This window comes from Bos javanicus, chromosome 11 (assembly GCF_032452875.1).
Source record: "Bos javanicus breed banteng chromosome 11, ARS-OSU_banteng_1.0, whole genome shotgun sequence".
Lineage (NCBI taxonomy): Eukaryota > Metazoa > Chordata > Mammalia > Artiodactyla > Bovidae > Bos > Bos javanicus.
Genome location: NC_083878.1, coordinates 29964431 through 30252788, shown reverse-complemented (window position 1 = coordinate 30252788; position 288358 = coordinate 29964431). Strand labels below are relative to the sequence as shown.

Sequence of the window (288358 nt, the reverse complement as noted above, 5' to 3'; positions counted from 1 at the left end):
AGAAGTTTTATGTTTTCAGGTCTTACATTTTGTCTTTTTTCTAAATTTTGAGAGTTTTTTGTATATGGTGATAAAAAAGTTATTTTCCACGTAGCTATTCGGTTTTCATAGCACTGCTTATTGAAGAAGCTGTCTTTTCTCTACTGTATGTTCTTGCTTCCTTTGTTGTAGATTAACTGACAAGTGAGTGGGTTTATTTCTGGAGCCTGCAGTCTGTTTCCATCGATCTGTGTATCTGTGTTTGTGCCAGAACCTTGCTGTTTTGATTAGTGTACCTTTATAGTATAGGCTGAAGTCAGTGTGTTGCCTCCAACTTTGTTCTTTTATCTCAAGATTGCTTTGACATGATTTATTTTATTTTTGCATGAATCTTTTACCCATGCATAACTTTATAACAATACATTAATCCTTTGGATACTATCAGTTCACTGAATTATGTGGATCTTTCAAAGGTTGACACATTCACTAAACAATTGCAAAAAGTCACACTTGTAAATCTCACCACAGTGTCACCTGAATAGTACTTAAGTGTTAGGAAATTGCAATATCAAAGTGAAACTATGTAGTCTCTCAGTCATATCCAACTCTTTGGGATCTCATGGACTGTAACCTGTCAGTCTCCTCTGTCCATGGAATTCTCCAGGCAAGAATACTGGTGTGGGTAGCCATGCCCTTTTCCAGGGGATCTTCCCAACCCAGGGGTCAAACCTGGGTCTCCCACATTGCAGGCAGATTCTTTACCATATGAGCCATGAGGGAAGCCAGTGGCAAATATAAGTTTTCCAAAATTCAGGTGCTCACTTGAAAACTTAAATTTTATCACTGGAAACAAGTTATTTTTCATGATGTTTCAGGCATATTTTAGTTCATATTCAAAATATGTCTATAAAACACTCAATTCTGAATAACCATGGCTTACCTGTTAGTCATTCTTTCAAGTAAAGATGGTATTCTACTTTAAAAATTATTGATTAGTTCAGTTAGCAATTCAAACATTTCAATACTTTTCCTGGAAAGAACCATCACAATTTAGTATGCAGCTAGTGTTTCATACTACACTTGATCTTAGCCAAAAGGCCAAGAAGCAACTTTATTTTGGGGGGCTTCAAAATCACTGCAGATGGTGACTGTAGCCATGAAATTAAAAGACACTTGCTCCTTGGAAGAAAAGTTATGACCAACGTAGACGGCATATTAAAAAGCAGATACACTACTTTACCAACAAAGGTCTGTCTAGTCAAAGCTTTGGTTTTTCCAGTAGTCATGTATGGATATGAGAGCTGGACTATAAAGAAAGCTGAGTGCCAAAGAATTGGTGCTTTTGAACTGTGGTGTTGGAGAAGACCCTTGAGAGTCCCTTGGACTGCAAGGAGATCCAACCAGTCCATCCTAAAGGAAATCAATCCTGAATATTCATTTGAAGGACTGATGCTGAAGCTGAAGTTCCAATACTTTGGCCACCTGATGCGAATAACTGACTCACTGGAAAAGACCCTGATGCTAGGAATGATTGAAGGCAGGAGGAGAAGGGGATGACAGAGGATGAGATGGTTGGGTGGCATCACCAACTCAATAGACATAAGTTTGGGTAAGCTCCAGGAGTTGTTAATGGACAGGGAAGCCTGGCATAACTGCAGTCCATGGGGTCACAAAGAGTTGGACACGATTGAGTGACTGAACTGAACTGAACTGAGTGTTTCATATGTACTTTCCATTTTGTCACTCAGAACATTAAAAAATGTGTATTCAAGGGACAAACTTTAATAAAATTAATAATTTTTCATATTTCATCAAGGACATTCTTAAGTAAAACTGGCTTTTTAAAAATGCATTTAAAATGACTACTAATACCTTTTGGTGCCACTGCCTTAATTCGTGATAAAACTAGCAATTTTGCCTATCCTTGCTTTGAATTATCAGTGCAAATGTCAATACAGTGAAAGAGAAAAATAACATCTTCGTAAGAGCATGAAAATAGATAATAGCTTTTCCCTTTCAGTGTGTCTAAAAGGATCTTGAACCATACATTAAAGTCCACTTTATAGATAATGAAAGCACTCAGATATGCTCACAGAATATATAAAAATGGTCCAAAATGCTTGAAAATGAGCTAAAAGACATCAAGAAAATAATAAAATATTTGAAAGAATAATATAAATCAAACTTAGAAAAAAATTAGAAATGAGTTGACAGAACTCAGAAAAGAAAGAAAAGGGAATTCCCTGTTAGCCCAGTGGTTAAGACTCCATGCTTCCACTGCAGGAGGGACTGGTTTGATCTCTGGTTAGGGTTAGATACCTAAGATACCACATGAACTAAGATACCTCATGCTCTGTGGCATGGTCCAAAAGTAAGAAGAGAAAGAAAGGAATAATAATTTAAAAATTGCAGATGAATGTAGAACCAATAAATCAATAAACACAGTAGATTATGCCTTGAGAGGAATAGGTGAAGAAAAGGAATATTTTTTAAATAAAAAAATTATCTTTAATAAAGATAAATGGAGAGATAAAAATGATTTAAGAGAATGTGACACATATTAAATACAGACAATTGAGAGCCAACATGTAGACAATAATGATCCTAGGAAAGAAAACCACAGCAAGAGAACAGGAGAAATGTTTGAAAACTAACTGAAGAAAACTTTCCTGAAGCAAAAAAAAAAAAAGATTTGAAGCTACAGCAAACATCTGTTTCTGAGAATATGAACTCAAAACAAACAAAACAGTCATATTCTAGAATTGTTTTCAAAGAAAGAAAGAAAACATGTTTTGGTCTTCTAAGCAAAAATAGTAAGTGATTTGTAATGTTAAGAAAATTGGATTAGCATCAGATTTTTCAACACTACCACCATATAACAGAAGAAGCAAAGTAAGATATTTAAGATACTCAAAAAGAGAAGATGTAGGCCAAAGATTTTATATTCAGAAAAACTGACTTTCAAGTGCATAGATGTATGATTATCAGTATGCAGTAATTCAAGCAATATTGTACCCATGAGCCCTTCCCAAGGAATCTACTAAAGAATGAACTTCGATCTAAAGGATTAGAGATGGATTGCGATAAGGACTCCTAATGAACATTAAGTACAGAATATATACATTTAATAGAACTAAGACTAAATGAAGGTTAAAAGGAAGAAAGTGAAAGTCGCTCAGTCGTGTCCAACTCTTTGCAACCCCATGGACTATACAGTCCATGGAATTCTCCAGGCCAGAATACTAGAGTGGGTAGCCTTTCCCTTCTCCAGGGGATCTTCCCAACCCAGGGATCAAACCCAGGTCTCCTGCACTGCAGGCAGATTCTTTACCAGCTGAGCCACCAGGGAAGCCTTAAAAGGAAGAGAGTCTAGTATATAATGCTTACATTCTTAGGGAGTGTAGATATAGCACAATGATAAAAAGATAAGGGAGTATAGGGAGAGCATAACGCAAAAAAAATTATAGTTACTGTCAGTACATAGTATTGCTAACTGAGACTATTGTATGTGTGATATATATAATAAAACAAATGAGTAGTCAAGAGATGTTTAATTCCATTATCCCCTGTTCCCTTGAGAATCAAGATTCATAGTTTGGAAGAAAGGAGATACAGTTGTAATATAGAAGAGGCTAAGAAAAAAGCCTGTAGACTTGAATTTGAATTGGAAATATCATTGTAAACTCATGAGGTATTTCACCTTAGAAAACACAAATGTGGGTGTTGACGTATATACTACCTAGTTGAGTTCACTGAAATGCCTAGAAACAATATCCAGGCCAATAGCAGTGAACTAATCCAGTACTCAAAAATATGGTCTTGAAATACTATTTCTCACTAAAAGGAACCTGTGTTTCTTAGAGAAGTGGAAGATTCTCTTTTTGCAACAAGAAATATACAAGAAAAGCATAGACCATCCCGTAATACTAAGGAAGGAATATAATCATCCCTGGGTATCCTCAGGAGATTGGTTCCAGGGCCCCCTTCAGAATCCAAAAACCCAAGGATGCTCAAGCCCTTTATATAAGTTAGAGACAGAGAAATATCATATGATATTACTTACATGTGGAATCTAAAAAAAAAAAAACCACAATGGTACAAATGAACTTAATTATGAAACAGAAACAAACTCACGGACTTAGAGAACGTTATGGTTACCAAAGGAGAAGGCAGAGGGGGAGGAATAGTTAGGAAGTTTGAGATTGAAATGTACACACTGCCATATTTTAAATGGATAACCAGCAAGGACCTACTGTATGGTGCAGAGAACTCTGCTCAATATTATGTGACAACTTAAATGTGAAAAGATTTTGAAAAAGAATAGATATATGTATACATTCTACATCAGGAATACACCTTCAGACACAGAAGTGCATGCAGAACATCAGGTGAGAGTGGACAGGGGTGCTGACCAGTGTAAAAGAATACATAGAACCACACAAAACTCGGTAGGACAATGCAACTGCGGGGAGAATCAGGAGTGTTAGTAGGACTGGGCCTGCCCTTGGTGGGTCAGGGAACTGAAGCAGGGGTCTGATCCCCACACTGGGCAGTTGTCTGAGTCAGAGGAGAAACATTTAAGGCTGAGAGTGAAACAGCTGATCTGTGGCAGCCTAAATGGAATGAGAATCAGACAGTTCTTGCTGCAGCCATACATACCCCAGACAGGGACACACGTCCCCTGGAAGGCTCAGTGGCTGGGAATTGGAGTTTAGGGATTATGGAGCAATCTCAAGGTGAGGGCCACTGTTGACTGCAGAGAGATGGATCGAGGGGATGTGAGGGAAGAGACTGTGGTGGGAAATGCCTGTGGAGGAAAGCCGGGCAGCCACGAAAGCAAGGCAATACTGCTGAGTAAGGGGTGGAGCCATCACCATAGCCTCTCTTTCCTTATACACCAGCATCAACAGCTGAATAATAGAAAGCCTAGCCCATCAAACACCTGACACACAGAACTACAGAATAGGACACCCAGGGTGCTCCTTTAAGTGACTGATGTGCCAAACACAGAGTAGGACCCCAGCCTGGGGGCCCATATATGTGCCTGACATACTGAACAACAGAGAAGGACGCCAGGCAAGTGCCTGAACAGGCAGAGCTCCAGAGAAAGACTGGCCAAAGAGGCCTTCTGATCACCAGCTACAAGAGGCTTGAAAAAAGACTCTGATAGGGCAATAACTTCTGGGGCAGAGGCAGTCCTGCACACTTTGTGCCGAGGTCCCCACAAGCCAAACAGCTGCACCACCTTCATGCTCAACTCTTATTGGAGCAGAGCTGCCATAGGCAAAAAATAATCTTGCATCTATGTGTGCAGGGTTGCTTCAATCATGTCCAAAAGTTTGCGACACTGTAGACTGTGGGCTGCCAGGCTTCTCTGTCAGAGGGTTTTCCAGGCAAGAATACTGGAGCGTATTGGCCAATACTGGTTGCCATACACTTCTAGAGCACTGTATTTCCTGCTGCCTTAGCTGCCAACTCCCCTGAGTACCTGGTGCTGCCAGAACCCCTGAGACCCAAGCACCTGCACCACCTCCACACCTGGCCCTCACAGGGGCAAACCCAGGTCCTCCAGGGCAGCCTCAGGAGCAAACCCCAGTGGACAACTCACGTGCAGAGGTGGAAATAAAACCACAACTGAAACCCAGGGGCAGTGTGGCTAAGGAAGAAGACCCAAAACCTTCCCACCAGCTGTACAAGCTGAAGATTAAATCCACATGAAAAACTAGGCAGACTCTGTGTCTGAGGAATATATAAAAGGACATTGAGAGCTCCCACAAAAGAAAACACACTAGTTCTGATAGCTGTGGATATTGGAAGCAAGAACACACAGGAGTAGGGCCAGATTAGAATCTGGGCTGCCCCCACAGCAGGTCCAGATCAGCACAGTGTTGGAAGGCATCCTAGGGAGATGAAGTGGACTGTGACTCAAACACAATAAGTTAAAGAAAATAACAAAAAGGCAGAGAAATACTACACAAATGAATGCACAAATTAGAACCACAGAAGTCCAAATAAATGAAGAGGAAATAGGCAAACTACCTGAAAAAGAATTCAGAATAAAGATGATCAAAAACCTTGAAAACAAAATGGACAAAATGCAGGAATCAATTAACAAAGACCTATAAGAAGTAAAGAATAAACATACAAAGACAAACAATACAATTACTGAAATTAAATATACTCTGGAAGGAATAAAGGCAGAATATCTGAAGCAAAAGAACAAATCTCAGTGAGCTGGAAGACAAAATGGTAGAAATAACTTCTGAAGAGCAGAATAAAGTAAAAAGAATGAAAAGAACTGAGGATAGTCTCAGAGACCTCTGGGACAATATCAAAGGCACCAACATTCGAATAATAGGGGTCTCAAAAGAAGAAGAGAAAAAGAAAAGGTAGGAGAAAATTTTAGAAAAGATTATAGTTGCAATTTCCCCAACACAGAAAAAGAAATAGTCAATCAAGTCCAAGAGTCCCATACAGGATACACCCAAGGATAAACACACCAACATACATACTAAGCAAGCTAACAAAGACTAAACACAAAGAAAGAATATTAAAAACAGCAAGGGAGAAGCAACAAGTAACATACAAAGGAAACCCTATATGCTTAACAGCTGATCTTTCAGCAGAAACTCTGAAGGCCAGAAAGGAATGGCAGGATATATTTAAAGTATTAAAGGGAAAAAATATACAACCAAGATTACTCTACCCAGCAAAGATCTCATGCAAAATTTGATGGAGAAATAAAAAGCTTTTCAGACAATCAAAAGTGAAGAAAATTCAGCACCACCAAACCAGCTTTACAATAAATGTTAAAGGGACTTGAATAGTCAAGAAATACAAGAGAAGGGGAAAGATCTACAAAATCAACCCCAAACAATTAAGAAAATGGCAATAAGAACACACATATTAATAATTACTTTAAATGTAAATGGATTAAATGCTCCAACCGAAAGACACCGACTGGCTGAATGGATACAAAAGCAAAACCAATATACGTGCTGTCCATGAGAACCCACTTCAGACCTAAAGACACACATAGACTGAAAGTGAGAGGATGGAAAAATATATTCCATGCAAATGGGAAGCAAAAGAAAGCTGGAGTAGCAATCCTCATATCAGGCAAGACAGACCTTAAAATAAAGAAGATTACAAAGGATAAGGAAGGACACTACATAATGATCAAGGGATCAATCCAAGAGGAAGACATAACAATTGTAAATATCTATGCACCCAACATAGGAGCACCTCAGTATATAAGACAAACACTAACAGACATAAAAGGAGAAATTGACAGTAACACAATAATCATAGGAGACTTTAACACCCCACTCATACCAATGGACAGATCATCAAAACAGAAAGTTAATAAGGAAATACAAGTTTTAAATAATACATTAGATAAGATCAATCTCAATGATATCATCAGGACATTCCAAATGCAGAAGAATACACCTTCTTCTTAAGTGCACATGGAACATTCTCCAGGATAGACCACATCTTGGGTCACAAATCAAACCTCAGTAAATTTAAGAAAATTGAAATCGTATTAAGCATCTTATTCAACCACAATGCTATGAGACTTGATATCAATTATAAGGAAAAAAACTGTAAGAAACATAAACATATGGAGATTAAGCAACACATTTCTAAATAACCAACAGGTTACTGAAGAAATCAAAAGGGAAACCAAAAAATTTCTAGAAAGAAATCACAATGAAATATGACAACTCAAAACCTATAGGATTCAGCAAAAGCAGTTCTAAGAAGGAAGTTTATAGCAAGACGATCCTACCTTAAGAAACAAGAAAAACATCGAATAAACAACCTAACTGTACACCTAAAACTACTGGAAAAAGGAGGAAAAAAACACCAAAATTAGTAGAAGGAAAGAAATCATAAAGATCCAAGCAGAAATAAATGAAAAAGAAATGAAAGAAACAATAGTAAAGATTAATAAAACTAAAAACTTGTTCTTTAAGAAGATAAACAAAATTGACAAACCTTTGGCCAGACTCATCAAGAAAGAGAGAGAGAAGAATCAACTCAACAAAATTAGAAATGAAAAAGGAGAGGTTACAATAGACAATGCAGAAATCAAAGGATTATGAGAAACTATTATGAACAACTATATGGCAATAAAATAGATAACCTGGAAGAAATGCACAGATCCTTAGAAAAGTTTGATCTTCCAAGACTGAACCAGGAAGAAACAGAAATTATGAACAACCCAATTACAAGCCCTGAAATTGAAGCTGTGATCAAAAATCTCCCCAAAAAACAAAAGCCCAGGACCAGACAGCTTCACAGAAGAATTCTATCGAATATTTAGAGAAGAGCTAATGCCTATCCTTCTAAGACTCTTTCAAAAAATTTCAGAAGAAGGAACTCATTCTACGAGGCCACCATCACCCTGATACCAAAACCAGACAAAGACAACACAAAAAAAGAAACTACAGGCCAATATCACTGATGAACATAGATGCAAAAATCCTCAACAAAATTTAGCAAACAGAATTCAGCAACACATCAAAAAGCTCATACACCATGATCAAGTTGGATTTATTCCAGGGATGCAAGGACCCTTCAATATGTGCAAATCAATTAAGGTGATATACCATATTAACAAACTGAAAGATAAAAAACCATATGATAATCTCAATAGATGCAGAAAAAGCCTTTGACAAAATTCAGCACCCATTTATGATTAAAACTCTTCAAAACATGGGAATAGAAGGAAACTACCTCAACATGGTAAAGGCCATATATGATAAGCCTACAGCAAACATTATTCTCAATGATGAAAACTGAAAGCATTCCCCCTAAGATCAGGAACAAGACAAGGGTATCCACTTTTGCCACTATTATTCAACATAGTTCTGGAAGTCCTAGCTATAGCAATCAGAGAAGGAAAAGAAATAAAAGGAATCCAGATCAGAAAAGAAGTAAAGCTCTCACTGTTTGCAGATGACATGATACTGTACATAGAAGACCCTAAAGATAGTATCAGAAAATTACTAGAGCTAATCAGTGAATTTAGCAAAGTTGCAGGATACAAAATCAATACAGAGAAATCACTTGCATTTCTATATACTAACAATGAAAAATCAGAAAGAGAAATTAAGGAATCAATCCCATTCACCATTGCAACAAAAAGAATTAAATATCTAGGAATAAACCTACCTAAGGAGACAAAAAAACTGTACACAGAAAATAATAAGACACTAATAAAAGAAATCAAAGATGACATAAAGATGGAGAGATATTCCAAGTTCCTGGGTAGGAAGAATATTGTAAAACTGCCTATACTACCAAAGGCAATTACAGATTCAATGCTATTCCTATCAAATTGCCAATGACATTTTTCACAGAACTAGAGCAAAAAATTTCAGAATTCATGTGGAAACACGAAAGACCCCAAATAGCCAAAGCAGTCCAAAGAAAGAAGAATGGAGCTGGAGGAATCAACCTTCCTGACTTCAGATTATACTACAAAGCTACAGTCATCAAGACAGTATGGTACTGGTACAAAAACAGAAATATAGACCAATGGAACAAGATAGAAAACCCAGAAATAAATCCATGCACATATGGATATCTTATACTTGACAAAGGAGGCAAGAGTATACAATGGGGCAAAGACAGCCTCTTTAATAAATGGTTCTGGGAAAACTGGACAGCTACATGTAGAAGAATGAAATTAGAACACTTCTTAACACCATACATGAAGATAAACTCAAAATGGATTAAGGACTTAAATGTAAGACCAGAAACTATAAAACTGTTAGAGGAAAACATAAGTAGAACACTCGATGATATGAATCAAAGCAAGATCCCCTGTGACCCACCTCCTAGAGTAATGGAAATAAAAGCAAAGTAAACAAGTGGGACCTGATTAAACTAAAAGCTTTTGCACAGTAAAGGAAACTATAAGCAGGTGAAAAGACCTTCCCTCAGAGTGGGAGAAAATAATAGCAAATGAAACAACTGACAAAGGATTAATTTCCAAAACATACAAGCAGCTCATACAACTCAATACCAGAAAAACAAACAACCCAATCAAAAAGTGGGAAAAAGTCCTAAACAGACATTTCTCCAAAGAAGACATACCAGTGGCTAACAAACACATAAAAACACATCACTCATTATTAGAGAAATGCAAATCAAAATTACAATGAGATATCACTTCACGCTGGTTAGAATGGCCATCATCAAAAAGTCAACAAACAATAAATGCTGGAGAGGGTGTGGAGAAAAAAGGAATGCTCTTGCACTGTTGGTGGCAATGGAAACTGATACAGCCACTATGGAAGATGGTATGGAGATTCCTTAAAAAACTAGGAATAAAAGCACCATATGACCCAGCAATCCCACTCCTAGGCATATACCCTGAAGAAACCAAAATTGGAAAAGACGTATGTATTCCATTGTTCATTGCAGCACTATTTACAATAACTAGAACATGGAAGCCACCTAGGTGTCCATCAACAGATGAATGTATAAAGAAGTTGTGGTACATATACACAATGGAATATTACTCAGCCATAAAAAGGAGTGCCTTTGAGTCAGTTCTAATGACATGGATGGACTTAGAACCTATTATACAGAGTGAAGCAAGTCAGAAGGAGAAAGATAACTGCCTCTTGAGAAATCTGAATGCAGGTCAGGAAGCAACAGTTAGAACTGGACATGGAACAACAGACTGGTTCCAAATAGGAAAAGGAGTACATCAAGGCTGTATATTGTCACCCTGCTTATTTAACTTATATGCAGAGTACATCATGAGAAATGTTGGGCTCGAGGAAGCACAAGCTGGAATCAAGATTGCCAGGAGAAATATCAATAACCTCAGATATTCAGATGACACCACACTTATGGCAGAAAGTGAAGAAGAACTAAAGAGCCTCTTGATGAAAGTGAAAGTGGAGAGTGAAAAAGTCGGCTTAAAGCTCAACAATCAGAAAACTAAGATCATGGCATCTGGCCCCATCACTTCATGGCAAATAGATGGGTAAACAATGGAAACAGTGGCTGACTTTATTTTTCTGGGCTCCAAAATCATGGCAGAAGGTGACTGCAGCCATGAAATTAAAAGACACTTACTCCTTGGAAGGAAAGTTATGACCAACCTAGATGGCATATTAAAAAGCAGAGACAAACACATAAAGTAATTTGCCAACAAAATCTGTCTAGTCAATGCTATGGTTTTTCCTGTGGTCATGTAAGGATGTGAGAGTTGGACTGTAAAGAAAGCTGAGCACTGAAGAATTGATGCTTTTGAACTGTGGTGTTAGAGAAGACTCTTGAGAGTCCCTTGGACTGCAAGAAGATCCAACCAGCTCATCCTAAAGGAGATCAGTCCTGGGTGTTTATTGGAGGGACTGATGTTTAAGTTGAAACTCCAATACTTTGGCCACCCGAAGCGAAGGGATGACTTATTGGAAAAGACCCTGATGCTGGGAAAGATTGAAGGCAGGAGGAGAAGGGGACGACAGAGGATGAGATGGTTGGATGGCATCACCGACTCAATGGACATGGGTTTGTGTGGACTCCGGGAGTTGATGATGGACATGGAGGCCTGGTGTGCTGCGGTTCATGGGGTTGCAAAGAGTCAGATATTACTTAGCAACTAAACAATAGAAACAACCATAGTAGCGATCTGACAAGAGGTTTGTGAGGGTTAAATCCAAATTGTTTAGGACAGTATATAGGGAATACGACAACTGTACTCTGTTATTATGCTGTAATTACTATAAAGTCAGTATATCAAAGGGTATGATAAATTCCAGAAATATTCATAATGAAACAAATTAGAGTACCAAAAATAGAGTCCAGCATACATGGGAACTTAATGTACGACAAAGGTAGAAATTCAGTTTAGTAAAGAAAAATAATTTATTTACAGAAGAAGCACAATAGGCTGGCCATCTGGAAGAAATGCATGTCATATACGAAAATAAATCCCAGATGGATTCCACATTTAAATGTAACAAAAAAAATAAAGCTTTTAGAAAACTTAGGAGGATAACCAACCTTGGGATGAAAGAGGCATTCTTAAATAGGACAGAAAGCTCAGAATCAATGAATGAAAAGGCAAAAAATAATAAGCATAAATAAAATAAAAATTATAGTCTGTGGAAATATTTGCAACATTTAACAAACATTTGTTTGAACACCTTTTACGCAATAGATGCTACTGGGTACCATGATGAATAAAACATTTAGCAAATACTAGAAGCCAGGGTTTGATTTATTATTTTGTTATTTGTCTATATGGTATTCCTACATTCATGGAGCTTATCTTCTAGTGATAGATATAACAGGTAACATACAAAGAGTTCTTACATGTAACAGAGAGAAAAAAACCAATTGTAAAAGTGGTAAGAAACTATAAAGAGACAACTCAAAGAATTCCAAACAGCTAACATACGAAATCATATTTATCACATTTATATGATGAAAACACTGCATATTTCTTCCCAACTCTGTGGTCAGTCACCTCATGCTGGTAGTTTGAACTCAGTCATGATGAGAATATTTACATCATAGAAATCAGCAAATGCTACAAGTCAGGGTTTGATCTATTATTTTGTTACTTGTATAAAAAAATAATGGAGAAAAACATTAAAAATGTAGATTAAACTAAAAACGTGGTCTGTCTGTGGCCATCACATTATGAATAGCACAGAACATTAAGAAAATATTCTTCTAGTATTTGAAAAATATTATCCGATTCAGCACAATAGTCACTCACCTCATTGACAGATAATGAGGTTCTGAAATATGTGGTGCTAACATGGAAAGAAATTTCAATTTAATGAGTACAGTTTATATGAGGATAAAAATAGTTTAATGGTAGATCACATTTCAGATTTAATGACAATAAATTTATCAGGAAAAGAGTGAATTGGAATGGAGCTCCGTTTGTCAAATCATGGTTGCACTGGAACCACAGGTTGCATGCAGATATGAGAGCTCAGCAACAATCAGCCAAAGCAGCCTGTAATATTCAGCTGGCTGTAAAGAGCTTATGATACATCACTGAATACTCTATTATTATTTATAAATTATGTATCATTGAAGTCAGTAAAATCAACATTGAACATATGTCCTTATATGTAGCACTTTGTGAGTTTGTGTGCGTGTGTGTGTGTGAGTTATTAATAGTTAAACACTTACCAGCACTTGCTTCCATCAACATCCCTTTAACCAGAATTCATTCGCATGGCCATGGAAGGCATGTTCTATCTAAGCAACCTCATGACCAGCTAAAAACTGTTGTAACACCATGGTGAAGGATAGGCTGGATTTGCAGGAAAAAACTATCAATCCCTGACATTGCACTGTTATTTTCATTTTTTTAAGAGGACATTGAGACTCAGCTTAAATTAACTTGCCCAAGAGTCACTCATCTAAAAAGAAGATGAGATGAGATTTGATCTCATGTTTGTCTAGTTTCATTTTTTTTCTCCACACCATTCTCTACCTCTGGAAATATAACACACTGAGTTTGAGGTAATGGTGGAGTTTACAAACAAAAGATTTTTCCAACTTCCCTGGAAGTATGTATTTATAAGTTGACTAATGTAGTGAAGAGTTTCGATCACAGAAAGAAGTCAATGAATGGTCAGGGTGAGGAAGTCAGTGGGAACAATGTGTTTCTCTGGACAGCTTATTTGCCTTCAGGGAGATTAAATCCATGGGTTTATCCAGACAGTTAGGGAGCTGTGTACCCATCTCCATTTTTCTTTTTCAGACACAGTCTGCTTGATTTTTTTTTATTATTATTACCTTGGAAATAAACATTGCCAGACACATGAGAAATAGATGGGAACCAGGGAAAGACATGGGAATGAGGCAACTTGAAAATTGCCTTGTCCCAGCTGGTCAGTAATACCCTCACTTTAATGTATTTATCTTATCTAGGGCTTTCCTGGTGACTCAGATGGCAAAGAATCTGCCTGCAATGCAGGAGATCCAGGTTCAATCCCTGGGTTAAGATCCCCTGGAGAAGTATTCTTGCCTGGAGAATTCCACGGACAGAGAAACCTGGCAGGCTACAGTCCATGAGGTTGCAGAATCGGACACAACTGACCAACTAACACTTTCAACTCTTTGTCACAAATCTTATCTACTAGGCTTTAAACCCCTTGAAGTCAGGAACTGTGTTTTGTTAAATGTCCTAATATAATTTCTTCATATAGCCAATGAGTAACAAATATTGGTTGAATAAATTATCATATGAGTGCATACTCAGTCCTTGTTTACATACTATGTATCTTATTTCTCTTTATCTGAGTATTCCCTGAGGGGAGAAGCCAGGTCTTCCATCAAGACCAAAGGTTATTCAGCTATTTATACAACACCACACTCCAGTACTCTTGCCTGGAAAATCCCATGGATGGAGGAGCCTGGTAGGCTGCAGTCCATGGGGTCGCTAAGAGTCCGACAGGACTGAGAGACTTCACTTTCACTTTCCACTTTCATGCATTGGAGAAGGAAATGGCAACCCACTCCAGTGTTCTTGCCTGGAGAATCTCAGGGACAGGGGAGCCTGATGGGCTGCCATCTATGGGGTTGCACAGAGTCGGACACGACTGAAGCAACTTAACATACAACAGATATCCATTAAACTCATGCTATATGTGACGCTCCACAGAGTGAAAATATTGGTCATTGCTTAGACTGGAAACTCCACAAGGTTGAGAACCATATACTTTATTTCCTGAGACTTCCCATAAAGGACAGTATATATTCAGAATGCAAGGTTCTTTATAAAAATAGCTAACATTTATTGGATATTTACTGTGTGTTGGCACCAAGTGTTGGTGTTGGCTTTATATATATTATTGCATTTAACCACCATAACAAAACCATGGGCCTTCCCTGGTGGCTCAGACAGTAAAGAATCTCCTTGCAATACAGGAGACACAGGTTTGATCCCTGGGTCGGGAAGATCCCCTGGAAAAGGGAATGGCAACCCACTCTAGTATTCCATGGGGTCACAAAAAGTCGGACATGACTAGGCAACTAACACAACAGCAACAATCCTATGAGAGGGGCGCTGTTATCACCCCTACCTTGCAGATGAGGAAGTGGAAGCTTAAGAAATGAAGTAGTAAAAAAAATCACACAGCTACAAAGTGTCAGAATCCCAAATTTTTACTGCTGTGGCATCCTGCCTTCCCCTGGGCTACTGGCAGTGTCGGTTCTCTGGGACAACACGAGAAGGATGAGCCATTAAAAAGTCTAGCCCTGTAGCTCTACCAAGGACACTGAGTCTTCCTTCAGTCCCTCCCCTTCTTAGCCAGGACTTACAGATATGATGTAGAGGTCATGATTTTAGATGAGGTATCTTATAACAGAGTCAGTGGTGAACACCATTTTTGACAGATTTTAGAGTTTGGTTTTACGATTTGGATAATAGACTACTCTCACCTGTCTCTAGCTCATTAGAAAACTAAGAGTTGCCTAGTTTGCTAAAACTGTAAAATGCTTTCAAGGAGACAGTGGAGTTTGAAGGAAGCTTTTTAAAAATTCCTGCTTTGTTTGGTTCAGAATAGATGTCTGAATTGATATATTTAAATTCCCGTCCTCTATACTAAAACAAAAGCAAAGATCTACAAAAGAGAATAAGAGAGAGAACCAGAGAATGTGATGACTTTCTGGAAAATAGAAAGTGGATAAGACCTTATTTACAGGTAAAATTGAGTCTCAAATGCATAGAAAGAATGAAGGCAGAGTTGGATAAGAAGTGATGGGGGAGAAAAAGTAAGGAAGAAAGGAAAATTAGAAATGTCAGAAGTAGAACTTTGTTAGACAGTTATGCTCCATACACCAAACTAAAATAACATGAATTCCAGGATATGGTAGAGTATAAGAAAATGTAATGAACTTGACCTCGTTGCAGGAGCAGGTTTCTTTGAACAGTTCAACTCCTCCAAGGTTTCAGGAACAATATTTGGGTATATCAAGAATATTATTTAAAGAGTCATAATATTAAGACATTGTCCAAAAGTTTCCAATTTTTAGAATCAGTCCACAGAGAAGCCATGGAGGATTGTACAGCTGTAGAATAAAAGGTAAAGACAATAAACCTGGACAAGATGAAAGTAATACTGTAGCTGACAGAACTTGGGAGGAGAGGAGGATGAAGCAGAGCTGTTAATATATTCACAACAGAGAATCAAAAGATATTGTGTAAAGTTGTTTAAAAAAGAATTAGACATTGAAGTGTGTTACGTAAAGTCATAAAAGTAATAGAAGAACCAATGATAAAAATACAACTAACAAAACTTGGAAATACAAAGGAGATGAAAAGTCAGATCAGATCAGATCAGATCAGTCGCTCAGTCGTGTCCGACTCTTTGCGACCCCATGAATCACAGCACGCCAGGCCTCCCTGTCCATCACCAACTCCCGGAGTTCACTCAGACTCATGTCCATTGACTGTGATGCCATCCAGCCATCTCATCCTCTGTCGTCCCCTTCTCCTCCTGCCCCCAATCCCTCCCAGCATCAGAGTCTTTTCCAATGAGTCAACTCTTCGCATGAGGTGGCCAAAGTACTGGAGTTTCAGCTTTAGCATCATTCCTTCTAAAGAAATCCCAGGACTGATCTCCTTCAGAATGGACTGGTTGGATCTCCTTGCAATCCAAGGGACTCTCAAGAGTCTTCTCCAACACCACAGTTCAAAAGCATCAATTCTTTGGCACTCAGCCTTCTTCACAGTCCAACTCTCACATCCATACATGACCACAGGAAAAACCATAGCCTTGACTAGACGAACCTTTGATGGCAAAGTAATGTCTCTGCTTTTGAATATGCTATCTAGGTTGGTCATAACTTTCCTTCCAAGGAGTAAGAGTCTTTTAATTTCATGGCTGCAGTCACCATCTGTAGTGATTTTGGAGCCCAGAAAAATAAAGTCTGACACTGTTTCCACTGTTTCCCCATCTATTTCCCATGAAGTGGTGGGACCGGATGCCATGATCTTCGTTTTCTGAATGTTGAGCTTTAAGCCAATTTTTTCACTCTCCACTTTCACTTTCATCAAGAGGCTTTTGAGTTCCTCTTCACTTTCTGCCATAAGGGTGGTGTCATCTGCATATCTGAGGTTATTGATATTTCTCCCGGCTATCTTGATTCCAGCTTGTGTTTTTTCCAGTCCAGCATTTCTCATGATGTACTCTGCATATAAGTTAAATAAGCAGGGTGACAATATACAGCCTTGACGTACTCCTTTTCCTATTTGGAACCAGTCTGTTGTTCCATGTCCAGTTCTAACTGTTGCGTCCTGACCTGCATACAGATTTCTCAAGAGGCAGATCAGGTGGTCTGGTATTCCCATCTCTTTCAGAATTTTCCACAGTTTATTGTGATGCACATAGTCAAAGGCTTTGGCATAGTCAATAAAGCAGAAATAGATGTTTTTCTGGAACTCTCTTGCTTTTTCCATGATCCAGTGGATGTTGGCAATTTGATCTCTGGTTCCTCTGCCTTTTCTAAAACCAGCCTGAACATCAGGAAGTTCACGGTTCACATATTGCTGAAGCCTGGCTTGGAGAATTTTGAGCATTACTTTACTAGCGTGTGAGATGAGTGCAATTGTGAGGTAGTTTGAGCATTCTCTGGCATTGCCTTTCTTTCGGACTGGAATGAAAACTGACCTTTTCCAGTCCTGTGGCCACTGCTGAGTTTTCCAAATATGCTGGCATATTGAGTGCAGCACTTTCACAGCATCATCTTTCAGGATTTGGAATAGCTCAACTGGAATTCCATCACCTCTACTAGCTTTGTTCGTAGTGATGCTTTCTAAGGCCCACTTGACTTCACATTCCAGGATGTCTGGCTCTAGGTCAGTGATCACACCATCATGATTATCTGGGTCGTGAAGATCTTTTTTGTACAGTTCTTCTGTGTATTCTTGCCATCTCTTCTTAATATCTTCTGCTTCTGTTAGGTCCATACCATTTCTGTCCTTTATCGAGCTCATCTTTGCATGAAATGTTCCTTTAGTATCTCTGATTTTCTTGAAGAGATCCCTAGTCTTTCCCATTCTGTTGTTTTCCTCTATTTCTTTGCATTGATCGCTGAAGAAGGCTTTCTTATCTCTTCTTGCTATTCTTTGGAACTCTGCATTCAGATGTTTATATCTTTCCTTTTCTCCTTTGCTTTTCGCTTCTCTTCTTTTCACAGCTATTTGTAAGGCCTCCCCAGACAGCCATTTTGCTTTTTTGCATTTCTTTTCTATAGCTAAATTCCTTATCCTTCTTTCATAGTAAGGAGTCAATTAATAAGATCTAAACTTGGTAAATCAGGAAATAAATGATTAGGATATGATTTTGAACAATCATGGTGAACAACAGAAAAACTCAAAATAGAAATGGCTAAAAATGGATACTTCCCATCTATTCTAGAAAACCCCTTCCACATGTGTACTAGGAACTAGAGACAATGAAACTCATTGCAGTTCTGTGTTGTAATAACAAAAAGTTGGGAATATCTAAGTGTTCACTGTATGTAAATAAATAATGGCAGAGTGATATTACACAACAGTTTAAAGAAGTGAAATGTATATATGCACTGACATGGAAGGATGTCAAAGTATACCATCTGTGCACAATAGAAATCAAAATAAACATACATTTAAAGATTATAAAGATCTGAGAGGAAACCCACCATTGTTAACAAAGGTGGTGACTCCTGAGGAGGGTAATGTAATTGGGGCGATGGTCAAGGAGGACTCTAACTTTATCTGTGAGGTTTAAAATTTTTACAAGAACATGTTCATGCATGATTTGTGTTGCCTAAAACCAGTCATTTTTAAGTGGTTACCACTGTGGCAGACATAGAGCTTTTTCATTTAACACCATTCTATAACATATCAATTTCCTTTTTTTTTTTTTTACTATATGTATGTACATGTTATTTTAAAATAATAATTTTAAACAATGACAACAAAAAAACAATATTTTGGTTCCTTTAGTTACAGAAAACTTCATAGAACAGTGTAGCTGCAGGCAGTTCTCTAAGCCAAAAAGTTGCCCTCCCACTAGCCCTATAAATGATCCTTATTTATGACCACTTCGTGGTATAGATGTGTACAGCTATTTACCATTTCTTCTGGGAGGGTGGATGTTCACATTCATATGAGACAAAACAAATCAAGATTCAACTAGACAGGCTGCTGTGGACTTTGGGAATTGGAAGAGCAAAAATAAAAATAAAAAACAAACCCAGCAACATGCAACATACTCCAGTAAATCACTTCTCCTTTTTGTCTTGTTCTTAAGAAAGAATTTAACAACCTCATCTGTGTTGTGGACATTTTTATGTACTTACCACTGAGTCTTAAAAAGCATGAACAAAATATTTGGCTGAACTGGCCTCTAGACTGGAAGCTAGATAGTAATCATGGTAGATCTTGCTCAAGATTCAATAGTGAGTATATGTATTAATACATCATTTCATCTGTCCAGCAATAGCTGTTCCCTTTTTTCTTGTCTTTTTGAGCAACCTTTCAGAAAATTTCAAAATTTTACCAGATTCTGTAGGTTTCACTACTTAAGACCAAGTGAGATCATTTAAACACTGGGGATGAGAGACTATTTCTTTCAATTCTTATTCAAATTCTGACCTTCCCTTCAACATCCCACCATTATGTTCTTTCTGAACCTGAAGAGTACATTGAGTTTACCTTCCTCTTCTATGGCTTGTCTTTTAGGTATGATTCACTTGGGAAGAACCTAGAATCCTTCTACAGCAGATATAGCAGACTTTGATTCAGATGTTAATTCTGAGCATTTTGTTTTACCTATAAAGGAATTAATGTTATTTAATTCCAATAATATTAGAACAATAATATTGTTCAACAACAGTGAACAACAATATTGTTCACAAATAATGTTATTTAATCCTCTCAATGTCCCTGTAATCTTGGGTATTATAAGTACCATTATAATGAAGAAGAAACAGATGAAAAGAGTTAGGAACTTTGCCCCCAAGAGATGAATCACAAGAAATTGCTCTCTCCTTTAATATAGTTCTCCTGGTCCAGTTACCTAATAGGAGGCCTTTGTTAAAATTCCTCCTGGTCTTACATTTATAAAAACACCTTTATGGATTGAGCAAACTTCCAGGAACTTTAATGGGAAATCTCCTAATGAATTCCTTTGAAGTTGCCAACACCTTTTGGTGTATATACCGTTCAGATATATTTGCAGTAACACCACAAGTTGCTTTTTACTTGTAGAAACAAAGCACCCTATCTTTGATGTTAGCCTCCAAATCTTAACCTGTGTTTCTACCTGGGGCAGTGCATTTAGGGCAGTGAGCTGCCACTTGAAAAGAAGATCCAAATGTTTGGTGTCCCTATTATCACCCTCTCTATACATGAGCCCATTGTTTTTCCATCTGACTGATGCTTACAACTTTACTCCTGAGATACACACTATCAAGTCTCCTCAGCCAGAACCAAGCAGGTAAAGAAAGAAGATTAAAAGGTTAAAATAACTACAACAAAACCAGATACATTACAAGATCACTCCTATCCTACCTTAGGTCAGGGCTGGGTCCTGATATTATTCCACTTACCCTCTTGTTGATGGTACTTAAACTGTGAATATCTCAAAGCTTGGAATTCGATGCATCAAATCAAGCCTCAATTTACTCCGTTCACAGGCACTTTCCCAGGCAGTACTGAGGATGTTCCAGTGTCATCTAGACTTGTCCTTTCTTTCCTCTTCCCAAGTTGAAACATTTTCACTCTCTGCCTCATTTCCATTGGTCCAAGATGTCTGTGGCTTCCACAGAGAGCTAATCCGATAAGCCAATCCATGCAAATGTACAAAAAGGCTTAGAATAGAACCTCCCTGGTCCTCCCAAATAAAGAACACATAGTTCCTTCAAGACTAAAAATATCCAAAACTAAAAAGAAAAATTATAAATATGTAAAATTCCCCCGCCTTATTTTTCAACTGATTTATCATGAACATCTTCCCACATCAATCAATTTTATGCAGCAACTTTTTTAATGTTTCAAAATGCAGTTATACTTCCCTGTCTTCCCACTGTTGAGCATTTAGTTTCTCTCCAGTTTTCTTCACTGTAATGAACATTTTATATCTAAACCTATACGTACAGAATATGGTTTCTATACCAAAAGAGATGCAGCCTGGTGAACAGGGAGAAAGCCCTCTAGAAGGCCTGTTATGCAGCTTTATTTTCTGGGTGTGATTGGGTTCAACCTTCCTTCTAACACTATTTCTGTCCTTGGCTTGCAATCATCACCGTGAAAGCTATTAGTTAGGGACAGACTTGGGGAAAGGGCTTTGTTGTTGTTGCTGTTCAATTGCTAAGTCATGCTGGACTCTTTGCGACCCCATAAACTTCAGCACGCTGGGTTTCCCTGTCCTTCATATCTCCTGGAGTATGCTAAAACTCATGTTCATTGATTCAGTGATGTCATCCAACTATCTCATCCTCTGTTTCCCCTTTCTCGACCTGCCCTCAATCTTTCTCAGCATGAGGGTCTTTTCCAATGAGTCAGCTCTTCACATCAGGTGGCCAGAGTAGTGGAACTTCAGCTTCAGCATCAGTCCTTCCAATGAATATTCAGCGTTGATTTACTTTAGGATTGACTGGTTTGATCTCCTTGCCATCCAAGGGACTTCAAGGGTCTTCTCCAACACCACAGTTCAAAAGCATCACTTCTTTAGTGCTCAGCCTTCTTTATAGTCCAACTCTCACATCCATACATGATTACTGGAAAAACCACAGCTTTGACTATACAGACCTTTGTCAACAAAGTAATGTCTCTGCTTTTTAATACGCTGTCTAGATTTGTCATAACTGTTTTCCAACAAGCAGCATCTTTTTAATTTCATGGTTGCAGTCACCATCTGCAGTGATTTTGGAGCCCAAGAAAATAAAATCTGCCACTGTTTCAGTTTTTTTCCCCATCTAAATTGCCATGAAGTGATGGGACTAAATGCCATGATCTTCATTTTTTGAATGTTGAGCTTTAAGCCATCTTTTTCACTCTATTCTTTAACCTTCAGAAAAGGCTTGGGAGCTGATAAACCTTGACATTCGTATCTAAAAAGCCACTGTTACTGTATATATTTTTCAGTTTGGATAAAAGTTGATGAATGAGTGAAAGTTGCTTAGTCATGTCCTACTCTCTGTGTCCCCATGGACTATACAGCCCATGGAATTCTCCAGGCCAGAAGACTAGAATGGATAGCCTTTCCATTCTCCAGGGGACCTTCCCAACCCAGGGATCAAACCCAGATCTCCTGCATTGCAGACAAATTCTTTACCAGCTGAGCCACAAGGGAAGCCCAAAGTTGATGAAATTTAACTTAAATCTTCATGGACAATTCATAAGAATTCTGGGCAACCAGAAAGGCGATTGAGTTCCTATAGTAAATTTGGAATTTGTGGGCCCAGCCACTGATCTGAGCCTTGGTTTGGCTGCTTCTCTTCCCTTGTTTCTGTGACCCTCTTAAAATCAGCTTCAGGGCTTCCCTGGGGGCTCAGTGGTAAAGAATCCACCTGCCAATGCAGGAGACATGGGTTCAATCCCTGATCCAGGAAGATACAACATGTCGGGGAGCAACTAAGCCCATGAGCCTCAACTATTGAGCCTGTGTTTTAGAGCCTGGGAGCCGCAACTGCTGAGCCCCCATGCTGAAACTACTGAAGCCTGCACACAAGAGACATAGAGCCCGTGCTCCAGCACAAGAGAAGCCACTGCAATGAGAAACCCGTGCACGGCAACTGAAGAGTAGCCCCTGCTCACCACAACTAGAGAAAGCCCTCAAGCAACAGCAAAGATTCAACACAGTCAAAAATAAAATGATTTTTAAAAAAAGTGAAGTAAAATCAGCTTCAGAAGGTCAAGTGAGGCAGTAATTGTCCCTCTTTTCTAACATCATGTTGGAATATAGGCATGATGATGATGATAAGGATGATAGTAATGGTAACATAAGTAGACTCTGGCTAAAGCATTTGATCCACTGGCAAGATCTTCCTGAAACAATACTACAGAGTAAAGGAACAGGATAATCAGGAGTCTTTTCATCTCACAGGAAATATGGGAGCTTAGTGCTCTGCCCATCTGCCTGCAATGAAATCCAGCTATGTGTTCCTTCTGCTATTCCTAGTTCCATGAAGGGCAGACTTTACAATTCTTTGATGATTAAAAAAGCAAGACACTTGAAGATTAAACTAGAATTGAGGCAAAGGTTCATAAATCTCCTTTTAGCCACAAGAAGACCGAAGACTTTGCCTCCAAAATCGCGGGGATAAGGGACTGATGTGCTATCCATCACCTTGATGTGTTCAACATTCAGTTATAGAAAGGAGCTCAGTTTTAATGGAATACTAGGAACAGCATCTGGAGACAATCAGGTACTGATTTAAGGTATCACAGAGAGTGTGTATATTCTGTATCAGAAAGATAGAGGATCTTTTCTTGTGACCAAAATTAGAGATCTTTTCTGCAAAAGTCACCCAAAGGGCATCTATATACCACATCAGAGCCAATTGCAAGATTCTCAGTTTTTCCCGCCTCACATATCTTCCATTTTGACCTTGGTCAAGCAGTAGGCTTGACTAAAATGTGAGTTCCTTTTATTCAAATCCACTTTCATTTAAAGAGGCAAAGACATTTATGAATGGGAGGCACCCTTAGATTTGGGGATACTACAGCAATCCCTATACTGTATAGTTCAAGGGTTACCAAGAAGACTGCTCTGTCTCCCACCAGATACACCCATTGCTTGCATTAAAGAACTTTTTTCCCATTGAGTCTCAAGGCCTTTCTGGCTTCCAAAGTCCCCAGTTATGACATAAATAACTCTGGAAAGGGTCATACAATAAGCTAACAGTTTAGAAGGATTCATTTTACTATCATGTTCATTTTATTCCGTATCTCTAAAAATTAATGTAATAGTTTTTCTAATTAAATCTTACTTAGAACTCCAATATATAAAACTACAGTGCCTCTGGCTGAAGCTGGATGGAAGCCTGAAGCTTACCTACTTGACTTTCTCTTCAATCTGATGAAATCCAGAAAAACAATAGTCAATTTTATATTTTTGATGAAGTTTAAATTAAACATGTGCAAGTCCCCATAAGTAACACTGAAGAACCTTAGAGTTCCTCAATATACAGTTTAGATAATTAAATACTGGAAAACTAGGTATTATGTGATCCTCCATATAATGCTATAGGAAGGATATAGGACCACTATGAAGTACCTCTATATGAAGACAACAACAAAAGTGAGTTTAATCAAGCCTCTAGTTGTAAAGTATCTGTTAATGGGAAATAAGGAGATAGAGAAACAACTTAAATTTCACCATGTGGAAAAAATAGTTAGCCAAATACAGAATGAGGGAAATCCTATAGGACGAATGACTGGATTTGTCCAACAAATAAATAATCTGGAAAGGGAAACTATTATACTAATCTTTAAAGATTTACAACAATAACTTAAAGACAATCCAATTTAAAAATGGACAAAAGACTTGAAAAGACATTTCTCCAAATAAGATATACAAGTGGCCTAGAAGGACAAGTCATTAGTTACTAGGGAAATGAAAATCAAATCCACAATGACATACCACTTCACACCCACTAAGAAGGCTACAGTTTTGTTTTGCTTTTTTTTAAGGTAGAAAATAGCAAGTGTTGGCAAGATGTGGAGAAACTTGCACTCTCATACATTGCTGGTGGATATGTAAAATGGTGAGGTTCCTGTGGAACCAGTTTGGCAGTTCTTCAAAAAGGTAACCATAAATTTGCTATGACCCAGCAATTCTTCTGGGTATATGCTCAAAAGAATTGAAAACTGGTACTCAAACAAATACATGCAAAAGCATGTTTACAGCAGCATTGTTCAAAATAGCTAAAGATGAAAACATCCCAAATGCCCAACAACAAATGAATGGATAAACAAATTGTGGTATATACACACAATGAGATATTATTTGGCCATAAAAAGGAACAAAGTACTGATACACTGTACAACATGGATGAATCTTGAAAACATTATGCTCAGGGAGAATAAAGCCACACACAAAAGGTCATATGCTGTATGATTCCATTTCATGAAATATTCAGGACTGGTAGATCCATAGTAATAGAAAGCAGATTGGTGGTTGCCATGTGCTGGTGGGAGGCAGGAAAGGAGAGCCACTATTTAAGGGGATTCTAGGGATAATGAAATGTTTTAGAACTAGATAGACATGGTGGTTGCACAGGATTGTGATTGTGATTTGTTCACTTTAAAATGATTAATCTGGGGCATGTTCCCCATGATCCAGTGGGCTAAGGCTCTATGTTCCCAATGCAGGGGGCCTGGGTTTGATCTCTGGTCTGGGAACTAGATCCTATATGCTGCACCTAAGAATTTACATGCCGCAACTAAGACCCAATGCAGCCAAATAAGTAAATAAAAAATAAATATTAAAAAAATTAAAATTAACATTAATTTTATGTCATATTTTACCTCAATAAAGACAGATCATTTTTAAACATTTGGGAAATATATACCAACCAGCTGCAACATATAGACCTTGTTTTGATCCAAAGTCAAACAAATTAATTATAAAAATATATTTTTGAGGAAATAGGTGAACCCTAAACATGAATTGAGTGTTAGATAATATTAAGGAATTATTATTAATTTGCTTGTGAATTAACAGTACATCGATTGTGTCTTTAGAAATTCCTTCTTAGGCAAAGATTGATTCTAAAGCTAAAACACGATGTCTGGGATGTGCTTTAAAATACTCCCCCCAAAAAATGTTAAAAAGGGAATAGTTGAAATAAGACTGGCAAAATTCTGACAACTGATGAGACCAAGTAATGGGGACATAGATACTATTGCTATTTTCATGTATATTTGAGATCTTCTATAATGAAATACTTTTTAATTTGGTATGGAAACCATAGATTTATTTAATACCATTTATGGTCTTTCAAAATGGACTTAGGATTGGTGCTTGGAAGGTGTTTGGCAAACATGGGACCAGAAAGATGTAGTAAAAGCAACAGGTAGAGAAGAGAAAAACTGAAAAAGAATACTAATGGGTGCCATATGTAAAATAGGTAACCAACAGGAATTTGCTGTATGGCTAAGGAAACTCAAATGGGGCTCTGTATCAATCTAGAGGGGTGGGATGGGGAGGGAGATGGGAGGGAAGTTTAAAAGGGAGAGGATATATGTATACCTATGGCTGATTCATGTCGAGGTTTGACAGAAAACAAAACTCTGTAAAGCAATCATCCTTCAATTAAAAAAAAAAAAACAAATAAAACACATACAATTAAAAAAAAAAGATTACTAATGGAGGTATACTAACCCATATACCTTACAACTTTGCAGGGGCTAGGTCCTTTAGGCGGAAAAAGAAAACTGCCTCCTAAGCTGCATACCACAGCCTCACTCTGGCTGAACTTTCAAGGCCTACAGTCACCGGGCCTGGACATCGTGTAAAGGATGCTCAGTGTGTCCCTTCCAAGGGCAGAAGAAGCAGCATCCTCATCTTGATTACCAGTGACCAAAATTTATTGACATCACCCATGCATAAAGTACTGTGGCTATCAATAGCTCCAAGTTAAATCTCTACCTTAAACAGCATCTTGCCAATAGTTGTCATCACATCCAAGTAGCCCTTACAGAACTTAGTGACCCGGAGGTGGAGGGGACCTGAGAAATCACAGATCTCTCTTAATCTGGTGAAGTCACAGTGGATCTTGGCAGTGTTGAGTGCACTGGTATACTACCAACTGACAGGTATACATCTGTCCCTAGCTATGTAAGTCTCTAGTTGTTGACTTCAAACACCTTGTTTGTAGAATGAGAATTTGAATGGTTTCTCTTGTCCCTTTTATCTCTACAAAGCATTCACTTCATTCATTCAACGAATATCTATTTTATGAATAAACACAGAATCTCTAGAAAATTTTCCCTCATCGAAGCTATTGTCCTCTAAACTTCATGAGTTGAGAGTTAATTAGACAAGGCTTCTCCTCTAAACGGGAAAAATGCAGCAAATATCTTTATCCATAATCATGGATGCCTCATAGGCAGGTTCCTACTACTAAAGAAGGAAATAGTTGTATTTTGCAGTCATTGAAGGGCAAGAAGTTCTTCCTGAATTTGTTTCCTTTCCCTTTATTTTAAAAAAATCTTGAAATTTTACCACCCAGAGAAACCTCTTTACATTTTTCTAGATGTCTTTTCAGGCATCATTTATAGTGGTTACATAGTATGCTTTTGTATGGATTCATTATAGTTTACATAACTATACTCTATATTCTCTATATACACTATATTCTCTACTTAGGTTGTTCCTATTATAAAAATATTGGGAGGAACATCCTTGTGCTCACATCCTTGTTTCGTTGTTCAAGAAAATCCTAGAATGGAATTTCTGGGTCAAAGGAAATACACATTTACAGTTTTTATAAAAGTGTGTAAATGCCCTCCAGAAAGACTGTAGCAATATTCCCACTAGCACTATATGAAAATGTCTATGTCACTATATCCTTCCCAGTGTGAGTGTTAGCATTCACTTTAGTCTTTGCCAATCAATCCTTCCTGACATTTTACAGGGTCTTCTATAGTGCTGTGTTTGCATTTCTATACCTGAGAGGTGCTATAATGCTGTTTTAAGTTTAGCCAGAGGTGGCACCTTCTTTCCTCCACTTCTGAGGGAAAAGGAATCTATCCCAAGAATTTGAACCCCGTAGTTCTCGGAGCAACAGTCAGAGTCTGCAGGCTGACACAGCTTCTCCTTTTCTTTGTCCTACTGGTATAGTGAACTTCGTTCCACTCTAACGCCATGCTCCCTGCTCCAGGAATATTCATCCAGATTCCCTATTTAATCACAAGCAACTAAAAGTTAATTCATCACAGCTCTTGTTTAGACTATATAAAATAAAGCCGTCCTGCCCCCATTCTGCAAATGAACAACTGACTTTTTGGTATACAGTGAGTTTTACTAAAGCAACCATGACTGATAGAGCAGATTTGGTTTGATTTGGATTCCTTTCCCTTATGATTTCCTGCTAGCCCCCTGACTTACGTTAGCCAAACAAAGAGAAAACACCACACCATAGGCAACTCTGTCCATTTTTCTTTCTTTAAAGGTTAGTTTTAATAGGTGTTGGCAAGGACCTGTCAAATTGCTAGGGATTTTTTTTCTAGAAAATTAAATATGTAACTGATTTATTCTTCTGGCCAATCTTTCCTTCCATATCCCCACCTTAATGACATATCATGAGGTTATAAAAACATGTGGAGAAAGGTTATGAGAATCAGTATGGTTTAGAGTATGCTGTCTGCCAGCCTAAACTGCCTTTATGAATGCGTACAAATTCCTATTCTCGTTTTCACTGCAGAGAATAGGCTGTTATATATTGGTCTCGGCTGCATTCTGCAATCAGCTCTCTATCTTCCAGGCCTCTTTGCCTCTGCACAAGCCTCTCTCAAATAAACCACTGGTCCAGGTAGTGTTTCTAGCCAATGCACTGATAGAAGAAATGAGGGTGTTTTATTCCCTCTGAAGAGGATACGGTATGAAAGGCAGTCCTTTTAGAAGGGTCACAGAGGGCTATGGATTTTTGCTGGTTGTAAATCAAGCTGTTGATAAAAAACAATGTGCTTTCCGGGAAAGAGTGATTTGAAATGGCCCTGACCCAGGACATGGTGAATATACAGCACATGAAATAAGATGTGATGGTCACCTAGGCTACAGCCGGTGGCTCTAGTCACTTTTAAAAGTTGTACATTAAAGACACTAGAGAGTACTTAAAATTATAATCTTTTAGAAGAAGTACTTTTGCTGGGTACAAAGGGCAGCTGTTGGAATACATGGCCATCAGAGGGCTCGCCTCCCACTTCACTTTGAATTCACTCACACCCTCTCTTCCCCAAAAAAGGAAGGACCAGATGGTTTAGGGCAGTGTTACCCAACTTTTTTGAACACATGCCTTATTTAGATAAATATAAAAATCACACACATACTCCCACTTAGAAATCATTATCTTCTACGTACCCCCACCAGCCTGGGAGATTTCACCTCGTTTTACTTGTAGTTGTTTTCATTATGAAAATAATAAGGGAGTTTTTTTATTTGCCTTCAAATATTGAAAATGACTTTTTAAACTATACCATTATGGTCATCCTAGAGAATCAAGAAATACCATATTCCTAATACTTACGAGACTAGACCTCTTTCCTCACACCATTCCTGTGATTAAGATCCTAGCCAAAGACACTATTTAGTCTTTGACACTTTAGTGTGAGTCTACATCACTCTGTTGCTTCTCTGGAGACATGTGCAGATTAAGGCTATCTCTAATGGGATAGAGATAATCCTTAATTAAGGCTTCTGATTGGAGGACAAACATTCAAAGTTGGCTCTCAAAACTCCCAGACCCAGCAGAATCCAGAATTCACACAAACCTACTGAATCAGCTTCTCCAGGGGGTTGGTCTGGGAATCTTTATTATTGGAAAGTTTCCCCAGGAGCCTGTGACTCATGTCCAGATTTATAACTAATCAGTCAACACTGCAGAAGACATTTGTCTTTCTCGGTTATTCCAAAACTTTTTTTTTTTTTTTAAACATTCTCATCATATTTGAATAGTTCTATATATTGTGAATTCCATTTTCCCACTAAAAAGTCTAAATAAACCATTTTCCTAGATTTTGTTGCTGCTATTTGTGGGCATGTGACAGGTTCTATCTTTCAAATGCACCAGTGTGAATTTGATTCAGAAAGAGCTGCCTAAGGCCAGGCACTGAAAGGACATTTTTGCTACCACAGGTGTCCTCCTGGGACCTTGCAGATTATGGAAGAAGCCATGTCGTTCTAAGATCTGTGATGGTAGCAGCTCCCCCACCAGGCAAATTCAGCAGTGTGGTTCTAAATATTATTTCTAGGAGGTCAGTCTAGAGTACTGATTCTCAGTCTTGACTATGCATTAGAATCACTTAAGACTTTTTAAAAAAAAATTAACACCTGGATTCTACTCTAGATAGTCTGATATATGGTACAGGGTATAATATGGGCATTAGCTCCCAGGTGATTAAATGTGCAGCCAAGTTTAAGAACCTCTGACCTTAAACCTCTGCCTCTTTTTTTCCTTCCAACAATGATTTAAGAAATACCTTCCCAATTAAAATAGTTAAAATGCATTCTACAGTCTACAGCTAAGAAGCCTAACCAGTAGAAATTCCTAAGTCAAATTCCAAAGAAATTCCAATCCTGAAAATATCAAATTTTATGGTGTTCTGTCTTTTTAAATTGTTTGGAAGGATACCAGGACAATTCAATGGAGAAAAATAGCCTCTTCAACAAATGATGCTGAGACAACTGAATAGTCACATTCAAAAGAATGAAGTTGAAACCCTACCTCACATATACACAAAGATTGACTCCAAGTGAACCAAAGACCTAAATGTGAGAACTAAGAGTATAAAACTCTTAGAAGAAAAAATATAAATCTTCTTTTAGTTGAAGTATAGTTAATTTATAATGTTGTGCTAGTTTGAATATACAGCAAATTGATTCAGCTATATATATATATTTCAGATTATCATCTATCATAGGTTATATAAGATATTGAATACTTTTCCCTGTATTATAGAGTAAATCTTTATTGCTTACTTATTTTATATATAGTAGTGTGCTTCTGTTAATCCCATATTCCTAGTTTATCCCTCCCCACCTCCCTTTCCCCTTTGGCAAGTTTGTTTTCTGTCTGCAAGTCTATCCGTGTTTTGTAGATAACTTCGTTGGTACCATTTTTTAGATTCCACATATAAGTGATACAATATTTATCTTTTTTTTATTTGACTCACTTCATTTAGTATGATACTCTGTAGGGGTCATCCCTGTTGCTCAAAATGGCAATATTTTGTTTACTCTTTTTTATGCCTAAGTAATATTATATTGTGTAATATATATAATATAATATATATATTATATATATTATATAATAATTATATATTATTGATATTATATATAAATATAATATATATATATATAAATCACACAATATAATAATTATATATATATATGCTACATCTTCTTTATCCATTCATCTGTTGATGGACACTTAGGTTGCTTCTGTGTCTTGGCTATTGTAAATAGTGCAACTGTGAATATCGGGGTACATAAATCTTCTCAAATTAGAGTTTTTTCTTTTCCAGATGTGTGTCTAGGAGTGGCATTGCTGGACCGTGCGGTTCTATTTTTAGTTTTAAAGGTGCTTCCATAACCTTCCCTGGTGGCTGCACCAATTTACACTTCCACCAACGATGTGAAAGGGTTCCTTTTTCTCCACACCCTCTCCAGCATTTATTATTTGTAGACTCTTTGATGATAGTGTGAGGTTATACCTCATTGTGGTTTTAATTTGTATTTCTCTAACAATTAGTGATGTTGAACATCTTTTCATGTGCCTGTTGGCCATCTGTATGTCTTCTTTGGAGAAATGTCTGTTTAGGTCTTCCACTCATTTTTTTTATTGGGTTGTTTGGTTTTGTGATACTGAGTTATATGAGCTGTTTGTATATTTTGGAAATTAACCCCTTGTCTTTCCTACTGTTTGCAAATATTTTCTCTGTAGGTTGTCTTTTTGTTTGTTGATGACTTCTTTTGCTATGCAAAAACTTTTAAGTTTCATTAGGTCTCATTTCTTTTGCTTTTATTTCTTTGGTTTTAGGAGACTGATCTAACATAATGTTGTTGTGGTTTATGTTAGAGAATGTTTTGCCTATGCTTTCTTCTAGGAATTTTATGATGTCATGTTTTATATTTAGGTCATTAAACCATTTTGAGTTTACTTTTGTATACGGTGAGGGGATGTTCTACTTTCATTAATTTACATGAGGCTGTCCAGCTTTCCCAGCACCACTTACTGAGAAAACTGTCTTTTCTCCATTGTCTATTCTTGCCTTTTTCATCAAAGATTAACTGACCATAAGTGTATGGGGTTTATTTCTGTGACCTCTAAAGTAGATGGTAATCTGCATTACCTTGGATTTGTCACTGATTTCTTTCATATGACACCAAAAACAAAATAAATAAGAGAAAAAACAGATCGATGGGATATCATCAAAATTTAAAACTTGTGTGTCTTAATAAAGGATATCATCAAGGGAGTAAAAAGACAACTGACAAAATGGAAAAAAATTTTTGCAAATCAGATATCTGATAAGTAAGTTGTCTCTAGATATATACTTTTACAAAAAACAAACAAAAAGAACTCTTGCAACTCAGTAATAAAAATCAAATAACCTAATTAAAAATGAGTAAAGGATCTGAATAGACATTTCTCCAAAGAATATATAAAAATGGCCAATAGCACATAAGAGGATGTTTAATATCATAAATCATTCAGTTCAGTTCAATTCAGTCACTCAGTCTTGTCCGACACTTTGCAACCCCATGAACCACAGCACGCCAGGCCTCCCTGTCCATCACCAACTCCTGGAGTTTACCCAAACTCATCTCCATCGAGTCGGTGTTGCCATCCAGCCATCTCATCCTCTGTCGTCCCCTTCTCCTCCTGCCCCCAATCCCTCCCAGCATCAGGGTCTTTTCCAATGAGTCAACTCTTCGCATGAGGTAGCCAAAGTATTGGAGTTTCAACTTCAATATCAGTCCCTCCAATGAACACCCAGGACTGATCTCCTTTAGGATGGGCTGGTTGGATCTCCTTGCAGTCCAAGGGACTCTCAAGAGTCTTCTCCAACACCACAGTTCAGAAACATCAATTCTTCAGCACTCAGCTTTCTTCACAGAATCATTAGGGAAATGCAAATCAAAATCACAGTGAGATACCACTTTATACCCACTGGGATGAACATTTAAAAAATGGAAAATAACAAGTTTTGGTAAGAATGTGAAGAAACCGGAACCCTCTTACACTACTGGTGGGTCTGTGGTGCAGCTCCTCAAAATGTTAAACATACTGCTACCATCTGACCCAGCAATTCCACTCCTAAGTACACACCAAAGGGGAATGAAAACATACAGCCGTATAAAAACTTGTACATGAATGGTCACAGCAGCATTATTCATAGTAGGCAAAAAGTGGAAACAACGCAAATGTTCATCAGTGAATAAATACAAAGTGATTGACATACAATAGAATATTATTCAACAACAACAAAGGGAAGTACTAATACACGCTACAGCATGGGTGAAGCTGGAAAACATGATGGTAACTAACAGAAGCCGGTCTCCAAAAAAATAACACACATCATATGATTTCACATTTATGTGAAATATCCAGAATAGGCAAATCTATAAAGAGAGAAAGTGGTTTCCAAGGACTGGGAGGGTTGAGAGAAAATGAGATATGGCTGCTAATGGGTATGGGGTTTCTTTTTTGGGGATAACAAAGGTGTTCTAAAATTTATTGTAGTCATAACTGCACAAGTTTGTAAATTTACCCAAAAGCACTGAACTGTACACTTTGAAGATATGCTATGGGAATTGTATCTCAATAAGGCTGTTATAAAAAAAAAAATCTTTTATGGAGGGATTTCAAAACCTGGCCTGTGTCAGAGAAAATATTTGGAAAGAAGAGTGATGGAAAATTACTCAGTAGTCAGATCCTTCTTTGCCTGTAAAGTGCACTGCAGAAAGGCATGGTCTCCAAAACAATAGGGGACCCCAAAATACATGATAGCAAAAAGAAAACTTTCATTTCTGTTAAAGTGAAAATACTTTTTGAGAGGAACGTGGGGACATAGTTGTATATGACTTATCAACCTCTTTCTTGTAGTGAGAAGGTCAAAGGAGAGAAGCAGTCGTTCTGATGCCCTCAGGTGGGTAGAAAGACATGGATGGATGCTGAAGCCAGGGAGAAAACCCTATCTGAGCCAACACAGAGACAGATGAGGCTGGGAGGGAGGACCAAAGCAGAAAGCTGGTACATAATCCCTATAGAGAACGGGAGGCCTTCCCCAGTGGTCCAGCGGTTAACACCTGCCAATGCAGGGTCCCAGGTTGGATCCCTGGTCTAGGAGGACCACAGGCCAAGGGGAAGTTAAGCCCACAGGTCACAGCAACTGAGCTTACGTGCCTAGAGCCCATGTTCCACAACGAGAGACACCACTGAAATAAGAAGCCCACGCGTGGCAACTACGGAATAGCAACCACTCCCCACAACTAGAGAAGGCCCACATGCGGCAACAAAGACCCATCACAGTCAAAAAGAAAATAAAAAGAAAGAAAATGGAAAATGTAAGAAACGTTTGAGAGTTTTGCATCACTGAACAGTTAATAGAAGTTACCTCTGAGGAATGGTTCAGAGTAGAAGTTATTGTATTTTTCTTCCTTGTAATTAAAATTTTTTTAAATGAACATGCATTTGTTCATTGTAAATACGTGTAAATACTTTGTGATCAACAATATAAGAAAGAAATGGTTTGCTTTAACAAGTGTGAGCATGACTATTTAAATGAGAAAAAGATCAGGAAGAGAACCATGAGTAAAAGGAGGAAGAAACTGGAGAGAAAAGGAACAAAGGGCAATGGACAAAACTCACCACCAAAACGGCATTGGGAAAGGGAAGTAAATACATTATTAATTCAAGCTTTTCAAAAACCAGTTGCAGAAGTGTTTCTGCAGCACAGGATAACTAATAAAGCCTATGCCCACGATTTTGTACTTGCCTATTTCAGTGATTTTCTCAAGGTCAAGTAATTAAAGGTCATCTAGAATTTTAGGAAAAGAAAATTGTAATAAATAGGTTGGAATGTTGAAAGCCAGGCTAATATTTTAGTTTCTTCTGTAGACAATGAGGATTTCCTGATGAATTTTGAGCAAGTGAAATTGTGTTTGGTGGTGATATATATCAATGGTTCCCAAACCTGGCTATGCATCAAAAATCATAGAGTTAGCCTGAAAGAATATAGAGATCTTTGGGACCTATCATATTTCTTACTTAATACATTTGGGCTAAGGTCCAAAAATCTATATTTATAAACCTCATGTATTTCTGATGGTCTATCATATTTAAGAGTGGATGGAAATATAGGATAGATTCAGTTCAGTTCAATTCAGTCATTTACTAGTGTCTGACTCTTTGTGACCTTAGGGACTGCAGCACACCATCACCAACTCCCGGAGTTTACTCAAACTCATGTCCATTGAGTTGGTGATGCCATCCAACCATTTCATCCTCTGTCGTCACCTTCTCCTCCCGCCTTCAATCTTTCCCAGCATCAGGATCTTTTCCAATGAGTCACTTCTTTGCATCAGATGGCCAAAGTATTGGAGTTTCAGCCTCAGCATCAGTCCTTCCAATGAATATTCAGGACTGATTTCCTTTAGGATGGACTGGTTGGATCTCCCTGCAGTCCAAGGGACCCTCAAGAGTCTTCTCCAACACCACAGTTCAAAATCATCAATTCTTCAGTGCTCAGCTTTCTTTATAGTCCAACTCTCACATCCATACATGACTACTAGAAAAACTGTAGCCTTGACTAGATGGACCTTTGTTGGCAAAGTAATGTCTCTGCTTTTTAATATGCTGTCTAGGTTGGTCATAACTTTTCTTCCAAGGAGTAAGTGTCTTTTAATTTCGTGGCTACAGTCACCTTCCGCAGTGATTTTGGAGCCTCCAAAAACAAAGTCTGTCACTGTTTCCACTGTATCCCCATCTATTTCCCCTGAAGTGATGGAACCGGATGCCATGATCTCAGTTTTCTGAATGTTGAGTTTTAAACCAACTTTTTCACTCTCTTCTTAGCTTTCTGCCATAAGGGTGGTGTCATCTGCATATCTGAGGTGATTGAGATTTCTCCCGGCAATCTTGATTTCAGCTTGTGCTTCATCCAGCCCAGCATTTCTCATGATGTACTCTGCATATAAATTAAATAAGCAGGGTGACAATATACATCCTTGATGTACTCCTTTCCCTATTTGGAACCAGACTGTTGTTCCATGTCCAGTTCTAACTGTTCCGTCCTGACCTGCATACAGATTTCTCAAAAGGCAGGTCAGATGGTCTGGTATTCCCATCTCTTTCAGAATTTTCCACAGTTTGGGTGATCCACACACTCAAAGGCTTTGGCATAGTCAATAAAGGAGAAATAGATGTTTCTCTGGAACTCTTTTGCTTTTTTGAGATCCAGCAGATGTTGGCAATTTGATCTCTGGTTCCTCTGCCTTTTCTGAATCCAGCTTGAACATCTGGAAATTTATGGTTCATGTACTGTTGAAGCCTGGCTTGGAGAATTTTGAGCATTACTTTACTAGCATGTGAGACGAGTGCAGTTGTGTGGTAGTTTGAGCATTCTTTGACATTGCCTTTCTTTGGGATTGGAGTGAAAACTGACCTTTTCCAGTCCTGTGGCCCTGCTGAGTTTTCCAAATTTGCTGGCATATTGAGTGCAGCACTTTCACAGCATCATATTTTAGGATTTGGAATAACTCAACTGGAATTCCATCACCTCCACTAGCTTTGTTCATAGTGACGCTTCCTAAGATCCACTTGACTTCGCATTCCAGGTGTCTGGCTCTAGGTGAGTGATCATAGGATAGATTAAGGTGCAGGAAATAATGCAAACAGGGAGACAGATAGAAGGTTTCTGGAAAAGTTCTGATACAGAATACTGGAGCACTGAACTGGAATATAATAGGAAAAAAATCAATATGACCATAACTGGGGGCTTCCCAGATTGCACAGAGATAAAAACATCTCCTGCAAGTGCAGGAAACACGGGAGACATGGGTTCAATCCCAAGGTAGGGAAGATCCTCTGGAGAAGGAAGTGGCAACCCACTCCAGTATTCTTGCCTGGAAAAGTCCACAGACAGAGGAGCCTGGCAGGCTACAGTCCATTGGATCACAAAGAATGAGATACAACTGAGCACGCACACACAAGAAGGTGGAATCCATCCGGTTTAGTGAGTGCTGGACTGTACATCCCATGAGGCAAACATCAGCCTGTTTTACTGACTGCTATGTATTTCAGAGGAGAAGGCAATGGCACCCCACTCCAGTACTCTTGCCCGGAAAATCCCATGGACGGAGGAGCCTGGTAGGCTGCAGTCCATGGGGTCGCTAAGAGTCAGACACGAGTGAGCAACTTCACTTTCACTTTTCACTTTCCTGCATTGGTGGAGAAGGAAATGGCAACCCACTCCCATGTTCTTGCCTGGAGAATCCCAGGGATGGCAGAGCCTGGTGGGCTACCGTCTATGGGATCGCACAGAGTCAGACACGACTGAAGTGACTTAGCAGCAGCAGCAACAGCAGCATGTATTTCAGAACCTTACAGAGTGTACCTGCTGTAGTAAGGGCTCAATAATATTGATATTAACTGAATGAGTGAATTAAAAAGAGAACATCAAAATGGATCCAAGTAACACTACTGGTACAGACATTTAGGAAAGCTGGTTTCAGGAAAAATAATGGGGCAGACTTTCCACAGTTGAGTCAGAACCATTAGATATTCAATGCTTTAGAATGATGGGGCCACTTGTGCCTACACCACGCTAGAGCACTGTGGCTAGGATAGTACCAGGAAGAAGAATTCTGAAGAATATTTTCACTTGTCCAAAGCCTCTAGATAACTGTCTACAATATTGGGCTCTGTGAGACATTCAACTGTGTCATCAGGTCTTGCTGTGTTCTCTGACTGCAGGTGGGAGGTTCCCAACTAGGTGGTTTTCTACATCTCCCTCTTTACAGGTTTCAATTAGGTCAGCTCCTCCCACACCTCCAGTGTGCATCCATGAAGGATTTCGTACACATTCACCCACTCATCTGACTACACCTTAGCTCCTCTCATTTCAAGTGCCCTTTTGCATCTGCCACAGTCCTCTCCTTCACAACCCTCAACCCCAACCACCACAGTCTGATCCTGTATTTACTTGGCCCTTGACCTGAAAGGGTTCTGCTTCCTTTTCACAAAGGTTTTGGAGCTTCTGCTGGCTGGACCCTGATAATTCTCTCAGAAATAGTTTTTGTGCTTTCATTCTGCCTCTCTCTGTTCCTGGCCACCCTGGACATCAGCTTCCAGGCTGGGACCCCACTAAACTTTCTTCATTCTCCCCCAAAAGAGGGTAAAAAAAGCATGTAACTGCTTTGAAAAAGAAATGGGACATTTCCATGCTCCTTATAAGAGGAATAAAGACCTAAACTAGACCTTTGGTCCATTTCCATTTAGGTTGAAGCATACATGGGTATGATTATAGATCAAATAGAATGTCACCTTTCCTATGTAATCTTTTGTTTGTTCAGTAGCTCAGTCATGTCTAACTCTTTGTGACCCCATGGACTGCAGTACGCTGTTTCCCTGTCCAGCACTATCTCCCAGAGCTTGTTCAAACTCATATCCATTGAGTCAGTGACGCCATCCAACCATCTCATCCTCTGTCATCCCCTTCTCCTCCTGCCTTCAATCTTTCTCAGCATCAGGGTCTTTTCTAATGAGTCAGCTCTTCACATCAGGTGGTCAAAGTATTGGAGCTTCAACCTCAGCATCAGTCCTTCCAATGCAAATCAAAGGATTGAGTTCCTTTAGGATTGACTGGTGTGATCTCCTTGCAGTCCAAGGGACTCTCAAAAGTCTTCTCCAACACTACAGCTCAAAACCATCAATTCTTCAGCATTCAGCCTTCATGGTCCAACTCTCACATCCATGGAACCTTAGAAATTGCTTTAAAAAGGTTTTAATAAGTTAAAATTAAAAGGACCAACCCACCACCCAGGTATCATATTACATTGGAATTAGCTGTGTGGCATCTGGTCCCATCACTTCATGGCAAATAGATGGGGAAACAGTGGAAACAGTGTCGGACTTTATTTTGGGGGGCTCCAAAATCACTGCAGATGGTGACTGCAGCCATGAAATTAAAAGACGCTTACTCCTTGGAAGAAAAGTTATGACCAACCTAGATAGCATATTGAAAAGCAGAGACATTACTTTGCCAACAAAGGTCCGTCTAGTCTAGGCTATGGTTTTTCCAGTGGTCATGTATGGATGTGAAAGTTGGACTGTGAAGAAAGCTGAACGCCAAAGAATTGATGTTTTTGAACTGTGGTGTTGGAGAAGACTCTTGAGAGTCCCTTGGACTACAAGGAGATCCAACCAGTCCATTCTGAAGGAGATCAGCCCTGGAATTTCTTTAGAAGGAATGATGCTAAAGCTGAAAGTCCAGTACTTTGGCCACCTCATGCGAAGAGTTGACTCATTGGAAAAGACTCTGATGCTGGGAGAGATTGGGGGCAGGAGGAGAAGGTGACGACAGAGGATGAGATGGTTGGATGGCACCACTGACTCGATGGACGTGAGTCTCAGTGAACTCCGGGAGTTGGTGATGGACAGGGAGCCCCGGCATGCTGCGATTCATGGGGTCGCAAAGAGTCGGACACGACTGAGTGACTGAACTGAACTGAACTGAAGTCATTTCACTTTAAATAAGATTGATTTTGCTAAATGATGAACACCATCCCTTCTAACATTCTTTGATCTAGTAAATGTATACCTTTGTTTCTGATCCCTCTCTCTGAAGTGGAAGAGAGGTTGAGATAGGGTATATGGACCCACAAACATTGGGGAGAAACACAGGAGTGACACGGAGGTTAAATAGTCAAGCCAGGCTGGAGTGGCTTACCTGAAAAGAGTCTTCATAGCTATGGACAACTGATGAAGCCAAAGTCTGCAGGAGCCAAAGTCTTACAGATGAATGAAGGTCAGAGGATTTGGGTATGTGACGGCCATGAGTAGTGGAGTCAGTACAAAATGAGAAGTGATATGGGGAAATTCCAGGTAGATAGGCTTTACCCTGAATTTCTATCCCCTGTTTTTATAGGTAGTCATTCCCACTAAAGGGGGCCAGGATGGAACAAGGCTTTCTGAGGTCCAATCTTGGCTGCCTTGGCTGCATCCAAGGATTTATTGAGTACCTAGAGGTTGATGAAAAGTAATTACAGTTTTGGAGTGTGAATTTTAAATCATTATATCTAGGCACAAACACATCTTTATTAAACAAAATAGGAACCATTACAATCAACACATTTTTGCCAATGAGAAATGTTTGTTTATTCTGTAGCATAAAAATCCATGTTTCAGGATTCAACAAACCCTTAAAAAGTATTTTCTGCCTCCTGATGGTTGTGAAAGCATTTTCCCTGAAAAAGGTAGTAGAGATACTTAAAGAAGTGGTAGTTGGTTGGTGAGAAGTCAGGTGAATGTGGCAGATGAGGCAAAACTTCATAGTCCATTTGTTCAACTTTCGAAGTGTTGATTCTTTAATGTGGTCAGACATTGTCGTGGAGAAGAACTGGGCCCATGCTGTTGACCAATGCAGGCTGCAGTTGTTGCATTTTTTGGTGCATCTAATCAATTTGCTAAGCATACTTTCTCAGATGTAAAGATTTTGCCAGGATTCCTAAAGCTGTAGTGGAACAGACTGGCAGCAGCCCACCAAACAGTGACCATGACCACTTTTTGGTGCAAGTTTGGCTTTGGGAAGTGCTTTGGAGCTTCTTATCAGTCCAACAACTGAGCTGTCAAATAAAATCCACTTTTCGTCGCATGCCACAATCTGATCAAGAAATGGTTTGTTGTTGTTGCATAGAATAAGAGAAGGTGATACTTCAAAATGACAATTTTTAAATTTGCAGTCAGCTCATGAGGCACCCACTTATTGAGCTTTTTCACCTTTCAAATGCCGAATGACCATAGAATGGTTGACATTGAGTTCTTTAGCAACTTCTCTTGAGGTCCAGAGAACCACTTTTGATGAGCCTCTCAATTGGTCGTTGTCAACGTGGAAGCCCAGCCACTGTGCTCCTCACCTTCAAGGCTCTCATCTGCTTTGCAGAACTTCTTGAACCACCACTGTACTATATGTTCATTAGCAGTTCCTGGGCCAAGTGCATTGCTGATGTTGCAATTTTTCTCCACTGTTTTATGTCCCATTTTGAACTTGAATAAGAAAATCACTCAAATTTGCTTTTTGTCTAACATTATTTCCCTAGCCTAAATACATATAAAATAAACAGAAAGTAATATCATTAGCAAGAAACATAAAATGAGAAATGCACATTAAAATGATATATAACATAGCCACATTTATTTAAGACTGTATTCCAATATCAAATAGCAAGATTCAATGGCGTAAAACCACAATTACTTTTGCACCAACCTTACACTCTACTCTCTGATTTCCCTTCCCCAACTCCCATCCCCAGAGAAGCAACATTCTGCCAGACTGATGGACTTGGAGACATTCTCCCATTGTCTCAACTAGCTGATTCTGAATAAAGGATCTACATTTCCAGTTATCAAAGGGAACAATGGGTGATGCCATTTAAAGAAAGGGAGAGGGTAATGTGTGTTTGTGAAACCAAGGAGCCAGGCACCATTTTATCAGGAGTGCAAATTTCTGGGTCTTCACAGAGGTGAGGGTGTCAGGATGTACAGGATGTCACGTTGTACTCTGCCCTTTCCATTCTCCAGCTGTAGAGAGCACTGTCACTTAGGAAGATGAGTTTTTATTATAAGGATTGTTTGCCTATTTCAAACTATTTTTTCCCTCTTGGCTCTGATTTCTCATTCTTTGACTTTTAAAATCAACTCTAAAGAACACTTTTTGAAAAGTCAGGCTGTTGTCAACTTTTACTATTACAAACATGATCATGACAAACAGCTTTATACATACATCTTTGTATATTTGTTCAATTATTTCCTGAGGATAAATTCCTAGAAGTAAAATTGCTGAATCAAAAGAAGTAGATGCTTGGGAGGAATTTAGTAAAATTTACTAAATTACCCTCCAGAAATATAACAATATTCATGTCATCAACTGATTATGACAGTATCCTTTTTCTGTATGCAACAAACATTTTCAAATCTTTGCTAATCTGAAGGTTAAAAATATATCTCCTTCTTGAATTAATTTCGTTTTCAGCTACCAAAGATTTTTTTGTTGTTACTTAGGTTTATTTGCTACTTTAATTTCTCCTTTTTGTGAGTTTCCTTTTTATGTTCTTTGTCTATTTTTCTATCACAACATTTAGCTTTATCTTATTTATTAAGCTCAGTCATGTCTGACTCTTATACTACCCCATTGACTATAGCCCTCCAGGCTCCTCTGTCCATGGGATTCTCCAGGAAAGAATACTGGAATGGGTTGCCAATTCCTTCTCCAGGGGATCTTCCTGATCCAGGGATAGAACATGGGTCTTCCACATTGCAAGCAGATTCTTTACCATCTGAGCCACCAGGGAAGCCCTTATTTATTAATAAGAGGTCTTTATCTGTTAAGACTATTAACTGTTTGTACACCATTGCAAGTGTCCCTCCAGTTTGTCCTTTCTCTCTCTCTCTCTCTTTTTTTTTCTAATTTTTCCCCTGATTAACAACATTCTCTCTTGTTCCATCCAGGTTATCAAATTTGGCTTGGAAAAAAACCAACCTAGAAAATCACAGATCTCATAATGGAGTTTCATTATTTGCTGATTCATTTCCTACTGCCACTTCTCCAGGACCTTCCACTCTTGCTCTGAAAAATACAAGGTCACGTCATCAAGCATCATGGTTATCAGAATAGACCATAGCACTTCACGGTCCCACCAGCCCCAGCCCCGCAGTGCCCACTGTCCTGGAAGCTCCCTGGACCTTCCCTGCCCCTTGGCCTCCCATTCTGCCAGACCCTTGTCCTTTGTGAGTTTTTTTTAACGTAGTGAAAACTTTTACATTTAGAATTAGTCAGCTGGACTCAGTTTAGATGATCCCAGTTTTGTTGGCAACATTCAAAGCATCATAGTCTGGAGGCAGCTGAACCTATGCCTTCTCCTCTCCATCAGATCTGATCAGGGTGTTGTCCTTTGCCATGCCAATGTCATAGAGCTTCTTCACAGCCTGTTTGGTTTGGTGCTTGTTGGCCTCAACAGCCACAGTGAACTCCAGTGCGTTGCTGTCCTCTGTTTCCTTCATGGTTGACTCTGTGGTGAGTAGGAACTTGATGATGGCATAGTGGTCAAGCTTCTTCTCCTAGGGGCGCTCTTCAGAGGATGTTTGGGCTGCCTCCTGAACCACAGTGTTTTGAACCATGGGAAGGTGGGTGACGTCTGGATCTTTTTTTGTTTCTGGCTGTGGACACCTTTCAACACTGCTTTCTTGGCCTCAGAGCCTTTGCTTTGGCTTCAGCTTTGGGAGAGTCAGGGGCTTCCTTCTTTGTCTTTGGTGCCATCTTTGTGAAAAGGCCTGTCCTTTGTGCTTATCATTGTTTGTAGCATTGACTTTGCTTTGTCTTTCTTGATCATACAAAATTTTATTATTATTATTATTATTATTATCATTTGTGGCACTGTTGCTCAGCTTTTGGGATCTTAGTTCCCTGACCAGTGATCGAAACTGCACCCTGGCAGTGAAAGCACCAAGTCCTAACCACTGGAACAGCAAGGAATTCCCAAAATTTTATTATTTTTGTTTAGACAAATCTATCTGATACTTGCCTTTAGAAGAAAAATTCCTGAAAGAAGCCAGAGGGGGAAAAAACCACCTTAATTATAGGGAACAAAGATATGAATTACATCAGACTTCTCTTTAGAAACCATACAAGCAAGAGATTAGAGTGAACTATTTAGTGTTGAACCAAAAAAGCTACCAAACTAGATAGCTGTATCCAGTTAAATTATCTTTCAAAAGTGAAGGAGAAATAAAGACTTTTTCAGGCAAATAAAAGCAAAGGAACTTGTCACCAGTCATCCTGCCCTTATGAGAAATGGTAAAAGAGATTCTTCCAAGAGAAGAATGTATAGATCATATATCTGCTGCTGCTGCTGCTAAGTCACTTCAGTCGTAGCTGACTCTGTGCAACCCCATAGACAGCAGCCCACCAGGATCCACCATCCCTGGGATTCTCCAGGCAAGAACACTGGAGTGGGTTGCCATTTCCTTCTCCAATGCGTGAAAGTGAAAAGTGAAAGTGAAGTCGCTCAGTCATGTCAGACTCTTAGCAACCCCATGGACTGCAGCCTACCAGGCTCCTCCGTCCATGGGATTTTCCAGGCAAGAATACTGGAATGGGTTGCCATTGCCTTCTCCAGATCATATATCTAGACCTGTAGAAAATACATATTAGAAACTCAGATCGACATCTGAAGAAAGATGAATATTAGAGAGAAGAAACTAATGAAAGTAAAATAAAACTTTATATTTTTGTTATTCTTAATTGGTCTAATAGATAACTGCCTGTCCAAAAATAACAGTAGCAATAATGTATTGGTTGATTATAGCTTATGAATAAGTGAAATGAATGACAGCAATGTTACAAGGGACAAGAGGGGAAATTGGGAATCCTCTGTTATAAGGCACATGTCCTACCTATGAAGCAGTATAAATAGACTTACATTAGTTGTAAAGAAGTATAATCAATGGGCCAAGAAAAAATGGAATAATATAAAATGCTCAATTAAAAACAGAGAAGGCAGGATGGGAGGAAGCAGGGCAGTGTGAGGTCACTTCACTTCCTGTGTGCAGGGTGGCTTCCTGCGCTCCCACCCTTGTTCTCTTGTGTGAATAAGAGAAGACTGCCACCCTTGTGTGTCTCACGCAGGCCCCTGGAAGGGTCTGTCCCAGTTGGCTCTGCCTTACCACTGCAGTCACTCCCCCTGGCTAAAATTGACATCTGAAGACATGAAGAAGCAGATCTACAACCTGGCCAAGAAAGGCCTGCCTCAGAGTGATCCTGAGATGCTCACATTGCCTGTGGCAGGCAATAAAATCTTGAGAATTCTAAAGTTCAAAGGACTTCCTCCTGATCTTCCTGAGGATCTCTAGCATTGAATTAAGAAATTGTTGCTGTTCGAGAGTACCGTCAGAAGAATAGAAAGGATAAAGATGCTACATTCCTGTTGATTCTGATCGAGAACTGCATTCACAGGTTCACGCAACATTGTAAGACCAAAACAGTCCTTCCCTCACCCCGCCCCCAAGCAATTTGGAAATCCTAGTCATCCACAGCCCCTGCTCTGGTTGCACAAATTTGTCTATGTACTCCAGCAATAAAATTATTGTTTAACCAGGAAAAAAAAAAACAGATAAGGCAGAAAAAGAGGGGAAGATAAGAAACAAGGAACAATGCAATGACTAGAAAACAGTTGCAAATATGATAGATATGAATAAATTATATCAATAATCATTTCAAATGTGAAAGGTCTAAATACACCAATTAAAAAATAGAAATTGAGGGAGTGTATAAAAACCATGTTGCTTTTAAGGAGCCTACTTTAAATGTAAAGACACATACAGATTGAAAGTAAAGAGGTAGAGACATACATGGGCTTCCCTTGTGGCTCAGCTGGTAAAGAATCCGCCTGCAATGGAGGAGACCTGGGTTTGATCCCTGGGTTGGAATATCCCCTGGAGAAGGGAACAGCTACCCACTCCAGTATTCTGGCCTGGAGAATTCCATGGACTAAATAATCCATGGGGTCGCAAAGAGTCGGACACTACTGATTGACTTACACTTTGACTTTTAGAGACATAAATACCATGGTAACACTAACCTAAAGAATACTGGAGTAGCTGTATTAATTTCAGACAAAGCTGACTTCAGAAAGAGGAAAATTAACATGGTGTTATCACTAATATTAACACTAATATTATTTTATAAATATCAATAGCAAGGAGAATTATTAATGATAAAGGGGTCAAGTCTCCAAGGAAACAACAATTCTGAATGTGTATCTGCTTAACAATAGAGCATCAAGATATGTGAAGCAAAAACTGACAGAATGCAAGGAGAAGTAGAGGAAGCCATTATTATAGTTAAAGATATGAACACTCTCTATTAGTAACTGACAAATCCAACAGACAGAAAATCAGTAAGAATACAGTTGAACTAAACAGCATTATTAATCAACTGGAGTTAACTGACAGTTATAGATTTATTTATCCAAAAACAGCAGAATACACACATTCTCCTCAAGCTTACATGGGATATTCACTAAGATAGCCCACATTCGGTGCCATAAAACACACATTAACAAATTTAAAAGAATAGAAATCCCACAAAGTATTCTCTCACACCACAATGGAATTAAGCCAAAAATCAATAACAGAAAAATAAATGGAAATCTCAAAATATTTGGAAATTAAACCACATACTTCTAAATAACACATCAAAGAATATCTCTAAAAATCCTTAAATATTTTGAACTAAATGAAAATATAACTTAACAAAATCCATGGGATGCAGTGAAAGTATGGTGTGTGTATGTGTGTTAGTTGCTCAGTCGTGTCCGAGCAAACTTTGTGACCCCACAAACGGTAACCCATCAGGCTTCTCTGTCCATGGAATTCTCCAGGCAAGAACACTGAAGTGGATTGCCATTCCTTTCTCTGAGAGCAATGGTAAGAGAGAAATTTATAGCACTGAATTCGTATTTTAGAAATGGAGAAAGATTTAAAGATAATAGACTAAGCCTCCAATTTAGGACAGAGAAAGAAAAATAATATAAACCTAAAGGTAGCAGACTACATTAGGGCAGATATCAATGAAACTGAAGACAGGAAAATAATAGACAAAATCAGTGAAACCAAAACCTGGTTCTTTGAAAAGATCAATATTTTCCATTGGATCTCCAAAGTAGACATACCAATGGCCAGCAGGCACATGAAAAGATACTCAACATATCTACTTATTAGAGAAATGTGAATCAAAACTACAATGAGATATGACTCACACCAGTCAGAATGGCCATTATTATAAAGTCTATAAATAATAAATGCTGGAGAGGGTGTGGAGAAAAGGAATTCAATTACATAGTTGGTGGGAATTTAAATTGGTGCAGCCACTATGGGGAACGGTATGGAGGTTCCTTAAAAAACTGAAAATAGAGTTATCATATGATCCTACAGTCCCCCAGAGGAGGGCATGGCAATGCACTCCAGTATTCTTGCCTGGAGCATCCCCATGGACAGAGGAGCCTTGCGGGCTACATTCCATGGGCTCACAAAGAGTTGGACATGATTGAGCGGATAAGCACAGCATCTACAATCTCACTACTAGCCCTATATCTGGAGAACAGTCTAATTTGAAAAGACATATGCACCCCAACGTTCATAGCAGCACTATTTACAATAGCCAAGACACGGAAGCAACCTAAGTATCCATCAACAGATGAATGAAGAAAGATGTCATATGTGTATGTACACCACTGCTGCTGCTTATTCACTTCAGTCATGCCCGACTCTGTGTGACACTATGGACTGCAGCTCGGCAGGCTCTTCTGTCCATGGGATTCTCTAGGCAAGAGTACTGGAGTGGGTTGCCATGCCTTCCTCAGGAGATCTTCCCGACCCAGGAATCAAACCCATGTCTCCTGCATTGCAGGCAGATTCTTTACCGCTGAGCCACTAGGGAAGCCTGTGTATATGCATACATATATATATGTGTTTATCTATATACTATATTATGTAATATATATAAATTAGGACTTTAGTATTAACATATACACACTAGTATATATAATGCAGATTAGCAACAAGGATCTACTGTAGAGCACAGGGAACTACATTCAATGTCTTATAATAAGATTTAATGGAAAGGAATCTGAAAAAGAATATATATATATATATATTCAATCACATATATAATTGAATCATTTTGGTGTACACCTGAAACTAATATAACATTGCAAATTCACTATACTTCAAAATTTTTAAATAGTTAAAAATATATATTTGCCTTTGGAATATTTCTTTTTTAAACTGTCCTGACTCTTTACCAAAGGACAATTTATATACAATAAACTGACCCATTATAAGTGTACATTTGTATCAGTACTTCCAATAGAATTTGTACATGGTAGAAATATCCTACAATATGCAAAATCCAATCAGTGGCACTAACTACCCCAAATATGGCTAGTGTGATCTAGAAAATATAAAATATATTTTTAAATTTTCTAATATTTTTATTGAGGTAAAATTTATGTTATGTAAATTTTGCCATTTTACCATTTTAAAGTGTATAATTCACTGGTATTTGTTACCTTCACAGTGTTACACAACCATCTGTATCAAATTTCAAAACATTTCATTACCCAAAAAGGAAACTCCACACCCGTCGAGCAGTAACTTCCCATATCCCCTTCCCCCATACCCTGGCAATCTGTAATCTGCTTTCTGTTTCTTTGGCTTTGCCTATTCTGGATATCTCATATAAATGGAATGCTGTAATACGTAGATCTTTGTTATCTGATTTCTTTAACTTAGCATAACGTTTTCACGGTTCATCCATGTAGTAAGTAGCTTGTGCAAGTATGCCATTCTTTTTTGCAAATCCATAGATGGTAGCCCATCAGGATCCTCCATCCATGGAATTCTCCAGGCAAGAATACTAGAGTAGGTTGCCATTCCCTTCTCCAGGGGATCTTCCTGACCCAAGGATCAAACTCAGGTCTCATTGCATTGCAGGCAGATTCTTTATCGTCTGAGCCACCAGGGAAGCTCTTTTATAGATATACCACAGTTTTTTTATTTGTTCATCGGTTGATGGACATTTGGGTTGTTCTTACCTTTTGGTTAAAGGCATTAAAGATAAATAGTGCTGGTGTGAAAATTCATACCAACTTTTGTTTGAATATCTATCTTCAGTTCTTTTGGATATATATCTAGAAGTGGAATTGCTCGGACCTGGTAATTCTGTTGCTGTTGTTGTTCAGTCCCTGACTCTTTGTGACCCATGAACTGCAGAACACCGGGCTTCCCTGTCCTTCACTATCTCCCTGAATTTGCTCAAACTCATATCCAGTGATATGAGTCATATGTGATGTCAGTGATGCCATCCAATCATCTCATTCTCTGTCATCCCCTTCTCCTCTTGCCCTCAATTTTCCCCAGAATCAGGATCTTTTCCAGGGAGTCGGCTCTTCACATCAAGTGGCCAAAGTATTTGAGCATCACTCCTTCCAATGAATATTCAGGGTTGACTTCCTTTAGGATTGACTGGTTTGATCTCCATGTGGTCCAAGGCACTCTCAAGAGTCTCCTACAGCACCGCTAATCGCTAATTGAAAGCATCGATTCTTCAGCACTGAGCCTTCTTGATGGTCCAACTCACATCCGTACATGACTACTGGAAAACCCATAGCTTTGACTGTATGGACCTTTGTTGGCAAAGTGATGTCTCTGCTTTCTAATACGCTGTCTTGGTGCTAATTTTATGTTTAACTTTTTAAGAAACTGCCGACATGTTTTTCATTGCAACTCTACTACTTTACATTCCCATGAGCAATGTATACTGCAAAGTTTCCAATTTCCCTACATCCTCATCAACACTTTTCCTTTTCTTTTCTTTAAATTGTAGCCATCCTAGGAGTATGCAGTAGCATCTTACTGCGGTCCTGATTTGCATTTCTCTGATGACTAATGATGTTGAGCATCTCTCATGTGCTTATTGGCCATTTGTATGTCATCTTTGAAGAAATACCTATTTGGTTCTTTGCCCATTTTGGAATTGTTTGTCTTTTTGTTATTGAATTGCAAGAATTCTTTACAAGTTCTGGATATTCCTTATCAAACATATGATTGGCAAATATTTTCTCCCATTTTGTTGTTTTTTGTTTTTTTACTTTTGATGGAGTCCTTTGATTCACAAACATTTTTTATTTTTATGCCAAATTTATCTATTTTTTGGCTGTGCCATGTGGCTTGTGAGATCTTATTTCCCCAACCAGGGATCCAACCCAGCCCCTTGGCAGTGAAAGTCCAGAGTCCTAACCACTGGACTGACAGGAAACTCCCTTGTTATTTGTGCTTTTGATGTCAGATCTCAAATTCTATTGCTAAATCAAAGATTATGAAGATTTACTCATAAGTTTTTTTCTAAGTGTTTTATAATTTTAGTGCTTACACTTAGGTTTTTGGTTTATTTTGAGTTAATATTTGTATATGATATAAAGAAGGGATCTAGCTTCACTGTTTTGCATGTGTCTATCCAGTCATCTGAGAACAATTTGTTGACAAAAATCTTTCCTTGTTGAATGGTCTTGGCACCATTTAATTAACCACAAACTTATAGGTTTATTTCTGGACACTCAATTCTATTCCTCTGAATAATACAACTTTAATCAATTTAAATTTAAATAGCCATATGTGCCTAGTGGCTATCATATTAGAGAACACAAAATTAGATGAGTTTTAGTTAATTGATACAGTTGTGTAACCAACACCACAATCCATATTTAGAACACTTCCATGATAGGATTTTTTTTAAATTTTATGTTACTTCTTCTTTCCACATGATTTTTAGTTTTGCTTCAATCAAGTTTTTTTTTTTTTAACTTTACATAATTGTATTAGTTTTGCCAAATATCAAAATGAATCCGCCACAGGTATACATGTGTTCCCCATCCTGAACCCTCCTCCCTCCTCCCTCCCCATACCATCTGGGTCGTCCCAGTGCTCTAGCCCCAAGCATCCAGTATCGTGCATTGAACCTGGGCTGGCATCTCGTTTCATACATGATATTTTACATGTTTCAATGCCATTCTCCCAAATCTTCCCACCCTCTCCCTCTCCCACAGAGTCTACAAGACTGTTCTATACATCTGTGTCTCTTTTGCTGTCTTGTACACAGGGTTATTGTTACCATCTTTCTAAATTCCATATATATGCGTTAGTATACTGTATTGGTGTTTTTCCTTCTGGCTTACTTCACTCTGTATAATAGGCTCCAGTTTCATCCACCTCATTAGAACTGATTCAAATGTATTCTTTTTAATGGCTGAGTAATATTCCATTGTGTATATGTACCATAGCTTTCTTATCCATTCATCTGCTGATGGACATCTAGGTTGCTTCCATGTGCTGGCTATTATAAACAGTGCTGCAATGAACATTGGGGTACACGTGTCTCTTTTCCTTCTGGTTTCCTCAGTGTGTATGCCCAGCAGTGGGATTGCTGGATCATAAGGCAGTTCTATTTCCAGTTTTTTAAGGAATCTCCACACTGTTCTCCATAGTGGCTGTACTTGTTTGCATTCCCACCAACAGTGTAAGAGGGTTCCCTTTTCTCCACACCCTCTCCAGCATTTATTATTTGTAGACTTTTGGATCGCAGTCATTCTGACTGGTGTGAAATGGTACCTCATAGTGGTTTTGATTTGCATTTCTCTGATAATGAGTGATGTTGAGCATCTTTTCATGTGTTTGTTAGCCATCTGTATGTCTTCTTTGGAGAAATGTCTATTTAGTTCTTTGGCCCATTTTTTGACTGGATCATTTATTTTTCTGGAGTTGAGCTGTAGGAGTTGCTTGTATATTTTTGAGATGTTGTCAGTTGCTTCATTTGCTATTATTTTCTCCCATTCTGAAGGCTGTCTTTTCGCCTTGCTAATAGTTTCCTTTGATGTGCAGAAGCTTTTAAGGTTAATTAGGTCCCATTTGTTTATTTTTGCTTTTATTTCCAATATTCTGGGAGGTGGGTCATAGAGGATCCTGCTGTGATGTATGTCGGAGAGTGTTTTGCCTATGTTCTCCTCTAGGAGTTTTATAGTTTCTGGTCTTATGTTGAGATCTTTAATCCATTTTGAGTTTATTTTTGTGTATGGTGTTAGAAAGTGTTCTAGTTTCATTCTTTTACAAGTGGTTGACCAGATTTCCCAGCACCACTTGTTAAAGAGATTGTCTTTAATCCATTGTATATTCTTGCCTCCTTTGTCAAAGATAAGGTGTCCATATGTGCATGGATTTATCTCTGGGCTTTCTATTTTGTTCCATTGATCTATATTTCTGTCTTTGTGCCAGTACCATATTGTCTTGATAACTGTGGCTTTGTAGTAGAGCCTGAAGTCTTCAATCAAGTTTTGACTAGGATCCAGCTTTCAGGTGTGTGTGTGTGTGTGTGTGTGTGTGTGTGTGTGTGTTGTTAGTAGAATTCATAAAATTTTGGATTAACTTGTTGGCTACTTTTCCTTTTGACTGTTGATTGACATCAGGGCAAAAATAAAATGATAATTTTGCTTAAGAATGGAGGTCAGATGGAAAAAGGAAATTTGAGAGTAAAGGGCATATCCTGGTGAAGGTGATAGAGAGGACATTTGGAGCACAATGGACAAAGCTAAGGTCACTTTTCCAGGATCAGATCCGGAAGAGGGACGTTCCTCGAAGCCAAATCTCTCCTAGCCAGAGTTCTTTTGGTAAATGTTTAGTCTTTAAGGGATAAAATGTCCACTATTTCATATTTTTCCCTCTCTGACTCTGTTCCATTCTGAGATGGTGAACTGGCTTATAGAGGAGGAATATCACTTACATGACCACATGGCAGTGGAGGCATTATTTTGACCCTTATCATGTCCTCTGACTTCTCACTGGCCTTGGTTGTAGAGTGACTGAATCAGATAGTTTCCTTAGCTAGAGACAATGGAGGGAAAGCAAGTCCTGTCTGACTATTGTGGTTGATGTGCTGGCAACCGTAACTGGAACCCCATCACCACAACTAGGTGTTCTTGGTCCTAATATTCCCCACCTCTGGATCTCTCTTTATTCTATCCCCCATTCTTTCCTAGTCTGCTGAAGCGCCCAGCTCCTGGCCCTCTCGTCTACCACCCCTCCTCCCCCCACCCCCCCACATACTGGCACTGATGTCTTCTGGTCTTCTTCTCCTAGGGCAGCAACTTTTGGATAGAAGTATACTTTGCACTGTGTAAAAAATAGCATGGTCTGAGTTTTTCAGGTTAGCCATTGATGTGTAAAGTAATTTAGAAGGTCTTTTTTCATAACACCAGGCTTTCACCATAATTTTTCTTTTCTTTTTTGCTGGAGAAAAAATAACTGAGCAATTATTTTTTTTAAAGCAGATTCCCATCCATCTCCTGAAGCGCTGAAACCTATTCTACAGTGGATGGTAAGTCCCACGACAGCAAGATTTAGAAAATACAGAAATATGTATGACGATATTATATACATTCACACCCCATGTTAGACTCTCTTTTCCCCATACGCTTCATAAAAGAAAGACCTCATGAACCATTTTTATTTCTATATAGCTCCTAGAATAGTACTTGGCACAGAAGAAGGGTATACAAGTTTCCTGAGTGGATGGATAAATGAATGAGGTACAACTCCACCCTGCTTTAGTTCAGAATGACTAAATTTAGGTAGAAAATTATGCTGCTCATAAAAAAACTAAGCAGAAATGAGTTTCAAGTCACCTAATTGTTATGTTTGTTCATGCCACTATTTTCTGAGTACAGAATTAACTGTTTCATCTAGTTATCGATCAACGTTACATAAAGCTAATGCGAATACAAATAATTCTTCAATCCCTGCCCTCTCCAAGGGAACTGCTACACATATAATTAAAATGATCAGATAAATGTGTACCTGATGTGTGGATGTTTTTAGGGTGAAGAATTTCTGGATGAAAGGTTAATTTTAACTAACCAGACTTGGTCTTGCATATTACACATTTTCGTTAACATTGTTGCTGCCCAGAGAAAAATTTCCCTCTGTTGAGTTGCTGTGAGAATTCAGAATTTTTTTACTCTGAAAGTAATATGAACCTACTGTAGAAAAATTGAAAATTAACAAGAATTTTTATTAGAGGTTTTGGTGAGTGGGTGGTGAATGTACGCATATTTGGAGAAGCATTTTTTGCTACATCGGAAAGGTAGAGAGATTTGGAGGCCTGAGATGGGGAAGACCTGGAATTGTTGAAGCCAGAAACCAAGCTGTTTAGGTACCAGCTTATCTAGGTGCTGCCCAAGGAAGGACAACAAAAAGGAAAACTTATCTGGCTTGAGAGAAGGAAGAGATGAGGTATGGATTAGCCATGGTTCTCCAGAAAATCAGAACCGATAGAGGATATATAAAGAGACTTAGGAGGAATTGCCTCACACAGTCATGGAGGCTGAGAAGTCCAATCTGCCATCCGTAAGCTTGGAGACCCCAGAAAGCTGGTGACGTAGTTCCAATCCAAGTCAAAAGGCCTGAAAACAGGGAAAACAGATGGTATACATTTTAGTACACTTCTAAGGGGGCTTCCCTGATGGCTCAGTTGGTAAAGAATCTGCCTGCAGTGCAAGAGAGCCAGGTTCAATTCCTGGGTCAGGAAGATCCTGGAGAAGGGCATGGCAGCAGACTCCAGTATTATTCTTGCCTGGAGAATCCTGTGGACAGAGGAGCCTGGCGGGCTACGGTCCATGGGATTGCAAAGAGTCAGACACAACTGAAGCAACTAAGAACACACACACCCACAATTCCAAGACCTGAACCAGAGAGCCAATGGAGTAAGTTTCAATCCTAGGGCAGGACACTACTGCTATCCAACTCAGGTAGTCAAGTAGTCAGGCTACTGCTGCTGCTAAGTCGCTTACATCTCCTGCACTGACAAGCCATGGTCTTTATCACTAGCACCACCTGGGAGTCCAAGTAGTTAGGCATAGAGGGCAAAGTCTCACTTCCTTCACCCTTTTTTTGTTCTATTCAGACTCTCAACAGATTGTGTAACTGGGGAAGGGAATCTGCTATGGATTCAAATGCTCATTTCTTCTGGAAACACCCTCACAGACACACCTAGAAATAATATTAACTGGGTATCTGGACATCCCATGACCCAGTTAAGTTGATGTATAAAGTTAGCCATCACAAGGCACACTTAAAGGGACTATATAAAGGTCTATGAACTGCACAGTGTAAAACTGTCCTCTTTCTTATAAAATCTTGAGTAAAAATCAACACTTGGTCTTAATGGAATCCTAGGGAACAAAAGGGATATTGAGTCCTGTTTAGCAGAAGGTTCAAGGCTATGGCAGAACCATAGTCATAAGTACTAACATGGAAAAATTTTTTAAAGAAGAAAATATAAATGCCCTGTAATTCCACTTTATAGGAATGACTTCTATTTATCTTGTGGTATTTTTCCCCCTTCTTTTGCATATGTATGTGTGTATATATATATATATGTGTGTGTATGTGAATATACAGGTGGCACTAGTGATAAAGAATTTGCCTGCTAATGCAGGAGACACAGGAGACTTAGATTCAATCCCTGGGTCCAGAAGATCCCCTGAAATAGGAAATAACAACCCACTCCAGTAACCTTACCTGGAAAATTCCATGGAAAGAGGAGCCTGGAGGGCTACAGTTGATGAGGTCACAAAGAGTCAGACACAACTGAGCACACACGTATACATATGCAATAATATTGGGACTGTATTGTATGGTATTTTATCCTACATTTTTTTGGTCATTATCAGTCAGTCATGTCCGACTCTGCGACCCCATTGACTGCAGCATGCCAGACTTTCCTGTCCTTCACTAACTCCTGGAATATGCTCAAATTCATGTCCATTGAGTCAGTGATGCCATCCAACCATCTCAGCCTTTGTCATCCCCTTTTCCTCCTGCCCTCAATCTTTCCCAGCATAGGGTCTTTTTCAATGAGTCGGCTCTTTGCATCAGGTGGCCAAAGTATTGGAGCTTTACTTTCAGCATCAGTCCTTCCAATGAATATTCAGGATTGATTTCCTTTAGGACTGACTGGTTTGATCTCCCTGCAGTCCAAGGGACTCTCAAGAGTCTTCTCCAACACCACAGTTCAAAAGCATCAATTCTAAGGCATTCAACCTTCTTAATGGTCCAACTCTCACATCCATACATGACTACTGGAAAACGATAGCTTTGACTATACGGACCTTTGTCAGCAAAGTAATGTCTCTGCTTTTTAAAATGTTGTCTACATTTGTCATAGCTTTTCTTCCAAAGAGCAAGTGTCTTTTAATTTTCATGGCTGCAGTCACTATCTGGAGTGATTTTGGAGCCCAAGAAAATAAAATCTGTCACTATTTCCATTTTTTCCCCATCTATTTGCCATGAAGTGATGAGGCCAGATGCCATGATCTTAGTTTTTTGAATGTTGAGTTTTAAGCCAGATTTTTCACTCCGTCTTTCACCTTCATCAAGAGGCTCTTTAGTTCCTCTTTGCTTTCTGCCATTAGGGTGGTGTCATCTGCATATCTGAGGTTGTTGATATTTCTCTGGGCAATCTTGATTTCAGCTTATGCTTCATCCAGCCTGGCATTTCGCATGATACACTCGACATATAAGTTAAATAAGCAGGGTGACAATATACAGCCTTGACGTATTCCTTTCCACCTTATATTAAATCATGAGTATTGAATATTATTAAATATGGTTTAAAAACATGATCTTTAGTGGCTGCATAATAGTTCATCAAAGCATATATACCAAAGTTATTTAATTACTTCTCTATTAGAGATATTTATCAGTTTCCAACTTTTTATTAGTACAAGAACTCTAGCATTAATATCTTTTAATGTAAATTGACATATGTGCTTAATTGCTCAGTTGTGTCCAACTCTTTGTGACCCCATGGACTGTAGCCAGCCAGGCTCCTGTGTCTGTGGGATTCTCCAGGCAAGAATACTGGAGTGGGTTGCCATGCCCTCCTTCAGGGGATCTTCCTAACCCAGGGATCAAACCCAGGTGTCTTACATTGCAGGCAGATTCTTTACCATCTGAACCACAAGGGAAGCCCCTAAATTGATATGGGCTTCTACAATTCTTTCCTTGGGATAGAGTTCAAGAAGTCAAAGTGCATGAAAAGTTTTGACTCTTGCTCTATTCTTCTATTTTGCCAAAACATCTTTCAAAGTGGGTGATTTATACTCTCGTTAGCACAACAAAAAATTATTTTCACCTGTTTTTGTACTTTCTATAAATTAATAACAAGGTGTATACTCTTTGTGTCTAGTTTCTTTTCCATAATACATGTTTACGAGATTCATTCATGTTGTTGCATAAGGTTGCAGATTGTTTTCTTCTTATTGCTGTTAGAATTCCATTATGTAAATGTACCACAATTTATTTATCCACTGATGAGTATTTGGGCATTTTCCCATTTGGTATTATGAATACTGCTGCTATGTCATGTCTTTTGGAGAAAGAATTTGGTGTAGAATTGCTGAGTACACACATATTTAATAGATAATGCCAAAATTGCTTTCAAAATGGTCATAACCATTTTATATCCCATCAGCAGGGTGTGAGAGTTACAGTTGTTTCACATCCTTATCAATATTTAGTATTGTTGGTCTTTAATTGTAGCCATTCTAGTAGGGCTTCCCTGATAGCTCAGTTGGTAAAGAATCCGCCTGCAATGCAGGAGACTCTGGTTCAATTCCTTGGTCGGGAAGATCCGCTGGAGAAGGGATAGGCTACCTACTCCAGTATTCTTGGGCTTCCCTTGTGCTCGGCTGGTAAAGAATCCACCTGCAATGCAGGAGACCTGGTTTCGATCCCTGAGTTGGGAAGATCCCCTGGAGAAGGGAAGGGCTACCCTCTCCAGTATTCTGGCCTGGAGAATTCCGTGGGGTTGCAAAGAGTCGGACATGACTGAGTGGCTTTCACTTTCACTTTCATTCTGGTAGGTATGTGACACTATCTCATTGTGGTTTTAATTTGATTTTTCCTAATGACTGATACTGATGCCTTTTCATATGTTTCTTAGCCATTTAATATACACTTTCATGAAGTATCTATTCAAATTTTTGCTCTTTTTTCCTACCTAGTAAGTTGGATAAATACATGCAAATATCTTTTCCCACTCTTTAGGTTCCTTTTTTTTCTCTCAATGGTATCTTTGTGTGAATGGAAGTTTTAATTTTAGTACAGTTTATCAATTGTTTTCTTTAGTGATTAATACTTTTTGTAACTGTTTAAATAATCTTTATCCATTCCAAGATCATGAAGATGTTCTTCTATGTTTTCTTCTGTATTTTTTTTGCTTTTCCCCTTTCATGTTTAGATCTGGATTCATTTGGAGCTGTTTCATGTGTATCATGTGAGGTAGAGGTTCAGATGCATTTTATTCCATACAAATAGTCAATTCACCCAGCACTATTTAATTGAAAGACCATCTTTTACCCTCTGCCTTACATTATTTGTTGCCTTTGTTGTAAATCAGGTGACCATGCTTATGTGGTTCTGTTTCTCTATTCTGTTCCAATGGTTGATTGGTTTGTGTATTCTTGAGCCATTAGAACCGTGTCTTAATTACTAGAATATCTGATAGTTTTAGTTTTTCAGCTGGTTTACAAGATTGCTTTGTTTGCCCACTTCTATATTGGGATACTAGAGAATTTTTTCTTATTGCTATGTAAAAATTCCTTTCTTGTAAAGCATATTAATCCTTTCCTGTTATATGTAAATGAATATCTTCCAAATTATCATTTGACTTTTGATTTTGTTTATAATCTCTTACCATAGAGTAGTATCAAATTCTTACAAGCTGAAGTCTATTGATATTTTTTATTTTCTCAACATTATTTTTACACTTACAATGTTTTCCCCCAATCTCCATGAAATTTAAATGTATCATTTTTATTCAAAATATGGAACATGTGTGCCTACATGAAAACAAATGCTTTCTTCTATAACGTAATCAGTTGTCCTCCCTTGTCTAGAGTAGGAAAGTGAGGTTCAGGGAGGGCAAGAGGGCAGTCAGTCCTGCTTAAAATTAAAAACTGAGAGTTCTGAGAAAGCACTGGCTTACTGCCCTGAATCCCATCCACATGGATCAGTTACCCTTGGTAGAAAAAAAATATTGCCCCTATTTCATCTGATTTCTCTGGGAGGGTTATTGACCCAGTCAGCAGAGTGGATTGCCATGATAGTATTACAAGGAGTTGGTGGGTCTGGGTTCCCAGGGCTGGAGTTGAAGCTGACAGCCAGCCAGGATTACCTTGCTCCAGAAGTGATCAGCACTCATAATCAAGAGCCTGCTGGACAGGACACTGTTCCTGCCTTCAGAAGTACTGTCTCAACCCTGTGGCTCCCAGGAGGCTGCCTGGGAGCCACTGACCACATCAGTGAAATTTGTAAATGTGCCTGACCAAAGCAGCAACAGCAGCTCAGCTCACAGAATTCCCTATGTATACTGTCTCTTCTAGAAGCCCAAGAGGAAAGAAGATAGTTTTTCTTTTTCCTTTTTGATAAAACCAAACCATTGCAGATATTATTAAGACGCAGAGTAGAAGCCCAACCAATGAGGTAGAAATATGGTTTACATTCCAACTTTATTTTGATCCTATGCTCATTTTTTTCCTCTGCAGGGGAAATAAGGGGAAGCCATAAAACCCCTCTTGGCTCTACATGTGTTGTGCTTAGTCATGGCCAAAGAGAATTTTATGGGAATGTTTGCTGTGGGCCAGTGAAGCATTTTCTCTTTCATCGTTTAAGAAAAAAAAAAAAACAAACATTAACTAAAACAAAATCTCTTAGCTCCTCCCACCAAAAAAAAGAAAAAAAAGAAGAAAAGAAAATGAAAAATCCATGAGCTGCTTGCCTTACTATGAGAGTTTTTATAATTTAGTGCTTCCTCAAAATTAATGCATAGGACTGATTGCAGTTATGAAACATTGAAAACTTGGGCTTTTCAGCCACTTAATGTCCTGTTCAGCTATCCTTGGAGGAAAGCCAAAAGGGATTAAAATCTTCTGAAAGACTAAAAGATGATTATCTTCTTTGGCTCTACTGTTTGACATTAAATCTCTAGCTTTCGGAAAAGCTAGAATAAACCAGTTTCGATGGTGACAGCTTTTTTCCTTCTTCTTAAAATGATGTTAAATTATGTTCCTATATACACCTACAATCTCATATTTTAGATGAACTGCAATAAACTGCAGCCTTTGCAGACTGTTGTTTTAACATTACAGAGGGAGCTCTACTGCCTTTCAGTGAGTTCCCCATCTACAACTAAAACCTCAAAATTCATACTGGAATTTCACCTTTTAATGAGATTTTCCTGGGATAAAAGGCAATTACTCTTAAAGGTTGATACTAATTATTATCTCAGCACAAATGACTTTACCAGGCCTTCCTTCCAGGGCTAGCTTTGACAGAAAGATGTTACATGCTCTGCTGGGAGCCAGTCTCCACTGAGCAGAGCTGAGCAGGGAGGTGGCAGGAGCAGGGAGAAGGTACAGAGCTGGCAAAAGACACACACTCAGGGTCCCTCAAGACTGCGAAGTCATCTTGCTCTGGCTCTGCAGAGGGAGCCAAAGGCTTTCAGAGACTGTGTTAAGACCTCACTCTTATCCAGCCACTTAGCAGCTGAGCTCTTCAAGTATTTGGACCTACTTTGTCTTTGGATCTAGGCAAAGACTTCCCTGGTGGCTCAGACGGTAAAGCATCTGTCTACAATGCAGGAGACTTGGGTTCGATCCCTGGGTCGGGAAGATTCCCTGGAGAAAGAAACGGCAACCCACTCCAGTACCCTTGCCTATAAAATCCCATGGATGGAGGAGCTTGGTGCAGGCTACTGTCCATGGGGTTGCAAAGAGTCAGGCATGACTAAGAGACTTCAGTTCACTCACTAGGCAAAGACAGAAGTCATACTGTAACAGGAGGGAAAGGGGCAGGGCACAATTTTTGAAAGAATGACATAGCCCAAGGACACAACATAAACCCATTAGAATCAAATGGGACCAAGATGGCAGACAAGACAGAACTTGATCCTCAGTCAGTAAGTGAAATGACACACCCAGAGTTGCCATGACAGTTCCAGTTCAGTTCAGTTCAGTTGCTTAGTCATGTCCGACTCTTTGCAACCCCATCAACTACAGCACTCCAGGCTTCCCTGTCCATCACCAACTCCCAGAGTTTACTCAAACTCATGTCCATTGAGTGGGTGATGCCATCCAACCATCTCATCCTCTGTCATTCCCTTCTCCTCCCGCCCTCAATCATTCCCATCATCAGGGTCTTTTCAAATAACTGAGTTCTTCACATCAGATGGCTAAAGTATTAGAGTTTCAGCTTCAACATCAGTCCTTCCAAAGAATATTTAGGACTGATTTCCTTTAGGATGGACTGGTTGGATCTCCTTGCAGTCCAAGGGACTCTCAAGAGTCTTCTCCAACACCACAGTTCAAAAGTATCAATTCTTTAGCACTCAGCTTTCTTTAGAGTCCAAATCTCACACCCATACATGACTAATGACAGTTCCAAGGGACTGTTAAAGGACCAAGGAGTGGGCAGTGATGCAGATCCTGGATATCTCTGCCCCTTCCCCAAAATAGTTGGAATAATCCTCCCACTCATTAGCATATGAAGTTACCCAACCTATAAAAACTAACCATGCCAAATTTCGGCACAACACTTGCCCTCTGCAATGGCCCACACTCTGTCTGTGGAGTGTGCTTCTCTCTGAATCTGAATAAATCCACTTCTTACCTATCACTTTGTTTCTCACTGAATTCTTTCTGTAATGAGATATCAAGAACCTGAGCTTCATTAGATCCTAAAACCAGGTACTGTGGGTTTTGGCTGGTTTGAGCCCCAGCCACATGGGTTTGAGTCCCAAGCAAGGTTTTGGCTAGGTTCGAGTCCCAGTCACATGGATTTGAATCCCAAACTGAGTTTTGGCTGGGTTTGAGTCCCAGCACACAGGTTCACAATCACATAGGTTCAAACCACAATCATAGAAAACTAATCAATCTAATCACATGGACCACAGTCTCGTCTAACTCAATGAAACTATGAGCCATGTCATATAGGACCACCCAAGATGGATGGGTCATGGTGGAGAGATCAGACAAAATGTAGTCCACTGGAGAAGGGAATGGCAAACCATTTCAGTATTCTTGCCTTGAGAACCCCATGAACAGCATGAAAAAGCAAAAAGATAGGACACTGAAAGATGAACTGCCCAGGAAGCAGTCTCTCAGAGCTATTTGAGATGCTGCCTCCCGGGCTGTGGTCCTCATTTTGCTCCAAATAAAACTTAACTCGCAACTCAAAAAAAAAAAAAAAGATGAACTCCCCAGGTCAGTAGGTGCCCAGTATGCTACTGGAGATCAGTGGAAAAATAACTCCAGAAAGAACCAAGGGATGGAGCCAAAGCAAAAACAACACCCAGTTGTGGATGTGACTGGAAATGGAACCAAGGTTCAATGCTATAAACAGCAATATTGCATAGGAACCTGGAACGTTAGGTCCATGAGTCAAGGCAAATTGGAAGTGGTCAAACAGGAGATGGCAAGAGTGAACATGGTAGAAATCAGCGAGCTAAGATGGACTGGAATGGGTGAATTTAACTCAGATGACCATTATGTCTACTACTTTGGGCAAGAATCCCTTAGAAAAAATGCAGTAGCCATCATAGTCTACAAGAATCCTAAATCCAGTACTTGGATGCAATCTCAAAAACGACAGAATGATCTCTTTTCATTTCCAATGTAAACCAATCAATATCACAGTAATCCAAGTTTATGCCCCAACTAGTAATGCTGAAGAAGCTGAAGTTGAACGGTTCTATGAAGACCTACAGGACCTTCTAGAGCTAACACCCCCAATAAATGTCCTTTTCATTCTAGGGGACTGGAATGCAAAAGTAGGAAGTCAAGAAACACCTGGGGTAACAGGCAAATTTGGCCTTGGACTATGGAATGAAGCAGGGCAAAGGCTAATAGAGTTTTGCCAAGAGAATGCACTGATCATAGCAAACACCCTCTTCCAACAACACAAGAGAAGACTCTACACATGGACATCACCAGATGGTCAACACCGAAATCAGATTGATTATATTCTTTGCAGCCAAAGGTAGAGAAGCTCTATACAGTCAGCAAAAAAAAGACCAGAAGCTGACTGTGGCTCAGATCATGAACCCCTTATTGCCAAATTCAGACTTAAATAGAAGAAAGTGGGGAAAACCACTAGACCATTCAGGTATGACCTAAATCAAATCCCTTATGATTATACAGTGGAAGTGAGAAATAGATTTAAGGGACTAGATCTAATAGACAGAGTGCCTGATGAACTATGGATGGTTCATGACATTGTAAGGAGGCAGGGATCAAGACCATCTCCAAGAAAAAGAAATGCAAAAAAACAAAATAGCTGTCTGAGGAGGCCTTACAAATAGCTGTGAAAAGAAGAGAAGTGAAAAGCAAAGGAGAAAAGGGAAGATATGCCTGTTTGGATGCAGAGTTCCAAAGAATAGCAAGGAGAGATAAGAAAGCCTTCCTCAGTGATCAGTGCAAAGAAATAGAGAAAAACAATAGAATGGGAAAGACTAGAGATCTCTTCAAGAAAATTAGCAATACCAAGGGAACATTTCATACAAAGATGGGCACAATAAAGGATAGAAATAGTATGGACCTAACAGAAGCAGAAGATATTAAGAAGAGGTGGCAAGAATACACTGAAGAACTATACAAAAAAGATCTTCACGACCCAGATAATCACGATGGTGTGATCACTCACCTAGAGCCAGACATCTTGGAATGTGAAGTCAAGTGGGCCTTAGAAAGCATCACTATGGACAAAGCTAGTGGAGGTGAGTTGGAACTCCAGTTGAGCTATTTCAAATCTTAAAAGAAGATGCTGTGAAAGTGCTGCACTCAATATGCCAACAAATTTGGAAAACTCAGCAGGGCCACAGGACTGGAAAAGGTCAGTTTTCATTCCAATTCCAAAGAAAGGCAATGCAAAAGAATGTTCAAACTACTGCACAATTGCACTCATCTCACACGCTAGTAAAGTAATTCTCAAAATTCTCCAAGCCAGGCTTCAGCAATACATGAACCATGAATTTCCAGATGTTCAAGCTGGATTTAGAAAAGACAGAGGAATCAGAGATCAAATTGCCAACAACTGCTGGATCATCGAAAAAGCAAGAGAGTTCCAGAAAAACATCTATTTCTGCTTTATTGACATGCCAAAGCCTTTGACTGTGTGGATCAACACAAACTGGAAAATTCTGAGGAGAAGAGAATACCAGGCCACCTGACCTGCCTCTTGAGAAATCTGTATGCAGGTCAGGAAGCAACAGTTAGAAATGGACATGGAACAACAGACTGGCCCCAAATAGAAAAAGAAGTATGTCAAGGCTGTATATTGTCATCCTGCTTATTTAACATATATGCAGAGAACATCATGAGAAATGCTGGGCTGGAAGAAGTACAAGCTGGAATCAAGATTGCTGGGAGAAATATCAGTAACCTCAGATATGCAGATGACACCACCCTTATGGCAGAAAGCTAAGAAGAACTAAAGAGCCTCTTGATGAAAGTGAAAGAGAGTGAAAAAGTTGGCTTAAAGCTCAACATTCAGAAAACTAAGATCATGGCATCCGACCCCATCACTTCATGGCAAGTAGATGGGGAAACAGTGGCAGACTTTATTTTGGGGGGCTCCAAAATCACTGCAGATGGTGACTGTACCCATGAAATTAAAAGACGCTTCCTCCTTGGAAGAAAAGCTAATACCAACCTAGACAGCATATTAAAAAGCAGAGACATTACTTTGCCAACAAAGGCCCGTCTAGTCAAGGTTTTTCCAGTGGTCATGTATGGATGTGAGAGTTAGACTCTAAAGAAAGCTGAGTGCTGAAGAATTGATACTTTTGAGCTGTGGTGTTGGAGAAGACTCTTGAGAATCCCTCGCACTGCAAGGAGATCCAACCAGTCCATCCTAAAGGACATCAGTTCTGAAAATTCATTGGAAGGCGTGATGCTGAAGCTGAAACTCTAATACTTTGGCCACCTGATGCAAAGACCCTGATTCTGGGAAAGACTGAAGACAGGAGGAGAAGGGGACGACAGAGGATGAGATGGTTGGATGGCATCACCGACTCGATGGACATGAGTGTGAGTAAACTCCAGGAGCTGGTGATGGACAGGGGGGCCTGGCATGCTTCAGTCCATGGGGTCAAAAAGATGGGACACAACTGAGCAACTGAACTGAACTGAATGTGGGTTTAAGTCCCAATCTGGTAAATGGTTTTGATACCACTTCTACCCATGTGAGACAAGTTTTCATACATCTGACTCATGCTCAACTTCTATGAAACAATCTTCTATAAGAAATAACTGATTTTTAGTCCAATCTTTCCTAGAAAATGGAGAAGGGAATGGCAACCAACTCTGCTATTCTTGCCTGGAGAATTCCATGGACAGAGGACCCTGGCGGGCTATAATCCGAGGAGTCACAAAGAGCTGGATACAACTGAGTGACTGACACTTTCACTTTCACTTTTCCAAGATAACCAAGTTTATAAGAATATTATAAACTAGGATAGAGATGTTTATTAGTGAATTATATCCTAATAATAATGATAAATACAATAATAAATATAATAAGTGCTTACTTTATTTCCTTATCACAATGACTCCCATGAGGTAAATAATTTTATCTAAGGATGATATTGAAAATAATTAACAAGTGATATGGCCAACCAATCAAAACAGACAGCACATTGGTGTATACTGGCTGAAAACTCACTTGCTACAATCACCCTCACGTTACAGATTTGGGAACTGGGGCTTAAAATAGGGTAGTAAATTGTCCTAGGTTATACAAACAGGAGACCTGGGTTTGATCCCTGGGTTCGAATGATCCTCTGGAGAAGGGAATGGCCTCCCACTTCAGTATTCTTGCTTGGAGATTTCCACAGACAGAGGAACCTGATGGGCTACAGTCAATGGGGTCGCAAAGAGTCAGACACAACTAAGCAACTAACACTTTTTTAATATATATACAAACAGTATGCATAGTAAAGGCAGGATTTTCTTTACATGTGATCTGACTCTAGAATTCACATTTGGTGTGTGTTTCTATAGGCCAGAGGGACTTTGTGAAACTGAAAGTTGCAATCTTGTTCCAATTTCTTAATCACAAACATGTCTGGACAAGAGCAATCCACTCATACCAATCCAAAAATACTCAAAACACAGGTGAGCATAGTTTTTCAGAAATATTTTAGTATGTTAACAGGAACATTGAAAGTAAATTCAAAGGAAATGTGAATTGCTTTGGCATCTCTCTAACTTGAGTCTCCCTTTTTCTCTCCCCATGGCTTATTCTCACACTTCCTTCTCCACTCGGGTCTCTGCTCAAAAGTTGCTTTATTGTGAGGCCTTCCTGACTACCGATAGGTTAATACAAGAGCAATGCTTGCCCTGCATTTCCTATCTCTCTCACCTTGCTTTACTTTTCTCCTCAGCATTTAACATCATCTTACATACTAATGTACATAATAAACTCTTTACATAGAGAGCTTCCCTGATAGCTCAGTTGGTAAAGAATCCACCTGCAATGCAGGAGACCCCGGTTCAATTCCTGGGTCAGGAAGATGCGCTGGAGAAGGGATAGGCTTCCCACTCTAGTATTCTTGGGCTCGGTTGGTGAAGAATCTGCCTGCAATGTGGGGAAACCTGGGTTCATCCCTGGGTTGGGATGATCCCCTAGAGAAGGGAAAGGCTACCCACTCCAGTATTCTGGCCTGGAGAATTCCATGGACTCTATAGTCCATGGGGTCACAGAGAGTTGGACATGACTGAGCAACTTTGACTTTCTCTACATACTATATGTTGAATGTATTTATTTTTTACCTCTCCCAGTTAGAATGTGAGCTCCACAAAGTTAGGCGCTTTGTCTTGTTTGCTATTCTATCCTCAGCACCTAGAACAGCATTTACCAGATGATGGAATGAATACTGTTTGCAAGGCCACATGATACCATAGTAAAAGCACCGAATTTAGAACCAGAGGTGGGTTGGAATCTCAGCTTGGCCACGTACTGGTTGTGTGAACTTGGACAAGCTAACCAACTGAAGCCTCAGAGGCTGCAGGAAGAGCAAAGGCCCTGAGATGGGAGCATGCTGGACAAGACAGAGTGGCCAGAGTAACAGCAGCATGGAGAGAAGGCAGAACATCGTAAGAGATGAGACAGATAAAGGCTGAGGGGCAGATTGTGCGGGCTTGGTGAGATATTTTAAAGACTGTGAGTTTTCTTCTGGATGAGATGTGAAGTCAGTCAGAGGATATGATACAAAGGAATAACATTGTCCGTGTTAAGTTTTACAAAGACTGCTTAAGGACAAGGATAGAGGCAAAGAGACCAATTAGGTGGCTTCCGCAATAATCCAGGTGGGAAATGATGGTGATTTGGGTCAGATTAGTAGTAGCAAAAGTGGTGGAAGATTGTCAGATTCTGAATATATTTTGAAAACATAGCTAACAAGATTTGCTGACGTTTGGGTGGGGAACATGAGAGGAGAAGAGTCAATAATGACTCTGAGGATTTGGGGGAGAACTGTGGGATGAGCAGGTACAGGATGGGAAAACCACAAATTTGCTTTCGGTCCAGTCAAGTCTGAGAAGCTTATTTGACATCCAAGGAGAGAAGTCAAGCTGTCAGTGGGAAAGACAATTCTAGAATTCATGGAGAGTTACAGGCTAGAGATATAAATTTGAGTATTGTAAATAGATAAATCTGAAGTTTTTGTCCTGGCTGCTAGTAACAATCACCTAAGAGGCTTTTTTTTTTTAATTGCTTTAATTGTGGTAAGATGCATGTAATGTAAAATTCATATCCTAACCATCTTAAAAAAAAATACCTAGACTCCAACTCAGACCAATGGAAAGAGAATTTCTAGGTGTACAGACTGGGTACCATATTTTTAACAAGTATACCAAGTGTTTTGACCTGAGGAAATGAGAAGAAAACAAAAAAGAAATAGAAAAGGAACAACCTATGAAATAGGAGAAAATGAGACAAGTGGAATGTTCCCAAAGTTGAGTACAAAAAATATTTCAAGAAAATGGTAATGATAAACAATGCCAGGCACTACTGACAAGTAATGTGAGAGCTGAAGAAAAATCATCAGACTTAGCAAAATGTAGATCACCATTTTCCTTGACAACCCCTCTTGGGATGAATTAAAGAGATATTTTATAATGATAGGCACTATCATATCATGTTTATTTATATTAAAAATAATATCTGGTAGTTGAAAAAATAGCACCTTTTGACATCAAAGACCATTAGAAGTTTTCAACCCTGATATGTCTTGTTCATGCTTCACCCATAGTCAGGACAGGATCAGTTAGTGATTTGGTCCCTGCCTGAGTCTCCTGCAGATGATATGGACCAGCATATTCTTCTCTGGGCTAGAATGAAAAAGGAATCCTTCAACTTGATTACCAAGGAGATGGGATAATAAACTCACCCAGCTACTCCTAGTAGCTAGCCAAGCCAAAGTAAGGCAAAAGAGGACTATGTGTAAATAGGACAAACCAAAGCAGTCACTAAGAAAACAGAGCACTTCCTCTTTTTTTCTTTTTAATTTGAGAATGTGCCCTCATATCTTCCCTCAACACCACCAAACAAATGCTTAACTTACATAATGTCTTAAAGGTTAACCAATTTGAGCTATGCCAGACTCTGAAACAAAAAGAATTCAAAGACTTGAGCTGTCCATTAAGAAAGATCTGCTGATCAAGTTCAAGTCCATGTCTTCCAGATGTTTCCTCCTGTCCTCCAGGATCACTTCCTTCCTGTTGACCCTGAATCTGCCCTCAATTTATTAATGAATCTGGTTGGAGGCATCCACTGCTTACCAAGAGTCTTTCTCCAACCCATGCTAAGGAGCTAATGCTTTTCCCACCTTACTTCCATTACCAAGGGACACAGGCTCTGATGTGGAGCAAGGATGAAATTAGGGACACAATGTAGAACACAATGTGGGGACCATATAAGGAGGTGATGTCAAAATTCTTATCTTCCATGTTATTCACTCACTTCTTGCTCTTTATCTCATCTGGATGCTGTATCTCATACAGGCACCTAGGGTTGCTTCCTGCTTCCAGAGTAGGATTTTGAAGGATACATATAGACTTCTCTATCAGGGTGAGAGGTCTTCAACAGCTCTTCTCTCCCACATAGTTCATCAGAACAGGAGATAAGATTGGAACCTGGGCCTCAAACCCTAATGGGTAATAAAAAGGGGAATTTTCCTAGAGCAGATATTCTCAAACTTGGGACTATTTCTGTGGTATGGACTAAATGTTTGTTCAGTTCAGTTCAGTCCAGTACTCAGTCGTGTCCGACTCTTTGCAACCCCATGAATTGCAGCACGCCAGGCCTCCCTGTCCATCACCAACTCCTGGAGTTCACTCAGACTCACATCCATCAAGTCAGTGATGCCATCCAGCCATCTCATCCTCTGTCATCCCCTTCTCCTCCTGCCCCCAATCCCTCCCAGCATCAGAGTCTTTTCCAATGAGTCAACTCTTCGCATGAGGTGGCCAAAGTACTGGAGTTTCAGCTTTAGCATCATTCCTTCCAAAGAAATCCCAGGGCTGATCTCCTTCAGAATGGACTGGTTGGATCTCCTTGCAAGAGTCCAAGGCACTCTCAAGAGTCTTCTCCAACACCACACTTCAAAAGCATCAATTCTTTGGCGCTCAGCTTTATTCATAGTACAACTCTCACATCCATACATGACCACTGGAAAAACCATAGCCTTGACTAGATGGACCTTTGTTGGCAAAGTAATGTCTCTGCTTTTGAATATGCTGTCTAGGTTGGTCATAACTTTCCTTCCAAGGAGTAAGTGTCTTTTAATTTCATGGCTGCAATCACCATCTGCAGTGATTTTGGAGCCCCCCAAAATAAAGTCTGTCATTGTTTCCAGTTTCCCATCTATTTCCCATGAAGTGATGGGACTAGATGCCATGATCTTCGTTTTCTGAATGTTGAGTTTTAAGCCAACTTTTTTACTCTCTTCTTTCACCTTCATCAAGAGGCTTTTTAGTTCCTCTTCACTTTCTGCCATAAGGGTAGTGTCATCTGCATATCTGAGGTTATTGATATTTCTCCCAGGAATCTTCATTCCAGCTTGTGTTTCTTCCAGTTCAGCGTTTCTCATGATGTACTCTGCATATAAGTTAAATAAGCAGGGTGACAATATACAGCTTTGATGTACTCCTTTTCCTATTTGGAACCAGTCTGTTGTTCCATGTCCACTTCTAACTGTCACTTCCTGACCTGCATACAAATTTCTCAAGAGGCAGATCAGGTGTTCTGGTATTCCCATCTCTTGAAGAATTTTCCACAGTTTATTGTGGTCCACACAGTCAAAGGCTTTGGCATAGTCAATAAAGCAGAAATAGATGTTTTTCTGGAACTCTCTTGCTTTTTCGATGATCCAGCAGATGTTGGCAATATGATCTCTGGTTCCTCTGCCTTTTCTAAAACCAGCTTGAACATCTGGAAGTTCACAGTTCACGTATTGTTGAAGCCTGGCTTGGAGAACTTTGAGCATTACTTTACTAGCGTGTGAGATGAGTGCAATTGTGCGGTAGTTTGAGCATTCTTTTGCATTGCCTTTCTTTGGGATTGGAATGAAAACGGACCTTTTCCAGTCCTGTGGCCACTGCTGAGTTTTCCAAATTTGCTGGCATATTGAGTGCAGCACTTTCACAGCATCATCTTTCAGGATTTGAAATAGCTCAACTGGAATTCCATCACCTCCCCTAGCTTTGAGGCCCACTTGACTTCACATTCCAGGATGTCTGGCTCTAGGTGAGTGATCACACCATCGTGATTATCTGGGTCATGAAGATCTTTTTTGTATAGTTCTTCTGTGTATTCTTGCCACCTCTTCTTAATGTCTTCTGCTTCTGTTAGGTCCATACCTTTTCTGTCCTTTATCGAGCTCATCTTTGCATGAAATGTCCCCTTGGTATCTCTAATTTTCTTCAAGAGAGCTCTAGTCTTTCCCATTCTGTTGTTTTCCTCTATTTCTTTGCATTGATCGCTGAGGAAGGCTTTCTTATCTCTTCTTGCTATTCTTTGGAACTCTGCATTCAGATGTTTATATCTTTCCTTTTCTCCTTTGCTTTTCACTTCTCTTCTTTTCACAGCGATTTGTAAGGCCTCTCCAGACAGCCATTTTGCTTTTTTGCATTTCTTTTCCATGGGGATGGTCTTGATCCCTGTCTCCTGTACAATGTCACGAACCTCAGTCCATAGTTCATCAGGCACTCTATCAGATCTAGTCCTTTAAATCTATTTCTCATTTCTACTGTATAATCATAAGGGATTTGATTTAGGTCATACCTGAATGATCTAGTGGTTTTCCCTACTTTCTTCAATTTCAGTCTGAATTTGGCAATAAGGAGTTCATGATCTGAGCCACAGTTAGCTCCTGGTCTTGTTTTTGTTGACTGTATAGAGCTTCTCCATCTTTGGTTGCAAAGAATATAATCAATCTGATTTTGGTGTTGACCATCTGGTGATGTCCATGTGTAGAGTCTTCTCTTGTGTTGTTGGAAGAGGGTGTTTGCTATGACTAGTGCATTTTCTTGGCAAAACTCTATTAGAGTTTGTGTCCCTCCAAAATTCATAGGCATGCATGTGTGCATGCTCAGTCACTTCAGCCATATCTGACTCTTTGCAATCCCATGGACTTGAGCCTGCCAGGCTCCTCTGTCCACAGGATTCTCCAAGTAAGAATCCTGGAGTGTGTTGCCGTTTCTTTCTCCAGGGAATCTTCCCGACCCAGGGGTCGAACCCGCATCTTTTATGTCTCCTGAATTGGCAGGCAGGTTCTTTACCATTAGTGCCACCTGGGAAAACCCAAGTGAAAGTGAAAGTCGCTCAGTGCTGTCAGACTCTTTGCAACCCCGTGGACTATAGGCAGTCCATGGAATTCTCCAGGCCAGAATACTGGAGTGGGTAGACTTTCCCTTCTCCAGGGGATCTTCCCAACCCAAGGATCAAAGCCCAGACTCCCCCACTGCAGGTGGATTCTTTACCAGCTGAGCCACAAGGGAAGCCCAAGAATACTGGAATGGGTAGCCTATCCCTTCTCCAGTGGATCTTCCTGACTCTGGAATCAAATCAGGGTCTCCTGCATTGCAGGTGGATTCTTTACCAATTGAGCTACCAGGGAAGCCCCAGAATTCATATCAGTCTGTTCAGTCGCTCAGTCATGTCCTGCTCTTTGCGACCCCATGGACTTCAGCATGTCAAGCTTCCCTGTCCATCACCAACTCCCAGAGCTTACTCAAACTCATGTCTATCAAGTTGGTGATGCCATCCAACCATCTCATCCTCTGTCATCCCCTTCTCCTCCCACCTCAATCTTTCCCAACATCAGGGTCTTTTCCAATGAGTCGGTTCTTCTCATCAGGTGGCCAAAGTATTGGAGTTTCAGCTTCAGCATCAGTCCTTCCAAAGAATATTTAGGACTGATTTCCTTTAGGATGGACTGGTTGCATCTCCTTGCAGTCCAAGGGACTCTCAAGAGTCCCTTGGTATCTTCTTGGTATTGGCATCTTCTCCAATACCACACACAGTTCAAAAGCATCAATTCTTCGGTGCTCAGCTTTCTTTATAGTCCAACTCTCACATCCATACATGACTACTAGAAAAAGCAGAGGTTTGACTAGATGGAGTTTTGTTGGCAAAGTAAAGTCTGCTTTTTAATTTGCTGTCTAGGTTGGTATTGGAGAAGGCAATGGCACCCCACTCCAGTACTTTGCCTGGAAAATGCCATGGACGGAGGAGCCTGGTAGGCTGCAGTCCATGCGGTTGCTAAGAGTCGGACACGACTGAGCGACTTCCCTTTCACTTTTCACTTTCATGCATTGGAGAAGGAAATGGCAACCCACTCCAGTGTTCTTGCCTGGAGAATCCCAGGGACGGGGGAGCCTGGTGGCTGCCGTCTGTGGGATCACACAGAGTTGGACATGACTGAAGTGACTTAGCAGCAGCAGCAGGTTGGTATTAGCTTTTTTTCCAAGGAGCAAGTATCTTTTAATTTCATGGCTGCAGTCACTATCTGCAATGATTTTGGAGCCCAAGAAAATAAAGTCTTTCACTGTTTCCATTGTTTCCCCATCTGTTTGCCATGAGGTGATGGGATGGGATGCCATGATCTTAGTTTTCTGAATGTTGAGTTTTAAGCCAACTTTTTCACTCTCCTCTTTCACTTTCATCAAGAGGCTCTTTAGTTCTTCACTTTCTGCAAAAATTCATATGTTGCAGCTCTAATCCATAGTGTGATGGTACTTGGAGGTGGAGTCTGTGTGAAATACAGTAATTAGAATTAGATTAGGAAAATCTAATTTTTTTAGATTTTGTAAAAGTGGAATCTTCATGATTGGATTAGTGCTCTTCTAAGAAGAGACACAAGAAAGCTTTCTCCTCCCAGTATGTGAACATAGAAACATGGTGGTCATCTGCAAAACAGGAAGAAGCCCTTTATCAGACACCCAATCTGCCGCACCTTGACCTTGAACTTTCCAGCCTCCAAAACTATGAGAAATAAATGTTTGCTGTTTAAGCCACCCATTCTAATGTATTTTATGATAGTAGCCTGAGCTGACCAACACAGTGGATACCTTGGATGGTTCGTGGGATTCACACTCTTAGAAATTGTAAGTAACTGTTTTTGAGAAAAGATCTACAACTCTTATCAGAGATTCAAAGGACTAAATACGTGACCACCCCCCAGGCCCCTGCAAAGTCTACTGGCTTAGACTGTCTCTTGTGTTTCTATCATGTCAAATTATAGGAAACTTAAGGTTTGGGATCTCAGTCTTGGCCTTCACTCCTACTTGAAGATCTGACCCATACCCAAGAGTACTAAAATATATGATGAAATGAGAAAGTTCAAGGGAATACACACATTTTCTTTATACAATATTGCTAATATCCATCTCAGAAAGTTTATTATCCACAATAAATCATAGAGTCCAATCTGCTTACAATCATTAACATATACTTGGGTTACTTTTTCTATAAGCTTTTAATAATAGCAACCTTAGATTCAAAGGAAGATAAGTTGTTCAGCCTAACCTTATCCCTGCTTTCCCCTCTTCACACACCACCCCCATCTCCACTCCCATATTGAAATGTATTCCCGCACCTGCAATGCGGGAGAACTGGGTTCAATCCCTGGGTCAGGAAGATCCCCTAGAGAAGGGAACAGCTACCCACTCAAGTATTCTGGCCTGGAGAATTCCATGAACAGACGAGCCACTGTAGACTGTGGGCTATAGTCCATAGGGTTGCAAAGAATTGGGCACAATTGAGCAAAGTTTGACTTTCAAAGTCAAATATATTTTTTGGTGGTTAACTGTGATGAATTTTCTATTCCACTGAATCTACCCGTGGAGCAGCAACTTTGGAACAAAAGGTAGTCTGACTGTCTTGCATTGTATGGACTGTATGGCAAGAGTTGAGAGACAAGTATCATTGTAGCACTGAGGGAAAAAATTTTCAGAAAAGGAGACCAAGAAAAATATGACTCATCATGGGTGAACCTTGAAAACATGAAAGAAACCAAACACAAAAGGCCACATTTTGTATCATTCTATTTACATGAAATGTTGAGAAAAGGCAAATCCACAGAAACACAAAGTTGATTAGTGGTTGCTAGGAGCTGAGGGAAGGGGAATGGGGAGTGGCCGCTAACGGGTATGGAGGTTCCTTCTGGCAGGGGTGGAGGGGGTGTGCAGAGCAGGATACAATAAAAACATTTTTGGAATTAGATAGCTGTGGCGGTTGTACAACTCTGTGATATACTAAAACCACAGAGTTGCATATTTTAAAAGAGTGGATTTTATGGTATATGCATTTTATCTCAATTTTTAAAAGAAGAAAAAAGAAAAAGAGGTAAAGATTCATTACAATTATGACTGTATCTCTTATTTGACAATTAATTTTGAAGCATAGTCTTGAGATATTTATTATATGTACAGTTCTATGCTGTTTAACCTCTTCTCCATCCTAATGGAAATCTTTTTTATTGGCTTTTCTGTTTATAAAACAATGTATATGCGCTGTTTAAAATTCTGAAAATACAAAAGAATGCAAAGAATAAGATAACTTGAAAAGCCAACAACTATTTTGGTGTATATTTTTTGAGATTACTTTTCCATGTATGTGTAACAAGAAAAATATTTGAAACGTATACCAATGTGTTTTTCTCTTTTGCACTTCCTTGTATGTCACCACCCCTCATTCTATGTGAAGCACCCTTTCCTCTAAATCATAAGGATTCTTACAGCAGGAATGCAAAAATTGGAAAAGAGAGTCAATGTTCAGCTTTTTTACTTCTAAAATAAGATTTTTGGTCAGACATTAAGAGTTTTGAAAACTCAACTTTGAGAACAGAGAAAAAATATATTTTTAATGATTTTATTCCTCATTAACACAAGAGACAGAGCCAATCAACTAAATCAGAGAGTTTTACTAAAAGCCAGGACTAGAGAAATCTCAGAACGAGGGAAGTGCACTTATGAGAGTAGGGGAAGGAGGGGAACTTTGGCTCAGAGGATTATGGGAAAAAGAAGAAACTAGGGGAAGAGGAAGTAGATAGTCAGACAGGTATATTCTGACTGCTACTTTCTGGGCTGAATCCCTGGAGGGGAAATCATGCTGGACAGATTGAGAGGTAAGTGAAAGGCAAAGGAGCCTTTGGCTTCCCTGCTGAAAAACCCAGGAGGAGACTGCAGTTCAGGGAGATGGGTTAGGGGGTGAGCAACAGCAGAACAACAGTAACCAGCTAGAAGAGGCCGAACAGCACACTCAAACTGATCCTGGCTCCACTGTGAAGTAGAAGGGACCTCCCCAAGGGGGAATCCAAGGATTAGCAGAACATTAGTTGAGGAGCAGCTGGGGTGCAATGATCAGACCAGCTACCCTGCACTGGAAACCAGACCCCACCAAATGCCGTGAGGATGGGTGAGTACCCCGTGCGTAGATGCTGTTGTTGCCAGGCAGAGGGTAGGCGAGAACCAGCCTTGTTAGGAAACTGAACTTTGAATTAATAAATATTTACCTGATAGAGAACATTTTACATCGGAATAGACTGTTAAGCCACAAGAGACTATTTAATCTGGAGGAGGCTGAGATAACTTTAATTGGACAGGGGCGTGTATGAAATTAGATTTGTTAAGAAAGGTAAAGAAGCCACATGCCTCTGTGTAGGGCAGTGTTCCCACTCCAGATCTTATAAATATGTTTAGCAAAATGGAATGATTGAAAATGAATAAAGGCCCATGAATATGTTTAGCATACATGCTTTTGTAACCTGATGTTTTTCACTTTACAGTACTAGGGGTTTTGCTGTTTATTACATTTTCTTTCCTCCAGATAGCTATAAATATCTTGAGGACAGAATGTTGTTTTCTGTTTCTTTGTATCTACCTCAGTACCGAGCACAAAGCAAACACTCCATGTCACAGCCACCTAAAACACTTCCAGTTCTCTCCCTGCACACATGAAATTAAAAAAAAAAAACAACTAAAAGCTAGCAGATAGTTTAGAAGAAAGGGCCAGTGGGAAGAGCACTGAATGACTATCTGAGTTCCTGTCTGATCAGTCACTGACTTTAGGCAAGTTACTTGACCTCTTGCCCTCGCTTTCTCTGCCTTTAAATCCTAAGAAGAAGAAGTGAAGCCGCTCAGTCCTGTCCAATTCTTTGCAACCCCATGGACTGTAGCCTACCAGGCTCCTCTGTCCTTGGGATTTTCCAGGCAAGAGTACTGGAGTGGGTTGCCATTTCCTTCTCCAGGGGATCTTCCCAACTCAGGGATTGAACCCAGGTCTCCTGCTTTGCAGGCAGACACTTTACCATCTGAGCCACCAGGGAAGCCCCTTAAATCCTAAATGTGAAATAATATGCCCTCGCTACCTCACATGCATGTGTGAGACTAAAATAAAGAAATGTACACTTAATTGCTAGGAAGAGAATGCAAAATGATCAAATACAATGTTTAATCCAAATCTGACTTTACTAGTGACCTGGGACTAGAATACCAAAGTGCTTGAGATAAGGCTTTGTTTGCTGGCTTCTCACCTCCCATAGCCTTCCTCCAAATCCATTGCTATGGTGGCCTTTCCACTCCTCCCCCATCCCCACCTAACCCCCATGGTTTTTCTCTGGCTCCTGCCAGACTGGAGTCAATGGTCTCCCAGTAAATACCTATTTTTAAAGAACAACTGAAAGATTTTTACTTAGCTGACTTGTGACGCTTTCCTGGACACAGATGGAAAAAGGTTATTTAGAGACAGGAAAACAATAAGGGTGTTTTTGATTCTAATAGTGATTAAAGATCATTAATTCTTTCCACTTCATCAATTCTCAGGTCTTACAGATCTTGACTGAAAACAAGTAAGAGTAAGGATTTTCTCCACACACTAATAGCCTTAACCAATGGCCTAGGTAAGTAAGCTGTGTAGCCAGGACTTCACCAGGCAAAGCACTGAAACTTGGATTCCTAAGCAGGAGGAATCTGGTGTCATGCTCTCTGGTATGTGGAATATGGTTCTGGATCCTCAATAAAACCCCAGTTTTGCCTCCAGGGGTTTCTAAATCTAAAGCAGGCATGATCCTGAATAATTCTTTGTTGCTTTCTTTAAAAATCCAATTCCAATTTAAGTACCTTTCCACTATTGAAACAGATCTCTGGGAAGTATCTTCTTGTAAAGTAAGAAATATTTTTAAATGTTGAACAATTATTCATTCACTTAGGACACATTAAATGAGTATTTATTATGTACCAGGAGCTGTGCTAGGTCCTGGGATAGAAAAAGAATCAAGCTCAGTTTAGTAGGGGAAAAATTATTCTACTGTAGAAAGTAAATCATAAATATTCACTGGCCAAGAGGAAGGAGGACCCAGAGCACACAAGATAGGTGCTTCAGGTAAGATTTCACCAAAGGGGCCCTTGAGCTGGTTATTTTCTTTCATGCACTCATACCACAAATACTCACTGCTCTCACTGTGTATCAGGCATTGTTCTAGGTACTGGGAATACAGTACTGAACAAAACAGATCAAAATCTCTGCTCTCATGAACTTACATTCTTGTGTAGACAATAATGAAGACAAGTAAATACAAAGCTTCTTTATCTAACTAGCAAAAAGTGCTAAGGAAGAAAAATTAAACCACAATTGCAAACTTGAAATTGTAGATGAGAATGCTGTGGAAGGTCTCTCTGAGAAGGCAACTCTAAAGAAAGTGTGAGAACAAGCCCTAGGGATACCATGGGATGATAAGGCAGAGGGAACGGGAAGCACCAAGGCCCTGAAGTAGACAAGTCCATGGATATTTTGAGGAAAAGCAAGGCCAGTGTGTCTAGAGTGAGTGTGGGAAAGAGTAGTGGGAAATGAGATTTGAGAAATAACTGACAAGAAAGAGGGCAGACTTTGGAAAGGAAGTCATTGAAAGTCCTGAGCAAGGAACTGAGAAAAAGGCTGCATGAAAATGATCCCAGGGCAAGAGCAGACAAGACCAACCGGAGGTCATTGCAGTAGTTGAGATAAAAGATGTTAGTTTGGACCAGCATTGTGGCAAGGGAGGAGGTGAGAAATAGTCATTTTCTGAGTATATTTTGAAGGTAGACCCAACATGACTTGCTGATAGGTTGGATGTGAAATGTGGGACAAAGAAATCAGAAAAGCACCAAAGTTTTTGGCCTGAACAACTACAAAGTTGGAGTTGCCATCAACTGATATGTGGCAGACTGGAAGGACTTGGTTTAGGAGGATAAATCTAAAAGTCAACTTTGAACATGTTTTGTTTGAAACATTAATGCTATCTAGAGGTATGAAAGAGTTGTATATCTGGGACTAGTGTTCAGAACAGAGTTTGAGTATAGAGACATAAATTTGGGCGCTGTCAGCACACAGATCAAATGTAACACCATGAGTTTGGGTAAACTCACCTAGAGAGAATAAGGATATAAAAGGGAATGAAGAAAGAAAAGAAAAGTGTTTCTGACAGAGGGGAAAACATGTGAGGACAAGAAGGTGAGGACAGAAATTAGTTTGGCTAAGTTAGACAGAAATTGACAAACTTTTCTGTAAAGAGCCAGTTAAATATTTAGATGTGTATTTAGATAAGTATTTTGTGGGTCATACCGTCTATGTCACAACTAATCAACTCTGTCATCAGAGCACAAAAGCAGTCATAGACAGCACCTAAATGAATGAGAGTGGTTGGGTTCAACTGAAATTTTATTTATGGGTGCTGGAAGTTGAATTTAATGAAGTCACAAAGTATTACTCATCTTTTCATTCTTTTCATCCATTTAAATATGTAAAAATCATTCTTAGCTCATAGGCTGTACAGAAACAGGCAGCAAGCCAGATTTAGTCCTCTGGCTAGAGTTTGCCAACTTCTGAGCTACAATATAGGGTGCAATCAGGGAACAGTTGAAAATGAAATTGCAAAAGCAGTCAGAATTTATGTCATGGATGAGAAATATTAGATATAAAGTGACTGGTACATGGTATGTACTCAATAAATGGTAGATATCATATTGATCTGAGGTGTCGCATAAAGGGAACTAGCAGCCAACTTTAAGGAAGTGAGATTTATAGTCAAAACTAAGACCTACAACTGATTGCTGAGGAAGGCTTTCTTATCTCTCCTTGCTATTCTTTGGAACTCTGAATTCAGATGCTTATATCTTTCCTTTTCTCCTTTGCTTTTCATTTCTCTTCTTTCACAGCTATTTGTAAGGCCTCCTCAGACAGCCATTTTGCTTTTTTGCATTTCTTTTCCATGGGGATGGTCTTGATCCCTGTCTCCTGTACAATGTCACGAACCTCAGTCCATAGTTCATCAGGTACTCTGTCTATCAGATCTAGTCCTTTAAATCTATTTCTCACTTCCACTGTATAATCATAAGGGATTTGATTTAGGTCATACCGGAATGGTCTAGCAGTTTTCCCTACTTTATTCAATTTAAGTCTGAATTTGGTAATAAGGAGTTCATGATCTGAGCAACAGTCAGCTTCTGGCCTTGTTTTTGCTGACTGTATAGACTTTCTCCATCTTTGGCTGCAAAGAATATAATCAATATGATTTCGGTGTTGACCATCTGGTGATGTCCGTGTGTAGAGTCTTCTCTTGTGTTGTTGGAAGAGAGTGTTTGTCATGACCACTGCGTTCTCTTGGCAAAACTCTATTAGCCTTTGCCCTGCTTCATTCCGTACTCCATGGACAAATTTGCCTGTTACTCCAGGTGTTTCTTGACTTCCTACTTTTGCATTCCAGAAATGGTATGGACCTAACAGAAGCAGAAGATATTAAGAAGAGGTGGCAAGAATACACAGAAGAACTGTACAAAAAAGATCTTCATGACCCACATAACACGATGGTGTGATCACTCAACTAGAGCCAGACATCCTGGAATGTGAAGTCAAGTGAGCCTTAGAAAGCATCACTACGAAGAAAGCTAGTGGAGGTGATGGAATTCCAGTTGAGCTATTCCAAATCCTGAAAGATGATGCTGTGAAAGTGCTGCACTCAATATGCCAGCAAATCTGGAAAACTCAGCAGTGGCCATAGGACTGGAAAAGGTCAGTTTTCATTCCAATCCCAAAGAAAGGAAATGCCAAAAATGCTCTATCGCACAATTGCACTCATCTCACACGCTAGTAAAGTAATGCTCAAAATTCTCCAAGCCAGGCTTCAGCTATACGTGAACCATGAACTTCCAGATGTTCAAGCTGGTTTTAGAAAAGGCAGAGGAACCAGAGACCAAATTGCCAACATCCACTGGATCATCGAAAAAGCAAGAGAGTTCCAGAAAAACATCTATTTCTGCTTTATTGACTATGCCAAAGCCTTTAACTGTGTGGATCACAATAAACTGCGGAAAATTCTTCAAGAGATGGGAATACCAGACCACCTGACCTGCCTCTTGAGAAATCTGTATGCAGGTCAGGAAGCAACAGTTAGAACTGGACATGGAACAACAGACTGGTTCCAAATAGGAAAAGGAGTACATCAAGGATGTATTGTCACCCTGCTTATTTAGCTTATATGCAGAGTACATCATGAGAAACGCTGGACTAGAAGAAGCACAAGCTGGAATCAAGATTGCCGGGAGAAATATCAATAACCTCAGATATGCAGATGACACCACCCTTATGGCAGAAACTGAAGAGGAACTAAAAAGCCTCTTGATGAAAGTGAAAGAGAGTGAAAAAGTTGGCTTAAAGCTCAACATTCAGAAAACTAAGATCATGGCATCTGGTCCCGTCACTTCATGGGAAATAGATGGGGAAACAGTGGAAATGGTGTCAGACTTTATTTTGGGGGGTTCCAAAATCACTACAGATGGTGACTGCAGCCATGAAATTAAAAGACGCTTACTCCTTAGAAGGAAAGTTATGACCAACCTAGATAGTATATTGAAAAGCAGAGATATTACTCTGCCAACAAAGGTCCATCTAGTCAAGGCTATGGTTTTTCCAGTGGTTATGTATGGATGTGAGAGTTGGACTGTGAAGAAAGCTGAGCACTGAAGAATTGATGCTTTTGAACTGTGGTGTTGGAGAAGACCCTTGGGAGTCCCTTGGACTACAAGGAGATCCAACTAGTCCATCCTAAAGGAGATCAGTCCTGGGTGTTCATTGGAAGGACTGATGCTAAAGCTGAAACTCCAATACTTTGGCCACCTCATGCAAAGAGTTGACTCATTGGAAAAGACCCTGATGCTGGGAGGGATTGGGGGCAGGAGGAGAAGGGGACGACAGAGGATGAGATGGCTGGATGGCATCACAGTCAATGGACATGAGTCTGAGTGAACTCCGGGAGTTGGTGATGGACAGGGAGGCCTGGTGTGCTGTGATTCATGGGGTTGCAGAGTCGGACACCACTGAGCGAATGAAATGAACTGAACTGAAGACCTACAATCCTAGGCTTTAGCAATAACTAAACCAAGAGAAGTAAGAGGCTAAACTAGGCCTTAACTGAAATGAGTTTGTGATGAACTTGAGGGGTCCCAAAGGTACCAAGCGAGATATCTTTGGTGACAGGTACTGTAAAAATACACATATGAATGATAAGATGTAATGGTACTTTAATTTTACAAAATGTGTGTGGAAACTCATTGTGGCTGCAGGCATGATTCATTTGCAGTCCATGAATTAAGATCTTAAATCATTAATGCAAAAGACACTTCAGTGAATGAACCATATTTCTGGGATATTGGAGCTTCTTTAATTATATGCAAGCTTATCAAACCAAAGATAAACATGATGTATCAATATGTCTTAGGCTTCCGTTGTGGCTCAGCTGGTAAAGAATCTGCCTGCAATGAGGGAGACCTGGGTTCGATCTCTGGGTTGGGAAGATCCCCTGGAGAAGGGAAGAGCTACCCACTCCAGTATTCTGGCCTGGAGAATTCCATGGACTGTATACCTGGAGAATTCCACGGATGGCATGGTCCATGGGGTCCCAAGGAGTTGGATACAACTGAGTGACTTTCGCTTTCACTTTATCAGTATATCAGAATCACCAAGCAGAATATAGGCTGTGTAGTAAGGTGAACTACTTAGTCCTCTTCAATTAAACCACCTCCCTACTTGCAGCACAGGTTGGGTTTACTTATTCTGCTCCTGGTCAGTTGGGTTAAGAGGCCCTTAGTTCTACTGGGCCTTACTCTTCTCTTCTAATAGAATATTTATCTCTTTGAAAGCTAGGGAACAAATAGCTTACCTTTTGGTTCCTTTCAGTTAATTTTAATCAAAAAGACAATTGCCCAATGACCTGGCCTGTAAGAGTCTCTATTTTTCATTATTTTAAAATAAGTTTTATTTTATTGTACCATAGATATAAGACATGCTTACGGTAGACAATACAGAAAATACTAAAAAGGAGTGTATAGTCACATGGTAGTGGAGAATCATTCCTGTATTCTAAGAAAATCACAGAATTTTGAATATTTTTCTCTATATAATTATTATATTTTAAATTTCCAAACTTTTTTGCCACCACAAAATTTCAGCTCTTAGACTGCCATAAGAATAACCTGAAAACCCTAGAATACATTAATACAGCTATGAGACATTTTTCTTCTTCAGTACACAAAATAAAACTTCATAGTCCACCAACAATATATGATTAAGATTTTTGAGGATATGCTTTAGCACTGTTTGTTGAATACTTAAAAATAAAATCAGCATTCCATTATTAAGAACAGCTGGCTGTGACTCCTCTGCAGTTTTTGCTTTATGGTCCCTTCTGATTCTGAGCTGTAATTAATTTACTGGAAAGATTGAACAGGGCTGAATTAACAATGCAAACACGCAGTTGTACGATAAAAGTCTGTTATTCTTCATGTCTATATTTTTAATCAAAACTATTTTTCAAAAAGACTATCAGATACAGATAAAATTATACTATTATGTGGCAACTATAAACTCTATTTAACCACAGTAAAAACACTCTCAAGAATCAAGTGACAGCATACACTGCTATATTTAAAGTGGATAACCAACAAGGACCTACTGTATTGATAGGGAACTCTGCTCAGCGTTATACGGCAGCTTGGATGGGAGGGGAGTTTGGAGGAGAATGGATACATGCATATGTATGGTGAGTTTCTTTGCCGTCCACCTGAAATTACCACAACATCGTTAATTGGCTATGTGCTGTGCTGTGCTTAGTTGCTCAGTCATGTCCGACTCTTTGAGACCCCGTGGACTTTAGCCCACCAGGCTCCTCTGTCCATGGGATTTCCCAGGCAAGAATACTGGAGTGGGTTATCAAGCCCTCCTCCAGGGGAATCTTCCCAACCCCGGGATCAAACCCAGGTCTACCACATTGCAGGAGGATTCTTTACCATCTGAGCCACCATCGGCTACACTCTAAACCAAATAAAAAGTTTTAAATTTTTTTTTAAATTAAACTTAAAAAAATAAAAGAATCATCTTACAGTTTACAAATGAACTTTAAGGAATATTTGACAAAATAAAAATCCCCGTTTAACAAGGCATTGCCTTTAAGAATTGTTTAGAAAGGAACGAGAGCTATGATAATAAAGTAACATGTGGCTCTTGAGCATTTCCTGACTCTTGCTTCAGTTCTCATAATTGTGTCTTCCCCTTCACAGTATTATTGTTGTGATGGGGAAAAGGTACATGTTGTTAATGATTTCTGCGCCTGTTGTTTTGCACATTCTCCAGAAAGCCCTTTCAATACTGTTCTTTGGAATCAGGCTTTACATGTTCATTCCAAGTGAAAGTTGGGCCTTTGCCAGTGAATTCAATGTCAGTGTCAATTGTTAGGGTTCAAGAACAGTTCTGTGAAAGGCAGTTTAGTATAGAAGAAAGAGCAAGGGACTGGAGTTCCAGGTCCTAATTCTGACCCTGATACCTGTTAGTTTTGTGTCCCTTGGCTATCTACTTAAACCAACTAAGGTTTTGTTCCTTACCTGTAAAATGAGAATAATAACTGCCCTGCCTATCTCTCAGGATTGTTGGGAGGAACAAATAAAATACTGCAAGTGAAAGTGCTTTTTCAAAATCCTAAGTAAATGTCAAGCTTTTATGTCTGTGGTTATATATGTAAGCATATAATATATATAAAAGTATTTAATAATTTACTATTTCAACCAATTTAGGTGTTTGGCATTAAGAACGTTCATAGTGTTGTGCAACCATCAGCATGATCCTTCTCCAGAATTTTTTTCATATTCCCCAAATTTAAACTCTGCCCATTTAAACAATAACTCCCCATTCCTCCCCCTTCTCAACTTCTGGCAACCACCAGTCTATCTTCTGTTTCTACGGATTTGGCTAGTCTAAATAGTCATACAAGTGAATCACACAAAATTTGTCCTTTTGAGTCTGACTTATTTCACTTAGCATGACATTTTCAAGGTTCAACCATGCTGTAGCATGTAACAGAATCTCCTTCCCTTTTAAGACTAAATAATATTTCATCATATACATAAACCGTATTTTGTTTATCCACTCATCTGTTAGTAAACATTTGGGTTGTCTCCCCCTTTTGGCTATTGTAAATAATTCTGCTATGAACACTGGTGTACAGATATCTGTTCAAGTTCCCCTCTTCAATTCTTCTGGATACACACCAAGTAGTAGAATTCTTGGCTCATATGGTAATTCCATTCTTAATTTTTTGAGCAATTTCCAGACTTTTTTCCATAGAGGCGGCACCATTTTACATTTCTACCAACAGTGCAAAAAAGTTCTAATTTCTCTTACATCTTTACCAACACTTGATATTTTACGTATGTAAGAACCATTCTAATGATTGTGAAGTGGTATCTCATTGTGGTTTTGATTCGTATTTTCCTGTGTTTAGTGATATTGAGCATCTTTTCATGTGCCTATTGGCCATCTGTATACCCTCTTTGGAAAAATGTCTATTCAAGTCCTTTGCCCATTTTTCAATTGGGTTGTTTGGGGTTTTCATTGATTTTGAGTTGTATGTATTCTTTTGTATTCCGGATATAAATCCCTTGTCAAGGATATGATTTGCACGTGTTTTCTCCCATTCCGTGAGTTGCCAAATATTTTTATTTTTATTCATGTACCAAATTTTATTTGTAAAATATGCTCAATCCCTCAACAATGAGCTTTAGGAACTCATAATACGCTCCCAAATAGAATTCCTCTATATAGACATAATACCATAATTTAGAGACCAGAAGAAAAATTTTGATTGGTAAATTTTTTCTTCTGATTTAAGAAATAAGAAAAAATATTTTAAACTTCTCCTACTCACAACCTGTCTCAGGAGGATATTTTTGTAGCAAGTTGAAAAGTAATTTTCTTTCCTGCTTATAAGAATTAAGTAGATTAACAAATCTGACAACAGAAAGCTAATGCTGTATAAACTTGAGGGGAGAATATAGAGACACTTTAAAAAAATAACATTGCTTGTGCCTTGCCATTCACCAGCTATAAAGGAAAAACGAACAAGCCATGTCCTAGGAGAGAATAATTACCCTGTCCAGGTTAAACTGTGTAGACGGAAATAACACTCAAAAAAATATTGAATGCTTACAGATCTTTCATTTAATCATTTATTTCATGAGTTTGTTAGACTTGGCTCTGTGTTAGGTGCTGGAGACCCGAAAATGAAAGGACACGATTCCTGCCCTCACGGAGCTCTCATGCAAGTGGGAAGAAAAGAAAGACCAAGAAACAGACAATTACAATACAATATGATGAGTACCAGCGTGCTCCAAGGAGTGTTTCCATCGTGGATAATTCACAGTCAACTGCTGTGAGGAGTATCTCAGACGTATCAAGCCTACTGCTCATATGTAAGGATTTACAAAACCCATTAGGAATATAAAACTTTAGAAATGTTCATTACTGTTATTATATCCTTGGTATTCTTTAAGAAACAGAGATAGGGTATATAAACCACATAGGATGTGGGGTCTAAATTTTTTAATTTGTTTTCATTATAAAAAAAATAATGCATTCTTATTGTAGAGAATGCAAGCAATAAGAAATCACCAGAGGTAACCGTCATGACAGTTCACCATGTTCTATTTCATCAAAGATATTATTGACTGTAAGATGCATCCTAAATTCAAAAGTGCTAAAAAGTGGAGAGAGAAAAAAAGAATTTCAGTAAGCACTTGAAGCCTTAGGTCTATATGAAGAGAGGGCAGAAAAACCAAGGCAGTCCTGAACAAATTGTACAGGAAAATCAGCAGGAACTCTGGCTTTCATGATTAATAGGTTTACATTCATTTTTATACTAACATATTGAACTTCTGCTGTTCATTGCATTAAGAAGTAGGATTCCAGAAATCCCTGGCCCTTAGAAAATGCTCCCAAAGCTTACGTTATCAGAGCTGTCCTTAGTGCCTTAACTAAGTTAAGGAATATGATCCTCACCCTTCCAAAGCCTTAGTCTGTATTACTCAAGTGAACCTTTGCCTGGAAGGAGATAAATCTCTAGTTTTTGAAGCACTGGTCAATAAATATATATTGATCCCACATGGAACTTATCAGACATGAAAGAGCATACAGTTTTTTTCATTCATCATCCCATATTTGTTTTCTCTTCTAAAATCCAAAGGGTTTTAGGGAATGAAAAATGTTGTGATGTAACCTAACTGCCAGTTCTCTGTTTTAGAAACCTTATGGAGGCAGCGTGGTAAAACACAGTACAACAGGAAGCCCTGTGCAGGGAGACCTGGGCGCTGCTCCTTAGCTCTACCACTAATGAGGTGTGTTGCTGTTGTTTAGTCACTAAGTTGTGTCTGACTCTTTTGTGACCCCATGGACTGTAGCCCTCCAGGATCCTCTGTCCATGAGATTTCCCAGGCAAGAATACTGGAGGGGGTTGCCATTTCCTTCTCCAGGGGATCTTCCCAATCCAGGGATCAAACCTGCTTCTCCTGCATTGCAGGTAGATTTTTTTTTTACTGCTGAGCCACCAGGAAAGCCCAATTAGATGTGTAATTTTAGATAAATCACTTAACCTCTCTAGACCTCTGTTTCTCATCTCTAATTGCTCTATCTAGCCCACAGGTTATTGTGCAGATCAAAAGAAATCATAAATGTGAAAGCACTTCAAAAAATGTAACACATGCATATTATAAGGTATTATTAATACATACATTTATTATTAGTCTGCAATGTCAACATTAGACTAAAGCAAGAGGAGCCCTCGCCCTGATCCCTGTACTTCAGAGGGCCCTGCATACAAATTTATTAAATATCCATTAACATGTTCCTAGAAAATATGGCCCCATCTCTGACAGCAGCAACAACATTCCTTGGAGTGATTCAGAGATTATATACAATATTTTCTGGATCTGACCCAAAGTGGATCATCTTGATTAAACATATTGAATCTGACCTCACAGCTACTCTGGGTTAAAAATGGAAATGCCATTTAAATACTGTCAGAGCAGTTAGAGTTAATTTAGACAGGAGAGTGAGTATACTAGGAGAGTTAAGTGAAACAACAGAAGATTCTCAGATAAATAAGGAATTATGGTCTGTGGTAAAAAAAATTTATTTATTTTGTGCTAACCACAGTTATTTGGTACAGACTGTTGCTTGCTATTAATGATGTTAGCAAACATTTACAAAAGATACAAATAGATCTAAGTTTGCCTACTTCACTTTTTAAATAATCTAAAATACTTTTTAAATTTTTAGGGAAAATTATTTTCCTATATAGATTCTAAATGTGACACATACAACAAAAGCGACATTCCAATAAGACAAAAGGAAATGGGAACAAGGAAATGAAAATGTTTATGTGATTATGAAGCATTCACATTTAAGTATATATATCTATGTAATAATCACACATATTAGTATATAAATATGTTTATGTTAACACGTGCATATGTATACACATATATACATATATACTACTTTCAAAACGATGAAATATAGTCTCCTATGAAGACAGACATGAACAAACTGAACCACATATTTTTCTTTTTTTTAATGATATCCCAACATTAAAAAATTTGAAAGAAGAATTTAACACTTTATGGATAAAGATACTGCTTAAAGACTGGTTAAAAAAAAAAAAAACATGTGATAGAACGTATAGGATAAAATAAAAAATTTCTAGTATCTTCTGTGATAAGGATTATCATTGCAACCCCATTAATATGTTTGAACACAATGTGTAAGATTCATGGTTTATTTCCAAATATAGATTCTGATTTAGAAATTTTATTGACAATTTCAGCTGCTATTGCCTCAGCAGAATAAAATTTCTCCAATTCTATTGAGCCAAATTTTAAAAACATCTAATATTAAGTGACTATTCTTCACATGAAAATACTATTAAGGTTAATTTTTAAGATGTCCTCTTTTCTAAGGATTCATATTGATACATTCATGAATGAAATGATATGCCTAGGATTTGCTTCAACATAATTGGATAGAGTTGAGGAGTATAGATAAACCAAGACTGACCAAGAGTTAACACTTGTTGAAGCTGAATGATAGGTACATGGGTTCTTTATATTTACATTTGTAAACATTTGTTTTTTCCCATGGTAAAAAGTTAAACAGAAAAAAACTAAATACACTGATACAAGAAAAATTACCTATTTTGCTGTTAGTGTCAACAGAACACAAATTTCATATAACATTACAATAAATGACTTTCCTGGAAAAAATAAAATACACAGAATAAGTATATGGTAATTTATAATTACATGTTTATCTTATTCCTCATCCAAACATCACCAGTCCATCCATAAGATGCAAATATATAATATTAAGTGCAATCATTTTTTAGCTGACAATCTAAATATGATTAAATTATGACTTTCAGTCATATAAAAAAACATTGCTTTATACATTAAAAATATTTTTTTTTTGTCAAGGAAGGTGGGTAGAACATATGTATTTAATTAATTTATTTTTAGCTTGATTTATAATTTTTAATGATTTAGACCTGTTGTTTGGAGCCCTCTACCTGTGTACTCTTGTCCTGGGTGCTAGAAATGCTAGGGACAAGCATATTGTCACAATTTCGCTTTTATTCTTAATTTTGACAACTGAGACTGTTTGGATGATGATAACTGGAATACTGCTTTTATTCAACTTATAATTGTCTTTCCCTGTTTATTTTAGAAAAACAATTGTGTGATTATGCTAAACATCACAAACAGAACTAGGATATCTCAAAATATTTTACCCAAAGCAGGAACCACGGTGTTCCTGATTATATTGACACTCTGCCCCTCTCCACAGACCCGTGACCAAAGCAGCCATCATCTCTTTAGCAAGAATAGGTAAGATCAAGTTACAGTCTTTTGGGGGAAGACCTTAGGGATGGTTTGAGATAACTGATCATCCATATCAAAGTTATTCTGTAGAAAGTTCTACCTATAACCTTAAATTTTTTTGTCTAATAAAAATATTAGGCTTTAGGACAACTTGTGTAGAAAGACAGTTTAAGATCCCCTATCTTTTTTCTTAATTTATTTTTTAATTGAAGGAAAATTGCCTTACAGAATTTTGTTGTTTTCTGTCAAACATCAACAAAGGTTCCCTATCTTTTATATCATGAAGGAATTTAGTTTCATATTTCCTTTACATCCAATCCCCAGACTTTTTTAGGTGAGGGGATAATTATCTGGTCAACACTTATTAGTCCACAAAACCAACTAACAATTCGTTTGTTTTGTCGAACCTGTTCATATTTTCCTACCCCTGAGCCCTCTGTTTGAATTAACTGTGCGTGTGTATGTGTTCAGTGATTGAACCCAAGTCTCTTGTGTCTCCTGCACTGGCAGGCGGGTTCTTTACCACTAGTGCCACCTGGAAAGCCCTTTGAATTAACTGTATGATAGCTTAAATATCCACTTGGAGCAACATTTTCTGACTCATGAAAGAGCTTCTTTCCAGTAAGGTACATTCATATGACATCTCTCCAATTCTAAGACATTTTTGACTTAGGATTGACCAAAGATGTAGTAAGCACTTTTTTAGGAGGAAAAAAAATAAAAACGAAAGAAAGACTGTAAAATTAACTCAAATTTCAGAAACATTGAGATGGGGGTAGACGGGCAAGGAGTATGTCCTGGAATTGAGGAAACACTTAATTAGGGTTTTCTTAAAGTGCACTTTAGAATTAAGAAAGTTATTATAATTCTTATGGGAAGCTGTGAGGAACGACAGGAGTCAGAGAAAGAAGTACATGTGGGTCATTATGTAGAAGCAGCATTGTGGCCCTCAGCTCTGGTCATAAAGACATAAGGATGAGGATGAGGACCTAACAGGAAAGACACCCAGAATGGAGACAAAGAGGCTTGAGAGAAGGCATCATGGGTCACGCAAGCATTGGCCTTAAAGACACAGTATATTAGGAAATTTGCCTGCAGCTGGTTTTGCTTCCAAACAATCCTAAATAACCAGGAAACTACAGAAAGTGATTAAGGTGGCCCTCACTTCTGTATTTCCTTACCTTAGTTTATTATCAAAACCTAAACCAGGCAATGCAGAGCCTTTCAGTCAGCCTTCTTGAGAAACAGGACTGAGTAGTCTATGTTCTGACGGAGAAGGCGATGGCACCGCACTCCAGTACTCTTGCCTGGAAAATCCCATGGACAGAGGAGCCTGGTGGGCTGCAGTCCAAGGGGTCGCTGAGGGTCAGACACGACTGAGCGACTTCACTTTTACTTTTCACTTCCCTGCATTGGAGAAGGAAATGGCAACCCACTCCAGTGTTCTTGCCTGGAGAATCCCAGGGACGGGGAAGCCTGGTGGGCTGCCGTCTACGGGGTCGCACAGAGTCGGACACGACTGAAATGACTTAGCAGCAGCAGTCTATGTTCTGAAACATTTAAAATTATATTTAATCTTATGTTTATAAATCTAAATGTGGAATCTAAATATAGTGGAATGTTAAAATATGTTTTAATTCTATGTATTAAGAAATATAAAATGTTTTGAGACTAAATACCAGAGGGTATAGTCATTAGGTGTTACTGTGTTTACCCAATAATTGGTTCCTTTCCTATAACAGATGAATCTGTTTCAGAATGGAAAAATAAATTAAACAGAAAACAAATTCCCTACATAAAGGTCCTATGAGCTCTTTGTAACCAGGAATGAAGTATTACAGTACACTTACGGAGCACCTCGTATTTAGTTCAGGTGGCTTGCTTCACTCTGTAAATATCAATAACTAGCGTTTGTAAGTCTGAACTATCATAATGGTCACTTTCATGTACTAATCTCATCCTGATTCTGTAACTGGAAAAAATGACTAAAAATCATGAACACTATGTGACTAAATAGGAGAAATAAGTATTCTTTAACAGTTTGGGAATAGGAATAGTGTTTGAAGAGGGAGACAGGAAAAGAGGCGTACTGGACCTTCTTGGCAGTTTTGATTCTATCTTCAGTGGTTCCAAAAATCTAAGAGGGACAGCCTGCTACAAGAATCTTTACTATCTCTATCTTCCTAATTTCTAGCTCCTGTCTCAGTAGAGAACATTTTTGGTCTATATGTATTGTTCTATTTCTTAAGCCCTGGGTAAGAGGATGTCAGATGGTAAACAAAGGAATTGCCTCCTTCATTCACTGAGCTATTATGTGTCAGGCACCATGCTGGGTGTCTTGGAACCAAAGGTAACTAAGGTAACATTCCTGCTCTTCAGAAGCTTTCACGTGATGAGGGGAAAACAGTCCGGATTTGAGACCAGACAAGGAAACAAATCACTGGGTTATAGGTATATACCAAACAAGATTATTTAAATCAGCCTGCAGTGTGTGTCTTGAGGGTAGGGGATAGGACATCAGTGGTGTACTGGAATTTAAAGTCTCAACCAGGACTCCCCTGATGGTCCAGTGGTTAAGAATCCGCCTGCCAATGCAGGGGACACGAGAGCTTGATTCCTCGTCTGGGAAGATTCCACACAACTGGGAGCAACTAAGGCCAGGCACCACAGCTACAGAGCCCGAGCTCTGCAACCGGAGAAGCCATAGCAATGAGAAGCCCACATTCCACAACTAGAGGAACCCCCACGGGCCACAACTAGAGAAGCCAGCACACAGCACCAAAGACTCAGCACAGCCAAAAATAAATCAACTAATTAGTTAAAATGAATAAATAAAGTCTCAACCAAAGAGAAAGAATTAGCCGGATGAAGTACAGCAAAGGAATATGGAAGAACCTTCTGGCAGAAGGCACAGAAATAAAACTGGCAGAAACTGGTGAGTCATTATTTGGGGGTTGGATCAAAAAGAGAAAGAAGAATCTCATAGATCGTCAGGTAGAAGCTGCAAAGGTCTAGGCACAGCAGTCAAAATCAAGTTTCAGTCAGATTTCTTTTCTGCCAACTTTGCTTTGGATAATGCCCCCTTCCCTTGTTAATGGGTCCCTTTGTCCTGACCCAAGTCATGGCTTCTAATCTGGCTCCAATAACTAACCTCACTCTTCTGGGTTTGGTATTTTGGCAGGTCACCACCTTTTTTAGCTTCCTCCTGCTTTGCATCCCTGACATTCATTCCTATTAAACCCTTTCATTCTGTGCATTTTGCTGCTTATTTGGCAAGTGTTCCAGATTCCTAACACCCAGTTAAATTAAACTTAGTTTTATATGTATTGATTTTCCATTGCTAGAAAGAATACACTTACCCCAAATAAGAGCTCTCTTAGTTTTTGCTTTTGTAATGATTTTTAAAGAAATGGACAAGCACCAAGGGCTAAGGACCAAGAAGTCAATAATAATGATAATAGCTACAAGCGTGGGCTTTTGTTGGTTGCCTGCTCAGTGTCTCAGCTCTGTCTTTTTTCCTCCACAGTACCTTGATCTTCATCTGAGGACTCCACCCCTCCCCATGGAGCCCATGTGCCTTCAGAGAAGCTGACCCACTCCCTGGTTTAGTTCAGGCCAACCATCACATTCCATCATCCCATGCACAGCTTTCAGATTTAAACAAGTGAATATCACGATACTTGCTGGACTGATGGAAATCACTCTCTCTAGATGTGGATGAGGAACATGTGCTTTACAGGACTGTTGGCAGCCATATTGTGATCATGAGAGTTGCTGGCTTTAGGATAAAGCAGTAGTTGCAGAAGACAGAGAAAGACGGATGGAAAAAATCTGAACCCTTAGTGATATGGCTGAACCTGTAGTGACTGAAGACCTAGAGAAACAGTCCTTAATGACAAACCCCAAAGCCAGCCTTACCTCTCAACTTCCAATTTCATGAATCAGTACATTCCTTTATTGTTTAAGGCAGTTTGAGTTGTGTTTTTTGCTATTTGCAACATACAATATTCTATGCTGTACAGCTACTATTTGTTGAAGGTCTACTATGTGCCAGGAATTATAATGAGGGGCTCCATAAAGACTAATTCTCACAACCATATATTTTTTTAATTGTGGTAAAATATACATAACATAAAATGTTCCACTTTAATAATTGTTAACTGTACAATTCAGTGACACAGTGTTGTGCAACCATCTCCACTCTCTACTTCTAATCACAACCATAGTTTGAGGTGGGCATTAATATCCTCATTTTACCAAAAAGGAAACTGATCCTCAGAGAGGTGCATCACCCAAAGCTGACCACAAGTCAGTGGTATAGTCAGGATTTAAGCCCAAGTCTGCCAATTGCAAAGCTCATATTTTTTTTTCTACTTTATTACAGTGCCAAAATAAATAATCGAGCAAGAAAACACAAAACTTTGGTCAAATTACCAGCACAGGGTCCACAATACAGAGAGGAGCAGATCCAGCAAACAGAAAACAAGATAAGGAACAAAATGTGATCAGAATCCAAGTCATCAAAGGTAGGATACTAGAGGCTGCAGTCACGGGGAATAGGGGAAAACATTTAGGTTCAAGAAGTAGGGTTTGAAAGGTGGCTTATCAGATAAAGAATATATGGTCTATTTGTTTACCAGACCCTCGTTTTTTAGGTGCGCAAAATGGCACCCCACTCCGGTACTCTTGCCTGGAAAATCCCATGGGTGGAGGAGCCTGGTAGGCTGCAGTCCATGGGGTCGATAAGAGTCGGACACAACTGAACAAATTCACTTTCACTTTTCACTTTCCTGCATTGGAGGAGGAAATGGCAACCCACTCCAGTGTTCTTGCCTGGAGAATCCCAGGGATGGGGGAGCCTGGTGGGCTGCCGTCTATGGGGTTGGACAGAGTCGGACACGACTGAAGTGATTTAGCAGCAACCCTTGTCCTGCCTACTTCCCAAAAGGATTTTGACCTGAAGACGAGTAAGACATGCTCAGTCACTCAGTCATGTCCAACTCTTTGTGACCTTTTGGACTGTAGCCTGCCAGGCTCCTCTGTCTGTGGGATTTTTCAGGCAAGAACACTGCAGTGGGTTGCCATTTCCTCCTCCATGGGATCTTCCCGATCCAGGGATCAAACCCGCGTCTCACGTATCTCCTGCGTTGCAGGCAGATTCTATACCGCTGAGCCATCGAACTATGCTTTAAAACAAAAATACCCCAAATTTTATATTAAGCATTCATTAAAATAAGTCACAGAATAAAATTGATCTGTATCACAAAGGAGACATTGCCTGTGGTGAGGCCTGGCCCTTTAAATGAGGTCTGAAATGACAGAAGAGCCCTATTACCTTCTTGTTAGAACAAGATAGATTGCAAGTAGTGTTCCCAACCCCCCACCCCAAAATTACAAGCTTCTATGCTATAAAAACTATCTACCTTTGATGAGTACCTCTTAATTGTTTACTTTTTAACCAAGGGTTTTAAACTAGGACTATTAGAATTCTAAAAGGTGTTTTTATCTGTTGATCTGTTTGTTTTCAAAAGTCTGATTCCTTTCATTTATGATCCTAGGTAAGTAGTAGCTTGGACGGTTTTACTTATACCAAAAAATCAGTTCCCTAATTTTGCTTCTGTGTTAATTTCTAGTTCCAAGGCTGTCTTGAAATGGGGGAGGGGAAGTTATGAGAATGGACTGGTTAAGACTCCCTGAGGTTTGCATACCCCTAAACTTGACTCATTTGAAAAGACCCTGATGCTGGGAAGGATTGAAGGCTAGAGGAGAAGGGGACAACAGAGGATGAGATGGTTGGATGGCATCACCGACTCAATGGACATGAGTGTGAGTAAACTCCAGGAGTTGGTGATGGACAGGGAAGCCTGGTGTGCTGCAGTCCATGGGGTTGCAAAGAGTCGGACACGACTGAGCGACTGAACTGAACTTGACTTTCACACCAAGGCCCCTTCTCCAGCTGTGAGTAAACAAAAACACTAACATTTTCTCAACAATTGTATTATAAATAAATCTGAATGCCGATCTTAATGATTCACTGCACACTTAACTTGAACCGATAGTGGCAGGAACCCCCCAGAGCTAACATCACTTGACATAGTTGACACGTGCATGAGGCTTATCACTCTTCTCCCTCTAGAGCAGCATTTGGAGAGTGAATGTCCATCATACGAATGGATAATTTTTTTGGCAATATAGTTATTTTGTAAAATAAAACAGAAAACTGAATTTTTTCTCCTTTAGAAAAACAGTTTGCTTTGTTTTTTTTTTTTTTCTAGTGCACTTTATTTCTTTAGAGCAAGCTGGATTCATAGTAAAATTGAGCAGGAAGTATAGATATTTCTCATTACCCCTATCTTCACACATATATCTCCGCTCCCCACCCCCCGAATTAGAGTGGTACATTTGTCACAAGTGATGAACCTACATTGACACATCTGCTGCTGCTGCTGCTAAGTCACGTCAGTTGTGTCCGACTCTGTGCGACCCCATAGACGGCAGCCCACCAGGCTCCGCCGTCCCTGGGATTCTCTAGGCAAGAACACTGGAGTGGGTTGCCATTTCCTTCTCCAATGCAGGAAAGTGAAAAGTGAAAGGGAAGTCGCTCAGTTGTGTCCGACTCTAGCGACCCCATGGACTGAAGCCCACCAGGCTCCTCTATCCATGGGATTTTCCAGGCAAGAGTACTGGAGTGGGGTGCCATTGCCTTCTCCGCATTGACACATCATTATCACCCAAAGTCCACAGTTTACATTAGGGTTCACTCTTGGTGTTGTACATCCTATGGGTTCAGACAAATGTATAACATGAATCCATATACATACTGAGTAGTTTCACTGCCCTAAAAATCACCTGTGCTCTGCCTATTCATCCCCTCCTCCTCCCTAATTCCTGGCAACCACTAATCTTCTTACCATCTCCACAGTTGTAACTTTTCCAGAAATGCCATAACGTTGGAATCATACAAGTGTGTAGCCTTTTCATATTGGCTTCTTTCACTTAGTAAGGTACATTTAAGGTGCCAACCATGGTCCGTCTAGTCAAGGCTATGGTTTTTCCAGTAGTCACATATGGATGTGAGTGCTGGACCATAAAGAAACCTGAGCACAGAAGAATTGATGCTTTTGAACTGTGGTGTTGGAGAAGACTCTTAAGGGTCCCTCGGGCTGCAAGGAGATCCAACCAGTCCATCCTAAAGGAAATCAGTCCTGAATATTCATTGGAAGGACTAATGCTGAAGCTGAAACTCCAATACTTTGGCCATCTGATGTGAAGAACTGACTCATCTGACAGAAATGCTGGGAAAGATTGAAGGCAGGAGGAGAGGGGACGAAAGAAGATGAGATGGTTGGATGTCATCACCAACTCAATGGACATGAGTGTGAGTAAACTCCTGGAGTTGGTAATGGACAGGGAAGCCTGGTGTGCTGCAGTCCATGGGGTCACAAAGAGTCGGACACAACTGAGCGAGTGAACTGAACTGAACTGAAGGTTCCTCTACGTTTTTTCACAACTTAATAGCTCATTTCTTTTCAGTGTGGACTAATATTCCACTGGGCTTCCCAGGTGGCACAGTGGTGAAGAATTCACCTACCAATGCAGGAGACACAGGAGATGTGGGTTCAATCCCTGGGTCAGGAAGATCACCTGGAGAAGGAAATGGCAACCCACTCCAGTATTCTTGTCTGAAAAATTCCATGGACAGAAGAGCCTGGTGGGCTACAGTCCATGGGGTCACAAAGAGTCAGGCACAACTGAGAACACACCCACACACATTACCTGGATATACCACAGTTTATTTATGCACTCATCTACTCAAGGATATCTTGATTGTTTCCAAGTGTTATCAATTATGAGTGAAGCTGCTATAAACATCTGTGTGCAGGTTTTTGTGTGGAGGTAAGTTTTCAGTTCCCTTGGGTAGATGCCAAAAAGTGTGATTGCTGGATCACACTCTTATATAGTAAGAATATAGTTAGTTTTGTAAGAAATTGCCAAAGTGAAAGTGTTAGTCACTTACTTGGGTTGACTCTTGTGACTCCATGGACGATAGCCCACCAGGCTCCTCTGTCCGTGAAATTCTCCAGGCAGGAATACTGGAGGTTGCCATTCCCTTCTCCAGGGTATCTTCCTGACCCAGGGATCAAACCTGGGTCCCCTGCATTGCAGGCAGATTCTTCACCGTCCGAGCCACCTTCAAAGATCAACTGCCATACAGTCTTTCAAGGAAGCTGTACCCATTTGCATTCCCATCAGCAATGAATAAGAGCTCCTGTTGCTCCACATCCTCCCCAGCATTTGGTGCTGAGAGAGTTCTGCATTTTGGTCATTCTCATAGGTGTGTGCTGGGTTTCCTTATTTTTTGTTTTTACCCTTGTCCACCTCTCCACCCCCGCCATTCCTTACAATTGCTAATCTTTTCAAAAAGAGCCATGGAATTTGAGAGTTGAGCAGTAGGTGGCACAAGCTAAGCAACATCAGACACATGATAGAGGGAAAGACTGCGAAAGGACTGGCTCAAGTCACATGGGAGCCCTGGGAAGAGGAGTAATCTGGCACTCCTTCAAGCCAATATTCTTTACATAGCTGAGGGCAGAGAAAAATTCATTTTCTATTAATATAAAATGTATAGCTCTTTATGGTTAAAATAAAGAATTTATTACATGCACCGAATATAACAATATTTCCACTTATTTGGAATTATCTTCATTTTACATTTTTTGTACCACTTATAACTTGAACAGCAGCATAGAGTTAAATTACAGCCACAAAAATCTTGCTCAAAATATAGTTAAAAGTTTTATATATATATATATATATATAGTTTGTATGTCACAAAAACAGTTCTAAATTTTCTGAAGTTCTTATTCTTTCTTCATTTTTCCTTTGGGAATTTCTGAGCCCGACAACCACAACCTCCTGTAAGACATGTCCATGGCTTTATTTATTTATTTAATATTTATTTATTTGGCTGCAGCAAGTAAGTTGCAGCAAGCAGGATCTTCAGTTGCGGTATGTGAACTAATAGTTGTGGCATTCAGGATCTAGTTCCCTGACCAGGGACTGAACCTGAGCCCTCTGCATTGGGAGTACAGAGTCTTAGCCCCTAGACCAGGAAAGTCCCTCCATGGTTTTAAAATGTAGAAAATAATCATCTGTCCCCAAAAACTGTATTAGAAACTTGGGGTAGAATTCCGAACTCAAACCCTCCCCCCACTTCTTCTTCTGGCTGGCTTACCTGAGAGAGTATGCACACTTATACTATGTCCCAATGAGAACCCCAGAACGATTTCATTAGTAAGCAGGAAGTGTCCAACTTAAAGCTTGAGTCAAGGTTGGGTGGAGGCCAAGAGATCTAAGTGAGGCCTCTTGCTTTTCCAATCCCAAATCTAAGTTCTGTGACTTCCTCAAGTGTGCCAGAAGAGAGAAGATAAGAGTGAGGGTAAGAAAAAGACTCAAGTTCTTAGGTATTAATAGCCGAGCTGAAGGAAGTCCACATATTTGACCAGGTGCCAGGATGGCACTGGACTGTCAGACCCATGAACTTGGGAATCAAGTGGGGAAAGGAGGAGGATCAGGCCTCCTGAGGATAGAAGTCTTCCTTCACTCCTCCACTCCCACCCTACCTCTTGATTTGCTTACTATATGGCTTCCCTGCTGCTAACTCGCTTCAGTTGTGTCCGATTCTGTGTCCAAAGACAGCTGTCCCCAAAGACAGCAGCCTACCAGGCTCCGCTGTCCCTGGGATTCTCCAGGCAAGAACACTGGAGTGGGTTGCCATTTCCTTCTCCAATGGCTTCCCTAGTAGCTCAGAATCTGCCTAGGTTCAGAAGTCCTGGGTTTGATCCCTGGGTCAGGAAGATCCCCTGGAAAAGAGAATGGCAATCCACTCCAGTATTCTTACCTGGAGGATTCCATGGACAGAGGAGCCTGGTGGGCTACAGTCCATGGGGTCACAAAGAGTAGGATGCGACTGAGTGACTAACACACTGGAGAGAATATATGTAAAACAGCCTGCTGCTCCTGCGGTAGGAAATGAAAAAGCAGGCATTAAGAGTTATACAGAAGGAAAGCCTCTTTCAACATCACCTTCCCTTCCTCTAGGAAGTGTCCCTAGTCTCTGACCAGACTAGTCACTTCTTCCATATAGAACATCTAATTGGAGGGTAGATTGAGACAGAAGCTTAGATGGAAGATTCCTCCTTCATGAGTTCTGGCAAAAATGCAAGGGGAGACACTGACCAACATCCCGCATACCCAACTATTCTCTGTTTAACAACAGGCCTTAATAATCAAACCTCTGTTCAGTCAGGATTGTCCAACTAGGAGAGACCAGCAGCTCCCTCAGTTATTACCACTTCTCCTCACTGTAACTTCCTGGGGCCAATGAAATGCACAGTTAAATTAGTCCTCCTAAAATGAGTTAAAACAGGTCATTAATCAATTTAACTTCAAGACTGTTGTGCACCGTAGACTAAATATTCACTCCCTAGTTTATTTCTCATCTGAAACTATGACTAACAATATTGCCCAAAACTGGTCAACAGAGATTACTCTTACAAGTCCAAATAAAACAACAAATGGTTGAAAATGGAATAATGTGAAGCCCTCCCCATTATTAAATTACTACAGAAATTCAAGTCCAAAATGAATTACTCTTCCTATAGTAAGTTAAATTCAGAAGACCATAAAGTTTGACTACTCTTCTCGCTGGTTTCCAGATCTTTTCAGTCTCTGTCAGAAGATTCTCCCTCAAATGCCTTGGGATTTGGGTTCCTTCAGCAGCCACTGCGCCCTGAGCCTTCTTCCATTACGTGGGTGTAGCACCATCAGTAACATCAAAACTGAAATAATCCACCTGAAACTGTTGTACCCCATTAATGTAAAAGCAAATGTGACCCCGGCAGTAACAATATCTTGCAAACAAAATGATATTCCTAGAACCCAGTATACAGATCCTTGTTGCTGTTGCCTATCAGAGACTGCAGCAGACTAAGGATTATCTGGGAGAAGGGGAATAATGTAAAAGGGAACGACAACAACAAATGGAGAACATCATTTTGGTTTTTGCCATGCCAAGATGCCTATTAGAACACGCCAGTTTTCCAACTACCATATGTGAATTTAAACTCAGCCGGGATACATTTCCCATCAGGAGGTTACCTGTGACAGAGGACCTAACTGCTTTTACTAAGGTCAGAGTTGACTTTCTACATAATGTCTTTCTCCTGCTTCCAAAAAGGTACCCGCATCTCTTCCATCCAGCTGACCACCTCTGAAGCTTCAGGGGAAATTCTGGTTGGCCTAAGAGTAATCCTCTCATGCTTGCCAGAGATTAACTCAAGAGTGGGCACAGGGCCCAACTGGGTACAGATCCATGAGGAGGTTTACAGTGGCGGTATTTTCAACGTCTACTAGATCACACCCAAATCTTCCTTATGTATCTTGAGATCCTTCCCATGTTTTGAACACTTCTATTTCCATTTCCCCTGGAGTCTGGTATTTCTGGCCTGGAAGCCCACTGTTAAATTGAGCCTGGTCTTAGTTGAGTGACATAGCTTCCCTTTCCGTGGTGAATGCAGCATGACACATTTAATAATAGACAACCCTATAATCCATGCTTATAGCCTTGTAGCAGATCTTCTCTGGCTATTTGTCCATCTGCAGTAGGATCCCAAAGGATTTTAAACTTTATGACACAGCTACTACCACTATACCCTGCTCTAGAACTCCTTAGGTCTATTAACCTTGCTTCCAAGATCTTCTTTCCTGAAATGTATCTTAGCTGGATCACTCAACAAATTCCTGAATCTGAAGCTTCTGTGGATGCTTGTAGAGGCCATAATCTCAGGATCATAGAGGCTTTCATGTATCTTCTGACACATGCTCCTGTAAAACCCTCTTCCTTTATGTTTTAAATCCTCTAGTCCTTGAGTAACTTGTACCACTTCATGTATTACTTACTGCTATTTCTGTTTCCACCTATGTTCCATTTCTTTCCATAATTCCTACTCCTTTCAGGGAGGCCTAAGTGAATTTTTAAATTTTAACATACTAAGCGAAAGTGAAAGTCGCTCATTTGTGTCCTACTCTCTGCAACCCTATGGACTATAGAGTCTATGGAATTGTCTAGGCCAGAATACTGGAGTGGGTAGCCTTTCCCTTCTCCAGGGGAATCCTCCCAACCCAGGGATCGAACCCAGGTCTCCCACATTGCAAGCGGATTCTTAACCAGCTGGGCCCCAAGGGAAGCCCAACATACCAATTAAATGAGTCCAATTTTTCAGTAACACAGATAAAACTCCAGCTGCAGTCTTTTTTTCTTCCCTTCCCACCTGCCTTCCTTCCTTTTTCTAGGTCCATGCATTTGTTTCCTGACATATTCCATAAACTGCCTGTTCAGACACTCCCATAGTGAAAAAATATTCTGCATCTGCCACAAGATCCTCAGTCCAAACACTGCTTGAGTGGAAACAGCCTGCATAGGTCTTCTGCCGTCAGTTTCAACCCATGCCTGACCTCTACTGATTGTTGCTCTGCCTCCTTCCTTTTGGTGTTGTCTTGTTCTTTTAAAATATTTTCCTAATACCATTTTCTAGTCATATTTCCTTATAACAAGAGCCATACCTGCTGCTGCTGCTAAGTCGCATCAGTCGTGTCCGACTCTGTGTGACCCCATAGACGGAAGCCCACCAGGCTCCTCTGTCCCTGGGATTCTCCAGGCAAGAACACTGGAGTGGGTTGCCATTTCCTTCTCCAATGCATGAAAGTGAAGGTGAAGTCGCTCAGTCGTGTCCAACTCTTCACAACCCCATGGACTGTAGCCTACCAGGCTCCTCCGTCCATGGGATTTCCCAGGCAAGAGTACTGGAGTGGGGTGCCATTGCCTTCTCCAAGCCATACCTGCTTCCCTATATATAATGTCTGTGTAATCTTGAAACCCATCAAGGAGTGCATGAAATAACATCAGTATCAACAGCAGTGACAATAATGGCTAATAGTTTATTGAGCTCCTACTGCATACTACGCACTCTTCTCAGCATTTTATAATTGTCACAACAATCCCATGAAATGAGGATTATTATCACCCCAATATTACTGACATAGAAACGGAAGTATAGAGAGGTTAAATAACTTGGCCAACGTCAGAGAGCCAGTAGGTAGCAGGGCTCTCTCACCGTCTTTGATTCACATCTGCCCACAGTTCAGTCACCCACCAGTCCTTCCATAATATAACACCCTTATATTGTTTGGCCTAGTCTTTTCTCAATACTTCAAAATTGAGTTCTCCTTTTAAAAGCAAAAAAATAAAAAGATTTACAGTGGTCTATCACAGCCCATCCTAAATCTTGAACATAATTTCTTTTGATAGGGCTATAGGAGCATTTCATAAAAAGATGAGCTCGATAAAGGACAGAAATGGTATGGACCTAACAGAAGCAGAAGATATTAAGAAGAGATGGCAAGAATACACAGAAGAACTGTACAAAAAAGATCTTCACGACCCAGATAATCACAGTGGTGTGATCACTGACCTAGAGCCAGACATCCTGGAATGTGAAGTCAAGTGGGCCTTAGAAAGCATCACTACGAACAAAGCTAGTGGAGGTGATGGAATTCCAGTTGAGCTATTCCAAATCCTGAAAGATGATGCTATGAAAGTGCTGCACTCAGTATGCCAGCAAATTTGGAAAACTCAGCAGTGGCCACAGGACTGGAAAAGGTCCGTTTTCATTCCAATCCCAAAGAAAGGCAATGCCAGAGAATGCTCAAACTACCACACAATTGCACTCATCTCACATGCTAGTAAAGTAATGCTCAAAATTCTCCAAGCCAGGCTTCAGCAATATGTGAACCGTGAACTTCCTGATGTTCAAGCTGGTTTTAGAAAAGGCAGAGGAACCAGAGATCAAATTGCCAACATCCGCTGGATCATGGAAAAAGCAAGAGAGTTCCAGAAAAACATCTACTTCTGCTTTATAGACTATGCCAAAGCCTTTGACTGTGTGGATCACAATAAACTGTGGAAAATTCTTCAAGAGATGGGAATACCAGAACACCTGATCTGCCTCTTGAGAAATCTGTATGCGGGTCAGGAAGCAACAGTTAGAACTGGACATGGAACAACAGACTGGTTCCAAATAGGAAAAGGAGTTCGTCAAGGCTGTATATTGTCACCCTGTTTATTTAACTTCTATGCAGAGTACATCATGAGAAACGCTGGACTGGAAGAAACACAAGCTGGAATCAAGATTGCAGGGAGAAATATCAATAACCTCAGATATGCAGATGACATCACCCTTATGGCAGAAAGTGAAGAGGAACTAAAAAGCCTCTTGATGAAAGTGAAAGTGAAGAGTGAAAAAATTGGCTTAAAGCTCAACATTCAGAAAATGAAGATCATGGCATCTGGTCCCACCACTTCATGGGAAATAGATGGGGAAACAGTGGAAACAGTGTCAGACTTTATTTTGGGGGTTCCAAAATCACTACAGATGGTGACTGCAGCCATGAAATTAAAAGACGCTTACTCCTTGGAAGGAAAGTTATGACCAACCTAGATAGCATATTCAAAAGCAGAGACGTTACTTTGCCAACAAAGGTTCGTCTAGTCAAGGCTATGGTTTTTCCAGTGGTCATGTACACATGTGAGAGTTGGACTGTGAAGAAGGCTGAGCACCGAAGAATTGACACTTTTGAACTGTGGTGTTGGAGAAGACTCTTGAGAGTCCCTTGGACTCTTGCAAGGAGATCCAACCAGTGCATTCTGAAGGAGATCAGCTCTGGGTGTTCTTTGGAAGGAATGATGCTAAAGCTGAAACTCCAGTATTTTGGCCACCTCATGTGAAGAGTTGACTCATTGGAAAAGACTGATGCTGGGAGGGATTGGGGGCAGGAGGAGAAGGGGACGACAGAGGATGAGATGGCTGGATGGTATCACTGACTCGATGGACGTGAGTCTGAGTGAACTCTGGGAGTTGGTGATGGTCAGGGAGGCCTGGCGTGCTGCGATTCATGGGGTCGCAAAGAGTCGGACACGACTGAGCGACTGATCTGATCTGATCTGATCTGATGTCTCTATTATTCCACAGGGAAAGGTATTAAAGTTAGATTCTATAATTTTTTTTACAGATAACCTGTGTTATGAGGATCATTTGATTGCATGCTTACCAGGTTTTCCCACATATACACTGAATTTAAATTCTTAGTTCCAAGTTAATTTTCACTTACTAATTGATAAAATATTATCTGAGCATGTACTAAAGAATGAATTTTTGCAGCTTAGTGAGATAAGTCATTCATACTTTAACAAGGATATTTTAAACAGAGCTGGTTATTCCTTCAGGAAAACCATATTCAGATCAAACTAATTTCCTAAATGACATAAAAGGAATGAGCAGCTTTCAGGTGTCTTATGTAACTGACTTGAGTACTGACGGCTTAGGACTAGATGATGGAATGACAGGGAAAGAGGAAGCTAAATCTTTGAAATGGTAAAAATTATCATTTAAAAATCACAGTAAATATCACCTGCCAGGTATTAAAATGATTAAAGGGCTTATTTTTTCCACACTCCTATTGTGATAAGTTTTATAAACAAATAATTTTAAGTACACAAACCTGTTAAGCACCAGTAATTAGTTGAGAAAAACAAACACAAATATTCTTGAAGAGCGAGCAAACCCTGAGGGAACTCAGTCCTCTGAAATTATGCTAAGTGTATATTGAAATCATTTGGAAGACTGCTACCCACCCCCTCAAATAAAAATCTCCTTTATGTTTTTCTGCTGTTTTCTCTCACACATACCTCCTATGGCAGCTGCTGCTGCTGCTAAGTCACCTCAGTCGTGTCGACTCTGTGCAACCCCGTAGACGGCAGCCCACTAGGCTCCCATCCCTGGGATTCTCCAGGCAAGAACACTGGAGTGGGTTGCCATTTCCTTCTCCAATGCACGAAAGTGAAAAGTGAAAGGGAAGTCGCTCAGTCGTGTCCGACCCTCAGCGACCCCATGGACTGCGGCCTTCCAGGCTCCTCCGCCCATGGGATTTTCCAGGCAAGAGTACTGGAGTGGGGTGCCATTGCCTTCTCCTCCTATGGCAGCTAACTGACCATTATCTGCTAACACAGGTGGACCTGGCGATGGCTAAAACCATTTGGAATATTTTGGGTTTCACTGGAGAATTAAAAGTCTATAATATCTGTGAACGGAAAGGGCACTGGACTGTCAGGCATTAACTTTGCCACTAAGTAGTTATGGGATTTGCTTCTGTCACCTCATTTCTTTGAATTTTAGTTTCCTTATATAGCAAATACAAAAATGAGAATTAAATGATCTCCAAGGCCTGTTTTAACTTAAAATGGCTTTAAACACTTTTTCACAAAGAAGTCTCTAACGTTTAATGCTTTTGTAAGATAAACTAAAAATATGTAGGAACCAGTGATATGATAGGATAATATTTTTTAACATCTCCCAGTAGATATTCCATTATTGTTAATGGAAAGCTCTCCTGCGTCCCATCCGCCATCATGGCTCCAAAAAAGGGAGCACAGTAGAAGTCATCACAAAAAATGAAGATAATGTGGTACATAAGGAAAGCTCTTGTCACACAAGAAGAATAAAAATAATCTCTTTTTAAAAACTTTTTTATTAAAATACATATTTTACAATGTTGTGTTAGAAAAATCCATCTCTTATAGCCCTAAGAGATCATGGAAAGAAGAAAGGGGGAATGAATGAGGTAATCAGACTCAGTGTGCTTACTTCCTGTCCCTTCTCAGTGTGGAAACTAGAGTTGGAAGTATATAGTTGAAATATTCACAGAGATACGGGGAAATCCAAGAAAAATGGGGATAATTGTTTGCTTCTCTGGGCATGCCTGTGAGAGGCTGAGTCCTCTAGGATCTCTGCTTTCAGCTTAATGGCATGTTCCACATGACATAGGGAGAAAAATGCAACATCGGTGAAGGAGGTGGCTCAGTAGATGAGCTTGAAGCAAAGTTCCTGGTTCATCAAGACCTACTTGGGATATTCTGGGAAACCAGAAGTTCTAACATGTTTCAGTGAGAAGATGGAATGGCATCGTGGGAATCAGTGGACCTGAGGAGGCCTGGGGTCAGGACAGAGGTTGCAGTGTATAAGGCAAATGGTTCAGTGTGGAAGCAGCACAACTTCTCGAAAGGACAGAAGGAGCAGTTTTATCTCTGAGGCTAGCAGTTCTGCTTTCGGACTATACCAGACACTCCACAAGTAAAGGACCACACAAGGACTGGCACGTGTGGCTCAGGGCTTTTCCCTGATGCCCCGCTGACCTTCCCATCCCACAGGCTTCTACCAGCCCACTAGTTACTGTGTGAATGAGAAAAAGGCACTATCAAGGCATTTTACTTCCACCTATCAGAAAATTATCACAATATACTGGTTTTGTTAAAATGAGGCATCTTACTGCCACATGCCGGAGAACTATCATTCCAAGTTGATTACAACTTGGAAATCTAGGATATCAAAGATGTGACATTCCGTCTATGTACAGTTTACACAGAATCCCTCAACTCCCATGTATATCTTGGATGACAGGGAAGTGGGGAAATCTGTAAGACTCAGCACTTACCTATAAAAGAAAAGGGATAATGTGGGGACTCAAGAAGGATAAGCTACAGAGAATAAGCTATGTTTTCTCTGTACATCTGAATTAACTAAATCAACTACCATAAAAAAATACAAACTATGCCCCATATTTTGCAATTTATTTTTTGCTATCTCCCATAGCACCTTACATAGCAATACATACACAGAAGGAACCAATAAATGCATGCTGGAAACAAAGTAAATTTTTAGAAAAAATAAAGAGTTATGGTCCACTTATAATATGTACAAAGGCATGTAATTTTCCTTTTTTCCTGCTACATTTGAACCAAATCTAAAATTGTACCCATTTGTACCTTGCTAACCACCATAAACATTTGCAGTTCTTCATTGTAAGCCTCCCTCCTCGATTTTTTTCTTGAGAAGGAAACTTAGATCTAAGTTTCTCCATTGTCAGGACCAAAGAGAGCTCATCCCAAAATTAGAGAATGTTTTAAAATTAAAAACAGTATTATGTAATCCAAAGTAAATTCTTATTTAAAGGGAGGGAACCCTGAAAGCTAGAAACGTAAAGTATTTTGCCCAGAGGCATACATCAAGTCAGAGACTCAAACACCGGACACCACAGTGGTTCTCACTGTTTCTCTCTCCCCTCCTAAAACACACACTTCCCCGCTCTTACCCCTACTTCTCTTATTGTACTTTGTAACCACTTAGTCATCCACCTCAAACCTAAGACAGAGCACCTGGTCAAACTGAAATGAGAAAGAAATCACCTGAAGATCGAAAATCAGAGAATCAGGTAAACTGCCAGTTTTACCATTTCCACAAGGTGATAAACAAAAGAGAGAGAAAGAATCGAGAAAGGATACTTTTTCAGTCATCACAACAGCAGCGAGGGAATAAAAACACGTTTTCCCTGGAGAGAGATTACCTCGAGGGGACCAGATACAGACACAAAAGATAATTCCCCTTGGGGCTTTTCTTTTCCTCTGAGTTTGTGAGATCTAAAAAAATAAAAATTAAAAAATTAAAACGTGTATCACAAAACAATCACCACCTCAACACATTTACTTCTCTTTTCTCACCTATTATTTCTCCAAACGTTATAGATACTGCGTCTTCAGTAAGTAAACTGACCAAAGGTCTATTCCCTATTGATCACAATCTTTTCAAGATTTAGATGACTCCTTTTAGACTACAAGTAGGAACCGACTTCTAACTTCGGTTCCCGAGCTCAAAGCTCGGTAAAGTGGATCTTCAAGGTTTAGCAAATACCCTCAGCTGAACTAAAGGGTACAGAATCTCTAGCGCTCCCTACAGCTCAGAGTTTGAACCTACCTACCACAAAAAAACCCCAGTTATCAAAGATTGGCTACCTCGCTCTACTTTTCTTTTCCGCTTAAAAAATCGGATGGGGAGGGGGGCGGGGAGAGGTTGAAACGGCGAACCGAAGGCTTAATCACTTCTCCCCATTACATCAGCAGCCCCCGCCCTTTCCTCCGAGCACCTCCTCTCCTAGAACCGTCGCTACGCACTAGCGCTCTCTTCATCCACCCCCCGCTCTATTATATGCCCTGATACCTCCCCATTATCACCCGCCCCACCACACTCCCCCTCTCCTCCTTCCCCCACCTCCTTAGCGGGGGAGGGAGGAAACCCGAGAGAGGAAACAGGGCGTTGAAGGAAGGGACTTGGCGATAAGAGCACAGGCCCCATTGGCCCGAAGGTTGTATGAGCGCCTCCCATTGGCTCCTTGGCAGGAATCCCCGCCCCTCTTCTTCCCCGCCCATTTGCCCCTCCCCCCGCCGCTCCACGGCCCTCCCCCGCGCCCCCGGCCAGCCCCGCGGCGGGGAGGGACCGACTGGGCGAGTGGTGGCTCCGGCGGTGTCAATGGCTCCTCCTGCCACGGAGCAGCAGCAGAAGCAGCGGCGACGGGGCTGAGGAGGAGGAGGAGGAAAGGCTCCTTTAAGGAGGAGGAACGACGACGCCTCTTTTTCCCCCTATCTCCTCCCTTCACACTCATTTCCCCTTCGCCGAGGAGAGAAGGGGGGGAGGAGAGAGAAGAGGCCGAAGAAAGAGAGAAAAAATTCCTCTCAGAAATCTCTTTCAGGGGGTGTGGGGGGGAGGAAGAGGAAAAAAAAAGAGCCGGGCGCCCCCTGCTCCCTCCCTCCCTTCTCTCCCTCTCTTCTCCTCCTTCTCCCTTCCTCACCCGCCCGCCCACTCCCCCCGCCGCCGGAGACGCCGCTCGGGAGTCGGCGGGACCAGGGTCTGTGTCCTCAGCCGCCGACGCCGCGCTTCGCCTCTGGATCCCCAGGCGGGCGGACGCCCTTTCTTTCTTTCTCTCGCTCTGCCCGTCTTTCTGTCTCCGTCCCTCGCGGCCGCCCCGCCCGGCGGCCTCGGCCTTCCCCGTGCGTCAGGCCCGCCCGCCTGGCCTCGCTCGGTCTCTGTCTGTCTCCGCGGGCCTTTCTCTTGACTCGGGGTCCCGCTCGCCCCTCCGCCCTTACCATCTCCCCTTCCCCTCGCCCCCTTTCCTTCCTCCCCCCCTCTCCCCACCCCCTTCTCCCGCCCCGGAGCTCGCGGTGCGTGTGCGTGTGTGTGTGTGTGTCCCTCCGCCAACGCCGCCACCTCAGCCCGGCAAATGAACTCCGTCCGAGCCGCCAACCGGAGACCCAGGCGAGTGTCGCGGCCGCGCCCGGTGCAGCAACAGCAGCAGCAGCCTCCGCAGCAGCCGCCGCCGCAGCCGCCCCAGCAGCAGCCGCCGCAGCAGCAGCCTCCGCCGCCGCCGCAGCAGCAGCAACAGCCTCCGCCGCCGCCACCGCCGCCTCCGCCGCTGCCCCAGGAGCGGAACAACGCCGGCGAGCGGGGTAAGGCCGCGCTCTTTCCCCGCCGCCCGCCGGCTTGGGCGCCCGGCCGGCGGGACCCGCGGGGAGGGAGGCCGGGCGGGCGGGGGCGGCTTGTGCGACTGGGGGGTGGGAGAAGGGAGGCAGAGCGGAGGCGGGTCCCCCGGTGCCGCAGTGTCAGCTCAGCCCGGGCCCCGGCCGGCAGGAAAAGCCGCGGCTTCCCGACTCGCCTGGGCTCTTAGCTCAGGCCGCGCTTTGTTTGGTTTCGGGGGCTCGGCACCCTCTTCCCCCGACGCATCCCTCTGGTTTTTGAGCTTGCTTACGGACCCCGCAGCAGTCTGTTGGTGGGTGGGGGGAAGGCGAAGGGTGGGATCTCTCCTATTTCGGCTGCCTTCCACGGTTTGGTCTCCTGTTTCTAATGGAAGATTGGGGGGGACAACTGGGAGTGATCGGGTGGTTAGGGATGGCTGGGGAACTTATTTTTCCCCCTTTTCTCTGTTAGCCTCCCCCTTCCTGTGGAGGAGGGGAGAGGGGGAGTTGGAGTGGTCGGTGGTGTTGGCCGGGGAACTTGTTTCCCCCGCCCCCCCCTCCCCCCCCCCAGTCACGGGGTAGGGGGAGCGGCGACTCTTCTCCCAACCTCGTAATGTTTGCTGCGCAGTTTGGCTTTAGTTACAGAACCCCTGGGAAGGACCCGTTAAATTAAGACCTTTAAATAAATAAATATAGAATCCATCGGCCATTTCCAGCCCCCTCCCTCGCGTGCGGTGCAGTTACCCTTCCGCTGTATCGACTCCCCTCTCGCTTGTTCTCCCCTAGCATACCCCCACGCCACCATGGTGCCCCTCCGTCTCCCAGTGGGATTTGAACGCCCCTTCCTTAGAACTGGCCTCTTGTGGGAGAGAGTGCGTGTGTTTGTGCCTGTGTATGTTGTGTCCAGGGCCTAGTGAAATGTGTCATTTGGACCCAACTGTGCAGCTCTGTCTGGTAACCACCATTGTCTAAGGGCTGAGGCTCCCAGGGGTTGGATTCTTGCTTTAGCAAATATAATGTTCAGTTCTACTTAGATGATGTTATTTGGGTAGGTTTCGGAGATGCGGTGTTGCACCTTGATCTCCAAATGTAACTATTCTGTTTATTAATTAGCTGCTCTCACTGGGGGTGGAGGTCAGTACCATATTTATGTGTACGGTTGTTGTTTTAAGGAGGAGGGGAATTGTTAGGAGACATTTTGCGTGTTTTCGTTGGTGGATTAAGGTTAATTTTACGTGCGTTGGTTGTCACACCTCCTTTGGCTGAGGGAATTAAGATTAAATGCCTTTTAAAAATTATACAGTCTTTCCTTAAAAATTGTTTCTTTGTTGTACGTGATCAAAATACCGAACAAATCAAAGAGGGAGATGATAATTGAAAAATAGTTTAAACGGTTTTCACTGGTTACTGTTACAGATAGTCCTTGTGAAAGCAGTTTACTATACGTTGCTTGAAAGAATGTGATCTTTCAAGCCAGTTAGAGGTCTTGTGCTACATTACTGGTAAATGTGTTTTAATGCTTCTTTGATACATTTACAGGGGTTTTTTTTGTTAATTAAAAGTACAGTTTCATCATTTCCTTTTGTATTTGCATATCAAGGTTCTCCTGTGTTTCATTCAAATAATAGTCAAGTCTCAGAATTGACACTATATGTAATAGAGTTGACTAATTTTTTTTTTTTAAAGCAATGACATTGGGTTGAAATCCTAGGGTAATAAGGATTCTATTGCTAGAAGTAAGCTTTTTCAAGATATACTGATTTGTTACAGTGAATCAGACTCTTTCAGCCAAACTCAGTCTGTGTATTTTTAAATGTTAATTCTGAATTTTTTCATTTGTGTGTATTTTCAACTTAGTTGAGGTACTTACATTTGATCACTTTCCTTCATTTGTTTAAAATTATTAGCTACTAAAGTCTATTTCCTTTTGAAGTAAAAGTTACTTGGTCACATGCCAGAGTGTCATTTTTCTTTTCATTGATATCCATAAACTGACTAAGATGTTCGTGAATCAGAATTTCAGTATGTGCCCAACCAAATGGTAAATCAAATTCACTGTAGAATTGTTGTTGCTTTGCTGCTGCTAGTAGAAACTGTTCCATGTTGGCACAGAGAGGAAAAGAACTGCTGATTAGCCTTCAGGGAAAATGCTATGGGTCTTTTTGGAGGGCAAATAAATGGCCTTAAGATGAATTAAAAGACTAAAATTAGAAAAAGTTTGCTAGTGTTATGTAAAAAATAGTAATTCTTTGAAAACTGGCGTTTTTTTTAATTTTAAATGTACAGTTTTCATAATGATCAGAAGTTAGCCAAGAAGAATACTCTTTTAACAATTTTACGAAGTATGCAAAGTGTCACTATTTCTGGTTTGAATAGGAAAGGTTTGGTTGTTGTTGGTTTGAAAATATACTGGGTTTCATAATTTTGACAAGGTAATTAAGGAACTACAGCTAAGCTTATGCATAGGCCCGTTTTAGTTTTTACTAACTCTTAATGGATATGTAACCCTTGCATTAGAATCTTGGATAGAGTTACATAATAGTGGATCAGAGAGCTTTCAGAGTAGGGAACTGAAGTGAGACTCACTGTTTTAAGACAAGTTAACTCAATCTGTATGTAAAATCATTTATTTCATGTAAAGGGTGGACTTTAGGCTTCTGAGTGGTAGTAAGTTATAGGAAAGTATTTTCAAGCAAAAATTCTGTCGGAACCGGTTTTTAGTTGCTTCTGTGCCCACAGGTTAGTCTTAAAAATTTCCTTGATACCTCCTTTTAAAATGTATATATGTTTGAGTGTTGTAATGGCCAGTGAAACAAACCATATGGAGTGAAATCTTATGCGGACTTTTTAAAGGCAGGAGATTTGCTTACACCCCAAATGGGAGATAATCAGCCTGGGTGTTCCATGGAATGCTGTCTTCTCACATGGTATCTGAAGCGGTCTGCTGTCTAAAGATGGAATACAAATCATTAGCATTTTTAGGCTTTTATTTTAAATCTTGGGTTTAGGATTTCACATACTACTTTTAGCTAGTAGAAAATAATTTGTGTTCCACATAGGAATACTTTGATAATATATTCCAGCTTCAGTGAAACTGAAAGTATGTGGGGTTGGATTTTATATGTGTTTTCTTTTAAAATCCCGAATGAGTTTTTGCGACTTGTTCTGCTGAATTTATCATGAAATCTATTTGGCAGTCTTGTTTTAGAAATATGTCTGAGGAACGCTTACACATCTGCAGAAGTGCTACGTATTCTGAGCATTTTTAGGATTTAGTTGAAATTGATTACTTTGATTAGGTATTAAATGCACATGATTTAAAATTCAAAAGTCTTTTTCCTACAACTGCCTTCAGCTCCCAAATTTTCCTGCCTGGAATCAACCTATTGATTACTATGTCTGTTACTAGTTTCTCATTTATTATGTTTTAATAAAAGATGAAGTTTGACTTATGAAAATCTTGATATGAAAGTTTTGGAAAATAAGTGTAATTGCCGAGTTATTGGCAAATTCATAAAGTTGAAATGTTGAAATTTTAACTGGGTTATTATATATAGTTCAAGAATTTAATGAATTATAACAGTATATTAATGGATTTTGCTATTTCTAGTCTGAAATAATCATATAGAGTAAAAATGTAATCAGTCTGTGTAATCTCCTATTTGTGAGATTAAAATCTCACCTATGATCCTGGATTTATAGTTGTTGCTTTTTTTTTTTTAAGTGAGCTTTTAAAATAATTTGGTGAATATATAGTATTACATAAAATATTCCTTAGTGGCTGCATATTCTGTGGAGCAGTCAGGAAGCTCTTTAGTGTTCTAGTCATGCGTCCTAGTTACACTTTTCTGTGGAGTTGTCCTAGCCCATTATATTTTACCTGTAAGTTCTCCCTACTACTTACAGAGTAAGGAATTTCTGCAGTCTTTCCAGATAGAAGAATTCTGGACAAGGAATCTGATTTTTCCTCTTTTAGGAATTAAGTACCATGAGTCACTGCTCTTCCATCTTCTGGCTAACCCTTTGAAATATTTACATCCGTAAGAGGAATGCCACTTAACTGTGTGTGTGTGTTGGGGCTGGGGGTGGGGGGGCTATTTTCTCAACACTTAAAAATTATTTGAGGAATAGAAATGCAATAGTGACAATACTGATGTTAGAGTTCTGCTGATAAGGCCTAAGGCCTGTCCCTATACTGCTTGCCTCTTTTTTTTTTTTTTTTTTTAAACTGGAAATTCTGGCAAACCCAAGGAAAGGCTAACCAGCTTGGAGATCTATCAGGTAAGGCAAGAATGACCAGTAGATCCTGATCTGTTAGTGAGAATCCCTGAACTTAAATTTGGCAGAATTCAAAGCTAGTGAGTATTTTCTGTCTTTTCCTCTGTTTTAATTTTGGAAGTAATTTATAATAATAAGTTATTTCACCTTGAGGTCTCTTGCTGTCTTAACTGTTCTCTTTTTTATTCCTAACAAGTTACTCGTATTTTGTGTCTATCTTGTCCCATTGGTCTCTGAAGGGTTATTCTGTTTTAGACCTTCCATTTCTCGTTTATCAGTCATTGGAAGTGCATTCTTGTCTTCCAGAAAACTGGTTATTATGTGAGGTTGTAAGCAGGGTGCTCCCAAATTGTAGTTGTTATCCTCTGAAAGCAAATTTATAAAGGCGTAAAATATAAGGGATGAGACGATTGGAGATAGTATGTTGGAAAGAGCTCAGAGTTCGCACTAACTAGAGGTAGGTGCTAAACTTAGCCACACCACTAATGAGCTGTGTGTGTGTGATGTGGGGCAAGAAGTGTAACTGCTCTGAGCCTTACTCTATTATCTTTCAAATAGGGATGGTAACACTTGTCTGACAGTAATTTAAAGATAAGAGATAGTGAAGTACCTATCGAATGGTAGATGCTCAATAAATAGCAGCTCTTTTAAATACTAAAAATAATAGTATGGAACAGAAGCAGCCATTTATAAAACTAAACCTAAGAAATAAAGTATGTATGAGTCACTGAAGAGTTTCTGACATATCCCAAAATGCAGTCCAGGTGATGTGGTATAACCTCAGAGAAACTGATTTGCAATTGTAAATCAGTAATCTTATATCTAATGAATTGAAATATTCTTTGAAAAAAGAATAACAGAAGAAATGGGTATTTGGAGTAATAAACATGACTGTTTCTTACGTACTAGAGTATGTGCCAGATACTTTTCTTATATACTATCCCTCTTAGCAATTCTGTACGATGACTGTGACACAGCAGTGATCGTACTTAGTAAGTAGCAGAGAATTTAAAAAATGATTTATATATCCTAGTCCTTACATCAAAAGGAGATACTGAAATACATTTGACCGAGTATCTTCATCACCTCCAGAGAAAGGAATCTCCTAACCCTTGCAGCAAGTCACTCTTCTATCCTATCCCACCTATCTGATGGATGTTATAGTAGTACGATGCCATTGATAGTTAAGTCATTTGGTTTCACATTTCTAAGTAGCTTTCTGATCATAATTTTACTTCATGTTTCCAGATGAGATTGCAGTGATTGGCCCACATGTTTTTCCAGTTTGTTGATGAGATCACTAAGCAGTCATTGTACAAAGAAGGTTAGATTTCCCTTGACTTACTCATAAGTTGTGAATAAAGGGTGTTAAGTCATTTTTTAGCTCATAGTTATAGATTAGACTATTTCAGGAAAGAAACATACGAGTTAAATTAGACTTCAGTGGGAATTTTGACAGATTTGTAGACTAAGTACTCTTTACTCTTTTCTCACCATAATTTGGTGTCCTAACATGCATAACTTGATGTCTTTACATGCATAGCTTGAGGTTTTTGTATAAGTTTGGTTAATACATGTGCTTGAACTTAATCCTTAGAAAATAGAGAAATGAAACCAACTAACTTCCTTTACTTAATTTATTTTAATTGAAGGCAAATATTGAAAGTATTTACTTTGAAAATGAATATGTTGTGTATTTTTTATTTTAAAAGATATGAAAGTAAGATAGTATAGTTAAAAGCAAACTTAAATCATATCATGTAAGTTAGTTGCTTATCCTCTCAGGTTCTAAAAATCCAATTGTCAAATGTTCTGCTTTTCTAGCAAATGGAAAATGGTATGACCGTGTTCAACAGAGGAGAAAACATTAAACACTGTCAACTGGAGAACCTTAAAACATTAATGGGACTTCCCTGGTGGCCCAGTGGTTAAGACTGTGTACTTCCAATGTAGGAGGCATAGGTTCAGTCCCCAGTCAGGGAAGTTCTGCATACTGCATGCACTGTGTGGCCAAAAAAAATTTTTTTAATGTATACTTTCACGTCTCATTAGAGATGAGGTGCCATTCATCTTTTCTGTGAGGAAAGGCAACTTTTCCCAAAGTTTAGAAATAATTTGAGTGGTAGAAATGGGGTAAGAAACTGCTTTAAAATTATTTTTCTGGTAATGGTGATAATATAGCTTTCTTGTAGTGTACACTCAACCCTCAGATGATTGAGTTGGGTTGTATCAATCTTTGCTGAAAGTTTGTGAGGAACTATGTGAATTCAGCCTTTGGTGTTGGTTTCTTTAGTACGACGTGTTGCTGGCTGACTTGAATCAGTTTAGCCTTTGCTGACTCTACTTGGGTTTAGATAAGAGAACTCTTTTTGCACTCAAGTATTGATTTTGTATCTTGCATCCATACTATATAATTGTGTGTGTATGTATACATGTGTATGTATGTGTAAGAACACATGGCCTTATGAGGCTCTTAACACTTAAGAGTAAGCAAGTGGGGGAAAGGAAAGACATAGTCACCTGTTGTAGCTTGAGGATTGGTGTGTGTGTGTGTGTGTGTGTGTGTGTGTATATGTGTATGGGCTTCCCTGGTGGCAGCTAAGTTACTAGTAATTGATCTACATTTTTGAAAAAAAAAAATAAGAACTGAGTAGAATTTAACAATGGCAAGTGGGAGTCATTCAAGTTTGTATCATGGCAGAGAAGATCAAAGAAGACTTGTTTAAAGTAAACGAGAATGGGTGAAGATGGTATATTTTGGAATTTAGTATTTTTGGCAAACTGTATGATAAAAGAAAGTGTAGAATTGCTCATTTTTCTTCTTTATATAGAAGAACTTTCTTACAGTTGTTTGTTAGAAGTGGAAACAAAACTTTGCATCACTGTGTCATACACTGAAACTTAAGTAATAGTTGTGCATCCACTGTGCCTCAATTTTTAAAAAGTTGTGTGTATATGTGTCCTTAGTCATGTCTGACTGTTTGTGACTCCATGGACTGTAGCCCACCAGGCTCCTCTGTCCATGGAATTTTCCAAGCAAGAATATTGGAGTGGGTTGCCATTTCCTCTTTAGGGGGTCTCCCAACCCCGGGGTTCGAACCTGCGTGTCTTGGATTGGCGGGTGGATTCTTTACCACTGTGTCACTTGGGAAGCCCAAAAAAAGTAGACACAGTTGTGTGTGAGTGACTGATATCTTTGTAATCCTTTGAAATGGATTTGCAATTTGAAGAAACTGATTATTTGCTCAAATTTTGATATTTTAAGCCCAGTAAAATTGATAGGAGAAATAAGCAATTTGGAGGAAGACTTTCTAGGATGGAGTGCTCTCTCACAGGCAAAATGAGCACATCAGAGGAGAGGGAGACTAAAAGATTTTTTTTTTTTCCCAAGAATCGCTTACCTTACATGTTTATTTTCCCTGATGAAGTACTTCTGAACCTTAGATTTTTCTGAAGTTTTACTTTTCCCCCCCAAAAGAGTAATTTTGAGTTGATTGGAAAAAAGAGAAAGAATTTGAGCAGGTACAAATGACAATATGTGTAAGTCATTTACATTAGCAGTGGTAATTTGGATTAGAAACTGTCTGTACATGAACAGAGGAGCCTGGCGGGCTACAGTCCATGGGGTCACAAAGAGTTGGACATGGCTGAGCAACTTGCATATGGATATGGATATATAACTTTATATAATCTATATGTGTATTATTATATATATAAATACAACTACATTTAAATTGTAGACATACAGTTTAAGTATTACAATTAAGTTGTAGAAATACAATTAGAAATTCTACAGTTTAAGTTGTAGAAATAATTTTTATGAGCTTTTTTTTAAAGTTTTGGTGAAAGTATACAAGTACACACAAATCACTGATACAGCTTGATGCCTTTTTGCAAAGTGAACATGTCTGTGTAATCAGTAATACCTAGATCAAGAAATAAAATATTAACAACATCCTAGATGGGCAAAACTTCTGTTTACTTTATAAGAAATGGAAGATAAAACAGCTTTAAGACAAATATGGATATGGCCCCTTATGTTGTAACAACAATTTATTTCAGATACTAGTGTTTTTCTTAAATCTTTGGATATTTTCGCTTGTGTATCCTTTAACATAGAGAAAGAAATGGCAACCCACTCCAGTATTCTTGCCTGGAGAAGCCCATGGACAGAGGAGCCTGGTGAGCTACAGTCCGTGGAGTCACAAAGAGTTGGACATGGCTGAGCAACTAACACACACACTTCCTTTAACAATTCAATGTTAGGAAGCTTACCCATCACCTTAATATGCTGAAGTTTTCCCCACAGATCATTGTTATTGTTCCGTCGCTAAGTCATGTCCGTCTCTTTGAGACCCCTTCACTGTCTCCTTAAGTTTGATCAGATTCATGTCCATTGAGTTGGTAATGCCATCCAACCATCTCATCCTCTGTTGCCCGCTGCCCCTTCCCTCACTCTTTCCCAGCAGCAGGGTCTTTTCCAATGAGTTGGGTCTTCCATCTGGTGGCCAGCGTATTGGCGCTTCAGCATCATTCCTTCTAGTGAATATTCCTTTAGGATTGACTGGTTTGATCTCTTTGCTGTCCAAGGGACTCGCCAGAATCTTCTCCAGCACCATAGTTCAAAAGCATAAATTTTTCAGCCAAAGATCATAGGTTAGGTTATTTTGAGGAGAGAGGAAGTCTTGTTTTTATATTTAAGGATTTTTAAAACTAATGTGGAGCATAATATGTGATTCTGAGTCTTCATTCCAAAAACTGTTGTTTCTCTTTACTACTGCCATAAATATATTTGATTCTGCGTTTCAGTTTCTAACTACTTTTTCTAACTGCTGTTAGTAGTTCACACTGTTTCTACTTTTTTAAACTTACCCTTTTAACTTCTGTGAAAATATTTTGATATTGTTCGGTCAGTTATTTCATTTTATTTATTGTTTTTCTGCGTATTTTGTCTCATCTTTTGTTATCTTACATTCAACTTATTTTTAAATTATAAAACTTTCACAGAAAAATTGTGGCACATTTTGCTTTCAGCATTGTATTTTTAGTCCTTGACCAGATCTCTTCATTCCTTTCACATGGGAAGAAGGTGTAAAAGTGCCTCTGCCAGCATCATTGATAAGTTCTTCATCAAGTGAAAGCTTGTGCTGAAGTGCTAGTGATTTATAAGCTTGTACACTTTATGATACAAGTATCCCCTGAGAATGACAGATGGGCTCTGTTCTTAAGGAACTACTTGATTGAAACTGCTGGTACAGTAGCCTTAGATACCAGAGGAGTAAGATTTCGTTATTTCATGTCTGGTCTTTCAGCACTTAACAGTCCAGTGTTAGTACTAACAGTTGTTCTTTCTTGTCTGCAACAAGCAGTGTGAAGATTGTCACCTTCCTTTCTATTTTATCTTATTATTATTATTTTAACATATAGCCACATTCAGTGATTGTTGCTTGTTAAATTTGGTAGGGATAGGAGCTTTTCAAAGTGGCTTGCTTATACTTTTCTCTGCAGTGGTTTCTTCTTTTTGCAGTAGTTGTTTTTTAATTAGGAGATTTTAAATAAGTTGACTTTTGAAATGCTCCGAAACCCTTTCTGTATCATTTGTGTTACCAATATAAACCAGCAAGATCTAAATTTGGGTGGTGGTAGTGTTCTAGAGACTGAATATAAATAGCATTTCAGATCAAGATGTCTTGTAAATAAGTGGGTTGATATTGTTTTCATTGTCATCTGATATGTATTTTTAAAGAATGAGTGTGTGTGTGTCTGGCGTTTCATTTGTAACTTTATCATTAGACAGTTTGCAAGACCAAAGTCTCTTAGTGGAATTTTCATTTCAATGCTATTAAGATAAAGTTTTGTTACGACTCCTTACTCATTACTGTATGTTTTACCCTTTAGTTATTTATTGAATTACCTTTGTGCCACACTTAGAAAGTTACTGCAACCTAATTATTAAGCCAAGTTGTGGTGCTTTGATGTAACTGAGAAAGAAACATGTACCAAGTAAAGGAAACTACCCAGAGTTGGAGTCATTCATCTTGTTTTCATGGTATTTGTCCTTCTTCATTACATTCATTGTTTTGCCCTTACATCCAGAAACTGAGAATAGATTTAGATCATGTTGCTAGAATTTAAGCTCAATTGCAGAAATAAACAACATTTTCAGGTTTTTCATAGCATCTGTAATCCCACATACCTAGTAGTTATAACTCTAAGGATGCTTTATTGGATTTTTCTGATTCTGTCTCAGTATCTCTATTGCGGTTTCTCACAGGGAACCTGTTCTCTGTTTCTGAATTATTTGGTTTGAGAACCTATTAGCTGAAGTCTTTAATGCTGAAAAACTGAGCTGGGAGATCTGGAGGTAGTGAATTTAATCTGAGTCTGTAAAGTTAAGTCTGGTTTTAGAGGGCTAGAAAAATGTCACATAACAATCATAGACATAATTTGATAACATATGCATAAACACGGTGAAACTGGGAATGTGTACTCGATATTGTGAAGTGTCTAAAATTGTTTGGTAAAATGTTAACAATAATGTCTTAGGATGATGGGGGTGAGATGATTTTAATTCTTCCTGCAATTTTTTGTTTTTCAAAGACTGTATGGAATCTGGAAGGGGGAGGAGTGTGTGTGTGTGTTTAAGAATTTAGTAGTTCTAATTGTGATGTGAAGTCTTTCTACTCGGTTTGATGACATAGTCCCCACGTGGGTCATTTTAAATGTGAATAAAAGCTTAAAACTACATTTTTCAATGCTATTAAGTGTGTTTTAAATGCTTATTTATGGACATTTTGGGGTTTTATATTCGTTATAACTTTAGGATAGTTACATAACTGTGTCATGTATAGGAAATGAGGATAACTGATGATCAGAAAGTCAAAATTCAGAATTTAAAACAAAATTTGATATTTGGAAGTTTGAGCCAATGATTCTGCCTTTCCAGGATGCCTGTAACAGTAGATTATGGTAATAAATACATAAAAATAAAATTTTAATTGCATGCCTGACTGAATGATGAAAGATGGAAATTTAGTGTACAAACGAACTGAATAATTAGGTGAATAAAAGATTTATTATTGTTCACAACAAATGGATGCTTGTTTTGTACCCTGGTGGTAAGGGTTCATGACTATTTGATAATTTTATATGGGAGAATATTTTCTTTTCATAAAACTGGTATTAGTGCTGAAGAAATTAATGGCTATCAGTTAATTAAGTTCAAGCAGAAATTGCTATGGGAAATCGTTTCATCATTGCCCGTTTTTAAAAAAAAAAACACATCCTTTCCTTTTTAAGATATTATATTCGAAGCAGTTTTAGATTGTGGGATCTACTGAGTTTGGGAATAAATAAAAACCTGGCAATGTCTTTCAAAAAATATGGACCTTTGAAGTTTAAATTTAGTAATTAAATTCACAATTAACTCATCTCATCATTCACCTGACTAGTCTTCTGATTATCTTACAGAGTCTTTATAAACCTAAACTGGGAGAAAACAAGCATTTTCCTCAAAATACACTAGAACTTTCATTGAATGAGGTGAACTGTTTGGCTTTTTAATTTTGTTTTTATAGTTCAGTTCAGTGGCTCAGTCGTGTCCAACTCGTTGCAACCCCATGAACCACAGCACACCAGGCCTCCCTGTCCATCACCAACTCCTGGAGTCCACCCAAACTCATGTCCATTGTGTTGGTGATGCCATTCAACCATTTCATCCTCTGTCGTCCCCTTCTCCTCCTGCCCTCAATCCCTCCCAGCATCAGGGTCTTTTCAAATGAGTCAGCTGTCCGCATCAGGTGACCAAAGTATTGGAGTTTCAGCTTCAACATCAGTCCCTCCAATGAACACCCAGGACTGATCTTGAAAGTGAAAGTGAAGTTGCTCAGTTGTGTCTGACTCTTTGCGACCCCATATACTGTAGCCCACCAGGCTCCTCTGTCCATGGGATTCTCCAGGCAAGAATACTGGAGTGGGTTGCCATTTCCTTCTCCAGGGGATCTTCCCGACCCAGGGATTGAACCCAGGTCTCCCGCATTGCAGGCAGATGCTTTAACCTCTGAGCCACCAGGGAAGCATATGGTTTATGGCTTCCCAGGTGGCTCAGTGGTAAAGAATTTGATTGCCAGTGCAAGGAGACGCAGGAAACTTGGGTTCAATCCCTGGATCAGGAACATCTCCTGAGGTAGGAAATAGCAACCCACTCCAGTATTCTTGCTGGGAGAATCCCATGGACAGAGGAGCCTGGTGGGCTACAGCCCATAGGACTGCAAAGAATTGCACACAGCTGAGCATGAACACACACTAATACGGTTTAAGGCAAATCAGTCATTAAATGTAGATTCTAGGTAATAATCATGGTTTTATGAAGAACTGATTACAGATAAATGTAAAGTATTTTTCTGTACTAGTGACTTTTGGTAGGTGAAGAGAGAACAAGAACAACAGAGCCAGATTTAAATAAGACATTTTATTCTTTTATGAAGGAGTCATATTGATTTTGTGGTAGTTGGGAGAACTTTTTAAAAGTTGTATTGTCTGGAATCTACAACTTTTTAAAATAGTGCTAGACATTTGCAAATAGATACTTACTAAATGGTTCTTTCTATTTCCTTTCCCTCTCCTGGACTCAAATTTGTTCACATAATCACTGATTTAAGTGACTGAGCATATTAACTTCATGGATGAGTTCTTAAAAGGTGATAAGGTTGAGTACTTAAAAAACCAAAAATAGAAGTCAAATTATTTTGAGTAGTCTAAGAAAAAAGGAATAAACAAATAGGCTTCAATCTTTGTAGAAATAACCAAAAAATGAGTAGTAACTAAGAAGGATTGAGCCAGAAGAATTAAGCAGAAAGTGATTTGGTATATAGTTGAATGAATCATCCTGAAGGATGTGTGCACATGTAAACACATGGTATAATATCATCGTAGTTTTGGAATGGTTGGAAAAAAACATGTATTAGGAAAACGTAAGTGTTACCTTAAAGAGGAACAAGCTAAATGGTAAGTTAAGAATTACTTTCAGGGAAAGTAAAAAAAACTGTCTTTTAAACCTGATCAAGAGAGGTGAAAGACTTAGATGCTGTGAAGTATGTAACATTGATAAAGGAAACTGAGGATAATTCAAAGAAATGAAGATATCCCATGCTTTTGGATTGGAAGAATCAGTATTGTTAAAATGGCCATACTACCCAAAGCAATCTGCAGATTTAATGTGATCTCTATCAAATTACCCTTGGCCTTTTTCACAGAACTAGAACAAATAATTCTAAAACTTACATGGAACCGTAAACTGACCCAGAATTACTAAAGCAGTCCTGAAGAAAAAGAACAAAGCTGAAGGCATAATTCTCCCAGCCATCAGACAATACTGCAAAGCTACAGGAATCAAAACAGCATGGTATTGGCACAAAAACAAATATATGGATCGGTGGAACAAAATTGAGAGTCCAGAAATAAACCCACATACCTACCAATCAGTTAACCTTCAACAAAAGAGGCAAGAATATACAATGGAGAGAAAAAGCTCTTTAGTAAGTGGTGTTGGGAACACTAGACAGCTGCATGAAAATTAGTGAAGTCAAAACACTCTTGCATCATACACAAAAATAAACTCAAAATGGGTTAAAGACTTAAATATGAGGCATGACACAATAAAACAGAGGACATGGGCAAAAAGCGTTTTATGACATAAATTGTACCAGTGTTTTCTTAAGGCCAGTTTCCCAAGGCAATAGAAATAAAAGCAAAAGTAAACAAATGGGACCTAATCACACTGAGAAGCTTTTACACAGTGAAAGAAACCATAAACAAAACTAAAAGGCAACCTACAGACTGGGAGAAAATGCTTGCAAACAATGCAACCAGCAACGGCTTAATTTACAAAATATACCAACAGCTCATATAACTCAATAACAACAACAACAATAACAACCCAATCAAAAAATGAGCAGAAGACCTAAACAGACATTTCTCCAAAGGAGATATACAGGTAGCCAACAGGCACATGAAATGATGCTCAGTATTGGTATTTATTAGAGAAATGCAAATCAAAACAACAATGAGATATCATCTCACACCAGTCAAAATGGTCATTATTTTAAAAATCTATATGTAACAAAAGCTGGAGAGGGTGTGGAGAAAAGGGAACCCTCCTACACATTTGGTAGGAATGTAAATTGGTGCAGCCACTATGGAAAACAGTATGGGGGTTCCTTAAAAAACTAAAAATAGAGTTGCTATATGATCCACTAATCCCACTTGTGGGCATATATCCAGAGAAAACAAAATTTGAAAGACACCTGCACCCTAATGTTCATAGCACTGTTTGCAATAGCCAAGACTCGGAGCACCCTAAATGACCATCAGCAGATGAATGGGTAAAGATGATGTGGCATATATACACAATGGAACAGTACTCAGACATTAAAAAAAAAAAAGAATGAAATAATGTCATTTGCAGCAACATGAATGGACCTGGAGATTATCATACTAGGTGAAGTAAGAGAAAGACAAATACCATATGTTATCACTTATATGTGGAATCTAAAATATGACACACATGAACTTGCTAACAAAACAGACTCACAGATATAGAAAACAAATTTATGGTTACCAAAGGGGAAGGATAAATTAGGAGTTTTAGATTCAGATCAGATCAGTCGCTCAGTCGTGTCCGACTCTTTGCGACCCCATGAATCGCAGCACGCCAGGCCTCCCTGTCCATCACCAACTCCCAGAGTTCACTCAGACTCACGTCCATGTGATGTGAGTCAGTGATGCCATCCAGCCATCTCATCCTCTGTCATCCCCTTCTCCTCCTGCCCCCAATCCCTCCCAGCATCAGAATCTTTTCCAGTGAGTCAACTCTTCACATGAGGTGGCCAAAGTACTGGAGTTTCAGCTTTAGCATCATTCCTTCCAAAGAAATCCCAGGGCTGATCTCCTTCAGAATGGACTGGTTGGATCTCCTTGCAAGAGTCCAAGGGACTCTCAAGAGTCTTCTCCAACACCACAGTTCAAAAGCATCAATTCTTCGGCGCTCAGCCTTCTTCACAGTCCAACTCTCACATCCATACATGACCACAGGAAAAACCACAGCCTTGACTAGACGAACCTTTGTTGGCAAAGTAATGTCTCTGCTTTTCAATATGCTATCTAGGTTGGTCATAACTTTCCTTCCAAGGAGTAAGCGTCTTTTAATTTCATGGCTGCAGTCAACATCTGCAGTGATTTTGGAGCCCAGAAAAATAAAGTCTGACACTGTTTCCACTGTTTCCCCATCTATTTCCCATGAAGTGGTGGGACCGGATGCCATGATCTTCGTTTTCTGAATGTTGAGCTGTAAGCCAATTTTTTCACTCTCCTCTTTCACTTTCATCAGGAGGCTTTTGAGTTCCTCTTCACTTTCTGCCATAAGGGTGGTGTCATCTGCATATCTGAGGTTATTGATATTTCTCCCAGCAATCTTGATTCCATCTTGTGTTTTTCCAGTCCAGCGTTTCTCATGATGTACTCTGCATATAGGTTAAATAAACAGGGTGACAATATACAGCCTTGACGAATTCCTTTTCCTATTTGGAACCAGTCTGTTGTTCCATGTCCAGTTCTAACTGTTGCTTCCTGACCTGCATACTATTTTCTCAAGAGGCAGATCAGGTGTTCTGGTATTCCCATCTCTTGAAGAATTTTCCACAGTTTATTGTGATCCACACAGTCAAAGGCTTTGGCATAGTCAAGAAAGCAGAAATAGATGTTTTTCTGGAACTCTCTTGCTTTTTCCATGATCCAGTGGATTTTGGCGATTTGATCTCTGGTTCCTCTGCCTTTTCTAAAATCAGCTTGAACATCAGGAAGTTCACGGTTCACATATTGCTGAAGCCTGGCTTGGAGAATTTTGAGAATTACTTTACTAGCGTGTGAGATGAGTGCAATTGTGCGGTAGTTTGAGCATTCTTTGGCATTGCCTTTCTTTGGGATTGGAATGAAAACTGACCTTTTCCAGTCCTGTGGCCACTGCTGAGTTTTCCACCAAAGAAGTACCTAATCTTTAGTGAGATGTTATTTACACCAGTATAGGTCATTAATCTAACTTAAATTCATTTTCTCTAGCTATCTTCTGAGGACACAGAAGAATAGCTGAGCAACATTTTTAAGACTTTCAGTCACGTGAAAGTAATTTTTTTTTAAGTGGAAGTATAGTTGATTTACAAGGTTGTGTTAGTTTCTGGTATACAACAAAGTGATTCAGTTTATATATATATGTGGGTGTGCATATATCTTCTTTTTTATATTCTTTTCCATTATGGTCTACTACAGGATGTTGAATGTAGTTCCCTGTACTACACATTAGGACCTTGTAAATCAACTATACTTCCACTTAAAAAAAAAATTACTTTCACGTGACTGGAAGTCTTAAAAATGTTGCTCAGCTATTTTTCTGTGTGCTCAGAAGATAGCTAGAGAAAATGAATTTTAAGTTAGATTAATGACCTATACTGGTGTAAATAACATCTCACTAAAGATTAGGTACTTCTTTGGCTGATGGTATTAGGTGTTTTAATTAAATCTTAGAGATGGCAAATTAGAAATTATAGAATGTTGGAAATTTAACCATAGAGCCAATTCTTGAGGTTTATTCATTTGTTCAGGTTGGAATTAAAACACAGATTTCCTCACTCCCAATCAGTGCCGATGGTGGTATCTGCTCTTGTTCTGGAATTTTATTTTCATTCTGTTCATTTTTCAGTTTAGTGATTTGTTGTATCTATTGATCTGATAAACTTTTCTGTAATTCCTTAGTTTAAACAATTTTTTGTTTTTGAATACTTGTCTTAGTTAAAAAGAACATGCAAATAAAATTATGGTTTACTTCTTACTGATTGACTTAATTTTTTTTAAATTCTGTTTTGGCTGTGACTGGTTGGGGAAAAAAAGCAATTTTACTATGCAGTGTAAGGTAAACCATGTTGATGACAGGTTCTTGTGGTGATTCCCAGTGTAATTAATTTCAGATGCATAAAAATTGGTTAATGCTTTTGAAGAGGTAGAGTTTTTTTTCACTGAATTCAAGTGTCCGTTTATAATACTGGTGGTATTTCAGATCAATAAGGAAGCGATTTACTGTTTACTAAATGATACTGAAACTTGATTATTCCTTTGGAAAAACATTCAGTTAACTCATTTCATACTGAAAATCATTCAGTAACAAGAAATACATTCCAAATGGTTAAAGAGTGCAAATAGTTTTTAATTAGGTATAACATGAGATCTACTTTTAAAACAAAATTTTAAGTATATAATACAGTATTGTTAACTATAGGCAAGATATTGTATATCAGATGATGAGAACTTATCTTTCATAATTGAAACTTTATACCCACTGAGTAGCAGCTCTCCGTTTCCTCTTTCCCCTGGCCCTTCTACTCTCTACTTCTGTGAGTTTGACTATTTTAGATACTTAATAGTATTTGTCCTTTGTAACAAGCTTATTTCACTTAGCATAATGTCCTCCTAGTAAGAGCTCAGTGTTTTTGTTTAGCCATAGAAGAATAAGAAGAAAGTACTTTTCATTGTAAGCAAGGCCAAAAGTCATTAAAGAAACATCAGGAGATTGACTATACAAAATAAGTTGAAAGTTCTATGCAAGAGAGGTGCTAAAAACAAAGTTAACACAAATGAAAGACTGGGAAAAAAAATTTATACTTATTTACATACAGTATTTGAGTCTTTTGAAAAATTTTATTCATTCATTTTTTTTTGGCTGCACTAGGTTTTTCATTGCTGTGCTCGGACTTTCTCTGGTTGCAGTGCCCAAGCTTCTAATTGAGGTGGCTTCTCTTGTGGAGTACGGGCTCTTGGGCACTCAGGCTTCAGAAGTTGCAGTCCTCCAGCTCTAGAGTGCGGCTCAGTAGTTGTGGCATATGCATCTGGAATCTTCCTGGACCAGGGATCAAATTTGTGGTAGGCGAATACTTATCCACTGGACCACCTAGGATATCCCTATACGAGTCTTTATTTAAAAAAATTTTTTGAGATAAAATACAGTTTATTGAACTGAATCCTCTTTAAAAAAAAATAACTTCCATCCCATTCCCCTCCTCACTCTCACCCTTCTCAGAAACAACCACTGTCATAAATTTGATAAGGGCCTATTCATTCCTTGTAAAAAATACTTACACATGTACATATATCTGGAAACGTGTATGCTCATAGTTGTTGCTGTGGGAAAGGAAGCTTGCCTTCAACATGTTTATGGCTCAGTGGGATAAACAAATACGAAATACCTCAAAAGACATTTAATGTGTAAGGGCCAAGTGAGTGGTATAAATCATGAGTGTCTGGCACTCTAGAAATTTTCAAATGATTCCTAAATGAATTAATTAATACAGAATTATAGGAAACTTTAAAATTAAAAAGTCAGTTCTTTTCCTTTGTACTTCTGTTCCCCAGAGATAACTATTAATTGTATTTGTATATGTCTGTATTTACTTTTAAATTTGTTTAACACATGAATATATAAATACACACACTTTTTTCATTAAAAAGAAACCACACTGTGTAATACTTTATAAATTAAGTTTTTCTTTTTGCTTGAATATATCCTGGGTGTTTGTTTTTTTTTTTTTTAATAACAACATAAACAGTTGTCTCAGTCTTTTTTAGTTGAACAGTCCGTTATGTGAATACACAATTTATATTAAATGTATCTCTGTTGATTAATATTTAGGTACTTTTTTTTTTTTGCTATGATAGAATTGCAGTGAACATCTTTGTAGAAATGTGTTTATATGTTTACGTCACAATTTCAGTTCATATCAGTGAGTTATTGAGTCAGAGGGATATTTGCTTTTTTTTCTTTCAGTTTTATTGAGATAAGTTGGCATGAAGCACTATATAAGTTTAACATGTACAGCATAATGATTTGACTTACATATACCATGAAATGATTATCATAAGTTTTATGAATATCTATTATCTCATAAAGATACAAAATTAAAGATATAGAAAAAGTTTTTTCCTTGTGATGAGATCTCTTGGGATTTACTGTTAACTTGGATATATAACACAGATCAGTATTATACTTATCATGTTTATATTACATCCCTAGTATCTATTTTATAATTGAAAATTTATATCTTTTGACTGCTTTCATCTAGTTCCTCCTTCCCAGTGCCTCACCTCTGATAACCACAAATCTGATCTTACTCTTCTGCAAGTTTGTTTTTTGATGTACATAGATCCACAACACTTTAAGTTCCTGTTACCAAATTTGTTTTAAAAAAATAATCCCACTATTAAGGAAACTAGTCTGAGGGCTAAAATGGTTTGTAAAGACTTCTCAGAGAAAGTGGGTACTTGAAAAAGATCTTGAGGATTGAGTATGTCACAGAAAAAAAGGAAAAAATAACATTCTTAGTAAGAGGAAATGGGCTGGACAAACAGCATAGAAGAGTTACCAGGGCAGAGATTTTTACTCGGTCTGCATACTCTGTTCATCTCTCAGTTTACTTTATGTTGGTGTTTCTTTTCCAGTAAGGAGGTTAGTCACTCTTTTGTCTCTCTAAGGCTCTCCTCTACCACCTGTGAATTAATCTAAATCCTTTATCCCAGTCTTTCACACTTTGGCTGCCTATTTTTCTTCCATATGATTTGTCTCTTGACAGACTCATATGCATTACTAATCTCACAGACAGACAGACACACACACAGCTATACAATTTTGAACTCAGTTGTTGCTTATAATACTTAATTTGATCGCTTCGTTTTTACCTCCATGCCTTCTTGATAGCTTCTCATATCCCAGAGTCATTTACAATTGTTGGTAGGTCCATTTATGCTTAATGTGTGAAGGAATATGAGTAAAGATTTGATAATATTTTATGTAGTAAGCTTATCTTATCTTGTTCTACACTCTGGATGTTTTGCTAATACTGTTTGGCAAAGTTTCTGAAAAATCACCAGAATGTATTTTCCTTACAAATAAATGTCTATTATCAGTGAACAGATTTGTAATACACAATAGAAACTGTGTACAATTCTCATTATAATAGGGCTTCCCTGGTAGCTCAGACAGTAAAGAATCTACTTACAATGCAGGAAACCTGGGTTTGATTTTCTGGGTCAGGAAGGTCCCCTGGAGGAGGGAATGGCACCCCACTCCAGTTTTCCTGTCTGGAGAATCCCCATGGACAAAGGAGTCTGACTGGCTACAGTCCATGGGGTCACACAGAGTCAGACACATCTAAGCGACTAACATTTTCACACTTTTCACAGTTGTAATGTTAATAGGCATCATTTATTGATCACTTTATTTCAAGTAGACACTAAATGCTGGTTTTATTCTTAACAACAGTTTCCATCATATGGACAATATACCTGTTTTACATTTGAGAAAACAGAAGTTTAGCAAATTTAACTCCCAGGACCGAGTAAATGGCAACCATAGAGTTAGAATCCATGTCTTTCTGATTAAACAGCCTGAATAAAGGTTGAATTACTATATTATACTATATCAGTAATCTTTATCTCCCATGTATAACTTTTCAAAAACACATTTCTAGGAAATATTTGTTACATAAAAATGATTACTAATTGCATTGCAGTTACCTGCTTTTAGAAAGCAAGGAGTAATGAATAATTGGCATTTCCCAAGAAAACTTTGAAAATTCAGAAAAGCATAAAGAGAAATTGAAAATTAGCAACAATCACCCTAGAGGAAACTTCCCTGGTGATCCAGTGGCTAAGAATGTTTGCTCCCAATGCAGGGCGCCCAGGTTTGATCCCTGGTCAGGGAACTAGGTCCTGCATGCCACAACGAAGAGTTCACATGCCACAACTAAAGATCCCACATGCTGCAACTGAGACCCAGCACAGTCAAGTAAACAAGTAAATGTTAAATTAAAAAGAAAAAAAACGTAGAGAAAACTTAAACATTTCTTTTTATTTGCTATAAATATAATAAGATGTAGAAATATATGTAGTATCATGTAATATTTTCATTGGACTCGTTCTATATATAATTTTGTATTCTCCCTTATTTAATATTATTAACATTATTTTCCTAATATAAATATATATGCATGTATGTATGTATTCTTTGAAAATGGATATCAGTGGCAGCGTTTTTAAAACTTTTTTATTTATATTTGTCCATACTAGGTCTTTGTTGCTGTGCAAGGGCTTTCACTAGTTGCGAAGAGCAGAGTCCATTCTCTAGTTGCAATGTGTGGGCATCTCACTGAGGTTGCCTTTCTCGATTTAGGTCATACCTGAATGGTCTAGTGGTTTTCCCCACTTTCTTCAATTTAAGTCTGAATTTGGCAATAAGGACTTCATGATCTGAGCCACAGTCAGCTCCTAGTCTTGTTTTTGCTTACTGTATAGAGCTTCTCCATCTTTGGCTGCAAAGAATATAATCAGTCTGATTTCGGGGTTGACCATCTGGTGATGTCCATGTGTAGAGTCTTCTCTGTGTTGTTGGAAGATGGTGTTTACTATGACCAGTGCGTTCTCTTGGCAAAACTCTATATTAGCCTTTGCTTTGCTACATTCTGTACTCCAAGGCCAAATTTGCCTGTTACTCCAGGTGTTTCTTGACTTCGTACTTTTGTATTCCAGTCCCCTATAATAAAAAGGATATCTTTTGGGGGTGTTAGTTCTAAAAGGTCTTGTAGGTCTTCATAGAACCGTTCAACTTCAGCTTCTTCAGCGTTACTGGTTGGGGCATAGACTTCGATTACCATAATATTGAATGGTTTGCCTTGGAAACAAACAGAGATCATTCTGTCGTTTTTGAGATTGCATCCAAGTACTGCATTTCGAACCCTTTTGTTGACTGTGATGGCTACTGTATTTTCCTAAGAGATTCTTGCTCACAGTAGTAGATATAAGGGTCATCTGAGTTAAATTCACCCATTCCAGTCCATCTTAGTTCGCTGATTCCTAGAATGTGGACGTTCACTCTTGGCATCTCCTGTTTGACCACTTCCAATTTGACTTGATCCGATATTTGCTGGATCATTGAAAAAGCAAGAGAGTTACAGAAAAACACCTATTTCTGCTTTATTGACTATGCCAAAAAGTCTTTGACTGTATGGATCACAATAAACTGTGGAAAATTCTGAAAGAGATGGGAATACCAGACCACCTGACCTGCCTCTTGAGAAACCTGTATGCAGGTCAGGAAGCAACAGTTAGCACTGGACATGGAACAACAGACTGGATCCAAATAGGAAAAGGAGTACGTCAAGGCTGTGTATTGTCACCCTGCTTAATTAACTTACATGCAGAGTACATCATGAGAAACGCTGGGCTGGATGAAGCACAAGCTGGAATCAAGATTGCTGGGAGAAATAACAATAACTTCACATATGCAGATGACACCACCCTTATGGCAGAAAGTGAAGAAAAACCGAAGAGCCTCTTGATGAAAGTGAAAGAAGAGAGAGAAAAAGTTGGCTTAAAGCTCAACATTAAGAAAACTAAGATCATGGCATCCGGCCCCTTCATTTCGTGGCAGATAGATGGGGAAACAGTGGAAACAGTGGCTTACCTTATTTTGGGGGGCTCCAAAATCACTGCAGATGGCGACTGCAGCCATGAAATTAAAAGACGCTTACTCCTTGGAAGAAAAGTTATGACCAGCCTAGACAGCATATTAAAAAGCAGAAACATTACTTTGCCAACAAAGGTCCGTCTACTCAAGGCTCTGGTTTTTCCAGTAGTCACGTATGGATGTGAGAGTTGGACTATAAAAAAAGCTGAGCGCAGAAGAATTGGTGCTTTTGAATAGTGGTGTTGGAGAAGACTCTTGTGAGTCCCTTGGACTGCAAGGAGATCCAATCAGTCCATCCTAAAGGAGATCAGTCCTGGGTGTTCATTGGAAGGACTGATGTTGAAACTGGAACTCCAATATTTTGGTTGCCTGATGCGAAGAGCTGACTCATTTGAAAAGATCCTGATGTTGGGAAAGATTGAAGGCAGGAGGAGAAGGGGACGACAGAGGATGAGATGGTTAGATGGCATCACTGACTCAATGAACATGAGTTTGGGTGAACTCCGGAAGTTGGTGATGGACAAGGAGGCCTGGTGTGCTGCGGTTCATGGGGTTGCAAAGAGTCAGACACAGCTGAGCAACTGAACTGAACTGATGCTGGGAAAGATTCAGGGCAGGAGGAGAAGGGGACGACAGAGGATGAGATGGTTGGATAGCATCACCGACTCAATGGACATGGGTTTGGGTAGGCTCTGGCAGTTGGTGATAGACAGGGAGGCCTGGCGTGTTACGGTTCATGGGGTTGCAAAGAGTTGATCACAACTGAGCAACTGAACTGAGCTCTTGTTGCAGAGCACAGGTTCTAGCGTACTCGGGCTTCAGATTTTGTGGCTTGTGATTTCTAGAACACGGGCTCAGTAGTTGTGGCATATGGGCTTAGTTGCCCCATGGCATGTGGAATCCTCGACCAGGGATCAAACCCGTGTCCCCTGCATTGGAAGGTGGATTCTTAACCACTGGACCAATAAGAAGTCCTGCATGATATGTTTTATGTATCCTGGAATTTATTTTATCATTCCTTTATTGTTAGGTTACTTTTTTGTTGTTCAGTCGCTCAGTAGCATCTGACTCTGTGACCCCATGGACTGTAGCACGCCAGGCTTCCCTGTCCTTCACCATCTCTCTTTGGTCAAACTCCTGTCCATTGAGTTGGTGATGCCATCCAAGTATCTCGTCCTCTTTTTTCCCCGTCTCCTCCTGCCTTCAGTCTTTCCTAGCATCAGGGTCTTTTCTAATGAGTCAGTTCTTTGCATCAGGTGGCCAGAGTATTGCAGCTTCAGCACCAGTCCTTCCAGTGAATATTCAGGGTTGATTTCCTTTAAGATTGACTGGTTTGATCTACTTGCTCTCCGAGGGACTCTTAAGAACCTTCTCCAGCACAACAGTTCAAAAGCATCAGTTCTTTGACACTCAGCCTTCTTTATTGTCCAACTCTTACATCCATACACGACTACTGGAAAAACCATAGCTTTGACTATATGGACCTTTGTCACTGAAGTAATGTCTCTGCTTTTTAATACGCTGTCTAGGTTTGTCATAGCTTTTCTTCCAAGGAACAAGCATCTTTTAATTTCATGGCTGCAGTCACCATCTGCAGTGATTTTTGGAACCCAAGAAAATAAGTCTGTCACTTTTTCCATTGTTTCCCTATCTATTTGCCATGAAGTGATGGGATCTTAGTTTTTTGAATCTTGAGTTTTAATCCAGCTTTTTCACTCTCCTTTTTGCCCTTCATCAAGAGACTCTTTAGTTCTTCGCTTTCTGCCATAAGGGTGGTGTCATCTGTATATCTGAGGTTATTGATATTTCTCCCAGTAATCTTGATTCCAGCTTGTGTTTTCTTCCAGCCTGGCATTTCGCATGATGTACTCTACATAGAAATTAAATAAGCAGGGTGACAGTATACAACCTTTACCAATTTGGAACCGGTCTGTTGTTCCATGTCCAGTTCTAACTTGCTTCTTGACCTGCACACAGATTTCTCAGGAGGCAGATCAGGTGGTCTGGTATTCCCATATTTTTAAGAATTTTCCACAGTTTGTTGTGATCCACACACTTCCAGTTTTTCTCTATTGTAAGTTACACCATAAGGAGAAATCTTATCAGGATGGGCCCTATGAGTTCCAACATTGAGATGCCTCACCTTTCCAAAGACAGTTGTGAAAGTCACACAGATGTGTCCGACTCTTTGGGCAGGGTGACAGTATACAACCTTTACCAATTTGGAACCGGTCTGTTGTTCCATGTCCAGTTCTAACTTGCTTCTTGACCTGCACACAGATTTCTCAGGAGGCAGATCAGGTGGTCTGGTATTCCCATATTTTTAAGAATTTTCCACAGTTTGTTGTGATCCACACACTTCCAGTTTTTCTCTATTGTAAGTTACACCATAAGGAGAAATCTTATCAGGATGGGCCCTATGAGTTCCAACATTGAGATGCCTCACCTTTCCAAAGACAGTTGTGAAAGTCACACAGATGTGTCCGACTCTTTGGGATGTCATGGACTGTAGCCTGCCTGGCTCCTCTGTCTATGGAATTCTCCAGACAGGAGTACTGGAGTGGGTTGCCGTTTCCTTCTCCAAAGGAAGAAGATAATAATGACAGATTAAACGTGCACACATAGTTAATAGTCAGAGTTTTGGCATGATAATAACTACATAATTCTACATCTTTTCTCCCATAGAAGTCATAAAATTTTAAAATAAGGAAAATAACTGAACTTCCATTTTCAGTGAACTGAAAGACAGCATGTAGACTCCAAATTATATTTAAAGGCTGTCAAAAGCATCTTGAGAAGGAGCAGAAGTTGTGAACTTAAAAATATTTACTGAAGTTTAAGGGTTCACCTTGAAGTTCAAAGGCTAAATCTCTTGTTGTAGTAACAGGGTTGGTGCCAGAAATACCTAGTTTGATTCAGAACAGAAGAAAAGGTAGAGCTACATTTACATGGAGCAGTATGCACCCGAATCAGCTTTTCTGTCTAGCATCAAAGAAGGAGTCTTTCGACTCTTACTCTTTGGTAAGGAAACCAGAACGGTGCATCAGAACAAATTGTTTTAAGTACAATTAAAACTTAACTGAAACTGTAATTTTTCTCTTGAAAGGGGTACTTGTGCCAGGGTAAACTGACCAGAATGGTCATAAAGATTACTTTGGGCAGCCAACCACCCTCATCTTTCTCCCTACAAAGTTCTTTCCAAGGGGTTGATAGTTGGGCTGGCCTCAGATTTCTGTATAACATTCCATACCAGAAGATGTTAAAGCAGTGTTTACAAAGTAAGGAAGTAAATCAAGAGCCAAAGATTTCATATCCAGTTATGCCATTCTTCAAGTATGAAAGGTATAAACAGAACTCAGAGAATGCTGTATATATATGAGCCCTTCTTGAGGAAACTGTTAAAGGATAAACTTCAGCCAGCCAAGAGCTATCTGAGAAAAGAATTTGTTGTAACCATTGAATATATATGTGTGTGTGTGTGTGTGTAGAGAGAGAGAGAGAGAGAGAGAGAGGTTTATAACCCTAAAGACTAAAACAAATGTAGAGATTATGATGGAACATAATGTTATATACCTTGATGATGTAGAAATGATGAAAACTAATAAAATTTGAGAGAAGAAAGTGTATAGATTACCTCATTGTAATTACTGGTAGTCAAAAACTGTATTCAAGATCACAAGTAATGGAAGTATAAACATGTTTAACACTTCAAAGGAAACCATAAAGGTAATGCTACTGATTGAATTAAGTAAGGAGAGGAAGAGGAAACATGTTCATTTTAACATTGTTCATATTAAGGAATTAACAGGTATCTTAAAAAATAATCTAGTGGAATTCTAAGTCAATAATATGAGTTAATCACTAGAACAACAACAACAAAAAAAACCTTACTTAAATTTGAAAGAACTGGAAACCTATCTAAAAGAAAACATCATCTATTGAAAGAACATTCATAAACAGCCACACACGTAACACAACATAGCAGTACTAAGACCAGACACCTTTTATATAAAAGAATACAAGTAGGCTTTATCCCACCTCTGAAGGAAAAAGCTTCCAGTTAGATTCAGAGCAAAATGAATTCTGTGGTTTGTCTGCAAGAAAATGATTGTGAAAGCTTAAGATGGCAAAGTGAAAGAAATTTAGGGATGTCATGATTGTAACATACAAGGTGGAGTTCATAGTAAAAAGAAATAGGTGAAGAATACAATTTCTCAGACAGTGGAGTGAAAGTTTAATAGACGTGACTATCTGTATATCAACTAAAATAGCAGCCTAGGTTAAGCCGAAATTATAGAAAATATAAGGAAAAGTGGAAACATGTCAGTAGTCGGAAATACGTAATTGAAAGACACAAAACAAACCTTAAATAAAAAGACATATCATCTTTTCTGGATAGAAAGGATAACATTGTCACAGTTCCCTCTGAAGTAGTTTGTCAACTAGTTTTTAAGACATGGTGATTCCAAAGTTAATAAGGTAAAATATGCAAGAGTAGCCGGGAGAGCTGAAAAACTTAAGAGAACTGAGGGAGAACTTGTTTTTCCAGAAATTAAGGTATAAAGGTAAAATGCACAAAACAGGCATGGTACCAATGAACAAACATACATGGGTCAGTGCAGCAGAATAGTAAGTCCAGAAATACTTTGAAATACATGTGAGAATGTAAAAGTGACATCTCAAATATGTGGAAAAAAATAAACAGTTAACTAGGGACAGCTGGTTAGCTGTTTGAAAGAACTTCAATCTGTAAATTTCACCCATATACCAAATGGATCAATGAAAAATAAAGCCATGAAAGTAATAGAAGAAAGCATTAAAAAAGTCTTTACACTTTTGATGTGCGGAAGGCTATTTAAATTAAATCCAGAATTCATAAAATAATGGGTAATTTTTACTGCATTAAAAAAGCAGTCTCTGAATGGATAAAAACGTGATATGTATATTTACAATGAAATTATCAGTTCAGTTCAGTCGCTAAGTCGTGTCTGACTCTTTGCGACCCCATGAATTGCAGCACGCCAGGCCTCCCTGTCCATCACCAACTCCTGGAGTCTACCCAAACCCATGTCCATTGAGTCAGTGATGCCATCCAGCCATCTCATCCTCTGTTGTCCCCTTCTCCTCCTGCCCCCAATCCTTCCCAGCATTGAAATTATGTTCAGCCTTAAAAAAAAATCCTATCACATGGTAAAGCATGGATAAACCTTGAGGAGATTATGCTGGGTGGAATAAACCAGTCACAAATACTACATAATTCTACTTAAATGAGGTATCTTAAACTAGTCAGACTCTTAGAAACAGAAAGTACAATAGTGGTTGCCAGGAACTAAGTGGAGAGGAAAAAGGGAAATTGTTTTTCACTGGGTATCAGTTCAGTTCAGTCGCTCAGTCGTGTCCAACTCTTTGCGACCCCATGGAGTGCAGCATTCCAGGCCGCCCTGTCCATCACCAACTCCCAGAGTTTACTTAAACTCATATCCACTGAGTCAGTTTTGCCATCTAACCATCTCATCTTCTGTCATCCCCTTCTCCTCCTGCCTTCCATCTTTCCCAGCATCAGGGTCTTTTCAAATGAGTCAGTTCTTCACATCAGGTAGCCAAAGGATTGGATTTTCAGCTTCAGCATCAGTCCTTCCAATGAATATTCAGGACTGATTTCATTTAGGATAGACTGGTTGGATCTCCTTGTTGTCCGAGGGACTCTCAAGAGTCTTCTCCAGCACCACAGTTCAAAAGCATCAATTCTTTGGCACTCAGCTTTCTTTATAGTCCACCTCTCACATCCATACGTTACGACTGGAAAAATCATAGCTTTGACTAGACAGACCTTTGTTGGCAAAGTAACGTCTGTGCTTTATAATAGGCTGTCTAGGTTGGTCATAACTTTTCTTCCAAGGAGCAAACATCTTTTAATTTCATGGCTGTGGTCACCATCTGCACTGATTTTGGAACCTAAAAAAGTCAGCCATTCTTTCCACTGTTTCCCCATCTTATTTGCCATAAAGTGATGGGACCGGATGCCATGATCTTAGTTTTCTGAATGTTGAGTTTTAAGACAACTTTTTCACTCTCCACTTTCACTTTCATCAAGAGGCTCTTTAGTTCTTCCCTTTCTGCCATAAGTGTGGTGTCAGCTGCATATCTGAGGTTACTGATATTTCTCCCAGCAATCTTGATTCCAGCTTGTACTTCATCCAGCCTGGCATTTCACATGATGTACTCTGCATAGAAGTTAAATAAGCAGGGTGATTGTATACAACCTTTCCTGATTTGGAATCAGTCTGTTCCATGTCTGGTTCTAACTGTTGCTTCTTGACCTGCATACAGATTTCTCAGGAGGCAGGTCAGGTGGTCTGGTATTCCCATCTCTTTAAGAAGTTTCCAGTTTGTTGTGATCCACACAGTCAAAGACTTTGGCATGGTCATTAAAGCAGAAGTAGATGTTTTTCTGAAACTCTCTTGCTTTTGCGATGATCCAGTGGATGTTGGCAATTTGATCTCTGGTTCCTCTGCTTTTTCTAAAACCAGCTTGAACATCTGGAAGTTCACGGTTCATGTACTATTGAAGCCTGGCCTGGAGAATTTTGAGCATTTCTTTGCTAACATGTGAGATGAATGCAGTTGTGCAGTAGTTTGAACATTCTTTGGCATTGCCTTTCTTTGGGATTGGAATGAAAACTGACCTTTTCCAGTCCTGTGGCCACTGCTGAATTTTCCAAATTTGCTGGCATATTGAGTGCAGCACTTTCACAGCATCATCTTTCAGGATTTGAAATAGCTCAACTGTAATTCCATCACCTCCACTAGTTTTGTTCATAGTGATGATTCTTAAGGCCCGCTTGACTTCACATTCCAGGATGTCTGGCTCTAGGTGAGTGACACCATTGTGGTTATCTGGGTCATGAAGATCTTTTTTGTATAGTTCTTTGGTATATTCTTGCCACCTCTTCTTAATATCTTCTGCTTCTGTTAGGTCCATACCATTTCTGTCCTTTATTGTGCCCATCTTTGCATGAAAAGTTCCCTTGGTATCTCTAATTTTCTTGATATCATTGGGTATAGAGTTTCCTTTTTGCATGATGAAAAAGTTCTAGAGATCCATTGCACAACATTGTGCATATGGTTAACACTATTACACTGTGCACTTAAAAGTGTCTTAGATGATGTTTTATATTATGTGTTTTGTTTACCACAATTTTTTAAAACTGCCCTCAGAATGCCAAAATCTGTCATAATACAACAGTCAGAATACAGATTAATGACTAGCAAAACTTATCTGCAGTTCATATCACAAAGGGTGTTCTTGTGTATAAATCCTGTAAACTCAGTTTAAAAAGCCCTGCAGTCTAATAAAAAATGGGGGCAAAGATGTGAATAGATAATTCACAGAAAATTAAATGCAAATAGCTTGTGCGCATCTGAGAAGCTGCTAATATAACCTCATTCAAAGTAAGAGAATTTCAAACCAAAACACCTATTAGGTAAAAACCTAAAAGTTAGATAACATCCTCATGGTGCTTTGTCATAAATGACTACTGAGGATAAAATTAAGATATCCTCTGGAATTCAGTTGGGCACTGACTCTCAGAATAAAAGTACATTTACTTTTGATAAAATAGAAACATCTTTGGACTTAAAAGAATAAAAAACAGTGTTTAAGTAGGGACTAAATACATGAGTCTACCTAAATCTGGTTTAGAAGCGCTGGCAGATGCTCTGAAAGTTCTTTTCTTTCAGGATGGAGACCAAAGCTATATTGGTGTGCAGGTTGGATAAAGGAGGTACACTACTTGTTTGCTTACTATTCAAGAAACTACGGGGCTGAGTCAAGAAGGAGCTTATAGGCTTATATAAATTACACATCCATAGTAGTGGAAGGAAGCAGTGAAAGCCTCCTAGATAAGATCTGAGCCAACCTGCTCATGATGTAGTGACTGGATATTCAGGAAGAGCCCATCTGCAGCAATTAACAAACTTCATTGGAGTGGGAGACTTGAGTGAGAGGTGCCAGCAAATCAAAAACTGTTAAGGTGAGGTACACACGTGTAAACATACCCACCAGCACCCCTGTTTTCCTCTGCTGTATATACACATGCAACTTTAACTTGTGATGAACCTTCGAACAAAAATTCAAAAACACACAGGAAAAAGTAACCCTAAAAAAAGACAGGTCAACACCTTTACTAAAAAAAAGGTTGGGGGGGAGAAGACACTCTGTATATTGATAGAGAAATATCTTCAAGATTTCTTTGCTTGGTGGGAGAAAAGAAGATCACAGTACAGTGTTTATAAACACTTTTGTCTGGAGTAAGGGAATAGTTGATATTCTGTCAAGTAAATTGTTCTTCACAGACTATTGTCAGATAACTAAATATATTTAAGATTCTCAGGGAGATAAAGGAATAAGTAATATCCATAAAAGAAAACCAAAAATAAGTACATGCCAATTTGGCCTTCCCTGGTGTCTCAGTGGTAAAGAATCCTGCTGGTGCAGGAGACACAAGTTCAATCCCTGGGTTGAGAAGATCCCCTGGAGAAGGAAATGACAGCCTACTCCAGTGTTCTTGCCTGGAAAATTCCATGGACAGAGGAGCCTGGCAGGCTACAGGATATTATTTATTCCTTTATCTCCCTGAGAATCTTAAATATATTTAGTTTTCTGAAGATTGTTCTTCACAGACTAAAGATTTACTTGAATGAGAATATCAATTATTCCTCTACTCCAGCACAAAAGGAAATAGACTATAAACACTGTACTGTGATCTCCTTTTTTCCCACCAAGCAAATGGAGTCGCAAATAGCCAGACACGACTTAACCAGTAAACAACGACAACAGATTAACAAATAGATGTAAAAACTGAGCACTGGAAATGATTTAACTTAGTAGATGAGATGTATTATATTGAACACAATAAAATAATTAGTGATTTTGAAGCATAATATTGAGGAATTCACCCCAAAAAGTTAGCAATAATGAAGGGAAAAAATTAGAGGATTGGTCAAAAGATTTAAACATCTGTCCAAAAGAAGTTTTAGAAGAGATTAGTTAAAATAGTAGAGAAATAATATTTAATGAGGTGATTAGTTACTAGAATTGAAGTAAAATCTAAGTTTTCACACTGAACTTGTATATTAATTAACAGTTACTTAGCAGGATAAGTACTCCAAAAAGTCAGCTTCTAAATGCTCAATAGTGAAATTGCAGAACAACAAAAAAAAATAGTTTTTAATAAAAAGGATGAAAAAAAAAGTACCTGCACCAAAATATCAGTCATACTAAGATGGTGACTGCAGCCATGAAATTAAAAGACCTTACTCCTTGGAAGAAAAGTTATGACCAACCTAGATAGCATATTCAAAAGCAGAGACATTACTTTGCCAACTAAGGTCTGTCTAGTCAAGGTTATGGTTTTTCCAGTGGTCATGTATGGATGTGAGAGTTGGACTGTGAAGAAAGCTGAGCGCCGAAGAATTGATGCTTTTGAAGTGTGGTGTTGGAGAAGACTCTTGAGAGTCCCTTGGACTGCAAGGAGATCCAACCAGTCCATTCTGAAGGAGATCAGCCCTGTGATTTCTTTGGAAGGAATGATGCTAAAGCTGAAAGTCTTTGGCCACCTCATGTGAAGAGTTGACTCACTGGAAAAGACCCTGATGCTGGGAGGGATTGGGGGCAGGAGGAAAAGGGGACAACAGAGGATGAGATGGCTGTATGGCATCACTGACTCGATGGACGTGAGTCTCAGTGAACTCCGGGAGTTGGTGATGGACAGGGAGGCCTGGCGTGCTGTGATTCATGGGGTCGCAAAGAGTCAGACACGACTGAGCGACTGAACTGAACTGAATAGTATATTTATCAGAACAGTAATTTCCAGAAGAAAATGGGGCACATTTTCCTCAAAACGTACAGGGAATATAACTGTTAAATCTTGACTTCTATGCCTATTTAAAATATCATCAATAATGAGACCCAACATGAGTATTTACACAGAAACTGAGTTTATCACTTAAAAAACTTGATGCAGTATCCTTTAACTAAAAAATAAATAAAAAACCTTGATGCAAAAACCAAAGTGATGTTCTTCGACAGAAAGAATAGTAAACTAGAGGGAGGAATTGGATAACAGAATACATTGTGAGCAAAGAATCTGTGAAGTGTGTTAATTAGGTTGACTATTGATTGTTAATTTTTTAATTTTTTTTAAGGTAAAACCAACAAAATATCAATACTAGAAAATAGAAAGTTGGAAGAAAGAGGATTACATTGAGCCTAGAATGCTACTATACTTAATCTTGTTCACAAGAAGTGAGTACAGAGTTACTGAAAAACTTTAGGGCACCTTAACAAATGAATAGCTGTTCTTATGGCTCTGCAGACAACTTGGATGAAATTCTAGCTTATCTTTCACTGTGTATGTGCTTAGTCGCTCAGTCGTGTCCAACTCTTTGTGACCCCATGGACTGTAGCACATCAGGCTCCTCTGACTATAGGATCCTTGACTGGCTGTGTGATATTAAGATTACTTCACCTTCCTTTGCCTAAATTTTCTTATCTGTAAAGATGACAATAAGTAATATTGGGTTGACCAAAAAGCTTGCTTGGGTTTTTCTGATATCCAAACAAACTTTTTGGGCAACCCAGTATTTCCTCATAATGTTGTGGAGACAGTTAAGTGAAATATATATAAAACTTTTGGTACACTGGGCTTTCCTTGGTAGCTCAGCTGGTTAAGAATCCGCCTGCAATGCGGGAGACCTGGGTTCAATCCCTGGGTTGGGAAGATTTCCTGGAGAAGGGAATGGCCTACCCACTCCATGGCCTGGAGAATTCCATGGACTGTATAGTCCGTGGGTCGCAAAGAGTCAGACACGACTGAGCAACTTTCACTTCACAATAGAACACTACTTAGTACGTATAAGCACTCAATACATTTGCTGTTGCTCCTTTTATTTCTTTTTTAACTTTTAGGAGTACCTCTGAAAAAGAGAGGTAAAACCTATGGCTTCCAGTCCAGCAGAACTAAAAAGTGAAGAAAGCTTAACTTTCAGTATACCATCAGAATTAGGTGGACTAATTTTAGTTGTTTATTTTCTTTTTTTGAGCAGTCTTAAAGCTGAACATTCAGAAAACTAAGATCATGGCATCTAGTCCCATCACTTCATGGGAAATAGATGTGGAAACATAGAAACACTGGCTGACTGTATTTTGCGGGGCTCCAAAATCACTGTAGCTGGTGATTGCAGCCATGAAATTAAAAGACGCTTACTCCTTGGAAAGTTATGACCAACCTAGACAGCGTATTTGGAGAAGGAAATGGCAGCCCACTCCAGTGTTCTTGCCTGGAGAATCCCAGGGACGGTGAAGCCTGGAGGGCTGCCGTCTGTGGGGTCGCACAGGGTCGGACACGACTGAAGCAACTTAGCAGCAGCAGCAGACAGCATATTAAAAAGCAGAGACATTACTTTGCCAACTAAGGTCCGTCTAGTCAAGGCTATGGTTTTTCCAGTAGTCATGTATGGATGTGAGAGTTGGACTGAAGAAAGCTGAGCACCGAAGAATTGATGCTTTTGAACTGTGGTATTGGATAAGACTCTTGAGAGTCCCTTGGACTGCAAGGAGATCCAACCAGTCCACCTAAAGGAGATCAGTCCTGGGTGTTCATTGGAAGGACTGATGCTAAAGCTGAAACTCCAGTACTTTGGCCACCTCATGCAAAGAGTTGACTCATTAGAAAAGACCCTGATGCTGGGAGCGATTGGGGGCAGGAGGAGAAGGGGACAACAGAGGATAAGATGGCTGGATGGCATCACTGACTCAGTGGACATGAGTTTGAGTGAACTCTGGGAGTTGGTGATGGACAGGGAGGCCTGGCGTGCTGTGATTCATGGGGTTGCAAAGAGTCGGACACGACTGAGCAACTGACCTGAACTGAACTACTTACTAGGGTTGCTGTTTTGTGACTTTTATTCTTTATTCAAGATCTTCCAAAAAACAGAGAAATGTTACTTGTGGGTTGCCGTTTCCTTCTCCAGGAGACTTGCCTGACCCAGGGATTGAACCTGGGTCTCCTGCATTGCAGGAGGTAACCATCTGAGCCACCGGGACGCTCTTTACAATAAGAAAGCAAGGATGATGGAGTCTTCTGAATAGAAGATGCACTAGTAAAATAGTCGGTTCTCAGTTTTTTTCTTTATTACACTACTCAAGAATTACATCCTTCTTCAAAAAGGTATAAAGTAGGATGGGAGACATATAGATCAAAAGATAAATGCACAGAATTCCTGGTTGTCCAGTGGTTAGGACACCACGCTCTCACTGCTGAGGGCCTGGGTTTAATGCCTGGTCAGCAAGCTAAGATCCCACAAGCAGTGAGGCATGGCCTCAACAACAGCAACAACAAAAGGTAAGTGCAGAGAGAAAAGTAACACTGTAGACTGAGTTGTCCGGTATGGTAGCCACTTGTCCCATGTGACTTGTACTAAAATTAATTAATAGAATTGAAAATTCAGTTTCCCCAGTCACATTAAGCACGAAGTGGTTATGTAGAGAGAATGTAACTGTTAACCTCATGTCTAACACTTTCATCATTGCAGAAAGTTTTACTAGATATCACTTCTCTAGACTTTTATTAATATGATAGTGAAATTGATCATATGCATCAGCTCAGATTATGAGATTTCAGATGATCATATCCTGTATGAAAATATATTTTAAATTATTTCAAAATCAAGAATAGATGAGCACACAGTATATTTGGTTTTCTTTCTTTCTGTTTTTTTGATCATGCCATACAGCTTGTAGGATCTCAGTTCCCTTACCAAGGATTGAACCCAGGCCATGATGGTGAAAGCCTGTAATCCTATCCACAAGCCCACCAGGGAACGCCTGACATGGAGTATGTTTTTGATGAACGCATGGTATATTTCTAAGGACAAAAAGAAACGGTATTTTATACCAGGTAGTCATTCAGCAGGAATATTTTGCAACACAAACGTGGACTGTCATCATTTGCTAAAAAACATCCTGTGATAGTGTTCTTTCATCTCATATGTTTTTGTGTAAAACAAATTACTTGTGACGTTGCTTTTTTTTTAACGTTTATTTATTTATATATATATATATTTGGCTGTGCTGTATCTCTGTTGCTGCGTGCAGGCTGTTTCTAATTGCAGAGAGCAGGAACTACTGTCTAGTTGCTGTGTGCAGGCTTCTCATTGCGGTGGCTTCTCTTGTTGTGGAGCACAGGCTCTAGGGCGCATGGGCTCAGTAATTTTGGCCTGTGGGCTTTCAACGCTGGTTCACTAGTTGTGGTGCATGGGCAAAGCCTCGCAGCATGTGGAATCTTCCTGGACCAGGGGTTGAACCCCCTGGTTCAGTAATGTCCCCTGCATTGGCAGGTGGATTCTCAACCACTGAATCACCAGTGAAGTTCTTGAAGTTGCTTTTCATTATCCATTAATTCTTCTATAAATTATGTTTTAGAAACTGAAAAACAAATGAATGGATATGTAACCAATTTAGCATACCAACAGTAGTTGAAAGTAAGTCTGCAGGAATGAAAGCTACAAGGAACAAGCCAAATCAGGCCAGTCCACGCCACACACACCCCTCCCCCTCCCACAACTCAGGAATTAGTAGCACGGTACCTGTGAAGGCTGAGTGTAGGACAAGGCTAAATCCCAGAGTACTGGTTTTAAGGCTTTAAGAAATGCAGTTAGACTCCAGCTCCCTTGCCTCCTGTATAGCTAGATGTTTGCCTCTTTATCGTCAAGGTGAAAAGCTGTTAATGGGAGAACATATACCAGATACAGGTGAAGGTTGGGCCTTCAAACCTCAAATGGTGATTAAATGGCAAGTCTGCATTTGAAAGGTTGAAGATCTCAATGCTTAATCACTCTCTGAGTCCTTGATTTGCAGAGGTATGTGCACTTTAAGGAAGAGGTAGAAGGGTACTCTTGGAAAACAAACTTGTCTAAAACTCCAGACTTGAATAGCACTGACACTGAAATGTCTGTTCCTGTTCTGTTACTCTGCAGCAGTGGCTCTCAAATATTTGAGGACTTCCTGAGAGCTTTTTAAAATGTGAGTTATAGCTATTTACTGTACTATAAATTAAAGCAAAATTTTTGGGTATTCCTTTAAAAATGATAAAGCCATTATATGTTAATGTAATACACTTCTTTGAAAAAAAAAACTATTTTCCAAAACAAAAATAATATTGTAACATTTTCACATTTTAAAATCTGATGTCCAAACTTAATAAATAAATAGCTGGATTTTAATATCTGCTTCTCTTTTAGTCAGATGTACTATGCCTTGTCCTGTACATAGCTTTTGCAGAACACTGTGTACTTGTGAGAAAATGAGAGTGGAAAAGCCATATAATGTCTCAGTATTAATAATGAAGATAGTTTTGACCTTAAGACTCCCTGAAAGTTATTGTTTGATGACTCCCAAGAATTCCTGGACCACACTTTGAGAACAGCTGCTTTACACTAAACTCACCAGTCATGACCCCACGCAAAACTTGTAAACAACGTTTAATCCTTATTCAAATATATGCGTGGACAGCTGGAGATTTACAGTCGAGGAAAACCTGTAACATGAAAGATGAAAGCCAAAGCAGAAAAATGGAAACAAGTTTTCTGGAAGAAGCAGCAGAGTGGTATGGGGAGAAAGAAAAGTTCAAAGACAATTATACCTTCAGAAGGCTGAAAGAAGCTATTCTATTTGTGGAACCTGAAATAGAGGTTATATTAATAAGGAGTATCATAGAGCCAAAGTGAGCTCTAAATTTAAAATATGAACAGGTATGAAATGTAAAGGATATAACTCTAGTAGAAGGAGATGCTGACAGATTTTGTTTGTAACATAGGAATAGGGAAGGACTTGTGTATACAAAGCTTTAAAAAAATGTGTGTTTATTTGGCTACATCAGGTATTTGTTGCAGTGCACAGACTCTAGTTGCGGTGCACAGACTCTCTGCTTGCTGCATGCAGACTTAGTTGCTCTGTGGCATGTGGGATCTTAGTTCCCTGACCAGGGATCAACCAACGCTATGTACCCTCTGATGCAAGGTGGACTGTTAACCACTGGATCCCAAGGGAAGTCCCCATGTACAAAACTTTAAAAGCATATTGCATGAATAAAAAGGAATAAATTTGTTTCCATCAGGATTAAAGAGTTCTGTGTATTGAAAGGACATCATGATAGGATGGGAGATGTTTGTAAAATGTAAAACTAACAAAGGATCTAGGAAATGTAAGGAACTCCTAAAAATCAAAAGGGAAAAAACAGCCATCTTAATGTAAAAATGCATACAGTTTCTAAAGAGTCAATATTTATAGGAGGAACCCCAAAGCTAATAAGACTAAAAGAGATGCTCAGTCATTACTTGTCAGAAAGTGTAAATTAAAACAAATGAGATACCACTTTATAATTTGGACAAAACTAGAAAACTGAATGTGTTTTCCTTGTAACAGGTTATCCCCAAAGTTTATCATCTTCAGACAACAAACATTATCTCACAGATGCTATGGATCAGGAATCCAGTAGCGTTGTAGGTTGTAGCTCAGCATCTCTCATGAGGTTGAAGTCGAGCTGTCGTTTGAAGGTTTGACTGGGGCTGAGCTACCTGCTTCCAGGATGGTTGATTCACACAGCTGTTGGCAGAAAGGCTCAGTTTCTTGCTGGCTGTTGGCAGAAGGTCTTCATTTTCCTCTGCATGGGCCTGTTCACAGGGCTGTTTGAGTGGATCTGTAAGACTGATTGCTCCTAATGACATGGTGCTACGGACTAGGTGTGTGTGTCTCCTCCCGCCAAAAAAAAACTTTATTGGTTGATATTTAATCCTTGATGTGATAGTACTTAGCAGTGGGGTCTTTAGGAAATGATTAGCTCACAAGAGTGAAGCCCTCGTTATTGGGATTAGCACCCTTATAAGAAGAGACTAGAGAATTGACTTACTGTTTTCTTCCCCCATATAAAAATACAAAGAAGCCAGCCATCTGCAACCCAGAATGTTCTCACCAGAATGCAGCTACGCTGGCATTATGATCCTGGAGTTCCAGCCTGTACGAAATAAAGTTCTTTTGTTGATAAGCCACTCAGTTTATAGTGTTTTGTTATAGCAGCCTGTGCTAAGATACATGGCATCTGGCTTCCCCCAGAGCAGGTGATCCAAAAGGGAGCAGACGGGAAGCCACTATGCCTTTTATGATCTCTTCTTCCAAATTGCATACCATCACTTTCCTGTTCATTAGAGGCAAGTCGCTAAGTCCAGCCAATACTTAGGGTTAGAAAAATAAGGCTTCGCTCTTGAAGGGAGAAATTTGTGGACTTTCTACAGTTTACACTGGATAATGCCAAGTGTGTTAATAGGAGTGTAGACTCTGCAGCCATTCTGGAGCTTAGAGTTGTCTTTAGGTTAGGAAGAGAAATTTGTGGACTTTCTACAGTTTATACTGGATAATGCCAAGTGTGTTAATAGGAATGTAGACTCTGCAGCCATTCTGGAGCTTAGAGTTGTCTTTAGGTTAGGAATACAGATGCCTTATGATCTGCAATTTCACTTCTAAGCATATACCTCAGGGTATTTGTAAAAGTTTCATAAGGGATGTGTATTTGAATGTTCATTGCAGTATTATTTGCAGCAGCAGGAATTTGGAGGCAGTCTAGCTATTCTGTATACCATCTGAATGCAGATAGGTGAAATTTGTGAATGGACATTATTTTAGTTTCCTGCTGCTGCTGCTAAGTTGCTTCAGTCGTGTCCAACTCTGTGCGACCCCTGAGACGGCGGTCCACCAGGCTCCCCCGTCCCTGGGATTCTCCAGGCAAGAACACTGGAGTGGGTTGCCATTTCCTTCTCCAGTGCGTGAAAGTGAAAAGTGAAAGTGAAGTCACTCAGTCCTGTCCGACTCCTAGCGACCCCATGGACTGCAGCCTACCGGGCTCCTCCATCCATGGGATTTTCCAGGCAAGAGTACTGGAGTGGGGTGCCATTGCCTTCTCCGATTTTAGTTTCCTAGGACTGCTATAACCAACTACTACAAACTAGGGGACTTAAAACAACAAATTTATTCTCTCACAGTTCCGGAGATTAGAAGTCCCAAATCAAGGTGTGATCCCTCCGAAACTCTGAGGGTAGAATCTTTCCTTATCCATTGCTAAATTATGGTGGTAGCTGTTTATCCATGGCACTCCTTGTCTTGCAGCTGTATCACTCCAACTTTTGCCTCCCTTGTCACATGGCTTTTTCTCTCTTTTTTTAAAATTTTATGGGAATATAGTTGATTTACAGTGTTGTGTTAGTTTCAGGTATACAGCAAAGTACTGGATCATATGGCAGTTCTATTTTTAGTTTTTTAAGGAACCTCCTTACGGTTCGCCATAGTGGTTGTACCAATTTACATTCCCACCAAAGTGTAGGAGGGTTCACCCCATCCAGCATTTATTACTTGTAGACTTTTTGATGATTGCCATTCTGACCACTGTGAGGTGATACCTCATAATAGTTTTGATTTGTATTTCTTATAATTTAGTGACAGTGAGCATCTTTTTACATGTTTTTTGGCCATCTGTATGTCTTCTTTGGAGGAATGTCTGTAGATCTTCTGCCCATTTCTTCATTGGGTGGTTTGTTCTTTTGGTATAGGGCTGGATGAGCTCTTGGTATAATTCAGAGATTGATCCCTTGTGGGACTTCTGCAAATATTTTCTCCCATTCTGTGGGTTGTCTGTTAATTTTGTTTATGGTTTCTTTTGCTATGCAAAAAATTTTAAGTTTATGTCCCATTTACTTATTTTTGTTTTTATTTTCATTACTCTAGGAGGTGGTGGGTCAAAAAAGATCTTGCTCTGATTTATGTCGGAGTGTTCTGCCAGTTTACTTCTAAGAGGTTTATAATGTCTGGCCTTACATTAGGTCTTTGATCCGTTTGAGTTTATTTTTGTGTATCTTGCTGTATGTCTTTACATGGTGTTTTCCTCTTCTTAAACGGACACCAGTCATATTGGAGTTATATAAGGGACTTCCCTGGTGGCTCAGAAATATGCCTGTAGTGTAGGAGACCAGGGTTTGATCCCTGAGTCAGGAAGATCCCCTGGAGAAAGGAACGGCTACCCGCTCCAGTATTCTTGCCTGGAGAATTCCATGGACAGAGGAGCCTAGCAGGGTCTCAAAGAGTTGGACATGACTGAGCAACTAAGAATATTGGTGTTGGGCACACCCTGTTCACCTCATCTTGATTACATTTCAAAGATTCTCTTTCCAAATTCTCATTCATAGGTACGGAGGTTTGAACTTCAGCATACCTTTAAGGGACACAGTTCAATCCATACATACACAGACTTTTACACAGCAATTAGAAGCAATTGGTCAGGTATATACATGCACATAATACATAGTGGAAAATGTAAGAAATAGAATGAGGAGGTAGTAACAATAAAGAAAAGGAAGTGAAGTCTCTCAGTCGTGTCCGACCCTTTGCAGCCCCATGGACTGTAGCCTACCACGCTCCTCAGTCCATGGGATTTTCCAGGCAAGAGTCCTGGAGTGGGTTGACATTTCCTTCTCCAGAGGATATTCCTGACCCAGGGATCAAACCTGGGTCGCCGACGTTGTGGGCAAATGCTTTACCGTCTGAGCCACCAAGGACTAGTAACAATAACATTTATATAAATGGAAAATCTGTATTCATCAGGGTTCTGCAGAGTAACAAACCTATTAGGTGGAGGCACACACACACATATATGGAGAGAGATTCCGAGCTTTTAGGGAATTGGCTTAGATAATTATGGAATCTGGGAAGTCAAAATCTGCAGTGTCTGGCAGGGTGGAGATCAGAGAGCTGATGGTACAGTTCCAGTCTGAAGACCAGCAGCCAGACTCAGGAGAGCAGATGGTGTAGATGAAGTCTGAAGACAGTATGCTGGAGTATTCTCTTTTGTTTGGTGAGGCTGTTCTTTTTGTTGTGAGCAAATCTTGCAATTGATTGGATGAGTCCCACCGACATTGTTCAGGGCAGTCTGCTTAAACAAAGTTAGCTGATTAATATTAATCTTGTCCAAGACGACAGGTAGAATTAACCATTACAAGTCCCCCTCTTGTCAAACTGACACTTACAGACATCTCCTTAAACCATACTGAGTTTCCAAATACAATAACAAGGTCATACTACCACTTAATATGATACAACTATCCTATGTACAACCAAAAACACACTAATCCTTTCCCCAGAGGAGGATGCAAACCCCGGGTGTTTACTCTTCTCCTTGATGTTCCATAACTTAAATACTGTGATGTTATTTGTATGTATACTTTATATACTGTAATATAAAGTCAGTATATTTTATGTTGAATGATGAAGAGATAAGAGAGGGAAGAAAAACAAAGATGTTTACTTTATATACACACAAGCATATTCATATCAAAATAAATACTCATGGTTATGGTCCTCTGGTCATATGGTCATAGCTGGTATTCTTAACTACTTTTGTGCACTCCCCCTTCAGCTTTATATTTGCCCTTCAGCAAAACTCAGCTGGTCATCATTCTATACCTTGTGTGTTGTGAAGGTTTAGCTTCATTCCTGAAGGGTCTAGGCTACTTGTAGTCCTGCTTGAATTGTGTTGTAGTAGATTTCTATTGATTTTAATCAGGGCATAGTAATATTAAGAGATGCCCCTGGGAATCTGTTGTATTCCATATAGACTCTTCTTTACCTCCATTGTGGAGAAGGAGTCCAGTTTTTCTTTGATCCGGTCATCCCAGCAGCCTAGTAACTCCCTTCTTGGGAGTTTGTTGGTTCAGAAATGTGAAGAGAGTGTCCAGAATGTCCAGGAGGCAGTTTTAACTTTCAGTTCAGTGGCTTCCCTGGTGGGTCAGAGGGTAAAGCATCTGCCTGCAATGTGGGAGGCCTGAATTTGATCCCCAGGTCGGGAAGATCCCCTGGAGAAGGAAATGGCAACCCACTCAAGTACTCTTGCCTGGAAAATTCCTCGGATGGAGGAGCCTGGTAGGCTGCAAGTCCATGGGATTGCAAAGAGTCGCACACGATTGAGCAAATTTACTTCAGTGGAATCATTGTCATGTCTCCCTATGGAAGCATTCCTTCCTTTGGAACTGAGACCTGTAGGCCAGTAAGAGCATAAGGTCATGGGGACAGGAAACAAAAATTTTCCCAGTGGGTCACTAAGGGAAATGTTGCTTCCATTTCTACCCCTTGATTCCTGGATCTGTGAGTTCTGGTTATGGAAGAAATTGTACCATATAGTGGATGCTTACTTACTATGCCTTCACAACCTGCTTGAAACTATCTCCTATGTACAACTTCCATTGAACATGGAGTACTGCCGTGCATGCCCAACTTTATGGCCTGGTGGGTCAGATAATGCCCAGTTCATGGTGAGCAGTGGCTCAGGTCACATGGTAACTTTAATGGCCCATGGTTAAACATTTAACCTCTACTAAGGCCCAGTAGCAGGCCAGCAGCTGTTTCTTCAAGGAGAATGGTTAGGTGCAGGGGATGGCGGGGCTTCACTGCATATGCCTAAGGGCTTATGCTTCAGTTCTTCCGTAGGGGCCAGCCAAAAGTTCCAAACAGCATCCCTGTCTGCACTGGCATTTCAGGCACCATTGGATTTGCTGGTTCATATGACTCATTTCAGAGCAGCTTGGACAGCAGCTTGATTCTATTGCAGAGCCATCTCTTTTCTGGGCACCACACAAAATTAGCAGGTTTGGGGTCACTCAGTAAATGAGCCAGAGTAACACCTGAATGAGTAATGTATTACCTCCACAATCCAAAGTTTATTGTATCTCTAGGCATGTTTGGGTTTTTGGTTTTTTAAATTGTGAGATGAGCCAGATGCAACAACTTACTTTGATTTCGGACATATCTCAAGATGGCCCACATCACTGAACGTATAGTTAAAATTCCTTGATTTTTTTTTTTTTTAATTAATTTTATCTAGGCTGTGCAGGCTTTTCTCTAATTGCAGCAAGTAGAGGCTATTCTTTGGTTGTGGTACCAGGGCTTCTCATTGCCGTGGCTGCTCTTGTTGTAGAGCACAGACTCTAAGGCATTTGGGCTTAGTAGTTGTGGTTCCCAGACTCTAGAGCACAGACTCAATAGTTGTAGCTCATGGGCTTAGTTGTTCCCTGGCATGTGGGATTTTCCTGGACCAGGGATCAAACCTGTGCCTCCTGCATTGGCAGGCGGATTCTTTACCATTGAGCCACCAGGAAAGCCCCTTCCCTAAATTTTGGCTGGATTTAGTTCCCACTTTCTGGTACATAAATGTCTTAACAATAAGTCTATAGAGTAGTTTGCTACTTCTTACTCACTAGGTGAGTATAATGTCCCCAGTGTGATATCTTGTGAAAGGGAAAAGTGGTTAGTATCCCTCATCACCTTCAGCAAGTGGTGTTGGGAAAGCTGAACAGCTACATATAAATCAGTGAAGTTAAAACACTCTTGCATCATACACAGAAATAAACTCATAATGGAGTAAAGACTTAAATGTAAAAGACATGATGCTGTAAAACTCCTAGAAGAGATCATAGGCAAAACATTCTTTGACCTAAGTCATACCAGTATTTTCTTAGGTCAGTCTCATAAGGCAATAGAAATAAAAGCAAAAATAAAGAAATGAAAACTAATCAAACTTAGAAGCTTTTGCGCAGCAGAGGAAACCATCAACAAAATGAAAAGAAAACCTACAGATTGAGAAAAAATGTTTTCAAATGATGGGACCAGGTGAGGGATTAATTTCCTAATCCCTCAACGGTCCACACAACTCAATAACAAAAAAAGAAACCCAATCAAAAAATGGACAGAAGACCTAAACAGGCATATCTCCAAAGGACATGTATAGATGACCAACAGGCACATGAAAAGATGCTCAGCATTGCTATTTATTAGAGAAATGATGCAGATCAAAACAACAATAAGATACTGTTCTTACACCAGTCAAAATGGCCATGATTTAAAAAATCTACAAATAGCAAAAGCTGGACAGCGTATGGAGAAAAGGGAACCCTCCTACACAGTTCGTGGGAATGTAAATTGGTGCAGCCACTTTGGAAAACATGGAGGTTCCTTAAAAAACTAAAAATAGAGCTGCTGTATGATCCTGCAGTCTACTCTGGGCCTATTTCTAGAGAACACTCTAATTCAAAAAAATACATGTAACCCCCAATGTTCATAGCAGTACTGTTTACAGTCTGTCAAGACTTGGAAATAACCTAAACGTTCATCAACAGATGAATGGGGAAAGAAGATAGGGCATATACATAACGGAACACTACTCAGCCATTAAAAAAAAATGAAATAATGTTATTTGGAGAAACATCGATGATTCTAGAGATTATACTAAGTCAGAGAAAGACAAACTACATGTTATCACTTATGTGGAATCTGTGACATAAATGAACTTATTTATAAAACTGATTCACAGACATAGAAAACAAATCTATGGTTTCCCAAAGGGGAGGGGAAATGGGGGAGTAAAAATTAGAAGTTTGAAATTAGCAGATACAATCTAAAATATATAAAGTAGATAAAGTCCTACTGTATAACACAGGGAACTATATTCAGTATCTTGTAATAAACCCTAATGGAAAAGAATATAACCTTCAGCAGTATGTGAACCAAAACCTTCCAGGGGTACAGCCTGGATTTAGAAAAGCCAGAGGAACCAGAGATCGTATTGTCAACATTTGTTGGATCATACAGAAAGCAAGGAAATTCCAGAAAAACATTTACTTCTGCTTCATGACTTTGCTAAAAATCTTTGTGTGGATCACAACAAACTGTGGAACATTCTTAAAGAGATGGAAATACCAGACCATCTTACTTGTCTTATGAGAAACCTGTATGCAAGTCAAGAAGCAACAGCTAGAACCTTACACAGAACAACAAACTGGTTCAAAATTGGGAAAGGAGTACAACAAGGCTGTGTATTGTCACCCTTTTTGTTTAACTTCTGTGCAAAGTACATCATGCAAAATGCTGTACTGGATGAACCACAAGCTGGAATCAAGATTATTGGGAGAAATATCAAGACCCTTGGATATATAGATGATACCACTCTAATGGCAGAAAGCAAAGAGGAACTAAAGAGCCTCTTGATGAAGGGCCAAGATGAGAGTGAAAAACTGGTTTAAAACTCAGCATTCAAAAAACTAAGATCATGGCGTCTGGTCCCATCACTTTGTGGCAGATAGATGGGGAAAAGGTGGAAACAGGGACAGATTTTATTTTCTTGGGTTCCAAAATCACTGCGGATAGTGACAGAGGCCACAAAATTAAAAGACTCTTGCTCCTTGGAAGAAAACCTATGACAGACCTACACAGTGTGTTAAAAAGTGGAGATAGCACTTTGCCAGCAAAGTTCCATATAGTCAAAGCTATGGTTTGGCCAATAGTCAGGTACAGATGTGAGAGTTGAACCACACCAAAGGATTGATGCTTTTAAATGGTGGTGCAAGAGAAGACTCTTAAGGGTCCATAGAACTGCAGGGAGATCAAATCAGTCAATCCTAAAGGAAATCAACCCTAAATATTCATTAGAAGGACTGATGCTGAGGCTTCAGTACTTTGACCACCTGATGCAGAGAGCCAACTCATTGGAAAAGACCCCGATGCTGGAAAAGACTGAAAGCAAAAGGAGAAGAGGATGAAATGGTTAGATAGCATCACTGACTCAATGGACATGAATTGGGTCGAATTCCAGGAGATAGTGAAGGACAGGGAAGCCTAGTGTGCTGCAGTCAGTGGGGGCACAGAGTTGGACACAACTTATCAGCTGAACTACAACAGATACATAACCGAATAACTGCTGTACCCCAGAAACTAACTCAACACTGCAAATCAGCTGTGCTTCAGCTAGGAGAGGTGTTTTTGTTTTATAATAAATTTTTTTCAAAATTTTAAAATTAAAACAAGGAAAAATGACCACTCATCACACTGTGTATACAAACTGATCCTTGTTTGGCAAAGAGTCATTAAACATTTTAGAATAGTTGCCTTTGTATAAGGAGAGGAATGAAAATGTAAAATGAGGGTAAAATGAATTCAAATGGAACTTAAAATATACATAAATAAAATTGTTAAACTCAAAGAAGTCTCCCAGAAACCAGAATGAAAAGATCAACGATATGGGTAAGAAAAGAAGAGAATTAACAGTGTGTGAGGCCCAACTCTCAAATACTAGGAGTTTCAGAAAAAGAAACTTGAGAGAAAGTAATTCAAACATAATTTGAGAATATTTCTCAAAAATAAAGAACATGGATTTGCAGATGCTAGAGCTCACCATGCATTTGTGACAGTGAGTAATAAAAGACCCACATTGTGGTATATCACAGTGAAATTACAGTACATCCAGAAATAAAGAGAAAAACCTAAAAGCTGTTAGAGAGGAGAGGATAGTGTCACATACCAATGATCTTGAGTCAGAATATCACTGAGCTTCTTGAAAACAAACCTGAAAGACCTGGAGCATGATGTCTTCACATTTATGAGGAAGAATAGCTTTTAAGAACTCATTACTTAGGCATGCTCTCAAATATGGAGTGGAATAAATAATACACTTGAAATTTATGAAGAAAAATATAAAACTGGAAAGTGGACAGGTCTACATTTATAGCAATCCCTCACAAACTTAGTAAGGATATAGAAGATTAAACAATACAATGATAAGTTTGATTTTAAAAGAACACTCTGTACATATATGAGCATAAACACACAAGTAGAACATATATAAATTATTTTTAAGCATGCAGATTTCAAGTTACAAAAGTAAAATTTGTCACAGTGGAAATTTTATCTGATTTCATGAAATTAGTGTTATTGGGCATATTCTTGGACCTCAGTTTCATTGAGAAATTAGCAATGAGTTTAAAAATTATTTTTAAACATCTTCTGAACAATAACAATAATGAGCTTTTAAAAATTACATTTGAAAAGTAAGTATCCATGGCTTAAGAGACAAGAAAATATCGCATATGAAATTACAAAATATTTAAAACTCTGACACACAACACTACACATCAGAAATTAATGTTGCACGTCATGTGAATAGACATTTTTTGGCCTAAAAATAGCTTATTTTTTTAAAATTACTTATTTATTACATTTATTTTTGGTTGTGCTGGGTTTTTGTTGCTGCACACAGGCTTGCTGTAGTTGTATTGAGCGGGACTGTTCTTCATTGCAGTACACAGGTTTCTCATTGCAGCGGGTTCTCTTGTTATGGAGTACAGGCTATAGGTACGTGGGCTTCAGTGGTTGCAGTGCACAGGTTCAGTATTTATGGCACATGGACTTAGTTGCTCCATGGTATGTGGTGTCTTCCCGGACCAGAGATCAAATCCATGTCCCCTGCACTGGCAGGCAGATTCTTATCCACGGTATCACCAGGAAAATCCAAAAATACTAATTTTTAAAAGACTGAGTATAGAGTAGAAATTAATGAAAAGACAAATAGTGAAATCAATATATGGACCAATAGACAAATTTCTAACAAGAGGGATTAAGGGGGAAAAGATACAAATGAGCAGTATTTAAGACAAAAAGGAATATAAGATTATAGATACAGTAAAAATTTTAAGGGTTCTTGGTCAGTAATATTAACTGAATATTAAAGAAACTAAGATCATGGCATCCGGTCCCATTACTTCATGGCAAATAGAAGGGGGAAAGGTGGATGTAATGAGAAATTTCCTCTTCTTGGGCTCTAAAATCACTGAGGATGGTGACTGTTGCCATGAAATCAGAAGGCGATTGCTTCTTGGCAGGAAAGCTATGACAAACCTAGACAGTGTGTTGAAAAGCAGTGACATTACTCTGCCGACAAAGGTCCGTATAGTCAAGGCTATGGTCTTCCTAGTGGTCACGTATGGTCATGAGAGCTGGACCTTAAACAAGGCAAAGCTCCAAAAAATTGATGCCTTTGAACTCTGGTGCTGGAGAAGACTCCTGAGAGTCCCTTGGACAGCAAGGAGAACAAACTAGTCAGTCTTCCCTGAATGCTCATTGGAAGGACTGATGCTAAAGCTGAAGCTCCAGTATTTTGGTCACCTGATGCAAACAGCCGACTCATTGGAAAAGTCCCTGATGCTGGGAAGGATTGAGGGCGTCAGAGGATGAGATGACATGCTGGCATCACCAATGCAGTGGACATGAACTTGGACAAGCTTCATGAGATGGTGAGGGACAGGGAGGCCTGGCATCTTGCAGTCCTTGGGGTTGCAAAGAGTTGGACACGACTGGGCAACTGAACAACAGTCAGTTATAAGGTAATATCTTTGTATGGTGACAGATAGTAACTAGACTTATCATCATAATCTTTTCATTATGTACCGAAATAGCAAGTCACTATGTTGTGCATCAGAAATGTAGTGTTGTCGGTCAGTTATCCTTACAACAAGCAAACTAACGAAAAAAGAGATCAGGTTTATGGTTATGAGAGGCAGGGTTTGGAGGAATGGGGAGTTGGATGAAGGTGATCGGAAGATACAAACTTCCAGTATAAGGCAAGTTAAGTATTAGGGATGTAATGTACAACATGATTAACTTGATGAACATGGCTATATGTTATATATGAAAATTGTTAAGAGAGTAAATCCTAAGAATTTTCCTTCTTCACTCCAGGAAAAAATATTTTTTTCTTGTATTTTGTATTTACATGAGATGATAGATGTTTAGTAAACTTATTAGGACAGTCATTTCCTGATGTATTGATGTGTAAGTCTTATCATTATACTGTACACCTTAAACCTATACATTGCTGTATATCAATTACATCTCACTAACACTGGAAGAAATTGTAATTTCATGAATCTTTTGTCAGTAAATTTGAATCTTAGATGCCTTTTTTTTTTTTTTTTTAAGAAAAATGTAATTTGACAAAATTTCCTTAGAAATAAAGAACACTAATAAATTAATCATCAATAATGCTAAATAGAAAACACAAACTCCCAGATTTTATAGTTATAGAGAAGAGTTGTCCATTTTACAAAAATAATCTTTCAACAAATTTCTAGAACATCTATCTACTATATTTATTAATAATATAAAAGTATTTGATACCAAAAGCAACTTATGACAGTATAAGGAAAAATATAACTTAATCTTATGAACAGGGATGCAAAAATCTTAAGACATCAGTAAGTTAAACTCAATTTACATTAATAAGAATACATCACAGTCAAGTGAGGCTAATCCCAGAAATGCAAAGTTGGTTTATTTATAGAAAACCTCTTAATGTAACCTGTCACTTCTAACAAAGGAGAAAAAAAAATTTATTCATTGAGCAGATATTGAGCATCTACCAGAAATTAGGCATTATTAATTGTGTAGTAATGTACAAACCAAGTCTTGTTTTTGTGGAACTTACAGTCTAGTGTTAAGACAAATGATGTTAGATATGATAAATGCTGTGAAGAAACAAAATACCAGATAAAGGGGATGGAGAGTGGTAATTCTTGCTAATATTCATTTATACATTAAATACAAGCCCCCAATCTCTCCATCTCTGTTCTGCTTTAATCTCTTTGGTATTTACATTTTCCTAAGCACAGTTTGAAGACTTCTACTGTAAAAAATAATCAGACAATTAAATAAATACTCCTATACAGAAGATATGGTGATAGCTGCCATGATATTTTGGCCATCAAAGTCTGTCTTATAATAATTCTGTCTTTATCAATTGAAGCTTCAGAGTTTGAAATTACTGTCTAGGAAATGATGATAAATGTATGGAAAACTTGACATTCAAAGACTGCCCATATATATAATTTCTTTACATAGAACAATTTAACTTTTATTTCTCACAGGAAGAATTAAAGGAAAAAAAAAAGGTAAGCTGTTTTCCTAACTTATTAAATATTGTAGCATGGTGTTTTTTAGCATAGTTTTAAAGTCATGATAGGTATGCATCTGGGATTTAATTTGAACATAGTGATAAATGAAGCAAAACTTATTTAAATTAGTTTCACAGAAAGACCTATTTTAATCCCAGATAAGCAGTCTCACACATGCATCCCTGTAAGTCATTAATAGGTGAATAACTGTAACTTTATTAAAAATTTGTATATACTCCCAAAACAGCCTAAGGCTTATTAGGGTTCCATAGTATAGCACTGTATTTGAAGGACAACAGTTACTTCAGAAAAATCTGACCTATATAGTTGGATTTGGGGAGGTCTTCTTGGATATATCTTTTGGTTCCCTTTGTTTAATCCCTACGAAAGAACTAAACTTCTGCTTTGACTTCATTAAAATACTGCTTAACTAGGAGCTTATGCTGAAATTGCTTCCTAAGGTAATTTTTATGTTTATATATTTTGAATAACTTAAAAAGCAGACTTTTAGGCATAAGATATAATATATTTTCGGGCTTCCTTGGTGGCTCAGATGGTAAAGAATCCGCCTGCGATGCAGGAGACCTGGGTTCAATCCCTGGGTTGGGAAGATCCCCTGGAGGAGGGCGTAGCCGTCCGCTCCAGTATTCTTGCCTGGAGAATTCCATGGACAGAGGAGCCTGGCAGGCTACAGTCCATGGGGTCACAAAGAGTTGGACATGACTGAGCGACTAAGCACAGCACAGTTTATTTTAGGTCTGTTCTGTCAGCCTGCTAGTTTACCTCAAGATTCCTCACTCCCATAAAATGAGGGGGTTTTGTTTGTTTTTAAGATGCTTAAAACAACTAGGGTCAAGAATTGGACAGCTTCCAAAAAGATGTGTGCACAGAAGTCTTTCACTTTCGTCTCACCCAGAGGCTTCAGATTTGCAGCCAGCAAACTGATTTGGTGAATAGAATGCCTTATTCTGTACAGTGTTCCTAAAAAATAAACTCAGTTGGTTTCCAACATTTTAAATGTGAGATTCCACATAAACTTGATTCTCAGGTTCCTTTAACCATTCAGATCATCTGATATCACTGACTTGAATTCCAATATGGCAGCCATTGGCCAAGGTTTTAACACTGGGTAAGAATTGCATGAGCCATAAACTCTCCAGTTCTCTTCATTGCCCACCATTTCTTAATGTTTCACTTCACTTGCTTCTTTACTTGCAACCTTTATAGGCATTAAATATATGACCCGTGGTAAATAACTTACTGACTTACACAAAAAGTCTTTAAATTGTGGCATGAGAAACTAATACTAATTGGGATAAATTAAATGGCTTTTCTAAAAGCCTTGAATTTGGGTAAACATTGCCATCTCTCTTTCCCAGAACTGTACCATCTTTAGGAGAATATGCAGGTACAGAAATATAGATATGGATTAATGTATTCTTTCTTTACTGACCTACTCAAAGCATTTGATGTTGATTCCCCTGGAGTCTGGTAGTTTATACAGGAAGAATGTTGGTGAATTCAGTGATGTTTGATAAGGTCCTGATTTTGTTGAGCTATTATATGACTATTAAAATTAATAATTTTTCAAGTTCGTATCACTAGAAAGTCTTTAATGTTTTTCTGTGTCATCAGGCGGGTACTTGGGGTAATCATTTATACTGCTTACTAAATATTTTTGGCTCTGCACCATCTGGCACTTTCTGACTCCTCTATCATTGGGCCATGTGAACAGTTCTGGCCAAAGAGTTGTGAATGGACATGAGCGTGTCACTTCCAAGCCAGTCATTTAATTGCCAGTATGAGGTCTTCCAGAGCTCTTTTCCTTGTACTGCTGCTTCTAGTATTGTTTCAGGGAATGGCTGTTCCATAAGTTTGAGTTCCAGAGGAGAACAGTTATATAGAGCAGAGGTCTTCAGCAACCAGATAGACAGGTAAAATGAATGAGAAATAAATCTTTGTTGTTTTAAGCTAAAGATTTTTGGAGTTCATTACTGCAGCTTATGAACAGGCCTATCTGACTGATTCTACACTGTACCAATAAACTGAAGAAAGTGATGTAATTAACAATCAGTAATTAATTAAAGGTGGCTGTGTTAAAATCTGTACCCTGCAAACTGTTAGAAGATAGTTTTAAGTCTTTCGGGTAATTTTTATTTGTAAGTTGTGTCATCAGAGGACATAATTCTTAGAAATTGAGTGCACATGAAAGATACGTCAGGGAGCATGGAACATTTTTCAGAGTCAGCACAGTTTTAAGTATATAAAAATAATCAGAAGATTATCAAGATTTATCATAGAGAATCCTGCATACCATTAGTATGGTATGTGTGTGTGTGTGTGTGTTTTCTTGAGTAGCATGGAGCTGAAAGGTTTTAAACAGCCTTGCTAGATAGATTACAGATATTTGTGACATAACGTAATTTTGTGATATGGTTTTAGAGCTAGAAGAACCCTTAAATATCATGTAATACAATACCCTTATTTTGTAGATGTTGTATGTTATAAAAGATGAAATAATGTGTTTGATTAACTTTGTACATTATTTTTAGGTTTTAAAATACCATTTTGATTTCCTTTTCCCATCTTATATTGTGCTTAGCACTCTTTGCCGACGTTTGTTTTCCTCTTGCTCCTTCATTTTCCCCTTCTTCATTTTATATAATCCTCACAATAATTGTAAGAAGTAGGTATTTTTCTGCCACTTTACAGTTGTGGAGACAGGCTTGGTGAGGTGAAGTAATCTGCCCAAAATTATGTTGTTGCAGAGCCTGGAATTTGAACATGTGTCTTAAATGTATTTAAGATTCTTGTTCAAAAGTATAGAATGTTTTTACTTTGTGTTATTATTAAAATAATTCCTGTCTGAATGACAGGAAGCCCAAAGTAATAGTTGTTTAAAAGATAGAAGGTAATTTTTTTGTGATGTGGTGACAGTCTAGAGGTAAGCCTCTAAGGTCAGTGTGAAGGCTCCACCATAACATATTAGGGACCTGGGCTCCTGTTTTATTACTCCACTGTCCATAAACACGTGACTTTATGGTTCAAAATATCTGCTCTTGTTCCAACATTCTACCTAGTAGGAACCAGAAAAGTAAAAAAGGACCCTCTTTTCTTTCCTTTAGAACCTATCCCAGAAGTCATGTAAGCCACTTCTGTTTATATCATAACGGCCAAAACTTAGTCAGATGGTCAGCTCGACAGTAAGAAATGCGGGCTGTATTCTAGATGGTCATCTGCTCGGCTAAAAATCTAGGGTCTGTCATAGAAGAGGTGAATGGATTTGAAGTGTTGGACATTACTGTCACAGTTGTAATCAGTTGTTTCAAATTGTTTATTCATAGGTATTTAACAAACAATTATTATGTACCACACACTGTGCTATTATTTTCTACAACAGAAAACTGTATTGATTTTTGTGTCCATTTACAGGTTAGAAAAATATTGCTCTAAATAAAGAATACCCAGGTGTTTTGTTTGTACATAGAAAAGTCTGAAAGTGTTAGCTTAATATTTTACTTTAAAATATTACTGACAAAATAAATGAGAAAAATGCGTTCTTGTCTCATTTGCAAATAGAATGTGATTAATAATATATGTAGATTCAATTGTGAATCTAAAAAGTAGAATTATATTTTAAGGCTTTGCTTCTTTTACTTCCACTGCTAGTGGGTCAAAACACTTAATTGATACGCATGTCATTCCCCTAATGAAGATGAGTGTTTCACCCAACCTCTTATAAGAACTTTTACTCGTCTTGACAGAAGACCCTATTGCTTACATATAACATAAATGATTTACTAATTCTGGGTACTTATTTAAATATTTATGCAGTCACAGTCTTTATGAATTTTTCGAAGGTAGTTTCTCTCTCTCACTATCTTTATGTCATTTCTCATGAAGTAGTATCAGTACTTAAGAATTTTTTTTTTTAATTTAATGAATAGGAACATTTATTTAAGATGGATTCTGTTTAGCCATCTTAGTTGTGGTAGTGATCTTATAAACTGAAGATCAGCACAGTCACATGCCTTTGTAAGCATGACCTAATTATCAACTTTTCATTCTTAAATGAAAAATTTCAACAAATATGTTTATGTAAATTGGTTCTCATTTGTTTAAAACACCTAGTAAAATCATAAGTCCAGCTTTAGGTTTATCTCTATGCTCTAGTAGAAGATGCTGTATTTCTTCAAAGTCAGCCAATACCTTCAAGTATTTTTGTACCATAACCTCCAGATAATAGGTATACAGAAAATTGTGTAAAACTTGTGAAATAAAATTTAGCTTTTACTTAAGTACTTCATAAATTAGTAGCTGTTTATAGTCCTTAGTTTTGAACAGTTTATTAAACGAATGCCCATATGATTTGATTATAGGTTTTACTTAAGTTTTCTGTAGCTGTATTATTTCAGAGCCATGTAAATGAGCTATTTAAGAACATTTATGGAAATTAGATTTTCATTTAATTCAGTTCTGTATTAGTCTTAACAGCAGAACATTGTCTATAAAATCAGCTATGTAGTGATTAGTCTTGACACAAATGTGTAAATAAAAATATTTAATAATTAACTCATTAGCTTTCCTCTGGTGTCAGCAGATTTACAGTATTTTAAAGTTGAGACAGTTTCTTACTGAGCTAATTTAACAACAGTATTTTGATTTTATTTCCTATATTGAAATATGTTTGAAGGCAAAGGGAATAACAAAGCTAATGTAAGTCTCAAACTAATTATTTTATATTTGTTATAGTTATTAAATAACATCAGTATGCTTATGCTACTGTTAAAGGAGGATCCAAAGTAAGAATTATACGTATGTGCATCTTTTGAAATTTGTACATACATTTTTATAATGAGGAGATTGCTCCATAGACTGGGTTTTGATTCTCATTTTTCCCTGTTTTTCCCAATTCTAAAGATCATTCTGGTTTGTTAAATTCCTTTTGAATTTCAAATTATTACTTTTCAAGTCCAGTGGCTTTCTGGAACAGTGAATATCTTCAAAATTCAAGATGCTTTTAAATGTGAAGAACTTAAATCTGACTCAAACTGGCTTAAACAATAAGAAAACTTATATTACATGACAAGATGTTTGGTCTTGTCATGTCTAGTTCCCCTCAAGGACATAGAATGGCTGCCTATGATAATAGTGTAACATTTATCCTTGTTAGTATCTATTAGGAGAAAAGGGAAATGGACCTCTTTTACCCAGAAGTCAAAAAAGCAAGCTGCTGCTTCTTTCTCATATTAGCTCAGGCCTCCTCACCCTTGATGAGTATAAAATTACTATAAATAACCATATTCATATGTGGTAGAAAGGATATTACAAAGTTAATTACAGTGTCCACTTCATAAGTAAAGTGTGGATATGTGTTTTTACAAGGTCTGCAGATGATTTAGTGCACAACTAAATCCAAATATTGCTAATCTTGCCAGTTCAAAAAATAATAGAGAAGGAAAAAAAGATACTAATTCTTTTTCTCCATTTTCTAGTGGAACAAAGAACAGTTTGATTTAACTTACCTTCTTGATTTCTGCTGAAGAGGCTAATGTTCTGATTAGTCTTGGTTAAGACTCCAGGGTAAAATAATTGTTAAGGATAAGAATTGAAAACCATATTCATATTTGTCATTTAAATCTATCAATCATGTGAAATAGAGCCAATTTTTAATACAGTGGCTGTTGTCAGAGATATTTTGGCTGTGTGCTGTCTGGCAAAGGAGTTAACCAATCAGAACACAGTGATAAAAAGAAGTGTTTTAACTATTTGGAAAAAAGGTGTCCAGCAATCTCATTTATCTTAAACAGCACTAAGGAACAGAAGCAACGATGACTTAGGAGCAGCATGACATGGTTATAAAGCCCATGCACTTTATTCATGGAAAAGTCTTCTCAGTTCCTATAATAGTGACTGTTTACCCTCACTTTTGGGGTCACAGTGGCTCAGCAGGTGAAGAATGCACCTGCAGTGTGGAAAACACAGGAGACACAGGTTCAATCTCTGGGTTGGGAAGATCCCCTGGAGAAGGAAATGACAACCCACTCCAGTATTTTTGCCTGGAGAATTCCATGGACAGAGGAGCCTGGAGGGCCACAGTCCCATGGGGTCTCAAAAGAGTCTCACACGAGCAAATGACTGAGTGGCTAAGCACACACCCTTACATTTAAAACAAATACGTTTAGCAAGCTATTTCTTTGTTTTATCAAAGGAAAGAGGAGTCTGTAGTCTTAGAAACAGCCAAAAGAAATGACATCTAACAACCTTACAGCAAGAAAAGAAGAAAAAATTTATAAACTGCAGGAATAACACAAGAAACCCAGCAGTTTAGGATAATATAAAAATAGGGTTGTGGTGGTCATTTGGTAATACATAGAAATACTGAATCATTAGTTGTACACCAGGAACTAACATTGTGTGTGTGTGTGTGTATGCATGTTGCTCAGTAACATAGTTTTATAGGTCAACTATACATTAAAAAACACTCACAGAAAAAGATACCAGATTTGTGATTATCAGAAGCAAGGATTAAGAATAGGGGGATAGGATGAAGGTGGTCAAAAGGTATAAACTTCCACTTTTAGATAAATAAGTACTAGAGATTTAATGTATAACATGATTTATTTGTTAACACTTCTGTACATTATTTATGAAAGTTATTAAGAGTAAATCCTGAGCATTCTGATGACAAGGAAAAAAATTTTTTTCTTTTATTTTGCATCTATGAGATGTTGGATGTTTACTAAACTTACTAGGGTAGCCATTTCATGATGTATTTAAGTCAGATCATTATGCTCTATACCTTAAATGTATATAGTGCTGTATATTAATTATAACCCAGTAAAACTAGAAGAAAAAAAATTGCTTTGTACTGATAAGTGAGTGACCAGGGTCTTGTTGTATTACAAAGCAGTGGAGTTACTTCATGATCCTAATGGTTATCTTATAAAAACCAAGAAAGTGTTACATTATTTTAAGATACTCTCTTAAAAGCAAAATAAGGTAATATACTTTAGAAATATTTTCAATTGAAGTGATTAAAAAATTTTTTTTAATTTTGGTGTTTGAAGGATTTGTAAAATCTTCAGATATCCTGAAAAAGTAGCTCCGGATAAGAAGGACGCAGTAAAGCTTTAGCTGTTTGTATGCAAGGGTAAAGTCTCATCCATTTATGAATTTGTGAAAATGTACCATTTTTTTCTGTGTAACTCATCCAGCAGATATTGCCTCCCTCTCTCCCCACGCTAGTCAGTGCAAACTAGTTTAATCTTAAATGTAATTCATGCATCATAAAAGTGAAGCATTGGTATTGACACAGTTGTTTCCCAAATCCCCCGCTTATTTTGTGTTTTTACATTTTAATATTTTGAACTCCAGGTAATCTTGAGATCAGTGAGTGTATTTTATTGTGGTAGTGCTCCGTCTTAAACATCTTAGAAAAGAGATCCATTTCTGTGAAGGGTAGCTTTAAATTACCCATATCGCTGGTCAGTTCGGTTACTACAATTAAGAGTTTATTATGAAAATGTTACTATGAATCCTTTCAGTTTTGTAGGTATCAGTACTTTTTCTGGACTAGAAACTCATTTGTAAGAAGTATAATTTAATTTTTCATAAAGGTGAAAGTATTTACAGTTGATTCAGGTTTTTGTATTTGATCCAGCCTTGTGTTTTTCTCTAGGACATCGTTACTAATAATCAGTATGTGAGTATACCACATGAAAACTTGGATAATTTGTAAATTTCTTTTTAACTCTTCAGTTCTAGTATGAAGAGTTTTTTATTTCAGTTAATCATTTATGTGACTGACTGAAGGAAGGAAATTGTGGAAAAAATAATGTTTTGGCGCCATCTGCTGTTCTTTAGTGTGATATTTCATCTATTGATACTTCAGTAAAACTTGTAATTTGAATTTGTTTTTTCTTTCACCCAAATACAGCACAAAAATAAAGGAGAGTTTGTTTTGTTTTGTTTTTTAATCTGCTGGAGCTGCCTTACAGTTACTATATTTCCAGCTGCCAAAGTTATCTTGTAATTTTGGTGTTAAGAAGTAGGCTTGTCTTAAACACATTTCCATACTCTTAACTCTGCCACTTGCATTTTCATTCCATGCCTCTGACTTCCTGAAGATTTCCTTCTCTCAGTTCCGTGTCTTCCCATGAAAGCTCCTGAGTAATACAGTTTCACTAGACTATTTACTTTAGCGTTGTTTGTGTTTTTAGTATCCCTTTTTCTTTCTGAATACTGTGTTTTTTGTTTCATTGCTTGCCCATATCTTATTCTCAAGCCTAACCTCTGTTTACGCTATTAAATCTTCCCCTATGATTCTGAACTACATTTATTTCTATTTTTATTGCTTTTCCTTTAGGTAAATTATTTGCCTGCAGAGATAACATCTTATCCCCGCCCTGCCCCACTTTGCTGTGCTGTGCAGCTTGCAGGATCTTAGTTCCCCAACCAGGGATTAAACCCGGCACCCTGTAGTGGAAGATCGGAGTCCTAACTACTGGACCACCAGGGAATTCCCCAGAAATAACATCTTATTTTATATTTATATTCTCTAATTGTGTCATGTGATATGGTTGTACTCTGGTACATCTAGATATACACACACTGTTTTGCTCATTAATTGCCACTTTTGTCTTTTCTCTCCAAACAAATGGCATGTTCTTTGTTGACTGGGATGATTTGTGTACTAATTTTGTAATCTTCAGGTAAATTCTACCTGCAAATTAGGTATGAAGACTAGGAAATATAATTAAGAGAATTGTGTGCTGAATAAAGATCGATGTATCCTGAGCAGTGAACTTTAAGTCAAGTGGATAAATTTCTGTGCATAAATAGCATGAGGTTTATTTTGGCTGCCTAAAGATTATCCTACTTCATCTTTATCAAATTAAACATTGCCTGTTGATTTCTGCTATGGTAGTTTACTTACAGCATTCCCTCTACCCACCTCATCCCAGTATAACTTTAAACAACATACTTAAGACTTATTTTGGAGCTTCCCAGGTGGCACAGTGGTAGAGACTCTGTGCCTGCCAATTCAGGAGATGCAAGAGATGCAGGTTCCATCTCTGGGTCCAGAAGATCCCTTGGAGAAGGAAATGGAAACCTGCTCTAGTATTCTTGCCTGTAAAATCCCATGGACAGAGAACCTGGTGGGCTACAGTCCATGGGGTCGCAAAGAGTCAAACTTGACTGAGCACTCATGGCTAAAGCTTAATTTTATTTTCCTCACTATGAGTCCGTAGACTCTTGTAAGATGAGAATGTTGATGGCTCTCCATTTTCATTATCAAGGTTGGTAACATTTACCACATTGTTAATAGAGCATTATTGATGTGTATGTAGGTTGATTCTAGAAGTTGAAAAATAACAATAGTGTTCATCTTCTTATAGGAATATCTTCTCTGTTTAGCCAAGTACATGATAGATTCTGTTTTCTTTTTCTACTACCTGATATATTTTTACTCTGCTCAGAAGAAATCATTCCCAACTTCTGATGGATTCTTTTTTGTATTTCACCTGTTGGCTTTATCATGTCCTCAAGTTTTTCTAAGCTCCCTACTATCTAACCTATTAATTTCCAGGAAATTTCTTACCTGCAGCTCTTTGGAGCCCTGGTTCAATCTATACCAAGTTTCTTTGGGCCTCCTTCACCCCTTTTACCTTAGAATATCTTCCCATTGTTGCTTTTCTGTGATGATTTCATTAACTACTGCATCTTAAATCTTACCCCTTTGGGGTTTACTCACTACTTTTGTTGAAATATGTCCTCAAGTAATTTTCTATTATAGGAGAAAATTTGTAAGTCTGTATATCTGAAAATTTCTTTACTCTGCCTTCATCCTTATTTAGTATTTTGATGAGACTTCCTTTTATTGATCTGCAGTGAATGCCATTGTTTTCAGATCTACATATCACTGTTGGCCTTTGTTTTGTACTTGCATTTTCAGAATTCAAAACTTCTCTGAGATTTTGAAAGAAGTTGACAGCTCCCTCTTCTGTTGTAGCCTCTAACGTGCTTTACTGGGCAGCTTCCTCTACTTTGCTTCACTACTTAATATTCCTTTATATTTTTGTCTTCAAGAAACCCATTGAAATCTCGTGTATTGATGGATTTATCGGTTCTCTTTATTATAAGGATTTGTATCTTTTTATTTCCTTACTATTAATACTAAGGAGTTTAGAGATAAAATTACTCAACCTATACTGTCATTTTCCCCTCTGTTTTTGTTAAAGTTTGGAATTGAAATAGTAATATATTCTTAGAATATAATGTTATACTGTAACTTGAATTCTTATTATTATAAAGCAATGTTAGATTCCTAACAATTACATTATAGTCATTTTGCTATATCAGAAAGTGATTCCTGATTTTGTGTTGTGTTTTATAGCTAATACTAGTATGTATACATGTAACTTTCCAGTGGATAATGGCAAAAACATTAGTAGAGAAGAGTGACTGAGCCATATGTTTTGAGGCTTTTTTGTTCCTTTCTGTTCTAACTACCACCTCTCTAATCCAGGGCTTTCTGATTTGTTGGCATTGACGGAGCCTTTTTATTGTGCCCTATTGCTGCCTAAACCACCTCTTAACAAAAGGTGTAATAAATGCTACAACACTAATTGAAAACTTTCCATGATTTCTTAACAGAAAAAAGACCAAACTCTTTACCTTGGAATTCAACGGGTTTTGTTTGGTCCCAGTAATTCTCAGTGTCATCCCTTGCCCAGCAGCAGCAGCATCCCTCGGAATTTGTTAGCAATTTACATCCTCGCTCCCTCTCCCCTTTGTCTGATTCGGAAACACTGGGGGTAGAGCTCAGCAAGGTGCTTTAACACCACCACCACCACAAGATTCGGGCTGGTCTAGTCCATCCCTTTCATTTGCAGGCAGAAAACTGAGGTAAAGAGAAAGGTAAATTGGCTTGTCTGAACTCATACAACTAGTACTGTATACGTGATTTGACTTTTTATGAGTTGCAATCAGAAAGCAATCCATCCATGATGGGAAAGCTTTATATAGAATGTGAGACTTGACAGAACCTTGTAGTATAACCTTATGTAAGTAGAAAAGAGATAATATTATAAGCAAGAAGACCACAGTGAATAAAGGCGTGAAGATATAAACATACTTTTGACCCTTAAACAGGTTTGAACTGCATGTGTCCACTTATCCATGGGTTGTTTTTTTTTCCCGATAGTAAATGCTGCAGTTCTACACAATCTGCAGTTGGTTGAATCTATGGATCAGGAACTGCCAATGTGGAGGGCCAACTGTAAGTTATAGGTGGGTTTTCAAATGCAAGGAAGATCAGTGCCCCTAATCCCATATGTTCAGGGTCAACTGGAACATCTCAGGGTCATTCTGAGAACAGTCGGCAAGTTGGACTAATAATTAATAGGCCTTCTTTACATGAATATAGAGAATACCTAATGTAAAATAATGATCACAGTGCCTGGCATATTGATAAAGCGTTAGCTTCATCTTCTTGTTGTTCGGCTAATGTTGGTTGTATTGTTGATTTTGTTTTTGGAAGGCAGCATGGAACAGAAGATAAGACTGGGTGACTGAATCAAATCCCAGCCATGCACTTACTGGCTGTTTGACTTCTAGAAAGTTACTCTCTAAAACTCAGTTTCTACATTTCTAAAATGAGAATAATACTATCAACCTTATAGGGTGGTAATAATGATGCAGTGAGATAATGTTTCTTGATTACAGGCCTGCTTCGTAATGAGTTCAGTTCAGTTCAGTCGCTCAGTCATGTTTGACTCTTTGAGACCCCATGGACTGCAGCACGCCAGGCTTCCCTGTCCATCACCAACTCCTGGAGCTTACTCAAACTCATGTCCATTGAGTCGGTAATTCCATCCAACCATCTCATCCTCTGTTGTCCCCTTCTCCTCCTGCCTTCAATCTTTCCAGCATCAGGGTCTTTTCAAATGAGTCAGTTCTTCACATCAGGTGGCCAAAGTATTGGAGTTTCAGCTTCAGCATCAGTCCTTCCAATGAATATTCAGAACTGATTTCCTTTAGGATGGACTGTTTTGAGCTCCTTGCAGTCCAAGGGACTCTCTAAAGAATCTTCACCAACATCACAGTTCAAAAGCATCACTTCTTCGGTGCTCAGCTTTCTTTATAGTCCAACTCTCATCCATACATGACTCCTGGAAAAACTATAGCTTTGACTAGATGGAACTTTGTTGGCAAAGTAATGTCTCTGCTTTTTAATATGCTGTCTAGGTTGATCATAGCTTTTCTTCCAAGGAGCAAAGCATCTTTTAATTTCATGGCTACAGTCACCATCTGCAGTGATTTTGGAGCCCAAAAAATAAAGTCTGACACTGTTTCCACTGTTTCCCCATCTATTTCCCATGAAGTGGTGGGACCAGATGCCATGATCTTAGTTTTCTGAATGTTGAGCTTTAAGCCAATTTTTTCACTCTCCACTTTCACTTTCATCAAGAGGCTTTTGAATTCCTCTTCACTTTCTGCCATAAGGGGTGTGTCATTGGTGTATCTGAGGTTATTGATATTTCTCCCGGCAGTCTTGATTCCAGCCTGTGCTTCATCCAGCCTAATTATTTAACTGATAACTATTATTACTTCCTAGTTTGGTAAGTCATCTTATTTGACTCTAAATGACAAAACTATGTCACAAATAATATTTTTCATGAAAAGGTAAATTTTTGTCATGACTGAAGCAGTTTACAAATATGACCAAGAGAAAAAGGAAACTGGTTAAATAAATTTAACAAGGGGCTGATTACATAAATTATGGACCATTTTTATTCTGTAGGCACTAGAAAGCATGTTTCAGAAAGAAATTTTGTAACTTCTTCTTTTGTGTTTTTCTGTATTCACATTTTCTAAGTGAACTTTTTTAAAATTAAGATATAGTTGATATACAATGCTATATAAGTTTCAGGTGTACAACATAGTGTTGCACAATTTTTAAAGGTTATATTCCATTTATAGTTATTATAAAATATTGGCTATATTCCCTGTGTTGTACTGTGTATTCTCATAGCTTATTTTGTACATAGTAATTTGTACCTCTTAAACCCCTAGCCTTACTTGCCTCTCCACTAGTAACTACTAGTTTATTCTCTATATCCCTGTTTTTCTTTTTATTATATTCAGTAGTTTAATCTTTAGCTTCCACACATGTGATATCACATAGTATTTTTCTTTCTGACTCATTTCACTTAGCATAATATCCTCCAAGTCCATCCATGTTGTTACAGGGCAAAAGTTCATTCTGTGTGTGTGTACCATATATTCTCTTTGCTTTTTTAAGATTGATTGATTGATTGATGAATGCACCATGTCTTTGTTGCTGTGCATGGGCTTTCTCTTGATGCAGCAAGTGGGGGCTGCTCTTAGCTGTGGTGTGCGACCTTCTCATTGCAGAGCAGGAGCACTAGGTTTATGGGGCTCAGTAGTTGCAGTTTGCAAGCTTAGTTGCTCCATAGCATGTGGGATCTTTCTGGACCAGGGATCAAACCATGTCCTCTGCATTGGCAGGTGGATTCTTAACCATCAGACCACCAGAGAAGTCCCTACCATATCTTCTGTATCCATTTATATGTTGATTGACACTTAAGTTGCTTCCATATCTTGGCAATTGTAAACATTTTTATAATTGGGAAAAAAATGAATGTTACACATACTTTAAATTTATGACAGGATCATTAGAATAATATACACTCCTAAAATGAAATGGCATTATTCATTTTTGTCAGTGGTCAGTCCTTGGTGTTTGTGGATTTCACCTTGTATTTTCTGCTGGTCATGAACTATTCTAAACACTTACCATGAGAATTATTTTGTGATAAGAATTATTTCTACATTTCAGAGGGTTTTTTGAACATTGAATCAGATAATATAATAAAGGCCTTTAGCTAGAATTTGAAATGCATTTTGAGCACACCTTGCTAGCTTTTAGCATCTCATTTCAATTACAATAATAACTAATGTTGAAATGTTCTCTCTCCCAAGGACTGTTGAGAATTAATCTCCACGAGGTAGTCACCATTATCATCTCCATTTTATAGATGCACTGAAAATCAGGCAGGTTAAGGAACTTGTCCAAGATTGCACAGCTACTAAGGCAGTATTCTAACAAAGAAGCTAGACAATCTTTCCAGAGCCTGTTCCTTAAATATTGTACTATATCATCAAATATGTGAAATATCAAAATGTTATTGACATAATACAGAAAGATCTGAGTTGCTGATTATGAAAATAAAGAGGTCTGATGTATATGTTGTGATTTTATAAAGTGGTAACTTGATTCTTTGAATAAAGTAAGACATGAAAAACTATTATTATTTTTTAATTCTTTACATTTCCAGGAGTATATATGTTCCATTTCATGGTACTCTTATATAGTAATATACTCCTAGTGATAACTTGTATTTAGATAGCACAGTGGTTAATAGCATTGAGCTCTGGAGCTAGACTGAGTTCACATTCTGCCTCTGCTACTTAATACTTTGTGGCCTTGGTTAAGATGTTTAACCACTGTGTGCCTAGTTTTCTCATTTGTAAAATAGGAATATGTTCTTCATGGAGTTGATAAAGGATTCAGTGAGTTAATTCATATATAAAACAATTGAAATAGTGTCTGCACATGGAAGTTTTCAGTGCTGGATATACCAGTTTATAGTAGTACTATTATTATTCCATTTACTATCATCATTATTATCATTATCATCTGTATAGATTATATGATAACCTTTTTTGAGAAATCCACATTACTTTTTGTGACAATAAAGAACATTGTACTTGGAGTCCACTAAGCTAAAAATTATTTTGCTACTACTTATCTCAAACACTTCACAGAACCCTTATTGGGCCTCAGATGCCCACTAGTGATACCTTTCCTATTAGCTGATCTTTGATCTGTAAAACATTTGCTTAAAATCACGCAGTCTCAGGATTGTGGTCTAACTATAGAACTGAAAGAGAACTGATGATGCTCAGTCTCTCATCCATTTTCTTTCTTTCAATTTAGTTTGCTGTGTGAATTTACAGCAAAGATTAAGCATTTAGTGCTTATAAGAATATAATCTTCTGGTGTCATATCTTTTTTCCTTTTCATACAGTTTATGGGGTTCTCGCAGCAAGAATACTGGAGTGGTTTGCCATTCTCTCCTCCAGTGGACCGTGTTTTTTCTGAACTCTTGTCTATGACCCATCCATCTTGGGTGGCCCTATACATCATGGCTCATAGTTTCATTGAGTTACACAAGCTCCTTCTCCGTGAATGACAAGGTTGTGATCCATGAAGGGGATCACTCTAATGGCAGAAAGTGAAGAGGAACTAAAGAGCCTCTTGATGAAGGTGAAAGAGGAGAGTGAAAAAGCTGGCTTAAACTCAACATTCAAAAAACTATAATTATGGCATCTTGGTCCCATCACATCATGGCAACGGGTGGGGGTGGAAACAGTGACAGATTTTGTTTTCTTGGGCTCTAAAATCACTGCAGAGGGTGACTGCAGCCATGAAATTAAAAAACATTTGCCCCTTGGAAGGAAAGCTGTGACAAACTTAGCATATTAAAAACCAGAGCCATACCTTTGCCGACAAGGTCCATATAGTCAAGGCTATGGTTTTTCCAGTAGTCATGTACAGATGTGAGAGTTGGACCATAACGAAACCTGAGTGCCAAAGAATTGATGCGTTGGAATTGTGGTGCTGGAGAAAACACTTGAGAGTCCCTTGGACAGCAGAGAGATCAAACCAGTCAGCCCTAAAGGAAATCAACCCTGAGTCATCATTAGAAGTACTGATGCTGAAGCTCTAATACTTTGGCCAACTGATGCAAAGAGCCAACTCACTGGAAAAAAGACTTGATGCTGGGAAAGATTAAAGACAAAAGGAGAAGGGGGCAACAGAGAATGAGACAATTGGGTGGCATCACCGACTCAATGGACATGAATCTGAACAAATTCTGGGAGATAGTTAAAGGACAGGGGAGCCTGGCATGCTGTAGTCCATGGAGTTGCAGAGTTGGACACGACTGAACAACAACAGATAAGAATTTAATAGCCTTATTCTCATTTTGATCTTCATACTTTACTCTTCCTGGTCTTCACACTAGTCCTCTTCTATAAAACTAATAAAAGGCATTTCTAAAATTGTCACATTTCCTGTAAAAGTAAAACTAGGGACAGGATAAATTGTTTGCTTTTAAGCTGGGTGTGTATGGTGTGTCCTATTTATACTTTTCTAATACCTCATGTATACTTTTAGTATGGCTCTTACTGTAGTGCTTCAGTTATTTGTTTACATGTCTAGCCTTCCTACTATATCAGTTCCCTTAATGGCAGATTTTTATATTCATCGTGACTGGCAAGTAGATGAAAATGAGCAATTTTTAATTAGTGACTTATACTCATCTATTTCTGCTTTATTGACTATGCCAAAGCCTTTGACTGTGTGGATCACAATAAACTGTGGAAAATTCTGAAAGAGATGGGAATACCAGAACACCTGATCTGCCTCTTGAGAAATTTGTATGCAGGTCAGGAAGCAACAGTTAGAACTGGACATGGAACAACAGACTGGTTCCAAATAGGAAAAGGAATTCGTCAAGGCTGTATATTGTCAGCCTGTTTATTTAATTTATATGCAGAGTACATCATGAGAAACGCTGGACTGGAGGAAACACAAGCTGGAATCAAGATTGCTGGGAGAAATATCAGTAACCTCAGATATGCAGATGACACCACCCTTATGGCAGAAAGTGAAGAGGAACTCCAAAGCCTCTTGATGAAAGTGAAAGTGGAGAGTGAAAAAATTGGCTTAAAGCTCAACATTCAGAAAACTAAGATCATGGCATCTGGTCCCACCACTTCATGGGAAATAGATGGGGAAACAGTGGAAACAGTGTCAGACTTTATTTTTCTGGGCTCCAAAATCACTACAGATGGTGACTACAGCCATGAAATTAAAAGACGCTTACTCCTTGGAAGGAAAATTATGACCAACCTAGATAGCATATTCAAAAGCAGAGACATTACGTGGCCAACAAAGGTTCGTCTAGTCAAGGCTATGGTTTTTCCTGTGGTCATGTATGGATGTGAGAGTTGGACTGTGAAGAAGGCTGAGCGCCGAAGAATTGATGCTTTTGAAGTGTGGTGTTGGAGAAGACTCTTGAGAGTCCCTTGGACTGCAAGGAGATCCAACCAGTGCATTCTGAAGGAGATCAGCCCTGGGATTTCTTTGGAAGGAATGATGCTAAAGCTGAAACTCCAGTACTTTGGCCACCTCATGTGAAGAGTTGACTCATTGGAAAAGACTGATGCTGGGAGGGATTGGGGGCAGGAGGAGAAGGGGACGACAGAGGATGAGATGGCTGGATGGCATCACTGACTCGATGGATGTGAGTCTCAGTGAACTTCAGGAGTTGGTGATGGAAGGGAGGCCTGGCGTGCTGCGATTCACGGGGTCGCAAAGAGTCGGACACAACTGAGCGACTGATCTGATCTCATCTGATGAATCCTAAGTTAGCCTAGAATTAGGTTTGTCTTACTGATTTGGAACCATGATCATTCTGATCTTGAATTAATGATGCACTTGATACTCCAGACATATCAGCTCCTACTTTGGATGTAATGCTACAGTTTTCCTTGAATTTTAAAAATACTTAAAATTTATGAATGTTAAAAATAGTTTTTCTTGTTTGATAAAATAGAAAAGAATGATTGTGTTTTGTGAATTTTGTCACTTTAGGAAATACTGAAAATGCAAAACTGGAGGTAAAATATGAGAATAGAAGGAATTTCAAATGTTCCAATTGTGGGTGAGGCTGTTCTATACTACTACTTTCCTGCAAGCGAAGGGAGAAAATGCCTTAGGAGAACAAAATGTGATTTGTAACAGAAAAGAATGAAAAGAAAGCTAAGCTATTCCCAAAGGATATTAATCCTTGAATTAGTTGTCAGTTGACTTTCTTTTATTTTTTTATCAAGCTAGAGTTACGAATTCTTGTCAATTCTGGGACCCACAGATTTTTTTTTTAATATATACAGTAATGAAAGAAAAGTTATGACTAACCTAGACAGCATATTAAAAAGCAGAGACATTACTTTGCCAACAAAGGTCCGTCTCAAAGCTTTGGTTTTTCGAGTGGTCATGTATGGATTTGAGAGTTGGACTATAAAGAAAGCTGAGTGCCGAAGAGTTGATGCTTTTGAACCATGGTGTTGTAGAAGACTCTGGAGAGTCCCCTGGACAGCAAGGAGATCCAACCAGTCCATTTAAAGGAAATCAGTCCTGAGTATTCTTTGGAAGGACTGATGGTGAAGCTGAGAAACTCCAATACTTTGGCCACCTGATGCAAAGAACTGACTCATTTGAAAAGACCCTGATGCTGGAAAGATTGAAGGCAGGAGGAGAAGGGGACAACAGAGGATGAGATGGTTGGATGGAATTACCGACTCAATGGACATGAGTTTGAGTAAGCTCCAGGAGTTGGTGACGGACAGGGAAGCCTGGCGTGCTGCAGTCCATGGGGTCTCAAAGAGTCGGACACGACTGAGCAACCGAACTGAACTGAACTGAACGATAATTTTGACGTAGATAACTGTCCACTTATATGGCTAATGCTCAAAGAGTTGGATGACATATCTGCCATGAAAATTAGTATTGTACCATATATAAATAATGACAGCTAATCTACACTTTTGACTCTGAACTCCTACTGTAGTGTATTTTCAGAGTGACAGAATTCCCTGATTCTTTATCTCCAACCCAAATCACTCACTGGAGCCTGAAATCAATATATTTAGCTTTGTTGAGAGTCTCCACTTGATTGTCTTACGAGTACTTCAAAACCCAAACCTGAAGTCATCTCCCACCTTGATCCGTGTCTCACCTACAAAGGTTTCTTCCTTATTAGTACATAGCACCACCATCCATTGGATTGCCCAAATCAGTATGATTCATGGTGCCAACCTCTTCTCCGTCCCACCTATATCCATTCAGTCACCAAAGTTTATGATTTTGTGACTATATCCCAAATGTATTCAGTTCTTTGATATTTATTACCATAGTTCAAGCTATGTTCATCTCTCCATTGTATTATTCCATTGTAGCTTCCTAACTGACCACTTACCACTAGTGCTATCCATTTCCAAGTGTCTATACATTCAGGTAATTTCCCTAAAACACAAATCAGAACATCTCACTGTTCTATTTAAAACCTGTTTAGTAGCTATCCTTGGCCTTCCAGATAAAATCTAAATAAAGTGTTTGTGGCACCCTTCATAATCTGGCACCTAATATGGATACCGCAATATGGAGCAACTTGCAGTTCCTTGAGATGGCTGGAGGTGAGCACCTTCAGTCTTCACACACACTTCTTTCTGATTAACTAACTCCCAGTAGATACCATCTCACCTTAGACTTTCTTCAAGAAACCTTCAACTAATATCCCAACAACATACTCTTAACATCATCTAAGATTGAATTAGATGCTCTTGTGTGTTCCATAGTATGTTTGTACTCAGACTCTTTAAGTCATGTCTGACTCTTTGTGACCCCAGACTGTAGCCCACAAGGGTCAGCCTCTGTCCATGGGATTCTAGGCAAGAATACTGGAGTAGGTTGCCATTTCCTTCTCTGTATTCTCATAGTGCCTTCTGCTTATTCCTATTACAGCATGTGACATACTGTACTATTATTGCCTGCTTGGTTATTTATGTCTCTTCTAAGCTGTTGGAGGGCAAGTACAAGATTCTATTTGGTTGCTCTGTTTTACCAGTACCTCACACAGTGCATGGCACATTCATTCATTCATTCTCCAAATACTTGTTGAACACACTTTATGTAAGATGGCATACAATAAAGTGGTTTAAATTTCTTCTGATGAAATGAAGAAGTGAAGTGAAGTGTACTCGCTCAGTTGTGTCCGACTCTTTGTGACCCCATGGACTGTAGCCCACCAGGCTCCTCTGTCCATAGAATTCTCCAGGCAAGAGTATTGGAGTGGGTTGCCATTTCTTCCTCCAGGGGATATTCCCAACCCAGGGATTGAACCCTGGTCTCCCGCATTGCAGTCAGACACTTTACCGTCTGAGCCACCAGGGAAGCCCGATGAAATGAAGGCTTGTTCAGATTTTCAGTAGTTCTCTTTATAATATCAAAGATATGGTCAAACATATTTTCTTTGACCAGTCTTAGATAATCCCTGTAGTTCATATTGTGAAAATTCAGCAGAATTATATGCATGTATGTGCATAAGTAATACCTGAATGTATTAATGAAAGCATTGAACAGTATTCTTAATACTAGATTTTTTAGAGTTTGTAACTATATATAAGATACAATTAAAAATATCTGATTATTGCAAGTCAAACTTTTAAAAAGCAGTTTTTGTAACTTTGCTTCTGGACTCTCTCCCTTAAAATAGTTAAGTAAATTTTTCAAGTAAAATATTTAAGTTAAAATGCACTTAAGATAAATTTCTGTCTTGATTTTAGTTTTTTCGTGTATTTTTTTTTAGTAGTTGGAAAAAAGCTGTGGTAGTTCCCATCTGTGTTAGAAACAGTTGTCAAGTGTGGTTCTTTATACTGTGAGACTGGGAGCTGTTTCTAAACACAGAGTTACTAGCACAAGTTTCCAATATATGATCTGTGGCTATGGGTAAGTAACATGGAACTTAGATGATAATTGTGGAGAAAAAAGGAAAAAACTTTTGGAAATTAAATTCCACATAAACTATCTTTTAACTTTAGGTTAATCTTTAAACCTAAGGTGTATAGACTTTAACCTAGAGCCAGTCAATAGTGTAATTTTCTGTACATCTTTGAGATAGTTAAAAGATATGTAAAAATTAAGATCTTTTGCTTAAGGTGTATAGACTTAAGTCTCTTCTTTTGTGGAAGTGAATCAGTATAAATTTTCAATGCTATTTTTTTTTTCAGTCCTATTTAATAGCAAAGATTTCAAAAGATTTTTTTTATTTAAAGAATCATACTTACTCTACAGAAGCCTTTATCCCTATGGATCCTATTAATAGTGAAGACTAGTATTTTTGTATATAATTTGTAGTAAAAATCTAAAAATTATAAATTTTTATATTACATGTATGTGTGTAAGAGGACTGGTAAGAATTTAATAAAAGGGTGTATGTATGTGTGAATACTATCCAATTAGGATAACTACTAGCCATGTTGTAGCTATTGAGCACTTGAAGTATGGCTTATCTGAATTTGAGGCATACTCTGAGTATTAAAAATATAAACCTTTAGTATGAAAAAAGAGCTGGTGTTTCTGTTGGGTATCTTCTGGTCAAGAACATTTTTTTCTAACTGAAAATTACATTTTCTGTAAGTTATGGTTGAAATTAAACATTTTGATATTGAGTTATTTTTTATTAGTCTTAGATTATAATTTGACATCTGAATATTGGTATTCCAATATTAGATATAAAAGTGAAAGCTATAAAGTTAAAAAAATTTAACAAAATATTATTTTGAAGTCTTGTTTTTGGATTTTGTTGTTAGAACAATATCATAACCAGTCCTTCATGATTTCTTAGTTCTTGAATTGGACAGTTTAGCAGCTACCATGGATCACTTTAGTACTGTATAATTTATTGTTTGCTTCATATGTGCCAAATCTACTGTAATTTCAGGAGGGAACAAAAAATAAATGTATATGCTTGTAATTAGTTCACAGAGTTGGAGGTAGGAAGAAGAGAAGCAATTCTTATCTGGGTTTTTATTTTCTGTCAAGTAGTATGTAAGGTCATCTTAGTACACCACTGGTGGTGGGTTCTTGGAAAAACTCTTGAATAAATTGAATTGAGTTCTCAATGGATGAGAATCAGCATTTCTTGAGTAGTTATTGGGCACTAAGCTGAACGTGGAGGAAATATAAAATATATATATGTTTATATTATTATACATTTATAATATAATTTATAACTATAATTTATTATCATTAAATAATTTAATGTAATAATATATATAAAATAGCCATGTCCTCAGAGCTTAAATTTTGTTAAGAAACTTAAGTATACCAAGAAAGCAAATAACAAATAAGGCAGCTGTGATACGCTAGAGTATATGGTGTATATACAGTGCTGCTGCTGCTGCTGCTAAGTCGCTTCAGTTGTGTCCGACTCTGTGCGACCCCATAGACGGCAGCCCACCAGGCTCCCCGTCCCTGGGATTCTCCAGGCAAGAACACTGGAGTGGGGTGCCATTGCCTTCTCCAATATACAGTACTACAGCAGTTCAAAAGATGAAGAGAACACTAATCACTAAAGATTATTTCATGTGTGTATGTTTTGGGTTTTGTGTCTTTTAAGTTTTCTCCTTTTGTTTCTTATTTATATTAGTAAACAGTGGTAATTTACTTGGAGAGCAGTACAGAAAATAGCACAGATTCTTGATCTCAGCACAAGTAAAAGTTTAATATGATTATTTTAGAGCTGAGCTTTGAGTGCTGTAGAACAGGACGGTGTTTTGAATAGGAAGTTGAGGTTATTATGGCATTATGAGATTTCAAATCATGTAGCTTTATGTGTTTATTTGGTGTGAACCTCAAACTGCACTGGAATTAACCAGCACTGTCTCTTCCCCGTTAATTACTTCTGCATTCCTTACTTCAGTTCAGTTCAGTCGCTTAGTCATGTTCAACTCTTTGAGACCCCATGGACTGCAGCACACCAGGCTTCCCTGTCCACCACCAACTCCTGGAGCTTACTCAAAATCATGTCCATCGAGTTGGTGATGCCATCCAACCATCTCATCCTCTGTTGTCCTCTTCTTCTCTCACCTTCAATCTTTCCCAGCATCAGGGTCTTTTCCAGTGAGTCAGTTCTTCACATCAGGTAACCAAAGTTTTGGAGTTTCAGCTTCAGCATTAGTCCTTCCAAAGGATATTCAGGACTGATTTCCTTTTGGATGGACTAGTTGAATCTCCTTGCTGTCCAGGGGACTCTCAAGAGTCTTCTCCAACACCACAGTTCAAAACCATCAATTCTTCAGCACTCAAGTTTCTTCATAGTCCAACTCTCACATCCATACATGGCTCCTGGAAAAACCATAGTTGTGACTAGATGGACCTTTGTTGGCTTTGTCTCTGCTTTGTAATGCACTGTCTAGGTTGATCATAGCTTTTCTTCCAAGGAGCAAGCGTCTTTTAATTTCATGGCCGCAGTCACCCATCTGCAGTGATTTTGGAGCCCCAAAAAATAAAGTCTGTCATTGTTCCCACTGTTTCCCCATCTGTTTGCCATGAAGTGATGGGACCAGACGCCATGATCTTAGTTTTCTGACTGTTGAGTTTTAAGCCAACTTTTTCACTCTTCTCTTTCACTTTCATCAAGAGGCTCATTAGTTCTTTGCTTTCTGCTGTAAGTGTGGTGTCATTAAGTGTCTGTCATATGTGGTGGTCTGCATATCTGAGGTTATTGATATTTCTGCCAACAATCTTGGTTCCAACTTGTGCTTCATCCAGTCCAGCATTTCTCATGATGTACTCTGCATATAAATTAAATAAGCAGGGTGACAGTATACAGCCTTGATGTACTCCTTTACCTGTTTGGAACCAGTCTATTGTTCCATGTCCAGTTCTAACTGATGCTTCTTGACCTGCATACAGATTTCTCAGGAGGTAGGCCAGGTGGTCTGGTATTCCCATCTCTTTAAGAATTTTCCAGCTTCTTGTGATCCACACAGTCAAAGGCTTTGGTGTAGTCAATAAAGCAGAAGTAGGTGTTTTTCTGTAACTCTCTTGCTTTTGATCCAACAGATGCTGGCAATATGATCTCTGCCTTTGGTCCTCTGCCTTTTCTAAATCCAGCTTGAACATCTGGAAGTTCATGGTTCGTATACTGTTGAAGCCTGACTTGGAGAATTTTGAGCATTACTTTACTAGCGTGTGAGATGAGTACAATTGTGCAATAGTTTGAACATTCTTTGGCATTGCCTTTCTTTGGGATTGGAATGAAAATTGACCTTTTCCAGTCCTGTGGCCACTGCTGAGTTTTCCAGATTGGCTGGAATATTGAGTGCAGCACTTTCACAGTGTCATCTTTTAGGATTTGAAATAGCTCAACTGGAACTCCATCACTTCCACTAGCTTTGTTTGTAGTGATGCTTCCTAAGGCCCACTTGACTTTGCTTTCCAGGATGTCTGGCTGTAGGTGAGCGATCACACCATCATGGTTATCTGGGTCATGAAGATCTTTTTTTGTATAGTTCTTCTGTGTATTCTTGCCACTTCTTCTTAATAATATCTTCTGCTTCTGTTAGGTCCATACCATTTTCTGTCCTTTGTTGTGTCCATCTTTGCATGAAATGTTTCTTTGGTATCTTTAATTTTCTTGAACAGATCTCTAGTCTTTCCCATTCTGTTGTTTTCTTGTATTTCTTTGCACTGATCACTGAGGAAGGCTTTCTTATCTCTCCTTGCTATTTTTTGGGAACTCTGCATTCAAATGGGTGTATCTTTCCTGTTCTCCTTACTATCAGTCCTTAATATTTGCTGTGTTAATGATGAGAAGGAAAGATGATTCCAGGCTGGTGTCTGGGTGGGTATCTGTAATAATAAGATCTATAGACTTGATAGACATGAGTTTGAGTAAGCTCTGGAAGTTGGTGATAGACAGGGAAGCCTGGTGTGCTACATTCCATGGGGTCTCAAAGAGTTGGACATGACTGAGCAACTGAACTGAACTGAGAAGATTTTAAACAGGAGTGGGCTATGAGGTACCATTTCACACCAGTCAGAATGGCTGCGATCCAAAAGTCTACAAGCAATAAATGCTGGAGAGGGTGTGGAGAAAAGGGAACTCTCTTACACTGTTGGTGGGAATGCAAACTAGTACAGCCACTATGGAGAACAGTGTGGAGATTCCTTAAAAAACTGGAAATAGAACTGCCTTATGATCCAGCAATCCTACTGCTGGGCATACACACTGAGGAAACCAGAAGGGAAAGAGACACGTGTACCCCAATGTTCATCGCAGCACTGTTTATAATAGCCAGCACATGGAAGCAACCTAGATGCCCATCAGCAGATGAATGGATAAGAAAGCTGTGGTACATATACACAATGGAGTATTACTCAGCCATTAAAAAGAATACATTTGAATCAGTTCTAATGAGATGGATGAAACTGGAACTTATTATACAGAGTGAAGTAAGCCAGAAGGAAAAACACCAATACAGTATACTAACGCATATATATGGAATTTAGAAAGATGGTAACAATAACCCTGTGTACGAGATAGCAAAAGAGACACTGATAGATCAGTCTTATGGACTCTGTGGGAGAGGGAGAGAGTGGGGAGATTTGGGAGAATGGCATTGAAACATGTATAATATCATGTATAAAACGAGTCGCCAGTCCAGTTTCGATGCACGATACTGGATGCTTGGGGCTGGTGCACTGGGACGACCCAGAGGGAGGGTATGGGGAGGGAGGAGGGAGGAGGGTTCAGGATGGGGAACACAGGTATATCTGGCGGATTCATTTCGATATTTGGCAAAACTAATACAATATTATAAAGTTTAAAAATAAAATTAAAAAAAAAATAAACAGGAGTGGGATTTAGAGAGATTGTAGTATAGGATGAGAAGTGTGAGCGTGTCTTTGTGAGTGTTGTAGAACCTGACTATAGCTGCATCATAAACCAAGATGATAGAGGGATCCCCTGCACGTGCATACACTGCAAACATAGTGGAAATGTAACACAGAACACTAACAAAACTCTAAATGTGTAGCTAAACTCTGAGGAAGGAAAGAAGGAAATTCCCAGGTGCCAGGTATGAGAGAAATCAAATCAAAACCTTCAGTGGAAAAACAAACAAACAAAAAACCTTAAGTGGTAACTAGTGCTGCTATATAAAATAGTACAAGGGCCTTTTGGTCCTGGGTATAAGGGGCTTCCCAGATGGCTCAGTGGCTCCACCTGCCAGTGCAGGGGCTGCAAGAGACATAGGTTTGATTCCTGGGATGGGAAGATCCCCTGAAGGAGGAAATGACAACCCACTCCATTGTTCTTGCCATGAACAGAGGGGCCTGGCAGGCTACAGTCTATGGAGTCGGACATGACTGAGCAGCTGAACACACACGTAGGTCTGGGGTGAAATTTTAGTGCACATATAGAGAATGGAGTTTGGGCCTATTTAAAATAGAACTAGGTCTGATAGACAGGCATGCAGCCTTGAACCTGAATTACGTGTGTGTGTTCAGTTGTGTCTGACACTCTGCGACCTCATGGACTGTAGCCCTTCCATCTCCACTGTCTATGGAGATATCCAGGCAAGAATACTGAAGTGGGTTTCCGTTTCCTACTCCCAAGGAATCTTCTGACCCATGGATAGAAACCATTGTCTCCTGCATTGGCGCGTGGATTCTTTACCACTGAGCCACCTGGGAAGCCCCTGGAATTGGAAAGGGTTTCCCTAACTGCAGTGTTGCTGGGGGTCTTTGGCAAGCGGGTGGGTGGCATTTAAGTGCTCAGTGATGGAACAGTCTAAACAAGAAATAAATGTGTATGGAAATAATTAAAAGGATTAAAACAAGGAAGTGAAGTATGAAGTAACAGCCAATATGAAAAACAAGCAGTAAGTCTTGAAAAAGAAAATTAAAAATCAATGTTCAGAAATTAAAAATATAATCTTGGAATTTGGCTTTAGTTGGGTTATATAGAATATTAAACATATTCTTGCTTGGCTGAAAAGGGAAAGAAGTATATAGCAATAAGTGGTTAAGAACTAAATCTAAATGTAATGATGCAAAAGTAAAAAGCTGAAAATCGGGATTGGCAAAATGCTAGACTGATATAGAATAAAACAGAAAGCTCCTAGGAAAGTACTATCAGGCAAGAACAGATTTTAAAGGCAAAAGTGCTATTAAGGATAGAGAGAGCCATTGCATAATGGTGGGAAGGAATAATTCACTAGGAAGAAATAATAATCTTGAAGCTTTATGTCTAAATAATATTATCTCAAAGTGTACAAAGCAAAATTTTACATACTGAAAATGGACTGTCTGTAGATAGTGGGGAATCTTAGCACATTTCCTCAGAAGCAGGTGGATAGATCACACCACTGCTACACCACCTCCTCCCCAGCAAAGTAAGGACATAGAATATATGGCCACTGCAGTCAACAAGCTTGGTGTTTTAGGTGTGTTTAACCCTTAGTCTCAAAAAAAATAGAATGTAGATGTTCCTTTCAACCACACTTGAAACATGGAAATTAACTACAATGGAATGACTTCACAAATACCCAGGCATGTTACACTGGCTGTATTTTCTGACTACAGAAAATACTTTCTTACTTTCCATGTAAGTACATGGAAACCTTATTAGGTTTTCCAAATTTTATTTGAAGGTGTTTAATAGAATAATATTTAAATAAAATAATAGCTAAAACATTTATTGAACACTTAATGTAAGCTAGGCATATTACTGAATGTTTTGCATATGTTATTTAAATACTTTTCTGCAGCCCTATGAATTAAAAGATACTGTTACCATCCTTAGTAGTGGGAATATTTAGGTTTAAAAATGTTTATAGGTCTTGAGCTTCCCCTGCAGGGGCTGTGGGTTTGATCCCTAGTCAGGGAACTAAGATCCCACATGCTGTGTGGGTGGAGCCAAGAAATTAATTAATTTTAAAAGTTGATTATCTGCCCAAGGTCTGCAGGTGGGAAGAAAAAACCTCTCTTTTTAAATACACTGCACAGCCTTCCCACCTTTTAAAAATATCTTTTTGATTGTAAAATACAGCCAGATAGAGAAGTTCACATTAAACAACTACATAGTATATTGAATTATTGTTAAGGTTGGTATTGTAATACCAGTAGATCAAGAAGTAGAACTTTACCAGCCACTACAGAAGCCTTTTATGTGCCCCATTCTGACCATAACCTCTTTCCTTCCCCATAGAAAGCATTTTTGTAATAATCATTTTCTAGCTTCTTTTCTTTATAAGTACTGGAATATACTTTCTTAAACAGTATGCTTTAGTTTTGCTTATTTTCCCTCATTTTTCCCCCCATGGAGTTTATTTGTTGAAAAAACTGGTATAGTTTGATCTTGTAGAGTTTCTGAGAGGTTTGTTCAAGTTGAGATTTGATGGTTTGGGCAGATATTGTAGATGATGGTGGTGTGTTCTTTCATCAGGAGATATATAAATGTCTGGTAATATTTCTTTTTGTGATATTAGAACTATTGATACTCGGTTAATTCTTTTAACTCTTTAGAGATTCCAGATTTTATTTTTCTGATATGATTATTTCTTCATTTATTGCTGGAATGTTTCTGTAAAGAAGTTTCCCTTCACCTAACAGCTGGTTACCTGGTGGTTCAGTTTATATAAAAGAGGAAGAGCTAGTGTTATTTCCTGTTGTATACCAGTTTTTAAAATAAGAAGTTGCTTTTCACTGGCATCTTTCAAAGCAACCCCACTCCCCTTTTTTAAGTTTATTTATTTATTTTATTTGGAGGCTAATTACAAGATTGTGGTTTTGCCCTTTTTGTGTGTCATAAATTCACAAGATTTAAATATGTTTCTTTTAGTTCATTTCAGTTATTCTTACTGATGCTCAAATTGTCCCATCTTCGGCCAGTGGGAGCATCTTCAAGTTGGTTCTCTTCCATCGGGGAGTTTATATTGTAGTAAATATATGTATATATAAGCATATGTATGTGTGCATGCTCTGTTGCTCAGTCGTGTCCAACTCTTTCTGACTCTATGGACTATAGCCCATCAGGCTCCTCCGTCTGTAGAATTTTCCAGGCAAGAATACTGGAGCAAGTTGCCATTTCCTCCTCCAGGAGATCCTCCCAACCCAGGGATTGAACCATGTCTCTTGCATTGGCAGGCAGATTCTTGACCACTGCATCACCTGGGAAGCCCCAGTGTATATGTATTGCCTTAAAACACAAACATATACTAAACACATTGTTCTGTATATTTTGGGTTTTACTCTTGATGAACATTTTGATTGTTACCCAGCAGTATTATAAAAAGTACTGCAATGAATATCTTGATTCTTAACTACTTTGCCCATGTGTGCAGAATCGATTCCCAGAGTGGAATTGTTAAGTAATAATAGCTACTGCCAAATTGCTCTCCTCAAAGCAATTAAGAATTTTTTTGTCTCATGTTATCTTTTGATATATAGTACTAGTATACAATCAAACTTTTGATAAATCTGCTACATAAAAAAAACTCATTGTAGTTTCTATTAGTATTTCATTTGTATTTCCTAAATTCTGAATTGGCTGTATCCTTGGTCCAATTTTCTGTTGAATTGTTAGTCTTTTCCATGCTGATTTGTAGTACTCAGATCAGATCAGTCGCTCAGTCGTGTCCGACTCTTTACGACCCCATGAATCGCAGCACGCCAGGCCTCCCGTCCATCACCAACTCCCGGAGTTCACTCAGATTCACGTGCATCGAGTCAGTGATGCCATCCAGCCATCTCATCCTCTGTCGTCCCCTTCTCCTCCTGCCCCCAATCCCTCCCAGCATCAGAGTCTTTTCCAATGGGTCAACTCTTCGCATGAGGTGGCCAAAGTACTGGAGTTTCAGCTTTAGCATCATTCCTTCCAAAGAACACCCAGGGCTGATCTCTTTCAGAATGGACTGGTTTTATCTCCTTGCAGTCCAAGGGACTCTCGAGAGTCTTCTCCAACACCGCAGTTCAAAAGCATCAATTCTTCGGCGCTCAGCCTTCTTCACGGTCCAACTCTCGCATCCATACATAACCACTGGAAAAACCATAGCCTTGACTAGACGAACCTTTGTTGGCAAAGTAACGTCTCTGCTTTTGAATATGCTATCTAGGTTGGTCATAACTTTCCTTCCAAGGAGTAAGCGTCTTTTAATTTCATGGCTGCAGTCACCATCTGTAGTGATTTTGGAGCCCAGAAAAATAAAGTCTGACACTGTTTCCACTGTTTCCCCATCTATTTCCCATGAAGTGGTGGGACCAGATGCCGTGATCTTCGTTTTCTGAATGTTGAGCTTTAAGCCAATTTTTTCACTCTCCACTTTCACTTTCATCAAGAGGCTTTTGAATTCCTCTTCACTTTCTGCCATAAGGGTGGTGTCATCTGCATATCTGAGGTTATTGATATTTCTCCCGGCAATCTTGATTCCAGCTTGTGTTTCTTCCAGTCCAGCGTTTCTCATGATGTACTCTGCATAGAAGTTAAATAAACAGGGTGACAATATACAGCCTTGACGAACTCCTTTTCCTATTTGGAACCACTCTGTTGTTCCATGTCCAGTTCTAACTGTTGCTTCCTGACCTGCATACAGATTTCTCAAAAGGCAGATCAGGTGTTCTGGTATTCCCATCTCTTTCAGAATTTTCCACAGTTTATTGTGATCCACACAGTCAAAGGCTTTGGCATAGTCAATAAAGCAGAAATAGATGTTTTTCTGGAACTCTCTTGCTTTTTCAATTACCCTTTTGTGACACATGTTAACAAATGTGTGTGTGAGTGTCTCAGTCATGTCCAACTCTTTGCTATCCCATAAACTAGCCCATCAGGCTTTCCTATCCCTGGAATTATTGAGGCAAGAATACTGGAGTGGGTTATTTTTCCTAATTGTGTTGTTTCTTTTAATTATCTCTATGGTTTTCATTTCCTAAACAGAATTTTTAAATGTAAACATGTTACTCAAATTTATTAGTTCATTTTTAAACAATCTAAACTTAGGAAAGAGTTTAGAACAGTACAAAGAAGTTCCCCTCCCCCCCACCCTGAACCCTTCAAGAATAAGTTTCCAGCTTTGTCCTGTCACCTCCTAATACTTTAGTGTGTATTTCCTAATAACAAGGATATTCACCTATATAATCATGCTATACCTATTAAAATCAGAAAGTTAGTACTGACGCATTACTGTCTTTAGATCTCCATTCAGGTTTCACTAATTGAATGAAGTATTTCACTCTTGTCCTAAAAACAAACCTTTAAACAAAAGGATCTAGTTCAGAACCACAGGTTGCAATGAGTTTACATATCTTTTCAATGTCCTTCCATCTGGAACAGTTCCTTAGGCTTTTCCTTGACTTTCAACTTTGATAATTTGAAGGTTATTAAAAACCAATTAGAACAAATTCGGATTTTCCCTAATGATTCCTTAGAATTCTGATATTCCCAATAGATTTAGGTTACGTATCTTTGTCAGGAATATCATAGAAGTGATGCTGTGTTCTTTCATACTCTGAGGTGACACACAGCTTCAGTATGTCTTATGAATGATGTTTACTTTGGTCACTTGATTAAGACAGTGTTTGATTGGCATTTCTACTATAGAGTTATGATTTTTCCCTTTCTACTTAATCAGTATTTGTGGCGGGGGGGGGGGTACTTTAAACATCTCATTCCTATCAAATTCCATTTATTCCTTTATTTATAGTAGAATGAATTTACAGGTTGTCCATTCAGTAGGTTATAATCCCTTTACTATCATGAGTTTTGATACTTCAGCATAATTTTGCTAGCTAGTGGGTGATCATTCGGGCTGATCTCAGTATTCGTTTTTTTCTTTTTTGGCTGTCATGCGGGCTTTTTCTAGTTGCGGCATGCAGGCCTCTCTAGTTTCAGTACATGGGCTTAGTTACCCCCCAAGGCATGTGGCATCTTAGTTCTCTGACCAGGGGAATCTGTGTCCCTTGCACTGAAAAGTGGCTTCGCAACCACTGGACCACCAGGGAAGTCCATTCAGTGTTCTTTTGACATGTCCTCATCATTCCGCAGTTTCTTGTTTCTGCCACAAGATATTTCAGGTTCACCTTGCATTTCTCTCAACCTAGAATCAGCCATTTCTCCAAGGAGCCCTTATCCCTTTTATAAAGAAGTAAGAAAGTATTCAGAAGCAAATATCCAAATACTGGTCATGCTCATTGCTATTGGAGTAGCACTGCTTCCAGGCTTTGTTACACACGTGTATAATCCACACATTTCCAAACATTTATACATTTATTTGAATGTGCTTACCTATTTCTGTATCTATCTTTTAAAAACAATGAGTTCACATTGAAAATTCCAGTCCAACAGTGTAAGATACACTCTATTTATATTTTAACTCTTCTCAGAACCCTGGCTTCCATTCTACTTAATTATTTGATCAGTCCCTTGATGTTACCAAGCTTCCAGTTCCATCTTTTCCCTCTCGTGTGCGATAGCCTTTTCTGTCACCCTTTCCACACACAGACCTCCTCCTTCTTACCCCTCTTGAGCGCCAACACTGTATGCCAGACCAGCCTCTGCATGGATGCCCTTTTTATCCCACTTGGTGTCTATACTGAATCTACACTGTCCTACTTGGTATTCATAATCTATACTGAACTGTCTGTCTCCATTGACACACTTCTCACCCTGCTTGTACTCTTAACCATGCAGTACTCACTCGTACTCACTCAGCAAGTGAACATCCTCCTCACCGTTTTTAAAAATGCCTTCCAAGTTCTGTGTCATACCTTTAAAGGACTTTCCCACTTTCACATTATAAAAAATAGTTTTCTTTTCTTTTCATGATTTTATTTATTTATTTTTATTGTAGGTAAGCATTGTGAAATTTATTTTGAAGTAAGAAATGAAATAGAAATCCAAGACTTCTCAAATGGTTATCCAGATGACTAGAATTTTGTATAAAAACTATCTCCCCCCAAAAAAAATATATATTACAAAGTTTTTTATAAATTTACTGAATCCATAGGGCTTTTTCTTTAAAAATGGGTGTCATTTTCATATTATTTTTGTTTATAACAGATGATGATGTACCTGCAGATATGGTTGCAGAAGAATCCGGTCCTGGTGCACAAAATAGTCCATACCAACTTCGTAGGAAAACTCTTTTGCCAAAAAGAACAGCGTGTCCTACCAAGAGCAGTATGGAGGTAGGTTAAATGTCTGTTGTTCTTTGTATAATGAAAGAATTGTTAGGAAACAGACGGGACTGTCATCATTTTTTAGAAGTAATGATTATGGGTAAAAATATTTGCTTAACTAGTTTTCATTTTGTTTTTCAAGGGTGCTTCAACTTCAACTACAGAAAACTTTTTTGGTCATCGTGCAAAACGTGCAAGAGTTTCTGGAAAATCACAAGATCTATCAGGTATTTCCTTTGAGAAAGTTAAGGAATAGGATTAAATAGTTCTTTTAAATTTTGTTTGATAAAAAATTAAAATTAAATGTTTATTTACACATTTGAGATTTAGAAAGCAGTTATTACAGAATAAACCTGAGAACCCTGACCTTCTCCATCTTTGACTGTAATTGTTGTATAAAAATCTTTTTTGTATATTTATTGTAACCAGTTACTGAAATGGTACATACTAGCTAAAAGAATACTGTTAAAAGAAAAGAAAATAAATGCGTGTCATCTCTGAAAGCACATGCTTATAAAATGATAGTCATCAAAAAATAAAAGCTCTTCATTTAACAAAATGAAAATTGTGCTCTTTAAATAATGAGAAAGTCTTTGCTAGCATGATAGATTATGTTCTGTTTGTTAATCTTTTTATAGCAGCACCTGCTGAACAGTATCTTCAGGAGAAACTGCCAGATGAAGTGGTTCTAAAAATCTTCTCGTATTTGCTGGAACAGGATCTTTGTAGAGCAGCTTGTGTGTGTAAACGCTTCAGTGAACTTGCTAATGATCCAATTTTATGGTAAGTGAAAATTTATTTCTTAGTATCTTGAGATATATTACCTACTGCCCCAAATGCTAAAGGATGGTAGGAAGGTTGGAGTGTGAGTTGATGGTTACAGTTAAATAGAAGAAAATTAGAATACTTATAAATTCCAGTTCAGTTCAGTCACTCAGTCGAGTCCAACCCTGCGACCCTATGGACTGCAGCACTCCAGGCTTCCCTGTCCATCACCAACTCCTGGAGCCTACTCATTCATGTCCATTGCGTCGGTGTTGCCATCCAACCATCTCATCCTCTGTCATCCCCTTCTTCTCTCGCCTTCAGTCTTTCCCAGCATCAGGGTCTTTTCCAGTAAATCTGTTCTTCCCATCAGGTAGCCAAAGTATTGGAGTTTCAGCTTCAGCATCAGTCCTTCCAATGAATATTCAGGACTGATTTCCTTTAGGATTGACTGGTTGAATCTCCTTGCAGTTCAAGGGACTCCCAAGAGGCTTCTCCAACACCACAGTTCAAAACCATCAATTCTTCGGCACTCAGCTTTCTTTATAGTCCAACTCTCACATTCATACATGACTACTGGAAAAACCATAGCTTTGACTAGATGGACCTTTGTTGGTAAAGTAATGTCTCTGCTTTTTAATATGCTGTCTAGATTGGTCATAGCTTTTTTTCAAGGAGCAAGCATCTTTTAATTTCATGGCCGCAGTCACCATCAGCAGTGATTTTCAGTTCAGTTTAGTTGCTCAGTCGTGTCCGACTCTTTGCGACCCCATGAACCGCAGCATGCCAGGCCTCCCTGTCCAACACCAACTCCCAGAGCCTACCCAAACTCATGTCCATTGAGTCGGTGATGCCATCCAACCATCTCATCCTCTGTCGTCCCCTTCTCCTCCTGCCCTCAATCTTTCCCAGCATCGGGGTCTTTTCAAATGAGTCAGCTCTTCGCATCAGGTGGCCAAAGTACATCAGTCCTTCCAATGAACACCCAGGACTGATCTCCTTTAAGATGAACTGGTTGGATCTCCTTGCAGTTCAAGGGACTCCCAAGAGGCTTCTCCAACACCACAGTTCAAAACCATCAATTCTTCGGCACTCAGCTTTGTTTATAGTCCAACTCTCACATTCATACATGACTACTGGAAAAACCATAGCTTTGACTAGATGGACCTTTGTTGGCAAAGTAATGTCTCTGCTTTTTAATATGCTGTCTAGGTTGGTCATAACTTTCCTTCCAAGGAGTAAGCGTCTTTTAATTTCATGGCTGCAATCTGGAGCCCCCCAAAATAAAGTCTCTCACTGTTTCCATTGTTTCCCCATCTGTTTGCCATGAGGTGATGGGACTGGGTTCCATGATCTTAATTTTTTCAGTGTTGAGTTTTAAGCCAGGTTTTTCGCTCTCTTTCACCTTCATCAAGAGTCCTCTTTGCTTTCTGCCATTAAAGTGGTATCAATGGCATATCTGAGGTTATTGATATTTCTCCCATCAGTCTTGATTCCCGCTTGTGCTTTATCCAGCCCAGCATTTTGCATGATGAACTCTGTATATAAGTTAAATAAGCAGGGTGGCAGTATACTGCCTTGACGTACTCCTTTTCCTATTTGGAACCAGTCTGTTGTTCCATGTCCACTTCTAACTGATGCTTCTTGACCTGCATACAGATTTCTCAGGAGGTAGGCCAGGTGGTCTGGTATTCCCATCTCTTTAAGAATTTTCCAATTTGTTGTGATCCACAGAGTCAAAGGCTTTGGTGTAGTCAATAAGGCAGTAGATGTTTTTATGGAACTCTTGATTTTTCGATGATCCAGCTGATGTTGGCAATTTGATCTCTGCCTTTGTTCCTCTGCTTTTTCTAAATCCAGCTTGAACATCTGGAAATTCACGGTTCTTGTACTTTTGAAGCCTGGCTTGGAGAATTTTGAGCATTACTTTGCTAGCATGTGAGATGAGTGCAATTGTGTGGTAGTTTGAACATTCTTTGGCATAGCCTTTCTTTGGGATTGGAATGAAAATGACCTTTTCCAGTCCTGTGGCCACTCCTGAGTTTTCCAGATATGCTGGCATATTGAGTGCAGCACTTTCACAACGTCATCTTTTAGGATTTAAAATAGCTCAACTGGAATTCCATCACCTCCACTAGTTTTGTTCGTAGTGATGCTTCCTAAGGCCCACTTGACTTTGCTTTCCAGGATGTCTGGCTGTAGATGAGTGATCACACCATCATGGTTATCTGGGTCATGAAGATCTTTTTTGTATAGTTCTTCTGTGTATTCTTGCCACCTCTTAATAATATCTTCTGCTTCTGTTAGGTCCATACCATTTCTGTCCTTTGTTGTGTCCATCTTTGCATGAAATGTTCCATTGGTATCTTTAATTTTCTTGAACAGATCTCGAGTCTTTCCCATTCTGTTGTTTTCCTGTATTTCTTTGCACTGATCACTGAGGAAGGCTTTCTTATCTCTCCTTGCTATTTTTTGGAACTCTGCATTCAAATGGATATATCTTTCCTTTGCTCCTTTCCCAGTTACCTATTTATCACAAATGTTGGTTATCAGTCCAGGCAGTGTTTTTAAAACTATAAGAAAGAAAGTGAAGTCTCTCAGTCGTGTCCAACTCTTTGTGACCCCATGGACTGTAGCCTATCAGGCTCCTCCGTCCATGGGTTTTTCCAGGCAAGAATACTGGAGTGAGTTGCCACTTCCTTCTCCAGGAGATCTTCCCAACCCAGGTATTGAACCCAGGTCTCTGGGTTCCCAGGTTCACATTGTAGGCAGATGCTTTACCATCTGAGCCACCATCTGAGTACTTACTTTCTTTATTTAAAACAATAAAGGAGGTACTTTTTCTTCTATTTGTCAGTTAAAAGCTACTGAGTGATTATGGAGAATGCTTTTCATTCCATTGCTTTTTAGAAACAGAACTAAGTCTAATTTAAAATAGCTAATAGTTCAGTAAGAATGTAGATTTTTTATATCACTTTTAGAAAAGAGTTTGGACAGTTGTATTTTTGAACCATGAAATATGTGTGCCCTTTGACCCAGGAATTCCACTTCTGAAAATTTATTTACGTTATGTACAAATTTTTCGTAATAACATAGTTAATAGTGGAAGAAAGCTAGAAATAATCAAAGTCTAGCAATAAGGGATTGGACTAAAAGTAAACAGTGTTATAGGTACTTTAAGGGTTGTGATATAGTCATTAACAGTGAACTTTACAGTTTTTAATAACATGGGAATATGCCATGTTATAAAAAATGAAAGCAGAATACAAAAATTTTATGTTATCACAATTGTAATAAATGAAACTCTGTAGCTAAAAAGACTGAAAAGAAATACAGTAAATTGTTAATAGTTAATATATTAAAAGTAGGTTATCTCTTTCATACTTTTATGTATTTTACAGCAGCTATATGTATTACTTCTATGATACTAAAAATAAGGTACACTTTAAATTTAAGAAAGAAAATTATATTTGTGTTGGAAAGCAAAAAGGGAATGTTAAAAGGGCAGAAGAAGAAACATTTGTTTTGTACAAGAAATTATATAATAGTCAACTATCACTCCTAAGATTTGATGATTTGCGATCAGACATACATGAAACATCATTATTTAAAATAATCCTTTTAAATTATAATTGTGTGTGGCTTTTCTTTTCCTTTAACTAAACAATCAGATTTTAAAGAATTGATGCATTGTTTTAGGTGGACTACTTTACTTTTTATATGCAGTTATATTATTTTAGCCAAAAATTTTATTTTTACATTTACAATGCTGCTCTGTCATATTCTTATAAGTTTTTGAGGCCTCAAATAATTTTTGTAGTTGTTTAAAAAATATTTTATGAAGAAATCTTAAACCCCTTTCCCCCTCCAGGAAACGATTATACATGGAAGTATTTGAGTATACCCGCCCTATGATGCACCCTGAACCTGGCAAATTCTACCAGATTAATCCAGAAGAATATGAACACCCAAATCCATGGAAAGAGAGTTTCCAGCAGTTGGTATGAAGTATAAATGGAAAATACTGATCTTATATATATTTTAAATAAAAGTTTAAGTATATAATGTTTTATTATATTTATATATTTATAAATATATTTTTATAAAAGTTTCTTTTTTACAATTTAAATTCAAGTATAGGTTTCACGGGAATTTCCTGGTGGTCCAGCAGTTACGACTTCACACTTTCACTACTGAGGGCCGGGGTTCAATTCCTGGTCAGGAAACTAAGGTCCCAGAAGCCACGCAGCATGGCCAAAAAAAAAAGAATAGGTTTCTCAAGTCAGTACACATTTATCAGCCAGCAAAGGAATCAGCAGTTCTTTTCACTGCTGGCATATTTATTAATAATTTAAACAGTAGCCGTAAATTTAAACAGTAGTCGTAAGTATCAGTAGCCTGAGAGCAGTTATACTTTCTGTGGATCTCTTTCAACTTATATTTAAATTATTACTGTTGAGTAGTTATTTAGAGTTTCACGAAATTCCCTTGGTAGTCCAGTAGTCACATTTAGCTTCATTTTCATATGGTCCTTTATGAATAGTGAACTACTCAACTAGGGGTGATTTTGCTCCACAGGGGATATTTGGCAGTGTCTGGAGACATTTTTGGTTTTCACAACTGGAGAAGAGACTGCTTCTGATACCTGGTGGTCAGAGTCCAGTGAAAAGTGAAAGTCACTCAATCGTGTCTGGCTCTTTGCAACTCCATGGACTATGTAGCCCATGGAATTCTCCAGGCCAGAATACTGGAGTGGGTAGCCTTTCCCTTCTCCAGGGGATCTTCCCAACCTAGGGATCAAACCCAGGTCTCCTGCATTGCAGGCAGATTCTTTACCAGTTGAGCCACAACGGAAGCCCAAGAATACTGGAGTCGGTAGCCTATCCCTTCTCCAGCAGATCTCCCCGACCTAGGAATCGAACCCGGGTCTCCTGCATTGCAGGCAGATTCTTTACCAGCTGAGCCACAAGGGAAGCAGATGCTACTAAACATCCTACAATGCACAGAATAAGCCCCTACAAGAAAGAATCTGTTACAAACTATCAGTAGTGCTGAGGTTGAAAAACCATGTCCTTACTTGATATTACTGAGTCATAAACTGTTCCAGATTTTACATTGCAATATGCATCAGAAAATTAATTGGACTAATAATTATTTTTAAAAATTAAATTTAAAAACTCATGTAGTACTAAACTAAACTATAGTGTTTATACTAGTAGTCAGTTTTTTGTTTTTGTGTTTTTGATGTTTTAGTATAAAGGCGCACATGTAAAGCCAGGATTTGCTGAACATTTCTATAGTAACCCTGCAAGATACAAAGGAAGAGAAAACATGTTGGTATGTTTGATTTGTCTTTTTCTAAGATTTAAAATGATGATCTTACAGTTCTTTACTGACATGTTTTTGCGGGGGGGTTGTTTGTTTGTTTTAGTACTACGATACAATTGAAGATGCCCTTGGTGGGGTACAAGAAGCTCATTTTGATGGACTTATCTTTGTTCATTCTGGAATATATACTGATGAATGGATATATATTGAATCTCCAATCACCATGATTGGTGCAGGTATTTTGAAATGTGTTGTCATTAGAATTTTAATACTTTATTTATGTGGTGGATTTTTAAAAAATGCTGGTTACTTAAAATCCAGATGAACCTTGATAATATCTTAATTGTAGGAAAAAATTAGAAATGTCATGTATATTTTATATGATGGAAATGAAAACTTTAGAGTTCAGAAATTATAAATGTTTCCCTTGGGGGAATGTGTATAATTCTTGATGCCAGTAGTTTGTCCAACTGCTTTAATTAATAAGGAGAAAAAAATATCTGTTTTATCTTGTATTTGAAAATACAGAGGCTAATGTTTTTATTGCTGTGTTTTTAATGAAACGAAATGTGCTTTTAAAATACTTTCCATGCTGTTTCAAAGTTGTTTTTATGGTCACAGTTCTAAAAATAAATGGAATGTTTGTTGAGCACTGATCAGTTATTTGAAAATTTATGGGCTGTTTGATTTTTTTAAGGATACAGTAGTATAAGACCATTTTAAAATAGCGAGTAGTTGTTAACTAGTTAGTGAGATTTGCGTTTACTGCCCTTTCTTCTTCCCTCCCCTATTTCCACGTCAAAGAAGAGTGAGAGAGAGTATAGAAAAATTTTGCCTACTGATTTTCATTATTTTCCAAATCAAGACCAGTACTGAAAATAAGTTTAAATAAAGATTCTTTCTTTCTCTCCTTGCTCACCATCCCCTTCTTTCTTCTCTCTGAACGTTGTTTTCTGGTGCTACTGGTAGTGATTTGGTTTCCACAAGAAACCCACATTTTAATGCCATTGCATTTGGTATTGAATACTATTTGTAGCTGAGTCTATTAAAAGTATTATTATACATGAATTTGAGTTACAGTGATGCTCAAATAATGTCCGTGTTAAGTATGACAAGTTATCTATTTGATAAAATGAGTATTAGTCCTGTCTACCCAATTCTAATGTTCCTTTAAAGTTCCCTCTCCAAAAGAACTACCCAATTTAAAACTGTGAAAGGGTTCTATTGAATTATTAGTTTTATGGCAGAGTATTTTTACTGACTAAGAAAGTAATTTTTTGATCTGTCTCATGAAAGTAATATGCTTTAAAATATTTTCTTCATAGCACCTGGAAAAGTAGCAGACAAAGTTATAATTGAAAACACTAGAGATTCAACCTTTGTTTTTATGGAAGGTTCTGAAGATGCTTATGTTGGATACATGACAATAAGGGTAAGAAATTATAAATTTTTAAGTACCTATATGGAAATATTTAACGCTGTGGCTATTTATTTCAAACAAAATTTCTACTTTTCAGTTTAACCCTGATGACAAATCTGCTCAACACCACAATGCACATCACTGCTTAGAGATTACAGTAAATTGTAGCCCTATTATTGATCACTGTATTATCCGAAGTACATGCACAGGTTAGTGTTCCCATTATGTTTTATTATAAGCTAGTCATTGTGTTGCCCAATAGAATTTTAAATAAATTGTTTTTCTTACAGTTGGCTCTGCAGTATGTGTTAGTGGTCAAGGAGCATGTCCCACTATCAAGCACTGTAACATCAGTGACTGTGAAAATGTTGGACTTTATATAACAGATCATGCACAGGTATTTTTTAATTTTGTGGGGTTTTTCTTTTTCTGTTTTTTTTTTTAAACTGTACTAATGTTTATTTCTGGTTAATTGTTGTAGGGAATATATGAGGATAATGAAATTTCCAATAATGCTTTAGCTGGGATTTGGGTTAAAAATCATGGAAACCCAATTATTAGACGGAATCATATTCATCATGGACGTGACGTTGGTGTGTTCACATTTGATCATGGCATGGTAAGAACACTTATTCTTAATTTATCAGTTAAATTCCAAATTGCTGAATTGAAGAGTATAAGTCTAAAAGAAGATTAAAAATTGAAATGGGTATGCAATATCAATTCTGTAAATTCTTGAATCTAACATTACATACATGTAGAGAAGATGGAGTCCTTAGAGAATTGATACGATCTTTGGGGAGAGTAAGGTCTAATCCAGTAGTTCTCAAATGTAAGTATGAATAAAAATCACCCAGATACAATAAATCAGAATTTTTCAGGATGGCACCCAGTATATGCATTTTTAGTAAGCACCATAAGTTAGTTTAATGCAGGTTGCTTTTTGTTTGTTTTGTGCCATGCTGCACAGCTTATAGAATCTTAGTTCTCCAACAGGGACTGAACCTGGGCCCTCAGCAGTGAGAGCATGGTGTCCTAACGTAACCACTGGACTGCTAGGGGATTCCTAACACCTAGTTTTTGTTGAAGTAATTTTTTAAAATCCTAGGACAGCATTGGCAACATTTTTTGTTGTTGGATGTCCAGGATGGGAGTCCAGGATGGGAGAGGAGGTTGTAATGTGGTAACAAGGGCATGATGAAGTTTTATTGCAATTATGTGGTAATAATCAAACAATTTTGGAACATTGAACTGGGACGTAGAAAAATTGTCTATTAACAAAGGAAGTTTATTTTCAACTGTTTGTGCCTAAAACCCTAACACAGAACCCTTTTTTTGCCCACCACTTGTGGCATGTAACATCTTAATTCCCCTACCAGGTATCAAACCCATACTCCCTCAGTGGAAGTACGGAGTCTTAACCACTGGACCTCAAAGAAGTCTGCTAAACTCTGTTAAAACTGAAGTAGACCAGGAAGGAGTACCCTTTTGTTACATTCTGGTTAGATGTAAATAGTTTTATTAATAGACCCCCCAGTTCATTGTATTCCTGGGATAACTATAACCTGAGAAAAACAGTTCACTTAAAACTCATGCTGTATAGTTTGGGCCTGTAAATAAGAAAGCACAGTGGAGATGACCACTTGTCCTTCTCCAGCTAGAATTTAAAAGTTGACTTTTTTTTTTTTTGCAAATTGTAGTTCTTTTTTCCCAAGGAGTAGGAAAGAGGGGAGTTTGGAAATTGGAGGCTCTCAGCCACAGTCCATGGGGTCGCTAAGAGTCGGATACGACTGAGTGACTTCACTTTCACTTTTCACTTTCATGCATTGGAGAAGGAAATGCACCCCACTCCAGTGTTCTTGCCTGGAGAATCCCAGGGACGGCGGAGCCTGGTGGGCTGCCGTCTATGGGGTCGCACAGAGTCGGACATGACTGAAGCGACTTAGCAGCAGCAGCAGAAATATGGAGGCTATCAAAACATAAGACTCTTCAGAGAATTCATCCTGCCTGGGTTCAAAGCATAGCTTTGTGTAACCTTCAGCTCTTAACTTCTCGGAGCCTTGGACATGCACTAGCTCATTTATACAACACACATGGATTGGGTTCTGTGGTTGATGGCAATGATGGTCCTAATTTTTCACTCCTTCCTGTGGGCACACTCTTTGCTACATAATTTTGCAGTGTCCTCTCACTTTGCCCTTGACCCTGGGCTCAGCCATGCAACTTGCTTTGGTCAATTGGATGTTAGCAAACAAGATGCAGTCCAGAGCCTTGAATTGGGTATGTACCTCTGTCGTCACCGTGAGAACATGCCCAGGGTAGCCCGTTGGAAGATGAAAGATGTGTGAAGCAGATTCACATTACGGAAGCCAGCCTAGATCAGCTTTGTCCGGCTGGTCCCCAGCAAAAATCAGCAGTCACTTAGCCAACTCTCTGGTCAACTAGTTTACCCCTAGATGTCTGAGAACAAAATCCTTTTTTTGGCATAAGCTGAGCTTTGGGGCTTTTGTTGTGCAGAATTATTGAGTCAGTGCAGCTACCATTACATGCTAGCCATTTCTACAAGCACTGACTACAAAGTTATGTAAGAGGATAATAGTGCCTATGTTGAAAGACCTTTGATGATTAAATAATAGAATACATAAAAAGTGCTTGTCTATTAAATGCTTTCTGCTATTTAAAAAAAAAAAAAGTCTTAAGAATCTACCCCCTCTTAGAGGCCTGTGTTGGTAATATTTTTTTTCCCCCTAATTTTTTCTTTTTTTTTTTTTTAATCACACCCTACCTGCGGCCTGCAGAATCTTAGTTCCCCAACCAGAGATTAGATCCCTGCCCACTGCATTGGGAGAGCAAAGTCTTAACCCGTGGATCATGAGGGAAGCCCTAGCAATAATTCTTAAATGGAATTCTAAATGGAACTCATATTTTTGTAATGAAACTATACTATGCTAGTATTTATTTGCCTGTATTGCCTTTAGACTTTGCCCCAGAGTTACATATACAGTTTCAAGTATCATATTTATGCATGCCTCTGGTCTCATTCATAGATGATATGAGGCACCAAAATAACTTTAACCTGAGTAAATTTCCTCATTTTTAAAAGACCTAATGTTGATGGTCACTTACTAAAATTTATCAAATAGTATACTCTTCACACAGTCCCAGTACAGTTTACATTATATAGATTCAAGTTTATAAATTTTTAAAAAACAAATCTTGGGCGATCCTACAGATATAAATCTCATCAATCCTTAATGGAAATATATAAATTATATAGACTTATAAGGAAAAGATGGGAATAAAAGCATATCTTGGGCCTCTCATCTATTTTAGGATTGTGATACAATCCTTTAAAATCCTTTGGTAGAATGTTCTTTATTATTAAGGTGTTTTTTGTGTTGGTTTCCATGATTGGTAAAGTTTGACTTTGTTTTTTAATAGAACTTCAGAGAACATCAGAGTAAATATTTAAATTAGTTTCTGTACTGTTCTCTGAAATTGTCTTTCCTCTTCCTTGTCTATGACCTGCTTAGAATTTAAACTCCTATATTGGCAAGAATGAATGGTGAAAGAATTTCTGACATTTCTTTAAATCTTAATGTTTTAAAATATTACATGCCCTGTATAAAAGACATCCCTAGAATTTCAAAGGGTATGGTTCTAGAGTTTGTCATAATTAACTGCATGTTTAAACTTTTGAAAAATTATAAAAAATACTTTATATTTCAAACCTCTGTACTCCATCATTTGTATCCTTATTTTTCTTTAGTGCTTTATAACATTTCTATTCCTACAGTTATTGGTCTGTGTTTATATTTATTAACCTTCAGTCCTTTTATCACAGTTTTTCCATTCCTGATTTTATTTTGATTCATTCTTGGTATGGCTATTCTGTCATCTAGCCATTTTGATTTTGTTTATTTTTAAAAGAAAGGCTTATGGGTATTGTAGCTTGAATTCTTCCCACTTGAAAATGTCTACCCATTAACCTTTTAACTTTGCTGAGTATATAGTTTTTTATTTTCGTTCACTCAGAATTGCGTAGTCATTTTTGTATTTCTAGAACTGAGGGTGACTGAGGAGATCATTCTGGGTTTTTGTTTTTGTTTTTTCCTTTCTGATGGAGATTTGCTTTTCTACTTAAGTTATCCATGTGATTTTTTTGTTATATGTTAATAGTTTTTTTTTTTTTTTTTTTTTACTACTTTTCTGCTTCATATGTTCCTTTCTTTAGAAACTTAGTTATCTTCTCTATTACTTATGTTGTTCTATATTATTCCGTTCTTTTCCTTTGTTCTGTGCTGTGCTAAGTTGCTTCAGTCATGTGTGACTCTTGGCAGTCCCATGGACTGTAGCCTACCAGGCTCCTCTGTCTGTGGGATTCTCCATGCAAGAATACTGGAGTGGGTTGCAGTGCCCTCCTCCAGGGGACCTTCCCGACCCAGGGATCAAACCCACGTCTCTACGTCTTCTGCTTTGGCAGGCGGGTTCTTTACCACCAGCACCACCTGCGATTCTGTGTAATTTCCTCAAATCTGTGTCTTTTACTATGTCTACATATCTTTGTCTCTTTTTCTATTTTGTTTCCTGTATGGTTTTTATATCTGATTTTTTTAATGTGTTTTTGTTTTATGGAATCCTTCTTGCATACATAAAACTGGAGACAATATTGTAATGAATTTCCCATGTATCCACCCTCCGTATTCAAACTTTCAATTCATGGTCAGTTTTATTTCATCTGTACTTCCTCATACATTGCTTATTCTCTTCTTTATTCTGAATTATTTTGAAGCAAATCTCAGATATCATCGTCTCATCTGTAAACATTTCAGCATGTATCTTTCTTTTAAAGGTAGGATTCCTTCTTTTTCTTTTACATAACCACAGTGCCATTCTCACTCCTAAAATAATTTTTCAATCAACATCTACAGTTCCCCAATTCTTTGTGGTTTTTTGTTTTAATATTCAGTCTGTTGCAGAGTGTTATTTTCATAAAGTAAAATTAAAATACAGCAGTAGCAAATTGTTATAAAAATTTCAAGATACGTATTCTAAGTTTATGAATTTAACTCATGATAGATTGACAGGAGACAAAAACTATGTTGAAGTATGGTTTTCCTCTGCTCCTTTTTACTTTGGATAATCCTCTTTAGATAAAAAATGCAAGTTTTAGATAATAGAAGTTGTACATTAGTGTGTGTCTTCAGATTTTCTTCTTGTGCCTAAATTATTTCTATGAAAATATTACTGTGGGATTATTTCCTTCCTCTCCTGTGTTCTGTTCATGACACTAGATGTCACTACTTAGTAGATCATTGGTTATGCTTGCTTATTAAAACAGTTACTTGGGGAAACATACCTTGCTAAAGGTAGCTCTCACCTTTGTCTTCCTTATCCAGATATCACAGTATTAGGCAAGTGTTTGATAGAGTATAGTTTGGGATTGTAGACATTTATTTCAATGAAGATAACATATTTTTCTTTTTATTCATTCCTTTTATCTGGAGAGTTTAAGAGGAACTCTTGAATGCCTTTCATTCTGCCATCTTTAATAAAGACTTTCAATTCAAAAAATTTTAATGAAAAAATATTTAATCTCACCTTCTATTAATCAATGTTAATTTTTTTAGCTTGGTAGAATGATCATTTTTAAGGACATATATCAAAGATTCAGAAATGCTTGTGCTGAAAAGTTAACAAGCTTTTATTTTAGAATATAGAAGAAGCTGTTAGCAATCTGGTATCTTCTGGTAGGGAAATAAATCCTTTTATAATAAGGAATAGTCTGGGAAAATGTCTGTGCCCTTGGAGTTTTGTATATATATTAGAGCTTTCATGGTTTGCGTCTTAAAAGGCAAAGTAGAATTACGTTTACTACTTAGAGTCCATTACACCATTTTGCACTAAAGGCATTTCTTAACAAAATAGATGCATTTCATTAAAATGTATTTTAAAGCAAAATTACACTAACTGAATCCTTCAATTCATAACAGTAGGTTAGTTTTCTTATGATATTATAAAACTATGTGTGTCAATCAAATGTTGCCCTGACTGTAATAAAATCACAGTTGTAGCAATATAAGATTCTAAGAGCATGAAGAAGAAAAAATTTTCTTTCAAAAACTTTTTGCTACTTTCTTTTCTTGAAAGTTATCTTAAAACAAAAGATACAGATTATAACTCCCATCTTTGATAGAACTAGGAGACATTTTTAACCTTTAAATTACAGTGTGGTAAAATAAGCATGTGCCTATGATCATGGTAACCAGTTCAGATTAGAGCAGGTTCTAAAATTGCTTATATTCAGGAAGAACCTAATGTGAATACAAATATATTAAGAAGTGATTGAGGGGCCTCCCTGGTGGTCCAGTAGTTAGGAAACCACCTGCCAATGCAGGGGACACCATTTCCATCCGTAATCCAGGAAGATCCCACATGCCTTGGGGCAACGAAGCCCATGCGCCACAACTACTGAGCCCACACTCTAGAGCCTGCGAGCTGCAACTACAGAAGCCCACACACTCTAGAGCCTGTGCTCTGTAACAGGAAAAGCCACTGCAATAAGAAAGCCCACGTGCTGCAAGTAGAGAGTAGCCCCTGCTCACCATAACTTGAGAAAGCCCACACGCAGCAACAAAGACCCAGCACAGCCAAAAATTAAAAAAAAAAAAAGAAATGATTAGAAATTTCCTGGCAGTCAACTGGTTAGTACTCCAGGCTTTCACTGACAAGTGCATGGGATCTATCCCTGGTCTTCCGACAGGGAGTCCCTGCAAGCTGGGCCTCGCAGCCACCAAAAAAAAAAAAAGTGATTTAAACAACTAGTAGCAAGTTTAGGATAGAATTATCACTGGACGTCTAAGCAAAAGAGAACAAGATAATTGTAGAAGAGCAAAATCTCATCTTTCGTAATAGGAGATCAGCACATAATACCTAAAACTGCAAACTCAAGATAGTACGCATTTTCACTTAAAAATATGAAAGTCGGTCAAAAGAATTGAAAATAGGGACCTCTGGACAAGGGAAAATAAAGAAAGGGACTGCTGTTTGCCTTAGTAAACTTGTGGGTCCTAGTTGACTCTCCTAAGTGTGCAAAATCAAAACCTAAAGAAAACAAGTAATTCACTGGTGGTCTAGTGGATAGAATTATGCACTTTCACAGCTGAGGGCTTGGGTTCAGTCCTTGTTCAGGGAACTAAGATCCAGCAAGATGTGTGTATGGTGTTGCCAAAAAAGCAACCGTGCAGTTGAAAATTTTCTAGTAGATACACTGTAGCAAAGTATACTTGCAGTACTGTATGTTGTACTAGCACAGCTGGAACATGACAGTGTCCTGTCACTGGAATCTTCATAGAAGCCCAGTAAATAGCATACCTTTTCCTGCTGCATTGTGAGCAAATTAAGAAATCAAAGCTATGAAGTAGCATAAGGAGGTTAAAATATCAACTTCATTTCCCTTAAAGGTTAAATTGGAGGATATAACTTAGAATGAGAACTAAATGGGTCTGTTTAACTGAACCCTGGAATAAAATGCACTTAATCTACTTAGTCACAGGCAATGTTCATGGTATGGTAAAGAAGGTATATTCCCCTAAGGGCAGCTCACTTGAGGGAGAAAAAGAGTGAAGCTGAATTGAGCATACTCAGTTTATTCTTTCCCAAGTTTACCATTCAGGGTATATCATTCAACTCCTGACAGAAACAAGTTGAGCTCCCTTCTCAATGATGAAAACATCAAAATGTTGAATTGTTCCAAACTGACATTAATCTCTTTCAGTTTAATCTCTTTCACAACTGTTGTTTCTTTGATGCTCAGTTTTGCCATAATAGTCTGTATACACCTGGTGCTGATCCAATTTTTTTTTATATAAATCAAAGAAGAAAAAATTTTTTCATGTATTAAGGAACTATTTTTGATGCAATCCCCCAATTTTTTTAAAAAAAGAGTAAGTTTATAACCTATATGTTAACAGGTATAAGTTGTAAGTGATTTGTACTTTATTTGTGGGAAATGAAACTTGAAAACTACTTCTAAATGTTACTCTCAGACATTTTCTTAAAGAGTTAAATATGTAGTATATTAGAATACTCAGAATTACATCCTGTTTTAACCTCTACTAGATTTGGCAAAAAGTTTATCAAGTCATGTTTGAGTGCTTACCATGTGTGAAATCTTAAATAGATGCTCCAGAAGTTAGTAAAAGAGGCACCCTTTCTCTTCAGAAGCTTATAATTGGTAAAAATGGATATAACAAGTTAAGCACAAGATAGTACATGGAAGTAGCATAAGAAAATACTTAGTGTGAAAGGGAATTTAATGAGAGGGGAACACATTCAGTTTTTGAAGGGAGGTAGACAAGGAGTATGAAATGGCTTTCATACTCCTAGGAGTGCTGTCATTTAACTCTCTCATTTTTTCCTCTAACATTCAGTCTGACTGGGTCTTAGAATTTAAGATATCAGTATTACAGTAATGTTTATTATCTTTAGAAAATAAGTAACATATATCCATTGTAGAAAGTTTAAGAAATTTAGAGAAGCATAAAGGATACAATAAGCATGCATAATACCACTATTCATTTAATCACACTCTCATATTCTTGTTTTATCCTTCAGGTTTGTTTTTTGTTGTTGTTGTTTTGTTTGTTTTTTCAAATAAAATTGAGTCATATTGAATGTATATTATCTTAAAGTACAGTGTATACTGTTCTTTTCACTAAACATGATAGCATGTATAACATGAGCCTAGATCTTCACAACATTTTGAGTCAGTTCTCTCTTACTGTGCTAAGATGAACATTATTATGTCTTTTACTGTAGTCTCTGATTATGTCCTTTGGTCAGCTTTTTAATAGTTGATTTTTGGGGGACATTTTTAAGGTTTTCTTTAATACTTAAACCTTTTGTTGAATATGTATTCTTACTCGGTAATGGTATTTATTTGCGTTTATTGAATAAATCTTTCCCTGTTTTTCTTTCCTGGCTTTGAATATACTCACATTAATTAGAGGATTTAATTAATTCAAATTAATTAAACTGAAATGCTTAAAACATTTAAATGTTTATAATTTTAAATTTAGTATATATCTGTCTCTGTTTCATTCTTAACTCTTGAATGTTTCTAATACTTAATTTGGAGGTATACATTTAAAAGGTTTTTTAATGTCATTTCTTTTTGGAAAGTAGCCTTACCTTCAGGCTTAATTTCTGTATTTTCCAGGGTTACTTTGAAAGCTGCAACATACACAGAAACCGGATAGCAGGCTTTGAAGTAAAGGCTTATGCTAACCCCACAGTGGTTCGATGTGAAATTCATCATGGGCAGACTGGGGGAATATATGTTCATGAAAAAGGAAGAGGACAATTCATAGAGAATAAAATCTATGCAAACAACTTTGCAGGTGTATGGATTACCTCAAATAGTGACCCAACAATAAGGTATTTCTATATAATTATGGAAGAGAATTATATTTTCACTTTATGTTTTATGTTATAAAAAGAGTTAAGATACTTAGCTTTAACTCTATTTTTCCTAGACACCTGATTACTATAAGATAGATTTACCTAATAAAAGTCTGTGCATCTGAATGAACATAGCTATTGCATTTATTTTGCGGTGTTTTGTTTTTTATTAGTGATCTCATCCATGTAACCTCTATTTTTTATGAAAAATTGCAAATGCTGTGGTTTTCATTTTAAATTCATCAAACTTCATTATAGATGAGTAAATAGGGCTGTGATCTTCTCTTGGAATCTGAATGATCTGTCTTGTCCTTTTTCTTTCTGAGATCAGATAGTTAGGTTATTAATTATCTCTTAAGATATTTGGACAAAGAGACCAAGAATAACAAAAGAGTCAAAACTTTAAGCTGTCAGTTCCTGACACTCCCTCTGGCCACAGCAAGGAAACAAACAGATCCAGTCTTTTTTATTATTATGTATTTTATTTTTGGCTCTGCTGGGTCTTCGTTGGTGTACGTGGACTTTCTCTAGTGGCAGAGAGTGGAGTCTCCTCTCTAGTTGCAGTGTGTGGGCTTCTCGTTACAGTGGCTCCTCTTGTTTCAGAGCACAAGCTCTAGAGTGTGGGCTCAGTACTTGTGGCACATGGGCTTAGTTGCCCCACTGCTTGTGGAATCTTACAATGTCCCCTGCATTGGGAGGTGGATTTTTAACCACTGGACCACCAGGGGAATCCACAGATCCAGTCTTACAGGCATTGGCTAAGACTTGTAAAACAGAGCTATGATAATGAAATCAATGACCATGAATTATTTCTGTAAAATTGTTTTCCACTGGCTTTATGAAAGTTGATTGTGTGATTTCCATCTTAATTACTATTCAACAAATGCTTGTAGATGAGCTAAGAAAAGTTCTTTTAAATGGATTAGCTCCTCTTTTGTAAATTTTAATAAGTTGTGTTATTGTTTCCTTTGACCTCGCTTCTTGTGGGATCCTAGTTCTCTGACCAGAGATCAGACCTGGGCCCTCTGAAGTGGAAGTGTAGTGTCCTAACCACTGGACTGTCTGGGAGTTCCCTGAATTAGCACTTTTGAGGGGAATTTCTAAGAATGCTGCTACTGCTGCTGCTAAGTCACTTCAGTCGTGCCCAACTCTGTGCGACCCCACAGACGGCAGCCCACCAGGCTCCCCTGTCCCTGGGATTCTCCAGGCAAGAACACTGGAGTGGGTTGCCATTTCCTTCTCCAGTGCATGAAAGTGAAAGTGAAGTCGTTCAGTCATGTCTGACTCTGAGCGACCCCATGGACTGTAACCCACCAGGCTCCTCCGTCCATGGGATTCTCCAGGCAAGAAAGCTGGAGTGGGGTGCCAGCATCTCAAATACTAGATGGCTTTTCCAAAGCTTTAAGTCTTAGAATTAAAAGGAAATCATCTAGTTTCTCATTTCATAAATTAGGAAGCTGAGGCTCGTAGAAGTTAAATAATTTTCTAAGGTCACGTGAACATGGCTGGGCTTTTAATAAAACAAGCAAGCTTTTCTGAATAGATTCTTTTGTGTGTTTTTTATTTCCCCACATGATTATAGGGGGAATTCTATATTTAATGGAAATCAAGGTGGAGTTTACATCTTCGGTGATGGACGAGGCCTTATTGAAGGAAATGACATTTATGGTAAATGTATTTTGTTCTATAAAATTTTAGAACCTGGCCTGTGTTCCTGTCATTAGTAAATGGACCATTTTGAAACCTTCTGAATAGGAGAACTGATCTAGGTTCTTTAAATTCTCAATAAAGATTATTCTGTGACATTTATTCACTTAACAAACATTTACTGAGTATCTACGATGTATTAGGCACTGTTCTACATACTAGGGATGAAAATAAAACTAAGACCCTATTCTCACAGAGTATCTGCAGTTCCCTTAATTCACTCCATTGTTTAGCAATTTCTGTGGTAGTTTAATACACTTTGGTACTAATTAGAAAGGGAAAATACTCATTAAAACTTTTGAGGTATTAATTCAGCAAACAATTATTAGGTATCTGTGTGCTAGACACTGATATGTTCCTGGGTGTCCTCTTTTGCTAATACTTACTGGATAATACACATAATTTTACTGATTGCTAGGTACTTTTTTGAGTACCTTACTTGAATTAAGTCATATAATATTTACATCAACCCTGTGAAGTAGGCACTATTAAATATCCCCCACTTACTGGTCAGGAAACAAAGGTACAAAGAGGTTTAAGCAGCTTAATCAAAGTCACATAGGAAATAAGTCAAATTCCTGGGAGTCAAAACTTAACAGCCTGGCTCCAGCATCTCTGGTCGTAACCACTATTCTTAGACTGCCTGCAATCCTTCTGCATCTTCTTACACTCCTAGTTCCCTTAGTTTTGTTCTGAAATGTTCATGGATCATAAGTGTCTTTCTGAATATGACATATTTCACAGAATTGCGCTCTTACTATGTTCCATTAGGCTCCATATGTTGATATTGTAACTTTTATTTTTAAATAGGCAATGCATTAGCAGGAATTCAGATTAGGACAAACAGTTGTCCAATTGTTCGACATAACAAAATTCATGATGGCCAGCATGGTGGAATTTATGTGGTAAGTTAATAAATACAGTTCTAGAACTTCATGAATTAAAGTCGGGGTAGAAAAGAAAGAAAGTACAAAATTATGTCTACCTGTAAGTAGGCCATATTCAACTTTTTCTCTCTCCCAGTGTATGAATGATGTAATATTTTGTGTGTAGTGCTCTATAATTTTGTCAACTGACTAAATTTAAGCATAGGAGATACACCTTTTTATTGAAATATCTAATTATAATGGCAGTATGGGCTGAATGCATACAACAAATGGTTGGTAGTCTGAGTTATATTTGTTACACTAGAATTTGGCCAGTGTGATTACTGTATGAGTCTCTGAGATTTTCCAAAACTATTAATTAAAATCATAATATCACTGAGTATTAGTAATACTAGACTTGAATATTTTTATCTTCTGAAAAAGCCAGACATTTGACATGATGTTGAAACATAATTAAGCATCTTACAAAATTTAAAAACCTATGTATTAGTGTATTCGTCCTGTGTCTTCTGTCATCATAGTATCTGACACTGTTATTAGAGTAAGAAAATGTAGAGAATTTCAGAAAGGTCCTTGTGTGATGCCAGGTGTGAGTCTAATTTTTATTCCTAGTTCTAGAAATGTTCATGTCTTAAATCTTCTACTAAAAATAAAAATGTTAGTAACTTGAACCTTGTTTTGAACCAGTGATAGGTTGAAATAATTATTAACTTCCTAAGTGAGAGAACTTTGGTTTGTTTTATATCTTAGAATGAGATAAGAAAATCCAGTGCTACTATTCTTACCATAATAGATTTAAAAATACAAAAATACACAAAGGACAGTATAAAACCTTTGAGCTTAAACTCAGGTAAAGACTAGGTAAGAGAATGTTACCAGTTAGCTCTTTTTTTTTTTTTGGTCATAATTTGTCTCAAAAGGTAGACTATACTGTAAATTACTTGGCTTATACAAGATACCTATTATAGTCAATAACTTTTATTTAGCATGAGAAAGGACAAGGCGTAATAGAAGAGAATGAAGTCTATAGTAATACTCTGGCCGGAGTCTGGGTGACAACTGGCAGCACTCCAGTACTGAGAAGAAACAGGATACATAGTGGCAAGCAGGTAAGGTTATGTTTGACTTAGTATGGGAAATTATTGTTTTATAAACACATTTTTTAATTTGAAAAAAATCTTTATTAATTTTAGGTTGGTGTTTATTTTTATGACAATGGACATGGAGTACTAGAGGACAATGATATTTATAATCATATGTATTCAGGGGTTCAGATAAGGTAAATGTTTTCACATTTGGCTTTCTTCGGGGAGGGAATTGTGAGTGTGTAGGGTAAATAGAAAAAATTACCTAGTTATTAAGTGCTCAATTTTTATTCCTCCTTTTGTATGTGTGTTCATACTCTTGGCTTAAATTGTGTGTAAGTTTTGGCTGAATGGCACATATGCCGTAAGAGCTCATTTCCACTGTTGTGTCATCTGGTGTGACAGTCCTTATCAGCTATCAGTGTACTCTATCATATTGGAGAGTGGAAAGCTATGTAAAAATACTTGTAAGGTACCTACATGTCATAGGTACTTATTAAATGGGAGCTTCTGTTTTTATGCTCATTCTGCAAAATTATTAGGCTTTAAATCCTTCTTTCTTGTATTTTACCAGTTTTTGGAATTGCAGTAGTCCTGATCATATTTTATTTTACATATGAGGGGAGCATATAATAATAAATGTTACTTAATCTAACATCCTCAGTTTAGTTTACGTATTAGGAGACTCTGTAGTAATAATCTATAGCTAAGTCTGTTCTGTGGGAAGATAGAATTATGCAAAATTAAGCCCGTTTCCTCACTGACAGACTTCTCAGAGTATCTTGAAGGTGATGTTTAATTATGTTGTTAATTCTTAAAGTGATTATTGTGGGTTTTCTTACTGTTAACATGGGATGTGGGAGCAGAAGCAATGAGATGGCATTACTTTCTATTCTATCCATAGGACTGGAAGCAACCCCAAAATTAGGCGCAACAAAATCTGGGGAGGACAGAATGGTGGAATTCTAGTTTATAATTCTGGTATGTTTAATCTTTTACCCTTTTTTTTTTTTCAGTGATATTGTCTTTAGAAATATACTTTCTAAATAACATAACCTAAAATTTTCCATTTATAGGTCTAGGCTGTATAGAAGACAATGAAATATTTGACAATGCAATGGCTGGAGTCTGGATTAAGACAGATAGTAATCCTACACTAAGAAGAAATAAAATCCATGATGGAAGAGATGGTGGCATCTGTATATTTAATGGGGGTCGAGGTATTGTTGTTAAGTTTGCATTAGTTAAAAACCCAGTTTTCCATTATTCTTCCATATCTTTAATGATCAGTGACATTGCCAGTTAATGTCATTGTGAAGGAATCACGGTCGTTCTTATTAAATCTTGAGATGGCTTAGGAGGTTAGTGCCTAGAGTTAAAGGAGACATGTTTGCAGAATTTTCCTTCTCCTGTTATAGCTACTTTGTGCCGCTTTTTTAAGGCTTTTTTTGTAAGGCTTTTTTAAGGTAGCAGAATTTGTTTACACCCCCTCTCTGGGCTTTTTATTATCCAGAATAGTGATATGATTATAATAAATTTTAAAGTCAAGTTATAGAACTAGATGTGAAAAATTAATTGATCTGTAAATATATAAAAATGTCTGTAGTCAGTAAGTATTGCTTATTTGTACCTGTTCACAACCATCTTTGTTGGAGAATTGAATTATTGAAGCCAAGATGTGCTCAGTTTGGTATCCATAAATGTCAAATCAACTTTGCATTGAGGCAAAAGCTTACAGTCCCTGCCTCTTGCCAGTTCATTTTGTTCAGAGACTATCGAATGCAGATTATCACCATTCCTGAAATATCAGTAACCCAACATCATACATACCTTGTATAGAAGATTAGCTAGTAATTACTCTAACATAACAAGACTTAATCAACAAAATTTACTGCTACCACCAAGCAGCATGATTCCATCAATGATAAAGACTCTCAAGAAGCTTATAATCTAGTAGTTCAGTAAATGATGTAATCCTCTGATAGGATTCTTTATTAGATACAATGAGGAAACACAGTACAGAATTGTTGGTTTTATTTGTAAGGTGTTGGAAAAGGTTCTGGAGTAAAAGCACTCTTGAACTGTGTCTTGAAAAAATGAGTATTTACTGGTAAGATGAGGGGTAGGGGTTTGAAGCCCATTCTGGTATAGAAAGTAATTATTTCACTCTTTCATTTGTTCTAGTATATACTTACTAATTTGGAGAAGGCAATGGCACCCCACTCCAGTACTCTTGCCTGGCAAATCCCATGGACGGAGGAGCCTGGTGGGCTGCAGTCCATGGGGTCAGGAGTCGGACACGACTGAGTGACTTCACTTTTACTTTTCACTCTCATGCATTGGAGAAGGAAATGGGAACCCACTCCAGTATTCTTGCCTGGAGAATCCCAGGGACGGGGGAGCCTGATGGGCTGCCGTCTCTGGGGTCGCACAGAGTCGGACACAACTGAAGCGACTTACCAGTAGCATACTTATTAATTGAACATACCTGTGCCTAACACTGTGATACAGATACTGAAGATAAAATGGTGAATATAAAACAGTACTACATCCAGAAAGTTTATGGTCTAATGGAGTGGCACGTGGTAAGCTACAGTCTAAAAGGAAACAGTGGTTTAGTAAGGCAAGAGATCTGAAAGTTGAGGCTGGAACAGGGCCAGGGCCCAAATCGTTAAAGGTTTTATTTTTATATATGCAGTATAATGAAAAGGCTTTGTATGTATGTAGTAGTTTGGACTAGACCTTAGCAATAGTACTTGAGGAGCCTATAGTGGACATCTGCAAGATTAGAGGTAGGATCTTGGAATAGTCAGGCTTCTCCTGTGGCTTAGTGGTATAAAGAATCTACCTGCAGTGCACGAGTCAAGGAGACACGTGTTTGATACATGGGTCGAGAAGATCCCCTGGAGGAGGGCATGGCAACCCACTCCAGTATTCTTGCCTGGAGAATCCCATGGACAGAGGGGCCTGGTGGGCTACAGTCCGTGGGGTCACAAAGAGTTGGACACAACTGAAGTGACTTAGCACGCATGCACTCAGGCACTTGGAGTAGTCTTTTCTAGGAGAAAAGGAATTTACAGGTTAATACTTAACAATTACAGATAGATCAGATGTGTACAGAAATAAAAGCATTTCATGTCTTCAGGGAGCAGAGAAACACTAGTACATAACTAAATATGATTCAGTGTACATAAGTAGGTTTTATAGGAGTCATGTTAATACTTATTTAGTACTGTGTACTTTTACATGTATTAACTAATCCTCATAATAACCCTATTGTGGTAGGTACTATTATGCCTATTTTACTGATAAGGAAATTGAAATAAAGAGAAGTAATTTGCCCAGAGTTTGGAAGTGGCTAAGTCAGTATTTGAAGGCATGAAGTCTGATTCCTCAGTCTACTCTTAATCACTGTTATCATCCCAGAAGAGAGAATAATTAATTTGATAGAGGAAAACCAAAAACCTCCCAGAGGAAGTGACATTAAGAAGAAAGACTATGACACTGCAGAAAGAGGAAATAATATAAATCAAAGGCAAGAGATAAAAATGTATAGCATTTTTATTACTTTACTTTTTTACTTTTATTACTTTTACATTTTTTATTACTTACACATTACAAAGTGTAAGTAATGTAGTGAAACAAGAGGGGTAGGTTGGGGGAATATTTTGAAAGACTGTAAACAGCAAGTTAAATTTTAAACTTTATTCTGTAAGTTTTTTATATTGATAAAGGGATATGATAGAGTTGTAGGAAACTTGGGAAAACAATAGCAGAATAGAGACCAAAGTAAAGAAAACTGATCAAGGAATGCTGATAGTGGCTAGAAAGAATTGGGGCTTGAATCTAAAGCATGGAGAATGCAAAGATCCTAAAATACTTCAAAGGAATTAATTCAGCAGTGTTGAGTAAGAATCAGCTTTATGCCTTGTGCCTGGGCACTGGTGATGCAGTGGTAAGCTATACATGATCCTTGCAACCATGGGACTTCCAGTTTATTGGTTAGAATGGTTATCTGCTAATTTTAAAATTATTGTTTAAATTCTACTTTAAGTATTTGTGAATTACTAAACAAACTTTCAGTTGAAAAACTAGTCCTATGAATTTTATAGTCCAGTTAATAAGAAACTAAAAGAAAACCTAAATACCACCAAAAAGACAGTAAAATTTGCTATGTGGATTAGCCCTAACCTGGGGAAATATTTCATTATAGGTCTCCTTGAAGAAAATGATATTTTCAGGAATGCTCAAGCAGGTGTTCTAATCAGCACTAATAGTCATCCAGTCTTGAGGAAAAACAGAATATTTGATGGATTTGCTGCAGGTTTGTATTTTGTTACCTGTAGCTTGTTTGCTGTACATTAAATTGATTCTTGGTATATCATTGCTTAATAACTAAAGGTGTGCAGTGTGCTGTGGAAGTTGGCCGAATGCTTGTTTACAATTGCTTTTAAGAGCACCTAATCCAAGTTTTGGATTCAGTCCATGAGGTTGCAGAGTTGGACATGACTTAGTGACTGAGCTCACACAGTCCCAAGTTTTGGATTCTTCTACTCTAAGCCAAACTTACAATATTGTTCTTGTAGTTCAGTAGTAATTAAGAATCATTAATTGGATAGAGTAACTACTGGCTACCATTAGGAATAAAGATAAAATGCAAGCCCTCTGGCCTCACAAATAATGTTTTTTTAAAGATATTGGTAAGTAAAATTCAAGTATTATGCATATATTTCAACGTTTTGCCAGTAAAGACAATTTCTCTTTAATTCCAAATAACCATCTAGCTCCTTCCTACACATATTTCTGGGTCCTATCTTCTTAGTTGGAGAGAAATTTTAAAATAATGTCATTATCAATAAAGTAGAGTATGAACCATCTGTATTATTCCTTCCTTAGCAGGGGTAGAGAACTAAGTGATTCAAATAAGCTTCTCTTTTTTAGATGTTAGGAACTGATACACAGTTTACTACATTTAACATACTTTTTATATAAAAGAACTATTTTACTACATTTGCTATATTTCAGGTTTCTTTTAAGAAACTATATAAAGTGATGCATCTGCTGTTTGTAAATTTTGCTTCAGGTATTGAAATCACAAATCATGCAACTGCAACACTAGAAGGCAATCAAATTTTTAACAACCGATTTGGAGGCTTATTTTTAGCATCTGGTGTTAATGTGACAATGAAAGGTATGTTGGAATCTTGTGTTCTGCCTATAAGTACACTAAATATGCCATGAGAAGATAATCAGAAGTCATTGCTATCCAATAATTTAATTCCTTCTGTCACTGTACAGTAGTTAACCAGCAACTCAAGAGATGTATTCTGAAAGAGTTTTGTTTCAACTTATTCTAAATAGTTGGGAGTACCTTATACAAGGAAAACTCATTTCTATCCCTAGCCAGTTTTTTTTTACTTCATTGATTAGCCTCTTTTAAAGCTCTTAAACTCTTATCTTACGTCTTCATACTATACAATATTACTTTTTTCTTTTATTACAGATAACAAAATAATGAACAATCAAGACGCCATAGAAAAGGCTGTTAGTAGAGGCCAGTGTTTATATAAAATATCAAGTTATACCAGCTATCCCATGCATGATTTCTACAGGTATATTTCTCAGTTATTTGTCTTAAAAAAGGAGAGGTACCAAGGTTTTCTCTCCTTAACTGACAAGAACTCAACATTTTTAGCTTTCCCTTAAGTATATGAGCTAAAAGAAAGTAAACTGGGTATTTGCTAATAGAATGTAACTGAAAATTATTAGCTGTCCACATTAAGTTGTGATCGGTCTTCTTGGAGGATCCTGTGTTTGAGACCATAAAATGTGGGAAAATGTAGTACTGTACTAACTATAGATACCACTGAAAATGTAAAACATTTATATTGTTTTCCTAGACTGTCATTAAGTATTCCTTATATCCTAGCTAACATGAGTGGTTTTAATTCCCCTCTCCCCCATATTGATTCAATAAAGGTAGCTACTTGTTTTCCTTGGGAGACACAAAATAGGAAAATGCTATATTCCATTGAAGTCTCTTTTCAGAACTAGACTAGAACCACAAAAAAAAATTTGGTCCTCTTAAAAGCCAAAGGTCATAGGGTAATATATAACAGATTGCAGTATTCTGAATAAATAAGATGATGGAGGAAAATAATGTAAGCTTTTGTTTTGTAGATGTCACACTTGTAACACCACAGATCGAAACGCCATATGTGTGAACTGCATTAAGAAGTGCCATCAGGGACATGACGTAGAATTTATTAGACATGATAGGTATGTATGTAGCACACTTGCTGTATTACTCAATTGTTTTCCTCTCCTCACTTTCCTAATCTTTGGGTTTTCATATTTTGTTTTAGGTTTTTCTGTGACTGTGGTGCTGGAACACTGTCTAATCCTTGTACGTTAGCTGGTGAGCCTACACATGATACAGATACACTATATGACTCTGCTCCACCTATAGAATCTAATACATTGCAGCACAACTGAATACCTTCCCTAAAGAAAAAGTCCTGCCATTCTAACATCATAACTTAAAACGTTTTGGTTTTTTTTTTTTTTTTTGAAGATTTAAAATATTTGCCCATGCTACAGGAAGAGACTGTATTAAAAATGGATACACAAGGTCAGTTGACACTATGAAGCTCAAGCTACCAAAAAGAAAGTGGCAATATATTGACTCAGGATCTCAAAGCTGGGTGTTTTAGCATTACTGTGTAAAGACTTTTGAAGGGACAGAAGTGAAGAAAATAAGCTTCAATTTTGTACAGATACCAACTTCTGGAAAAAAAAGCTGGTGTTTTTACAACTAGCATTGAATGCAGTCCAACTTGCAGTAGTACTACTCTTCAATAGACAAGCAGCTTTGTTGCTGCTTTTACGGACGTGGGTACCAATTGCTTTTGTAATATGGTAAAAATGTGAGCTAGCACTTCTGCGTTTATTTTGATTTTTTTTTAACATGTATTCAGATTGAGAAATATGATTTTAATGCTTTAATCTCATGTAGTTTGTTTTTAATTTCAAGCAAAATCTTATTGTACTTGAATGTGCCCTGTTTTGTTAGCACACCTAGACTTGCTGTAACTGTACTCATGTCCCAGTATGTACGTTCTTTCTATGAAAGAGAAAACACTAATCTTAAATTATATCCAGCAATGTTTCTGGTATCCTTTAAGAAAAGTTAAGACTATTATTTCCTTCCCTTCCCTGTGCAGCATTCAAAATCACCCCTAGAAAGAGTGAGTGTTTTAATGAGACTTCCTAGGAAGGGATGCACTGTAAAACAAAAGTATTCTTGTAACTCAGTTTTGTGAAAGGTAAAAACTACTATGTTTTAAAAGTACACTTTAGAAAGTCTCTTCAAAACAGTCCTGTATTTGAACTCTGTTCATAGTTTTTTTTTGAACAGTTTAGACAAATTGCTGGAAATTAAAACAATTTCCCGCATTAAGCTGAGACAAGTATATATACAGCCCTATACAGTTTCATAGCCCCCCCCCCCCTCCATTTATGTGTATTGGTGACAGTGGGTATAAACAGCCTGAAAGTGTATGCATGTACCATAACATCTAGACTTAATATATTGTGGAGTATTCAATAACCATTATGTAGAAGGTAGATAAGAATTAAAAGGGTTTAATTTCCTAGAAAGAAAATGGAAAAATGGTCATTTTTAAAAAATAAAGTTTATTAGATCATAATGTTGTCTGAATTTACCACCTTTGTCAAAAGTGAACTCAAAGCTTGCAATGTAGTCTATAATTCCTCAATCAAAGTCAGCAACTTATGGACAGCATCAGCATCCACAGTAGACCTTTCACTAGCCAAACAAACCTCCCTTAAAATTAAAAAAAATAAAGTTAGTTTGCATTTTTCACAGTGCACCATCCACCCCTTTACTGTTTTTGAAACCGCGTGGTAAAGTTATATCCAATTATAGTTACCGAAATAACCGCAGTGACTGAGTCATCTTCTCAAATTCTCTTGCTTTTCTATGTCCCTTTTGAATAACCTCCTCTGGAAGATTAGCAAGCCTTGCTGCATTAAAACCATAGCTTTTCGGACAGGCTCCTTTAATGAATTTATAGAGGAAGGTAATAGTCTCCTGGCTGGGATCTTCACATTCATTTTCTACCATGCATGCCTAAAAAAGAAAAATTACATGCTGGCAATGGAAGGACCCATTCAAAAACGGACACAATTTTTGAATAAACAATTCATACATACCATGTGTCCTAGGCGCACTGCAACATTTTGAGAATAATCTTCAACTAATGAATGGTAGTGGGTGGAAAACAACGTACGACACTTTATGTTCTCAGCAAGTTCTTTCACAACTGCGTTTGCTATTGCTGTCCCATCGAATGTTGCGGTACCTCTTCCTATGAAAATATACGTAACTGTACATTATACAGTCTGCCATATTACATTCCAAAAAGGACAGGCCTCAGAATTGTTTTAAAATGTACTGAGTATCGGCTTAGTACATCCAAAAGCACTCTGTAACAGGCCCTCTCTAGCTAAAGTAGGCCTTCTTATCAGCCCTTGGAGTTCAGGAATACTATTCAAGTGCCACTATGCTTCAGAAACTTCCTTTTAGTTCACTTTAAATAGCCTTATTATCCAATTATCCCTGTATTATAATTTAAATTTTAAAAGGATTTAGAAATTGCCACCTTAGTGCCAACTGTGGGGGTCTATGGACAAAGGTGGGTATATTCATATTCTTTAAGAAATGTGTCCCTCAGACCATTTTCCAGAAAAATAAGTCTTTGTACTAATGTTTTAGAAATTTTAATGTCTTACCTAATTCATCCACAAGCACCAGAGAATGTGCTGTTGCATGTGTAAGTATACTGGCAGTTTCACTCAATTCAACAAAAAATGTACTTTCACCTTAAAAAAAAAAAAGTGATCAAAATGAGAATCCTCTTTTAACAGCAGAAACATCTTTTAGGTGTATCATTCGAATCTTATCAACTACCCAGCGGTACTAAAGATTAAATTTTACAAAAAGATTACTTTTAGTATGTTAAAACTTGCATAAATGAATTGTCAAATAACAGAGCCTTAGGTAGAAAAATAACTCACCTGACATTATTCTGTCTGAGGCACCAAGTCTAGTAAACACTCTATCAATTGGTGTGAGCCTACACACTTCAGCTGGTACGTAACAGCCCATCTGGGCCATTATAGCTAATAGGCCAGCCTGTGAATGAAGAAGGAAAAAGTATTTTATGACTGATATTAAGAGATAGAGATATCTATGTATATCCAGAAGACAGATAATAAGCCAAGCTAATAAACATTAATTAGAAGTCAGGCACTCTTAAAAAAACAATCTTCACAATCATGTAGGAAAAGTGAGGCCAAGGGCCTAACTGGCTTTAAAACCTCAGAACATACACACTAACCCACTACACTAGTGATTGATTCTCAACTCTGGCTGAACAGTAGGATTAAAACTGCTGATGCCTAGAACCCACTGCAAACCAAACAATTTCAGAGGATGAATACACCCCAACTCCCAGGTACTTTTTTTGTTGTGCTCTCTAGATAATTTTGATTTAAAATGAAAAGGTTAAAAACCTTTACTGCTCCTCTCCAGTCAGCAAATTTGTATAAAGTATATAATACAGTACAGTAGAATAAGAGGGTCAGCAAAAATTTTTTGTCAAGGGCCCAGTGTCTCTGTTACATTTTTTCTAAACCTAAATCTAAATCATGTTTAGCTCAGTAACTAGCCAACCCCTGACAGGTTAGGAAAATACATTTACTGTCTTCCCTAAAAGCAGTTCCCAACAGTTAACTAAAGGTCATGAATTATATTTGTTTTCCTGTATGAACAAGTGCAATGGTTCTAAGGTTTCCTAGAAATGAACCTAATTTAAGAACAAATGTACATTTGTATAATTTTCTTTCATTATGAATACATCTAACCTTCAAAGGAAATGGATGCAAAGTCAGGGCTCATAAAAGTCATGGCCTGAACCAACTTCACCTTCTTAACTGAAGTACTTCCTTTAACATCAGGCAAATATTTGACCAATGAAATGAACACAGTTCATGACTTAAGGAGTTTTCCTCTGCTTACCAGTAAGTCAGTGACTATCATGAGCTTTTTGGGAAACAATGGCTTAAATGTGTAATAAATTCACTCAAAGTTTTGTAACACCGTTTGTAACACTTTACCTGTCTCATAAGTGTAGACTTGCCTCCCATATTTGGTCCAGTAACAAGCACACAATAAGCTTTGCCATTTTCCTCCTCCTCTTCCTCACAGCCTATTAGAATGTCATTAGGAATAAAGTCATCACCAAAAAAAGTCTTCGTAATGCAGGGATGGCGTGATCCTTTAAGGTCTAGAAAGGGAGGAGTATCTTCTTCTGGCAACAGAATTATTGGACGACACATAGGACCATCACCCCCTCGACTGTAGTTGGTCAGGCACAATAACACATCTGGTAAAGAGAGGACAAAAGTGAGGCTTCATTATTTTTGAGATAACCAACAAAGGCCCAACTTCTATAAAAAGTCTTTCAGAAATGCTTTTTTAGTGGAGGTAGCATGTTCCACTTTAGAAAAGGCAGATTTTTTTCTGTAAGTAGACACTGCAGTGACATTGTTCTAACTGCACAGTATACAAACTGCTTTGTTAATGGATTCATTAGCTGGAAATGAGTCATCAGCCTAAATGTTTTACATGTCTTTGTTACAGTACTTCATTACTTCATTATTAAAATGAGAAATAACATCTAGTTTCAGCTTAAGAAATCTATCCCCTCAAAGTAGAAATTGTCAAAACACAGGAAAAAACCCTCAGAACTAAAAAAACACTTCAAAACTCTAAAATAAGCAAAGGCTTCAAAATAAGTTGGCCATGAAGTTTAAAGAAAAAGGAAATTATTTAGGAAACTGAAGAGGTTACGTAATTACAAATACATAAACCTGGGCTCTCAGAAATAAACTCAGAAAAGTAGGTGTGATAACTTGGGCTAAGAGAACAAGTAAAGATTAAAATCTTTTCAAATATGTGTGTAGAGTGTAAAACAAAGGTCAAGGGATAGTTTTAAATTAACATAACATCGTAGCTTGGGACTTCCCTGGTGGTTCAGTGGTGAAGGCTCCGTGCTCCCAGTACGGGGCACAAGTTCCATCCTTGGTTGGGAGCTAGAGCCTGCCTGCTGCTGCAGCAATCACAAGTGCCACAACTAAGACCTGCAGCAGGTCTTAGAACATAATGTTCTATGCACCTTTCAAAAACAGCTGAAAAGCAACATTTCTCAAATACTATAAATTCAACTGAAATTTGATCAAAACATATACCCATTACTTGAGTTTAGGGTTATGAGTCAATGGGGACTTTCCAGTGGGCTATAATTTCAATATAAAACTGGCACCCAGGGCATCACTAACTAAAGCTTTAGGAACAAACCTGTTGAAAGCCTTACCCAACACTGCGATGCACTCCACAGCAGCCTGCCAGTCCTTGTAATTTTTATCAAAGTTATAGAACAGTCGCCTCATGCAGTCCTTTAATGATGCGTCTCTCCGTTCTTCGGCATTTATCAGATTACCCAACTTCTTCTCAATTGTTTTGGTCCAGTATCGTTTACAACCCTTTTTGGTGGATTTCAACTCATATTCTTCTGGCAAATTACGGGTGATGAAATTCTCTGGAATTTCCAACTGGTAACGATTCCTACCAATTCCCCAGTAAACTATGGTTCTACAGCCAATTCGACTGCGCTGTTTCTCCAAGTATTCCAGGAGGCTCTGTTCATTTTCTCTTATGTCAGCAAGAGCTTGGTCATAATCAGAGTCAAATCCTGCTTTGGGAGTAATCAGTCCAGTCTTTCGAGCCTTTTCATGGTCAAAGGCTGTATCCCATCGGTTCAGTTCTGAAGTCAAATCAGGAAAGCGCCCTTCAGGACTTTTTGTCTGCAGAGTAAGGACCTGCTTGAGGATTTTAGACTTAAAGTCATCAATGACTTCTTCCATAATCCCTATAATTTTACATATTACTTTGAATCCTTCCAGAGCAGAAAGAAAATCAATAATCTTTTTTTTGCTGTATGTGGTTTCTTCATACATTATAGCCCTGCTATCTGGGTGGTTCTGGCTCTTGAGGGGAGACCCAACATTATGAATTTTACTCAGGAGTCTCTCAAGGTCTGGAAGCTTCTTAAGAAGGTCTACAACCTCAGAGATTTTGTCAGGCACAACCATTAGGTCTTCTATGGCATCCAGGCGATCATTGATCGCATGAGGGTTACAGAGTGGGGCACAAAGCCACTGCTTTAAGAGCCGTTTACCAAAGGGAGTATGGCAGGTGTCAATCTTCTCTAACAAGGTCCCTTCAGTAGAACCGTTTGTTCCATTCAGAAAAATCTCCAAGTTGTTTAATGTCACAGCATCTAGCACCATTCGTTGATTGGCTTTAGCAAAGACAGCACCAGGTCTTGTAGCATGGACCATGTCAGAATCCAAGGGAACATATTCTTCAAAATTAGCCATTGATAAAAGCTCCTGATCAATAAGGCATTTTTTGAGGTAGAAGACACAACCACCAAGAGCAGAGAGGGCTAATTCACTCTTCTCTCCTGGTGTCAATCCAATAGAATCTGACTCCGAGGTCATACCTTTAAGCACCTGGGGTAGCATCACCCCACCGTCCTCATTTAACTTGTCTGTAAAATATCCTTCTTCAAGGAGAGTTCTCAAAGTTTTGGCTGCATCCCAAAACTGGGAGCCCGGTATCAGACCTTCCTGAAGAGAAGAGGATAATGAACTCTTGAGAATCATCTTAGTATCCATTGAGAGATTTCCCTTCTCAAATAAGACTTGTACTGGAGGATAGTGTGCCACTAAAGTCCTAAACCTGGAACAATGGCGATCATCTGAAAACTGACCTATGAAGAACCTCCCTAGAGAGGTATCAACAAAGCATACTCCATACACGCGAGTGTGGCCAGAAGACTCCTCTTCTTTCTCTTTGAGGCTAAGAAGGTATTTACTGTAGTTCTCCGAGGGGTCACCTTCCAGCACACTGTAGGTCTGTGTACCCTTCGTAATGATCCTACAGATCTCCCTCCGCACCACTCTGTCATACTTAGATATGTGTGCCATTTTTCGGCATCGTGCCTCCATCATTTCTGGGGTCTCAGTCTGTTCTACTCGTGCTACTTTATAGCCCTTCTGGACCAGGGAATCTGAGTATCGGCCAAATGCAATTTCAGGGAAACCAGAATGGGCCCAGTTGCCTTTCATGAATACCAGCCCTAGTTCACTGACCCCAATAAGAGCATCCATGTGGTACATCTCATAAAACTTCCCCACTTTATAAAATATGACCAGATCAAAGTTCTGAGACTTAATTTGCCACCACTTCCTCATCCCAGGAGTACAGGAATTAAGGAAATCCTCGGGCACATAGAGTGTGGATGCATCAAAATCAGGGTGATCAGGCCGCCTCCTGTGCACATCTCTTCTCTTTTCCTCCTTAAGCCACTCTAAAGTTTCATGATACCAGACAGTGGGGCGATTACTGTCATCACATCCCCCACTAATGTGGGCTTGGGGTTCAGAATTTTGAGGGACAGAGAAAGCACTCAAAGTATTCTTGGTTTCTGATGAAATGCCAGTTGCTCGTTTGGTGGCTGAAGGCATTTCCTTCCTTGAACTCTTCCTCTTGAGGGAACCATTCCCAGTTACCATTCTCTTCCGCTTTGGAGCAACTTTGACGGGGGTGTCCAGGCCTTCACTATCACTGTCCCCCACGCCACTGCTTATTTCATCACTGCTTGCTTCCTCCTTAGTGTCTGGCTTGAATTCCACATCAGAGCCACCAACGTCACTCTCAGAGTCTGATATGACCCTTCGTTTTTTTATTTGTCGGCTACTTCGTCTGGATCCTTGCACCTTTGGCCTCACTTCCTCTTCACTCTCAATGTCATTTTCCTCTTCACTCTTATCTGATGTGTAAGTGGCACCTACCTGAGAGACAAAGAATATTTTAAAATATAAGAGTAAAATTTGGAAAAATGACAATATTGCTAGGGAATCTCTCTCAATATGCTACAGCTTCATATATCAAGAGAAGAACCCACCTTCAGAAATAAACTATTTTCTTTCTCAATGGATAGCAATTTCAGTTTCACCTAAAATTAATACAAATATCACAATACAGGATTAAGTGATTCTGTCATGAGAGTTCTTTCCTATTCAATACTAATTAAGTCCTTAGGATGACCATACATGACAATACCCATAGGTGATGTCCTCATTAACAGTCACAGCTGTAGAAAAAACTTGTCTTTCTTCCAGGGTCATCTCTCCTCTTACAGTTGAACATATAAAGTTTACCATTCTATAAATTACTTGCAATTAAAAAAAAAAAAAAAAAAACAGTAATCATTCTAGTTCTAGTCCTTGCTCCTCCACAAACCAGCTCTATTTTTTTTCAGCAAGCCACGTTCAGTTCTCATAGACCTCCCTCATATGTAAAGTAGTTACACGGTTAAATGATTTGTCATTACTACCCAGATCTAAACATCTGATTAATGTTATGATCCCTGGTCTCAACCTCAAAAATAAGATTAAAAACATTTCTTTCTCTCTTTTTGCTTTGGCTGCGCTTGTTCTTAGTTGCACTAATCGGCCTTACTTGTTGTATGTGGGCTCTTAGTTCCTGATGAGGATCGAACCCAGGCCCCCAGCTCTGGGACCACCACTGAAGTGCCAGTTTCTCTTAAAATATGTATTTTATATGCCTATCTCATATAGAATAGAATAAAACAAAATCAAGCAGCTTATAGATGACTCTGTTTAAGCACATCTCATTAATTTACTAAATTAGAAAATAATGTTTAAGTATACCCATTATTTGTTCATTTAAGATTTAATTCACTGAAAGTGACAATTAATATTTGAAACCAAGGTTGTCTTTCAACTTTTTCTTACCAATCTAAAATACAACAAAAAAGCACTAGAACATAAAACTGGATAATTTCCACACCCTCATACAGAAAGTTACTATCAGACACCACAATCAATTTTATCACCATGTCCCACTGTCCCTAGCTCTCTATACTGGTTACCAAAAGGGTATTCCCTCCTATAAGCATGTGTGTTTCCAGCAGACTTGAGAACTTAAGTAAAAAAGGGTGCTAGACTGCTGAGGACTCTAAGTAATTGAATATGATCAGAGGTGTAAGAAAATGTGTGTATGAGTACCAAACACAAGCTCCGGGAGTCGGTGATGGACAGGGATGCCTGGCGTGCTGCAGTCCATGGGGTTGCAAAGAGTTGGACATAACTGAGCAACTGAACTGAAATAAATAGGAAATTACCACTCTAACATGTCCCTCCCTACTTTTCAACATTTTCCAAACAATAGTAACAACTGCCTGTTAGCAGTGTCCCACCTCCGTCTCTTCTTCCTCCTCTGGCTCTGAGGGCTCATCACATACTGCCAACTCAAGCCTCTTAATCTTGTCTTTATTCAAGGCTTCATCTGCACGTTGCATTGCTCTGAGTATTTCAGGCTTTGCACTATAAAAATGACCTCCTTTCTGGGCTTCCTTTGAATGTGAACCTAAAAAACAAACATGTATTTATTTATAAATAAGAACAGTTCGCTGGACATTTGGCTCAATGTATAACACTTGCCCTAACGAACAAGAATGATAACCATCAAGGTGTTTTGTTTTGCCAAAGGCGCATGGGATCTTAGTTTCCCGACCAGGGATGGAACCTGTACCCCTGCAATGGAAGTGCAGTTTTAATCATTAGGCTGCCAGGGAAGTCCTTCAGGTATAATTTTTAATGTCCCATTATTTTTGATTGATATAGATAAGATCAATAAAGCCTTCACAGAAAGAATTTTCAGGGTAAAACTATCAGTGAAACTGGAATTACCTATTTTACCTCCTGTAAGTTACCTTAATTGTTGGTTCACCCAGGACCACTCTCTCTTCCAGAAAGACCTCAGACTGTGGACCCTAAAACCATACCTCTTCGGGTGAGGCATAAGATGTAAAGGAGATTTGAGACCCTTTTTAAAAGACATTGCTTAAGGAAGGCAAAAACTACACTGTAACTTAAATGAAGCAATGACATTAACAATAAGTTTGTTCCCAAGGTAGGTAGTTAGATAAGACAGATTTTTAAAAAAATTCTACTCTAAGGAGCCCTAAATTTTGGGAGGATAATAACCCAGGACAGACTTTAAAGTTTTTTCAAAACAGTTGCATCAAAAATGTCTTGCTCTGTTTTAAAGTAAAACTTTTCCTTTATTCATTTCATTTCAAAGAGCTATAGTATTAAATGACATGTCTATCCACTGAGCAAAAGGTTAGATATAGACAATTATAATGGTACAGAATTGTTTTAATTCTTTTCCAAGAGGCCTAACTAGGAATGTCTGTTTTCTTCTACCTGAATGTAACAGCTGCAAATCAAACCTGAATTTGTCTAACAGATCCAAACATTACATTACTCCCTCCTTTCAGTATACTAAAACTGATGGGACATCCTAAATTTCCATGGAATTAGCAACTTTTATGAGCTGCCTAAAACAAAGCTGCAATTTCTTATTTCTCTAAAGAGCTGCACCAAAACTACAAACTGCAGCAGTCAAAATCATTAAGAGTGGCTGTGAACTTTCCCAAAGTGCCTGTTACAGCTGTGCTCACCCTGCCGATCTAGTATCAATCACCACCATTCCCCAAAACCTCTAATGCAAACTACAACCCTAAGACCATCCCCCCGACCAAAAGCCTACTGTTTTCATGCACACCTCTTTGTGGATTTATTCACATAAACGTTTTGCAACAATTCGGAAATTTAAAGGGCAAAGAGCAATATGCACATCTTTATAAAATAATTACAACATAAACTTTTGATCTCTTTTTAGTCATCTTTTGCCAAGGCTTGGTTTAGCATCTCAAAATTAGTCCTGGAAAAAGACCTCATTTATCATCTGGTCCAACTTGCATATAAGCAAACAGAAGTTACTTTGGCCAAGATTATACAGCAAATTAATGGAGAAGACTAAAGTAAATTCTCTTACTCTGTTCTCGCCCTGCACATCAGGTTTCTACACAGGCCTATCTGCCCTGCAGGATGAGGAGTGATACGACCAAAAGGGCATGATTCCCAGGCTTCTGGGAAACTGACCACTGTTCTGATTCCAAGATACTGAATTCAGCAATGTCCTAGCCAGGAGTCTGAAGATAATGGAAAAAACCTGTGCATGCCCAGGATGACATGCATCCTGCAATCACCCTGCACATGCACTGCAGGAGACTGACAGGGTGCAGTCAGCCTAGGTGAAACCATACGTGCAGGACTGCTGATGTCTGTGATAAATACGGCTGGGCCTGGGAAGAGTGAGTCAAGGTTCCGGAAGTCTAGTTCTGATGTGAAACTCAACTCAGATGTGCTCATAAGGTGAGCATTTTGAAGCCAAGGTCGCATGCTTCTCCACCTGTCCTAGAGTATGTCACTGATCTATATGTTCTGTATCTTGGCTACACTGTCTTTCTTTTGGAACCTTTTAAGATAGGAACCGGAGAAGACAATGGCACCCCACTCCAGTACTCTTGCCTGGAAAATCCCATGGATGGAGGAGCCTGGTAGGCTGCAGTCCATGGGGTCACTAAGAGTCGGACACGACTGAGCGATTTGACTTTCACTTTTCACTTTCATGAATTGGAGAAGGAAATGGCAACCCACTCCAGTATTCTTGCCTGGAGAATCCCAGGGATGGGGGAGCCTGGTGGGCTGCCGTCTATGGGGTAGCACAGAGTCGGACACGACTGAAGCAACTTAGCAGCAGTAGCAGCAAGATAGGAACACTTTTTTTCATGTCTGAATCTGGCATTGTCATCCATCAGGAGATCCAATCATGAAGTCCTTTTTCCTTTAAGGGTTTGAAGTGAAGTCGCTCAGTCGTGTCCGACTCTTTGCGACCTCATGGACTGTAGCCTACAAGGCTGCTCTGTCCATGGAATTTTCCAGTCAAGAGTACTGGAGTGGGTTGCCATTTTGATATTGCTATAAGTCGCTCAGAAGGACAGAAATAAAAATTCAACTCCACGCTACAAACTGGCCAAAGATCAGCTACATCTTATCCTTTTCCCATGCTAGACGCTTTTACCACACCCACTCTTAAAATTTATTGGAGTAAAATATGCTTAAATCCACTGTGTAGGAGACACGAACATTCAGACTCACATGTGCGTGGGTTCTATCTTACAAACATACCCAACCTGCAAAGTAAATCTCTTACCTGTATATGGCTTTAATAGCCTTCTGCTAACCCAGCCCCGTGTTGGGCTGTCATCAAAAAACTGTACATGAACTCGGGCAGACTTTCCTTTCTCACGGATGAATGTTCCATCAAAAGGGTGGTTGTAAACCAGGCAAGGCCACCAAGGGTAACCCTCCATCTTGGCCCAAACCAAATCACCTGGTGAGAAGTCACAAGAACTGCTGCCAAGAGAAAATACATAATTTGGTTAATACTTTGTTAAGTTACATTAAAGGCAATTACGACAAACAAGCAGTTCTAAGGAAGGTATCTTAAGACACCTTTGAAATTTTCTGGCATTAATATTCAGGCACAGAAATTCTAAAACTAATGATTTTTTAAAATCAAATTTTCAAGTCATTTTTAAAAATCATAAGCAAATATCACAAGACAACACAAATATAATGGTATTAAAGTTAGAAATTATCTCACAATTATTCAAGGTTTAAAAACTGGCAGAATTCTGATAGACTGGTAATAGCAGGAAAAAGACAAACTCATTGTACATGTGATTCAAATTATTACATCTGTACTACCACATGTATACATTAGGAACAGGATCTGACCCAAAGTATTAATAAAATATCAAGCATAATGCCTAGGCAAATTTGCTATACTTACATTAAAAATTATTTCATTAAAACTTTGCTCCAATGTATTCCAAATACCCCAAAAGCCAGCAGACTAATACCCCTAGCCCATCCCTAAAAATCTAGTTTTGTGGGAAAACTTAAGAGGTAAGTATGTACTGTGCCCAAAATAGTTGTGTACACAACTAGTTGTATAAATAAACCTACAGAATCAACAGGAGATCTAATCTTCACAAAAACTGACTTAGCCCTGAAGATTTCCTGAGAAAGGGAGAGGAGGAGGAGAATTATACAAGAGTCCCTCAGTGATAGAGAGGCCACAACAACTATAAACCCTGCTCCAGTAGTATATAACCATGATTTTCTAAGCCTGCTTAAAGGTTTTCACTGAATAATGACAAATATAAAATAAGTACATTACAAAAGAGAATATTTCAGATATTTTAGAACAATCAGTTAAGGCCACCTTATTCAGGCTCAATCATAAAACTGAAGTATTTCTCTCTTCAAAAAATGTGGATGTGGAAATCCCTATGCTAGACAGAAAAGAAACCAGAACAGGAGCATGGCTTCAGCTGGTGCTTACATCCAGGGCCTTTAAAGTACATTCTTCTTTCAACTTAGAAAACTGTAGTGACCAGCATGAGTTTATAATTATTGCTGTCAAACACCACAGGGGTCATCTTCAAACAGGGAGCTATGTCTGCACAATTCAGGTATCTTAAGTGTTTCCTCATTACTAACATATCCATTTGTTAACAGGAGACAAAGATCCTTATCTCTGTGTGGAACTGTCAAGCAGGCTTTCCCTTAACTTAGCCGGGCAACCACTTAACCACAAAGTCTATCACACTGGGATCAGGAAACCACAAGCTTTCCTTGTATGTTAGGTTCTGAGAGTACCCTAAATTTGTACCCTTTTCTGTTGCTAAAAGAGGAAAATAACCTTTGTCCATATATAAATACACTATCAGAATGGAGTCTGAACTCTATGACAGTAACTTCTAGAAGACTGACCAGAGAGCAAATACATGTTATGCCAATGAACACGTCTCCTCATAGGAAGCATATGTCTGGCTGTAAAGTCTTCAGACATCAGACTACAAACTGTTGGCCAAAGTCGATTTTTCTGACAGGAACCAGTAAGGATACTCATCAGTCCGGCCTGGCTGCCCTTCATCCCTTAAGAGATGAAATTTGATGTGTACATCAAGAAGCCTGAACTCATCACTGGCTAGTCTGAAGCAGTTCCTCCCCTAGGTGAGCTCAGGCTGGCCAAAATGGAGTCAGGTTGCCAGAATGGAGTCAAGTTCACGAAGTGTTCAGTTGCTCAGTCATGTCCAACTCTTTGCAACTCCATGGACTGCAGCACTGCAGGCCTCCTTGTCCATCACCAACTCCCGGAGCTTGCTCAAACTCATGTCCATTGAGTCAGTGATGCCATCCACCCATCTCATCCTCTGTCGTCACCTTCTCCTCCTGCCTTCAATCTTTCCCAGCATCAGGGTCTTTTCAAATGAGTCAGTTCTTCGCATCAGGTGGCCAAGGTACTGGAGTTTTAGCTCCAGCATCAGTCCTTCCAATTCAGGACTGATTTCCTTTAGGATGGACTGGTTGGATCTCCTAGCTGTCCAAGGGACTCTCAAGAATCTTCTCCAATACCATAGTTCAAAAGCATAAATTCTTCCGCACTCAGCTTTCTTTATAATCCAACTCTCACATGCATACATGACTACTGGAAAAATCATGGCTTTGACTAGATGGACCTTTGTTGGCAAAGTAATGTCTCTGCTTTTTAATATGCTGTCTAGCTTGGTCGTAGCTTTTCTTCCAAGGAGCAAGCATCTTCTAATTTCATGGCTACAGTCACCATCTGCAGTGATTTGGGAGCCCCAAAAAATAAAGTCTGTCACTGTTTCCATTGTTTCCCCATCTATTTGCCATGAAGTGATGGGACCGGATGCCATGATCTTAGTTTTCGGAATGTTGAGTTTTAAGCCAACTTTTTCACTCTCCTCTTTCACTTTCATACAAAGTGTTAGTGCTTTTAAAAGTGAAGACTGTTTTCCTTGCCCATGTGAGGGTAAGGACTAAGGTATGGCTAATTCAAAGGTAGCTATTTCATTACATACATGTCTGTAAGAGTTACACATTCTTTAGAAAAGAGTTAGCACATCAGGGACTTTGACAAGAATGAACATCTTGGTGGTACATTTGCAGTTCAAGGGATCAGGATGCCCCAAAACTAACAATTCTGTTTTATCTCTGTGAAGCAACAAAGCACTTGCAAGTATCTCAGATGTCTTAGAAACTAAATATGTAGATCAAAATTCTTAAGCAAAAAATATGAGATGGCCACACTTGCCTCCTGAAAGTTCCTGTCTGTCCTCAATTAAGAGTAACTCAAGTTTCCAGCTGAGACCCAAGACATGGGAGAAAAAACTTTGAGTTCTATACCTTTAACAGTACTAAGTTAATATAGTTTTTATCCCAAAGGAAATCTGAGCTTTCTAAGACTGTTACCTTAAAACTGTCATTTGTATAAAAGCGAACAAACTGTACAACAAATTGTAAAATGATGTTCAAAGGTTTCAAATTGACATAGATTCCTTTCCAAGCAACCAACTTGAAAATGTAATGTCTTTAGGGCTTCTCTGGTGGCTCAGTGGTAAAGAATTCACCTACCAATGCAGCGGACATGGGTTCAAGCCCTGATCTGGGAAGATCCCACATGGGGTGGAGCAACCAAACCCGTGCACAACTGCTGAGCCTGTACACTAGAACCTGCCTGGGAGCTGCAACTGCTGAAACCCGAGTGCCCTGAGCCCATGCTCTGCACAGGAGAAGCCACAGCAATGAGAAGCCGGCACACAGTGCAACCGGAGGGGCCCGTGCTTGCCACAACTAAAGCAAAGCCTTCACAGCAATGGTAGCACAGCCAGAAGTAAATAAACAAAGAATTTTTAAATTTTAATGTCTTTAAATGTATTTGAAAAGCAAATAAATGTGCATCCTCACTAGAGGAAGAAACACATAAAAAGCTAATTACAATCATCAGATCTGTAAAGCTAAAATGCCATCATAAACTGAATTGTTTAAAAACAAAATTGTTTTTTTAACATCACCTCACCCTCAACATAAACTTATACTTTCAGAATCTTATGTATAACTTAACTCTGCTGTTAAGAATTGGGCCGGGTGGGGGAGGCACGGGCAGAATGCATTCCCTGGTGGTCCAGTGGTTAGGACACAAAGCCTTCACTACCTGGAGCAACCAAAAAAAGAAAGCAGAAGTACACTCTAAATGCTAAGACTAAAAATACAGTTAAAAAAAAATGGATAGTTTCCCCAATGTTAAAAGGCTTTTCAGAAAAAAATTCTTTTTAATCTACTGACTTTCTATGTGCAAATGAATTCTTTAAAGTTAATTTAAAATTCTGATCTCTAGTAGTTGTGCAGTCTCCACAAAATATCAAAATAAAAGGAACATAAATTTTAATCCATGCAAATATTCAGACTTTTACCAATACTAATACCTATTTTAAAATATCTAACTATAACTTAAGCATGGGATCACAGTGGAATGTACTATAATTTGAATATCTGCTATTTTTCATACATTGATCCTTAAAGAGCCAGAGGACTTTATAAAATCAGAGATGGATACAAAGCCAGAGATGGCTCTACTTGAAACTTTATTTAACAGTCGTATTCAGACTTCACTGTATTTTAACATTTGGCTCCGTTTCCTGACAATCTTAATACCTTTCTCTTTTCAGATAACTAGGGCTGTGTTAAATATTAACAAGGATCATCAAACCCCATGCAATGCAAATCCAATTTGAAAATATCTAGGCCAAAAAGTCACTTTACAATGTAGAATGGTTCTTCTTGGAGCCCAATGTGAAATCCCAAAATAAATACAGGAATTAGCCTATAAATTAGCCTACTGTCGGGAGCTGTGTTAGGCATTACTGACAAAATGGAGGCACGGCCCCAACTCCTTCTCCTTGTCCCGAAAGCACGGACCCGGGATGAAGGAGTTAGGCCTTGTGATTCTGACTTGTTTTTTCCTCTCCTCGGCTGAGTTGACTGAAAAGAACATTAAGGTGCTTACTGTTCTTGAGAGGAGCATAAGAAGGCACAAAGCCTTCTGCAGCTGTGCTCAGAGAATAATTCATAAAGTTAATCATTGACATTCAAGGTTCCAGGATGAGCACATAGGCTGCAGCTTGAGGCCATGGGAGGAACTGCTATCTGAAACCTATTTGTGAGGGAAATGTTTATGGCAAAGGAATTTACTGAATTTAGGGCTTAGGAATAATTAAGATAGTTAGAAGCTAAAGATTTAAGGAATGTTGTAATGTTAGCATATTTTACTACAGCTGATAGAAATAAGGCATTTTGGAGATATTAGTGGTTAGAAGCCTTTTTAGAGAAAGTGAGCTCAGGATACTAAGGGCAAACAGGATTTAGAAAGATAAGAAATAAACTGAGGAATGTGGTATGCAGCCCAGACATTAGCATGAGTTACAGTGTATTCACAAGGACACATGAGAAGTAGATAAGAGAATCTATGAGGCAGGAACTCCTTCTGAGGGGCAACAATGATTTATGGAGACAACAAATCTGGGTCAGTGGGAACTGAAAATGTCAAACCTCTGACCTAATGCTTTTATAAAAGTATAAAAGAGAATCTTAAGCTTGAAATAAATATGCAGACCAAGAAATATGAATGAGAGGCTCCATCAATACTCGCAGACACTCCTTCAGGCTGATTCCCTGGCTGCTGGAGCTGGACTCTGGCAGCCTACTTTATAAATATGATTCGACTATGATTTTACAAGCGGTTTTTGTTTTCTGGCTGTGCCACACACCTTTGTGGGATTTTAGTCACCCGAGAAAGGACCAAACCGGGCCCTTGGCAGTGAGAGTGTGGAGTCCTGACCACTGGACCACCTGGGAATTCCCTTGTTTTTAAAATGAAAATGTATCTCAAATGTTTGATATTCTTGGGATTTTTAAAGACAGCTTTAAAAAGGTAAGAGGAAAGGTGACAGCTCAGAAAAACAAGTGTAAAACATACAACTAAAACACAACTTCACACCACTAAAAATAAGAAATTACTTAATAAAGCTAAATATATACGAACAATCTTACACTTTTGCTTTAAAAAATGCCATTATTTTTGCTCCCTCTTCAGCCCATTACCTTGGTGTCGATTATTACTTGTGCCCCAAATTTATAAGCAACATTTCTGTCTACTTTTTAAAACAGAATCAGTAGATACAAAAGCAATGCTAGAATTTGCTCCTATAAACAATAAACTTAGACTGGCTATGTGTAAAAAAAATGTGTGTATATAAACACAAGTTTCACAAAGGTGAACATACTCTCAAGCCAACTATCAGTGTTTGTATCTACTTCTCAACGTAGAATATTAGAGTAGAATTCCCCTACCCTCAAATAGCTAATGAGAAAACAGAAGTAACCAGAGAAATTATTACCAAGGGCTCCCATCACACCTACCCACCTACCCATCTACCTGCACCTCTCTGCCCCTCACCTGGCTTTCCTTCCTTCGGCTTGGATAACTATGGCCATCTATCACTTATGCGTGAGGTCTAGGACAACCATATAAATTATCATCCAAACTGGCCTCTAAAACTATTTCCTAAATATTATTAGAAAAGAAGCCTATAAAAAAACTAAAACCAGGGCTCTTTGGAAAGCAGCTCAAGGAGCAGGGACAACTGATAATCGTCATCAGAATGAAAGTTCTGAGATAATGTTATAAGTTATAAACGCCAGCTTAAAAGAGGCTCCTGCTGGCCAAATTAGTGTAACAAGTTCAGCACCTTTTTAGTTATATCGATTAAATAAAATTAAGTCTGTGAAACCAAGTCCACCATGATACTTTTTTAAAAGCCTGAATTCTTTTCTTACAAAAACTAATATCATTACATTAAGTGTGATATTATTTAGAATATATTACTATAAATAGATTTAACTGTATGAAAAGTAGAAGGAAAGGCACCTACAACTAGGGCAGATTGTTACCTTTAACTAAAGGCTCTTAGGGGAAAAAAAAAAAACCTTGTCACGGTCTGACGCACCACTCCTATAAATGAATACAAGGCACACATTTAAAATTTTTTACTGTCCTCATTTCTCATAATCAACAGATAATTATTGAGATTGCAAAAAATAAACCAGCTAAGATTTGCTTTAAAAATCCAGATTAAAAAAAAAAATAAAATTAAAAAAAAAAATCCAGATTTAGGTAGTCAGAAGCCTTCCTCACAGCTCTTTCAATTGTCTTAATAAGCTAGAGGGGACTTCCCTAGTGGGCCAGTGGTTGAAATTTCACCTTCTGATGCAGGGGGTGTGGTTTCCATCCCTGGTCTGGGAGCTAAGATCCCACAGCCTCCTGGCCAAAATACCAAAACAAAACAGAAGCAATATTGCAACAAATTCAATAACAACTTAAATTTTTTTTTAAAAGGCTACAGAAGAAATGAAGTACTGAGAAGCAGGCCCAGAGTGCATAGACATACATCCTGCAGCCATTTACTCAAAGTGATGTCACCTCAACTGCTTCCTCTTTCTCAACCCAGGTGAAAAAAAGACTTTTGCATCACACCTGACAAAGACACTAGGGGAAGGAAAGAAAAAAAGACAAAACACGTTAACACTGGTGCACAAGAGGAAACTGAATGACAAATGACCACTGAAAGATGCTCAACTTCTTCCAACTGACCCCTAGGAAAAGTCCAAACGTTTTTGTAGCCCATAGCAGAGACTGGATCTCCTCATACCTAAGGCTCCAGCCTCCTGTCTTCATTCTCAATTGGCAGGACCCTCCTCTTCCTGCACCAGCTTCCTAAAACCCCCTCACCTCTACAGCAGCTGAGCTAACCTCTATTTACCTATCCTCTGGTCTCAGCCTTAGAGCTGAAAGCCTACCCAGACCCATACATACCCCATCCTCCCCCCAAAGTGAACAGAGCTCACCGGCTCTGCTCCTGCTCTAAAACTGCCTTTTTGCTTGTCCTATTCACTCTTGTATACGGGTTCCACAACACCCAATACTGTGCCTGCCAGAGGAGGTATGTTAACATTTATTAAGTGAAGGCCAAATCTATCTAATGAATGGAGAGCTCTTTAGAAACCTAGAATCAAATGCCAATTTTTCCTGAATACCCTGAAAGCAGTCCTATAGACCTAGTAGGTGGTCAAGTGTAAACAATATTATTCTTTTATAAGTCTTTTATGAGTTTCTAAAATTCAGACCTAAAAAAAAAAAAAAAAAAAAAAACTGCATATGCTATTCAAAATATAAAGCACAACCATACAACAAATAATTCCATTCATTTAGAATGGATGCAGGAAGAATCAATTCAAGTTTAGATGAACGTTAATGCTTTGTACATCTCTTACCATGCATCCATTACAGAGGATGCCCATGTAGGGAAGGAAAAAAATTATTTCGGAAAAATATTTAATTTTCACTGGAGTATAATTGATTTACAATGTTGTGTTAGTTTGTGGTGTACAGCTAAGTGAATCAGCTATACTTATACATATAACCCTTTTTTAGATTTCCTTCCCATTTAGGTCACCACAGAGCACTGAGTAGAGTTCCCTGAGTTATACAGGAGGTTCTCATTAGTTATGTATTTTATGCATAGTATCAATAGTGTACATACACATCAATCCCAATCTCGCAATTCATCCCACCCCCAGGGAAAGTATTTTTCCGTCTACCCATCTGAGTTCTTGGCTGAGAAAGGGAACCTGAGTAACACTCCTGGAGATGGCCCACGTTACCACCTTAAACCTCTGTCTTCAGCTATAGACAAAGGAAAGATAGGGGGCCGGGGAGGGAGACCAGGGAGGTTACCAAGAAAAGAATAAAAAACAAGGCTATGTTTGTTATTAAGATTTCAATTCAGTGCCTATGGAATCTCCCTTTTCTTCTTTGTACAGAGAGGCAGGCATCCTTACAAATGGAGATTTCCCTTTTAAATGTAAATTTCCCTTACAGAAGAATAACTTCTAGTGTTCTCAAAGCTTCTCCCATATCTTCCCCTTCTCAAAAAATACTCAGCTCAAAATAACCTCTATGCCAAAGACACATTCTGGGGTGGCAAATCCTGCCACTTGTCGGGCAACTACATAAACTTCCTGAGAGGGTCGCTTGGAGGAAGGTAACACTAATTACAGCCGCACTTTGAAAAATCTGTGGGACGCCTAAAACGCAAGGCATTCGAAATCAACTACTCAGCTCTCTGATCTTGAATGTGTGCTTTTTTTTTTTTTTTTTTTGTACCACTATTTCACCCTTTCAGACGGCTGCCATTACACTTTATGCCTAATGCAATACACGGGATACAGTAAGTGCGAGCTTTTCAAAATGTCGCCCGCTACTTCAACAAAGGCCAGCCAAACCCTGAAACACCACCAAACTGCCTAGGAGAGGAAGGCACCGCCGGGCAAGCTTCCCCTTTATCACGTTCGTATCCCTCTCCCAGAGCCCTATCAAGGCCTTTGGGGGCTCTCAATTCAGGAAAAAATTACAGTCCCACATCCTCCCCTGAAATCCCCAACAAAAGATGCACTATTTCGGGGAGTGCTTTCGGTCTAGTGGTTAGGATTCCGCGCTGTCACTGCCATGGCCCAAGTTCAATCCCTAGTCCCCGAACTTAGATCCCGAGAGCTTTCCTGGTGAGGCAAAAAAAAAAAAAAGACGCACTATTTCTTAAACTAATATTATTTTCAACTCGCATAATACTTCAGGTGTCAAAATTAACATTCAGCTTTCCATCTGTTTTGATGCATATGCAATCTATCTACACGTTGACCCAGCTTGGTCCCTGCACTTTCTGCTCCCCGCCCCTGCAATCCTAACTCGGACCAATCAGGCCACTTGGTTTACCAGCTGACACACCCCCGCGCTCTAAACTTGCGGTCCACTCCCCAGTGTTAGTCGCTCAGTAGAGCCTAGACTTTTTGCAACTCCAAGGACTGTAGCCCACCAGGCTCCTCTGTCCATGGAATTCTCCAGGCAAGAATAATGGAGTGGGTATCCATTCGCTTCTCCAGGGGATCTTCCCGATTCAAGGATCGACCCGGGGTCTCCCGCATTGCCGGCAGATTCTTCACCGTCTGAGCCGCCAGGGAGGCCCCAAGATTCCTACAGAAAGTAACACTCACCCACCCCAAGAGCCTACACAGCCACCCCGCCAGAGGCTTCGCATCCGAGGCTCTAATCCAAACACCGAGGGTGTTCCTCGAGCAACTAGCGGGCTCGAAATGGACCATCCCGGCTCTGATGGGGGAACATCCTCCGGATATCCCACTCGAAGCACGCCGCGCCCCGACAACCTGCTGGTTCCCGGCGTCCATCCCTGCCGCGGGCATTCCTCCTTCCTGCCACCCCTCCCCCGCCCGGGGCAGGCGCCACCCCTCCCTCGCCCAGAGGGCGCACCGCGCGCAGCGCAGGCCAGCTCTTTTCTTTTCCCGCCCCACCCCCCAGTACTCCCTTCTCCCCTTTCTCCTTCCTACTCCAAGCACCTTCCACTCCTCCTCCCGCACCTGGCGGACTTCTCCTCCTCCACCTCTGAACTAAGTGCGTCCTCCCCTCCCTGCCAACCCCCTCTCCTTGCACGGCCGATTTCCTCACACCCTGTTTACAAGCTACACCCCCAATTCTCCCTGCAGCCCCACCTCCTCCGAGCCCAGGGCTTGGACGCGCAACCCTAACCCAGCGAGGCCACCTCCCTGCACCCCCCCTACGCCGCTACCTGGCGGGGACCGCAGGGGATGCCGACTTCCGCAGCCCTCCGTTGAGGTTCCTGGCCTCGGCCCGCGACGTGGTACCCGCTGGGGGCTCAGGCCCGGCCTCGTTCCAGGCCGCATCCCCGCCTGGGGAAGGGGAGGCCCCGGTGGCAGCGGCGGCGGCGCTGCTTCCACTTGAGGCTCTGACGGGGGCTTTGTTGGCATTATTCACGGCTGGAGACTTAGGGAAGAAGCTAAACAGCGTGCTCTGTCGCGACATAGCCACAGAGGCCGAGGCTCAACCGCTCTGTCGGACAGAGCCACTAGAGGCAAGGCAGCTACCGCGCGGGGCCTACTGGCGGGAAATCTGGGGGGAGGTGCGCTCCGCGGGAGGAACTCTGGCCCCAGCGGCCAATCGGCAGGCGTCTGGGCGTGCGCGGGCGGCGTCACTGGCGGCGCCACTGGCGGCGCGCGTCCGACCCCGCCCCCTCGGGCGCCAAGAGACGTGGGGAGGGGCGGGGTCACCCCGCCGCTGCGCGGGGCAGTAGCCCGTGGTGCTGCCAGCCGCTCGCGACTAGGCGGGTACCGCTCGGGGCTGGATAGGACTGGAAACCTCGACCCACATAGAACCTGGCGCGGCTGCGGGGCTCCTCACCTCGGAAAGACGTTGGTCTTTGAAAGGGAATCTAGAGTCACCGGAGCTGCGATCACGTAGGGGCCGGTGTGTGCAGAGCGCGTGCACCGCCTAGACAGTACAAGGAGGGTAAGCCCAACGGTCACGGAAAGACCCCCTGCGGAGAAACGCCTGCCAGCGCCTGCGTGAAAATCCTGCGGTTAGATTCCATACCCAAAGAACCGGGGGGGGGAGATCCAGACTTCCAGACTTAAATCAGCAGATCAAGTCTTCTGTTCACTTTCTATTCGCAAAGCATTGCATATAGTAGGTACTTGAATTTTACAATTGAATGCTAAGTGGCAGGTCCTGTAAGAGTTTATGGTGTATTACCACTTACACAGCTTTCCTCTTACGGGCAGCAATCAAATCCAATCATTTTATATAGATTAATTAAATCCTCTCTGTAACCTGTGAGTTAAATACTTCTGGTCCAGTGTTCCTTATCTGAACTCTTGGGCCAGGTGTCTGAAAATGCAGGATTTTTCCTATTTTAGAAAAGTCACAAGGTGTGAGTAAATTCCTATTCTCCAAATTAAAGAAAGAAATTGGAAGACTGACAGGTTTTTGGCCCTAATCCCAGGCCCTGAATAAGTAACTATGGAATCCAGAATCCCAGAAACCAGCCCCAACCAGCAACAGCTGTGCTTTGGTACAAACACATGAAGATCCCCTCGTTGCTTTGTTCAGGAATCTGTTCTGCCCTGCAGTACTCCTTGCTAGGCATATAATAAAGTCAGTTTTGTTTCAGAAGTAGTGTTTGGAATAATCCTTATCCCTCCATAAGGATAATACAGGACACCCTCAGAGAATCTTGAGGCAATACCCTGAAGTCAAATACAATATTCCTTCAGCTGAAGGACTTCCCTGGTGGTCCAGGGGCTAAGACTCTGCGCTTGTAAGGCAGGGGAATGGGTTCAATCCCCGGTTAGGGAACTAGATCCCACCTGCTGCACCTAAGAGTTCATGCTCTGCACCTAAAAGATCCCACATGTCACAGCTAAGATCTGGTGCAGCCAAAATAAGTAAATATTAATATATACATATTCCTTCAGGAGAACATATGCATATTCACACTAAGTGGGATAAATACAGACTAAAAATAGCCTCAGTTTAGCTCAGGTCAAAATCTGCTACCAAATGAGTTTGCCACAAAACATTTTTCAGAACTTTTTGGATTTTAGAATCGCAAGTTGGGAATTGTTGTTTACTCCCTAAGTCATGTGTGACTTTCCAACCCCATGAACTGCTACATGCCGCACTTCACTGTCTCCAGGAGTTTGCTTAAACTCATGTCTATTGAGTTGGTGATACAGCACCACCACCTCATCCTCATCCCTTCTCTTCCTCCCTTCAATCTTTCCCAGCATCAGTCTTTTCCAGTGAGTCAGCTCTTCACATCAGGTGGCCAAAGTATTGGAGCTTCAGGATCCATCCTTCCAGTGAATATTAAAGCTTAATTTGCTTCAGGATTGACAAGTTTGATCTCCTTGAAGTCCAAGGGACTCTCAAGAGTCTTCTCCAGGACCACAGTTCAAAAGCATCAATTCTTCAGTGCTCAGCCTTCTTTATGGTCCAACTCTCATCTATATATGACTACTGTAGAAAAACATAGTTTTTCACTATACGGACCTTTGTCAGCAAAGGGATGTCTCTGCTTTTTAATATGCTAAGTTGGTCATAGCTTTTCTTCCAAGGAGCAAGCGTCTTTTAATTTCATGGCTGCAGTCACCATCTGCAGTGATTTTGGAGCCCAAGAAAATAAAGTCTCTCACTGTTTCCATTGTTTCCCCATCTGTTTGCCATGAAGTGATGGGACTCGGTGCCCTGATCTTAGTTTTTTCAGTGTTGAGTTTTAAGCCAGCTTTTTCGCTCTCTTTCACTCTCATCAAGAGTCTTCTTTGCTTTCTGCCATTAAAGTGGTGTCATCTGCATATCTGAGGTCATTTATATTTCTCCTGTCAATCTTGATGCCGGCTTATGAGTCATCCAGCCCAACATTTTGCATGATATACTCTGCATATAAGTTAAATAAGCAGGTTGACAGTATATAGCCTTGACATATACTCCTTTCCCAATTTTGAAGCAATCAGTTGTTCAATGTAAGTTTTGAACTGTTGCTTCTTGTCCTACATACGGTTTTCTCAGGAGACAGGAAAAGTGATCTTGTATTCCTATCTCTTTAAGAATTTTCCACAGTTTGTTGTGACCCCCACAGTCAAACGCTTTAGCATAGTAGGGATTGTGAACTTGTATTATGTCTCCATTTTATGGCTGAAGAAACTTAGGGACAGATGGATTAGATGGCCCAAGACCAAATAGCCAGAAAAGGGTAGAGTAGGAATTTTAATTCTAGAAAGAGTTTCTGGAGTCCTGTTTTATTAATAGGGGCTTCCCCAATGACTCAGTGGGTAAAGAATCTGCCTGCAATGCAGAAGATGCAGGAGACACAGGTTCTATCCTTAAGTCAGGAAGGTCCCCTGGAGGAGGAAATGGCAATCCACTCCAGTATTCTTGCCTGAAAAATCTCATAGACAGAGGAGTCTGACAGGTTACAGTCCAAAGTGTTGCAAAGGGTCAGACACGACTGATCACAATTGGCTTGGTTATTAATAGAGATGTTGTATTGCCTTCAGTTTAACATCATTTTCTATTTTATTTCATCCTCACAACAACCTTATATTAGATTGAACTATATAAAATTGTTAATATTCAACCTTTTTTTTCTTTTTTGGCTGTATCATGCACTGTTTGTGGAATCTTAGTTACCCCACCAAGAATTGAACCCCAGGCCCTCAGCAGTGAGATCATGAAATCCTAACTACTGGACCATCAGGGGATTCCATATGCAACTTTTTTCAAAGTATAAAAATTCTTCAACTTAATATTATTCTTGTTTTATAAAAAGGAAATGTAGGCTCAGAAGAATGAGCCAGTTAGTTATAGGACAGAAATTAAGAGCCAGTGCTTGGGTTAAATCAAGACCTGGCCTCTGACCCTCACCCACCAGCCAGGTAACAGTGATTTTACTTCTCTGAACTTGTTTCCTCATCACTAATAAGAACAATAATAACTATGGGTCAAAATTTGGAGGCAGTTAGATGCCTCCCACAAGAGGTAAACAAGAAGTCACACATCACCAAACACACAGTCCCTTGGTAGGTGAAGTCACTCAGCCTTCTCCACACAGAAAATGCACACTGTGTGTAGAAACAAATGAAGAACGCCCAAATAAGAACAAACAGAACCAGCTACTAATTCAGAACTTGCTACCACCACTTGCATCTGGACAAGACTCACAGGCAGGCAGAGGAATAGGCAAGCTTCATAGTGAAAAAGAGAAGGTATGGTGTGCTGTGATAGGAGGGAGCAGCCGTGGGATAGCTGGAGGTGGGCTAGCCAGAAGTAGAGCATCCTCTTCAACTGGCTTGGGGAGCATGTTTAGCTTTCTTTGATTGGAGAGTGAAAAAGTTGGCTTAAAACTCAACATTCAGAAAACTAAGATCATGGCATCTGGTCTCATCACTTCATGGCAAATAGATGGGGAAACAATGGAAACAGTGACAGACTTTTATTTTGGAGGGCTCCAAAATCACTGCAGATGGTGACTGCATGAAATTGAAAGATGCTTGCTCCTTGGAAGAAAAGCTATGACCAACCAGACATTACTTTGCCAACAAAGGTCTGTCTAGTCAAAGCTATGGTTTTTCTAGTGGTCATGTGTATGGATTGTGAGAGTTGGACTACAGAGAAAGCTAAACGCTGAAGAATTGATGGTTTTGAACTGTTGTGTTGGAGAAGATTCTTGAGAGTCCCTTGGACAGCTAGGAGATCCAACCAGCCCATTCTGAAAGAGATCAGCCCTGGGATTTCTTTGGAAGGAATGATGGTAAAGCTGAAACTCCAGTACTTTGGCCACCTCATGCGAAGAGTTCACTCATTGGAAAAGACTCTGATGCTGGGAGGGATTGGGGGCAGGAGGAGAAGGGGACGACAGAGGATGAAATGGTTGGATGGCATCACTGAATCAGTGGACTTGAGTTTGAGTAAACTCTGGGAGTTGGTGATGGACAGGGAGGTCTGGCATGCTTCAGTCCATGGGGTCATAAAGAGTTGGACACGACTGAGCAACTGAACTGAACTGAACTGATTGATCCTGAGTTGGAAGTGGGGATAAAAAATATACAGCAGCTGACCAGGTCCTCAGAATTCCGAGGCAATTACTGCAGAGTTCTTTGTTTTCTGGACTGGTTGCTGCAAAAATTGGGATTTGACTTCCATCTGTAGCAAGCAACTCAGGAAGTCAAGCGTAGCTGCAATGGGGAGCTAAACAACAACCCCTGTAGCAATGCCTTTGAGTTGCTGCCAAGTGCAAATAATGGTGGCTGACTCCTTGCAAGCTCTGAGTAAATAGCTTTTGCTTGTTCTCATTTCAGTGGTCTTAACTATTTCCACATGTCTGACAGCACAGCCTTCCAGCAGAAGTCAACAGCCTCTAAGTGAAAAGCAAACACAGTGAGTTCGGGAATAGCAAGGTGGCCCAAATGGTTGGAGGAGGATAAATTGGGAGGAGCAGTAGGATATGAGGTCAGAGAAGAAAGACAAGGGCAGATTATCCCTGCCCTTATAAGACTTGTGGCTTTGACTCTGAGTGAGCTGGGAAGCCATTGTGGGTTTTGAGTAGAAGAATGACCTGATCAGACACAAACTGCTAGATTCAGAAAAGACTGTATTTAATAAACAGTAATCTAATTGAGCTATATTGTTCTCTACAGAAGAAAGACTGTGGAAATAGGAAACATAAAGTCTAGTGGAAGAAAGAGCCAGAAGAGCAGGAATCAGGGGTGTTTATATCCAAAATTCTGGACACATTTCCTCTAAGATGACTCATGAATAGGGGAGGGTGAAATAGCCCTTAAGAGTTAATCATGTGTGCTCTGCACCTGTTCTCCCCACTCACATGCCACCTCCTTCATCTAAGTTCTTCCTTTGTACTGGGCACTGATGATGGCACAGCAGATACAGCCATAAACCAGACAGACACATCCAGAGGAGATGAGATTGCTGTAGGGAAGCAAAATTTTTTACCCCAAAATATACCTCTTTCACATGAGGATTAATTTAGGCTGATTATTTTTAAGAAACAGAAGATCTTCTTGTTACCTCCCCCTTAACTGCCTAAAAGAATTTAGATAAAAGGCCTATTCCTGGAATAGGGCTATTATGAGAAACGTCAGCAAAGAATATAGGCTAGGTGTGAAACAGGAGAGAAGGGGGCAGGACACAATTTTGAAAGAATGACATAGCCCAAGGACACAACATAGACCAATTAAATGGGTCCAAGATGGCAGACAAGACAGTTCCAAGGCACCATCAAAGACCGAAAGGTGGGCGGGGGCCCAATTCCAGGAAATCTCCACCCCTTTCCCAAAACAGCTGGAATAATCTCCCACTCATTAGCTTATGAAGTTACCCAGCCTATAAAAACTAACCACCCCACATTTGGAGGCCACTGCACTCGCCCTCTGTGTTGGCCCACACTCTGTCTGTGGAGTGTGTTTCTCTCTGAATAAATCCACTTCTTAGCCTATCACTTTATCTATCACTGAATTCTTTCTACAATGAGACATCAAGAACCTGAGCTTCATTACTGTAGGTTTGCACTGAGTTCAAGTCCTAGCCATGTAGGTTCACGTCCTCAGTTCAGTTCAGTCACTCAGTCGTGTCTGACTCCTTGTGACCCCATGGACTGCAGCACACCAGGCTTCCCTGTCCATCAACAACTCCCTGAGCTCGCTCAAATTCATGTCCATTGAGTTGGTGATGCCATCCAACAATCTCATCCTCTGTCATCCCTTCCTCCTGCTGTCTTCAATCTTTCCCAACATCAGGGTCTTTTCAATGAGTCACTTCTTTGCATCAGGTGGCCAAAGTATTGAAGTTTCAGTTTCAGCGTCAGTCCTTCCAATGAATATTCAGGACTGATTTCCTTTAGGATGGACTGGTTTTATCTCCTTGCAGTCCAAGGGACTCTCAAGAGTCTTCTCCAACACCACAGTTCAAAACCATCAGTTCTTTGGTGCTCAGCTTTCTTTATAGTCCAACTCTCACATCCATACATGACTAGTGGAAAAACCATAGCTTTGACCAGACAAACCTTTGTTGGCAAAGTAATGTCTCTATGTTTTAATATGCTGTCTAGGTTGGTCATAGCTTTTCTTCCAAGGAGCAAGCATCTTTTAATTTCATGGCTGCAGTCACCATCTGCAGTGATTTTGAAGCCCCCAAAAATAAAGTCTGTCACTGTTTCTGTTGTTTCCCCATCTATTTGCCATGAAGTGATGAGACCAGATGCCATGATCTTAGTTTTCTAAATGTTGAGCTTTAAGCCAGCTTTTTCACTCTCCTCTTTCACTTTCATCAAGAGGTTCTTTAGTTTCTCTTCACCTTCTGCCATAAGGGTGGTGTCATCTGTATATCAGAGGTTATTTATATTTCTCCTGGCAACCTTGATTCCAGCTTGTGCTTCATCCAGCCTGACATTTCCCATGATGTACTCTTGCATTTAAGTTAAATAAGCAGGGTGACGATATACAGCCTTGATGCACTTCTTTACCAATTTGGAACCAGTCCGTTGTTCCATGTCTGGTTCTAACTGTTGCTTCTTGACCAGCATACAGATTTCTCAGGAGGCAGGTAAGGTGGTCTGGTATTCCCATCTCTTTAGGAATTTTCCACAGTTTGTTGTGATCCACACAATCAAAAGCTTTGGCATAATCAATAAGGCAGAAGTAGATGTTTTTCTGGAACTCTCTTGCTTTTTGATGATCCAGTGGATGTTGACAATTTGATCTCTGGTTCCTCTACCTTTTCTAAATCCAGTTTGAACATCTGGAAGTTCACAGTTCATGTACTGTTGAAGCCTGGCTTAGAGAATTTTGAACATTACTTTGCTAGCGTCTGAGGTGAGTGCAATTGTGTGGTAGTTTGTGCATTCTTTGGTATTGCCCTTCTTTGGGATTAGACTGAAAAATGACCTTTTCCAGTCCTGTGGCCACTGCTGAGTTTCCCAGATTTGCTGGCATATTGAGTGCAGCACTTTCACAGCAACATCTTTTAGGATTTGAAGTAGCTCAACTGGAATTCCATCACCTCTACCAGCTTTGTTCGTAGTGATGCTTCCCTAAAGGCCCACTTGACTTCACATTCCAGGATTTCTGGCTCTGGGTAAGTGATCACACTGTTGTGGTTATCTGGGTTATGAAGATCTTTTTTGTTTTTGTTTGTTTTTTTTTATGAAGATTTTTTTTGTGTAGTTTTTCTGTGTATTCTTGCCACTACTTCTTAATATCTTCTGCTTCTGTTAGGATGATACCATTTCTACATTCCTTTGAAGAAAGTAGGGAAAACCGCTAGACCATTCATGTATGAGCTAAATCAAATCCCTTATGATTATACAGTGGATTCATGGGATTAGATCTGATAGAGTGCCTGAAGAACTATGGATGGAGGTTTGTGACAATGTACAGGAGGTGGTGATCAAGACCATCCCCAAGAGAAAGAAATGCAAAAAGGCAAAATGGTTGTCTGAGGAGACCTTACAAATAGCTGAGAAAAGAAGAGAAGCTAAAGGCAAAGGAGAAAAGGAAAGATATACCCATTTGAATACAGAGTTCCAAAGAACAGCAAGGAGAGATAAGAAAGCCTTCCTCAGTGGTCAATGCAAAGAAATAGAGGAAAAGAATAGAATGGGAAATACTAGAGATCTCTTCAAGAAAATTAGAGATACCAAGGAAACATTTTATGTAAAGATGGGCTCCATAAAGGACAGAAATGGTTCAAGTCCTTGTCTGAGGTAAATGGTTTTAGGTGTAGTGGGGGGAAACTCAGCAGAGCCTAGAGATTAGAGTCCACTCTGAGTCCCACTCTCTGCTGGGCCCAGTCAATATTTACCAAATATTTGCTTTTCCATCTCCACTTGCATTGCCCTCCTCCCATTTGAAGTCCCCAAACACTACCCCTAACAACCGCTTTTGTTTTTAACTGAACATGGTATTTAAGGTGAAAATTTCTGCCATTTTGGTGAGTTACTCAGTTTTCTGCCTCTCTCCCATGTGTACCTGTTATCAAACTTTTGATTATCTCCCGTTAATCTTACTCACATCAATTTAATTCTTAGACCAGTCAGCACTTAGAAAGGCAGAGGAAAATACCTTCGTGACACTGCCGGGAAAAAAAAAAAGCAGTTATAACATGCCATTCCCAGTGGGCTGTCAACTAAAAGAAGCCCAACATAAGAGTTGCAAAGTAAGTTTTATTTCAGCAAAATGAGGACTGCAGCCCGGGAGACGGCACCTCAGACAGCTCTGAGAAACCCCTCCAAAGAAGTAGTGGACGAAGTTCAATATGTGTGACTTTGGTGAAAGGGGAGTTCAATGCAATCGAGCAATTATTTTACAAAAGGTTTTCTGCTTCACTAGGAGCTGAAGTCAGCACTAAGGGAGGGATTTAGTGCTTTTCTAGATATGAGGAGATGTAAGGATGGGACCATGAAATCAGTTCCTAATGCTCAAAAGTCTCCAAGCCAGGCTTCAACAGTACATGAACCATGAACTTTCACATGTTCAAACTGGATTTAGAAAAGGTAGAGAAACTAGAGATCAAACTGCCAACATCCGTTGGATCATCAATAAAGCAAGAGAGTTCCAGAAAAACATCTACTTCTGCTTTATTGACTATGCCAAAGCCTTTGACTGTGTAGATCACAACAAACTGGAAAATTCTTAAAGAGATGCGAATACCAGACCACCTTACCTGCCTCCTGAGAAATCTGTATGCTGGTCAAGAAGCAACAGTTAGAACCAGACATGGAACAACGGACTGGTTCCAAATTGGTAAAGAAGTGCATCAAGGCTGTATATCGTCACCCTGCTTATTTAACTTATATGCAAGAGTACATCATGGGAAATGTCAGGCTGGATGAAGCACAAGCTGGAATCAAGGTTGCCAGGAGAAATATAAATAACCTCAGATATATAGATGACACCACCCTTATGGCAGAAAGTGAAGAAGAACTAAAGAACCTCTTGATGAAAGTGAAAGAGGAGAGTGAAAAAGCTGGCTTAAAGCTCAACATTTAGAAAACTAAGATCATGGCATCTGGTCTCATCACTTCATGGTAAATAGATGGGGAAACAATAGAAACAGTGACAGACTTTATATTTTTGGGCTCCAAAATCACTGCAGATGGTGACTGCAGCCATGAAATTAAAAGATGCTTGCTCCTTGGAAGAAAAGCTATGACCAACCTAGACAGCATATTAAAACATAGAGACATTACTTTGCCAACAAAGGTTTGTCTGGTCAAAGCTATGGTTTTTCCACTAGTCATGTATGGATGTGAGAGTTGGACTATAAAGAAAGCTGAGCACCAAAGAATTGATGGTTTTGAACTGTGGTGTTGGAGAACACTCTTAAGAGTCTTTTGGACTGCAAGAAGATCAAACCAATCAATCCTAAAGGATATCAGTCCTGAATATTCATTGGAAGAACTGATGCTGAAGCTGAAACTCCAATACTTTGGCCACCTGATGCAAAGAACTGACTCATTGAAAAGACCCTGATGCTGGGAAAAATTGAAGGCGAGAGGAAAAGGGGACAACAGAGGATGAGATTGTTGGATGGCATCACCAACTCAATGGACATGAGTCTGAGTAAGCTCCAGGAGTTGGTGATGGACAGGGAAGCCTGGCCTGCCAGTCCATGGGGTGTCAAAGAGTCGGACACAACTGAGCAACTGAATTGAACAGAAAGACCTGTTCCACCAGTTTCCCTCGAGCACAAAGTGCCCCATTCTCCACCCTGAGCTCCCTTCAGGGTAAGTCGAAGGGCAACAGCTGCAGCAGAACAGGATTCTGTCCCCACAGCGGCAGATGGCAAATGACCTTGGCAAGCACAAATTTGTAGTTGACAAGCCTCATAGATTATGTTAGATCATTTTGATAGGGATTTAGTCTGGTACCATGGTTCCCAAACTGGGAAACACAGCATCCCAGGGAACAAGAGCAATTCCACAGAGTCACCATGGGTATTTTTAAATTTCAAGGGAAATTCAGCAGCACCTGTCAAACACTGTACAGGACTACTAACTTCAGGTGGTTCCCAGTTTCAACATGAAATCATGCTGCGTTGCTTTTAATGATATCACTGGGGAAAAAAAACAACACTTCCTCTACCGTCTTAGGTTCAGTTTGGGTTATCTGCAAATTAAACTGACAAAAGAGATTAGCAAAAGGAAAAGTTTACTTTTGGAAACAATGCGAATACATGCAGAAGTGCTCAGTGGGAAAAGAAAAGACTTCTACAGTGAGGACAAATAGGTTTCTTTAGCAAAGACAAATGGGTTGTTAGGAGGGCAAATAGGAGACAAAAAAGTAGCGACTTAGCACATACACACAAGCATGGTATTCTGAGTAGGTCTCCTGACTCATATCTCTGTGAAACTGTTTTTGGTGTTTTCTGTAATAAAAAGCAAGTACTATGTAGAATGAGCGTTTGTGCTTGGTGCTCAGTTGTGCCTGACTCTTTGCAACCCCATGGAGTGTAGCCTGCCAGGTTCCTCCGTCCGTGGGATTTTCCAGGCAAGAATAGTGGAGTGGGTTAGCATTTCCTCCTCCAGGGGGTCTTCTCCTGCATTGCCATCAGGTTCTTTACTGCTGAGCCATGGGGGATGCCCCTAGGATGCGTGTGATGGTGCCCAAGTCTGATTTTAAAGTTTGAGAAGGTGTGCAGTGCTCAGCCAGCACACACATCTCAATACTATGTATAGGTTATTTAAGAATGAAATTAAAATATTATCTTTCCTTTTAATGTATGTGTATTTCCACCCGCCCCCCCCCACCCCCGCAAACAACTCCTAAATTGTTAGAACATAAATCCTTTTTTCTTTTTTTAAAAATAATTAAAAAACATTTTTTTTGGCTATGCTGGGTCTTCATTGGTGTGCAGGCTTTCTCCAGTTGCAACAAGCGGGGGCCCCTCTCTAGTTGTGGTACTCAGGCTTCTCACTGTGGTGGCTTCTGTCACTGTAGAGCACAGGCTGTAGAGCATCAGGGCTTCAGTCGTTTCAGCGCCCGGTCTCTAAAGCACAGGCTTAATGGTTAATGGCACCATCTTAGCTCTTCCACAGCATGTGGGATCTTCCTGGATCAGGGATAGAACCTGTGTCTCCTGCACTGGAAGGCAGATTCTTTACCACTGAGCCACCAGGGACACCCCATAAATGCTTAGTTGTATGAACATAAAAATATATGGGACTGTTGAGTATGTCTTTTGGCCTAGGAGACTTGGTGCAGAAAGTAGAAGCACCAGGGTTTAGTTTTGATGAACCCCTGTTTAGTGGTTGAAGGTTCTGTTTGCAAACGTCATGTGTTCAAATCCCAGCTGAGTTGCTTGCTGACTACATGCTTTTCTTGGACAAGTTATAATATTTATCATCTCCGTGCCTCAGTTTCTTCATCTGTAAACTGAGAATGATGATAATAGGAGCTAACTCTCAGGGCTGTGGTAAGGATTGAGTGGGATGGCATTGTGAAGCCCTCAGTCCAGTGCCTGCCCCCCACCCCCACCTGGCACACCAGTTAATGGGGTAGAGTTACATAAAGAAAGCTCTGAAGGTTTCCCGAAGAATGCAGTGTTCTGTGTTCCCGCTCCACCCATCCCAGGATCAGGCTGACTGAACAATCCTCCCCTTTGTCTTAGGCCTTGGGAGATAAAGTCAAGTCTGGAAAAAGAAGGGAGGGTTTTATGAGGTCCTCATCCTAGCCCAATCAGCCTGCCAGTGCCAGGTTTTCTTGGCGAGTTGCACAGAAGGAGACTCTAAAGTACAGGAGGAACCAGGGACCAAACAAAGGGAACAAAAGAAAACCTACAGTCCTGTGCTTGCTGGGAGGCTGAAGTTTAGAAAAAATTTACCTGAAGCCATGTTTGGGTGGCTCCGTGGGTAAAGAATCCATCCGCCTTCAAAGCTTTAGACGCAGGAGACAGTTGGTTCCATTGCTTGGTCAGGAAGATCCCCCTGGAGAAGGAAATGGCAACCCAGTCCAGTATTTTTGCCTGGAAATCCTGTGGACAGAGGAGCCTGACAGGCCACAGTCCATGGGGTCACAAAAGAGTCAGACATGACTAAGCAACTGAACACACAAAGCAAAGCAAAGCAAACTACAAAGTCTCCACCTTTTATTACACACATAAAGATGTGACACGGTGTGTCAAAAAACCCCTGATGTAATGTAGTGCACCTGGATTGTTAACTGAAGCTGCTTCTCTATATCAAAGTGAATTAGAAGGTCCAGGTAAGGGGGTGGGGAGCACTGTTTCATTCCTGATGTTGTTGTTCAGTCACTAAGTCATGACCGACTCTTTGATACCCCATGGACTGCAGCAAGGTTCCCTGTCCTCCACTATCTCCCAGAGTTTACTCAAACTCATGTCCATTGAGTCGGTGATGCCATCCAGCCATCTCATCCTCTGCCCTCAGTCTTTCCCAGCATCAGGGTCTTTTCCAATGAGTCAGTTCTCTGCATCAGGTAGCCAAAGTATTGGAACTTCAGCTGCAGCATCAATCCTTCCAGTGAATATTCAGGGTTGATTTCCTTTAGGATTGACTGCTTTGATCTCCTTGCAGTCCAAGGGACTCTCAAGAGTCTTCTCCAACACCACAGTTTCAAAGCATCCATTCTTCATTCATTACTGATGACACAACTTTCAAAAGCAAAGTTTCTGATGGTGTCTGATTTTAGAGGCCAAGATGTCTCAGTGAGTAAGAAAGCAGGAGTCCTCAGGCCATTCTACTGCTGTAACTTGTCCTTGGGAGAAATAAGTCTTTCCTGTTCAGCTCTGTAACTGGCTTTATCTTTATTATCCCAACCAAAAGAATGGCAGGGCACATTTTTAACTTCTCCTGCTTTCTCACTGCTAATTTTTGCTTTCTCAATCTTGAGAATGAGGAGGAGTGGAACTTCATGGCAGCCAGGTAGGAGAAGACAACAGCAGCATCTTTCTTTCCGGCAGCAAGGGGACAAAAACCAAATGTGCCTGTGTATTCCCACCAACACCCTGACAGGTGGCAGAGGCTGAGTGACTGGCTGGGGGAGGCTGGGGCCCTTGACTAACTGGAGAGAGGGGAGGCTGGCGGGAGGCCTTGCACAGCCTGGGGCACTCCCCTGCCCCACCCCAGCATTCCTCTCTCTTGGAAAATCTGCCCTGTTATCTCAAGAATCAGGGGACATTGGGGGGAGGGGAGGGCTAACACAGTCATTTCTCTGGTTCCCAGAGCCATCCTGGGTAGAATCGCCAGATGTTTTTCTAATTACTAGTACAATCCTTTTAGGTTGAATGTGGTCTCAGCTTCTGATCTCCACAGTCTGGCCCCAGTCTCCCTTCCCAGCTGACTGCCATTCCTACCCTCTGCCTTCACTGTCTTGGTGTCATCCTCTCCCCTGAAGCCACACACACCTGGTTTCGATCCCAGTGAAAAGAAAGATAGTGACTCTTTGTGACCCCATGGACTGTAGCCCACCAGGCTCCTCCATCCATTGAATTTTCTAGGCAAGAGTACTGGAGTGGGTTGCCATTTCGTTCTCCAGGGGATCTCCCTGGCCCAGGGATCAAACCCAGGTCTCCCGCATTGCGGGCAGACGCTTTACCGTCTGAGCCACCAGGGAATCCCATGTAATCTCATATACAAATGGCGGAGGCCTGGATAAATTATTTGCCCTGGAGCCCTGATCTCCCAATCTGATAAATGGGGCCAACAAATACCTACCTCATAGGGTTATTGGGAGAATGGAATGAGATGAAGACAGTTACCAAATATATAATTTGTGCCCTATAAATATGTCACTTCACTTTCACGTGCTGTTTCTGCCCCCTGCAAGGCTCTTGCTCACTTTTCCTTCACTGTTCCCAATCCAAATGGAACCAAGCAGAGCCCTGCCCCCTCGCCCAAGTGCAAAGGCCCCTCCATGCTGCCTGCCTCTTGTTTGTACAGAAGCTGAAGTCTCCCAGACCCCCCTCCACCCCACCCCAACCCTTCTACCCCATCACAAAAAGAGCAGGCTCAAGCAGCTAATGATTAGACAGTAGAGTCACAGAAGCCTTCAGTGTCTGATGCATGTTCCTGAGTCATTTTACAGATACTGTAACTGCCCACCAGAGGGAAAAGTTAACTGCATGATGACCAGACTGCAGCCATAGCATTAGCTGCTCCATCTTGAGCAGTACTGAACCTATGGCTACTACTGAATCTATGAACCAATTCCAAGAACCCTTAAGAGAATGGAATTAACACAATTGCTCACAATACTCTATATCTTGTGGGCATCAAAGAAATTATAGCTTGCTCTGTCTGTGTATGTAAGCAGGCAACTAAAATTGTCAGCAAAGAGACACTACTGTCGCATGTTGACATCTTTCGCTCTGTATCAGCATGAAGAACTTAAAGAAGATAGATCTTCACCCCTAGTCCCATAGAAATGGAATAATGCTCTGACAAGTGGGGATTTGTAAGCAGCTTTTGGCAGCGGAGAGCTCTTTGTGGAAAGAGTTCTCTGCAGGGGGCCCCTTTTGTCTTGTCACTTTAGCAAAACTATGCTGTAACTAACCTTCAACCAGGCACTCCCACCCTCTACTCATCTCTGGCCCAAGCAAACATTGCAAATCTTTGATCACACAATCCCTTGCCTAAACACACTGGTTCTTTCCATAGATCAAAGAAGCAGAAATGAAGAATAAGTAATTAACCAATGACCTGATTTCTTAAATTCCCCTTCAGTAATCTCACAAACTGTATAAACAAGATAACATCTAAAGTAAGATCTCGAGGAGTCAACAAGCCTGCATCAGTGGAAGATGGCAATGAGTCTGATCCTGTATTTCCATAATTAACTGAGATTGCTTCCCCCTTTCCCTTTAAAAACTTTCAGGGCTGAGCAGAACCTTGGATTTGGGATGCAAAATCTTTGGATTTTAGGATCCATCTTTCCCCCCAGAATGTCAGCTGATTAAAAGCAATGCTTTCCATTTCTACCAACATTTGCCTCTTGAGCATTGATTTACAGGTGGCAAGCAGCTGGACCTGAGTTTGGTAATACAAAAAGCATTCACCAGCTCAGTAGAAGTCCCTCCTCTGAACACATCATCCCTCAATCAAGTAGCTTCAGTTTCAAAGAATGGCCTCCTGGGTCCCCAGATACGGAGCTGTGATTTGAAAGCTGTGGCATGTATCCTGTGATACAAATCTCAGGTTATGATTTGCCATCTCATGGTCAGTGGGAGAATAATTGAACTGGATAAGACGCAGCAATACCTTTTGGGGCCTTTCCTGGCCAGGCCTTCCCATATCCTCTGCTTTAGCTCCTCCCTTAAGTTAAGTTGCTCGCTCAGTCATGTCCGACTCTTTTGATACACCATGGACTGTAGCCCACCAGGCTCCTCCATCCATGGGATTCTCCAGGCAAGAATACTGCAGTGGGTTGCCATTTCCTTCTCCAGGGGATCTTCCCGACCCAGGGATCGAACCCAGGTCTCCCATATTGCAGGCAGACGCTTTGACCTCTGAGTCACCAGGGAGCTTCCTCCCTTAAAAGTACCTAGATAAAAGTATTTGATGCAAATTTCCTGAGTTGTTTTGCAGAAGTGAAAATTCCCCCACCAAAAGGAAGATCTATTTGAAGACCCAGAGCACATAGCCTCAGGCCTTCCGGAACCTAAGGCCTGATAAGGTTAACCCCTGTGACACCACCCTGCCTCACTATCAGCCAATGAGAGAATTGTGTGCGCACTGATTACACACCTCGCAACACCTCTCCCCCACCAACTACCCTTTAAAAGAGCTTTGCTGAAACCCCATGGTGGCTCAGCTGGTAAAGAATCCACCCACAATGTGGAAGACCTGGGTTCGATCCCCGGGTTGGGAAGATCTCCTGGAGAAGGGAAAGGCAACCCACTTCAGTATTCAGGCCTGGAGAATTCCATGGACTGTAGTCCATGGGGTCCATAGGGTCGCTAAGAGTCAGACATGGCTAGCAACCTTCACTTCGCTTCACTGCTGGGGAGCTTGAGGCTTTTCAGGGCATGAGTCACCTCATCTCCTGCAATAAATCTTTCTCTGATCCAAATTCTGACATTTAAGTTTGTTTGGCTTCACTGTAAGTTGAGCACACAAACTTGTGTTAACGTTGGGACCCACCCAGAACCTGAAAATTGGTGTGAAGATGATTTTAAACTGAAGACATTTGAAATTCAATAGCTGCAGACAAAAGTCATCTCAAAGCATCTCTCATCTACTAAAAGCAGAAACTTCTGAGAAATGAGAACTACCATAAATTCCCTCTTTGGGGTGAGTCTGCTCCCAGGAGAAAGACCAAGAAAAATTATATCATAAATCCCCTCTCCTGGGAAGTTTTATGGCTCTGAAGACAGAAAGACCCCTGGCACCTACATAAACAAATGCTGTCACAGGCTTTCATGTTGGCCTTTTGCTCCCCTAAAAACCCATTTGTCTTTCCAAAGGAAATCTGTCCATTCTTCTCATAGGAAACTTTCCTAGCCCTCCCTTTTCCCTATGTGGGGGTGGGGAAAGCTTCCCTTCTCTTCTAGGTTCTTTGGCTGGTCTAGTAATTAAATTGACATAAGATAGATTAACAGGAGAAAAACAAAAGTTTAATAATGTGTATACACCCTTTGGGTCAAAGAGTCAGAAATGATGACTGAAGTGACAGCACACACATGCACACATACACCCTTTACACATAGGAGAACCCAGGAAAACTGAGAAAGTGTCTGAAATGGCCAAAGCCATCACCTTAAATACATCTCCCGCTAAAGACAAAAGAAGATAGAAGGTGGTGGCAGGCAGGGAAATCAGTGATGAAAGGTAATCATGCGAAGCACAGTGAACAAGGGTAAGGTTGTTATGAAGAATTAAGTATATAACCGTCTTCATTGTTAATGGTTTCCAGAGATTTGGTCATCCTCCTCTTCCTGGTAGAGAGAGGGAGATACCCTTATGAAAGGAGGGAGATTTCTCTTTTAAATGTGAATATTTCTTGCAAAAGGATAACTTCTACTTAGTTTTTAGAGATTTTTCTGTCTGCTGTTTCTTAAAAGTATAAAAAAATCTAAAAGTCTAAAATAATATACCGAAGAGGCACATCTTGGGGCGGTATATTTGCGTCCCCTCTAAGTTAGATATTGTTTGAAAAAAACAGAAAAACAACAACAGCCGGCTCCAAACAGAGTCATGGAATTCTCCAGGCAAGAATACTGGAATGGGTTGCCATTTCCTCCTCCAGGGGATCCTCCTGACCCAGGGGTCAACCTGCGTCTCCTGCATTGCAGGTGACTCTTTTCCACTGAGCCATCAGGGAAGCCTCGGTATGATAGTTGATAGAATTGAGGTAAAAGTTTATTTTTAAAAATTAGTATATTTGATGGAGAAGGAAATGGAAACCCACCCCGGTATTCTTGCCTGGAGAATCACATGGAGAGAGGAGCCTGGTAGGCTACAGTCCACAAGGCCACAAGAGTTGGACATGACTTAGCAACTAAACCACCACATGTTAAATATAAGAACATGTCAAAATCTTAAGTCTACCATTTCAAAAATTTGTGTATCTACTTCACAATTGTAAAAAATAAAAGATAATGTGTCATTTCTTATGTTAAAGTTTATGTGTCAAAAATGGAACATACAGTAAATATTTCACATAAAATCTAAGTAAAAAAGAAAAAACAATTAGTACATTTGAATGGACTTTATGTAAGATGGTTACATCTCTTTTGCCTGGTTATATTGTAGAATAGACATTATGTCTTATTGGGGAATGGTTCCCCTGCCTGGTGTTATAAATATGGCATATAAATCTGCCCCTAGGGCAATATTGAAGAAGTGAAGCGAAGTCACTCAGTCGTGTCCGACCCTTTGCGACCCCATGGACTGTAGCCCACCAGGCTCCTTGGTCCATGGGATTTTCCAGGCATGAATACTGGAGTGGGTTGCCATTTCCTTCTCCAGGGGATCTTCCCAACCCAGGGATCGAACCCAGGTCTCCCACACTGTAGGCAGACGCTTTACCGTCTGAGCTACCAGGGAAGCTAAGGCAATATTAATTAACCATATTAAAAAAAACCAACAAGGTTACCTGAGCCCGCACAATATGAAATAAAAACTGGGGGCTAATATTCAGGGGCTAATAAAAGCAATAATGGAGGGTTTCCTCTGCCCCTAGGGTGGATTGGTCTAGGTTTGAATTGTACACTCAGAAGGAAGGTCTTTGTTGAATGCCTTGTGCAAATGTTGAAGGCATGATAAATCGAACTCCGAAGTTCTAGAACACAGAACTCTGTTTTTTGGTTGTGCTATGTGGCAAGCAGGATCTTAGTTCCCTGACGAAGAATCAAACCCGTGTGCCCTGTAGTGGAAGAGCAGTCCAGTCTTAACAACTGGACCACCAGAAAGTCCCAGGAACATAGAACTCTTAATTTTCAGTTTATTTGGAAACATTCTCAGTGATATAAAAGAGCAAATTAAAGAAAATGTAGTTGGGCAAATCAAAATTTGTTGTCTTTTAGGTGGCAAACCAGTTATTTGGGGATTAAGAGTCTGGATTCTGGGACCCAGATTTATCACTTATCAGCCATGTGACCTTAGGTGTTTAAAAGAGCCACATCTGTAACATGAGGCAAATAACAGTACTCTTACTGGGTTGTTGTAAGACTTAAACAAGTTAATACCCATGAAGTGGGACTTCCCTGGTGGTCCAGTGGCTAAGATGCCATGCTCCCAATGCAGGGGGCCTGGTTGGATCCCTAGTCAGGAAACTAGATACACAGGAAGGGTTCAACTGCTGCAACTAAAGATCCCACACGTGGCAACAAAGATCAAGATCCTGCATGCTGGAACTAAGACCTGGTACAAACAAGTAAATTTAAAAAAAAAATCATCCATAAAGGGCTCAGCACTGTCCAGCAGCAAAATTTCTATATCGTAGCTGTTGTTGTTGCTCTTGTTATTATTACTATTTTTAAGGCACTTGCCTGAGGGCCTTCTGATTAGAACTGAAATGAACATACTTTCCTGTCCCTGTTGAACAATACTAGGACCAAGCAAAAATAATCTAGCTGCTTGCTCCAGGAAATATCTGCTCCTAAAAGATAAGATTACAAACTAACCAAGCAGACAATTTATCAAGACCAACAGCTGGCTCATCAAGACTCTTTCAAGACCCTTGCCTCCATGACCCACCCATCTGTTAAGTCATAAATTGCACCCACCCAACCAGTTTCCTCCTTTGTAAGACCCACCCTCAAAAGACCTCTTTCTGGAGTTCTAGCCCCATATATCCAATTACCTGGTTGTCTCATGGGCAGATCAGAATTAACATATTGAAAGCTAAACTCTTTTTTATTTTTTTTGGTTGCACCAAGTGGCTTGGGATCTTGGTTCCCCAACTGAGGCAGGAGATAGATGGGCTCCTGGTTATACACTTAAAACTGGCCTCCTGTTTACATTTCATGGGGCAGGAAATAGTGGGCTTCAGGCAGGATGCTTACAACTCATCTCTTATTTGTATTTCCTGAGACATGAGATAGGTAGGTTTCCTGGTTAGACTTAAAATTAACCTCTTGTTTACTCTCCCGAATAAAATTAACAACAGAGACGGGGTAAATAGCCAAATTTGTCTCTTGTGGATGCCTTAGAATAATAGTCATGACAAGGACAAAGAGGGGCAAAACCTTGTTTGAGTAAATGATCCAGAGATCACTGCTCACCACACTTTCTTAGAACAAGTGAGACATTACACATGTGCAGAAAGGTTCCTTGAGGGTCACGTGACAGGCCAACGCCAGGCCATCATGAGTCTTGCTTCTCCCAGACGCCTTTGCGTCGAGACCCATCTTGACTGAGAGATGCATGCACACCGAGAGTGATGGTGCTGAGACAAATTAGCCAGGAGGAGAGAGAGGAAACAAGATGATTGGCCAGAAGGAAGACAAAGACTCAGAAAATCGCCCCCTTACAAACTATTTAAAGTTCCCAAAGGCACAGACTCCCTCTCTGAGTCCCCTTGAGCATCTTTCCACATGTACTTTGCTTTTCCTTTTTCCTTTTCTCTTTACCTCCTGCCTCCTTGGCTGAATTCTTTCCTGACAAGGCAGGCAAGAACTGAAGATTTAGGCCCTAGCCACTTGCCTCTGTAGTCTAGTAGTTAGGGTTCCCAGTAAGGGAACTAGCCGCTTCCAGCTACTTACTGCTGCTTACTGTGAGCTGCTGCTCACTGCTGCGTGCATCAAAATCACAACCAGGGACCGAAACTGGGCCCTTGTCAGGGCAAGTGCACAGTCCCAACAACAGGCCCACCAGGGAATTCCCAAAAGCTGAACTCTAGATCCCTCCTTCCATCCTGTTCTCTGCCTCTACTCCATCGTAGTGACAGCTCTCTGCTCACCCAGTTGCTTAAGCTAGACGCCCTGGTATCTCCCCCTGTCCATATCCAAAACCTCACATAACACAAACTGTCCCCCTCCCATCTCTCTACCACTCTTAGTATCTATCCTCTGTCAAGAAGAAAACTTTCCTCTACCCTTCTAGGTTCTTCTGGTTGGACTAAGAATTAAATTGACATGAGACTGATTAACAGGAGAAAACCAAACTTAATTTTGTATGTATGGCAACCCCACATACATGAAAGGTTCAGAGACAAAGGTAAAACGAGGTCTGTATTCCATCCTGAGCTAAGGAATGTTATAGGGGCGTGGGGCTTCCAAAGACATGAGAGTCATGGATGATAAGAACAATAAGGGTTTGGTAATTAGATGTTTGTCTTACCATATAGATGGAGCCACTCAGAGATAAAATTTATCTCTGAGAATAACTGATTTTTTTTTTTTCTGGGAAAAATCCCCAATTTAAATGCTTCTAGGTAGTTAAGGGAGGGGCAGTCATTTCTCTTCAACCTGCAGGGTCTCAGTTGCCTTTAGTTCAAAATAATCCTCATGCAAAAGTGATACATGTTGGGGAGGTTTGCTCTGAATCCCTACACCTCCTCCTAACTTGATTCCCTGCTTTTGCTCTTATCTCCCTAACATTCATTCTCCGTGTAATAGCCAGAGTGACCTTTTAAAAGCACAAATCATATCATGTCACCTCCTCTCAGTAGAACTTGGCAGTGAATTCCCATCACCTTTGGATTACAATCCGAAATCATATCACTGGTCCTGCCATTTCCCCAGTCTTGTTTTATACCAACACGTTCCTATACTTCAGCCATGTGGAGCCTCTACATGGGCTGGCCTTTCTATCACTGGCTCCTTCTCATCCTCCAGGTCTTTGGTAATTTAAAACATGTCCTACTGACTATTCTAATCCAAAGCACCAATCACACTTTCTAGTTCTATTTATTTGTTTGTATATTGCTTTTCTTCCCCACCATACTCCAAGCTCTAAAAGCTTATTCACCACTGTACAGCGAACACCCAGAACAATGCCTGTGTATCTTTGGCCTTTGTGGCAAGTTGATTGCATTAATGCCCCTCTTTCTTCCTGCAGTTTTGTAGGTTCCTCCCACTTTGGCTCTGGGCTCACTGTGTGGCTTTGGCCAATGAGATGTTAGCAAACATGACTGTAAGTAGAGGCTTGAAAAGTATATGCACAGTTCCACTTGCCTTTCTGCACAATTGGTTTGGTGGTTTTTTAGTTGATAAGTCGTGTCCGACTCTTATGACCCCATGCAGTATAGCCCACCAGCCTCCTGTGTCCATAGGATTACAGGAAAAGAATACTGGAGTCAGTTGCCATTTTATTCAAGTGAAAGTGTTAGTCACTCTGTCATGTCTGACTCTTTGCAACCCCAGGGACTGTAATCCACCAGGCTCCTCTGTCCATGGACTTCTCCAGGCAAGAATACTGGAGTGGGTAGCCATTCCCTTCTCTAGGGGATCTTCCCAACCCAGGGATAAAACCCAGGTCTCTTGCATTGCAGGTAGATTCTTTGGGTCCTGCCATTGCCATGAGAATATTCCTTGATATATTGCTGAAGAGATGTGAGAAGTAGAAGAGATCTGAGTCCAGCCTAGCTGAGGCCATTCATAGCTAGCTGAACCTCAGATGTGCCATGGAGCCAGTCAAGATCAGCAAAGCCACCTGACCCGCAGCTGATTGCAGACTCTTAAGCCACCTGACGGAGAAGGCAATGGCACCCCACTCCAGTACTCTTGCCTGGAAAATCCCATGGATGGAGGAGCCTGGTGGGCTACAGTCCATGGGGTCGCTAAGAGTCAGACACGACTGAGCGACTTCACTTTCACGCATTGGAGAAGGAAATGGCAACCCACTCCAGTGTTCTTGCCTGGAGAATCCCAGGGACCGGGGAGCCTGGTGGGCTGCAGTCCATGGGGTCACACAGAGTCGGACGTGACTGAAGCGACTTAGCAGCAGCAGCAGCAAGCCACCTGAGGCCAAAAAACCAACCTATAGACTCATGAGCAACAATAATTACTTTGTTTTTGAATAATTACTATGTTTTTGAATAGTACAGCATCATTGTGACAACATAACTGATCTAGCATTCAAATATTCGTTGGCTAGGTGACTATTAGTGAATTTTAGACGCTAGAACAGGGCAGGAAATTCAGCAGATTTCTTTGGGCTTAAAATGATAGGGATAGACAGAAGGGACAAAGTAGACGATTAAGTGGTTAATCCCATTAGGGGATCATAAATAGAAAAAAACGGTATGGGTGACACCTGCAAGATAATAATGACTCAAGAAAGCAGGTTTGTTTTCCAACAAAACCATGCAGCAGAGGCATGAGACCTGCCCCCAAACAATAGAATAACGGTGGAATGAGACCTCTATCCTGCCCAGTGAGGCCAAAATCATTCCTAGAACATGCTGTTCTGTGCACACTAAAAACAAAAATAGAGGAAAACGTGACATCATGCTGAAACCTGAGATGATTTACCATATTTTAGTGTATGTTACCACATTATGCCCATTTGCCGATTTTGAACATGACAGACTGGACTATGAAAGTCCAGTTTGACCATACAGGGACAGGAAAACTCTCCTGCTCAATGTGGAGGAGGAACCAATGATGGAAGTTTGATATCTATTCGAGAATGAGGAAGAAGGTGGTTTTCTTCCCCTTCCCACTTTTCCTTTGATTATAAAAATAAGGCCCACCCAGCTTTGGGGGCTGCACTTCCTTGCCTGCCTATTTGTGTCTCCCACAAGCATCCTATACAAATAAATCTCTTCTTGCCTGTCACTTTGCCTCTCACTGTTGTTTAATTATTTCTGCACTGAGACAAAGAACCTGAACATTGTTAAGTCCTGAGATGAGTTCTATTGTTTCAGAACTCAGGTACATGCTTGCTAAGTCACTTCAGTGGTGTCTGACTCTTTGTCGCCCCATGGACTGTAGCCGCCAGGCTCCTCTGTCCATGGGATTCTCTAGGCAAGAATACTAAAGTGGGTTGCCATGCCCTCCTCCAGGGGATCTTCCCCATTCAGGGATCGAACCCACGTCTCTTACGTCTCCTCCATTGGCAGGTGGGTTCTTTACCACTAACACCACCTAATTAAAAAGACAATGGGCTTGAATCCTGTCCCATGGGTTCAAGTCCCATCCAAAGAGAAGTACAGTTTCTAAGGGGCCTCCCTACAGCACATCCCCTATAGGGAGCTTTCTGTGGGTTCAGTTAGCTCTACTGCTCTTTCTGGTTATGTAGGAAGCCAGGGTTTGGTGGGAATGTTCCAGAATGGAGGTACCTAGGGCTAGAGTGAGGCTTATATTAGTTTTCTGTTGCTGCATAAGAAATTACCATACACTGAGCAGTTTAAAACAATACCGGTGTATTGTCTCAATACCAATGTATTGAGAGGAGTCTGGGCACAGAGTACCTGTGTCCTTTGGGCAGGATCTCACCATCTGGAATCACCGTGTCTGCTAGGGCTGTGACCTCACCTGGGTCCTTGAGTCCTCTTCAAGCCTCAGTGAGGCCTCAGGGCAAGGAACTCTTTACAGGAAACTGAAAACGGCCTCAGCAGGAAGCCCCTTTTCCTCCTGTCACTTTAGTAAAGCTAATAATACATTGTAACTAACTTTTAAATCAGGTGTCCCCAGCTCTACTCACCCTGACCCAAGCGCATCTTTCAAATCTCTTTATCACACAATTCCTTGCCTAACTTGTCGATTCTTTCTGTAAATCACAGAAGTAGAAATGAAGGATAATTGACAGATGACCAGATCTCTTCCCTAGCTTCTGCTTTAGTGATCTCCCCAACAAACTGTGTGAACCAGATAACACTGAGAGGGGTCAACAAGCCACAGTGGGGGATGGCAATGACTCTGACCCCCATCTCAGTGATTAAATGCGATGGCTTCTCTGTTTCCCTTTAGAATTTACATGGCCGAGCAGAATATTTAGAGATGGTTTTCTGGGGACATCGAGTTCACTGTCTTCCCAGATTGCCAGCATTCTGATCAAAGGAACTTTTTTCTTTTGCCTTTTTGAAACCGTCTACTTCAGACTGGGACTTGAACCCAGCCCAAACCCTGCTTGGGCCTCTAACCTATGTGGATAGGACTGGAACCCAGCTAAAATGCACGGTCTTCCAGCTGAGCTCACTGACCTGGTGGCAGGACCTAGTGAAGCTCAGGTTCTTGATGCCTCATCACAGAAAGAATTCAGTGAGAGATAAAGTGATAGGTAAGAAGTGGATTTATTCAGAGAGGCGCATACTCCACAGATAGAGTGTGGGCCATCACAGAGGGCAAGTGCAGCAGCCTTGAAATGAGTGTGGACAATCACAGAGGGCAAGTGCAGCAGCCTTGAAATGTGGTGTAGTTAGCCTTATGGGCTGGGTAATGTCATAGGCTAATGAGTAGGAGGATTATTCCAACTCTTTTGGGGAAGGGGCGGGGAATTCCAGGGGTTGGGCCATTGCCCTGTGTTTGGTCTTTGATGGTTGATCTTGAAACAGTCATGGTACCTCTGGGAGTGTCATTTAGCTTGCTGATGTGTTACAATAGCTTATACTGAGGATAGAAGTCTAGTTAAGTTGACTTGTCTGCCATCTTGGACCCATTTGGTTCTAATCAATTTATGTTGTGCCCTCGGGCTATGTTATTCTTTCAAAGTTGTGCCCTGCCTGCTTCCCTCCTGTTTCAGTTTGTGAATATGTAATTGATCTTGTCAGCGGTGAGCAGTGGGATTAGAATCATCAGATTCATTCCATAATATTAGGGGTCAAACACACAGTGAAAGGTCATCTGGGTCCAGGTGGAGGAGGGGCCCTGGAGAAACACCCCCATCACTTCCTCAAGGGTTTTCAGAGGAAACGGCCACAGACGGTTTTCCTTAGGGGCTGGGGTGGGGGGCACTGTCTGAGCTGTGTGGCTGTGTTCAGGCCTGTTGCCTCAATGGCCTGAGAAAGCAGGGCCCACATGGATCATGTTTTTGACCTTCATCACTTGATATATCACAGTACAAGTTAGGGCACAGGGAATGTCTGGGTAAGGAATGAGTCCCCAGGGGGCCATGTGGAGCCTGCAAAGCACCAAATTCAAGGTCAGTTGCTCAGTCGTGTCTGACTCTTTGTGACCCCATGGACTGCAGCATGCCAGGCTTCCCTGTCCATCACCAACTCCCGGAGTTTACTCAAACTCATGTCCATTGAGTTGGTGATGCCATCTGACCATCTCATCCTCTGTCACCCCCTTCTCCTCCTGCCTTCAATCTTTCCCAGCATCAGGGTCTTTTCCAACAAGTCAGTTCTTCACATCAGGTGGCCAAAGTATTGGAGTTTCAGCTTCAACATGAGTCCTTCCAATGAATATTCAGGACTGATTTCCTTTAGGATTGACTGGTTGGATCTCCTTGCAGTCCAAGGGACTCTCAAGAGTCTTCTCCAGCACCACAGTTCAAAAGCATCAATTCTTTGACACTCAGCTTTCTTCATAGTCCTACTCTCACATCCATACATGACTATTGGACAAACCATAGCTTTGACTAGATGGACCTTTGTTGGCAAAGTAATGTCTCTGTGTTTTAATATGCTGTCTTGGTTGGTCATAACTTTTCTTCCAAGGAAAGTTATCTTTTAATTTCATGGCTGCAGTCACCATCTGCAGTGATTTTGGAGCCCCCCAAAATAAAGTCTGTCACTGTTTCCATTGTTTCCCCATCTATTTCCCATGAAGTGATGGGACTGGATGCCATGATCTTAGTTTTCTGAATGTTGAGCTTTAAGCCAGCTTTTTCACTCTCCTCTTTCACCTTCATCAAAAGGCTCTTTAGTTTTTCTTCACTTTCTGCTATAAGGGTGGTGTAATCTGCATATCTGAGGTTATTGATATTTCTCCCGGCAATCTTCATTCCAGCTTGTGCTTCATTTAGTCCATCATTTTTCATGATGTACTCTGCATGAAGTTAAATAAGCAGGGTGACGATATACAGCCTTGACGTACTCCTTTTCCTATTTGGAACCAGTCTGTTGGTCCATGTCCAGTTCTAACTGTTGCTTCCTGACCTGCATACAGATTTCTCAGGAGGCAGGTCAGGTGGTCTGCTATTCCCATCTCTTTCAGAATTTTCCACAGTATGTTGTTATCCACATAGTCAAAGGCTTTGACATACTCAATAAAGCAGAAGTAGAGGTTTTTCTGGAACTCTCTTGCTTTTTCGATGATCCAACAGATGTTGGCAATATGATCTCTGGTTCCTCTGCCTTTTCTAAAACCAGCTTGAATATCTAGAACTTCATGGTTCATGAACTGTTGAAGCCTGACTTGGAGAATTTTGAGCATTATTTTGCTAGCATGTGAGATGAGTACAATTGTGCGGTAGTTTGAGCATTCTTTGGCATTACCTTTCTTTGGGATTGGAATGAAAACTGACCTTTTCCAGTCCTGTGGCCATGGCTGAGTTTTCCAGATTTGCTGGCATATTGAGTGCAGCACTTTCACAGCATCATCTTTTAGGATTTGAAACAGCTCAACTGGAATTCCATCACCTCCACTAGCTTTGTTCATAGTGATGCTTCCTAAGGCCCACTTGACTTCACATCCAGGATGTCTGGCTCTAGGTGACTGATCATATCATCATGATTATCTGGGTCATGAAGATCTTTTTTGTATAGTTCTTCTGTGTATTCTTGCCACCTCTTCTTAATATCTTATGCTTCTGTTAGGTCCATACCATTTCTGTCCTTTATCGAGCCCATCTTTGTATGAAATGTTCCCTTGGTATCTCTAATTTTCTTGAAGAGATCTCTAGTATTTCCCATTCTGTTTTTTTCCTCTATTTCTTTGCATTGATCGCTGAAGAAGGCTTTCTTATCTCTCCTTGCTGTTCTTTGGACCTCTGCATTCAAATGGGTATATTTTCCCTTTTCTCCTTTGCCTTTAGCTTCTCTTCTTTTCACAGCTATTTGTAAGGCCTCCTCAGACAACCATTTTGCCTTTTTGCATTTCTTTTCCATGGGGATGGTCTTGATCCTTGTCTCCTGTACAATGTCATGAACCTCCGTCCATAGTTCTTCTGGCACTCTATCTAACAGATCTAATCCCTTGAATCTATTTGTCACTTCCACTGTATAATCATAAGGATTTGATTAAGGCCTTACCTGAATGACCAGTCCATCCTAAAGGAAATCAGTCCTGAATATTCATTGGAAGGACTGATGGTGAAGCTGAAACCAATACTTTAGCCATCTGATATGAAGAACTGACTCACTGGAAAAGACCCTGATGCTGGGAATGATTGAAGGCAGGAGGAGAAGGGGACAACAGAGGATGAGATGTTTGGATGGCATCACCGACTCAATGGACATGAGTTTGTGTAATCTCCGGGAGTTGATGATGGACAGGAAGGCCTAGTGTGCTGCAGTCCATGAGGTCGCAGAGTCGGACACGACTGAGCGACTGAACTGAATTGAACTTTTACCTGAACGGTCTAGTGGTTTTCCCTACTTTCTTCAATTTAAGTCCAACTTTAAAAAGCACTAAAGGCTTCCACTAAAGAGCAGATTTACACAAAGGTGATTCATGGGACCCCAGGGTAGACGCGGCCTCCAGGCTAGACATGGCCTCCAGGGTAGACATGGACTCTGGACATTAGTTTCAATGATGCCCTCCCTTCAGTGCTGCCCTCAGATAGATGTGACTCTTCACACGCTGGAGTGGCACAGGGGCCTTGGACGTGGCAGGGGGTAGGGAGGCCCGGGTTTCAGCAGTCCTCCCCGGTGGCCCAGATGGAAAAGAATCTACCTGCAATGCAGGAAATGGTAATCCACTGCAATTTTCTTGTCTGGAGAATTCCCTGGACAGAGGAGCCTGGAGGGCTATAGTCCATGGGGTCGCAGAGTCAGATGTGTCTGAGTGACTAACACTTTTACTTTCACTTGTAACAGAGCAGGACCCTAGGTACCTTCCTGGGACACATCCCACCTCCTCCCCGCCTCCCCCCTCCCCCCCCCCACCCCCACCATACCCTCTTCTGTAGCTCCTCTCAGAAGTCCCTAGTTAATTGTATCTGATGCACATTGTTTTATAATGTGAAAACCCTCATCAAATGGAAGAAAGTAACTATTTGGTGATCTTGAACACATAGCTGCCAGGAGCCACCAGGGGAGATCCCACCCATGACAAAGGTCATGTGGAGAAGACCTGACAGGCAAAGGCGGATCAGGACCCCAGGGATTCCCTGGACCTGCTCGAGCACCTACCCCGGAACCAAAACCTGTCTGTCTACTGTTTACTATACTATGCCTTTCAACCACTCTTCTGATATTAGCAGGGGGCTATCCCCGACCACCTTTCTCTGGAGAAAATCAACTTAGGGCTCTAAGTTGATAAGTCTCCTGGGCATGAAAGGAATATTTCTATTCTAACCCCTCTGTTGGCATTCTAGCTTGCTTGACAGGTTTTTCCTTACTCTCACAACTAACTCACATGATTGTTCACGACTTCCCAACCATGAAAGGCACGGGAAGCCTAAGCATTCTAAAAGTCCTAATGGGCATAGAGCCCTTTAAGGGGTGAAAAATTACTAGAATAGTACTGGCAAAGGGCTTCACTATTGGGCCAATGCTTGCTGCCAAGTTCCCATATCCCTTATCCATTGTCACCTGGGAGTGCATTAGTTAATGTAGGTGGAATGTAAGAAAAACAAGTAGTAGCCTTGGTATTAACCACATCAGACCTTTGAGCTAATAAGTTCTTTCTTTGTTGTGACCCACTGCACCTTTGCTCCTTGAGAATGTAACTCTGTTTAGTACTTTCTGAGGCTGACACAGATTAGAAATATAAAGAAAAAACACTTCAAGGGGAAACAAGTTTTCTGGTTGATCAACCTTTATCAAAAAAGGGTCATTAAATGTCAACAGGCCTCCAGGCCAGAAGATAATGTATATAGCATAAGACCCTTGTTTATGGAAAGGCATACAGAAAAAAATCCTGGTTTCAATAAGGGCAAAACTGCTGGAGTGTTTGGGCTGACTCTGCATGACCTTGCATCTTTCATTTCCCTCTATGTACAAGTCAGGGTATAAAAGCTCCTTTTGAAAATAAAGTTACGGACCTTGCTCACCGAAGCTTGGCCTCCCCGTGTCATTCATTCACCACGCCGTTCGTCTTGAGGGTATCCCTGGACTCTGCTGAGGCTGGTCCCCAGCACATAGCCTCCAGGCCTACTAGAGCCTAAGGATTACTAATGTTCACCCTGCAATACCACCCGGTCACCTCATCATCAACCAATCAGAGAATTGTGCCAGAGCTGATCACGTGCCCTGCAAGCCCCCCTCCCTCACCTGGCCCTTTGAAAATGCTTTCCCGAAACCCTTCAGAGAGTTCAGGCTTTCTTTTTTAGATTAAAAAGAATTAATTAATTATTGAACCCATGTCCTCTACATTGGCAGACAGATTCTTAAGCACTGGCCCACCAGGGAGGTCCTGGAGTTCAGGCTTTTCTGAGTGCTAGCTGTCCTGGACTAGTTGTACAGCTTTGCAGTAAGCACTGCACTTTCCTTCACCACAACCCTGCACAGTAGATTGACTTTACTGCACATGGGGGAGCAGACGTTTGGTCCTTGAAGTTTTAGAGACTTATGGATCTGCTGTTTCATACTATAGATTCTTTGCCATTAATTTGCCGACAAAGGTCCGTCTAGTCAAAGCTATGGTTTTTCCAGTAGTCATGTATAGATGTGAGAGCTGGACTATAAAGAAAGCTGACCACCAAAGAATTGACACTTCTGAACTGTGGTGTTGGGGAAGACACCTGAGAGTCCCTTGGACTGCAAGGAGATCCAACCAGTCAATCCTAGAGGAAATCAGTCCTGAATATTCATTGGAAGGACTGATACTGAAGCTGAAACTCCAATACTTTGGCCACCTGATGCGAAGAAATGACTCACTGGAAAAGACTCTGATGCTGGGAAAGATTGAAGGCAGGAGGAGAAGGGGACGACAGAGGATGAGATGGTTAGATGGCATCACCGATTTGATGGACGTGAGTTTGAGCAAGCTCTGGGAGTTGGTGATGGATAGGGAAGCTTGGCATGTTGCAGTCCGTGGGGTTGCAAAGAGTCAGACTGAGCGATTGAACTAAACTGACCTGAAGGATTTGCTTTTTGCAGATCAGCCACCTGGGGGCAACAGAGTAGCTGACCCAGCGCGGGAATGAACCTCCGGTCCTGCTGAATGGCTTGAAAAACTCTTGGGTGGCTCTGGTCTGGGCTTCCTTCCCCATAGTCCCTGGGAGGATGTCAGCTCTCCAGGGAGGTCAGAACCAAGAACAGATGTCCTCCCTTGAAGCCCTGTGCTCAGTGGAGCTGGACTGCCTGCAGCTGCAGGATGCTGCATGGCCACGAGGGGTCACTCCTCACCAGGCTCTCAAAGCAGAGACAGCTGGCCGGGCTTTACACCCCCACCTCCTCTCTCCTCAAAGATCCCAGGGCTCCCAGGTCCCCCATCCTCTGTTCATCAGCCAGCACCACACACCCATTGCAATGGTCCCGTGGGGTCAGAGAAGGCGTACTGAAGTAGAGTACTCAGATAAAATATAGGATGTGTAATTGAATTTGAATTTCAAACAACAAATAATTTTTGAGTATAAATATGGTCTATACGATAGCATTGTTAAATCTGGTAACTTAGCATGGAGTCAGACCCTTGCATTCAGATTCCAACCTCACTGTTCACTGAGTGATAGAAGCAATTCTCTTCATTTTTCTGAGCCTCGATTTCCTTATCTATAAAATGGCTAATGACACTTCATGGGGTTATATGAAGACTATCGTGTTCAGGTTAAGAGCTCAGTAAACCTTAGCCTGCCTTCTTTTCATTCCTTAGAAGCTACTGATCCTTGACTTCAGAGATATTGTATCTTCAAGCTAAAAATTGACCATAAATAGGAGACTGTGAGAGGCAGGAGAGGCAAGGCTGTAGGTTGAGAGAGAGAATAGAAACCATCTACCACCACCTTGTCCCCAACCTACCACTTAGAGTCTACAGTACATGGTGATGCTCCTCCAGTCTTTTTATGGCCACACCCCATGGCAAGCAGGATCTTAGTTCCCCTGAAATGGGAACTCAATCACTGGCTCTTCCACTGTCTTTATCAACCAGAACTCAGCACCATAGGAAACTTGCCAAAGAGATACAAGTTACAAATAACTTCATTGTTCAATCCAGGAACTTCCTGAAAGACTTGTTTACATTTAAATGCCCCAGAGAGGCCTTAGGTTATGCCCTGAGAGTTTTGGTTTTCATGATGGTGCAGGGAAGGCTACCAGCATCTAGTTAGTGGGTAGAGGCGGCAATTCTACAATGAACTGGACAACCACAAAGAATTATTCAGCCCCAGATGTCAAAAGTGCCAAAGTTGAGAATCTCTGACTTAAATGAACATCAAACTGTTCAACTCTTCAATAGTGTTAAACAAATTAGACCAGGCTCAGAGCCACCCAGAATTTTTTCAAGCCATTCATCTGGACTAGAGGTTCATTCCGGAGACGGCACGGGCGACCCACTCCAGTACTCTTGCCTGGAAAATCCCATGGACCGAGGAGCCTGGTAGGCTGCAGTCCATGGGGTCGCGAAGAGTCAGACATGACTGAGCGACTTCACTTTCACTTTTCACTTTCATGCATTGGAGAGGGAAATGGCAACCCACTCCAGTGTTCTTGCCTGGAGAATCCCAGGGGTGGAGGAGCCTGGTGGGCTGCCGTCTATGTTGTCGCACGGAGTTGAACACAACTGGTGAGACTTAGCAGCAGCCGCAGCAGAGGTTCATTCCTACGCTGGGTCAGCCACTCTGTTGCCCCAAGGTGGCAGATCTGCAAAAAGCAGATCCTTAAGTCCCTAAAACACCTGGAGTTCTCACTATGGTGATAACAGGAAACAGTCTTAAAGATCGTTTTGGTGATTATTCCAAGGTCCCACAGGTGCCTTTCCCACATCTCTTGGCTGTAGGATCTGCTGTCCACAGGTCTTCTCTTCATTCCTGGGTGAGAGAGTGATTCCTGGATGGGGAGCTAGCCCCAGGTCTCTGGGAACGGGCTGGCCCCTCAGAATGAGCACATCCTTTGTAACAGCCTCTTTCCTATCCATTGGGCCTGCCCACGTGTTCAGACTGCAGCCCCATCAAGATTCAGACTACAAAACAGGAGACTTGGGGTGTATTTCTGACTTTCCAGCTAGCCTGTCGGGAGATCCCTGGTAGATCTCTCTGAGCCCATGTCCCCAGAGGAGGACCCCTGCACGGGTGAGGAGATACAAACAGCAGGGTATTCTGAAGATTACAGAGGCAAGAAGTATCCCCCACCATTTGAAAAGGAAAAGTTAAAATTTTACATAACCTCCTGCTCCTGCTGCCTCTGTAACTCAGCTTGCTCCTTGCAAAATCTGGATCACATTTGTCACATAGTCTCAGAAAATGGGAACTTACAATACTAGGAACTGGAGCTTATCTTACTCACCCTTGTCCTGCTCTCTGCAATTGCCCAGTCCCTGCAAACTTGCTTAGTCATGCCTGTTCATGTAAAGATCAGGCATCCCCCTCCCCATCGACTGCTGATCCCATGCGTGCAAAACCGCTTAATTTAAACCAGCCTATTAGCAGCTAGTGTTGCTCACTATAGTCTGTCTATAAAAACTCTGTAACCCCTTTGTTTGGCGCTCAGAGCTTGAAGTGTTAACTCCTCTGGGCCCGCCAGCTTAATAAACATGAGTTCCCCAACTCTCTGAGTCTGGTGCTTGATTTCTTGATTACTGGTTTCTGCAACACATTCACCAAGTGAGTTCCAATTCTCTGGCCCAGCTTCTTTAAAAATAATTGAAAAACAGAGAAAACAAAGGAAGCTGTAAAAAAGAGGAAGCGTCCTGTTCTCAGCACCTGTTAACTTCTGGTGTGTTTTGCTTATGCATATAATCTATGATCATATGTGTATAGCCCATGCATGAAGTTAAGATATAAGGTTATTTTTTCCACTCATAATGAGGACACTTCCTTGTGATATTAAAATTTCCTTGGAAAATGGAGCTTAAAGGCATCAAACTATTGCTCCAGGTAAATATAACCTAGTGTTTATTTAACTTAGTGACTGACTGGCTGATAATGTCTAGGCTCTCCTGTAATTCTCCATTCTCCTTAGCACCTACAAGTCATATGATGCCATCCCTGTGAGACTTTGGTTTGACTCACATCACCTCCTCTCATTGTCTTTTCCTTGGGCAGAGACTGTTGGACCAAATAGCTGATGTTCAATTCTGGCTAGATGCTGAGGTCCCCTGGGAAGCTTTAAGAAAAGAAGGCTTGCCCTGCCTTCAGAGATCTGATTTAATTGGTCTGAGGGTGGGGCCCAGGCTCAGTACTTTTTAAAAACTTCAGTGATATATAAGTTGCTGCTGCTGCTGCTGCTAAGTCGCTTCAGTTGTGTCCGACTCTGTGCGACCCCATATACAAGTTGAGAACCCCTGAATTAAAGAGTCCTTCAGGTCCCTTCCAATTCTGATGATCTGTGAGCTTTGACTGGGTCAAGTAAATGAAGTAGAGATGTTATTATATTGCTCTGGGAAAACAGAGTATATAGTAATTATTTCCAGGAGTATTCAGTTAAACTCCTGGGTCTCAAAGGAAAAAATATTATAAAGGGTCTTTCTCCACCTTCTGGAAATATCCTGGCTCCCATTACCCCCTCCAATTAATAGTCCTAAAAGGCTGTGACGGCACAGGAGAGGCCGAGTGGAGCTACCCCACGCCTGAGGTCAGGGGCGGCGGCCGAGAGGAGCAACCCCATGTCCAAGGAGCGGTGGCTGCACGGGTGCAGGAGGGCTGAGAGGAGCTACTCCACGTTCAAGGTCAGGAAGGGTGGCGGTGAGGAGATACCCCTCATCCAATGTAAGGAGAGGCAGCTGCGCTTTGCTGGAGCAGCCATGAAGAGATACCCCATGTCCAAGGTAAGAGAAACCCAAGTAAGATGGTAGGTGTTGCAAGAGGCATCAGAAGGCAGACACACTGAAACCATAATCACAAAACTAGCTAATTTGATCACACTAGGACCACAGCCTTGTCTAACTCAATAAAACTAAGTCATGCCCTGCAGGGCCACCCAAGACGGGTGGGTCACGATGGAGAGGTCTGACAGAATGTGGTCCACTGGAGAAAAGAATGGCAAACCACTTCAGTATTCTTGCCTTGAGAGCCCCATGAACAGTATGAAAAGGCAAAATGATAGGATACTGAAAGAGGAACTCCCCAGGTCGGTAGGTGCCCAATATGCTACTGGAGGAGATCAGTGGAGAAATAACTCCAGAAAGAATGAAGGGATGGAGCCAAAGCAAAAACACCACCCAGCTGTGGATGTGACTAGTGACAGAAGCAAAGTCCTATGCTGTAAAGAGCAGTACTGCATAGGAACCTGGAATGTTAGGTCCATGAATCAAGGCAAATTGAAAGTAGTCAAACAGGAGAAGACAAGAGTGAATGTGGACATTCTAGGAATCAGTGAACTCAAATGGACTGGAATGGGTAAATTTAACTCAGATGACCATTGTATCTACTACTGCGGGCAGGAATCCCTTAGAAGAAATGGAGTAGCCATCATGGTCAACAAAAAAGTCCAAAATGCAGTACTTGGATGCAATCTCAAAAACAACAGAATGATCTCTGTTCGTTTCCAAGGCAAACCATTCAATATCACAGTAATCCAAGTCTATGTCCCAACCAGTAACGCTGAAGAAGCTGAAGTTGAACGATTCTATGAAGACCTACAAGACCTTTTAGATCTAACACCCCAAAGAGATGTCCTTTTCATTATAGGGGACTGGAATGCAAAAGTAGGAAGTCAAGAAACACCTGGGGTAACAGGCAAATTTGGCCTTGGAATACGGAATGAAGCAGGGCAAAGGCTAATAGAGTTTTGCCAAGAGAATGCACTGGTCATAGCAAACACCCTCTTCCAATAACACAAGAGAAGACTCTACACATGGACATCACCAGATGGTCAACACTGAAATCAGATTGATTATATTCTTTGCAGCCAAAGATGGAGAAGCGCTATACAGTCAGCAAAAACAAGACCAGGAGCTGACTGTAGCTCAGATCATGAACTCCTTATTGCCAAATTCAGCCTTAAATTGAAGACAGTAGGGAAAACCACTAGACCATTCAGGTATGACCTAAATCAAATCCCTTATGATTATACAGTGGAAGTGAGAAATAGATTTAAGGGACTAGATCTGATAGAGTGCCTGATAAACCTATGGACTGAGGGTTGTGACACTGTACAGGAGACAGGGATCAAGACCATCCCCATGGAAAAGAAATGCAAAAAAGCAAAATGGCTGTCTGGGGAGGCCTTACAAATAGCTGTGAAAAGAAGAGAAGCAAAAAGCAAAGGAGAAAAGGAAAGATATAAGCATCTGAATGCAGAGTTCCAAAGAATAGCAAGGAGGGATAAGAAAGCCTTCCTCAGAGATCAATGCAAAGAAATAGAGGAAAACAATAGACTGGGAAAGACTAGAGATCTCTTCAAGAAAATTAGAGATACCAAGGGAACATTTCATGTAAAGATAGGCACAATAAAGGACAGAAATGGTATGGACCTAACAGAAGCAAAAGATATTAAGAAGAGGTGGCAAGAATACACAGAACTGTACAAAAAAGATCTTCACGACCAAGATAATCACAATGGTGTGATCACTCACCTACAGCCAGACATCCTGGATGTGAAGTCAAGTGGGTCTTAGGAAGCATCACTACGAACAAAGCTAGTGGAGGTGATGGAATTCCAGTTGAGCTATTTCAAATCCTGAAAGATGATGCTGTGAAAGTGCTGCACTCAATATGCCAGCAAATCTGGAAAACTCAGCAGTGGCCACAGGACTGGAAAAGGTCAGTTTTCATTCCAATTCCAAAGAAAGGCAATGTCAAAGAATGCTCAAACTACTGCACAATTGAACTCATCTCACACGCTAGTAAAGTAATGCTCAAAATTCTCCAAGCCAGGCTTCAGCAATATGTGAACCGTGAACTTCCTGATGTTCAAACTGGTTTTAGAAAAGGCAGAGGAACCAGAAATCAAATTGCCAACATCTGCTGGATCATGGAAAAAGCAAGAGAGTTCCAAGAAAACATCTATTTCTGCTTTATTGACTATGCCAAAGCCTTTGACTGTGTGGATCACAATAAACTGTGGAAAATTCTGAAAGAGATGGGAAAACCAAACCACCTGACCTGCCTCTTGAGAAACCTATATGCAGGTCAGGAAGCAACAGTTAGAACTGGACATGGAACAACACACTGGTTCCAAATAGGAAAAGGAGTACGTCAAGACTGTATATTGTCACCCTGCTTATTTAACTTTATGTAGAGTACATCATGAGAAACGCTGGGCTGGAAGAAGCACAAGCTGGAATCAAGATTGCTGGGAGAAATATCAGTAACCTCAGATATGCAGATGACACCACCCTTATGGCAGAAAGTGAAGAGGAGCTCAAAAGCCTTTTGATGAAAGTAAAGAGGAGGGTGAAAAAGTTGGCTTAAAGCTCAACATTCAGAAAACTAAGATCATGGCATCTGGTCCCATCGCTTTATGGCAAATAGATGGGGAAACAGTGGAAACAGTGTCAGACTTTATTTTGGGGGGCTCCAAAATCACTGCAGATGGTGATTGCAGCCATGAAATTAAAAGACACTTACTCCTTGGAAGGAAAGTTATGACCAACCTAGATAGCATATTGAAAAGCAGAAGTATTACTTTGCCAACAAAGGTCCATCTAGTCAAGGCTATGGTTTTTCCTGTGGTCATGTATGGATGTGAGAGTTGGACTGTGAAGAAAGCTGAGTGCCAAAGAATTGATGCTTTTGAACTGTGGTGTTGGAGAAGACTCTTGAGACTCCCTTGGACTGCAAGGAGATCCAAGTCCATCCTAAAGGAGGTTAGTCCTGGGTGTTCATTGGAAGGACTGATGCTGAAGCTGAAGCTCCAGTACTTTGGCCACCTCATGCGAAGAGTTGACTCACTGGAAAAGACTCTGATGCTGGGAGGGATTGGGGGCAGGAGGAAAAGGGGATGACAGAGGATGAGATGGCTGGATGGCATCACCGACTCGATGGACATGAGTTTGAGTGAACTCCGAGAGTTGGTGATGGACATGGAGGCCTGGCGTGCTGCAATTCATGGGGTCGCAAAGAGTCGGATATGACTGAGCGACTGAACTGAACTGAAAAGGACTATGGACTAATCCATGCTTTATTTCCATTTCACAGATGAGAGTAGTTAAAATCCTGAAGACAGTTAAGCATCTGACTATCAGCAGAATCTGTAGTAGACAGGCTAGTGTCTTAACAATTCTGTTCAGTAAATGTCTTCTGTGTAGAAGAGATTTCTGGAAGATGGGGATGGTTGGGAAATATGCAAGTTTAAAAGGAGTATTTGGCAGCTTGTGTATTGAGAAAGTTAATGCTGGGCTCATTGGGATTGGAAGCAGACAAAGGAAAGCAGAGGGAGAAACAGAGAGAGAGAGACAGGGACAGAGACAGGGAGCGTGACTGAGCCTGCCCCAGTGCCTGGAGTTGTGCTCCCTGCTGCAGAGCACCAGGCCCACTGCCGGTAATCCTGATAGGGTTGAGGACAACCTACTTGAAAAGATGGCACTTTAGCATATTAAATTGAAGGAATCTGAGAAACAGCAATTGTGGGAAGGATTCTTTGACCTTCCCCTGATGTATGCATGCTCAATTGTGTCTAACTCTTTGCGGCTCCACGGATTGTAGCCTGCCAGGCTCCTCTGTCCGTGGAATTTTCCAGGCAAGAATCCTGGAGTGGATTGCCATTCCCTACTCAGGGGATTTTCCTGACCCAGGGACTGAACCCATGTCGCTTGCATCTCCTGCATTGGCAGGCGGATTCTTTACCAGTAGTGTTACCTGCGAACCTTTTGTCCCTGAAGCAGGTCACAAAACCTCACGTGAAGAGGTGCGCTCCATATACTGGGAGGAAAGGAGCAACCTTATCGCCAAGATGGGGGTGGGGGTGGGGAATGACTGAGAGGAATCTGAACACTTTGCTAAGTTCCCTCCAGCTATTAGCTCATATTCTATCACAGATTTCCACCACCTCCCATGCCTCATGAAACTTAGCATCAAGGTGCTTTGGTTTGACTGCTTCTTTGGATCATTCATTCCCTTATGAGGACTTCAGGGCCCCTGTATCAAGTAAAATTTACATTAAATAAATGTGTATATCTTCCTCGTGCTTTCTGTCTCTTATTACAGAGCTCCAGAAGAGAACCTAGAAAGGCAGAAGGTAAAAGGCATTTTTCCTCCCCTATGGTCCCAACACAGTAACTTGGATCCTTGAAGGTTCTTCTTGTGTCTTTAACTGCAGAACCCCCTGAAAGGGGTCTCATGCTCCCAATGGGGTCTTTCAGGGCCTTAGGCAGTCAGCTGGGACAGTAGCCAGGGCTAGGAGTCAGCGAGTGGAGAGCAAAAGTAGGGGATGCAGCTGCTGAGAAGGCGCCAGAGGGGAGCAGGCAGTGGCAGGATGCCATGGGTGGCCGGGAGGGGCACCTCTGCAGAGAGACAATCCAGTGAAATAATAGCAAATGAGTTTTTCTAACTGCTCGTTCTCTGATTCAGTTGTGATATATTGCCTGGATGTACTTGAATCACCTTCAGGGGCTTGTAAGCCACCCCCAAAGAGATTAAAGTGATTTCCCCAGAGAATCCCATGACTTAATGACAGCTCAATAAGGAATGAAAGAGAAAACACTGCCATGTTGGGAAAAATAATTATTTCCTCCTGCTTGTAGGCAGATACAGGGCACTGTAGAGGCAGAGCAGCTAGGAATACAGTCTGCAGGAGAATGGAAAATTACCCTGGACTTCAAGGCTGGGGCTTCTTCCTCATCCACTGAGTTCTTGAGAACATAAGAGAAGGACTCGTTCCAATCAGGGAAGGAGTCCAGGCTGTACACTGTTGCCCGCTTATCTAACTGATACACAGCACAGCATGCCAGGCCTCCCTGTCATCACCAACTCCCAGAGTCCACCCAAACCCACGTCCATCGAGTCGGTGATGCCATCCAGCCATCTCATCCTCTGTCATCCCCATCTCCTCCTGCCCCCAATCCCTCCCAGCATCAGAGTCTTTTCCAATGAGTCAACTCTTCACATGAGGTGGCCAAAGTACTGGAGTTTCAGCTTTAGCATCATTCCTTCCAAAGAAATCCCAGGGCTGATCTCCTTCAGAATGGACTGGTTGGATCTCCTTGCAGTCCAAGGGACTCTCAAGAGTCTTCTCCAACACCACAGTTCAAAACCATCAATTCTTTGGCACTCAGCTTCCTTTATAGTCCAACTTTCACATCCATACATGACTACTGGAAAAACCATAGCTTTGACTAGACAGACCTTTGTTGGCAAAGTAGTGTCTCTGCTTTTTAATATGCTGTCTAGGACAGAGGATGAGATGGCTGAATGGCATCACTGACTCGATGGATGTAAGTCTGGGTGAACTCCGGGAGTTAGTGATGGACAGGGAGGCCTTGCATGCTGCAATTCATGGGGTCGCAAAGAGTCAGACACGACTGAGTGACTGAACTGAACTGAACTGAACTAGGTTGATCATAACTTTTGTTCCAAGGAGCAAGTGTCTCTTAATTTCATGGCTGCAGTCACCATCTGCAGAGATTTTGGAGTCCCCCAAATTAGTCTGTCACCATTTTCATTGTTTCCCCATCTATTTGCTATGAAGTGATGGGCCCAGATGCCATGATCTTAGTTTTCTGAATGTTGAGTTTTAAGCCAGCTTTTTCACTCTCCTCTTTCACTTTCATCAAAAGGCTCTTTAGTTCTTCTTAGCTTTCTGTCATAAGGGTGATGTCATCTGCATATCTGAGGTTATTGATATTTCTCCTGGCAATCTAGAAATGCTGATCCGGATGAAGCACAAGCTGGAATCAAGACTGCCGAAAGCTAAGAAGAACTAAAGAGCTTCTTGATGAAAGTGAAAGAAGAGAATGAAAAAGTTGGTTTAAAGCTCAATATTCAAAAAACTGAGATCATGGCATCCAGTTCCATCACTTCATGGCAAATAGATGGGGAAACAGTGGAAACAGTGACAGACTTTGTTTTTGGGAACTCCAAAATCACTGCAAAAGGTGACTGCAGCCATGAAATTAAAGACACTTACTCCTTGGAAGAAAAGTTATGACCAACCTAGACAGCATATTAAAACGCAGAGACATTACTTTGCCAACAAAGGTCCATCTAGGCAATGCTACAGTTTTTCCAGTAGTCATGTATGGATGTAAGAATTGGACTATAAAGAAAGCTGAGCACCAAAGAATTGCTGCTTTTGAACTGTGGTGTTGGAGAAGATTCTTGAGAGTCCCTTGGACTGCAAGGAGATCAAACCAGTTCATCCTAAAGAAATAAGTCCTGAATATTCATTGGAAGGACTGATGCTGAAGCTGAAACTCCAATACTATGGCCACCTGATGCAAAGAACAGACTCACTAGAAAAGACCCTGATGCTGGGAATGATTGAAGGTAGGAGGAGCAGGGGACAACAGAGGATGAGATTGTTGGATGGCATCACCTACTCAATGGACATGAGTTTGAGTAAACTCCGGGAGTTGGTGATGGACAGGGAAGCCTGGTGCACTGCAGTCCATGGAGTCGCAAAGAGTCAGACACAACTGAGTGACTGAACTGAACTGAAGAGAAGGAGGAGGGGGCAGCACCCCCTGCAGTGAGGTCCTCACTTGCTCCAGTTTCCGACTTGAGATGAAATGCCAACTTCCCTTCTGCTTAAATTTTTGTTGTTGTTCAGTAGCTAAGTCGTGTCTCACTCCTTGGGACCCATGGACTGCAGCATGTCAGACTTCCTGTCCTTCACTATCTCCCAGAGTTTGCTCAAACTAATGTACATTGAGTCGGTGATGCCATGTAACCATCTTTCTCTGTAGCCCCCTTTTCCTCCTGCCCTCAATCTTTCACAGCATCAGGGTCTTTTCCAAAAGGGCCCTAAAATCTTTCTTGAACAACCCTGGGAAGAGAAGACTGAAATGAAATACATCCTCTGGACCATGCGTTCTCTTTTCTCACATTTAAAACTTTAGTCTGGATTTCAAACTTAACTGCGATGGACTGAATAGTCTCACATTAATACTCAGATGCATTTTTAACACGCTGCTGCTGCTGCTGCTGCTAAGTCGCTTCAGTAGTGTCCAACTCTGTGCGACCCCATGGACTGCAGCCCACCAGGCTTCTCCGTCCATGGGATTCTCCAGGCAAGAACACTGGAGTGGGTTGCCATTTCCTTCTCCATTGCACGAGAGCGAAAAGTGAAAGTGAAGTCGCTCAGTTGTGTCCAACTCCTAGCTATCGCCTTCCAAAAAGAGTGAGCAGTATGTTTCCTGTTTCATAAAGGAAATGAAATGAGTTAAATGAGAAATTCTTCCCCTATGGAAATAAAATGCTACTTGCTCATGGCAAAGATCATTTTTATGTTTTCTGAATAGCGGGGGATGCTCACCGACACTAAACCCACAGACGTCTCGACAGCTTTATTTGTTCTATTTTGGGCTCCATTATTGAAGCAATCTCTGTTGGCAGACATTGTTCTACCAATAATTTTTTTAGCAGTTAAAATTTTCTTCTGTTTAATGCAATACAACTGAGCACATCCCTCTCAGGATAGTCAGGAGTGGGGTGGAGGTGGATGCGCCAGAGGCAGGTATCACATTTCTAATTGGATTTTGTGCTGATCCGAAATGTGTAACAGATATACAAATGATTCTTCACTCACATTTTAAGCATAGTAGGTTGGTTTCTACAAAGCTTTGGCATCTGAACGACACAGAAAACTTCTCAACAGCCCTACTATCCTTCCTTAATTCCACTGAGAACCTCTTCTTTGATTTAAGGACCTATTAAGTACTGGGGCTCATGGCAGATGATTTTTTGTTTTGTTTTGTTTTGTTTTGTTTTGTTTTGGCTGCACCATGCAGCATGTGGGATCTTGAGTTCCCTGACCAGGGACTGATCCCACTCCCCTTGCAGTGGAAACCCGGAGTCTTAACCACTGGACTACCAGGGAAGTCCCTCGGCAGGTGATTCTGAGGAGTATTCAGAGAAGCAGGATGTTGTTCTGAACTGAACAGTATCAGAAAGTGGAGGTAATTCTATCACCAGGAATCTTAATATTTCTTATCTAGAAGACATGGGAATGAAACGAGGCGAAAGTTATAACTGTGTTTTTTATTTTTTTAAAGTAGCCGTCACTCGTATTAGACAAATAGGAGAGATGTTTGGTCGTTTTTGTGGTTTGGACAATGTTCTGTTTGGCCTATGTTCAGGCATGATGATGAGGGAGTAGTCCATGATGTTGTCAGGGAAGGAAAGGTTTCCCCCTTCTCCCCATCTTGAGTTCTTGTGACTGGATAAATAATAAAACTGACGCAAGGCAGATTAACAGGAGAAAAAGAGACACATTCATGGACTGGAAGTTTCATAGAAATGGGACCTAAGAAGTGATCAAAGCAGGCAATTTTTACACTTTTTAGACAAAATAGTGAGGAATTGACAGGACAAAGAAAGTCGGGTTTTGGATGCTTAATTAGTGAAAAATCTAAGCAGAGTTTGGACTGGGGGTAGTGAGTTAAAGAAGCAATAAGTTGTATTTAGGTAACGCTTTTCATCTCAAAATCTCTCTCTCTGGTGATAAGTGTGTCCTTCCACCTGCAGACGTCAGGAGGGCACCTGTCACAGGAGAGGTTTATTTCCTGCTTTCAGAGAGATAGAGAGGAGGGTCAGGGTGTCCCTCTTGCATTGGCCTTTTTTGGCTCAGCAGTAAAGAATCTGCCTGCAATACAGGAGACCCGGGTTCTATCCCTGGGTTGGGAAGATCCCCTGCAGAAGGGAATGGCTACCCACTCCAGTATTCTGGCCTGGAGAATCCCATGGACAGAAGAGCCTTGGTACAGTCCATGGGGTCTCAAAGTGTTGGACACAACAGAATGACTAATACTTTCACTTTTTTCTTTAGGTAACATAATCAGTATGCCATTGAGGCACATGTTGGGGTGGCCTTCTCTGGGCCCCAACATTGTCATCCTCTGGCTTGGCTCTAATAGTGGTCTTGTTGAAGGTTGATGCTCAGTGGGGGCAGCCCAGCTCCGGGTGTCCCGCCAACTTCTGGCTCCCATGAGCTGCTTTTCTCTTGCTCACTGTTTTTGCCATGAGTAACGGAACATTGCTAGTGTTCAGGTCCATGTCTCAGTTTAGACACCAAAGGGATGGGCCCTGAAATAGGTAAGTGCTGACAGAGGAGGAAGCCCATGCACTTAATCCACAGGAAGGTCTGAGAGAACTAGGGCAGGATGGAAATAGCCTGTGTGCCTCAAAAGGCCCCAGTCATGACATCCTGAAACCATGCAGGACCCTGTGGGGCTCCTGGACACAAAAGCCTTCGTGTGTCCCTGCTTTCTCATTTGTAGGAAATAGTTTTCTTTCAGCCTCCATGATCTTCCCTGAGTTCCAAAGGGCAGGTTCACACAGTTGCTAATGGGGAAGGGAGGGGATGCAGAGACTACGGAGGAGCAGCCTAGAAACAATAGTACAGCCTTAGGGCAGGGTCCTGGCTCTCCACTCAAAGGATATACAAGGCAGGGTCTTCCCTGGTAGTCCAGTGGCCAAGACTCCACACTCCCAGTGCCAGGGGCCCAGGTTCAGCCGGGAGCCAGGGTTCGATCCCCAACTTGCATGTTGCAACGAAAAGATCCGCATGCCCCAACTAAGACCTGGTGCAGCCAAATATATACTAATAAAAATTACCCCCCCCTCCCACAAAGGATATACACAATATTTTTGAGCTGCCTTGCACATACTGATGGAGAAGGAAATGGCAACCCACTCCAGTATTCTTGCCTGGAGAATCCCAGGGACAGAGGAGCCCGGTGGGCTGCCATCTTAGGGGATGCACAGAGTCGGACACAACTGAAGCGACTTAGCAGCAGCAGCAGCTGCAGCAGATACTGAGCACACCACCAGGTGGAAGAAGTTAACAAGGATGTAGACCCCAGACCAGTCAGAACCAGTTAGAAGCTCGATGGTGCTGACACTCAGTTACCTCACCACCAACCCATCAGAAGAATGTCCGTGAACTGATCATGCCCTCCTCTTTGAACCATTACCAGAAAACTCCTCATTAGCCCCTTCATGTCAGGACACACACCTTTGAGGGCATTAACCTGCTGTGGCCCCCTTTGTCTGGCAAAACAGTAAAGTTATTCTTCTATGAAAGTGAAAGTGTTAGTCACTCAGTCGTGTCCGA

The 288358-nt window shown here is 39.7% G+C and overlaps 2 protein-coding genes, 1 long non-coding RNA gene and 2 pseudogenes across 6 annotated transcripts; 2 read left to right on the top strand and 3 right to left on the bottom strand.

The window, feature by feature from the left end:
* Nucleotides 1-921: 921 nt before the first annotated feature.
* LOC133257905 (U2 spliceosomal RNA) lies at nucleotides 922-1089 on the bottom strand (annotated as a pseudogene).
* Nucleotides 1090-42395: 41306 nt separating this feature from the next.
* Nucleotides 42396-43286, bottom strand: LOC133256519 (large ribosomal subunit protein uL23-like; annotated as a pseudogene).
* A 66286-nt stretch (nucleotides 43287-109572) lies between these two features.
* On the top strand, nucleotides 109573-221790 carry FBXO11 (F-box protein 11). 3 transcript variants are annotated; one of them, XM_061432297.1, is made up of 24 exons: nucleotides 109745-109815; nucleotides 127874-128064; nucleotides 193309-193436; nucleotides 193570-193654; nucleotides 194066-194210; nucleotides 198064-198193; nucleotides 199446-199529; nucleotides 199624-199756; nucleotides 200846-200952; nucleotides 201038-201149; nucleotides 201231-201337; nucleotides 201422-201559; nucleotides 210161-210378; nucleotides 211985-212070; nucleotides 212920-213014; nucleotides 213983-214105; nucleotides 214190-214275; nucleotides 214986-215062; nucleotides 215158-215301; nucleotides 218295-218405; nucleotides 219165-219272; nucleotides 219585-219693; nucleotides 220262-220360; nucleotides 220447-221790. In XM_061432297.1, exons 2-24 carry the CDS (start codon nucleotides 128025-128027, stop codon nucleotides 220574-220576), a joined length of 2595 nt encoding a protein of 864 aa, XP_061288281.1. In that variant the 5' UTR covers nucleotides 109745-109815; nucleotides 127874-128024; the 3' UTR covers nucleotides 220577-221790. The 3 variants fall into 3 exon arrangements, with proteins under 3 accessions (XP_061288280.1, XP_061288279.1, XP_061288281.1); XM_061432296.1 differs by lacking the exon at nucleotides 127874-128064 and having other exon boundaries at nucleotides 109573-109815; nucleotides 194069-194210; XM_061432295.1 differs by lacking the exon at nucleotides 127874-128064 and having other exon boundaries at nucleotides 109585-109815.
* On the bottom strand, nucleotides 221757-243053 carry MSH6 (mutS homolog 6). 2 transcript variants are annotated; one of them, XM_061432293.1, is made up of 10 exons: nucleotides 242800-243053; nucleotides 232383-232585; nucleotides 229516-229685; nucleotides 225541-228085; nucleotides 224282-224550; nucleotides 223181-223298; nucleotides 222896-222985; nucleotides 222317-222471; nucleotides 222034-222233; nucleotides 221757-221927 (listed from the first exon to the last, which is right to left on the bottom strand). In XM_061432293.1, the coding sequence occupies exons 1-10, from the start codon at nucleotides 243051-243053 to the stop codon at nucleotides 221846-221848; spliced, it is 4086 nt and encodes a 1361-aa protein (XP_061288277.1). In that variant the 3' UTR covers nucleotides 221757-221845. The 2 variants fall into 2 exon arrangements, with proteins under 2 accessions (XP_061288277.1, XP_061288278.1); XM_061432294.1 differs by lacking the exon at nucleotides 221757-221927 and having other exon boundaries at nucleotides 222056-222220; nucleotides 232383-232582.
* On the top strand, nucleotides 229681-243635 carry LOC133256991 (uncharacterized). The gene is made up of 2 exons (XR_009739365.1): nucleotides 229681-231541; nucleotides 235641-243635. It is a non-coding gene; the product is annotated as an uncharacterized LOC133256991 (long non-coding RNA).
* The last annotated feature ends 44723 nt before the right edge of the window (nucleotides 243636-288358 follow it).

Coding starts and splice junctions, on each gene's coding strand:
- FBXO11 (XM_061432295.1), top strand. CDS start 109,590: ATGAACTCCGTCCGAGCCGCCAACCGGAGACCCAGGCGAGTGTCGCGG. Junction 201,560..210,160: donor TCACATTTGATCATGGCATG/GTAAGAACACTT, acceptor TGTATTTTCCAG/GGTTACTTTGAAAGCTGCAA. Junction 220,361..220,446: donor GAATTTATTAGACATGATAG/GTATGTATGTAG, acceptor ATTTTGTTTTAG/GTTTTTCTGTGACTGTGGTG.
- MSH6 (XM_061432293.1), bottom strand. CDS start 243,053: ATGTCGCGACAGAGCACGCTGTTTAGCTTCTTCCCTAAGTCTCCAGCC. Junction 224,551..225,540: donor GGAGTGCATCGCAGTGTTGG/GTAAGGCTTTCA, acceptor TCTCTTTACCAG/ATGTGTTATTGTGCCTGACC. Junction 222,234..222,316: donor CAGTGCGCCTAGGACACATG/GTATGTATGAAT, acceptor TTTCTTTTTTAG/GCATGCATGGTAGAAAATGA.